The following is a 288358-nucleotide window of genomic DNA, read 5'->3' as shown; positions in this document are numbered from 1 at the left end:
TTTGGTGAAATCAAATCCAAGAAAAACAACAGTAGCACTCAGGGCTATGTTTAATAATGAAAGTAAGAGCATTTCCACATGCACAATGCGAAGGGAACTCAAGGGATTGGGACTGAACACCTGTGTAGCCTTAAGAAAACCACTAATCAGTGAGGCTAACCAGAAAAAAAAAGGCTCCAATTTGCTAGGAAGCATAAAGATTGGACTCTGGAGCAATGGAAGAAGGTCATGTGGTCTGATGAGTCCATTTACCCTGTTCCAGAGTGATGGGTGCATCAGGGTGAGAAGAGAGGCAGTGAAGTGATGCACCCATCATGCCTAGTGCCTACTGTACAAGCCTGTGGGGGCAGTGCTATGATCTGGGGTTGCTGCAGTTAGTCAGATCTAGGTTCAGCAACATTATGTGCTTAAAGAATGAGGTCAGCTGACTGCCTGAATATACTGAATGACCAGGTTATTCCATCAGTGGATTTTTTTCTTCCCTGATGGCATGGGCATATTCCAAGATGACAATGCCAGGATTCATCAGGCTCGAATTGTGAAAAAGTGGTTCTGGGAGCACGAGACATCATTTTCACACATGGATTGGCCACTGCGGAGTCCAGACCTCAACCCCACTGAGAATCTTTGGGATGTGTTGGAGAAGGCTTTGCGCAGTGGTCAGAATCTGCCAACATCACTACAAGATGACTGTTAGATGACACCCATGACTGCAGTCCGGCCCACAATAACAACCTCATCGTCAAATTTGCTGACGACACCACAGTGGTCGGACTCATCTCGAAGGGAGATGAGGCAGCTTACAGAGAGGAGGTCTTGAAGTTGACAGCCTGGTGTTCAGAGAACAACCTGGTACTGAACACCATGAAAACCAAAGAGATCATCATCGACTTCAGGAAGCACAGGACTGACCCAGCTCCCCTCTACATCAACGGCGAGCATGTGGAGAGGGTCCACACCTTCAGGTTTCTTGGTGTCCTCATCTCTGCTGATCTTTCTTGGTCAGATAACATCACAGCTGTTATCAAGAAGGCTCAGCAGTGACTTCACTTCCTGAGGGTCCTCAGGAAGAACAACTTGGACTCAAACCTGCTGCTGACCTTCTACCGCTCATCCATTGAGAGCCTGCTGACGTACTGTATCACAGTATGGTACGGCAGCTGCACTGAGGCAGACAGGGTCAGGCTTCAGAGAGTAGTCAAGACAGCACAAAGAATCGTTGGCTGCCCTCTCCCCTCCCTGATGGACATCTACACCTCCCGCTGCATCAGCAGAGCCAGGAACATCATCAAGGACAGCTCACACCCTGGCTTTGACCTGTTTGACCTGCTGCCCTCTGGCAGGCACTACAGGTGCATCAAAGCCAGAACAAACAGACTCAAGAACAGTTTCTTCGCCAGAGCAATCACCACCCTGAACTCACACACTCACCCGCTGTAACTGTGCAATATTATATTATTCATACTGAACAATATCTGACATTCCTATATTGTGTAATATCCAGTATTCATTCACTAGTGCAATATTCATTCACCAAGTGCAATATTCATCATCTTCATTATTATATGTATACACATATTTACTTTTCTTACAATGTACAGATGCACCAATGTATGTATATATTTTTATACATTCTATTTTTTGTATATTTTACACATTGTTTATTTCTGTATATCTCTTGATTATATTGATCATACTAGATTATAATATTTTTATAATATTTTTATTTTAGAGAGTTTGATTTTCTGTACATGGCACTGAACAGGAGTGGCCCTCCAATCTCATTGTACATCCTGTATAATGACAATAAAGGCATTCTATTCTATTCTATTCTATTCTAAGATCTTGGTGAAAAATTAATGCAACACTGGATGGAAATAAACCTTGTGACATTGCAGAAGCTTATTGAAACAATGCAACAGCAAATGCACGTAATCAAAGCTAAAGGCGGTCCAACAAAATATTAGTGTCTGACCTTTTTTTTTGGTGATGGCTTTTTTTTTGGCCAGGCAGTGTATATTACCTAAGAGAAGTATGTATAATGTAAAACTACAGGTCCCACCACAGCACCCAGAGGAACACCATGACTAGTCATGAAGACTCCTCATTTACATCAATTTGAATTATTAGGTAGAAATGAGTGGGTTTCCTCCGGGTACTCCGGTTTCCTACCACATTCCAAAGACAGGCACTTACTGGGGTTAGGTTAATTGGCTACTCTAAATTGCCCATAGGTGTGAATGAGAGCATGAATGTGAGTGTGAAAGGTTTTTTTGTCTCTCTGTGTTGGCCCTGCAACAGGCTGGCAACCTGTTCAGGTTCTACCCTGCCTCTCGCCCTATGACAGCTGGGATAGGCTCCAGCCCCCCCGCGACCCTGAACAGGATGAGCGGAAGCGAATGGATGGATGGATGGATGGATGGATGGATGGAGGTAGAAATCATGCAAACCAGCACAGCACATTTCCTTTAATACCAATGGTGTATTTTAGTCTCTGTAGTAAAATGTTGTGATCAGCAGTATTGAACACTGCACTGAGGTCTAGCAGGATAAACTTCACTAGTGTGGTTTCTGTGCAATGATGAGCTCTAAATCTTGACTAAAACTCTTCAAACCGTTCTCTGAAAATGATGGCGTAGCTTACAACAATCCTTTTGAGATTTTTTTCAAATGAACAGAAGGCTGGAAATAGAGTAACAAGAACATGTTTTCAAATGTCACGAACTGATAATTGGCTAGGAACCCTTGTTGTCACGTGTAACACACATCCATTTAATGTAATTTTCAGTGTACAGTATAATCCAAAAGATTTCATTAGAATCCCTTCAGTGCCTGAAATAGATGATCAAATGTTCTCTGTTGGTATTATCAATATCATGGGACACATCACACTGCTAACAAACATACTGGAGTAGCTTGTTATGGATGGGAAAAGTTTACGTTCTAATATGTCATTAAGGCTGTGAAAGAATGTGGTTTAGCTCTAATGATCTTTTTCCTAAACATAATCAAGTAGTTTGGTCAAAAAAGTCAAAAAGAAGTGGCCTTACATAGATGAGATGAGAATCCTTGTCTCCTAGGTAAAATTTGTGTGATATATGCCACCACCACTCCTCCAGCCTTCTTTTGTGGACTTTATATATCCACAGGCAAGATGCTATTCATGAGCACTAACTTGCATGTTGAAAGGGATATGCACTGTTTTGAAATATGACAAAAGGACATCAGCATGAGCTGGCAATGAGGATGTGTTACAATACCATACCTTATATGCTAATCACCATCACAATCCTAACAAGTTTGCTGTGCCGTGCTATACATAATGTGTCATTATTTTTGCCTTTGCTGCCAAGAGACAGTGATCACAATTCCTGTGGCTACAAGAGGTCCATGTCACGTAAACCTAAATAAAGCAGCCATCAGGTCTGAAAGCAGGGCCACGTATCTAATTAACTTTTAATACTAATTTTCTGAATTGCTCCCTTCTCGTTCCCTTTACCTTGTCAATTTATCATTTTACCTATTCCCTCCCTCTTTTCATCAGCATTTTCATCTTTTACCCCCTCAACCTCCCTTTCAGCCCTTTCTCCTTCTCCAAGTATACTGTTTAGGGTTCATAACTGCTTCATTACACCCATCCTGAACAAGCCTAAACCAGTAATATTCCTACTCTACTAGTATTTTCATTCCTATTTTCAAATATTCTTCCAGCCATCCAGATTCAACAATTCCAATACCTTATACGTACTGTTTTGTGGTCAGAGGAACAAACTGTTGCTGTGCTTTTTGTGTGTGTGTGTGTGTGTGTGTAAAGTCTAGCGTTTTCCAATTACAGTATTTTTTTTGAACACATTTGTTTTTCACAATCTATATCCCAGTCTTCTGTGCAATCATTTTTCTAGTTGTTCCAGCAACCCTGTTTTACTGAGGATCATTAAAATTTCCATCTGATGTATTTGAACCTGAACTAAGAAGGAATAGGTTTGACTTGAGGATTTATTGAATGGCATTTTAAATGTCATCTCACGGCACTAGAAAGGCTCTTCAGCTATAGTAATTAGATGAATATTTAACAAGCACATTATCTGTTCCTGACAGCCAAAAACATTCGAAAAAGATGGGCTCATTGTGCTTATTATGGACACAATGAGCCATTGCAGGTATTGTTTCTTGCTCACTCTAAAGGTGACACTTCCTCTTAGTCACTACTGATGTAACAATGCCATGCTTTCCATGGTAATGGGATACAAATAACAACAACTATACATTTTTAAATGCCATCTCCCTCTCTGATGCTGTCTTTCTCAACTACTCCATGTGTCTTTATTTCTCTGTCATACATGAATATAATGATTCTCCCTTCATAACTCATAGCCTCCTAGAGGTATTTTCTTTGAGTCACTGTTAAGATGGAAGAATAAGTTTAAGCTCTTATGATCTTATGGTGTCTTCTATTTCCATTTCATCTTTCTTTTTTGTCCTTTTGTTAAAATGTTTCCTGTTTTCAGTTACTATATGGTAATGCAGATGGTTTAATCATGTCTGTGTATAAGAAAAAGATATGTGCATTCCATAAATTGCACACAGGCTGGCCGGATTGTTGTTGTAGTTCTATAGTTTTTAATATATAAGTTTTTATAGTTTTTTAAATAAATCTGACGAGCATAAAACTGACCATAAAACCTGTTAATGAGTGTTGGAAGCTGTAGCTGTTTCAGAACAAGTGTGCTACAGTGATGCATGTGATATCTGATCAAACCTCATTTTTTAATTAGTGTATTTATATTAGTGTTTTTTCTGATTACACTTTGAATAAACATGTACCAGAGCTTGTCGTGAAGTGTGCAAATGAAAAAACAGTATTGCTCATAATTCACAGGTATAAACCCAACAAATTTAAAATAAACAAATAAAGATTTCTAAACACGTAAAAGCATATACTATGCAAATATAGCACTTCTTAGCAAACCCTGCAGTGTAAACACAAATAATGTCCTTACCTAATTGAAATTACCACCTTTAACTTATTTTGAGTTATCTATAATGTTGCCCGCATGTTGAGTATAGTTGTGCATACTTGCTTTAATTCATTACTTTTATTTGTTTTTACAGAATACTTCTGCATGGAGACCCGTGGGACTGTTCATATTTACCTTAATCTTTAATTTATTAGTGTTGTGATCATTATTTCAGTGAATGCACATTGTTATTTCCAGTATTGTGTGGCCAAGAACAGTGTAATGGTTTAGCTAGGAACAGGCTACCATGACAGAGGCTATTGTAGCAATCAGTGTAGTGTAGAAGTGTTCTGTAACTGTGCAGTGTCTGCGGCACAGACAAATTTGTTAGCTTTGTATCAAATTTGTCAGCTTTGCAACACTGTTAAGTTAATTTGACCTATACATCTTAAGTATTTACATTCAAAATAAAGTCTTATAGTAGTGTATGGTAGTGTAGAATAGTGTAAATCACCCTTCTTAAGTAGAGGCTACTTTGTTTAAGGCAAGAACATTAAGTTTTAGAGTGAACCACTAATTTTATTATGTAACCCTAACCCTACAAAACACAGAATGTCATAACAATGTGCATTAAATCAAGCAACATTTTCATGAGACTGTTTTCCATGTTAAAAAATTATTAATCAATTATTTTATTAATATATGAAATTAACAATGAGTTGCTAAAGAAAGGCATAAAGAAACAAAGACGAAAGGAAAAAAATTTACAGACATTTTTTTTACAGAGCTATTTTTTTTGCGTTCCCTTTTTGCATACTGAACAATTAAAGAATGGAATCAGTGAATAACTATACTCACCCCAGGGCAGCAGCTGCATGTGATGGCTATCGCTGCTGTATACATATGCAAAAACACAAACAGTCACCCACAGCAGGATTAGACAAAGGCATACGTGTATGTTTTGATCCTGCTTTGCTTATTCACCCATGTGCACATATGCAAACACGCGCACACAAACACATAGGTGCGCGTGCTCTCTTGCTCTCCCAGCAGGATCAGATCCAGGCATTAGTACTTTTGATCCTGACTACACTCATTTAAGTGCTGCTCCAGATTATGTTGCTCTAGTCACAAAGAGCTGTTTTAGTGATTTACAAAGGTAAATGACTTTTGCAGGATAATTAAAGAAACATGACAAGTGAAAGTGTATACATGTTGCATTTTTCATTGTGCCTCGTGGATTTTTCCAGTAGTTCATTCAGTCTGTTTATTAATTCATTCATTCTGTGTTCTGATGAGCTCCTCTCTTGTTTCATAAGGCTTGCCACTTCCATCTTACCTGCTTTCCCGACTGCTCCGTTGGACACCTTGGGAACAATCTAAACAATGGTGCTCATTTTGGTTTCTGGGTTCAATAGGCTCTGAGTTTGCATGCCTACCATGAGTGTATTAGAAATGTTAATCAGTCAGCAGCAATGTGCATATAAACCACAGACTCGGTATAAACGATGAATGAGTGTTTCCACTTTGAAGCCTCAACAATAGCATTTTGGCTGTTTCTTGGATGGTCTATATCACATAGCAAGCTATATTATTTGTCAGATAATTTCATTAAAAATGCTCAAGCCACAGCTGAGAGGCCCAGTTCAGTGACTTTAATAAGCAAAGGTTGGGCCAAGCAGATACTGGCTACAGCTCCCTGTATTTGCACACCTGTCAGAGTATTTATTCCCCTAACTTTAAGTCATCCAATTGGATGAGTTACAAAAAAAATTCACACACTCTAGAGTTATTATGAAAGGAGGCCAAAACAGTTTTTGTACCACTGCTTTTTGTAAACATGCTTTTTAATGCAGGTAATTTGGGCATTTTCACATGGGAGTCTAACTTGCTTTTAGAGCCAGCATCAAGTGGCCTCTCCAGGAACTCAAGTTTTTGACACTTGTGTTTTGGCATCTTTTTTTTTTAGCCCTGGAGTCCCTCAAGTCTTTTTCTTTTTTTTTCAGTAGTGCACAAAGTGGATCAGCTGTTGCAGCTGCAATGCTTTCGTAACACACTGAGGTTAATGTATTACCCTTTATATTTAAACAAACACTTTGCTACACTTTGTCTAGGACAACTTAGATCTCCCAAGCCCCTCTGCTCAACTGTTTCCACTCTTCTAATCAGTTACCCTAAGGATTTATACTTCCAGCTTGCTGCCTCTCTTTTTGCCAGTGTGGCAGTGTGCTTTGTGTTGTGGCTTTCCAGCAGTCTGTTCTGTTTTTTAGAATGCCTTGCTTTTTGAACCTTTGCTTGTGCTTTGAATTGTGCCTCAGCTTGTTCCCCCATGTTTTGTTTGCCTGTTGAACTCTACCTGTAATGAACAAAGCTTCTTTCTTTCTTTCTTTTTCTTTCTTTCTTTCTTTCTTTCTTTCTTTGTGCTTGTTTTGTTCTTTGTTTGTCTTTACAACCCACCTTTGTGCATTGCATTGTGGTCATCACTGCACTGAACTTTTGACATCATGAATATTTAAAGATTCATTTGCTTTCTAATTACTCACTTTACCTTCTGTTATGCCAATCTGATTAAATTAACCAATCCATATATGAACAGGATAAAAAGCAAAGTGTGTCGCACCAAATTCTGCTCCAGTTACTTTTATTCTGTTCAGGTTCATGTCTCCTTGCTCTGTTTTTTTTCTGTTTTACAGAACACCACCATGTGGCCTTGATCTCATGTAATATGGTTTATATTCCAAAGTCTTTAATATAGACAGTAGAAAAATAAAAGCCTCCTGTTGTTAATTTCTAAGTCTTCGCATAACCCAGTCCCTGCCTGAGTCCCAAACCCTTGCCCCTGGAATTGGCATTAATTGCTTGTGAGGAGAAAGTAATTATCTCAGGTAATTATTACTCTGGGTAGAGTGAGAAGCTAGACAACCCTTCTCTGCCAGATCCCTGTGGAGAGAAGTAAAAAGAATTCTACCTTTAACAAGCTTTAATTGGAGGGGCAGGGCCCTCAGAGCTATAAGCACTCATGGCTATAAGGTTTATAGGATACATATACTGGAAGACAAAAAAGAAGACAAACATCTATGAGCACAACTAGTAAGGCAGATACCTTTGTCTTGGCTTTTATGCAAATACATTTTACACTCGGGTTGCCCCTAGCAAAAAGTTCTACAATTGAAAGAAATGTTTGTAAGCATTTAAAATAGTCTGTCTTGCTGAAATAATGCAGGATTTCCTTCGCAATAGTTATTGTTTTCTCTGTATTAAAAAAGAAATCAGTCAATCTTCAGAAAATTACAAAAAAATTTGTCCCCAGGAGACAATGGGCCAAAGCACACAGGGGCACGGAATGACAGCAATGTGAAAGGATGTCTGATTCTGAAACATACTGTCTTCAACCGTCAAACAAGTAAAGCAACCAAAGGTAGCCAGTGAACTCAGTATAAAAGAAAGGTGGTGTAATGATCCCTCTGGAGACGTGCACACACCACCTGTTGCGCAGCAAACATGCCAGTCAAACACCAGGCGGTCAGTTGCCTGCTAAGCCTTCACATCTGTAAATATATACATGCGCACAGAGACACACTGAACACATTCATGACGCACCCATACATGTATAATTATCCAGATTTCTGTTTTGTGATTCAGGGTGAAGTACCAGAGGCTCCGAGGCCCGGGTTAGGGTTGGGATTTGATGGGTAACTAAAAACTGGGATTTAAGAGAAGGAGTCCTTTTGACTGGATGGAGAGCAACCAAAGATTCGAAGACTGTAAATGTTTCTCAGAACTTGGAGAAGACAGAACAATAGCCTGTTCTATGTTATCTCCTTTGTTCTGGAGTCCCACTGGTGAAGTCAGCACCCTGTAAGAGGAGGGAGAAGGCCAGAAGTTGCTTGCACCAGGAAATAAGAATGCTTTTAGACTTAAGTATAGAGAAAATTTGAGCTCTGCAGAGTTCTAAACTTGTCCTGCTTTTTCCTTCACACTCTGGACCTTCTCTACTGTGACCTGACTTGGCTGTTTCTGCTGCTAGTCACTATGCTGTAGCTTTTGTTCATTGCCTCATGAAGTGTTGCCTGCCTGTCCTTCTGTTCTCTTGTGCTCACCAGTTTGCTGCTGCCTGCTACCATTCTTGTCCCAGCTGTTATTCTTGGTTCCACTGTGCTACCCTCTCCTTCCAAAGTGGTAAAGATTTTCATTTTCAATTCTATATGTGTAGAGGTGTTAGTAGCGCCTCCCTCAGACAAGCTCCTTGCAGCCACCAGTTGTAATTGCTTTGTAAGGACGATTCCAACTGGCCTTAATATGAAGTCACACTTGTGGCTGCTGAAGGATTTCCTAATTGAGTGGTTGTCTTGTAATGGAAACAGGAACTTGTAATCAACATTTCTGGCAATTTATACCACTATCAGATGGGTGTTTAAGATCACTTACTGGAAAATGTGACAATTCAATTTCACTTTCATTCAAGCATTGTGAAGGTCTGAAATGCCTGCACGTATGTTGATTCTTTTCTTCTCTCTTCCTTTTTGGCATTAATTATTTATTATTATTACTGGCATTTACAACAACAGCAACAAAAAATACAAATCAATTATAGCTTTTTATTGTCAAAACACATACAAAAAAAATCATGAACAAACAAAATATCTGTGGGAGGATTTAATTTTATTACTGAAACGGACCTGAAATATCTGAAATCACACGGAACTCATTTTTGTAAATGTGTGAAGTTTACTCCATATCAAATACAAAACAGTTTTGGATGGCTACTTGATGTGGTACTTGTAGTAGATACTCCACGCTAATGTGCAAATTGAGTGAAAGTTGATAGGGAGAGGTTATAGGGACCAGATTAGAAAGGGGCCTAAGGGTGTACTCACACTAGGCATGGTTGCCTTGTGCCATGCCTGAGGACAATTGTCCCCGCTTCACACTCCCCCACTGACTTGCACTCACACCTCTCTTAATATCTGAGCCAGTGTTTCAAATCCTCTCTTTCTCTCTCTGTAGCTATAGGAAGCACTGGAGCTCTGTGCTGGGACATGATTAGCAATCACACTGCACGTATACCATGCCTGAGAGCAACTGAACCGCGCCCAGGCCCACCTCAAGCTTCACAGTACATTTAACCACACCCAGGCACAGCATGCCGTGATCACACCTGCCAAATGAACTGGAATTTGGGAGTCAAACATAGACGGTACAGATGGGCAGGCTTCAGATTGTGGCAAATGGTTTTACACAATTAGAGTTATGAACACCTGTAGAAAATGCAAGTTTTGATCATTTTGGTAATTTATCTAATGTTTCACCAGTACGGTATGTCCTAATTGTTATATTAGGTGATAATAATAATTAATATCTACAACACGGTCCTGGATTAAAAGTTATTAGGAAAGTACTTGTGGATAACATATGTTGAATGACCCTTGAAGTGTGGCTCACTTCATTTTTGCACACAGTTATCACAAAAATAATACAAGTAAGCCAGATACTCCTGGAAATAGCATTTGGTTCTGTATCAAATTACTGAGCTCCAAATTTGCAAACATTCATTATTCCCATTTCCTTTTTTTGGACACCCTAACATTTTAACTTAAGAGCTTACCACCAGGGAGTAGTTATCAAAAAAAGAGCGCAATATCATGGTTTCATTTTGATAGTGTGGTTCTTAAAACTGAATTACTGATGCTCTTCACCTTGGCATAAATATAGGCCTTAAAAAAATAATAAAAAAAAAGAATAAGTGAAGGACCAGAGCACAATGGAGAATTGCAGCTCAGCCACAAAGGATATTACATTCCTGCTGAAGAGCACAGGAGGTAAAGTTCTGACCAGATGGGAAAATGGAAGGGTTCATACAAAGGATGCATTGCTAAACCTCCAGGAGCTCCAGAACACAACGCAGAAAAAGAAAAATTGTGCTGGATCATATTCTCATGATTGGGGGGAAATTGCTACCTTTGTATGCCTTGGAAAGGACTCAGGAGCTGGCCTCTGATGTAAGGAAAAAATTAAAAAATACAACCTGTTTTCACTCTCAGGTTATTAAACGTTTGAATGTAAGTTATGAAACTGATGAGTGGCTGCAGGCTCATGTTTCTTTTCGCGAATCTTCGTGACTGTGCTTCAGGCACTTCAGCACCAGGTCAGTGTTAGAGGCACATTATTGCACATAACTACTGAACCCTATGTCTTGAACTTCAGAGATGGTACTTCTAAAATCTTTAGTTTTTCTCTGATTTAGAGTCTGTGGGACTATTAAAGCAGGACGAGCCACCTGAAAACCATTCGGTCAAATGTTAGTCGTGATAAAGAATAAGCAGCTCAGTGTTGATTTAATATCATACATTGTGACTGCCTATAAAGAGGGTCAAGGCTAAGGGTTAATGCAAATTATTCCAAGTTCACAGCATCACTGTACAGTCCATCATCAAGAAGTTCATGAGCACTCACTGTGAACAATTTGAAAGGTTGAGGCTAGAAGCCCAAACTGCCCCCAGCCTTGGTCCAGAATGTTGTGAAAGAGGTCAGCAGTGGCTGTGGATATGCCTGCACAGAGCCCACAGTAGTTTTGCCCACTTAGGCCCCAAAGAAGGGATTCTGTGGGTACACACCAGTGGGCTTACTCATAGAAAACCCATACAGGGATCCCAAAGGGCAAAACTGCTATTGCTATGTAGGTCTGTGTGGGATAAGTGTGGCTTTATATATATATATATATATATATATATATATATATATATATATATATATATATATATATATATATATATATATATATATACATTGGTCCACATTCCATAACAATTGGTGACAGTAATGTACCATGTGACCATGTGCTCTGTGCTGTGGGGCAGACCACTATGGATTATGAAACTATTTATTTATTTTGTTGTTTAAATGGGAAAAAGATATTGTCTCTGCATGACCTTGGTAACTTCTTGGCTTTTCAAAATGGCAGCCATAACATCAACCACATTTTATATATTCAATTTTTATATTTATAAATGTATGTATTAAAAAAGTTAAGGGATATTATGCTTTAATGATTTCTACATTTAGTTTTCAATGGACATCACATCAGACATTTGGACTTACTATTTTGCATTTTCACTTTTTTTTAGCAGACAGATCTATGATGGGGGCAGGTGGGACCATTACCAGAATCACTCACAGAAATTCTGGAAAATTAATCTGTGGATGAGCATTATCTCCAAGACTGCGACAGGTAAAGACTATGTCACATTAGAATCGCTCTTTACTGGCAAATGTTCTTTAATTTAAAAAGGAAATAAAATAAACCAAAGGTCTGGAGGCCTGGCATAAACAAAACAAAGGAGTTGAAGGAGTCTGTCTCCAGAACTTCCCTCCCTAAACTAATGAGGTAAAAAAAATAAATAAATAAATAAACAAAATAAATCTGAGAAAAGAAAAGAAAAGAAAAGAAAAGAAAAGAAAAGAAAAGAAAAGAAAAGAAAAGGAATAGAGCACCCCCAGGAGACAGTGATCTGAAGATGATGGAGAGCTGCTTGGTTTGGGGGGAGAGAGAGAGAGAGAGAGAGAAAGAGAGAGAGAGAGCCTTTTCTGAGCCTCCTTTAAGCAGGGGCAGGGCGATCATCAATTACTCAACCCAGTGCACCTGAGGAAGAAAGAGGAGATGAACAAGGGAGGAGAGAGTGGAGCAGAATAGAAGAAAGAAGCAGCAAACACAAGGGAGGGCACGGAGCACTTACATATGTTCCAGGAAATAGGTTCCAACATTTACTTTGGCATTTCATGAAACAATTAATGAGTAAAAAATGTTAGTACATTCATTAGGAGGATGGTGGTGTGAAGCCAAGCGTGAAAAGATTCTCAGGTGAGCTATCCTATTAACATTTTTTATAACTTTTTTTTTTTGCTAAATTATTGAGTGTGTTTTTTTCTTTTACCTGAAGTTCATGTCTATTTTAGAAGACTGCAGGATTATGCTGCAATAAATGTAAGAGGCTGCTTCATGGATGAAAATGTTTCCGGTGCCCACTTCATCAGTGTAGTCCTCAGAAAGCAAGCAGGATTGAAGGTATTCTGTCTTTCAACTCCGAGCTGTGTTAGACTTTGAGACCAAATAGCAACAGGTGCAAATGCAGTCCTCCAACTGAGTGCTCTGGTTTGCAGAGAACGACTGGTGTAGTTTTGCAGGTATTTTACCATCATTTCATTTCAGTTCAATTCACTTCACCCATCCATTTTTTTTAAATCTCCTATCCAGTTTGTCATTGTGAGAGGACTGGAGCCTATCCCAGCTGACTTTGGCTGAGAGGCAGGATACACCCTGAATAGGTCGACAGTCACTCACAAATTCAGTTCAATTAAATTCATTTCAGAGTAATTTTTAAAGTAATATTATAAAGAGAAACTAAATAATCTGGCGATCCCCTATAAGTAAGTCCTTGGCAGTGGTGCCAAGGAAGAGCTCCTTTTTAACAGGCAGAGACCGCTTCAGAAAGTGGCAGCCATCTGCCGTGACTGGTTGGGTTGAGGGCAAAGAGAAGCTATGAGAATCTTTTGGAAGCTATTCTAAAAAGAGGCATGCCTGCCACATGAACAACTCAAAAATGTCCCTACTGACAAGGTCCTGAGAAAATAAGGAAGATGTTCATCAGAAACCACTGAGTGGAAGTTTAATTTAAGTGTGTGGATGGACAACAAGTGTGCAGCTGACTGTCCGTTTGATTTAGCGTCAGGATATTTCTTTGAGAGTCCAGGAAAAACAAACAAATGAATAAACCAAACAAATACTAAGTGTCATAGCACCTGATTCTGCCTGGTTCCACCAAGAAGTGGACTGTTTGTACTGTGCTTCACTTATTTGGTCAACACCAATGTGCAGACTGAATATTAACAAGGCAGCTGGGTCTTGAACAACCTGCTGACAAACACTGGAGTATTTGGGGTTTCAACTCCCTTTGGCAGAGGAACTGATATCCATTAAAAAAAAAATCATGTTAATGAGATGATACTGATTCAGGTGACTGTGATGTTCTCCATGAATAAAGAAAATGAAGTCCCACCCTATTAATGCCACACATGCCTGTTGCAGAGTTGAATGGATTAAGTGCAAATTATTGTCTTCAAAAATACAGGATACATACCACAAAGTTTTACTTTATGTCTCACTGCATAATCTCAGAATGTTTTTTTTTTTTTTGCATTAACTCAATGTTTAAATGAAATGCTGCAGTTTGGGTTACACAACACAGCTGTCACAACTCTGTGCCAAAGGACATGCCCTCATGACATGGACCCGTTCTATATTTTTATCAATTGGTTTTCCTCAAAAATGTTTTTTTTTTTTTTTTTTTGCCCACCAACCCTCAGTTTTTGTTAAAAAATTTTTTTTCATCATTCCTGTTTGTTAAACACGTTGTTGTAAAGACACAAGAGAAGTTCAAAAGATTAGTTTTGCACAAGAAATAAAACTAGTAATCAAAGAAAGGGATTTGGGGGCAGCACGATGTGCTTGCTTATTCAGCCTCTTGAGATTTTAGCAGGTAATGATCTGCTTCTTCAAGGGGTTTGGAGTGGAAATGTATTCAGCTAGGGCTGGAGTGGATGCATCCATTTACATTTTTTTTTTCTCTTAAATTCATTAATTAGAGCATTGACTATAACCTACATTTTAAATAGGTCGATTCATCGCACCATTTACAGAAACAGAACCATTTGTCCAATTCATCCTGCAAATGACTGAGATAAAAATAAAGCAATCTATATTCTCGGCTGATTACCTATTTTAACTAGCCTACTTCATGCAGCCTATTACAAGAAAGTGTGATACAATTACAATATCAATGTGACAAAAGTACCTGGGCACTTACTATTGATCAATTTAAACCCACAAAACAACAAGGACTTTGAAATGCATGATATGCATGCAGCAAGCATCTTCCTATTGCTTCTCATGTTTCTTCTTTTTTTTTTTTTTCTCTTTGTTATATAGGCTTTGATCCTGCAGTATCTGCCAAATTACACAGTTTATTTTTTAGATGTACTGTCTACAGTATTTTTAGATTGCTCTTCATGGTGGAATTAAAGGCTATATTTTTTTTAATGCGCCCTTCTCACTGAATTCTCCATAACTCAACCTTTTTTGCTGTGCATCAAATTCTAATCAGGTAAGCATCTGCTTAGAATTCACTAAACAACCTTTCATATTTACGCGGGGAAAAAAAAAATTAAAGCTTTCTAGGATATTGCTCATTTTCTCCTTCTGCTGTTTGGGATAAGGGCTATGATTTATTCATTTCTAGCCATTTTGGGCTCTAGATGGTATTCACAGTCAGTTTTCCCTTTTAATCAATGTTGAGATAAGCAGAAGTTGCATTTTATAATTTACAGCATCATCCCTGCATAACTCTATCTAATGTTCCAAATTTGTAGGTTCCTGTGTGACTGCAAGTATAAGAATGTAAATGAGTACCTGCACGCATCTTTGTTATTGAGAGAGAGAGAAAAAAAAAAGACATGAATTATTGGTTTTACTTGGTTTTTTTTGTTTCTATCTTCCCTATTAATATTTTTATGTCTACTTGTTTACATGTAAATCAACATGCATGTCAGAGTGCTCACACTCATGCCCATTATTATGTATGTCAAAGTTGATGATATCAAATATTGGCTGAAGCACTGAAATTACATTATAGCCAGAAGAGTATGTAGATGAGACATTGTAATGCATGCCTAAGGTTGTGGAGTGCTGGATGATTAAACAGCTTTAAAAATAGCATACCACCCAAGAAGGGACCAACAGTCAAACACACACAAACAGATTAATGAGTAAAAATAAACCCAGACACGCTTTCAACTTGTTGTCATGATGGTACACGGCTGTATGAAATTTTCAGAGACTTAACGTGTTGCACAAGAAAGATGCATCTTTTTGCCTCAGCCTGTAGTTGTCTTTTGACGTGCCCATTAAATAAGTGCATGATGTGCTTTTACTCGGGCTCGTGGGTTGTGTGTTTGTATCAGGCTCTTTCTGACAGAGGCTCCTACTTGTCCCCGGGCCTGGCTCCACTTGGCTCTTCAATACATTATTACACTTGAGATAAAACTAATAAAGAGGAAGGATTTCTGTTTTATCTGAATTTATACTGACCTTTTCATTTATTTCTACATGCGTAACACGTGACTAGGCTTTAGATACAGATGTGGGCAAAATTGTTGGTACCCCTCCGTTAAAGAAAGAAAACCAGCAGGGGTCGCTGAAATAACTTGAAATATCAAATAATGAAAGTCAGACATTGCTTAAAAACAAACTAATGAAACTACCTGGACAAAAATTATGGTACATTTAATATTTTGTTGCACAACCTTTTGAGTCAATCACTGCAATCAGGTGATTTCTGCACCTCTCACTGAGGCTTCTGCACATGTCGACAGGTATTTTCGCCCATTCCTCGTGAGAAAAATGCTCCAGCTGTCTCAGGTTTGAAGGGTGCTGTCTTCAGACTGCATGTTTCTGCTCTTTCCACAGATGTTCAATAGGATTTCGATGACGGTTTGTAGAAACCCACTTCAGAGTAGTCCAGTGTTTTGCTCTTTCCTGAGTGTTTTTAGCTGTGTGTTTTCAGTCTTTATCCTATTTGAGGACCCATGACCTGCGACGGAGACAAAGCTTTCTGACACTGGGCAGCACTTGATAGTTTTGAGATTTCATTGTACCTGTACAGACTCAGGACACCCCGAACATAACCGAGCCCCTTTCATGTTTCACAGTAGGTACGGTGTTCTTTTCTTTGTATGCTTCACTCATTGCGTCTTTGAACATAGAGCTGATTTGCCAAAAAGCTCCAGTTCTGCAGACAAGCTTTGTGGCTTGTCTATATGCATTTTGGCAAATTCCAGGCTCCCTTTTTTATGATTTGCTTACAACAGTGGTGTCCTCCGTGTCCTCCTCGGTCATCTTCCATTAAGTCCACTTTGGCTCAAACAACAGTGGATGGTGCGATCTGACACTGATGTACCCTGACCTTGGAGTTCACCTCCGATTTCTTTGAAAGTTATTCTGGGCTCTTTGGTTACCATTCTTATTACTATTCGTATCCTTCTCGTCAATTTTCCTCTTGCAGCCACTACCAGGGAGGTTGGCTACAGTCCCGTGGACCATAAAGTTCTGAATAATATCTGCAACTGTAGGCACAGGAACATCAAGACACCTGTGATGGTAATTACAGGGCACACTTTAGTTTAACATGTCCCCATGGGCAACGTATTTTCAATCTTTTCTAGGAGTACCATAATTTTTGTCCAGACCAGTTTCATTAGTTTGTTTTTAAAAATAAATCTGTGGAACCACAATTCAAAAGGGATTTGTTCTGATTTTCATTAGTTAATTTTATGGGTTTTTCTTTCTTTAACAGAAAGGTCTCAACAATTTTGTCCATGTTTGTATACACTTTTTGAAGCAGACATTGGCCTCAGACTTTTCCAGTGATTATGAACAAAATGCAGCCTTTGTGTATATGACTGCAAAGAGCTAGAGGCTTGTCTGGAGTCAGATTAGTATCATTAACTGAGAATTTATTATTTCTTAAATCCCTATTAAAACATAACAAAACAAAAAAATCTTTGGAAAAGCAGAGGCATTGCTTCCTATTATGCTGCACTATGTGATATTATTCAGCCCTTTAATGCTTGCATATGTTCACTGCCCATGGGGAGTTCCTCGTTGAAGCCTCAGTTAATGCTAAAGGGAGCATATTGTTCTTCAAACCCTGCAAAGGAGGAATAATCCACAATACCCAAACTGTGTTGTACTCACCACAAAAAACAAAAAATAAAACGAGGTTTTTGTGTCTCCAGCTTCCACACGTTATTATTTGAACAGAAAGAAACAAAAAACCATGAATTTTACCATCATGGAGGATAATTAAACATACTCTTTAATTAAAAACCTGAAAATTGAGAAATTGAGAAGGCTTCAGAATATATAAAATCAAAGTTTGATAAGCCAAGTACAACATATTAATTTCATGTGACATTTTAGTAAACATTTTTTCTACACTTTGTCCTTCTTGATTTTCTCAACAGTTTAATATTTTGAACTTGATAATCTGGGGACTGGAATTTCTGATTTTATCAACAGCAGGCACAATAAACCCACATGGGTTTACTGTGCCTGCGGCAGATTTATTCAGGACTTTGTAGTGGCTAAGGATCTGTAATAGGGTAGGGACAATCCAGTCTGGCCTAAATTAAATTTGAACACAATGCCCTCTGGTTTGGCATAATTACAAGAGTTTCACACTAAATAATGAAGCAGACTGCAATGCTAATTCCATGCGAATGTCAGAGTAACAATACAAGCACAAAAAGAAAGTTCCCATATTCTTCAATTACAAGATAACAAGAGCTCTCAGGTATGATGAGGGGCTAAAAGGTCTTGAGTCTGAAAGATGACAACTGCCCTTTTCTGACTGTTTATCTGTGATTCCGATGCTTTTTACAAGTTAAACAGGACTAAGATTCTGTTTGAAAACTGAGTTTTGCTCATCTCCATGCACCACAAAGACCTTAAAATAACACCTTTAGAAAATTTGTTTATACTCAAAAAAATAAAAAAAATGGTTCAACATACTGTGCATTTGTTAAAAAGTAATTTAAATGAGCTTATTAATATGCAAAGGCCAGTTTAACTACATTTGTGCTACTCCCAAAGGGGAATGCTTTGATGATGGCCCAATGGTGCTTCTGGACAAGCCACAGGAAAAGGGAGCGTTTAAAATAACTTCTCTTATATATTATTGAGATCATAAAACTAAAGCAGTATTACAAAAGCAACCATAAGATCCATGTTAAAAGATCAACCTGCAGTATTTTCCCAGCGCTGATATAATAAATTTGCTGTTTGCAGTGTTGCATACAAAGTCCATCATTAGCCACAGAGAGGAGAGAGAGATAAACAAAAAAGAGGCTAAATTTTATTACTGCAAGAACACAAAATGTTTTTGCATTTGTATTAAATACAGTTTGTTTTGCATTTGTTTTGATTCATTTGGTTACATGCATTTAAATACAGTGAGTCAGGATTCAGCAATTAGGGAGGAGGGGGATGAACACACTCTGAGACAATATATTTTAAGATGGATAACAAAACTTACGTGGCCAACTTGTGGATGTTTTTCTATCACTGTCTGAGGTATTGAATGTCCCAAATTGAATTTATCGGTTCTGTTTTCCTCATCCCCAGTGTGCATGAATATAAGATCACCAACCACCTGTCAGAGGAGCCAGCTCTGCTTCCTGTGTGTCCATGCCATACCAGCTTTATTTGTAATGCACTTTTGTTTGTTAATTTTTCAAAGAAAATCTGTGAAATCAATGCATATATTGGCATATTTAATAGTTAATTCATATTTAAGGTAAACTGCTGTGTTTCTTTATGAGTGACTGGGTCTCAGTCTTTAATATTTAATGTGTCTAACTCAACACTGAGTGACACAAATTATACTGAGCTCATAGTAACTGCATTTATTTATTCATTTATTTATTTTTCATATTGCAGTCACATAACTTTTGGAAAGTTTTGAATTAAAGTAAGTTGAATTTATTTAATTTGGGCTGAGATTCCTTTATTTTGTGAACAATGTCCCAATAATTTGCTATGTTTTAATATCCCGAAGTGTGATGCTTTGACTATTGACAAAGTGCATTTGCAGGAGAGATGTGCAGCACTAGCACACTCTCTAATCATGATCCATTGATCATTTCAGGCACATTGAGTAAAAGAAATAAGAAAAAGTTACCCAAACTGTACCCAATCAACCACTTAACCCCTTAACATTAAAATATTTTGCATGTCAACAAGTATCCAGTGACATAAACAAAAAATGCAATTGTGAGAATGAATTTTCCAGTCAAGAAGAGACAGCATGGTAAAGACCTGAGAGACGATTAAAAAACCTCAAACTCTGAGCCAAATAGATTTGATATTTTGTGCTCAGGAGCACTGGGTTGTGTATTTACCAATCACTGTGCTGCTTGTTTAGTTGAATGTGCTGTCATGATCCACAAGCTACGACTGAGCAGAGCCTAATGATCTTCAGCAGTCCCAGTTCATTTTGGGTTGAAGTGATACATGAAAATTATTGCAGTGTTTACTTGTACAAATTTACTAAACCCCTCTTCCACACTCCTATCAATTTACACCAAGGCAGCTTAGCTCAGGCTACCTCAAGCATGGCTGGCAACGTACATCACAATGTAGTCAATCCTGCACAAAAAGGCAGCTGGGAACTGTTGACTGTTGCGCACACACAAACACAAAAACTCCACACAGCCTATATTATAAAGCTGGGCTTACACACCAGTAAAAATGGAGACATACATGCACACTATACCATATTTTTTAAATTTATCAAAGTATTATGTTGGCCAACAGTCAGTTAATTGACACATCAGTAATTATTGTGCTGTGAATATTAATCTCTACCTAGGCATTAATGTAAATCTGATTATAGTTCTTGCCATACGCATATGTTGAGTCACTTTTCTGGGTTCCCTGCTCCTTCTCATTTTACCAGTTAGATCCATTCACATAAGTAGACTATGCGCAAATAACATGTTGTTTTTATAAGTTGTGCAGCGGCTCGGGTTGCTCTAAAGTAACACTGAAGACACAATAAGGTCAAGTCATCCTAAATAATTGTGTGTCTCTGTTCATTTTGAATCAGTTAATCACAGGTTCCCATTGCTGACAGGGTTCAAACATGTGATGATTAAAGAAAAATAGCTGTGAGCATGGCAACAATAAGAGAGTTCTGCTCAGCTTCTGCCACAAGCTGTGCAACAGTGGGGTGGCGATCTATCTCAGCTAGAATCTCTAGAAAACTGTGCAGAAGTCACTGGGGGACTGATTGTGTTACCTTGCTGTGTGTTCCTAGTAATTTGATTGTGGTGGGTCTTTGGTAGCACCTCTAACAGGCTGGGATGGCAGCCAGGTGTGCGAAGTGATGAGCTGCCAGCCAGGACTCTGGTGAGTCCCTCCTTCCATTTCCACATGTTTGGATGCTGTGCTCAGAGATACATATTAGACTTGTTATTTGAGTATCCCAGTTTCTCCTCTCTTCTGACCTAGTAAACGTCATGCATGTTACTCTTGTTGGTACATGCAGGAAATACACAGAGAGCAAACATGACATCATTTGTACTGCCGGTGGCATCAGTTCTTTCCCCACATTATATGGAAAGCACTGCACATTGAACCATACACCCGGTGTCTCAGTGTTACAGGCTTTCATAGAGACTTTTTTTGTGGTTGGGTCACCATTTGTGGTCCAAAAGACTCCTTCATGGCATTAGGGTGCTCTGCTTAAAAAGAATCATCAGAACCTATTTTAACATTTAGACAACTTTCATACTCTGGTCTATATGTTGTGCAGTGGCATCTCAAAATGCCACTGCACATTCAGTTAAATCATGTCAGTTAAGTCATGAAAAAATAATGATGAATGATGGTCAGTTGCGGACTGATCTTTTCACATAAGACCATTCTGCTGTTGTGTATCATTCCACGACAGCAGGTGCCAAATGCAAACGCAAAAAACCTGCAATCATAACGTTTCTTCAGAGCTGCCTTGCACATCGGAGGATGCCAAAGATACCAGCCCCAGTGCATGACTGCAGTTCAACAAACTGAAATAGGTATTTGCAGATCTCTAACTTTTCTAGGGAGTTCTAATGTAGATGACAAGCATGCATTTGACAATGACACTAGACTGTTTCAAGTTTCAGCAAATTTTGTCCCACATGGGATCAAAAATAAATGATGGAAATGTTTTTATATGTACAGTACCAGTCAAAAGTTTAGACAAACTCTTGACTGGTACTTTATAGTATACCACATCATGCCTCTTAATAGTTCCTATTATTGTATGAGTTTATCTTTTGTTTGCTATTGGTATTTGTTGCAACTTTTGAAACAATTTTATCTTGTTCGGTATGTACATATCAGTGTGTTTCCAAACACAGCTGGGACACTGTGTAAAATCTGAATAAAAACTCAATGGAATAATTTACCATCATTCAAATTCTATATCTAATTAAATAAGGGCCAAGACAACGTGAATGATTAAACATGGGCAGTGTTCTTTAAAAAGAAAATCTGCTGTTCAATTCAACACCAGCAACATGATTCAAAAGAATTAAGTTTGGTAGCAACAAGAGATCTGAAAAGTTATGTAATTCGAATAAATAAATAAACAGAAAAAATACAACAAATTAGGTAATATAGCAGTGAGAATAAAAAAAAACATCTTTACCAAGGCTGTACTAAAAGAGTTAAGGTGCTAAACTGGTATGCCTGCAGTTCAGACCTGTCTCCTATTGGAACCTTTGTGCTTGGCACATTATAAAATGAAAAATACAACAAAAGAGGACCCAAACTGCTGAGCAGAGTTATGTCAAAAGGAGAAGTGATGCAATACAGTAGTAAACATGCCCTGTCTGCACTCTGAAATGTGTTCTGGGATAAATAACAAAATAAATAATACGATAAAAAGTCTCCAAACTTTTTTAAGTTACATTTTGCAGCGCAACCTGTTAAAATCTTTTGTGTTCTGCTTTGAGTGTTGTTGTAAAAGCACTGAAACACATAACTTTCTGTTTTCTTTGGAAAGTATAAAGATACCATTATTTTGTGCCATCATCCTTACGTTATAGTCATTGCCTACAATACAGTAGTATAGTGATAGATAAATCTATCACTAAATCTATCACTATACTACTGTACCTGCTCTAAAGCAGGTCACCTACTGATCGGAAGGTCAGTGGTTCGATTCCTGGCTACTCCAGGCTGCATGCCAATGTATCCTTCGGCAAGATACTTAACCCCAAGTTGCTCTCCAATGCAAACCTTGGACTGTGAATGTTAAATATTAAAAAAAGCACTTAGCTTAGATAATCATGGAAGTGCTTGTATGAATGGGTAAATGTAAACATGTTTTATAAGCACTTTGAGTGCTCAGACAGAGTAGAAAAGCACTTTATAAGAACTAGTCCATTTAGCATGTTAAAAACTGCCTTCACACACCTGCCTGTACAATTCCCACCTTAATTACTTCTGAGGTTTATGATGCAGTGTGTATAAGCATATCTGTGTGTTTGTGTGTGTGTGTGTGTGTGTGTGTGTGTGTGTGTGTGTGTGTGTGTGTGTGTGTGTGTGTGTGTGTGTGTGTGTGTGTGTGTGTGTGTGCGCGCACATGCATATATACAGTAGGTAGTCCTATGTATCTGTTTTGAATCATTCATCTGTTTCAGATGGCCACTAAAGCAGAAAGATTTATAACTAAAGTGTGGGCTTTTGGGAGTCTTGAGTCAGGCAGGAACATGAGACATCTCTTTATGTCTTTAATGCACATACTAATGGTTTGCTGGTGTTTTGTATGTGGTTTCATTTGTTCTGGCTTCTGACTCCATGAGCATGGCAGTGAATATTTGTACACATGTCCCAGCATCCCATTTTAGTCTGTGTAAATGTGTGTGTATTTCTAAATAGGAATTTCATCCTCTCGATCTTCCCTACCTTTAATGGAGTCTTGGCTGAGTCACAGCCTCCTTTCACTAGCCAGTGGCCGCAGCAACTACAGTGTTTTTCCGATCTGCTCAGCTCAACAAGGGGGCTTAGCAGCATAGTGGGGAATAGATGTGAAGCACAAAAAGAGGTGAAGATAAGAGAGGGATGGCTGAGCATGATTTAGGAGGGGTATGGACAGGCGATCTCTGAGAGCCAACAAGTGAAATGGGGCAAAGAGGGTAAGAATAGGTGAGGAAAGATAAATGGGTGTCGTGTGAGAGGAACTGGTCGATAGTAATAGACTGCATAAGACCAACATGTTCTGGTGAAGAAAATATGGCTAACAGCATGGACCAAAGACATGTGAGGAAACATGAAACCTTCATCTGAAAGGTGACACTGATATATGATTTAAACATTACATTGTTAGAACGGCTTCATTATTCTCCTCCATCTCTCTTTATTTTGTCTCAGTTGTCATGTTAAACTATTATCTGACATTCCTTTCGCTCTTTTCCTTTCTCTTGCTATGAGGCTGTTTCTATCACTAGCAGTATATTACAGTGCAGTGTATTATGTCGGCCATTATCTCTGTTACAGTAACTGCCTGTCTACTGATAACAGTAATCAATTGCATCTCTGTTCGCTGTGCCATTGCACACTTACTTCATATAACACTCTCCTCATCTCTGCACCTTTTTGGTCATTAGTTCAAACATTTCTCCTACCTCATTTTTGAATCTTATTTCATTTCTTTAATTCATCCAGAATATGATGATCTCATCTTTTTTTTTATCGATCCTGATCCATAAAGTTCAGCCATGTAATAAAATGCCTGCTGTATGAATTGTATCTCATGACTTTCTGCTGTTGACCCTGCCCTATTGTGTATGTACTCAAATTTGAATCATATTAAAATCTATCTTGTTAACTAGATAAACCCATCAGGTTTACATGGTCAAATAAATATAAATGTATTTTACACCAGTACTCTAAGTTCATCAAGAATTTTTCCCTCAGTCATATAATTATAATTTCTTTATATTATCAAAACAAACAGAAAATAAAACATCACTGTTGATAATGCTTTAACACTAACACCTGCATGGTATGGTCTGGATGAAGTAATGGTGGGGGACAAAAGAGAACAGGGTGGTTAGAGGGTGATCTCCTCGATCTTCTTTCTTTCTTTTTCATGCTAACCTGTTGCAATATTGGCCAAAAAAGACCAGCACCAGTCAGCAGTATTTCAGAAGTTGCCCTCTTTCAGATTAAATATTCTATTTCTTATGGATTTTAATGTCTTGAATCCAAATCTGACAAGTAAAACAGTTAATTAGCTACCATTTCCAGGATATTTTAAAAAAGGTCAAATAGAGATAATATCATTAGATTTGAAATTTGACAGTTGCATTTAACACTTGATACAATTCCAATTCATCAACTTCAGCAAAATTGGATGAAAAGTTTAGGCTGTCTCAAAATTAAAATTTCACAACAACCATGGCTAGGCATAATTGGCAGGGTGGAGAGTGAGACAGAGATCATTTTCTTGTTAAAATAATACAGTCAAACACTGATGTAAATCACTCTAAATTCTTTTTATAGCACACCCCCCCCAAAAAAACAAAACAAAACAAAACAAAAAAACAATGATATAATAGCATCCTTTTGAAGCAGCAGTCAGCATACATGTAATTGTACTATTTTGTATTGCTGGAAAAACCTTGGTCCCCAGAAAGTTGTTCTAACAGTGTTTGACTGCAGAGGTCACCACTTTCTCTCCTTCAGTGATATATTCTATGAAAGCCTAGCTGCATTTTACAGTCCTGGTATTATTGGTTATCTCACATTCTTGCGCCTATGAAGAGTTGATTTGACTGATTAGAAAAAAAAAAAAAAAATCCTGGATCAGCAGCAAATAGTAGTGCTAAGACTTGACTAGTAAGTCCAAAGAATCATCAGTAAATAGACGTGCAAATTCCATCACAGATAGACTGAGATTCACATGCTCAGCAGACGGTATCCATGCACTGAAATAGTATATTCAACACTGACTGAGTGCATATACATTTGCCTGTACCCTGAAATTCCACTCCAAATTTGCTATACAGCAATAGGACTCAAACAGAGGGAAAGCCCAGGCCACTACTGAGTGTCTGGAAATGTTCGGGACCAAGAGGGAGGCTTGGGCTGGTAGTAGCAGGGAAGATACGAAAACAACCTCAATCTCACTTCCAATCCAGATACCCTGATAATGGGGTTACATACAGGGGTTATAGTGGGATTTGTCAGGTGGGGGACCCTGAGATCAGCAGACCAGCATGGGGAACAGAAGTACTTAGAAGTAAATCACATAATAATTTCTTTTAGTAGATTTTTGTGTGTGTGCGTTTGATCAGGCTGTAATCAACTGACCTGTGCCGCTATTCTGATTATTCACTGCTCTTTGTAGATTTAGCCAACTGAATTCAGCAAGATGTAAACACTATATATATGGCTGATTTCCAACCCCTAAAAAAATAAAGTGAAAAATGTAGAAAATATTCACATAATCACAGTCATCATCTAAAATTTAATGTGATGTCTTCCACCCTTGATATAACCAGTCCAACATAGTGCATCACTGTAACCTTTATCATATTACTGGAAACTAACCAGTGTAGCATAGACTAAGATGCCAGATTGAAGTGTACCCATTTTGTGTTATTCAAAGTCCTTTGAATAACACAAAATGAATCTAGATATGTCTGCACTGAGATTGCCTCCAATGATGACAAACCTGACTGTCAGCATCTGGGGTCAAAACAAGAGTCAATAGCAGAACAAAGTGGCTGGTTTAGTGTACGGGAACGTATTTGCCGAGTATGGTCTGTAAGTCCCAAGGTCAAAATGAGATACACCCCCAGAGGTAGATGTGAATGATTAAGCTAAGATTCTGTGAGACCAGATACAGACAGATAAACTGGTGATGGCTAACCAACTGGACATGGTAGTGGTGGACAAGCAGATGTAGCAAATACCAAGTGATAGCAACATCATGAAGAATGGTCTCTGGAGCTTGAAAAAGGCGACTGGACTTCTTTTGTTTCTTGAAGACGTTTCACCTCTCATCCGAAAGGCTTCTTCAGTTCTCAACCAAATGGTGGAGAGACCCAGGTATTTAAACCCCTGTGGGCGTAGTCCCCTGGAGGTGGTTATGACCCTCTATTGATCATGTGCTTGAACACATGTGCCCAGGTGTGAAGGGGGCGTGGGTCATATTTAATCAGTGGTTTCAGTTGAAACCAATTTAGGACTCCGCTCCATTGTTTCCACCTCCTCTGTTCAGTGAGGAGGTGGATTACGTCACCAACTTTCCCCCGCTTACAGTGCTGTCCTGAGCTCCCTTCCCAGACGTCTCAACCCCCATTCACACCTTTGTTCCAGTGACCTCAATAGGCCACAGGAAACAATGGAGCGGAGTCCTAAGTTGGTTTCAACTGAAACCACTGATTAAATATGACCCACGCCCCCTTCACACCTGGGCACATGTGTTCAAGCACATGATCAATAGAGGGTCATAACCACCTCCAGGGGACTACGCCCACAGGGGTTTAAATACCTGGGTCTCTCCACCATTTGGTTGAGAACTGAAGAAGCCTTTCGGATGAGAGGTGAAACGTCTTCAAGAAACAAAAAGAAGTCCAGTCGCCTTTTTCAAGCTCCAGAGACTACTATGACCTGGATAACTGAGAATCTACACAGACATCATGAAGAATGAACATGAAAAGCTCAAGAAAAAACAAGGATTGAGAGAAGAGCTGTAAAGTGTAGAAGGTGAAGGCAACAGTGGTCCCAACGGTAATCAGAACACTCGGTGCAGTGATCCCCAAACTGGGAAAGTGGCTCCAGCAGATTCCAGGAACGACATCCAAGATCTCTGTCCAGAAGAGTGCAGTCCTGGGAATATCTAGGATACTGTGCAGGACCCTCAAGCTCCCAGACCTCTGGTGGAGGACCCAAGCTTGAAGGAGGAAGACCACCTGTAGGGTCTTTTTACACACACACACATAATGAAGAACTTTTGGCCTTTGAGCTGACACATATCACATATCATAAAAACTAGAGCCAACAAACAATTTTAAGCGTCATTTTCAGTTTCAGCACCCCAAAATTAGTAAGTCTGACTATATTTATTTTGGAAGCATCCAACTGGCGCTGGCATTAGCTCCAACTAAGGATGTCCTCCTGAACAATCACAACGTAGAAGTCATTCATTACTTCTGTTTTCTGCAAGCTAGATTACATCAACTCTTTTCTTTCTGATAAAAAGTCACTGTCCCACCTTCAACTAGGTTCAACATGCAGCCAATAGTGTTCTCACTGGTACTGTATTAGCGAATTACATCACATCACTTATATTCTGGATTCTCTGTACTCTTTACAATTGTTTTTGAGTTTTTAAGATCACTATTAAAGCATGTTGCACTCTGGCCTTGAGCTACATGGCAGAAATGTTGACTGGTGACTATCCTTTTGCCAGCAGGGTCCCTCCGTTTTGGAGCGGTCTGCCTGAGGAGATAAAGCTTGCAAAATCTGTGACTTCCTTCAAGTCACTTCTTAAATAAACTTGCTTTTATGTGATGTGTCTCTCGTCTCTCTCCCTCTCTCTTATTGTTCTTCGTATATCACTTTTTAAACTTTTGTGTGTATTTTTTTTCTGTTGTGATTGTTGACAGTTTGTGTTTTTTCTCTGTTTTAACCTTTCTTTCATTTCATTCTGTTTAATTTCTGGCCCCTTTGTCTGGCTTTCTGTTTGAATTCATTATTGTGCTTTGATTGTCTGTCAAACCACAATGTGAACTGTTTTTAAAAGATGCTGTATAACTAAAGTTACCAGTACAGTTATTGCAGTAATTTTGACATTGCATTGGTGCAATGATAATTTCCAATATGCATTAATGGATTGATAGATTTCCAGACCACTGAATCTGTCCACAGAGAAGGTACATTTGCTGGGCCAGAGAGCAGGGCAGGAGAACCTTTAGCTAATCAGCTATGTGCTAGAACAAGGATATTTTAAACAGTCTGTGCTTGATTGTTTTAGGCACCCCAATGCACGGCCATTGAATGACAAAAGGAGAAATATGCTGAATTTTTTTTCTTCTTCTTTGTCTTTGCAACAATCTGGGAACCCTGGTAAAAAGAAGGTATGGTTGATACATAGAATTAAAATGACTTTACATTCCAGCAACAAATTCTCTAGTGATTGCTTATGAAAAAAGAATTGTTAATAGGGAGCTAAAGTGAAAACACTTTCAGACTGATGCTGGAAACAGAGTGTAAGGAGTTTACAACTCTTTCTGATATCACACTAAGAAAAAGCAGCATTACCAACATATAAGATCAATCAGTAAATTATTTTCAGCAGATTTCAAATTGTGTCTCGGTAGGTTTGCATTTCTATTTTTAGGCAGCTACTCCGAGATTAAAAATATGATAAAATCATGAAGACCGTTCTCCTAATATATCATGACTACATTTCATATTAAGCTGCACACATACTGATTGCCACTGCTGCCTAATTTGTAGCATATACCAATAATCTTTGACTTGACTGTGAAGAAGATGAAGAAGACGAATAAGACATAAAATTCAAAAGGTTGTTACATTACTGTATTGTTCTTTTATTAAGACATACGCGAGGATTTTTAATTCATATACATTCCTGGCAGTTCCTGAGGTTTTATCTTAATTGCTTAATGCATTTTCATTAAGTATAGATTCATGATCATTTATTTACCCTTACCAATGTTTGTGTGTTTTTTTAATTGAAGCAACACTGCAAGCCACAATTGCTGCCCCTGTTGTTTTCACTCTTTGAATACATGAGGTCTTAGAAGACTGCTGCCTTCACCTTAGACCCATCTGTAGGCTGTGAGTCTAGTTTCACCTATACTGGAAGTGAGTATTGTCACTCTCCACTCCCTGCTGATTTGCACTTGAGTGGGGAGAGAGACAAGGTCAGAGGTAGTGGATATCAAACATTAATGCTGCACATATTCTACGTTTTACACACGGCAATAAAGTATTCCATGTGAAGTGTCTGCCTGGAGTATGATATTTGTAAAAACTTAACCATACTACAGTAGCTGTGCACAGACATTGTAGAAAATTGGCCCGTACCAATGTTCTGCTTTCTTCACACATGAAATATTTCACATCTGTTTCTTTCTTAATGATTCAAGTATCTGAAAATGTCTCAGCATGACCTCTTTATCCCGAAATTTGGGAATATTTATTATATATAATTGGGTAATAGCTGTAGTGGGTACGCAGTTAAAAGGCAGATTATTTCTTAATTTAATTATATTATCCTGAGTCACTGTTGACGTTCTGAAGCTCATTTTTATTCACGGATGATTTCAAATTGACGTTGGTGCACTTCTTCATTTACTGTAGGTAGGCTGCTGGATACTCATGTATACATATAAATATGCTAAATGGACTAGTTCTTATATAGTGCTTTTCTACTGTGGTTTGAGCACTCAAAGCACTCATATATTGGAAAGTTATTATATACCTCTTCTTCAGACTCTTGTATGTAGTCTCTAATCAGCAGAATAAAAAGCTCACCTGCCAAACAGTTGTTTAAACTCAACCAGTCATTGCAGTGGGAGATGCAGGTGAAATGACTGACGGGCTTAGCTGCCTGACAAAGAGTTTTGAGTGTTTGCAATTAAAAATGGTGGGATTAATAATCATAACAAATAAAAATGTTGTTGGTTTTCCTATCATCAGTTTAGAGGCATTGTGTTTGGTTTGTTGCCACATGCCCCAGAGCAAAATAATGTGCAGCCTCATTGCACCGCTGCTGCGGGGAAATGCCACATTTAACATGGGAACAAGCATCAACTGAATGCCTTATAATATACAGTAAGTATATTTTACTAGTTCCTGTCACAACATCTGATCAGAATGCCAGATGTGGGTGAGAAAAAGAATTTTCAAACAAAGGCCGTATATTTATATGCAGTTATTGTTAGGCAAATTGAGCATAACATGACATTTTTTTTTAATAATGTATGATGCCAGATTTAGACTCGAAGGCATTCAAGCTATGATACACTTTCATGAAGAGTTAAGGTACAGCAACCTCTAATTTCATGCTGATTTGTACTGACCCATGGCTTGATTTGCCTTTGCCTGCGAGGCCAAACATTGCAAACCTGACTAGCAATGAAACTCCAAAGGGATGCTAATGACTGTGCAATATAAACAAGGAAGTGGGGTTCAGTGTGAGCGCCTGTAACTTTTAGATCAGAAAATGTATAACTTTATCAACTCTTCACAGTTATATCCAGATAAGCTGTGCTCCCAAACATGATGGATATCAATAGATCTTAAAAAACTTTTTTTAATCCATCATAACCTCAAAAAAGAATCCTCTCATTTCTTTCCTTGAACTTCGTTTTTGTTCATTTACTCTGATTTGTATAACACAATTTGCCTCCTTGATTCTTTTGCAGCAGCTGGTCCTCACGGCATAAATTTTGCCATTCTTAAAATCTTCTTTATCCTGTGTGTGTGTGTGTGTGTGTGTGTGTGTGTGTGTGTGTGTGTGTGTGTGTGTGTGTGTGTGTGTGTGTGTGTGTGTGTGTGTGTGTGTGTGTGTGTGTGTGTGTGTGTGTGTGTGTGTGTTAATAGCACAGTGAGGGCCTATAAACTCTGTGAGCCTGATGGCCAGAAAGTTTGTCAGCACCCAGGAACCCTTTAAGCCCATGATCATCTGGACCTCTGTCATAAACCCAAGGTTTATAGCAAATTCGGGCCCAGACATGCTCACTGACACCTCAGTCTTAAAAAATAATAGAAGCAATTTGATGAAACAGTAAAGCTGAAGGATCCTGCAAGGAGATTTTCACTCCAAAGGCTTCCCCCTTAAAATGTGCAGTAGGTGTAGTAACATGTTGGAAAATTCCACCTTATGTGATTTCCAACGTTCATCATCATTGTGCAAGATCACAAAAGTTTGACAAAACTTTAGAGTACGCTGTGGTTTGAGAAACAGAAAACTATGTTTTGCACCAACAAACTCTTCCCTCAGCTTTCTAAAGTTGTCATTGTCCAGGGAAAACCACAAAATATCAAAAATATAAACTAAAGACTACATTTTTAATTTTTTTAATATTTCATTGATTTATTTTTTAGGGACAGCACAGTGGTTAACAGCAAGACAGTCATGAGCTCAAATCCACCATCTGATCGAGGCTTTTCTGTGTGGAGTTTCCATGTTCTCCCCGTGTCTGCGTGGGTTCTCTATTGGTGCTCTGGCTACAGAGTAGCAACTACCTACAGTTCAAAGACATGTAGGTGGTGGGGTTAGGTTAAATGGTGATTCTGAATTGCCCAGAGATGTGAGTGTGAATAGTTGGCTGGCTCTCTGTGTTAGCCCTGCGACAGGCGGGCGACCTGTGCAGAGTGAACCCCGCCTCTCGCCCTATGGCAGCCGTGACCCTGAACTGGATAAGTGGATGAAAATAGATGGATGAATGTTTTATTTTATTTTTAGATGGTGCGTCACTTTTTTTTTTCTTTTTTACTTGATCCACAAGCATTATTTTTCTAGTAAACCTGAAATGGGCTTTGCAGACATAAGAGTTCATTTTGAATGTATCACATTGCTAAAGCTCACAGTGAAGATCATGTTCAAAATCGAACAAAAATACAAGCTGCTGTGTGGCTGACAGTTGTCTCTGGTGTTATTTTGCAGTAAAATGTCACATTCACTCCATAACAAACTGTGAAACTGTGACAAATAATAAATAATAAATTCATTCTCCAAATACCAGGTCAAAAACCAAACTTCATAGTTTTTTTGTTGTTGTTTTGTTTTTTTTAATAGATTACACTAACTTCCATCCACTTACTCAATTCAGGGGCTGGAGCCAATCCCAGCTGTCATGGTGTGAATGTAGGATACACCTCTGACAGATAGGCCGTCTATTTCAGGACCAACACAGAGAGGCAGACAACCATTCACACCTACAGACAATTTAGAATCACAAGCTAACCTAACCCATGCATTTCTTTCGAATGTGGGAGGAAGCTTGAGAACCCAGAGGGAACATGTAACCTCCACTTAGAAAAGCCCCATCCAGTATGTGGATTTGAACCCAGGACCTTCTTGCTGTGTGGCAACAGTACTAGCCACTATATTTTTAAAATGTCCTTTAATTCTGGTGGAAATAAATATTCTGTTAACACAGTGAGGAAATGTTGCTAATGTATCTTGGAAGACAGCTTTCTTCTCAGCTGCTCCCCTGAGGATTCAACACATCAGACTCCATCTCGCTCAATCCCTAGTGTCCTCCTCTGTCACACTAGCTTTCTGTATGTCCTCCTTCACTGCATCCCTGAATGTTTTCTGTAGTCTTCCTCTTTTCCTCGTGCCTGACAGCTTCATCTTCAACACCCTTTGTCCAGTATATTCACCATCCTCCTCTGCACATCTCCAAACTGCTCAACCTGAGCTGTCCCTCTGATGCACCCATTTCTAATCCTGTCCATTCTGGTTACTCTCAACAAAAAAAATCTCAGCATCTTCAGCTCTGCCACCTCCACCTTGGCCCCCTGTTTTTTTGTTAGTGCCACAGTCTCCAAAGCAAACATCATAGCAGGTTTCACTACACTTGCTGCTGTCCTTCTGTTACAAATCATCCCTGACACTCGTCCCCACCTGCTCCACCCTGCCTGCACTCTCTTCTTCACCTGTCTTGTGCACTGTCCATTGCTTTGGATGGTTGACTTCAGGTATTTAAATCCATCTACTTTCACTACCTCTGCTCCTTTCATCTTCACCCTTACACCTGTCTCCCTCTCATTCACACATGTATTCTGTCTTGCTTCTACTGACTTTCCTTCCTCTTTGCTCTAGTGCGTACTTCCGTCTCTCTGGGCTTTCTTTTACCTTCTCCCTACTCTCACTACAGATCATAATCCATGGAGACTTCTTCCTGACCTAATCTGTTAACCTGTTCATCACCACTACAAACAAGAAAGGGCTCAAAGCTGATCCCTTATGTAATACCACCCATACTTTGAGGTAGGGGTGGTACCTCACCATTGTCTCGCTGTCCTGATACATGTCCTGCACCACCCACACATACTTCTTTGCCACTCTTGACTTTCTTATGCTTTCTCATATGCTTTCTCTAGACAGCATATGAGTAAAATATCTTGTAGTATAATATCCACATAAAGAACTAAAGAACAATAAAAACATACTAAAAAAGTAATAACTTCAACAGTGCCTAGATGTAACCACCAACAGCAGTGTAGCACTTCACACATCCATGCAAAAATGAGGCAGCTATTACACTTTTTCCCATGTGTAAATGTTGAAAATAAATAAATGTGATTTTTTTTTCAAACTAAAAGGTTAAATAAGGTTTTAGTTTCAAGATTCAAGGACCTGGCTCACTGTGCAAACATGTTAATTAAACAAGTCACCAAAAGCCTAACACAAAACGCGATACTTTGAAAGTGTCCTAAGCTACAGAAAAAAATAGGCAAAGGCTCACATTAAATACATAAAATCACCAGTGAGTTAAAGTCTCTGACAAAGACATTCATGCATATCATGGAGATATATCATAATAAAATTCATAAATTGCACAAGGGCAGCCACAAGCAATTGCTTGCCATATTTAAACATTGGCAAGAACTGTCATAACACCCTTACAGCATTCCCAGAAGTTCAAAGCTGTTGCCTCTTTACTTTGTCATAAATGCTGCTCGGGAATTTGTCTTCTTTGCACATAGTTCTTTTGTCTCTAGGCTCTTTAAAAAACAGTATTGCTGGGGGATTAAGTGTAGTAAGCCACAAATAATGACCTCAGACCCATCATTGTTATAGTGCGATGTGACACAGCTGAATAGATGCAGAGTCTGACCTGTGAAGGTTAATACCTACTGCTGACAGCAGATCAGTCCTGTAAGTTCATGGTGAGAAAGAAGGCAATGTTGACACTAATAAAGCACCATTCTTACTTAGTTGGGCTGCAGTCCCTTTAAATTTAAAATGTATCTAAAGAGGTGAGTTATGAAGGTAGGAATAGGAATAACAGAGAGCCAAAAAGTAGTCCAAAATCTGCACATAAAAACTCTGTATAGTGTTCATTGTATGAGATGTTTAAGCGCTGTTGAATGGAGGAAGATGGAATTTATGGCTAAAATCACCAAGAGTCAAAAAGAGGCCACAACTTTAATATGTGTTGCAGAATGATGTTGAATAAAGGAGTATAATTTAGCAAATAAACCATGTGTCATGTTTCCATCGTGGCCAATCAGAGGTGGAGCTAATAAAAACCTTTTGACTACTGCAGAGTTTGTCTCAAGAAGGAAGACCAATTAAACCCTTTCTCTGAAGAACCGCCAAAGATCAAAGGTGGTAGTGAGGTTTTTTATCCAGTGTGAAAAGGGCATTACAAATATATAAATAGTTCAACATCCTCTAACACAGCTGCTACTGATTAAAAAGAGGCTTTGTTATAAATGTGCCACCAGCGTGATCCATGGGTTTTGTTGCTTTTTGGAGTTTTCTGGTTGTTTTTTGGGGGACTGTCTCATTGTCATCTTAAAGCTTTAGTTTTGTCATTGTTGTTAAAGTTTCACTATTGTTGGTTTCTATGCTTATTTTTAGCACCACAGTTTCTATCAGAATTTTTATTCTGAGTTCATTCATGATAATTAATTATTTATTAGTTTAGCCTCCCTGGTGTCTCCTGTGTCTTATTGTTATGTACCCGTCTCTGTTCAGTGTCTCCCTGTTGAGTTACTTCCTGTTTCATTTTGTTAGTTTCCTGTCTCATGTGTTTTGCTGTTAGTTATACTTCTCCCTAGTCATTGTTTTAATTAGTTTCAGACATGTGTCATTACCCTCCTGTGTCCACTTCCTTGATGTGTGAGTATTAAAGCCCTCCCTTACACTTTCTCTGTGTTCCTGAAGACTTTGGTTTTGACTGGACTTCTGCCTACAACCTACAAAAGGTTTGTTTTTATTATGCCTGCCTGGTTAATATGATTATGACTGCAACATGTTGGTTTATAAATGTGCATGACTAAGACATGCAGCAGTTGGGTACATGCACTACATTGAAAATGCAGCCTTTCTGAACTCGTGAGGTATATTAGAAACACAGAAAAAGACTGCACATTGTTAAAGTAGACAAATGCATAACACCTTAGCACAGGAGGCTCAGTATGGCTTGGAGTTCATGAACGGGTGAATGATAAATGCATTTTAAAGTCACTCGCAATGCAAGGACACTTTTGTATGTGGAGTAGGCAGGGCGATTGAACCACTAACCTGACTAATGCCTTTTTGTCACAAGATGAGTTGTGTGTATCCATTGCCCAAATCCCGTCCTTTAGTGTTTGTTGAATGTAAATTTTTGCTTCGGCAGACACAAAGGGTGCTTAGCCTGAGCTTGGTCATTCCAAGAGTAGGTCAAGTGCCATCTAGTGCCCCCCCCCCCCCCCCCCCCCCCCCCTACTCACTGATTCTGATCACAGCACCTAAAAGCAAAATTGGTTTCTGACAAGGCCAGGCTTTTGGGGGATTTTTAGGGTCTATGAAATCTTCAGACATCCAAAAATCCTGGGTATCACTTTTATCAAGTATGATGAGCTGGCTGTCAGTTTTTCCCAAAGGAGCTAACGTTGAAACAATACCTGTCATTTAGGTTAGCCAACACTTTCTCTTGATTTCTTCTGAATAGTCTCTCTCTCTCTCTCTCTCTCCCTCCATTTCTCTCTGAGCTCTCTCACACACTCACACACAGACGCACACACACACACATACACACAGAGAGAAATGCGAGGGCTGTGGCCCATGGGGATATTTTTCTTTTGGCTGAGGGATCAGAAGGATGCGGAGCTGTGAATGCTTCACTCCCGCTCTCCTCTAGTGTGTGCACTCGCTCACACTGTGTTGGGAATTAATGACATCTCTGTGGCCCATCAACAGCCCAAAACTCATGGGGAGAAAACATAAGAGATGGAGTTTGGGGGGAGCAGCTACGGAAGAAGAAAATGGCAGATAAACCTGGCACTTTATGTTGAATTCTTTGACCAGTACAGCAGCAAAAAGAGGTGATAAAGTACTTGAGAGCAATAGGAATGATGAAAAAAAAAAAGGAACAATAAGTTAGTGCTGAGTCAGATTGGTGATATTGCAGGAAGAGGTAATTTCATTTTGGCTTTCCACCAGAGACTTGCAAGAAAAAAAGGGAAGGTTTAACACTTTATGCCCTTTCTTTTTACCTTCTTACATTCATGCTGTGGTAATACTATTATTGACTATTATCTCATTCTCAGGTACACACACTTTTGTGTGTGTACCTGAGACAACATATGTGCTGAAGAAAGAGAACACAGTAAATATAGATAAGAATAAAACAGCTATGAAAAAGTTAGAGGGATGGAGAGGGATTAAATAAATTTTGTAGTAGTAGTATTCCTTCAAAGGACTTTTAACCTTAGAATTTCTGTACTTCTATTGAGATGATCGAGATGGAGGGCATTAACTGTCCTGATTGTCTGTTGTCCTATATTAATGTTTTCTCTCTTTTCCCCATTTGTAGTGGCTCCAATTCCCAATTTAATATTGGAAAGCTGCTGGACACAGTAACTAAAAAAGCTGCTGACAGCATGTTCAGTCTCAGCAGACAAGATCAGGCAAGGTAGCTCCCCTGAGTTACCTCACCTAATACTTTTTTCCTGTATTTCTGCACTTGTGGACATTTACCTGTCCCTATACGTAACCAATTCTAACTGTCCTAAATTTTCTCTCCTTTTTACAGCATTCTTAAACCTCTGACATACTCAAGCTCCCTTTTCATTTTCTTTGGCTCAAGTATAACCAATTGGTGCTTTAGATGGCACTAAAAACATTTTAAATTCAATTTTTCATTTAAAGTTGCTCTTAGATCTACCTGTGCCATACCAGTGATGGAGGTTTTGGGGACACAGCAGGAAGCCTTGACTTTATGAAAAAGGTGCTTAGGTGCTTCTGGCATCTTCCAAACGTGGGCCCAGATGGTTGCAAATCCCTTCCATGATGCTCACCAGACCTTCTGGCACAGAACATCAGCCTTCTCATTCCCACCATCATGTTCCTCTCACTCCCTTGGATGTTTTAGAGACAGTAAGGTCATATTTTTTCTTCTTAGTAGCTCTTGACTATTCTGTGTGGATCACTCAGAGGCAGGCCAGCCCTGCCTGGTCCTGCCTGCTACTTGCTGATGTTGCCACGTGCTCATTGTTTTCTCAACCTCCTGCTCAGCCCTCCAGTTCCTTCCTGTTGCTACCTGTGCACTCATCATTATCATGGCTGCTGTGTTTTTACGTCTCATTTATTTATCTGCCCATAAAAAACACACTCTTCTTGCTAAGTAAATTATTAATTAAGGAATAATCAGATATGCTGTTTATGCATTCTAACTAGATCTGTGGTCCATAATTTGACATAAATACCTTTGTGAGGATTTTCTTTGGACCAAGTCATTTCAGGCCTGGCCCATACTGTGAATTTACAGAATATGAACAGTGATGGTTAAAGCTTGTACTTTCTCTGCTCAATAACAACTTACTTTAACTGAATTGCTCTGCATGTCAGTCTTGTTAATTTATTTACTGTCTGTGTATTACCTTGTAAATATCTCAGTGACTGTGTGGCAAACGACTTTTTTTTTTTTTTTAATAAAGCTCTAGGTCTTATTTTGTAGTTGCAGAATGAGGAAGCATGATAAAAATTCATCAGCATTGGACAGTCATTTCAAATGAAAGCTGCTAGCACATATTGCCACAGATATTGGCTTACAAACTTTTGGTCCACAATCAGCAAATGTAGGAAAAGGAGAAGCATTCCTACACTATTGAGAAGGCGTTGCCTCTGACATTATTTGTGTATTTACAATAAAACTGATGCATTTATGGCTCTACATTTCTGTGGACACTGAGAAAACAGGCACAATATCCCCTGACTTACTGCATGTGAACAAACATCTGACTATCTGACAAATATGTCTCTATCCATTCATTTCCTTATGCATGCAGTTTAGGGACATGGGAGGACTGGACACATCTTATCTAACACTTCAGATTAAAATACAGGCCTTTTTCAGACTCAGTGCTGATTGAACTAGCTCTGATTAGCTCACCTGGAAGCAAAGTCAAGGTTGGAAACTCAGAATTCAGGTGTAGGTTCAGGTGTTTATGTAGAACCACAACCTATCTGTCGTTTCCCAAAAACGAAATAACTCTGTTTTGAGCTATACCCTTTATAACAGGAGGCAAAATCAGTGGAGAAAAGTTCCTTTTCCCCTTTCTAGCAATGCCGTCTACAAAGACTTGAGATATTTGATGATGTAAGTAGGCCACAGATTAAGAATATTAAACCTTAACCTGACAAAGCAAACTTGACTTCATATAATCAGCAGAATAAATTGAGTTTAATGTGTGTCAAATTTAAGCTTAACTTAGTGATATTTTCTTTTCTTTCTTTCTTTTTTTTTTTTTTAACTAGACAGGCTTGCAGGCTGAGTTATGTCTAAGAACAAACTTAGGTTATTTGTTTCAACAAATGCCAATACTTACCTCCAGTACCCTCCCATGTGCCTCCATTACTGACTTAAACAAATCCTTGGCTTATCTGAGTGTGTTATACATGCTGAGTCAACGTTTTCTGTTCAGTTTCTCTAGGTCCACCATCTTGAGTAAGATTGATTACATAATTGACTTGTGGTCACCTTAAGTACTAGAATTACCCTCGACTGCTGACTTTAGCTTGCTCACCCCAGAATTTATGCCATCAACATTCACGGCCAACTTACTCAGCTTGGATAGCCTATAGCTTTCCATCAGTCCATTTCCACATTTACCTGCTCTGACATCTCTATAGTTTGAAGTGGTCGCATTTCTCTTAGTATGCCATCAACGTCAGAATAAATTTTCCTTAAAAGTAGAGCAGATAAATAAAGATGACTCTTTACTGATTCTTTGTCACTGTTTGTAGTAGAAATCCTAATAGACTGATACATTAACTCGCTTACATTAGACTTTAAAAATGAATAACTGTGAACAAAAGATGACCTGTGACAGCTATTTAAGAGATTAAAAAAAAATCATCTTAACCCTTGTGTTGTCTTGTGTGTCAAAAGTGACCCACTACTATGTTTAGCTGTAGAAAAAATACCTTTAACTATCTTTTTCCAACTTGAAATTTTATGACTTTTCCTAAAGGGACCCCATCATTAGAAAAAGTGATACTTTGTTTTTGTTCATGTTTCCATGTGGCTGTACACCACTAGGGTACAAAGGTTGTCTTATGGGTCATTTTTGACCCCTGAATTATAAAAGCATTTAAACACCAGAAAAAAAGTTCAAAGGCCACGCACAAACTCTCTCTAAAACACACACACACACACACACACACACACACACACACGCACACACACACACACGCGCGCACACACGCACACACACCAAAGAAACTGGAACTTGCATTTGACCTGCACCTGCAGTCTTGATCTGCAGCTAACCCCTCACATCACACAAGCTCCCAAACAAAATAAAAAACAATCTCAGACATTATAAAATCAAATTCAGTTTAGAGGATATGAAGGTACCCTGAATCAAAGTACCCCTATTTGGTTCCTTGCTGAAGCCATGAGTAAACTACCCAAAAGGTCCTGGATGAGATATTTTCAGGAGCTCAGGAGGAACAAGAGGATGAAGATGTATCTGAAGAGGAAGATGGGGAGGAATGCAACCCAGAGGATGATGCATCTTCATGAAGAAGAAAAGGAAATTCCTCAAGCTGACAGAGAGACATTTTTGTCAAAGAACGGCAAAATTGCATGGTCCTCGTCAAATTCAGACAACAACCAGGGAAGAACAGCAGCATCAAACATCATAAGGATGATTCCACAGCCAACAAGGTATTCGGCTGCCCATGTCCAGGACATTTCATCCACCTTTCTCCTGTTCATCACACCAGCCATCAAAAAGATCATCCTGGAGAATACAAATTTGGATGGTTTCCGGAAATATTGAGATAACTGGAAAAATATGGATAAGACTGACCTGCGTGGCTACATAGGGATTTTGATATTAGCAGGTATATGTAGGTCCCGTGGCGAGGCTACATATAGTCACTGGGATGCAAAAAGTGGAAGGGCAATTTTTCGTGCCACAATGCCGCTGAAAAGCTTTCACACTTTCTCAAGAATGCTGAGATTTGAAAGCCGTGAGTCAAGGCCAGCAAGGCGTGTGACGGACACACTGGCAGCCATCAGAGCCATCAATATAATTAATTCCAAAGTAATTACTTCACATTTATATAATAGCAATAATAAACCTTTACTGTGCAAAAGAAAACTGTTATGACAGTTGGTTTGTGGTAAAAAAGAAAAAAGTGTAGTACTGTTCACTGGTGATTGTGTTTTTGTATTGTGTAACAAAAAATACATGGTAATGTATTGAATTGAATTGAGTTGAATTGATAAATTACAGGTTGTTTCATCATGCAAAATAGATTTTGGATTTAAAATCCAATTAGGCTGCTTTATTTTGGGGCTTTGGTGGGGCGGGTCATTTTTGACCCGTAGGACAAGGGGAGTAAACAGAACGTTAAGGTCGTACAAGGGTTAAAGATCAACCTGACAAAATTCTGACAAAGGCATTGTAAGTAAACAGGATTATGTAATAAATGTGATTAATCCAACAATTAACTGTACTGCACATGCATCATTACATTTTACAATAGAAGCAATGATGGGAATAATGGGAATTTTTGCTCACTAAACAAGCAGTGATGAAATATTTAACATGTTATTAAATCAAAACTCCACTGGTAATAATAAGATATGCAAATGTTGCCTTGTTGGAAAGTAATATTTCATATCAAAGTGCTGAAAGGCTGAATTTTACCAAGCACTTCAGTGTTCAATCACTTCACTGTTATCAAACAGTGTTATTAATGCAGTTTTTGTTGAGAAAGATGAGTTCTGGAGCACAGCAGGGCAGAGATCAGCAGTGTATTTGCACTAATGGGGTGATAACACCCACACAGGAAAGCACTGGCATCTTTAAGTGACAGCTCCTGCTGTCTGTTTTAGTGCTTACTGGTCTGAAGAGGTCACTGAATCTGTTTTGGATAGATCTGGCTTTCTCAGCAGTCCATGTAGGCAGCTAGTTTGGTGCGGACCAGCTGGCTGTAGTTCAACAAGATAAACAGAGAATGGTTCAGTACAATACTAATCAATAGCTACAGAGCTGCTTTAATGAATTAGCGAGCAGAAGGAAGTATGAATTAAAACAGCAAATGGCAAAACAAGATTTGTTGGCATTCACAGATGTACTGGTTGGAAGAAAAACACAAAGCAAGGGTAGGTGTGTTGCAACAAAAAAGAATCTTGCAGCCTTTAGAAATTTCAGCTTTGATTATTGGAAAAATGAAAGCATTACGACACTGCTGCAAGAAATGATCCCTTTTTAATTTGTGACAGCACATTTCTTGAGACAAAACTAAAATAAGATTAAATGACAGTTTTCACAGCCCCATGAGCATATATTTTTTGGGCAGTCAGATACACCAGATGATAAGGTTTTGCTGTTTGACTGTAGTTTTTGGTGACCTGAAATGCAGCTTCCATCTCCAAGCTTTTGCTGTAGCTCCGCCACATCCGTTTTCTTATGATGCATGAACATCAAAGCAAAGCAATCGATCTGCATTTACTCAACAAAACATGACTGAATGCTTTTAATCAAAGACATCTAGATTATCCTGAAACATAAACAAGTTCTTCTCTTTTTTAAACCTGTTTTTTTCATTTTAATTGTTTTGCAGAGAAAATCAAATCTACAAGAAGTCGTCATAGAGTCTGTAGAGACTCATTATCAGTTGGTTAATATGTGATGACTTGATGTTTCTATTGCCCTGTTCTTCACTGACACTAAAACACATTTCTGCTGACTGATGAATAACAGTTGTATCCAATTATATTTGAAATTAAAACAGTAGTCAGCTCTTCAGTGAGTGTTTATGCTAGTGCTGAATCACAGAGCTTTCTTCTGTAACAGAGGATTTGACTGAATCAGCTGCCAACCATAGCTAATTATTATTCAGCTGCCACTTACAGATGTGTGCAAAGGTTTCTGCACCCTCTGGGCAAATTACATGTAGTATCATCATTTATTTGCAAGCTGAAATGCATCGCTCACAGCCTTTACCACTGACTAATGATAATTAACTCAGCTTAAGCGAAGGTATCAGAAAGTACCCTTCTTAAAATGCTAAGAGCAGTACCTTAAATAAGCTCAAGCTGTTGTAATAAAAAAAAAGAAAACCCTAACTTATTGTGGTCACAAGGCTAATACAGAGAAAAGTACATTTTCAAGTTCATTCATATACTGTGAATCTGGACATGTCTACATTTTTATAGGTTCTAAGGCTGCACAAGCAATTGGTAAGAGCTAGCACAGTCAGTCTGCCAACAGGAGAATAATTAGGAGAGATGACATTTAAATTAGGCAAAATGATGCTTTGATTCTTCTCTTTTTCAGCCATTCAGTTGTAGTTTTGCTGCTGTGCTTCAAATCATTGTCCTGTTGCATGACCAAATTTCTGCCAAGCTTCGGCTGACAGACAGATGGCCTCACATTTGACTTCAGAATACTTTGGTACACAGAGGAGTTTGTGACTGCGAGATGCCCAGGTCATGTGGCTGTAAAGCAAGCCCACATCATCATCCCTCCACCACCACCGTGCTTGTCAGTTGGTATGAAGTGTTTGTACTGATATGCTGTGTTTGGTTTTCACCAGTGTGATGCTGTGCATTATGGGAAAACATCTACATGCTGGTCTCATCTGTCCAAAGGACAGATCTCTTACCCGGAAGCCTTGTGGTTAGATTTAACTTTGCAAACCTAAGCTATCAGCTGCCATCTTCCTTTTACAGGGATGATGTTTTCTCCTGGCAATACTTGCAAACAAGACATAGTTGTTCAGTCTTTTTCTAATTGGACTGTCATGAACTTTAACATTTAACATGCTAACTGAGACCTGTAGAGTCTGAAATGTAGGTTTTTGAGTTTTTTCAGTTTCTCAGAGTATTACACAGTCTGATCCTGGAGGAATCTGTTCATACGACCACGCCTTGGAAGGTTATGGTCTCTCCTTAGCACAGTGAATGCTCCAGACCTGCAAAGTGCCAAAACATCTGCTTTTATAAAGATGCTCACACTTGTTGATGATCAGTTAATCAAGAACATTTGATTAGCAGCACATGGCTGCTACTTTACCCTCTTAATTCCTATGAAAGCAGTAAGGGTGTATTAAGTTTTTCACAGGATTGTCCCGTGAGAACGTTCTTATTTACATGTCTCTAGGTAATAATGCCAGACATGGGAGATATAAACTGCAGGCATTTCAACAGAGCAAAAACAAACAAACAAACAAAAAAACACCAAACATAACCTTGTTCAAATGAGTCATCAGTGAAATAGTAGTGTACAAATACTGCTGTCCTGACAATGAAATGCTGATCTGTGAAGCAAGTAAGATGATCAGGATTTCCAGAATATTAAAAAATGTTGATAGATTTCCCAAATCTGGGATTTATAAACTCTTTTTTTTTTTTAATCTGGTCTTGTCTTGATAGCTTGTTTTCTGCTGCACAATTGCAAAGACTGGATACTCTCTAAGTGGGTGCAGCTAAGTAGGGAAGCAAAACATCTGGATCAGTAGTACCCAGGTTTTCTTAAATCCTCTAGCAATAATTAAAAAACACACACAGAGACACACACATCTGTGCATCTGTATAAGCTACAAATTGAATTGCTCTCCATGTGGAACTTCCTTTTGGCAAAATGTATGAAGGTGACATTCAGGAGTGAAGGTAATTTAAACAAGATAGCACATTTAGCCAAGAATTTAGCAGATTGTACACACAGCTTCAACCCTGCAAGCAAAAAAATCAAACTGCCTGTAATTTTTTGTCCTTTATTATGAGATGAAGTGGAAATAGATGAGTTGCCAAATTACCCATTCTCTTACATTTACCTCTGTAGCTGTAGATCCAAATGGATTAAAACACGGAAAGTGCTGAGAGTGAAGTTTGGAAAATGGTATCTGCTAATTAGTCACATACACCCCTGGGCTCTGATAATGTGTGAACATTTGTATGCAAGTGTGCAACCATGTGGCCATAGTTGGGTTCCAGGTTCCACAGTTTTAGACTAAAGGCACAGCTTACAGTCACTGTTTACAATGTTTACAACCACTGCTCACCTTTACCATTATTTAAAGGGATGCGTTGAAACTTTTTTTAAGCTCAATTTTATTATGATAAAAATGTTGATCAGGTGAACATTTTAAATAAATGTAACCATGTACATTTTAATGTATGTTTTAATGTACAGCACTTTGTGTCAGCTGTGTATGTTTTAAAGTGCTTTTATAAATAAAGATGGTATGGTATGGTATGGTATGGTATGGTAATTAATTTTCTTTAAGAATAAAGATCTCTTTTATTTTATTTTCCTCCACATTACAGCTTCTTTTATGTGAGAAGCTGATAAATTCTCACTTTCAGTCTTTTATTTTCACATACCTCCTTTCTAAATGTCAGTGCCGCCAGATCACTGTGCTGTCGTTCCACCTCTGAACACCCAAACGGAATTGAGGGGAGCCAAGAGGAACCGGAACAATTTGGCTTGATAGCACACCCTCTGCTCAACATTGCTAAGCGACCACCGTGAACTCAATTTCGTGAGCCTTCCCTTACCTAGAGGCTAGAGCAAGTGAGGGAGTGTGATTGTGTATGTTTTTATATGTGTGTATAAGTGTGTGTGTACTGAAGACCTACCTCTGAAGTGAATCATCCCAAAATCTGTGCAAGTTCTGGTCTGTTGGGTTTTGGTCTACGCTTGGTCAGGGTATGGTCGTGTGTATAATACTTGTGCGCATGTTTGCGTGCACGTGGCATTTGTGTGGTTCTACATGAGTGAGAGGTCTCTGGCCCAAGTAGATACCTCAGCTGTGGACAGTCACACTCATATTACAAATAAATGGCAAATGATGGAGCATATTACTGTGTGTGTGTGTGTGTGTGTGTGTGTGTGTGTGTGTGTGTGTGTGTGTGTGTGTGTGTGTGTGTGTGTGTGTGTGTGTGTGTGTGTGTGTGTGTGTGTGTACTGAAGACACACCTCTCAAGTGAATAGTCCAAAAACCTGTTTAAGTTCTGAGAGAGACTGTTTACTATGTGAATGTGTATATTTTATATCTCCATATAGCATAATGCACCAAGTGGTTATTTCTGTTCATGTAAATGCTATAATTTTTCATGGTATTAAATTCAGAATTTTCCTCTTTAGCTGCCTTAATCATCTTTTTCTGCCACCATCACGGAGTATGGTTGGAAAATTGAAGCACTAGGAGCCTCTTTCTAGCACTTGATCTTAGTTTTACTCCCACTGATTTGGCATCACGGGCACTGCTTAGCAGAATATGGCAATCAAACACGGAAATGTAACTTAAATGGACTGGCTAATAATTTATCACTGACTGCCAGGAAACAGTTGGTGTATTCAGCTCTGGCTACCTCACTCTGGACCAGTGCTGTGTCTGACTGAATCAGATGATGTATTGTGCACAAGTGCTCAGACAGACGCACAGGCAGGGAGAAAAATAAGACAGAGGAAGACAGACAGAGGCTTAAACAAAAATAGGAATATTGAAGAAGACTTCAGCGTTGGCTTTTGTTTAGACTTTACCCTTTAATGCTCATTCAGTGTAAATGAATAAAACTCGTCCTTGCTTTTCTTTTGCTCACAGATGTGTTATGAATGGTCTCACCGGTTTCACAAGATAACAATAAGATGGAAGAGTGCTGCAAAGCTCTCTATACGCTCGCTATAACTGAAAACAGCTTAAAATATAATACAATGTTGTATTTAAATTTTGCATCACTTGCAACATGTTGGCCAACACATTTCAAACTGCTTTTCTTACAGCTCTCCCTGCAATCATATTTGAATATTATAAAAAAAAATGGTGGTGAGGGTGGTGTTGGGGGGGGGCTACTGCTAAAGTTGTTGTCTCTGAAATAACTGTGTAATGCTGAACTACCAGCACATAATGTGACATTTCACAGGCAACAAAACATGCAGGAAAAGTATTCTGACCTTTAGAAGTTTGAATGTATGAGTCAAATTGATACATGCACACAAACACACACACGAGGCCTTTCTGCTTTCTGTCTGTCACACAGGTTACACTTCAGCATGATATTCAACTTTATAGTAGAAACATCATTTTGCTCCTGCAATAAAAAAGATTATCATTATATTTAAATAATTGAATGATAAATGATATTGTAAGTAAAACATATTCCTGTGCTGTGTGTTTTATGTCCATGGAGCCAGACTTTCATTTTCAAGAGGTCTTATGCAACAGCTCTGCAGACTCTGAAAGTCTTTCAAAGTTTGTCTTTGGACATTTGCTGCCTTTTTACTCATTTTCAGTCCAGTCCTTGTACATAACCATTTTCAGAGGAAGATTTTATTTATTTATTTATTTTTGGTAAGCCACTTAACACTCACCAATGAATCATTCAAGCATAAAAAAGCTGCCTGACTCAAGGGATGAACTAATGCTGGGCCTATAAATAACAGACAGCTCAGCAAATTTTATCTTCAGTCACTGCAGCAGATGAACCGTCTCTTAAAGGCATGTACTTAAGAAAGACATGACACAGGACCTGAGAGATGCATATGGCCCTTCAATTTATCCAGCTTTGCCAAAGCCTCAACAAAAATTGTCTCAGTGGAAGGGTAACTGTTTGATGGGTCTGATGGAATGATGAATCCATTTTTGGTTCAACTTGTCGTCAATATGTATGGGGGAGGTCAGGAGAGAGGTACATCAGTGAGTGTCTGCAGCCATCTGTAAAACATGGTGGAGGCTCTGTCATGGTTTGGGCTGCATTTCAGCAAGTGGTGTTGAGGATCTTGTCAAAACTGATGGAATTATGAACACAGAAAGATTTCAGATTTTGATTCACCATGAAACACCATCAGGCAACAGGTTCATTTTTTAGTATTCAATGATCTCATTGCCAGTGCAGTAAAAGCATACCTGGACAGAAAACACAAAAAAGGAAGTCATGGACTGGCCTCCCCAGAGCCCAGACATCAACATTATTGAAGCAGTGTGGGATCATCTTGACAGAGAACAGAACAAAAGGCAGCTAACATCCAAAGAAGAGCTTTGAATGTCCTTCAAGAAGCCTGGAGAACTATTCCTGAAGACTACTTAAAGAAAACACAACATTTATGGATATTGTGTAAAAAAAATCTGTCTGTATGTGTGTCTGTGTGTTGAGCGCATGTATGTGTGGTTAGTTACATAGCTACATACTGATCATTAGGTTTGCCTGTCATTCAAACATTCTCTTTCTTTTATGTTTCCTTATCCAAAGTGTCATGGCTGCTAGGTATACAATTGAAATGGTACAGATGCAGGATGAAGAGGCAGTTCAGGGGTTGGACTCAGAATTTGAACTATACAATCCAAATAAATTCAGTTCAAAGAAACAATGCATCATGGGAAACCATCAGCAGCCTAGGCCTATTGCAGTGTAAATAAGGGAGGTTCCAGTACCTGATTCAACCCTAACTATAAGCTTGATTAAAAAGGAAAGTTTTAAGCTTAATCCTAAAAGTAAAGTGTGTCTCTATCTCCTGAATCCAAACTGGGAGCTTCAGGCTCTGCCTCCCAGTCTACTTTTAAATACCCAAGGAACCACCACTAAGCCAGCAGTTTGAGAGTGAAGTGCTCTTTTGGGGTGATGTGGTGCGATGAGGTCTTTGAGATAAGGTGGGGTCTGATTATTCAAGACCTTGTATGTAAGAAGAAGGATTTTAAATTCAATTCTGGATTTAACAGGGAGCCAATGAAGAGAAACCAATATGGGAGAAATATGCTCTCTCTTTCTAGTCCCTGTCAGTACTCTAGCTGCAGCATTTTGTATCAGCTGAAGGCTTTTCAAGGAGCTTTTAGGACAATGTGATAATAAAGAAATACAATACTCCACCCTAGAAGTAATAAATATATGAAGTACATTTTCAAGATTCCTCTCAGTGTTACTGGAATTCAAGGTAATGCCATCCAGTCAACATCCATTTCATGCACACAGACACACAAAATGAATGTTGATATTGTTCTGTTGCTGTTCTGTAATTTATTTCTTTTCAAAAATGTTCCAAAAATGTTAAAATGACAGAAAAAAAATCATTTCAAAGATCAAATTATTCTTGTGTGGACCAAATGATTATTCTTCACCACAATGCCAAAAATGGCATAAAAACACATTGATTCTAAGATGGGTCATTTTTTGACCCACTTATGGAAGAGTGTAGGGTCCAGTCACTCATGCATTTAAGGGTTAAATACTTTATTTCCATTTATGTTTGTGCGTTTCAATGAATTACAGCACCTATTTTCCATTTTCTAAGCAAAATATAAAGAAAGTACTGTAATACATGTGAGAGAAGACAAGTTTCTGAAAAAAATTATAGCATAAAAACTGGAGGCTGTTTCATACATCAGGAAGCAGTTGAAATTCTGAGCTCCTGAGTGGCTAAGTTCCTTGCAAATAGTAAAAGAGATATACTATTGATACTTGGTAGTTTAACATATAAGATATAATATAATCTAATAAATATAATAATAACAATGTAGAATAGTAATAAAGAATATTATAGTTATGGTTTTTGGTACAGGATTGTAAGTGGGACAATATAGTGGTACTGTATGCTTCATTTTGATGCTCTGTGTGTGTGTATGTGTGTGTGTGTGTGTGTGTGTGTGTGTGTGTGTGTGTGTGTGTGTGTGTGTGTGTGTGTGTGTGTGTGTGCATGCGTGCGCATGCACGTGCACTGGAGGTAAATAACACATAGCCTCAGAGCCCCAAAGAGTCAATGTTCTGTTCGTGAATATACCCAGATATGAACATAACCATAGCAGCTAAAAACCATTTTATTTCCCGTCTCAGTGCCTGATATATACTATAGACAACAGTAAAACACAGAGAACTACTGTATCAACTACACGTAAATACACATGCATACAGTAAATTCTTTGAAGACTCGAACTGTGAGAATGAATATTATGCAGGCGGAGCATCTATCCGGCTGTTTATACCTTTGAATGGATGTGGAATGCCGCCATTCTCATTAACAAGAGGGCAGTCCCCACCGTCTTTGTATGCAGAGTTTGGTCTAGGAACACTTTCCGAGTGAGTGGTACTGAAACAATTGGTGTGCCACTCTAATCTCAACACTGCTGCTGAGCTTTGGATCTGGTTGTATTTGGCAGACAGTCTCCCCTTGTGGTGTGGCAGCCTGCAATAGCTCTGCTCTTTGTGGCACTTCACGGTTGCCAAAATCGGAAGAAAAGGTCATTTATACTGCCTACACAGTGGGAGAAAAACACTCAGGTGTCTGCAAGAGAAGCCGGCTCCATGCTGAAGCTACACATCCATTCTGCAAAGTAGCAACTGTGCTGTAAAGTCTTTGCAGTTACTGCAGCACTCTGCATCTACATATAATTTTCCTTCCTCTCAGTTTCCTGTCTGTGCAGCAGTAGAACTTTTCTGTGTACTTTCTCCTTCTCTGCTCCTACTCTGCCTGATGGATCTCACTTCCTAGTTTTGACATGTATAGCAAGTATACAGTATTTGTGCAGGCAGGCATTCGGTGTAAAACTGCATATATAACCAGCTTAACACAATATTAACACAGATAATATGATGTGTTCCTGCAGTACTTAAATAGCTGTGATTTAGAATCAATTAGTGATTTCATGCTACAGGGTATTCCAGATTACTGGAGTATCAGGCCATACTTTTTTGCTCAAATTAGACAGTGAAAAGCAAGCAGACGGAAAAATGAAAAATGGATTGCAAGGGAGTACTGCAGAAAAGAGAGTGCTCCAAGCCCCTTAAGTCCTGGCAATGACATCAGCACAGCTCCAGATGTCACATCATGAGTCCAGAAAGTATCAAGAAAACATAACGTGTAATTTTCAGAACTTAGCACGAGTAGCTGCATATTGTATTGTCTTTAATGCAGTGGCTAATTGAATTTTGTGACTAAAATGAAAAACTGCCTTCATGATTAGTGAGTAGATTTGCATATATTTACATTTTGTTTACATTTATGGTAAATTTCTGGTTTTCTGTTGAAAATATGAAAAGGTTTTAAAAATACATTCTTCATTAGGCCTTTATTTTTTTCATTTTATTTATTTATTTCAGTTTTGTTTTTGTGAGTGGCTTCGACAAAGTAGGTCATTCATTTGAATACGCAGGCACGCGGACACATGGGTGAAAGAAAATTTCAATATAAAAGGTGAGGTGATTTATGTGGCGCCCCGCCCTGTTCCATCCAAGCCAAAGTGCTGGGCCCTCAGCTAGCTTGGCAACATGTGTCAGCCTACATTAGGTGGACCAGTGAACAATAGTCTCAGCCAGGAGCAGGTGGTTGTGACTTGAAACTCTGAGAGGAGGGTGTGCATTAATGGCGATATGTGTGTGTACGTGTGTGTGACAGAGAGAGAGAGAGAGAGAGAGAGAGAGAGGAAGGAAGAAAAGAGACTGGTCTATCTGCCATCTGGAGCACTGAGACAATCCCAGGTGAGGCAGAAACTTGAATGAGCTCTTTCTATCAGTTCACTGACTGGCCACTCTCCTGGATCCAAACGCTTTTTAGAGAAGACCCCTCTGGTTCCTTGCTATGCCTTTAGTGATGACACACACCAATTTTGAGAGTGTGAAATGAGCCATTACAAGGTGTGCAGGAGCTCCTCTTAAAGCGGACTGACCCAAAAGAAGATCAGTAGGCCAAGTCAAGTCCAATTTACTCACAGAACATCTTTCACAAGCAGATTGAAATATTTTACAGTAAATAAGGAAAAACCATACTGTGTCTGTGTGTTTATATTTGTGTATGCGTGTGTGTGTGTGTGTGTGTTTATGTTTGTGTGTGCGCGCGTGTGTGTGTATAAGAAAGAAAGAGAGAAAGAAAAGTATTTATGATAACTTTTAGCTGTCTCAACTGTGATTATGAGTAAAGCTTAATAAAATGAATGAGGTTGGAATCAAATAGTTTATGGAATTTTCAAATTACTACAAATTTGTTGCACCCTTAAAAAAAGGGGAAAAAACGCATTGATGGAGATGATATGACATATAATACTTGGGGTATGTTTACTTTGCATCTGTTGGTGGATAGCAGTTCCTGCTATGCAGCTTTAGATGTGTGATTGAAATTATGCTGAGTTGTTATTAGTATGAAAAGGCAACTTTGAATAAGCAAAGCTAATTTTATAAATAATGCATAGGGCACATTCATAATCAAGCTAAAGATGCACTCTAAGGGAGAAGCCCAGTGCCTTTACCTCAGAACTGTGTCATGAAAAATTAGACATACTGTGATACAGTATGTGATTGACAAATTACTACATAAAACATTTGTTCCATAACTAATTTTGTTTTGCAATCACACCATATGCACTATCCAAGTGTTTTACAAACAGCAGCTCCCTAACAGCTACTGCATAAAATCTTTGATTGCAGAGCTTCTGTTTCCTATTCTATGATTAGTTTTATGATACTTGAAACTGATTTGTGTGCAGAGTTCAGTGTTGTTTTATGCACTTTATCCATTAGAGTCTTTTGATAGTTTTACAGTGGCCATGTAGCCAAGTGCTAATATGCTCAAAGTGTTTCATCTTGCCGTGTCATTTTAAAAGGGAAGACTTGCTTGTTTTAATGTTCTTCGTACCTTTGTGTGCTATAACAAAGCAGTCTGCATCCCCTTCTCACAATGAGAACTCCTCGAGTTACTCAACAGGTTCAGTTAATTTCCATATGCAGTCCAGCAGTTCAACTCTGTCAGTATGAAATAAGGGATTCCAAATTAAGTTAACAAGATTCAGCTTGTATCAATATAGAAAGAACTATGAGACACAGTGTTTGCCATTTGTCTTTAAAACTAATCAGCTAGCTACACATAAACTCAAACAAAATCCCCATAGCATTTTGCAGACAACCACAGTGACTGCTTCTGATTTATTAATGCCACACTTTGGTTAGTTTTCGCCTTGCAGTCTTCTGCTCAGCTCGTCTTTGTAAGTCTTCCAGGTCACACCTTATAGATTTTTGATAAGCACCTAATTTTCAACCTGTTAGTTTTGATCAAACAGCTACGCTACCTCTGATATCTCTCATTTAGTTTTATTTTCTTTTTTGCTTTTTCTTGTCATTAATATATTTGCTTGTATTTTTACTTGTTACTAGCAAACAGCTCCAGCTCAGTCTAAATGGCCACTGAACTCCCAATCAAGCATAGGCAACAGCTGCCAAAGAAATCGTCACTATAATGTGTTGAGTTAGTTTTTAATACATGCAATTTGCTCACAGTGTTTTTTTTTTTAAAAAGCTATCTTATCGTTGTTTAAATCTAACATCGCCCACTCTTTCGATGTCCTAAACTCCAGAAAAGTTAAGACCATTCAGACTTCACATCCCTCAGTCATCAGTACAGTCCTTAGTCCCCACGTGGCTGTCTCGCAAGCCCCTTATACTGTGGGACCTGCTCTTTCTTTCTTTCTTTCAGTCTTAACTGCTTTTTTGAAAAAGGCTATGGACTGCCCTCACCTCCTATCTGTGTCCCCTATACCTATATGCTGTCTTGCCCCATCACATCCCACTTCACCTCACCATCCCTCTGATTGTCCCCTGCAAGACGATCTTCAAAGCTCGGGTGTTTGTCAACCTTAATACTTCACAGTTCTCTAACTTTGATCATCACTATCAGCAGAGCGGTGAGAGATGAAACATGTACGTGAGTTACCCAATTCATGCAGGCGGGCAGCTCAGGCTCAGGAGCGCGTCTACATGCGCCTTCTCTGTTTTGAATTCTGATCTCATTCTACCAGCACACTGTAAAAAATGATCAGCCCGTCTCGACGAGGCTGCACCTCGTAGCAGCATCCCGGAAACAACGCGTTTCACACTACAATTCACAGGCTGAAATCACAGATCCCACTCAGACACCTGAACCATTGTGGCTGGTTCAGATTGTTTACAGGGGAATTCAAATAATCAGCCGCGAGTTTCCGACGTGTTTCCGCACCTCGCGCTGCCATAATTCCAGCTTTAACATTCAAACACTTTCTGTCATCATTAACGAAATCTATTTATTTATTTTACTTCTAAGAGGCACATTTCAAGATTTGCACAGTTTTAAAATGTATGTGTATTTAATGGACAGCGTATTTGCATTTGGTCACATTAGTTTATTTTCATTGTTCATACGAATAAAACACAAAATAAATAAAACGGGTTTAAAAGCTTTCCAGTTCACCGTGACAAAGTTGCCTTCAAACATTTGCAGACATTGCTATCACTGACCGGACAAGCTTAGTCCACTTTACTGTAAAGGGGGAATTAGCTCATCGCACTGACCTTCCTTCTGCTGAGACTCTAAATCGTATTTTAACACTGTCTTTAAAACCTTGTTGAAAGTGATATTTTTTGCAGTATGCCTCGCGCACGCGCGCGGCACACACGAATGCACACACAAACGCAGACACTCTCCCCTCCAGCCTCCCTCCCCCGCGGGTCGTTCTGATTGGTTCACCTTTCATGTCCGTCAGAACCGTGTGGGCGGGACTCAAACAATCCACTCGTGTTCCCTTTGCTGTGGACTGTACGCCACAGCAGACCAAGAGCGGGGCAGACAGTAGTAAGGCAACGGCTGCATTTATCCTGTTACCGGAGGACAACAGTTCTTGGTTCCTGAGGTTTTCGGTTTCTGTTCAGAGAACCGGAAACTAAGTCTATACCTTACAGGCGGTGCATTCCTGAAAAAACATTCAAAATATTGTTTTTGATGACCGAGAGTTTTTACGTATTCAAAAGCAAGACAGTCTGCGGGTCGGGAAGTCGGTTGCGTTAACCCCGTTCCCGGTTTTCCAGAGACGCACAAAAGGCACACTCCCAAGTCTACCTGGATAAGCCGTCCGGTCCGGTTAGAGGTCCAGAGTCGGAGAGGAGAAATAAGCGCGGAAGACAGGAGCAAGAAAAGGGGAAGACAGGATGAAACTCAAGAGTCATTTGATTTTCACCCTCTACACTATTTATGGGATTCTTCTTAAAGGTGAGCCTGGGACGGGGGGTGCGTACGTGCGCGAGTTGTGTATGTGTGTGATGTGTATACGCGCATGTTCCAGGCCAGCAGCAGGGCAGGATAAACCCTCTCCGTTACACACACACACACGCACACATACACAGAGCTTCTCATTCACATGCACTATACGTGTGTCTGTGCGTATAGTGCATACGTGTGTTGAATGGATGCGCGTTTGTCTGAAAACGTGAGTGGTGTGAGGCAGCTAGAGGAGAAAGCTTGTCCTGAAACATTCGGGGTCTGCTGTCTGTTAATGTTCAGGAATGAGGATATCCTATTTTCATAATTGTACAGGTACGGGGCACAGGACCTCAACCCAACCGTGAAGCCCTAAAGACGCAGTCGCATCTGTGTCTTTATGATGTTGCGTTGTGTTCTGTGCGTGATTGGTTGTCAAAAAAAGACACACCTCAGAGTGATAACAATTACCATCCCCGCTGTTGTTTTTGACTTGCAGCACTTAAATTGGTGCCCGAAACATTGGCAGTGTTTTACGCACCAAACTGTTTGGCGCTGCTGATTACGGCAGCTTTAGAAGCTCATCGACATGCAGAGCTTTTCGGTTGCAGAATTAATTTTTTCTATTTCAATGTTCTGATTGAGACTCCCCTTTACTCCGTTGCACTGTTGGGATATCTGCGTTTTTTGCGCACAGTCAGTTCAAGCGGATTTTGCATCGGTAATGATTTCAAGAAGGCTCGAACGAGGATCGCACGTACAGGGGTGACACGATTGATGGGGTTCTGTTGAAATTCTCAAAAGTTTTCATTCCGGTCCAATAGCTCATAATGTTTATGTCCCTCATAGCCTCACACAGCCGAGATCTTAAAAGACGCTGTACCGCTGATTTCTGTTTTCTTTAGAGTTTAAAAAAAAATAAAGCCTGATTTCAAAATATTGTGTTCTTTTAATCTTTTTGATAACTGCACTGCAGACAATTTGCAGCTGTGTTTAGGCAACAGTTAATCCATCTGTAAACTGTGACATTGGGGGTCAAGGTCAACTGGTTTTTATAGGCAAACAACATTGGCAAGGACTAGAATGCACAAATAAAAGTAAAGTAACTTTAAAGAAGAAGTTTAGGGATCAGTGGCTCTATGAGATTTCTTTTAGCAGTAGCCTCCATCTGACATATCTTAAATCGAGACACATGTAAATGCCCTAATAGTAGATGATAAATGCCAAATGTGATGTTTTGATCAATAAATTTCTCTGATTTTTATTGCTCCTTGGGTTGGACTTTGAAAATCATTTAAAAACGTGGTGTTTTGGTATATTAGTGTCTGATTCTGAGAATGCACATCTGTAGAAGCTACTGAAAATCTTATGCAAATTACATTGTACGGCATCATTTTTACACAAATCCTCCATAACCTCTATGTGAACTGCTGGATGGCAGTCAAGCCTTTAGTCATCCAAATAAATATTATAGTATTCCCACTTATGTAGAAAGTTAAAGAGGGGATACAGGTTCTCGAGATCCCGGAGTGGCACATTATATGCTGTGTAGAAGATTGGCAGGTGGGTGACAAATTTACTCTGAAACAACTGTTAGTCTAACAGCAGGACCGTGTTTGCCACACAAATCTTTAGTCCACTTTACCCCCCCCCCCCCCCCCCCCCCTCAAATCACATCATGATGTATTTAAGGAATTGCATAGCAAATGTATCAACATGAAAGACAAAATTAGCAACATCTTGACTTGAGGAAAAAGAGAAATCTCAAATAAGAGAGCATTTGTGCTTGATTCCCTTGATCATTTGTTGTTGTTTCTTTGAAGTGTATGTGTGTGTGTGCAGAAGAGTGAATGAGAGCGAGCAATCCTTTCTTAATAACCACATGATTAGAGCAATTCTTGACTTAATGAATTGGTGTGTAATGAGGTATCTTAAGGTATATCTGACAGCTTTCATTGCAGCATTTACTGGCATTCCCGAGCCTTTCTTTTCCTCCGTATTCTCTCAAGGATGGCATGTCAAATGAGAATGTATGCATTTGATTACAGGTATGTGTGTTTGCATATATTCCTGAAAATGTATGCCCTATGTTTATGGCTTAAGATTGAAGAGGCCTAAGGAAAGCCATAAGCATTCCGCCAACAGCAGAGCTCATTGCATGTGTGGCTCCCCACCACACACACTCACATGAGACTCTTTCCCTCTCGTCCTAACCCTGAAGAGGATAATGCTAGGCTGCTTGATTTGAACAGTCATCTCTTGGTGCAAGGCCTATTATTGCATAGGTTTCACACAGCAGGCAGTTCAGCCTCCACCTGAATGAAGTCTATCAAGCCGAAGACATATCCGTGCGCTCTGTAAATGACAGCTGTTTCAGCCCCTCTGGCCTCGAGCCAGCTGGCATCAAGAGATCCAGAGACTCTAAATTTCTGTCACCGGTGAGACCTGCGCCACATATAGTGTGAACGTGAAGTGTTGTGATGGAGGTCGTTGTTTACCAACAGCCCGAGTTGTTAGCATATTATTCTGTGTTTTATGTGCCCGTGTCGTAGCCAGAGAAAACAGCCTGTTATGCAAATGGGTCTCTTACGTAAGAGCTCAGGGCTGAGCAGCAGGCGAGGGGAGATAGAGGCAGAGAGTGACAGAGAAACAGGGAGATGTTCTAGAATAGAGGAGTTGATGTAAGAGTAATGTGGGAGCAGAGGTGTGGAGGAGGAATGTGCAATCTCCTCAACCAAAGTATGTGATATGTGCATTGGTTGCTGTTTGCTGTTTGGATGCTTGTTTATCTCTGCTGCTCTGTCTGTTTCCTGTCGCTTTGCCTGCCCGGCAGTCTGTCTGTTTTGAACTCTGATCTTGCTAGCCTAAATACAAACCCCCACTGAGGGATGTGTTTATCCCTGCAGTGAGTCTAAGCTGCTGAAGACTGACCCTCCATCCCTCTGTACTTCCGTCCATCCCTCCCTCTCTTCATCCTCCCATCCTGGTGTGGAGCTTTGTACCACAGCAGCGTGGGAAAGCTTCTGATAACAAGCAGCCTTGTGTGTGTGTGTGTGTTTGCAGAGCCACTGATTACACAGGAGAAACAAGATGTTCTGTCTTTCTTGCTCACTTGCACTTTCCCTCCCACTTCTGTGTGTGTGTTTTCATGGTCCTGCTTTGACGCAAACCACATGTGGTGTACTCTGTACCTTTTACCCGTGCTATGAAGCTTTGGTACTGAGAATACTCGGTAGAGCAACACTTGCACTATGTGCATCACGTAGTGCGCACACACAGTTGGAGCGCCACTGTGGATTCATTGCTGCTCTGCCAAGGGATTTCCCATGATCAAAGCCAGTCTTTTGTTAGTCCAGGTGTTAAAAAAGTTAAAACAGAAAGGAGGGAGGAGGCTGGAGGGGAACATAGTAAGATTCAGAGCTTACACGCTCTTCATGGCAAAGCAGAGATGTGCCTCTCCAGAACTGCTCCAGAAAAAAATAAAAAATTCTGATCCTGCCACCTGTTCCAATTGTTTCCATATCACTAAACTAGTACATGTGGACAGGTTTTACTTGGGAATACAAAGCTATGATAAGTTAAATACAGAGAATCTTATGGCGTATTTAAACACAGGGATAAAATGAGGCAAGAAGAGGCAGGAGGCCAAGCATTGTTAAGCTTAATACACGTGTTGCCACAGATGGCAGAGATTCAGAGGTGGCAAAAACACATGTAGTAAGACACCATGGGCGAAATAAAATGTTTTCATGCAAATGTCCTCCAGTGTGTAGAGTGCAAGCCAGTAGCTCAGTTACTAAACCAGCCTGTGGAAATCTCCTAGGCATTTATATGAGCCTGCAAAATGGGATGCGCCCACATCAAGTGATGCAGCAGAGACTACAATGCCAGGCACACTGAATGTCATTGTTTAACCACACAACTTCAGCAGTGTTTGTTATAGATAGGTGAAGATTTTATCAAACCGAAATTCCATTCAAAATCATTAACCCCCCCCCCCCCCCCCCCCCAAAAAAAATTGTCAAATATCAATAAAAATAATTAAAATATATGTTTTAAGGTTATTTCTGTTATAAGGACAACTGTAGAAAACATCTGCCAAATGAGTATGTACCCACTGCTAAGGATCTCCAGATTGGAAGTGAAAGGCATGACTCATCGTGCTTGTAGGATGGGCTGGCTGTGGTTCCAGAGGTAGAGCAGAATGTCTGTGGTTTAAAGTGTCCTTGGGCAAGATACCGAACCTCGAACCTTAGTGAGTTTGTGTGTGTCTGTGTGTGATCAAGAAAGCGCTGTATGTATAAAAAAAAAAAAGTGCTGCATGAATGCAAATGGGTAAATGTGGCTTGTGGTGTGAAGTGCTTTTATGCAGAAAGGAAAGCGCTATATAAATGCCATTTACCATTCACTGTATGTCTAAACACAATGACACATATTCCGACTGCTGATGCTTTTCATGTAAGTTCAGTGCGTCCAGCACGACCTATTTCACAGGGAAACACACAAATCAAATAGCTTTAAAGCAGCCATGCAGTTTGCTGAATTCTGTAATACAAGTTTTTACTGATCTTGGTATCACCTGAAATATAGAAATGCTCTTGAATAATTTTCCGTGTGATACTGTGGTGGTTTTAATCATTGCACATTTCAAGTGTAAATGTTTAAAAAAAAAAAAAAAACATTGCAATTATGCTGCCAGGCAGAAGTTCAAGAACATGTTATATTTATAAGTAGTGTAAGTGGAATTTAAATTTTAATAAATAGTGTATTAGTTTAACCCAGTTGATAAGTGTTATCTGTGCTCATGATGCTGTTAGGTAACTGCTTCCTACTAGTGGCAAATATTGAAAATGTCAACCAAAATGTTTGCCATAAATAAACATCCTTGTAGAGAACCCATGTAGAATAAATGTAGATTTGTATTTTGGCGTCAGGGCTGTGTTTCATATCTCTTAAGCAAAGTGAAATGTAAAGGCAGCCCACAGCCTGAGAAGGGAAAGATCAAATGCAGCCTTCCATGGAGAATGGTGAAAATACAAGCCCACAGGTGGATTTAGCTGCAACAGCGGCATCAGCAGACAGCAAGTTTGCACCCTAAATAGACCTCCCAGTAGGAGAAATAAGTGTGCGAGCTCAGCTAACATATCAGCTGATGGGGCTTTTCTTCAAAGTTAAGATGTTGCTTTTTATGTATACAAGTAAGAATATGAACTAAAGTGCTTGTGTCAATGCAAGATGTTCATCAGTCTGCTCTGACCGTAGCACTGATTCAAAATGATGCGCCATCGTCCATAAAGGTACTTAAGCATTACCGTTTTTGGCTATTTTATCTGGTACATCATGAAGCAAACCACTGTGTTTAGCTGCTTTTGTTTGAGTCTGACTGCAGAGAGCAGATATCATCTAACCCTGAAAATTAATCACAAGCACACACATTGGGAAGGAGATAGACAGCATTATTGGGTGTTAGGGTGTCTGTGTGTACGCATGCTTGCATATGTGATGTCTGTATTAGCACTGAATTCCAAAGGATTAGCGAGTAGCTAATCTGAAGCTCCAGTCTTTGACAAACCATGTGTCACTAATCTCAAACACTATGGAATAAAGAGACACAAACACAATCACCTTTTGGATTAAAAAGTCTCCCCCGTGTTGTAGGGCGAATGTCTTTCACTTTTGCTCTAAACAGTGAAGGAACACTCAAACTGGAAAAAAAAATACAAGAGAAATGAAAGAGAACTCGAGATAATGGCATTGTTTTCTGCCTCTATATTTCTTTCTCTGTCTCTCTTTCAACGACTCCCTCTCACACATACAAAGACCTTATAAAACAGAATGGGTTGATTTGATGTGCTTTCAGTTTAACCTACGGTGCTCTACAGGTTATCATATGGTCTACACTCTTAACAACTCTGAGCTTTGATAAGTTCTTTTTTTTTTTTTTTTTTAAACTCCATGTGCTTTTTCTTCTGCCAGCTTCATTCCCTGCAATTCACAGAGGGCCAGAATCTGGAGACCTGGTAGTGCATGTAACAGTGATCATTTCCTTCTTGCCCCAACGCTGGTATTGTTTGGAGGCTCTTTTCCTAACAGACAGAATCATTTGGCCAGCAAAGTTAGCCCATATTATGTACAGAAAGATACTCGCAGAGCCATGTTTTCTGTATACAGTAAATACACATGCACAAATGTGAAAACAAAAGCCCAGCAGTGTAAAGACAGAGTGGTGAGGAAAAAAAAAAAAAACCCTGACAAATATCTTGTTTTCACGGTCTGCATTTGCTCTGATAATATTGACCCAACGTGGGATGATGCTTCAAAATCTTGGCTTTCTTTTTTTTTTTTTTTTACTTTATTGTTGCTCTTTTGGTGGCAAAGATTCATCTTTCCCTGTCCACATATGCACACATTTGTTTTTGCCAAATCTGAGCTGTCATGAGGAGATTGCAGGTGAAAAGGTGAAAATTTTTTGGAGGTAGACCAAAACAGAATAGGAAGAGAAAGATACAACTTCAGGCCTTAAGATTTGAGGCCGTTTTTCTAAACTGTTTTTTTTTCTTTTTCTTTTTGTCTAGTCAAAACAGGAAATGAATCCATATCCACAGAAAACCCCACAGGTGCTCTCGCAATCCCTGTTTATAATTTCAGCATCACTGCTGCTGCTTCATAAAGTAACCCCTCGAATGACATGAATTTCATCCTAATGATCATTACACATTTTTAATGGATGGTAGCACTTTATCATTTCTCATTGCTATAATTTAGCATCAAAATGCAGCTGCGTCAGTAGCAGCTGCATAAAACTTTCCATGTGTATGCTTTAATAGTAATGGTTCTTTTATATTCTCCAAAACACCGATTCAGTGCTTAATTGCTTAACTTGTGCATATACATTAACAATATGGAGGTATTGCATGATACTAATTGAAAAGCAGGATTTACGACATCCACAAACGCACAACTGTGCGCTTGTTTTACCATTATGGTCTCAAAGGAAAGCTAAAGCTAATTGAAATATAATTCCCCAAAGACGCATGTTCATGTTAATTGACACTGTGTGTGCCTGTATTTGTGTGTGTGTGTGCACTTGAGTGTGTATGTTTTTGTAGTCATTTTATTGCCAGAAGTCACTTTTTAGTCCCTTGTCTAATCATCAGCTGGAGGGTCTCCTCACGTCTTAATTTAGTCTTTGGAAGCTATTAAGCACTCTTTTGCATGATCACCATTCATAAACACGTCTAATGTAGCAAAGTACGTTCCGTTAGAATCTACCGATGTTGTCTCAGACTCAAATTGAACTGGTATTCTCTCCATAAATCACCGTAAGGCAGTTTTTACCGTTTTGTTACTTCAGATTTGCGAACATGTAGAGAGGACTGTGCAGTTGCTTTGCAGGTCTGTGCGTAATTGTGCGCATGGGTTTTTCTGTGTGTGAGAAACTGGAGATTATATTTAAAGGCTGTAATTCAGTGATTACTTTTGAGAGCTACAAGTGTGAAATTTCATCCAGTTAAAAAGATTTTACACCATAAGCCCATACACCTGTTAACAGACACACAATTACACAAAACACGCCTACACACACCATCAACAGTGAATTGTAAAAGGAAGCAAAGTGGGCATTAGGAAGAAGGCTTTTTTTTTTTTCATTCGATAGTCTTCTTTCTTGATGTGCGTAAATGTTAGCGTTCAAATAGCCTTAATTTATATATTCATATGTCTCAGTTCCTCTCTGTGCAGCTCAGCCCATCCTGTATGACATCTTGAGATCAGTTGGGGTCTGTGCCATATACGTTTTTATAGCAGTATGGATCCTGCGTGTAAGTGTTTCAAAATCTTATATGGCTTCTAAGTTTAGAGTCTGGCCGCTCTCTGTGTGGAGACTGCTCCAGGCCTGTTGTACAGGGGAGGGAAGATGGAGTCAAGTGAGACAATTTATAACAGTTAAAAACCAAATGAACTGAGACCCTTGGCTTGGGTGAGCGAGCGGCAGCATACATAATGTGCCTTAGGGATTTCTTCTCTGCACACATTGTGCTATGCAGTGCTGTGTGTGTGTGTGTGTGTGTGTGTGTGTGTGTGTGTGTGTGTGTCCAAGCTAGCAAAAGACATAGCACACAGAAACACACACCCCTCTCTGCCATCTGTCTCTGTTTGCCACAATGCAAATCCATTATATGCTACCCAACATTATTCCCCCCCATCCTAAGTGGCACACACCCCTAAGCTTACTTCCACTATCCTACTCAGTGGAACGGTGACAATTTGCTACCACATACACATCTTTGTTAAAGATGCTGTGGCATGTTTCCAGCTGGATTTGAACACACATTTTCATGCTCCATTTGAATTTTTTTTGTAAGTTGGTGTTTAGCATTGAGGCTCTAAGATTTTACAAGCCTGTTTGTCTGTTCTTGTTGCCTCATGTGGAAATTAGTGTGATGATTTTTTTTTTTTTTTCCCCCAATTGGTCCCTTTCGAACTGTCGCTGGACTCTAATAATCCTGCATCATCCAGTTATTAATTTTTGCATTTTTGGCAGACAGCTTGAACTCAAGCACATGCACAGGCATACACACTCTCACACACACAAACACACACACCACATGAATCTGGGTAAGGCTTGGCTCAGTAGTTTTATAGCTAACTCATCTCCAGTTCTAATCAAAAAGCTTCCCCAGCCCTGAACCTCCTGCTGAGGAAACAAAGAAGTTATTATGTTTTTAAATGGTCTCCAATTACGGGTAATTTCACCGCCTATCTTAAAGCTATTTGCTTTTCTCTCACTTTGCTCCGGTTGGGTAGAGCAAGCATTGTGCTTTGCAGAAACAACGAGCAGACAAGTTAGACATACAGCAGATGCATTCTTTTGGAAAGCATAATGGTCTCCCTTTTTTGCAACCCCTTCCTGGCTCTGCTTAACTCTTATCATGAGAAATGGCAAACATAGTCAACTCAATTCCTTCTTTATCTTCCTCATTATTGTTCGGCTCACAGAGCTCTCAATTACCCCGTCCATCTCTTGTACAGTCAAAAGCTTCCACTGGCTCAAGCTGGTAAATATTCTCATGTAGTCAGAATCTAGTGAGTCTCATTTGCGAGTGATGTTAATATACATATAAACATGTATGCATGCTGCGCTTGAAACACTTTCCAAACAGTCTAATCTAATCAGTTAGCAGCCCGGTGCTGCATTTTTATGTTTGAATAATTTTATGTTGCTAGTCAGAGCCGTGCTGATAATTTTAAATGCTAAACTGTGCCCCACCTGGGAAGTGGATTTGGTTTTGATGGACTTGGGTTTCATTTATGGGCTGGGTTTTTGGCATTTATTTGTCATTTATTTTTAGTTTTTATGACATTTTAGTGATAGTAGTATTCTTCAGTAAAGAATTTGTCAACACAAGTGTTTTAGTAATTTGTGATACTTTGTGGTGGCATCCTTCTAAAAGCTGGCATCATCTGACCATTTCACATCCAAATAAATTCAATCTTTGCAGATACTGAACTGCACAGAATGCACAGGCCAAACAATTAAAACTACGAACCACAGGTAACCAACACGTTCTGAAGCAAACTCTCAGCTCTGTTATTAAATCCATTTATTCACTTTTTTTGTTGTATGAGACAATGAAGATGTTTAGCACTATTATTTTTTTTTTTTAAACTATATTTTCTTTTTGTTTTTTAATAGCTTCTTTAGCACCCTCTCTAAATTCATACTGTGGCTACAATCCCAGACTGGTTTTCCCACATGCAAACACTGCTGTATGTGTATCCAGTTCAAATGGACCAGCTAATGCTAATCTCTGCTAATCCTCTGAGAAGCACCCTCAGAACAACATTATCATGCTACTCTGTAGCTGAGATGGATAGTGTGGGAGAGGGGACAAAAATGGTGAATGGAGACATAAGCATGGCAAATATTAAATAGATGACACACACAAACTCCTCACACCAGTGGTCACCTTACAGTGTCCACTTACACACACACACACACAGACACAGAGAGAGAGAGAGAGAGAGACACACACACACACAGAGAGAGGGGAAAATCTCTAGGCGCAGTAGTATTAATGAGACGATGTTAACCACGGTTGTACTGAGGAAGTAAATGGTAGCCTACTGTCCAGGACTAAGTGGTGATCCTAAGCCTTTGCCTTAATGCACTGGCTATTCTAATCCTGACCGCATTAAAAAAAAATGAGCCTATAGGAGTTCCTCGACACAGGTGATCATAGTTTAGCTTGCTTGGGAGGAAATAATCTTCACAGTCTTTAAGCCAAGAGCCACCTTTTAACCTCATAGGCATTATGATCGCAGAACTGAAGTCCTTTCAGAGTTGCATTTGAATATGATAGCAACATAATTATATACAAAATAGTGTATGAACAGCACATAATCCAGAAATTGCAAGATTTTTATATTGGATGTGTTTTTGTTCAGATTTACATGCTCGTGCCCACATGGGATGGCATTATTTTCGAGTCTTTAATCAAAAGCTGCAGTTTTGATGTATTTTCCTGACATCAGCGCCTGTGCTTTCTTTGATGCAATCTTATGTCCCACATATTGTAGCTCTGCTCGTAAGTAAAAATGAAATTGATAAGTGAAAGATAATCATGAAATTGATTAATTGCAGTCTTGCGCTCGTAATCCTCTCATGCTGCTGATTCGCACACTTCTCGCACATTTGGGCTCATAATGTTTATGAAGAGACATTGCGGCATGCATAGGCATGTCCCTCCCACAGATGGCAAACGTGACATTTAAAATCAATGCCACTTTTCCAGTTTAAATTAAGTGAAATGCTGAAATCACTGACATTATGGCACGTTATTTCTATGCATAGTGATGCACAGCAAGGCGCTGTTTGAAACAGAAATATTCTCCAAAAAACAAAAAAAAATTAAGCAAGACATATCAGAGACTTGAGCTGAATTAACTCGACATTTACTTGTTAATTTGTATTAAATTAGGCCTTTTAAAGTATGACACTACACCAAACAGAATGATTGCTTGGACTGCTTGCGTTGCTTTCATCACTTTCCAGCTTGATTCTCAAAATTAGCAGCATAACTCCTGAAGTAGCAGCTCTCCTGATATCCAGTGGGTACTTATCATTCAAAGGAAGCCACCTCGATAAAAGAGATAACAAGAAAGCAGAACCGAGGAGGAAGGCACAAGCAAAGACAGCAGAAAATTCACCAGGGAAAGGTGATGGGCTGTTCTGAGATGCTATGCAAGTATTTGTTGTGCCTGTGGCTTGGCTGGTGTTCTGTATGACATGCTATTGGCCACTGCTGTGTCAATGCTGACTTTAGGTCTCACTATGATAAGATGACATGAGACAGGGATGGGGGTTACAGCAAAACACTGTGACTGCTTACAACATAAAATGGGTGGAGGGTGAGGGAATGAGAGAATTCGGAGGATGTGGGGTAACAGGATAGATGAGGGAGAATAGAGGAATTCCCCAGTGCAGTGGGGGAAAAAAAAAAAATAAGAGCGCCAAAAAAAGAACAGCAGCCATGCATGAAATATTCAGGAAATGAGACTTGACACATCTTCAGACTTGTCCTCAAACACCTAAACTCAGGCACAACATCTCACAAATGCAAGTGGTATACACAAGGAGTTTGACACATTTATTATATATCACAATGAAGAGATGCGGTGCCTCACAGGGTCTGTATCAGTTTTGCCTTGTGAAATGCATCTTGAATGCACAAAAAGGTTGAATTTTCTATTTAATGGGGGAAAAAAAAGCATACATATACCCTATAGGTTTTGATGCCAGTTGTTCTTATATTTTCATGAAACTTTCTGACACTCAAACGTGAAAGCGATTGGGCTGGCCTCCAGTTAGTAATGCAAATGTGTTTCAGTCTAGAAAAAAAGTTGTCACATGTTTTCACTGCACTGCCGTCTCTCTCTTTTTGTCTCTCCTTCCATGCTGCTGTCTCTCTCGCTCTCTCTCTGTCTCTCTCTCTCCTATCTGGATGTTTCATTTCTCTCTCAGCCCCCCCCCCCCCCACCGACACCACTCTCTCCAGTGTCACCCTTGGCTTTCATCTTGCCAGGGCGCTTCCTTTATAAGAATACTCCAATTGGCTGACAAGCGCCCTTGTCAGACACCATTCATTGCACTTGCGTAGATATGAAAAGTGTTTTAACAAGCACCGCTGAGTTTTGCAGTGTAGTGGAAACTGCATACCAATGGCAATGCAGATCCTGTGACCAAATTAAAGAAGCTGTGAAGTTCGGAGACATTTATGTTGATGTCCTTGTCAGACATTAAAGTTTTACTTCAGCAAGGTGATGAGTATTTTGTTTTGCTGTTATCCGTAGAGAATTTGGACTTAGAAATGCAGCAATTAACTGGATACTGAAGCATATTTTCTGAATTTGATTTTCATGCATTAACAAAGAGAGAGAACGAGGTGGCAATTAAATTTGATAAAAAACATACACTCAATCATGGCTGTCACAGCAGTGACTTCCATGCAGTATTTAGATACTAAGGCACACAGTGTGTAATTAGGTATATTAATAGTTAATAATTATTAATAGTTATTTTCTGAGGTTATTTCTCCTTTATAATCTTCACAGATTGCTTTCTGAAAACAGGTTGAAAAAAGCAAGAGAGCAAGGTGCAGCAGCCATTTATTCAGCAAATGACATCTGGACAGTTGAGTAAGAGACATACCCATCAAATTAGTGATTCCACTTTAATTGGGCTTTTTTTGATAGATTCACAGCTAATAAAAGCCAGTGCTGAAAGCACTTCACCTGAGAGAAAAAAAAAGCAAGAAAAAGTACCAGAAAGATGTTCTAAACAAACAGATTTGAAGCTCTTAGATATATTTGTAGTATCTTGATGTTGCATTTTGTAGATAGTCCCTGTGCACTTTCTCAGGATGTGCAGGCCAGGGTTTTTGAGTTTAGTTTACTGGGTAGGGATTTATTATGTTTCTTAGAACTAGCGTATGCCAATGTTATTGTATTGTTTGGTCTGCGATTTTAGTCTGTGGTTAGATGGTTGCTAGGCAACACAATGAAGTGTCATGTTTACTTAAAGTTTTATGGATATAAATTTTACTGTCGAGAAATGACGTAGTGTTTTTTGAAGGTGCATAATGCTACAAATGGGTCATTTTAGCTCTGGTAGGCGATTGCTAGGCAACATGATGGCATAATATCTGATTTAGATAAGAACCTTCAGGGGCCTCAGATGTGCTTGTGTCTCAAATTATGTATACCTGTATAAGTGTAGCAGCCCAGTCAAATTCTGGGCAGCTGTTTGAAATGACAATACAGATACCAGTGTTTTGGTACCAGTCTTTTGCTAATAGAATAGGTGCATCTTCACTGAAAATTCATTAGCATTTTAATAATGTTATTTGTCTGTGAAGTTTGAATCTGTGAATATCTTTCCAACTTAGTAGCAGGTGTAGTTACACTTCATCGTTCCGAGAGGAGGGCAAGTTTGTTGTGCTAAACTGAAATATGTGCACAGATTACTCACAACTTGTACGTAGACGAATCCAAATGTGGTAGCGTGATAATCAATCCCTCTGTTGATGCTGACTGGTTTTGTAGATCAGAGAAAAAGAGGTCTGACTCAGTAATGCCCATTTTCTTGTATATGAATATTTTGTTATGGTACCAAATGGAAAGTGTAAAATATTAGATGTAACACACGTTTTGTTGTTAGCAGACTTGGGGGTGATGTTGGTGGTGAACGTTTCCTCACTTATTGTCCTGTCAAATTGATTACCTCTATTTCCTGGTTTTGTCTGAACCCCATTTTATCCTAGTTTGATTCTGATCCTAAAAACCAATATTTAAATATACATTACACAGGTCACACCTACACACACGTTTTTACTTTGAATATTTTCTGCATTGTATTGAAGTACTAAAGGCATATTAAATAATATTTATTGAATTATACAGTAAACAGAGCAAAGTATTCATATTTTAGATTCATCAGAGTAGCCAGTGATTCCCTTGAACAGTGTTTTCCAGATTATTGGCAATATCTTAAACAGCTGCAGGAGGTCTCTAACATAAATTGATTGAGTAACTAAGCCTTTTTACTTCCTGCACAAGTTCACAGCAAGTCTTCAAAAATCAGATAAGCATTAGTGGGACAAAATGGTACTCGACAGCTGCAAAGTTCTGCCATGTCGTTATTCTACTTCTGTTCTATTTTGGTTCTCTGTCCTGGTCAAAATATGTGAGAGGAATTTGGGAAACTCTATCTTTAAGGATCTTTTGCAGCCAGCAGTCAGCTACAGCACAGAAACTAAAAACTTGCCGAAAAGGAGGTGATGTCATCATGAGTGTTCTACATCGAGCACATAATGATTTAAGCCACAAGGATACTGTCTCTGAAAATATATGGAGGGCTTTCTTTATAGACCATGACATATAATTTTCTTTGTTCAGAGGTATACATACAGTGCTCTGTTTCTGTCAGAATGCACGCAGGCTGTGCTGATGTAACTGTTACACTACAAAGCTATGTTCTCCAGGTTTCATTTTGCGTCCTTTACACTTTCTTTTTTCTATCTGACTGTCCCTGGATAAAGCAAGACTTTAGCTTTACATCAGTGCAAGGCCAGTTCAGCCGCTTAAAGGATATGTGCATCAAAATCATTTCATAAGGCTTAGATCATTTCCAACTAAACATTTCTACGTCTTGTGCTGCGTAATATGCATATAGCCTAAAAAGACACCAATTGTTTTGAAAGCTATGTAAACTTGGATTCAGCCTCTACATGGAGATAAAAATATATCTGTGGCATGAATGGATTTGACTTGAAATATGATAAGATGATTGGTTAAAGGGCAGGTGTGGAGAAATCTAATTAGTTAAAAATGTATAGTGGCAGCACCAAAAGGCACCCAACAGTGTGAAAAATCCATGAATGGATTTCAGATTATCGTCTACCAAATTAAAAAGAAATGACACATTCATCTTAAAGACAGAAAGCTGTTTATCCAGTCAATAAAATGATGCAACTCGGGCACGTCATTGCTTGTTTTGACATGGTTGTGGTTTGATTTGAATGCTGCTAAATGTAGAGGAACAAAATAACATTAAACATGGCTACAGGAGGCTGAGTATTGAATTTGAGTAACTACAGACTCAGCTGTGTCTCTACCTTCTAGTAACAAAAATAGCATTGCATGTTTAGTTAGATTTTTTCTGAGCATATATTTTCTTAATTACACCACATATATTTCTTTATTTTAAATTAGAGATGCACAAATCAACTGGCCAGGGACCGGAATTGGCCAATTTTCATCATTCTCAGCCCAGACGGGTGACTGGCAGGTCAGCCTCTCGTATGTGCAAATCCAAGCTGGTCCAGTTATCTATGCCTAATACGAGCACAGTGGTGCAGGCAAATAGTCACATGCACACTAACAGCCACATGCTAACGTCATCAACACTGAAGCTTGCCAAAGTAAACCGTGGGGGGCTTACCACAAAAACATTCATAATAACAAACCTAATCAGACATTGAAATCACATTCACCCAGCTGAACATGGACATTTTAAAAAGCTAACAAAGGAAAAGTGGCTAAAGGCAAAGCTAGCCAGAGTTCAGAGCTAGCCACAGGCCAGCAGCCTCGGTATGAGCAATGCATCAAAGCAGAGTTAGGAGGCAAATTTTGGAGACCAGTGAAAAAGAGAAAAGGGTAAATATCTATCTGAATTTATAAAAATGTTGCTATATAAATCTATTCTACCTGCTTTTGTTTGGTAAGGTAAAATATGTCAGGTAAAGGCAGGTGCATAGCAACTCATTTTCAGTTAATCATTTTTATCTCAGTTGCTGAACACTTTATTTTCAGTTGTTTCAGTGAGAGATCTTAACTGCAGTTTGGGAAAAATTGTAAAATTTACAACTTTTATAATGAAAATAGTTGATTTTTTTTTTTTTTTTTTGTATATAGTTTTTAGAAAGAAACTCACACTTGGCAAAAATCCGTATTCCCAGGTCACTCAGAAAAAACATCGGGAATGGTCGGGAAACGGGAAAATTGCACTTGGTTTAATTCTGTTTTAAATAGCTAAAGTTCTTGATCAGATTATTTTGATTTTTAATGTACTTCATTACCTAGCCCCTCATTAAACTGTAATGGCCACTTATTGGAAAAAAATCACTTTGTATAGGAAAGGATACTCGACACAAAGTGAACCAATAGCCATGTTAATCTGAAGTTTAACAACTCTTTGCCATATGGGATTCTGTGAAAGCAACATAACGCGTGGTTATTGTTGTGCACCACTGGAGAATACCAAGTGAAAGTTGCATTTAACGTGGTGATGCTGCATCAGATTTTTAAAACATACACTGATGTACTTACAGCTATTGAAAAACTATAAGGAATTCTTCATCCTTCTAACTTAACCCCTCTCTCGCTCTGTCTGTCTCACTGTGTACGTCTACTTCCTTTTGCTGTGTCTACACATGACTTGTTTACAGTCTCTGTAGCAACAACTAAATGAAATCACATTTCCCATCAGTCAGTGGGCTAATTGAGGCTAGCTCTTCCATTAGTTGTCTGCTCACATCTGCTTTGTAGGGAGACAGACCGATCAATGCTCAACCAGAGCTGGATACTTGGTACACACACACACACACACACACACACACACACACACACACACACACACACACACACACACACACGTATTTGTACATAGCTCAAAGTATATGACTTGCAGGTGCAATCATTTTGCATCATTTTCTGTTTTCAATACACACTCCCGTGTTTTACTTGTGTAATTTCCTTTTAACCAACCTTTTTATGTGCAAATGTTTTGCATGCAATCCAAGCGGAAAAGTACTTTCACTGCTACATCAGGCTCAGGAAAAGAGGGTGATACAATCAAGAATAATACTTTCACTGCTCTGAAAGTTTGTATCAGGGAATGGGAGTATTGAGTAGCTCGTCCTCCGTCTTTTGTGGTATAAGAAGGAGTCTGGCTGTTCCCACAGTCTTGGCAAATTCAGCCTTCCCAAATCCTTTTTCTCAGTAATTCTGTTGTCCTGCCAACGGTGAGTGAAAGCGCAGAAGTGCATTATGGACTGGTCATGCATGAGTAACGAGGGGCCCCTCTGTGTGTGTGTGTGTGTGTGTGTGTGTGTGGGGGGGGGGGGGGGTCATCTACTTTCAGCTCCACATAAACCTAGCTATTATAGAGTGGCCCTAAGTGGTCCTTTGCTCCTACAGTACACAGCTTACTAGAACCCCCCCCCCAAACCCTGCAAGGAAAAATGGACAATAACATACATGCTGCATTGATTAGAAACTTGCTTCTACAGTTCACACCCACACCATCCTTTAGCCCCTTGCTCCTCATCCAACCACCCGCTTCCACCCACCACCACATTGCTATGCATCATACATTTGTAGCAGGTTGCCTTGAGCTTCTTTCACAATTGACAAATCAATCCAAGGCAAACGTGACTGTGTTAGTACAAATTAAACTGTGACAATTTTTTAACATACCAGCGAGAGATGATTTTGCCCAGTTCAAATTCAGTGTTGTGAAGATTATGGGGATACAGCAGTCCAATCTGTGTTGATCAGATTGTCATTTAGACTGATTTTGTTGTTGTGTATGTGTTTTTAAATCACATCTGCTTTAGTCTAGTGTGCCTTGGCGAAAGCTCTTGAAAGCTGTACAGTGTTTGGTTTTTAATAGATTACTCCTGCCAGTGCAGAGAACAGTCATCAGTAGAGGCATGTGCTGCCAACATCTGATTCAGCCATAAGCATATATTTTATAACTCTGAATTAATCTGTACCCTTATATTTAATGGCATATTCAAATGCATTGTGCATATGCTATAAATAGCCTTCCTTTTTTTGCATCTCATTAATCCACATACTTGCCAAACATATTCAAGCAACATAAAGTTTTTGCTCTCAGCTGCTGGTGTCTTTCCCATCTCAGCCCATGTCAGTGTCTCAGTCACATGCAGGTCAGACGGAATCAGTGTGGATCTCACATGCTCACAGGTGCATACCTTTGACCAAGGTTACCTGTAACATGTTTGGCATGCTGGGGTGTATTTGCTGATGTTGCATCGCACTCTTTTTGCCACCTTCTCTTTGTTCTCACAGATTAAACAAACACGTACCTGTGTGCGTGTGTGTGTGTGTGCGTGTGTGTGTGTGCGCAAGTGCTCAGCCATGTCATTCTCCCTTGCTATGGGCACAGTTGTGGTTTGGAGGCTGATATTGTTTGGCTTTCTTTTAGTCACATTCTATTTTTGTTGTGCCTCAAATGCAGCATGACTTCTAGCCTACGGCACAGTATAGTGCAAAGTAACTGAATGCCAGCTCACAGGATTTGTGTTATGTCTTTGTTTATGTTTGTTTATGTGTCTATATCACCAATCAGTGAAAGCACACTGTCACACAAGATGTATAAATAAATGATACCAGCAAATATTTAATGAATGTGAAAGGATCTTTTCTCTTCTTTGTGACTGCCTCTTGCGTGAGGGTGTGCATAAGTGCTTCCTTATGTGAAATTTACTGGTGAATGGTTAGATATTAACCAGCAGTGACAGAGACAGAACCCTCTTTGAGGCTCTGGATTTGTTGTTTTTCTTAGCCTCTCAGCGTGCTGTTAGCCAGAGCCAAAATGGTTCTGCAGGGTCAGCTTTGGACCTCTGACAGGCGGATGAAGGGAGTGTCGTCTACAAGGGCCCATGCCTATTAAATGATGAGAGACTACCTTCCCCAGACCCAGCTCTGGCTGTAAAGCCTCAACTCACCCTGAGGTGCGTGTTTGTCTGCATACATCCATAAAAAATGTACAGTATGTTTGAGCTTTTTTTCTTGCTGTTCCTTTGTGAAGTGCTTGTATAGCTGTGTATTCTAATGCAGTGAATTAAGTGATACAAGGCAGAATCGTTCATGCATACTCACTTGCGTGTATTAGAGAGACATGGTAAAGGAGACATATTACTGTGTGTGTGTGTGTGGGGTGGGGGGTGCTTTGCCCATAGGGTGTTGTCCCGTATCTAGTGCAGTAGCCCAGGGGCTAGATTTATACAGAGCCATTTTCAGCAGGTATAGCTCTGCAGAATTGTTTCAGTGTTGGAGGCCTGGTAGAAACCCTAAATTCCTCTTATCCATCACTGCTGGTCATTATTTGATTATTTGCCAGCTGCATCCTATTTGCACCAATGAACGGTCACAGACACACATGCATAGGTTGCTGCTACTGGATAAGCCTTTTGGTAGCAAACAGCACGGTCTGTTACATGTAGCTTTAAATTATCATTTTTTAAAAGCACGTTTCACAAACTTTTTTCTCTTCTTTTTTCTTAAACAATAGGTACAGACAGTAACATACAGTAAAATGCACTAAATGTGGGGATGAGCTGAGAAGTGAACCGGAGACCAGTGTATGTGGCCTTAACCTTGTTAACAAGACAATTTTTTTTTTCTTCAGTATAACTTTTAAATATATTCTGAACAAATATAGTGGATTATTCAACACCTGGAGAAGGACAGCATGAGGAAAACAATCCCTGCTGCTAAAGTTCATGTTTTTAAAGTGTTTTCATGAGTTACAGCATGACTTTAAATGAAGTTCTTCCACAGTAGCACCTGCTTGGAGTGCAGAAGAGACACTACATCTGATGTCCAGGAAACTTGAGATGTAACTGTGCAGAATGTCTTTATTATGGTCTTTGGATTCTTCACCGCGCCTATTTATCACCGTTTTAAAGCTAAAGTAAGGCTTTGAACAGGCTCCTCTGTTTGTGAACTTTTTAACCAATGTTTAAAATGGAAGTTTGATAAATAGACATTACTTGCTTGTTTTTTTCCTTGTCTTTTATTCCCCATGTTGTGCCAGGGAAACAAAGAAATCACAAATCTTTGATTGAGCAGAAATTCAATTATACAACATTTTTACACTGAATCCCAAATATAAATATATGCCACGAGACTGTTGGGACATAATAGACTGGTGACTGCTGTCTTAATTCCAAATATGGCAAATATTGCCTCATACTGTTGTCCGATTATCTGCTCATCGCTAGTTTTGAAAGCCAAAAGATGCCAGAAATCAATCATTTTAATTTTTTTTAATAATCAAAGCCCCTCCTAACTACTTATTCTCTATTTCCTTTCTGTCTTTGTTTTGATTTGGTTACGCCCACTCTCTGTCTTTGTGGCTGGACACCGTGGATTGCATAGACATTGCACAGACAGCTCCACATTTCATTAGAGAAGCATCCACAGCAGCATGTTATAATGACATCTCCGGGACCATTGTGCTGTTTTCTTTCCTGTGTGTGTGTTTGTGCACAATTTGGCACACTAATACTGCCTGATGAATGAGTATTTTAACATAACATTTACATTACAATTTAAAAACTCGACTCTACTATTTACATGTGCGGCTGAAATATAATCACCTAAACGTTAATGTCAAATAAACTGTATTTTTAATCCTAATTATCTGGCACATTACAAATATCTCTCGGAGTATTTCTGAATTTAAATCTCAGTCAGTTCATTAATTTAACAAAGAAGCTGCACCAGGAGCTCTGCGTTTACAGAAAGATCAGAATGCAGCTCATCTGACCAGGCCACACTGGACACATTTAGATAAAATCATTATTTTAACAGTAGCCTGCTGTCCCTGTTTGCTCCGTGACCATGAAGAAAAACACTGAACCAAAAGCAGAATCCATCCATCCACTGTGCTCTCGTGCCCGTACTTTTCAGAACTACACAAATGACCAAGCAATTTTCTTTTCTTTCTTTTCTTTTATTTATATATATTATTTTTTTTTTTTTGTACGTGCACTTTCAGTAACAAAACAGTAAAAAAACATGGTCAGAGATATAATTTTTTTACACACTTTTACCAAAAACTCAAATAGAAATTTCATACTATTTTAGAGCAAAAACATCTGTCATGCATATTTACAGCTGTATAAACACTATCCGATGCAACAACGTCAGTCACAAATTATGGATGGATACTCATTCTACTTAAGTTGTCTCCTTTGTAGTTTATTTATGTCTTGTTTTTGTCTTATTTGTCTTGATTTTTCCTTCTGTTTCTCATGTTTTCTGTCTCTCTGGGTTTAATGAGTTGCAGAACAGTAATCTTCTGCAATCCACTGTTAACTGAGACAGGCTGTTTATTTTCCTGTATAAGAGTAAAATGAAATGACAATGACTTTCAAATGTGCTTACTTACTTGCTAAAGTAAGCATAGGATTTTAATAATATTCAGAAGTCTCACACATTAGGGAAGGTTTGTCCATTAATCACATAGTTGTTGGTTTTATCCCTGGCTCCTCCTGCCCACATATCAACGTGTCCTTAGGCAAGATACTGAAACCCAAATTGCATGGTTAGCCAAGTGCCATTCATGCTAGTTTACTGACATCAGTGAGAGTGTGTGGGAATAAAAAAGCAAGATGAAAAGCGCTTTGCCTAAAAGGGACACGTTTTATAAATGCAATCTAAAGTGAAAAATGAAACATAAGCATCAAACATGAAAAATTTTAAATGGAAAAAAAAGTTTCTTTGAAAAGATCAAATCTGTGTGTGTGTGCGTGTGTGTGTGTGTGTGTGTGTGTGTGTGTGTGTGTGTGTGTGTGTGTGTGTTTACATTATTGTGCGTGCTCATGCTTTGGAGTGTCATTAATCAAATGGAGTATTATTGTTTTCAGCATCTCGCCCAAGTCTACACATTACCATTTTAATGACATTACTCTCCTATTAATCTGCTTACCACACAGCCAGTGGTACAACTTATAAAACTATCAAAGAAGTACTTTGATAAAAAACAGAAGAAAAAAACAAGGCCATAAAGAGAGGGGGAACAGTAATTAAAAAGGCACTCTAATGAAAGAAACCTCATAAACAAGAAATAGGAGGAAAAGAATGGGGAAAAGTGCATATTCTGCAGTCTTAAATTAGATATGCGACAAATAAATGGAAGGACTTTACAGCAGAGAAACACTTGGGTGTGTGGCAACACAAAGTCATACCGAGTGCCTCTAGCCATACCCACTGCAATTTCAACTTATTAGAGCATTCCCCAGAGCCTAATCAGATAACTAAATTAAAGCTCCCATCAACATCTTGCAGTCTGGATTCAGGGGCCTTTAAAAGTGTTTCCAAATGTTTTTAATGTCTGAAATCAAAATGTGCTACTTTTCTGCTTTCTCAAGCATCCAAGTGTGAAGTGAAGATGAGTCCCATCGCTAGAATATAGGAAGATTTTTTTTCTTTTCCGAATGATGAGATGATTAACATTGTTCACCAGTTCTAATGAATCTGTGAAATTCATTTGCATGGGGTGACTTACAGAGGACTCACAAGCCTCTACAGCAACGAAATACAAGGAAGGCCCACTTGGCCATTGCACCTCTTAAATCACATGCTAAATTTTCGTCACTTATTAGCTTATAGAATATTAAATATGAATGAAAAAGTTCCATTGGTGCATAATTGTAAACATTGCACGGAAAATAAAATAAAATATAAATGCAGGGCTTCAGTCCAGCCAACCCAAAATGATGTGAACAGATGTTACGAGAGAGGACTGTAAAAAGGTTGGATAGCAGTAAACACAAGTCACCTACTCTTAAACAAAAGGTGCATGTGCAAGGAATATAAATACAGCTGGCTGAGTATTTCCCTGTTTGTGACACAGAGCTAAAAGGAGACAAAGCTTTGTTGTTCCACAACAGCAAACAGGATTTGGGATTTGGAAAAAGCTAAGGAATACACTTCCCTTAACCTTTCACAGTTTGGCTAAAATGATTAGTAAGAGATCAAAGATACTAAATATCATAATAGTAGCTCACAATGTGGTTGATGCAGTACTGTGCAAAAGTCTTGAGCCACCTCTCATCATTCCTTTATATTTTGCCTCCAAGGAGTCAGGCTTTCTTGTCATTTTTAAAGTGGTCTTGAGCAGTAGTTCTCAAGGCTTTCTGAAGGGCTTTCAAAGTTGTTTTTTTTTTTTTTGTACACTGGCTGCTTTTTTTGCTCAGTTTCACTCCAGTTTTTACCTACCTGTACCTGACCATTTTCAGAGGAATGTATTTTTATTTGTTAAGCCACTTATGACCTACAAATCATTTAAGTGTTAAAAAATGCACCTAAGTCAAAGGATGAACCAGGCTGATGGTTACAGAGAGGCTGAAAAATATAGAAAAATTGGCTCTTTTCTAAGATACTTTTAGTGGAAAATGTGAAAAATGTCACCAGTTCTGAAGGCATAAAATAGTCATTTTGAAACTTTGGAATAACTTTCTGTAACTTTGAAATTTTTGATTCAAATCATCGTCAAGAAATGCAGAGGAGATACAGGGGAACAACAGTGAATGTCAACAGCCATCTGGTGGAGGGTGTGTCATGGGGTGGGGCTGCATGTCAGGCAGTGGAATCTTGTCAAAATTGAAGGAATTATGAATGCAGAAAAGTACCATCAGATTTTGATCCACCATGCAATACCATCTGGAAAGTGTCTGATTGGCAACAGCTTCATTTTTCAGCATGACAATGATCCCAAACACACTGCCAGTGCAGTAAAAACACACAGTGGAACAATTAAACTGCAAGAAAGCTTGCCAGGCAAAATACAAAGAACTGAGGGGTGGCTCAAGACTTTTGCACAGCACTGTATAAACACGTGCAACAGGAATGTTGTGTTGCTCTTAGGTAGCCGACATCTCTCAGTATACAACAAAAGCAGACATGACTGTTACATCCAATATTTTTCACTGAATTGTTTTCCACTCCAACATTTAACATTGCGCACCACAGCTCTATCAAACCTTTGCCTCCTTTGAGTGCTTACAGGTTGAGTACTCACCCAGAGAGACTACAACAGTATTACACTGTTCCATAAACAGGAAGAAAAATCTGCTAATTTGATTGTGATGTTTCACTTTTTTGTGTGTGTTGTACATGAAAATGTGTTGGGTTGTGCTTCATTTTCCCTTCTATCTTTGTAATTAGTTCTCTCTTTGTGGCACTTTCATCATCAGTTCTCTCACAGGAATGTTGTGTCATTATGTCGCTTGTTCTTTTATTACATGTTGGTGATGCTGGAATTAAAGCTCATCTGCTGTTTGGATGTTCTGATCAGACTTTTAATCGCTGATGTTTATCGCCCTAAGAATTGATCAGTCCAGTGACAACCCTGGACTTGGAGGATGTTTAACTTATTCTCTAAAACCTCAAGCCACAGTGGCTGGCTGTGATCAGAATCAGTCAGTGTAACCATCTTCTAAATCCCAGTAGTCAGATATTTTAATTTAAAGAATTATATGCCAAAATATCATCAATTACACTATAGAATTTTTGTTTTTAATTAAAAGCTGATATTAAAAAAATATCCATAAGTCTAATTTGATCTGTTTCGATATTAGGAAGGTCTGCTTGTGTGAACTCTGGTTAAAATTGGTGTAGACATCATTATCAAGTGGAAGTTTTGCTAATCTAAAAATGAGGGAGAAAGAAATTTTTGCCAGGGAGGGGAAGTGAAATCAAGAGGATGACGTGAGAGCCCAGATATAAAAAGCGATTGCACGAATGGCTGACATGGGTTCAGATAATGTAGGGGAGAACACACATAATGTATGGAGGTGTCAGGCTGTAATGAAAAGTGCCTCATTTTCCCTTGTGCTGGCCTATATGACGAGATAAACAGAAGTGGTAATAACAGCAGTAGTGGCTACTGAATATCAGCAGTTAGACATGTGCAGCCAGCCCGACCGTAACACACATATAGCCGTTTGACTCCTCTCATCCTCTCTCTCACTTGATTTCCTCACTTTCATTTAGTCTCACCACATCTTTACTCTGCATCTTTTATTTTCACAGCAAATATGCGCGAGCCTCAGCTTTGGTAGATGCATAGATGGTGTGACTGAAAGAGGATTCCTAAAAGTCGCATCCCAGCAGTCCAAATATGCTGTCCAAGAAAAGGTCTTATTGGCTTATCTTGTGCTGAGAAGACCCATTCACATAATCCTTAAGCAGCTAGAATCCAGAACATCCATCCTTGTCAGCCATTGTTCTGTTCAAGAGAAAACTGTGTGTGTGTGTATGTGTCTGTGTGCGCGTGCTCGCGTGTGTGTAGACATGTGCGTGTGTGTCTGTTTCCCTGAAAGAGTGGCACATAATATGTATAAGTGGTGATGCCCTCATGTATCATTGTTTGTTGCACACAGACAATGCTGCATGTAGTTTCTTGTGTGTGTCTTTGTTTCACTTTGTGCAAAAAAAACTAGTATTTTAAACAGGGAAATGTGTAAAGAGAAGAAGCAGGAAGAGAGGGTTAATGCAATTTTTCATTGTTCATTGTAAAATTACCAAAAGAAGCCTGAGCCTATTGTTGTAAGTAATCTAACTATTTTCATATCAAAGCGCGGTGACTGGGTTGGTGACAGAATAGCACATTACCACTGTAATTTTGTGCCTGTTGGATCACAGGACCATGTTTGCCGTGGGATGTGCCTGCAGTCAAGGGTCAGACTTCACATGGTACACTAGATAAAGTTGTGAACCCTTAATTGGGAATTAGTGCAGCACATCAGAACTGACCAGTGTTGTTGTTGTCAGGGTAAAGCTTGATTTTTTATTTTTTTTTTCTTTGTGTTTGAGTGGAAGGGGAAGTGGGAGGGGGGTAGTTCCCTTAGCAACCTGACCAGGGTCAGAATGTCATGCTGTTTCACCAGCTGAGTGTGCTGCCATATGCAAATAAGGCCTGTGCCAGCCTTCAAACATTAGCATTAGTGGGCATTTACATAATATCAACTTTTGCCGGTGGGAAAGTAGGGCATAAGAGAGAGAGAGAGAGAGAGAGAGAGAGAGCAGGCAGAAAGAAAGAATTTGGAAATGAAAAGAGAGAGTGGAAATCTTTAACAAAACATAGAGGCTGTATGAGCTGGCCTTGTCCTGCAAACATACCAGCCATTCTGAATAAATGTGCCTCTATCAGCTCTGAGAGTGCTGTCTGTGTTAATGAGGTTATGTTTGACATAATGTGCAAAAACAGGTGCAAAATCTTATGTTTTCACTGTAAAACACATGATTTTTAAAAGGGAAATGAAACAATACAGTAAGTGCTTCACTTGTGTTGGTTTTGTTTTTCTGTGTGTGTGTGTGTGTGTGTGTGTGTGTAGGTGTGTGTGCACACCTGTGTGTTGTTTATAACATGGATTTGTCTTCAATCAGCTTCCACCAAACAAAGCCATTCTCCAGAGATCAAAGAGCCTCCCTCTAACTAGCTTACTTGTGGATCAAGTGTTGAGATTCCAGCGTGCGCCGTGGATTGCATTCCCTCTGTCTCTGCTGCTCTGTCAGTTTCCAGTTTCTGTCTGTGTTGCACCATTGCACCCTACAGTCTCTAGTAGTGATGTTGGCAGAAAAGGCCAGCCTGCTGAAAGCAACGAATAGACACTTAAAAATCTGCATAATTTGATGCTTTTTTTTAATAACTATGCGCACATTTATTACTACAGTAACAGTAATAGAAAAATAAATGCTTAGGTTAAAAATGAGCTTATATATAAGCTATAAGCTTATAATTCTCAAGTATATATATATAGAAGATTATATTTAGTACAAATTGCACGCTTTGCAGCATAGTATTAGGGATCAAGTATTTTAAAGGGCCATATACTGGATATTGTACTACACAAACCATCAACTATTTTTAAAATCTACCTCTCAGCTCTCAGTTTCTTGACAACAAACACTGTACATATTACCTTGCTTACTTGTGGATATGATGATGTGTGTTTGTGTGTGTGTCCCAGCCAACTCTGAGGATACTTATTAGGCACAGATAAATGTCTGATGCTCCCTCGGGCTCGCTTTTAGTTCGCAGAGCATAGTTTTTCACAGTGATTGGATATCGACAGAGGCATCATGCTCTATAAGTAGACCATATACACTTTCGCTGTGACAAATAATTCACCTATATAAACACATGGCATAGTATAATGTATGGATGTCAGACTATTTAAAGGTTTTAATTCATATATACAAAGCTGCACATGTCATAAGAGATGAGGTTAGACCTGGCTGTATAAATTTTGCAGATGCGTTCATCCTGGGAAAAATTAGGTTATAATCATCATGTAATCATCCTTCACTCCTCTCCTTTCTCATTTCTCATCCTATTCCTTGCTGCCGCTTTCCTCACTCATTCATCACTTCAGCAGAGGAAGTGATTTTTCCATATGCAACAGATTTTATTTTAAAGATGAATCTTGCTGCTTTAATACCGTATGTTCCCCTGCAGGTGCTGGGGAGGGGAGTGCAACCAACAGCTTTTCCTGACGCTCACCCACTCCTCCAGCCCCTTTCATTGTTTCCTGCTTCTTATCAGCTGTGCCCTCCTCTCTTTTTTTTTTTTTTTTGTTCTCGTACCCATATTTTATGTTCACGTCCAGAAACTGCCTGCTGTGAAAGCTTATACAAAATCTCCTAATACACACACGCATACAGTGCACTCTGTAGGAACTGACTAACAAAAAAGGGTGTGCACAGACAAGAAGTAGAAGAAGGGATTAGAGCTTATTTCTTTTCCTCTTCCAGGCCGAATTTTGTTTTAAACCTATGGCATAGCAACATAACAAACTTTTCTGAACAATTGTTGTCTGTGATCGAACATTTACACGATATATTTCTTACAGCTCTGGCCTAACTTTACAGCAGGTCACACATACAGTATGAGGAAGAAGGAAGTAGATTATTGTGTTCTTAGCTTTAAACAATTTCACCTACAAGTAAGAAACTCTGTGTGTCTGTTTCCTTTTAATAGAAATGCTCAAACAATTACAGCTGAAAAATGTGAATTTAAGTATGAAGGGGTCTCTGCCATTTAAATCGGCAAGGCCATTTAAGGAAACAAAATGTGATGCTGCAGGAGTTGGAAAAAAGGCGGCTCTTTACTAATGGTTTGGTAGCTGCTACTGTTTCCATCTAGGCTAAGTCCATTATAAATGAACCCTTTTAACAATCACAGATCCATTATACAGTAGTGACATGTTTTCCTCCACCAAGCCAAGGAGTGAGGCGGCTGTGTTTGTCTAGTGCTCTTTGTGTTTCTCTGAGATTAAGCAGCGTCTCTACTAAACATCTGGGACGGGTTTGAATCTCGGTGACCTCAGAGGTCAAGTTTTCTGAAAATCTTGTGAAAGTGATATCTTAATAACGATGTCACCTAGGATTTTGAAGTTGATAGGTGCATCTACTAAATCTACTGTACATCTACTGTTGATTTAGTTCTTACTATAATAAAGCCAATCACAGAGAGTGACAGTAATTTCAGTGGCTTATATTTGTCATAATTTTAGCTTCTCTTATTTCTGGTTCAAGTGAGAAGCCATTTACTTTTGAGCTGATATGGTGAATAAAGTCACTGAGGCTCATGTGCACCCCATTAAGATCTACTGAGACCCGGTAATTATGTGTTCTAGAACTTGTGCTTCCAGGGGATTTGTGCCACCTAAAGACAGTCAGGAGGCTGAGGGGGAGCACTGACAGCTGACAGTGCTTTTTTTTTTTTTTTTTAAACTGCATTGTGTCTTATATTTCCTCTTTTTCCTCTCTGATTGTGCCTTTCCAGATGTGCAGATGTGCCAGTTCCATAGGCACTGATGCACCCCTATACCATCAGAGATGCAGGCTTTTGAAATGAGTCCTCTTTAGTCCAGAGGACATGACGTGCTTTTCCAAACCGAATTTCAAATTTCAATTTGTCTGACAACAGAACAGTTTTTCCACTTTCCCTCAGTCCATTTTGGCCCAGAAGAAAACAGCAGCGTTTCTGGATCGTGTTCATAAATGGCTTCTTCTTTGCATGATAGAGCTATAACCTGTGGATGGCACAGAAATCACTGTGTTCACACATAGTGATTTCTGAACCCATGAAGTGATAGACTCATGCCCATTTTTATTTCAGTTCTACCAAAGATCAGGCCCATCCGATACTGATTTTCAGCCTTGTCCCTTGCACAGAGATTAACCAATTAACACAGAGACTGCCAATTAACCTAATGAGTTGCAACATATTTTTCCAGCTGTTTTTCATTTTAGTGCCACTTACTTTTCCAGCCTTTTGTTGCCCCATCCCAACTTTCTTGAGATTTGTTGCTGCCACCAAATCCAACATGACAGAATCGTGCCTGGTTTTAATGCAGAGCCGCATGTGCACCGAAAGATGACGGGCACCTAATATTGATTTTCAGTCCTGTTGCTTCTACACGATTTCTCCTGATTCTGGGAATCTTATGATGACATTTTGCACTGTAGATGATGAGATTTTCAAAGTCTATTTTACGTTGAAGAACATTATTCTGAAATTGTTCCACAAGTTGTAGACAGTTTTTTTTTTTTGCAGATTGGTGAACCTCTGCCCATCTTTACTTCAGAGAAGCTCTGCCTCGCTAAGATGCTCTTTTTACTTGTTGTCAGTTTTAGTAATTAACCTAATTACTACCACTTACTTTTCCAGCCTTTTGGTGCTCTGGTCCAAACTTTTTTTGAGACATGTTCCTGCCAAATTCAAATTCGACATAAGCTCATATTTTTGATGAAAATATGAGCTTACCAGCCAAATCAGTAAAGACGCTGTCATTTGTGATCCTTCTGCTTCTGTGCTCGACTCTCTCTGCAGCTTTCATTCTGACCATTGCCATCAGCATGCCTCTCTAACTCTTTCTGTGCTGTCTGCATTGTGACCAGATGACATTATTTTACCAGGAAAAAATTTCTGGCCTTTATCACCAATTTAAAATCTTGCTAAATTGTTTATTTTCTTCAGTGTCACCATGCAGTTTTCTAATTATACAGGAAGTATTTAAAAAAACACTGTACAGTGCACCTGACTTTTAATGATGAAAAAGTATTCCTAAAGCTCTGATGGATCACATGATCTGACCTGATGTAACCACCTGTACAGCTTTGTTGGTTTGGTTTAAATGTAAAACTATGTGTGACATATCACTTGTTGGAAACGTGCAGATTGTGATTCGCCCTTAACTCGTGGCCAGTCCTCTCAGCTGTAATAGTGATGACCATTCAGTGCAAAAAACATTCCAAGATGCTTCTGCGTGAAGCTGCAGCTATTTAAAATCCTCAAACAGAAAGCTGCTATAAGCTGTAACAAAGAAGCACCACTTCAATCATTATTGGTGAACTTCATTAATAGTTTACAGTTTCTGTGAATTTTATGACCCAATGTTGGGGCTAAAATGTGGAAATAAAAATCTGTCATTTGTGTAGATTTTTTTTGTCTTCTCTTTTCTGTCTTCTCCCTTCTTTGACAGCTTGTTTGGCATAAATTAAGCTTTCATTTTCAAATATAAATATAAATGATATAGGACATCGCAAGATAGGTCCACTGACAGGGTACATAAAAGATGAAAATATTTTCCTCTTTTACAGATTTGCAAATTTACGTATTTTCTACTGTTTTAAAGCCCTTTTAATTGCATGCAGCAGTAATGCATTATTCACTTCTTGGTTTCTTAGTAATGCGCAGTTTTTGCCAATGCAGTTCATTTCAGATGAGCTTCATGGCTGGGGTTGACCTTTAAGAACATGCAAAGTATTGGATAGCACAAAAATAACTGTCATGATCCCGAGGCTGAGGAATTCTTGCAAATGCACTGCTGTCTCTGTGTGTGTGTGTGTGTGCGTGTGTGTGTGTGTGTGTGTGTGTGTGTGTGTGTGTGTGTGTGTGTGTGTGTGTGTGTGTGTGTGTGTTGTACTGTACTGCACTACACATGGGTGTATGTGTTACAGAGAATCATTTAATCCCATATAGCACGCCACATATTTTGACAGGGGCTGTCCCCGCCCACAGCTTTGATTTTGTGCGAGAAAAGATAATTATTTCACCTTTCACTTGAAATTCATTATCAGAGAGAGAGGGAGAGACAGGTAAATGACAGGTAATTGCTTTTCAGAGTCAACACCATTCTTCCTCCAATATACCAGAGCAAGCGAGGAGATGTGAGGAATTGAAAAAGACCAGGTGAGAGAAGCGAGACAGAGACAGAGTGGGAGGAATGAGAAGGAAGGGCTAATTTCCATAATGAAAAGGTAATAATTTGTGGTGTTAGTGTTAGTTTCAGTCTAGTGTCTATGGCATGTCAGCTCCTTGCTCGAGGTCATTGTGCGGTACCGCTCATGCATACAAAACCCACATGGCCCGTCCCTTCTCAAGAATGTCAGTTTCACCTTCCCTCTTTCCTCTCATCTTTCCGAAACCATCAGCCCCCACTTTTCTTTTCCCACATTTCCTTGTTTTTCATGCTCCATGCTAGGAACCAATATAGCAAAAAAAAAGCAAACAAACAAAAAAACCAAAAAAAACCAAATGAGTTCTATCCACTCGCAAATCTTACAAAGGATATGGAACGTTATTTCATCCAGTGCTTCCTGTCACTTGTTCTTATATCATTTTGAGACATCAATATGTGTCTCATTTCTCTTCTTACTCACACATAAACACAAAAAAAACACAATCCCCTCAACCCAGCTACATGAATGATTTAGGAGCATGCACACTGACTATCTGCCACCTGCCTTGGGCTCTGCTCAGGCCCACCTAGCGGCTGCTGGCCCTGCATGTTAATGCCCAGTGGATAGGGACTTGCATGTTAACATGAAGCAGGACTCTAAGCTAGTTGACAGATTGACAAGGAGCAGACACTGTACACCTTTGCTACTGGTTAAAAGGCTAAGTTAGGATATCAAGAAAGCTCTGCCTTGAAGTTGTTTTCACCTGTGGCCGCTCACACATTCAGCAGAACTTACTGATGTAATGATTGAGCTTTTGGACACATGTTGCATTGGTACAGGATTCCGCTGAATCCCTGAGGCCTTTAGACACGATCTCTTGCAAAGTGGTATTGGAAATGTCAAGTTATAGAGCAATGCATAGCAAGTATTCTCATCATCGGCAGAGAGGTTTTGTTCTATTTTCACCAAAGTGGTCCTTTTTTTAACAAATGCTTTAGGGAAGAACTGGTGATGATAGCTACTGTTGCTATGTGACTAATGGAAACATATTTGAAGTGTGCTTTCCTTTTACTAGATGAGACTTTGCTTGTTTTTACTCCTAGCACTGTAAACCATCTAATCACATGCTAAGCTGTCAGCAGTGCGATGAATAAATAGGTTACAGTTTCTGCTGTAAACAAAAAGGAGAAGTTCTTTGTGTCGGGTCACACGTAGCATCAGTGAATCACAGATGAAGTCTAGAGACCATATTGCAACGGCCTTTGTGGTGGTTCTCACTACAGTAAGTGTCTCCAGAAGCACATTTTGCCACGATAACACGCAATCACACACACAGAGCTGGCTACCAGCTATGCTATTGCAGCCGGTAAATATAAACTTATAAATCAGACAGAGAGTTTTGCATATGCCTTTAAAATCCTGAAGAAAGAATTAAGAGGATTGTGGAATAGGGCAAATGGTGGCACATTTTTGTGGCTGTTAAAAAGAAAATGACATTTATATAGGTCAAAGTCTGTGACTGCTGTGCATGTCACACTGTAAAGGAAGTAGAAGCAATCAAGTATTTTACAGTACTGATGTTGAATAACGTGATGGCCTTCGTGATTAAAAGTAAGCGGTCCGTTGGGTCACAAGAAATGAAAGTTTTAGAAAACCTACTCACTGTGCAAACGCTGCACGTACCCCTTTCAGTAGAATAAATAAAGAGTTATGTAAGCTACTTTAAATCAGCTTACAATGCTTCTTATTGCACATAATTGTGTATTGGGAATTAATTATCTAATTTGGGAGTCTGAGTGGATAATCAGCTTTTCAGTCTCAAGTCATCTTCTACCAGATTCTTACTAGCATATAGTTTTAACTTTTTATGTATATCATTTTGCAGCAGAATTGTTCTTTGTCTCCATTTCCATACCCAGTCAGTGTCTGTGGAGTGGAGTGTCTCAGCTTAGGCAGCAAAGCAAGGTAATTGAAATTCATTATATGTGTATGGTCACTTTCTCCCCATTAATTTTTGTTTCCAACTCACTTGCTTTTCTAAATAGACTCCATTCTTTCTCAGTATAAAAAACATGTGCTCGAAGAATTTTAATGTCTAACTTGCAGCCAATTTTAAGAGGTTGAATACATCGCAGGTTTAGAGAAGACTGTTCCTGAATTTTAATTGGCATTTTTATTAATCAAGCTGACATAATTCTAAAGGGTTTGTTGAATTTGCATCAGAATCAGTCATTCTCTGTGATAAATCTGTGTTTAGTTATGCAGGCTCAAGCACAATATGATCTGTTTATATTTTAGTTATAACTGTTATACAAGGGGGGACAAAAATCTGTCTAAAACGAACTGCTGAACCAGTTCTAGTTTTAAGACATAGAATACCTAAATGCAGTTTGGAAACATGGAAACCTGCCCCACTATTTAAGGTGTTGCTATTTGATTTATGCATTTATGTGTTCTCTAGGTGAGATTTTGGTCTCTGCATAACTGTGTAACAGGATTAACCCAGCTGAGTTGCATATCTCTTTCCACTATCTCCCACTGGCAATGCAGAGTGCATCAAGCTGAGGAGGCTGTCAGTGGGTGGGCGACATATTCTCCACAACTAGAGGGGGATTTTATAGAGTTTGGCAACCGGCACAATAGGATACAGGGAGGCAGCTCCCCTTCTATCCACCTCCCTTCACCGTCTGGGCTTGTCACTACTAAAAGGGGAACAAAGGCGAGAACAGCTAAGGGATTTGATTGTTCTTGTTTGGAGGAGAAATGTGTTGTATGCATGTTGGTAGCATTTTTTCAGCAGGTTGTTCTGCAACATCCTAAACATGGGTTTATGCTAAAGGTGTGCAGGGAGTTGGATGGCTCATCTTCCACATAATCAGTTCCTAGATATTCTCAGTGGTGAATGTGGGTGAGAAATATGTTGTCTCGCTGTATCTTAAAGCAGAGAGGCATTGCATGACTGCTTATTCAGACAGAGGTTTAACCCACTGTGTCTCAAATGAACACATAACACTTTGTAACAGACTATTCTACAAATCATATATGCAAGCAGTCTGTAAATAGGAAATGACTACTGTCAACATCCCCGCCGTCCGACTTCCCCGCCAGTTCTGGCGATACCCACTGAATAATTTTGAAAAATCAAGGGGTTAATGGGGGAGAGGAACTGTGGTGTAAATAATTAGGCAAGAGGAAAAACTGAGACACGCAGAATCTTAAAGCACCTACACCACATTACAGCTCTGTTGAGGTGGAGGACTTTTCCCAGAATCCCGTTAAGTGGACATTAGTGTGGTGGAGGACCATCGTGGTCACAAGCCATTTGAGTTTGAGCTGTTGATTCCAGCCCTAGTCATGCCCAAAGCCGGAGCAATCTGAGCCGGGGCTATTGCAAGCGCTGCCATCTGCAACCATCACTAAGCCACATTTGGATCTGAAAATAAAGAATGCACTCCAACTATCAGAATCAGTCTGAACCATAGCGCCAAAATGGAAAAGTAGAGTGCTGTTAAAAAGACAACAAAAAAAAAAAGTGCAAACTTGTGTGAATTATAAAGCTCAGTATAGTAAAAGTAAATAAGTTCAATAAAACAGTTCAATATATATTAGCATTTGTCTGCAATGTTCCATATACATTTTCAACCGATAAAACACAGAGTTTGAAAAACTTTGAAATAAATATCGATATTGTCAGCATTACAGCATTAGTTCACAATTCCATCATTATTCATTTTCATCCCAAAAAAACACGTTCAGGGCAGCACGGTGGTGCAGTGGTTAGCACTGTTGTCTCTCAGCAAGAAGGCCTGGATTCAGATCCACCTTGACTGGGGCCTTTCTGTGTGGAGTTTGCATGTTCTCCCTGTGTCCGCATGAGTTTTGTCTCAGTACTCCTGTTTCCTCCCACAGTCTAAAGACATGCAGCTGGTGGGGTTAGGTTAATTGGTGACTCTAAATTGCCCATAGGTGTGAATGTGAGTGTGAATGGTGGTCTGTCTCTCTGTGTTGGCCCTGCGACAGGCTGGCAACCTGTACAGGGTGTACCCTGCCTCTCGCCCTATGACAGCTGGGATAGGCTCCAGCTCCCCCCGTGACCCTGAAAAGGATAAGCGGAAGAGAATGAATGGATGAATGGAAAAAAACACATACAGTAATTCTTTAAAAGGATGTCTTTGTGTTTTTTTTTTTTTTTTTTACTCTTTAGTTGAACTAAACATTACTTTCAATTCACTCCTGAGAATATAGAAACAGAATTAGTAATAGTAAAAATGGTGTATTAGTTGTAGCCCTACACGACATGCATGACAATATATGAGGCCATTGCCTGGGAAGATGGGAGACCGTAAACTTCACCCCTTAAGCCGAACATGTGAAATGGTGTGACATCTAGGGACATAATATTTAGCCTTATTTGACAGCCACTTTTTCTTTACATAACTTGGTTGCAAGCATGCACACATCAGACTGAGTGAGAAAGAGGGAGAAAAAAATACTTCCAGTGTTTTCCTGTTGCCAACTGAGGCATGTATAAATATTCTACTTGTAACAATAAGTGAAAGAGACAGAGCTCCTCTCCTCTCCTCTCCTCTCCTCTCCTCTCCTCTCCTCTCCTCTCCTCTCCTCTCCTCTCCTCTCCTCTCCTCTCCTCTCCTCTCCCCTCCCCTCCCCTCTCCTCTCCTCTCCTCTCTCCTCTCCTCTCCTCTCCTCTCCTCTCCTCTCCTCTCCTCTCCTCTCCTCTCCTCTCCTCTCCTCTCCTCTCCTCTTTGAACAAGTGATGTTTGAATATTGCAGGTGTATAATTCCCTATATTTTTATTTTCTGAACATTCAGCACAGGTGGACCTTTAATGTTCATATACGAACCCATTAATCCCTTGCTCCCCTTGAACACTGTAGAATATTCAGTCACACTAAGGGCTGCTCTACATCAGCTCCATCAAGTCAGTAAAGTGTTGTTGACAGTTTGGTTGCTGATTTCATCGTGGCTCAATAGTGTCGGACATTGACGGTTCCTTTGAGCATTTAAAGGCCAGTACATATGGCCGTGCTGAAGTCATTCCAGTGTGTTGGGCCATAGCTACAAATTAATGGCTGTGAGTGGCGTTAAAGCAGGCTGAGTGACTCTTGTTGGACATGGGGATTTGAAAGCCAGCATGTTGTCTCCAGTGGTGGATGTGTTCAAAGCTCACTAGCTGCAGGCTTTACCTCTCCACAGGGAACTTTATGGAGAAAAACACACAGACATACACCACTGAATACCTTAAGAAGAACATTTTGCACCTTATAATACACACAATCCATTCTGCTATGCTAAATTAGAACATTTATATGATTGCATGTTTGGGGTAACATCTTGAACATGCTGTACTAGTCAAAGAATTTTTCCTTTTGCATATATACCACATCACAATTTCTGTACATATATATATACATAGTTTAGTTGTAATTAACAACACTGGCCCAGTATAAAACTGAAAGGAAATGTGCTTTAATGTTAGAGGCAATCTTACGTGCGTGTGTGTGTATCCAGCATTGTGCTGGGAGTTGGGTAATCACGCTGCCAGTTGGTGGACAGACAGAGTGGCTTGCAGGGCACTCAGGGGACACCAGACACTTTGCCTCCCCTGTGTCAGTGATGAGGGACAGAGAACACCACAGGAGGCCAGCTGACACATGGGTCACGCCGAGAGTCTGAACCTCATCTGGACTCTTTGTTTCACTTTCCAGTTCTTAATGCTCCCCCTGGACATGTTGTGAATGCCATTTCTATGATGTGCTGTGTTGCAGTAAGCCAAGCTTTCATTCTAAAACTTGACACACATTAATGTTGACAGCTCGAGCAATACTTGGCCACATTGTCTATACAGTATGATAGGCGAGTCTACTTTATAGGGTCCCTTATATTGTGGTTGATGACTAAAGGCTTTTGTTTGTGTTGACGCTATCTCTGATTGCCGTGTAGAACTGTATATCCTGGGATAACTGGCCCTGAATCGTCTGTAACTATGCATATATTTCATTTGATGAAATAGGCCTTGAGTAAAAGACAGCCTGTAATAATCGCATCCTTGGGAGGTTTGGACCTGTGAGTTGTTGATGGCACATCATCACTAGCAACAGCTCTCTTTATTTCACATGCGGTTCCAAACATTTGCCGCCCCAAACCTGTGTTATTGTGTTCATTATGTATGAAGCAGCGATGCTAAAAAGAGGTGCAGCCTTGATTGGAGCAGATGTGACATGTTTGTCAAATGACCTACTTCTGTCCCTATTATGAATTAAAATTGTATGATGGCGACTGGAGCGACTAATGAATGTTACATGTGGGGGTGGGGCCAAGTGTGAGTGGAGAGGGAAAACAAAGGTTACATGGGAGGAAATGTGCATTTAGTTTTTATGTACATGCAATGCCTATGTGGATAAATGTGTAAATAATACATTTAAGTTCATGTACCATGCAGAGATTGCATTAATGTTGAGAATCAGCACAAATACAAACAGGCATACTGACCCACACACCACCCCCAGAGCCTGAGTGTTAATGGATCTTTAATTGGTTGAGTGTTTGCAGGGAGGTAGCTGTAGACAGATGTTATCTGGCCCTTGTCTCTGTAGGAGGTGAGAGTGGGGCTCTAATGGTCTGCGCATATGGAACCAATACTTGGACCTAGGGTGGAGACACAGCCTGCTGATCTGGCCCTTTAGCTACTTAGCTTCTGAATTAGGGAGTGTGGGAAGAAAGTTGACTGAAGGAAGATTAATTTCCGCATTTTGCACCAGGCCCTGTTGTGCCAACATCAGCAACTGCATGTCCACTGCTTGTAGTAACAGTACTTTTGCCCTTATGGACAAACACAGGCTTTCAGTGGGATATGTTTTTTTTGATAAATGGACACTGGCTTCACTCAGGAAAAGTTGTTTGTCTGTCTTGGCCCCCACTCTTGTTTCTCTTTCTTAGTGAATCCTTTTGTTTCCCCCATCTTTCCCTTCTTTGTCTCCTTCCTTTCTCTCCGTCTTGTTTGCTCCTCTGGCTCAGTGAGGCACAACTCTGTGTCGTGAAAGATCATATCCTCTTGACCTTGCTCCAGAACTTCTGATATATTTCATCTTTTCATCGATTTTTCTACCCTCCTCCATTTTTTTTTATCGCCCACCCCCCTCCCTTGCATTGCCATTTTTCTTCCTCTCCACAAAATCATTTTCATCTCTCATCCCATACAAACATACTAACAGAATTTCTATTAGTCAGAGAAAAAGAATGGAAAAAGCAAGAGAGTAAGGGGATGGTACAAGATTGCATTTTCCATCAGAGTGAACTTTGCGAAAATGTCCACAAACAAATAGAAAAATACAGGTATGCTAGAGAAGTAAAGATGAGAAAAGAGGTGGAAAGGAAAATCAATATACTCATGTGCATGCATGTGTGCGCACCCCCTCACACTCACACACACCCACATACACAATAAGGTGTGTTTTTAAAGTTAGCCTTTACTTACAAAACAGCCATTTACCGCCATACAATAACAGCAACACTTGACTTGAAGGTTTCTCTAACCATTTAGGTGTCACTCCCTGTGAGATAAAAAAAAAGACACAAAGTGAGTTCTTTTACCAAGCGACTTTTTTGACCTTGCTAATGTGTTCTGACTAACACAGTGTGTCCCATTAGCATCCATGCTGTTGGGGGGCCACAAGATCAGCCACCGTATGGTGTAATGGTCAGGGTTCTGGGTTATTTTTATGCAGGCAGCACAGCCATTGTGTTTACTGTTGATGGAGATGACTTGGTTCACAACCTGCTGCCCTGTTGCATGTGGGTCCTCCCAGTGAAATGGCTCTGTGTCGTTTTGAGCATCCATCCTGAGCTGTCATTCAAATCCTTTCATCAGCTCTTATTGCTGTGCTTCATGTCTTATTTGGGATGAGTAGTCAGGAATGAAAAATAGGATGAAAGATGGCGAAGCAAGACACGTCTCACAGAGAAATGTAATGTCCAGGCTATTTCCTGTCAAATCACTTCATCCTTGTCCTTCAGTGCTTAATTGATAAACGGAAATGCGCATCCCTGCAGTGAACAGCTCCCAGAGTGCAGTACCTTGAATGAGTCAACTTTTCTGGGGAGGAAAGTACAGACTAGCAACAGCAAGAACAGACTCCCAATTGATTTGTCAGCTCAGTTCAAAACAGGGTTATGTAATATCTTCCTCCATCTTTTTTCACTGTTATAACCGTTCTCTCAATTTAGCCATCAACAAAATTTGGTTTGTGTGTTTGCACATGCAGATGCTTATGTAATCAGATGAACTCATGCACTGCCAGATATGCTTATTATTAATGAGACAGAGATTTGGACTGTTATCTATATTAATAATGTTTCCATTAAGTTAAAATTAAAACATCTCGCTTATATAATTCGCTGTCATTATTTTCAAACAAAAATGTTTTCATTGTGTTCTCTCACCCCCCCCCCCTTTTTTTTTGTTGGCTGGTTGTGGTTTTTTTGTGACAGTGGGGTCAGCTCAGTGTCAGTCTATCATTAATTTTACATATTCCCCATTTTAGTATACGTCCAACATTAGCAGCCAGGTTGATTTCTTGTCCTTTTTTTGTTCTTTTTTACTCATCTGTCTATCAGTCTGTCACATTCACAGCCTTGACTTTGTGTCCTGCAGAATGTTTAGCATGCTTTCCAGTCTTTTGTTCTGACTGTTCAGTACACAGCAGATTATCTTATCGAGTCCCCTAATGGTCAGTGCAGGTATTTGGCAAATCCTCTGAAAATGCTGCTATTAAAAAAAAAAAAAATTAAATAAATGAAACAGAATTGTGCCGTTTTCTTTTTATGCCTCATATACTCCTTTAATGATCTTGTTATAATGTAATTCAGATTCGTTTTAATCTGTTTCGTGTGAAAGACGGTATGAAGCACATTAACTTAAATTCTGACCCAGACTGAAACCAGTTTTTTTTTTTGTTATCTTCTGTTTAGTCAGAGCCATATCAGGAAGTTGTGAACCCACTGTTTAAATAGGAAGAGACAACAGAGGAGAGAGTAGAGGTTTTCCTTTTCTGTTAAGATAAGGCAGAGGAAATGTTTTGACTGCATGCTATATCCCAGTGGCACCGAAAATAGCTTATATACAGCGTATCGGAAAAAAAATCTCACAGTATCAGAATACTTTTGATGCAAAATTTGATTATCAATATTTGTGCATTTTATCTTCGACTCTTGTACAGGTATCACAGCTAGAGTTCAACAGATTTCAGTTGATGTCTACATCAATTTTGCAGTTGCTGATGACAAAATTAATACACTGTCTTTTCAGCCAGCCAGCGTTATGTGTTTATTAGACCAGTTAAAACAAAAAGGAGGTCCACAGATATATTGAATAAATCACACTGAAAATTTCAGCTGTCAACTTGGCCTCGCAAATGTAATTTTGTTCCTTCATAATGAAACAAGCTGTTCCGCTACACGTGTTTGCAGTTGGTTATATTTGCTTGAATTTAATACAACTATTCTTGTTACAACTAATAAAAAAAAAAAGCAGCTGTACCTGGATCTCAGAAGTAATAGTTTTCATAATATTTTAGCATTTGTTATGCCTACCTTTTCCAATCAAGGTTTGTACAAAACCTGAAAATCCATGTTTATCCAGCATGATCTGATGATGTTCCAAAGATATCAGAAATGCTTGGCTTTCTCAGTTTTCACCCACTCCAGAGCCGGACTCATATGGTAACATTATAACATTAATAATGTCCAGTCAGTTGCACCTTAATTTGTACCATATAGTTTTCACTATATGGTACAAAGAGTGAAAGTGTGATTTACTTTGGTTTTGTTTTTCAAACTCAGTTGTAAGGTTTTCTTCCAGAATACATTGATCCTGCACTGCAGATGCTTCCTTATCAAGGGGTATGGAAAGTTGCGCTTACTAAAACTGTGTGTTCTGTTCTCCTAATTATTTTTTAATATGAGCTTCACACAGTTGCAAAAAGCTGGAAATCCTAATATAATTGGTAGTTTTTATATGTTGTTTTAGTTTTCTTTTGAGTAATGGTCTACAGTGAGCAATGGGGTACACTCCTGACTTGGACTTAAAGTAAAATAACGCCAGCCATATTCTGCAGATATTAGGATAATGCATGGCCCAAAGTGTAGATCGGATTGAAATGCAGCATGGAAATTTGCTTGTGTTTATTTCTATCGTACCGTACTGTTCCTCACTTTGAATCTCTAAACATTTGCACCGTTTTGTACTTTTTTATGGAAATTTCTTCTCATGCATCACTTTCTCTGTATCAGCTCTATGGCCTTACCTAACCCTGTCTATCTCATCAGAGAGAGTAGGGGAAGCGTGACCTCTGTGTATTTTCATGGATGACTGGAAAAAACCTGAGTCTACCAGTCCCAGTGGAGAAGGAGAGGATTGTAGAGTGCAGGCTATGACATTCTTTTCCCTGTGTGCTCATGGTTGGCCTCTTGTGGACAATCAGTTCCAAAGTTGACATTTACGCACAACTTACTCTGCGCACAGAGAGAGAAAAAACTGAAGTGAGTGTGTGTGTGTGTGTGTGTGGCGAAAGAAAACTGACTTGCATTAAGTTACATCTTAAGTTTAAGAAAAGATCAAAAAAGTCTTTTGCTGAGTAATGGCGCACACAAGGTTTTTCTACCAGAAAATCTACATCTGTGTATGTACAGCTGTTGTTACATGGGATACTATAGACAATATTACTTGAGGGTAATATTGCTTTACTACTCTCCAGCTCTTAAAACAGTTAAGAGTTTTTCATTTAGATTGTATCAATGTTTTAACTCGCTTAATTTAGCGAAGACTGAAGTGTTTATGTATACTTCTCCTCAATTTTACTGTCTAAAATTCCAGTATGTCACCACAAGAATAGACGTGTGATTGTGGAAAGTGAGGATATATAGGATAGGGAATGCATTTGGTTAATGATTCTTCTCACAATGATTTAAGTACAAATGTGTTTATGTTTACAGGCGGTGTTAAAATGCAGTGTCTTCACAGGAAACAGTGCTGCGTTTAGGCTTTTCACACTGTTAACTGCTTAGAGTCCTTAACTGCCTTTTACACACTTTATTGTGTCTTTGGCTCTGATCCCCTTTCTCGCTCCTTGTCGTTTTCTTTTTTTAGGTGAGTACCAGGAACCCGTATACATGTGTTACAGCCATGAGGAGGACTGGTTTGCTCGTCACAGTATGCAGTCTTTTTATATTAAGCTCTGCGTGCTCCTTAAATCCGCTCTGTAAATTTACTCTGATTCTTGATGGCATCTACACTTCCTTGAGAAATGGCTGATTATAGTTGCCAGCACTACAATAGATAATCATTAGCCATATGCACTGTGCACTGGCATCGTTTAAGATTTAGAGTGCTGTCCATGGTGCTGAAAACAAATCTATTGCTGCCAATACATTTGCGCTGAGTTGTGTAATAGGTCTATTGTGTGTGCAAGAATCTGTGGGAGCATGTGGCAGTGTGTACCCGTCCATCTTTACAGCATGTGTGTGTGTATGTATCGGTATGTGTGCGTGGCTCCATTATCTTTGCGTCTGAACAGTTTTCCCGTCCCATGCATCATCCACCCCCGTCTGTCTCCATGTCAGCCCTGATAACAGCTCCTATTGCCCACAGAGATGACTAATCAATAACACACAACCATGGGAACAACAGCTTGCTCTCCACACAGACATGCAAGCACACACACACAAAGCGGAAGTATTGGCTCACTGTCCACAAACATTGCATTGACTGCTGTAAGCTGACAAAGAATCTGTTGTTTTCTGATTTTCGGGATATCTGGAATGCTCACGCTTCCACAACACCACCCACTACTACCAACGCTGCTCCCGCAGCTAAACCGCACCTTCACATGAAAAAAAATAAGAAATGCAGAAAGTGTGTGTTCACACACCCACAGACACGCGCACACACGCACACACAGTTTGTCAAAACCCCAGAGTCAGTGATGCTTTATCGGCCTATCGCTGTGTGGTTGAGGATGTTTCTTCTTACAACGAATCTTCAGTTTCCTTCTCCTTGCATCACTATTGGTTCTCTTCCCTTCTTATCTATTCATGTTCCCCACTTTAATGCTCTTCCAGTACAAGGCCTGTCAACTTCCATGGAAGTGAAATCAGTGTCTCAGCTGAGTGAAACTGCTTACTGATTTTACTTGATTCAGTGCCCCTCACCTTCAATGAGTATCTCAGTCAGCCTCAGAGGAATAACATAGGACAGATGACAGCAAATGCATAAAAGCCTTGAAATGTACAGACAAAGCACTTTATGTCCTTCCCCTTTCTTTTTTATTCTGTTTTCTTCCAACTTTCAGATTGTTGTAATTCCCATAGACAGACTAGGCTGTATAAAACGTTAACTGCTGTCCTGTCCCCCCACCCCGAGGTGCCATTCTGACCCAATAACTCCTTCATTCCTCTCTCATGCTTCATTCACTCCTCTTGCTGCCCCCACCTCCACCCCACTCTTCCCTTTCCACCCCACCCTCTCATGCTCTCTCTGTTGCTTACTCTCTCTCCCTCCGGTGGCCAGAATGCTGTAATTGAGTTTTTTATTCAAGTCAATTAAAAGTGCAGGCCCAGTCAGAGACAAAACAAGTCTGCACAGTTGCTTTTTTCCTCAGGCTGCCTCATTTTTTATTCAGTCCACTCTTTATATCACTCAGTAGCTAAGAAAGCACTGGGTGTGTACTTTCATTTCATATGTGTCATTAAACTGTTTTGACATTGTTTACAATGTAATTTATCTTTCTGTATGACGCCTCCCCTTCTCCCAAAAGAAATCCTATTTAAATGGTAATTCAAACTTCCATTAAGTTGGAGCCTTTGTGAATGCCATACAGAACTTGCTCTATTCCTCCCTTCTGCCTCAGCAGCCATCTGAGGCATGATTGTTTACTCCCAAAAAGCCAAATATTCATCAAACTGAAACACCAGCAATGTTGTCTTCAGTTGATAATGCTTTCCTGTTCTCATTTAGCATCATATTTTCTTTAGCCACTGAAGTGATGAATGATGGTGCCAAGTTCACAGGGATCATCTGAGATGATAGAGCATCATAACTATGTGTCATCTGCCGAGGCATAATAACTTTGTAATCAGAGGGAAGGTTCACCAAGGTTTGAATGAGCTGGTCCACTTCAGACTCTGAGTTGAGTATTGGGTGCAAATTGATATGCAGATGTTGACACAAACTGCACTGCATATCGCAACTTAAATAATTTCTCTCCCTCGTTTACTGAATTGTAATTGTGCAACGCAGAGATAGTGAAAGTGAAGGTAATGCTTTTCATATGCAAATGAGGAGTGAAATGAGAGATTTGCAGCATTCATTAAAGAAAAGCAAGGAGCTTTATGGTGACTGTGCGGCTAATTTTCTTTAAATGCTTTAATCAGCGAACCGTTTGGAGGGCACAGCTCTGAAATGGAACTTGTCCTCTTCATAACCACATGCATGCATGCTTACATACCACGCTTGCGGTATAGTCTTGCTGTAGTGACATAGTTCTAGGGTCAAAGTAGAAGGCTGTTAACATTTTAAAATAATTATTATTAATAAAATGGTAAATTAATAGGTAATTAAGCTGTATTTAATAGCTTTTTACTGTTAACAAGCAATTAAATTATAATTGTTAAGGATTACTAAGTGGTTAATAATTAGTTTGTAAAGCATTGGTTATTTTAAAGACTTTTTAAAATTTGGTCTAAACCGATGTTTATACAACATTGTAAACGGGTAACGAACACAGTGAAGCACTTCGACCAGCATTCATGTTTTCTTCAAAATAAGAGGCCGTGCGATGGCATAAATTATGACTATGAAACCTGGAGACCACAGCTCGTGCTTGGTTTTTATATCCTTGTTCTCTTTAGCTTCACTTGCTGGCTGGTGTGTTTTAGGCACCAACACTATTTACCGAAACTTAGGTTTAGACTTAAATTTTAATGTGGTTAGGATTAACATGCAATGTGTGGTGACACACATCATGGGATCAACTCGAAAAAACACCTTGTGAATGTCTCTGAGACAACCGCAGTCTTGATAAACTGGAAGTATTTGAGGCCCTGGGATTGTTTTTGTAGTCATTTATTTAAAAAATGATCAAGTATATATAAGATATATGTGGCAGATGTTATCAGAATGTAACTGCTACCATCCCTTAACAGCAGTGAAATGGTAAAACACATTTATAATTATAAGTGTTATCAGAAAGCTGATATATTCATACCTAGTTTCCAGCCCAACTGTCCATCAGCTGATTTTAAAGCATTTCAGTCAGAAATCTTACATTTTAAATGATTTATGCAGAATTTAGTTGGTCTGGTATCCATGGTATGACCCTATCATTCCCTCCAAATATCCTACATATAGAAATCAGTAAGTGATGAGTCAGTATCTCCCCAGAGGCTACAGGTGGATGGCAGAGTAATGGAAGGGTTGAAACAGCAGGCAGCAATGCAGGGCAGCACGACACCGATGTGTCAGAATGAGAGATGGGAAATTTTGAAGCTTAAATAGACCACAGAATTGGGAGGCCGTGTTTGGTGTATGACGTGAACAGAGTACGGCATGCTGCCCATGCATGATGCAGTTTAGCTTAAGTTTGAGAGCCTCAAAGAGCTCACATGCCTCGCTCCATTTTTGTGCTACATTTCATTAAGAAATCAAATTGAATATATTCTCTCTTTTTTGCTTTTTTTTTTTTTTTTTTTTTTTAAAGCCATTTTAGTTGGAGAATATTTATTAGGTTGTTATATCATATATGATTTTGAATAGAGACATGTTCTAATAAAGTTAAAGTCATGCTATTTTTTTCACCTTAATTGACAGGATGCACAATCTAAGGTTGTTTTTCAGCCATGAGAGACATTGCTGATATTCAAGACCTCATATTATGATCCCCAAACCTGTGACTCCCTTCTCTAACATTCTTTGACCTCCAGAAATCCTGGTGGGTCAGAATCCCATCAGCCAAAGGATCACTATTGAAGCTATTATATTCATATTAGAGAAAAGTAACATGACATGATGGATATGAGATTGCTGTTCTTGCAGTGTGCTCTGTAAATGAACAATTTTTTAAACACTTTTTTGGCAGTTTCACAAGCACCTGATAATTATTGTAATGTACTCTCAGCTGTCTTATTGTTATGCAATGTAAATTCGTCACTTAACTTTAAGGCTGTGTGGGAACGCGAACAATTTGACTGTTTCACTTAGTAGAAGATTTGCAGAGGCAAGCCCAGCTTACCTTGATGTGTGAACATTTACAGCTATGGTTTATGTGCTCTGCGTTAGCTGCCCCACAGCTAACACAGCTGTTGGCCTTTTCACAGCTGTTGGCCTTTTCATTATTTACAGTACTTTTGCAAGGAAGTAGTGTAAATACCATGAAAAACTGAGGTACGATAATTGACATTGTACACTGCAGAGGAGATTGTGTCTATTCAATCAATACCTGTATGAATACTCACTTAAATGATTCAGCTGTAAGAAATGGGGTTAATAGCATGTGGTGCAGCCTTAACTAGAGCTGGCTGAGATCATTTTGAGCTAACAAAATGTATTTCCAGAGCACAAATCAACCAGTGTTGCTTCCTTCTTTTTTTTTTTCCTCAGTAAAATTCATAACCTTTCGTCTACACTTACTAGATGAGTTGAAATGTTTGCTTGCAAACCACCGCGTTAGATCAACACAGAAATGTTGATTTTAGATGATAGGGCAGCCGGTCAGTTTGAAATTATTTTCTCTATTTGGAAGATTAGAGAGAAGGTCTTCTTGATTAAAATGCTAAATCTTTTTTCCTGTCTTGTCACGCACACATACACATTGGCAATACCGCGTTTAATTCGGGTAGCTGGTTTTTGATGTACCTGATGATGTGGAGCTTCTGGTTCTCAGGGTAATCATTCGTAAGATGGTACATTCAAATTAGGTTTTGATTGCAAGCCAAAAATATGTTCCAGCACAAAAGGTTTCTACATTACATCCTGTTTAATGCTAAATACCCTTGCACTCATTTTAATTACTCTGGATGAGAACATCAGCGAAATAATAATAATGTTTATGGGCTTATTTCTTCCCAACAAAAACAGTATTTATGAGGGAAGTTGCATGCTGGAGTGATTTCACATTATTGGAATCATAACATTCCAGACCCAGGATGCAAAAAATACAAATAGGAAGAAAAAAGGCACGCTCCAGACAGTTTTCAATAAGACTAAAAGCACAAACTGTTATTTTAAACTTTTCTGTTTATCTGCGCTGGACTTGCACAGAAGTGAAGCACTGTTGAAAGTTTAGAGGTCCTAATGTATATCATCCTTTAACTGCCCAAAACCTTCACTCATGATATTTCCTCAGTGAAGACTTCCATGTGATTTGAGGATGTTACTATTGTTACATATAGCATACTGTGTGGCTTTTTGTAGATTAATTAATTCTGTATCCAGTCATCTGAACTGTATGAGAGTTAAGTCTTCCTATTTCCGCCACTTTTTTCTTTCTAATCTCTCTGTTTCCATGGTTACTGAGGACTGTAAAAGGCAGGTAGACGATGGATCTACACTTTCAGTCTCTCTACTGTTTGGACTCACTACTTACAAGTGCCATGCTTAAAATTATCTATCTGAATTGTCAACCATTTAAATGATTTCGAGATGAGGTTGTATGTGAGGTATGGTTTCTAAGTCACGTCTCGTTTTTGGCCTTGGCCTGTTTTTGTTCAGTCTATTTTCTAATGTGTGTCAAGATTTTAAAAAAGGTCATCGCACAAGCTCTGCGGCAATACATCAGATTGGTCGGGCCAATTTGTATTTATAGGGCATTCACAAGCTGTCAGTGTGCCAACTACTGTAAACAACAGATATGCATGAATGTGCAGCCTGGTTTCACAGCTAGATAAAAAGGTGAAGAGTGTGAGCTTTGTTAATTCAAGGTATTCTGCTGAACTGGTGGGATCAGAAACCTAATTTTAAATCGGCGGATAAGAATGAATAAACAAGATTGTCAGATGAATGCACACATTGACACACACACACACACACATAAAACACACTAGAAACCATACCTCACATACATCCTCATCTTGAGATCATTTTAAATGGTTAACAATTCTGATAGGGCAGGTTAAGCAGTAGAGAGACAGAAAGTGTAGACCCATCATCTACCTGCCTTTTACACACACACATACTATGTGTGTGTGTGTGTTCTTGTTTCCATAATAACAGTAAATAATAACAGTAACAAAACTATATTAACTGAGTTCTTCAGTGGCCTTACATTCAGTCATTTCCTTCACCATTTTTTTACTGAACCAGGAAATTGTGTGTGAATATTTTGGTTCTAGTCCTAGAGTCGAGATTTCACTTTAAAATTTCTTATTTCCAAAAATCTGATTGTTGTCCTATTAGAAATTTTACCTGTTCAGAACAAATTTACAGCTTTTACATTTTCCAAAATAATCTACATTTATAAATATTTTAGTGCACCAGCTTCATGTTCACTCTCTATAAGAGAGTTTCATTTTGCACGTTTGTGCATTATTTTTTCTTTTGTGGAACTTTAAACAGATATTGAGGAACATCTGTGCTCTCAGGTGGGTCCAAACTTTTGACTCAGTACTATGTGGTTTGCAGTGACTTTTTACAGGTTGTCAACTTTGCCTTTTTAGTGTTGACCAGATATTGTTTTGTGATGGCAGTGTTAAGAGCATAAAATTATAACAGCTAATAAAAAGGTTGCATAAAAAATCGAAATGTCTTTTAATAATAGTAATAGTGATAGTGAAGAATCATCAGTTTTTTAGTTTAATACTTTTAGTAGAATACTGTAAGTCTCAGCATATCACATGAAATTTTGCTTTATTGTAGTCACAGATAACAGTGTTTTTTTTTTTAAATACAGTGAGAGTTGGTGTGTGTTTCACACACACCAACTCTCACTGCCTCCAAACATGTCTTTTTTGGAGGCTTTCACACAGTTTGTAGCAGTTGTTCTTTGTCTGTCTTGAATTCAAGGTGACGTTAAGAATTTTAATGATGGATGGAGGGAACATTTTTTAATGCCCTTATGTTCAAGCGTGGTGTCTGCTTTAAATCGATACCACACGTCTCTTTTTGTCTCTTTTTATGATGAAGAATGGTAGTCTTCAAGTTCATACTCAGGTTACACAAAGAAATCATCTCAATCATCTCGTTTTTTTTTTTTTTTTCATATAGAACATTTTAAATCAACAAATGGGCTGGAAGAGGAAACCCATTTCAAAATGAATAATGCACTATATTTCTATCCTTGTAAAACCTTGCGTGCCCTTCCCAAACACATATTCTTCTTTCTCAGATCCATGCATACTGTGCTGGCACAGTGCAAGGTAGTGCGAATACAGATCAGATACCTTTGTCAACTCACCTCAGCAGGATGTAATGATATTGATGTCAGGAAGTCATCATGGAGGACATGTATCACAGCAGGAAATGTCTTAGGTGAAACATGTCCTCTCTGTACTCATCAATTCTTTAGCAACCTGCTGTCACCTCACTCTTCTGGATACAGCAACACATCGCCACCCTTTTTTTTTTTTTTTTATATATATTTTGGCATTTGTCCACTCTCACACTCACACTCACACACAAATACTGATTTGTCCACATAGGGTGAGTTAGTAGGGTGAGTTCTAAACAGCAAAAACATGTGTTTTATTCACACCTGTGATTTTACCAGATTTTCAATGGGGATTTTCAGGCCATAAGAAGCCTAAAGTAAAATAACACTGTAACATAATAAGGACAAGAATGAGAACAAAATAAGAAAATAATGGCTGGGTCAGTTCAGCAGGCTAAAGTAGATGGTTAATTTCTATTAATATGATCTGTTTTTGGAAAAATGGACATTAGTGGTAGGTCAACTATATGCCCCCAACATAATGCGGATATCATCTTTCCTAGCCAGAGTGATGATGCTGGTGCAATTGCAATCGTAACTTTGTTGTCTCATCATTATTACCATTAGAACGCATATTATTACTGTTTCTACACAGCTTTACTTAAGAAGAACCAGTGACCTACTGGTGATCCCTTTTCCCCTTTCTTTCATAGTGAACAGGTCCCCGCACAGCCGTAAAGGTCAGAAACACTAAGGAGGTCCAAGAAACAGCTGACTAAAACTTAAATACTGCACGGGAAGAATCTGCACCTGCCATCTTTTATTGACTGTGCTTCCTCCCTGCCTGCTCCACTGCTTTACATAGTTCTCATAAAAAAATGACATTATATCATAAAACAGATGCTTATAAAAGTCCGGTGTAAATGCAAAGGATGTGATGGATTTTTTTATTATTATTATGTGGGTAGACTTTCTACTCTGATAATATTTTAATATGAGATGGCACATGACTCAGATGTTTCAGCTCTTTGTTCTTTAACTTTTGCTGTAGTCTCTGAGAGTGCTTCCTGCTTTTGCTGACATTTAGGCATGTTACTGTGTTGCCATGTTGTTGTTGAATAAGCAGGCTTTGTTCGCGTTCTGTAGTCAGATAATGCTGATCATGCTGGTAAAATACATCTTAGTAGTACAAACACTTTTTTTGGGGGGGGGGGATTGGCCTGATTTTTGTTTTATTACATCTATTACTATCTGACAGGTAAAAAAAAAAAAAAAAAAATCCATAAATTTTCTGTCTCCCTCTGTTTCTCAGTGTGTGTCCACATCCCCTGCTGAGCTGAAGAGAGTCGAGCTGTTCAGCTGAATCTACCAGTGAATTAACAGTTCTATAGCCTGGCAGGTGCCTCATTAGAAATATTTTAGAGCTGTTATCAGTAACCCAACGCTCCCCGTTTAAAGACCTACAGCCTTGTGTGGCTGTTTTTTTTTTTTTTTATGTGTGTGAGAAAAAGAGAAGAAAGGGAAGGAGTGTGTTTGTGTATGTGTGATACCGGTTTAATTGGAGCTGCGCTAAAGCAGCGCAGTCGCGATTTAGCACAGAAGCTGGATGTGTTCGTTTTCAGGCTTCGGCTTTATTTTTGGTGAGAAGTGCTTCTCGAGCAGCTGCACGAATGTGAGGCGAGTCTCCTGAAACTTTCCTCAATCAGCCAGTGACACGCCGTTCGTGTTAATTAGAAAAATAATTTAAGGTTTTGGACAGCGACAAGGTGTGAACGCATATATCAACTTCAGGGCAAAATTATATTGGCTTAATTTTTAAGCCGCTTTAGTGATGAATTAAATGATGCAAGTACAGTTTAATTCCCTGTTAATTTCACATTTTGACAGTCTCCTTCAGTTTTTATACACTGGGACTGTTTGTGTACTTATAAATACAAAAAACAACACACAAGGCCTTAGACTAGGATCCTTCAGTTTGAAAGTCAGAGTCCTAATGATTATGCAGAACGGCTTCAGTGCTTATTCTCTGATTTGTTTTAGCCAAACTTTAAGTCATCCGTGAGACGTTTTGGTTTGCTGAGGATGAAATGCCATGATTTATCTGCGTGTGATTTCCCATTTTTTCTCTGCACAGCACACAGAGATAATAATGAGAAACATTTTCCCAGAGGCTATGGCAATGCTATTTAAAACCTATACCATCATCATAACATAAAGCAGTAAATACATTTTTGCCCGCATCAGGAAAGGAAATATGTTGCACTGGTAATATGTTTGCAATTGTTATTTTGTCCCTTTTACCAAATGTTTCATATCCTCTCTAGTCTGATATAATGAGCCAACTTTCAGAGTCACAAAAAAAAAAAACAAAAAAAAAAAAAAATTAAAATAAAGTTAAAGGTTTTCCGGCTGCTGTATTTTTCTATAGTTTAATGCGATGCATTTGAGTTTGTGAAATTTACACATGCTTTAGGTCGAAAGCCGCCGTTTTGTCTTGGCCCTAATTAACAGAACATTTTATGAGAAACGTGGAGTGTAAAACATTTGCTTTGCTGTCCCATTTTTCTCTTGACTTCAAACAACTTTTTATTTTTATTTATTTATTCTGGGTTTTTTTAGTGTTTTGTGTGTCGGGGCAAAAGGAATGAAGCTTTTGTGGTAAGAAGCAGAGGAACACTCAGTGAACTACAAAGTGTGGAAATTGACAGAGTTTAGTCTTTGGCTGCTGACAGTGTTGACTGGAGTAGAGCCGAGATTTTCAGGCTGCTTCCAAAGACAGTAAGACTAAATTAACCAAGATTTTCCGAGTGCAACATATTGCCAGGCACTTTATTGAGTGTACTGTACATTCATATGGGTAAACATAGAGTTTGAGGATCTGTGCATTTATGGAATCACACATTTGGAGGGGTGCAAATCTAAATATTTGCCAATTAAAATAATGGTTTCACAAAACATAATGTAAATTGAACAATGGCATTTAGGCTCAAGATGTACTGAGATGTGACAAGGAAAAAAAAAAAAACGCTTATACAGTGTTTATGAGAGGGAAGGTAATAATTTCTAATTATTTTCAGTAGTACAAAGGCACAGCCTTTTGACACTGAATGTTAATTGTTCAACTGGGTACACAACCACTTCATCATTTTGCTCACAAACAAGGGAATATGAGCAATGAGACAATGTGACATTTACCATAATAGGATGCCGGGTGTCTCCGGAGGTAACAGGAGTCTCGATTATGAGATTAGAAATGTATGAAATATACCATATACTGACATTTTCTGTGTGTACAGTACTGTGCAAAACTCTGGAGCCACCACTTGTTTCTTCACATTTTGCTTCCAGTGAGCCACACTTTCTTGTAAATGTTTAAAGTTCTCTTGAGCAGTTGTTCTCTGGGCTTTCTGAAGGTCTTTCAAGGTTTTTCTTTGGGCATTGGCTGATTTTTTCACTCATTTCCAGTCCAGTTCTTGTAGCCGATCGTTTTCAGAGGAATATTTTTTGTTTGTTAAGCCACTTAACTCTGACCTATAAGCATAAAAAAAGGCATCTAACTCGAGGGATGAACCAGTGTTGTGTCTAGGCATAACACACAACAATCAGTCTATCTAAAAGACGCATTAATAGAGTAAGAAAGCAACAAATGTGAAAAAAGTTAAAATCCTTTGAATAACATTGTCTCCAGTTTCCACTTTTAAAAAAAACTGTCTTTGCCAGTGTGTTATAATTTATATTGTGATATTTTTAAAAAATGGGTGTTGAAATTGGTAAACCTTTGATCTTTGGGATTGGAAAGAATGTTTTTAATTCAATAAATATGGATGGGTTCATGCTGAAGCAAATTTGGCTTTCATTTTGCTCTCACTTTCACAAAGAGAAAAGCAGTCCAAGTCAACAAAGTCTATTTTCACTTAGTCTGGAAAATATCCACAGAGAATCAGTTGAGCCTGGAAGAAGGAATGCTTTTGGCATGATACTCCATTTCTCAAAAGTCTCTCAAAACCTTGTGAATAGGCATCCAGGCTCATCCATTTCGCAGCCCACTTTACATGGCACCAGAACCAAGAAAATACTTATTGAGCGGTGCCAGACCACAATACACAAAGTACAGTTTTCTCTCAGTTTTTGGAGTTTTGAGACAGCTGTTGATAGTTTAACAGTGAGTCTAAAATGTGGTAGAGTCTCTCAAGAGACTGGATAATGAGAGACTCGTGTAATTACACTAAATTATTAAAGAATAGTGAATGCTGAAAAACATGCTTTTGCTGACCTTCAGTGGTGATTTGAGGTGCAAAAGACCACATCCCAGAGCCCCCAGCATTGTTAAGAGGTGCGCTTAGAAGTAAAACTATCTTTTAACCAGAGATAATGCTCTTTAAATAATTAAATTATTGCTTCTTTTCTAAATTAAAAGTGTGGTTATTATCTAATATTCTTTCTCTAATAAGCTCTAGTATGTTATGTATTACAGGTCATATAAATACATACTACACAAATGGAAAATACTTTAAAAGGGCTTCACCTCAAATAATCTTGCACAGTCTACTGAACCTATGGCATCGAGTGCATCATCTCAGACCAGTGGTCCTCAAACAGGAGAATTTCACTGTTAAGCTGTGATGCACTGTTTTGTCCTCTTTGTTGTGCTTTTGCTTCTGCTTCCAACAGCTTTTGCACATGTGGGAAGGAGGGGGCAAGAAAAACTAAACTACCCAACTAACCAATTATTCCACTGTTTCATTGTCATGTGGTAAGATGAATTTCATGTAAAGGTATAGTGTATAATAGAAGACTGATGGTCCCTTACCTCACTCAGTCATTTGTCAGTTGTGGGGTTTGAGGCTAATATGAGCTGGACCCCAGACCATGCCTACACTGTATATTATATCTGACTGTAATTCACAGTCTAATACTTGTTCTTAGATCAGTGCTAGATTTTTAAAGGCAAACATTAGCCTTCTGAAAGAAATATAAATAAGGGAACAGATGCACACTTCTGACAGCGAGTAGTCCTGGTCATAATTCATGATCTCTTATAATAACAATGAAAAAAAAAAAGAACTTGATGGTATTTTTTCCTCCTCTTCTCATTTATCACATACACAGATGTTTTTTTTTTCTCCCTGCCTGTATGCTTGACACCCTAATTATCTTGGGGATTTACAAGCAGTCACTAGGCTGCTCTGAGGTAAACAAAAACACTTAAAATATTTTGGTCTTTATTGAGTGGATGAGGCTTTGAATTTGTTTGACAACAATATTGTCTCAGTAGTACCTTGTCTGGACACTCATCAGATTTTCATGAAAAAACATAACTAGTGGAAGGGCAGCACATTAGTACAGTGGGTAGCACTGCTGTTTCACAGGCAGTAGGTTCTGAGTTTGAACCTGCCTGGATCCTGTGCAAGTGTTTTTCTCCGGGTGATCCTGCTTTCTTTCAGAGTTTGAAGATATGCATTTTAGGTTAATTGGTGATTCTAAGTTGACTGTAGATGTGAATGTGAGTCACTGTTTGCCCCATGTCAGCTGGATCTGGCTCCAGCCTCCACACCTTTAAACCCTTGCCCACTAGATCCCTCCCTCTGACCCGTGTTAGATAAGTTAATATCCTAGTATATATGAAATATCAGTTGAAAACAAAGGCCAACCTTTGAGGTTATGTAATGAATGACAATATTAGCCTTATTGTGCATAAGTAAACATAGCCAGTAATGAAGTAAGGCAAATATGGATAAGGATTGAGTGTTGTTTTGTGTGTCCACACACTGTGTCTCATTTTTAGCTTGAAAAAAAATATGAGAACCATAAATTCTACAGGGCAGCAATCTTACTTTCAATATTTAATTATGGATCCTTTAGCTTATCTGCCTGTAGAAAGGACAGCATCATCTCCCATTTCATGCTACTCCACAAGCGGAGATTCTTCCTCCGTGGCAGCTCTGCTTCCACTACAGCATCACATAGAGCACCGGCACACTTGAACCCACACATCCACTCCCACATGCACAGACACACACTCGCTTTCACCTTGTCAGCACTTGCTCCAGATGCATCTTGATGGATAAAGCTTCCATTAACACATTAGACTGTCTATATCCATGTCAGTGCAGCTGCGCACCTCACGGATGTGCTCCTCTGTACACACTGCTCATCTTTCCCCTGCAGGTGGAGCTGAGCTTGTTGCACAGCAGCAACACCAGCAGGGTGAGCTGTGATTAGGCATTTGCTCATGATGATTTAAAGTCAATTCAGGGAGGCATTAATGTGTTTACTGAAGAAAAGTCACCTTTTTCCACATCCTAAAGATCACTTTGTTCAGTGAAGTGAGCTGAGTTGTCTAATGTTAGTTCTTAAGGTTTCTTCTTCATGCCCCATTAGCATTTCTATTGTCTGATTGGAGGAGATGAGCTTTTACTCTGCTTTTGACTTCAATCCAGGGCTCATTGCTCCTGCACTCTCACTCTCTGTCCATTGACTTTATTTTCTCATAGATGTGCAGTGTCCGGTAGAGTATTTGACAAATTTAAGAAGTTACAAACAAGTAGCTATCCCTTCACAATGTAGGTATTTTAAATACAGTGATTTTCTAATTTATTTAGATAACTTCATATATTTTAGGTAACTATTTACTCAGAAGCACTGCAGACATGCAATTTAGATAGCAAGTGGAATCAAGCATTTAATAAATTTCATTAACAGATTTATTGGACTTGTCATTTTCCCATCACACAATCTGTCATCAATAGATGCAAATACAGTCAAACACAATAGAATTTTTAAAAGGCAGAAAACAAAGCGCCTTTCATAATTTGGAACTGCCAACGATGGCTGACACTGAACCACATCGCTCATCATTTCACAAGATGCCAGGATCTCATCCGCCCACTTGCACACATCCTTAGAAACACATATACACAATTACACAGACATGCATCTTTTTCTTCAAATAAACACACTCTCCACCCCCTCTATAATCTCCATCCGTCACTCAGTGGGAAAAGCCATCCTGATCCTCCTTCAGTGCTCACTCTTCATTAAACAAGTTGCAAGAAGTGTATATTGTTTCTAAAATAATTTGGTAATTCCCAAATTTAAGTGCTCTGTACAAAAGGAGCTGCAAGTTTATGAAAATGTAAATATTTGTTATTTTTCCAGTTTTTGCTTTCTCTGCATTTATATTTTCTCTCTCTGTGTCTCTTTAGGTGAGTCACTTATGTGTGGTGAAACCTTCCACTCTGAAGCGCTGGATTTGTAAGTGATGGGAACACATTCACAGTATTTATTTTTAGTAATGACAGGTTCGTATTGAACTTATTTTGGAAACTTTCTGAGTGTGCCATCAAATCTCAACTTTTGAGTGCCTTAAATTAATTCACAATTCAAGTCAAAAAATGTAAAGCCAAGTTCATCTCGCTTTCAGATTAGATACACAAACCTGGTCTGCCCAACCACTGCCAGGAAGATTTTATAAGGTCTAGTAGTTCTTGTAGAGACAGGAGCCTTCACTACTACATGTTTTTTAGAAATGTTCAGTTTATTTCTTTCAACATGGGTTAACCAGGGAAGATCACCAAGCAATATCATGGAGCACACAGTTTGACACTTCAGCAGCAAGTAAACTTTTATAAATCCTAGGAGACCCTGCTTTTCTCTTACTGCCAATGTGATATGCCCAAAAGCAAGGAATAAGCAGTGCACATTTCCTTTCCTTTTCCCTATTTCCAGTTCTATTTCCATTCAGCTGCCCTGCAGCTAAACTACTGTATAAGCTTTTGATATGGCTGGTATCATGTATGCTATATTGCCAAAAATATTTACTCATCAGCCTTCACACGCATATGAACTTGAGTGACATCCCATTCTTAATCCATAGAGTTTAATATGATGCCAACCCTTTTTAACTATAACAGCTTCAACTCTTCTGGGAAGGCTTTCCACAAGGTTTAGGTGTGTCTACGGGAATTTTTGACAATTTTTCCAGAAGTGCATTTGTGAGGTCAGACAATGATGTTGGATGAGAAGACCTGGCTCACAGTCTCCGCTCTAATTCATCCCAAAGGTGTTCTGTCAGTTTGAGGTCAGGACTTTGTGCAGGCCAGTCAAGTTCTTCCACACCAAACTCACTCATCCATGTCTTTATGGACCTTGCTTTCTGCACTGGTCCACAGTCATGTTGGAACAGGAACGGGCCATCCCCAAACTGTTCCCACAAAGTTGGGAGCATGAAATTGTCCAAAATGTCTTGGTATGCTGAAGCATTAAGAGTTCCTTTCACTGGAACTAAGGGGCTGAGCCCAACTCCTGAAAAACAACCTCACACCATAATCCCCCCTCCACCAAACTTTACACTTGGCACAATGTAGTCAGACAGGTACCGTTCTCCTGGCAACCACCACAACCAGGCTCGTCCATCAGATTGTCAGACGGAGAAGTGTGATTCATCACTTCAGAGACCACCACTTTACACCACTGCCTCTGATGCCTTACATTGTGATGTAAGGCTTGGATGCAGATGCTCAGCCAAGGAAACCCATTCCATGAAGCTAACCCTAACCCTAACCCTATGCACTATCTCTAGCTAATCTGAAGGCTACATGAAGATTGGTGGTCTGTAGCAATGTGACTTCAGCTGAACCCGCTCTGTGATTTTACCTGGCCTACAGTACCACTTCGTGGTTAAGTTGCTGCCATTTGTAGTCACTTCCACTTTGTTATAATACCACTAACTGTTGACTGTGGGATATTTAGTAGCGAGGAAATTTTGCAGACCCAGGACATGCTGGAGAGGTTATATATCTCTCAGCTGGCCTGGGAACACCTTGGGATTCTTCCAGATGAGCTGGTGGAGGTGGCTGAAGAGAGGGAGGTCTGGGTTTCTCTGCTTAGGCTACTGCCTCCGCGACCCAGCCCCGAATAAGCGAAAGAAAATAGATGGATGGAAATTTCGTGCCTGGACTTGTTTCACAGATGGCATCCTATCACGGTACCACACTAGAATTCACTGAGCTCCTGAGAGCGACCCATTCTTTCACAAATGTTTGTAGAAGCAGTCTGCATGCCTAGGTGCTTGGTTTATACACCTGTGGCAGTGGAAGTGAATGGAAGTGATTGGATCATCTGAATTTAATGGGTGAGTGAATACTTTGGCAATATGGTATAAATAAAATAATTTAGTTCAAGATGAACATGTGGTAGTGTGCACAGAGTTTAGGTTCAAGATTCCTTGATTTGTCATTGTACAATATAAAACAAAATTTCTTTGCATCACTGTTTAAATTTTTTTTTTCCAACCTGAACCTGTTTTAATTTTGGTATGCTGGTAGGCTGCATAGCTTCAGGATAACAGTTATTTGAAATAGTGTTGCACGCCAGGTGGTAGCTACTGTTTGAGCTCCTAGTGCTAGTTTTTCCAGTTCAGACATGGCACCCTAATCAGCTCTTGGAACAAACAAAAATAGTTATAATTTCTGCCAAAATACATTTGTTAACACTTTGCTTCAAAAGATTTCACATTGTGAGTTTTATCAGTGAAGAATGTTGTGTACAGGCTGTGACATTTACTTTCCTGTTCTCATGGGGTTTGTTGGTGCAAACAAGAAGTGGACTGATATCAGCTTAAAAGCCTCATGCAATCACTTGCTGCTGTTTGTACATGAAAACTGCACATGAATCACAAGGTTGCTTTCAGGCTATTTATATCTTTATTACATGCTATACTCCATTACTCCATTACAACTCTCATGTCTATTTTATGTTACTTGTGCTTCCTTTCAGTCATATATATATATATATATATATATATATATATATATATATTTTTTTTTTTTTTTTTTTTTTTTTTTTTTTTTTTTTTTGAATTTTATTACCTTTTATTGCAGACTGGAAATATGGAAAAAAGAGAAAGGGAGTGACACTAAAATTTAAGCTCACGGGGAAGACGGGACTCACTGCTGATGGCATTTGCACCCATGTGTTATTATGCCTTAACACAGTGGCTATTGGGTCACTCAGCTTGTCCCCTTTTTAGCCGCCATTTCAGAACAACTCGTTTTTCTTTTAGCTAAATAGTCATGCAGTACCTCATTAAATTTTCAGGAAAATTACATAATCGGAGACACAAGCGAATGGCAGCACTAGATTTATAAAGAATGCCTTCTGTTAACCTGACCACACAGGGGACACCTTTTAGTATGTTCTATTGCAATAATTATTGATCGATTGAATGGCAATTTATTAGGTACAGTACTGTGCAAAATCTTGAGTAATTATTTATTTTTTGATAGGGAAATGGGAACTAGATTCAGCACTTTGACAAATGCAAAAATAATAAATAAATGGAAATGCAGTATATAAAAAAAGAGTTTGCACAATTCTAAAGTCAATATTTAGTATGACTACCTTTATTCTTCAACACAGCTTGAACTCTCTTAGGCAGCTTTCTTAGTCTTCAGGAATAGTTCTCCAGGCTTCTTGAAGGACACTAAAAAGCTCCTCTTTGTTGAATGTTGGCTGCTTTCTGTTTTGCTCTCCATAAAGGTGATCCCGCACTTCAATAATGTTGAGGTCCGGGCTCAGGGGAGGCCCATCCATGACTGATTAGTATTCCATTATGTGTTTTTCTGTCTAGGTATGCTTTTACTTCATTGGCAGTGTGTTTGGGATCATTGTCATGCTGAAAATCTGATGTTTTCCAGATGGTATTGCATGGTGAATTAAAATTAGATATACTTTTCTGTGTTCATAATTCTATCAGTTTTGACAAGATCCCCAACACTACTGCCTGAAATGCAGCCCAAAACCATTACAGAGCCTGTATCATGTTTTACAGATGGCAATAGACACTCACTGTTGTACTTCTCTCCTGACCCCCTCTGTACCTATTGGCAACTGGTGGGCACAGTCGGAAGAGGAGACATGGGCCTGCCCTGCATCATAGGGGTCGGGTGCAATGTGTTGGTCAGCAGCCAATGGCGGCGGCCCTGGCAGACCAATCACTGGCTATCGAGACTGGCCATTTGGACATGTAACATCACCTCTGTGGTGGGGAAGGACCCTAAGCTTGTGTATGAGATTGAGCGATACTGACTAAATATAGTCAGGCTCACCTTAACACACTGCCTGGCTCTGGAACCAGTCTCCTGATGAGGGGCTGGACTCTGTTGCCCTGTATCCTTGTATCCCCTCTGCTTGCTGCCTGTATGTTGGAGTTTTCACCGGTGGACAAGAGGGTCGCTTCCCTGCACCTTCAGGTCGGGGAATGGGCCCTTACTTTTGTTTGAGCTTATGCGCCAAATGACACTTCAGAGTACCCAGCCTGGCGATGGGCGATGACAGTGATGGAGAGCTGTGATTGGGAGGAACGGCCTGCCTGATCTGAACCCAAGTGATATTCTGTTATTGGAATTCTGTGCAAACCACAGTTTGTCCATAACAAACAACATGTTGAACACAGGATATCCATAAATACACATGGCACCAGGACACCCTAGGCTGCAGATTGATGATCAATTTTGTAACCATATCATCAGATCTGCGGCTGTACGTTCTGGACACTTGGTTGAAGAGAGGAGCTAAGCTGTCGACTAATCACCACCTGGTGGTGAGTTTGATCAGGTGGTGGGGGAGGATGCTGGACAGACCTGGCACACCAAAACATATTGGGAATGCCTGGCAGAGGCCCCTCCTCTGACAGAACTTCAACAAAATTCTGAGGGAGGCTGACAACATTGAGTCTGAATGGACCATATTCTGCATCTCCATTGCTGAGGCTGCAAGCTGCAAGGAGGTCGGTGTATGTCGTGGTGGTAATCCCCAGATCAGATGGTGGACACTGGAGGTGAAGGGAGACATCAAGCTGAAGGAGTCCTATTGGTGCTCCAGCTATTGGAGGATCACACCCCTCAGCCTGCCCGCGAAGATCTATGCCAGGGTTCTGGAAAGGAGAGGTTGTCCATTAGTCAAACCTTGGATTCAAGAGGAACAATGCGGTTTTTGTTCTGGTTATGGAATGCTGGACCAGGTCTTTATCCTCTCAAGGATATTCTGCCTTGGTGGCCTCAGAGTCTCATATCTGCTTTTGGTGGATGATGTGGTCCTGTTGGCTTCATCAGGTGGTGGCCTCCAGCTCACACTGGAGTGGTTCACAGCCAAGTATGAAGTGGCAGGTACGAGAATTAGCACCTCTAAATCTGAGGCCATGAGCTGAGCATAAAAGTGAAGCTGTTGATTTACCAGTTGATCTACCACCCTGATCATGAGATCTGGGTAGTGAGTGAAAGAATAAGATCTTAGATACAAGCAGCAGAAATGAGTTGGTCTCTCTCTTAGAGATCTGGTGAGGTGTGCAGCCATCGGGAAGATCTCAGAGTAGAGCCACTACTCCTCCCCATCAAAAGGACCCAGTTAAGGTGGTTTGCGCTTCTGACTAGGATGCCTTCTGGGTGAGGTGGGTCAGCATGTCGTACGGGGAGGAGGCTCTGGGGCTGACCCAGGACATGCTGGAGAGATTATATCTTGGCTGGCCTGGGAGTTCTTTGGTGTTCCCCGGATATGCTGGAGGAGGTGGTGCTTAAAGACACATTTAAAATTGGTTCTTTGCTAATTTGTCTGTTATAAGTAGAGACAAATTTTCCCTTGAGTTTGGTGATTTTTTTTTTTTTAATGCTTGAATGATTCACAGGTTCGCGTTAAGTGGCATGAAAAAATTAAAAAACATTCTCTGAAAAAGATCAGCTACAAGGACTGGACTGAAATGAGTGAAAAGGAAGCTAATGTCAAAAAACAAACAAACCACAAGACCACTTTAAAAAATTACAAAAAGCCTGGCTGCTTGGAAATAAAATACAAAGAAATGACTGGTGGCTCAAAAATTTTACACAGGACTGTATTCACTCCATAGAGTTTAGTAATAACCAGTAGACAGCAGACAAAAAGACAAATAAAAGTGGTGATGTCAGTTTAAATAACAAGAACTTTGACCATAATTGTTCAGCACTGTAGCCCAGGCCCTAAAGGCTTAGTCTTCTCCACCTCCTTTGGGAGTATGTAAAGAACCAGATGACCCCATGGGCAAAGCTGTTTCTTTGCCACCACAGAGTTATGTGATCACAGCCCGTTATTTAACATGCCACACTTAGCTAGTATGCTGTGCAGGGGGCATTGTACATGAGAAACAGCAGTTTGTAAGGGGCCATCTCTGCAACTGATACCAGCTCACTCTCAAGCTCATTGCTACCTACTGAGCCTAATCTCCTAAGCATGGTATTTACTAATAGTAGGGAACATAAATAAAAAACTTAAAAAAAATCACAACAGACATATTGGTTAATTTCTAAGCCATATTTTATATTTATTTTGATAAAGTGTGTTCATGATCAACTGATCCCTTGTGGTCTTTGGTGGATTTTTAAATGGTGACTAATAGTCAATCCTCTCCCTGCTTTTGCTTGTGGATTTGTGACTGTTGACAGCTGGGCCATAGGTATATAATTGTCTTGATATCCATAATTGTAGTTACTGTAGCTTTTTCTTTTAGACAGTAATTAATCCATACCTCTCTCAGGAAAAACGCCACATCTCCTAACTCCAGAAATGTTTCAACTCTGCTCTGTCCCTGGCATTTACCAGATACAGCTCATGCATCAATATTTAACAAATCCTTTTTATTTTCCTTGAGGTTTTCCTTTCTTATATGCAAATGATATTATACTTTAAGCCCTTGTTGTATTCTACCTCCAGTCTACTTCTTCTAAAATACAGGGCAAAAGCCCTCTTCATTGTCTCTGGTGATAGTAGTATTAACTTAGTTTGTATTCCCAAAGTTGCCACTTGCCTTTCTGCATTACTAGATGAAATTGGGAATTATGCTGTTTGTAGAATGTGGCCAATATTGATCTTTCTATCGATGGGTTTTTCTTGTATGTCAAACACACGCATATCCACAGGGACTCTAAAAACTACAAGTAAAAAAAAAAAAAAAAAAAAAAAAAAAAAGCTGCTTTTGGCTGCTCCCTTTTTCACAACGGGTTTGCCACAGCGGGTAGCGCCGCATGTTTGATTTGGCAGAATTTTTTACACCGGATGCCCTTCCTGACGCAACCCCAGAGGGATTTGTGTCTCCTCCCTAAATTAAATCAAGGGATCTTTTGCTTGTTAGGCTGCATAGTATAATGTAAACCACTGCACTATGGAGTACACTATACTGTATATCTGGCAAATAAAATGGAGAATAGTGCTTCTCAGTGGACTTTAAACATCATTGGCATCAAACTCTTTCAAAGTTGCAACAGAGAGCAGAGACAAAATAAAGTAGCATGGACCCCCCCCCCTCAGAAAAAAAAAAAGGAAGCAGGTTCCCCACTGTGATCTCCACAGGTTTATGTCTCCACAACACGAGTAATAAATGACAGATTCATAGAAAAACACAGACGTGTGTAAAGTTTAGTCAGTCCTTGTCTTTCTCTCTTTTAATCTTTTCTTTGTATCTGCCTTTCTTTTCATCATCATTCCTTCTCTTCACTGAGCCTAGTTTAATGATACTGCAGGACTGAACCCAACCCTCCATAACCACATTCTGGCCCCCCTCCCAATGCCCTCTGTCTTCTCTTCATACACTTCTCTTCATCAGACACGAAGGCACACAAGCACTTTCATAAATAGACAAAATTTCCCTTACACAATGACACACACACACACACACCAGTTGGGCAGACATACACAGACACCTTCCAGCCCTGTCTCTAGTAAACATTAAGCACCCAGACTTTTGATCATGCAGAGTAAGCCTGACTACTGAAATAGTAACGAATGAACCCTCAGCAAAAGTGAAACCCTATGTCCCATATCAATGTGCTGTGATTGGATCACATAGCAGGCAAATCCACCATCTATAAAAAGGCTGCCGTGGAGTGAACCCCAGATGTAGCAAAACACATGCATCTGGTTTGCATTAGCACGGCATTACTCATCTGGGATACATGTCTGCCCTTGCAATAGAGACCACCCTTCTGCTTTCTGTTTTTTAAGTGGTTACTGGAGTCATTAACTACTGGTTTGGCTCATCATAAAATAAAAGGGAAAAAAAAAAAAAAAGAATGACAGTCAGTTTAAATTAGACTCATTGGAAAGAGCTCGGAAGAGGGGGGGTTATGGGATCCAGAAACTGGCTCATAGACTATTTATGATGCGTGTCTTGTAACCTAGTGTTCTTGCTTTATTAAAGATATGTAACAATAATGTGCACATGTGCCATCCTTCAGGCTGTAGGGTTTCCTACCCCCCCCCCCCCCCCAACTACTTTCTGACCAAAAGCAGAAAAACCAACATCTGTTTTGGAGCTGACTTTTGCATTGATAGAATGCCCTGATTTGCACAGGCCAGTGAACAAATACTGTGCTCAAAAGTCAGTGAAAGGCTTGAGCATAGAGTTGTGCATTTCTTTGTTTTTTTATGAACACAAGATATAATCACAGAAACAAAGAACAGACTTTGAAAGCTGTCAGATCTCATCGCCCTCTCTGCCAGTTCCCCTTCCTCCCTCCCTTTCTTGTGTGATGTGTCACATTCTGGGGTGTAAACAAACCTCTACACTGGCTCAGGACTAGCATAGCCTCCCTTTGCAAGAGCTGTCACATCATTTTAGATGGCACATTAGATTGTGAGCACAAGTGCACACACAGAGCAAACCCACACAACCCTCAGTTTATTGGAAAGACCTAACCCTATATAGCAGTTGGCTTGTCTAGACTCTATTAAAGCACCAAAAAACCGCATCAAACAGACTCAAATCCAAGCAAACATCAAGGTATGAGTTGCACTAGAAAAACAGTTTAAGCACCCCTCATAATTTGCCTTTACTGTCTCAGAATTTTGGTCTCAGAAAGGAAAAAAGAAGAACAACTGTAAATTTGACTCGCATGTAGTTCAAATCAGAAGTGACTAATGTACTCAAATTTACTCAATTTTAATGAAATGGAATTATACTTAATACTTGAGTAAGCTCATATGTCAGTGTGCAAATTGAAATCAGCTCATTAAGTGTAGTGGGCCACTCTTAAATCAGTATGTAAATCAAGAAGCTTCGTGATGGTTCCACATGCACTTTATGAACACGCATTCACATTCTTCATTTCACATCGATTATGTACACCCTTTGACTGGGGGTATAGGTATGTGGCTGAAATTAGACGGACTAGGTGCATAGTACAAAGTGTTGGTAAAAAGTTTCTGTTCTGCAAGAAGTTAACTGAGACAACGGCTTAAGAGAAGCGAGAATGAAAGGCGCACAGAGCGAGAAGGGAACTGTGTCAGCGTGTGTGAACACAGCCGTGTTTCTGTGATTGTGTCTCAGAGGTTTACCTCAAGCTGCAAGAAGGCGCCAGCAATAACAGAGCTCAGAAACCCACAGTACAGCGTCTGCTGCTCAAGCCAACAAATAACTGGGCAATATTGTTTTGTGGGTGCACGTTTGAGTCATGACACGTAGCGAGATCGTGAAGCAGTCAGAGCGACTGTCCTGTTTATGAAAGGTCACCGATTTGAACCCTGCAATAGTTGGCTACACACACACACACACCTACACACACACACACACACACACACCATGCCATTCCCCTGCCTACTCACCAAACCCGTGCATGCACCAGATTTTTTTTGTTTCTTTGTTTTTCAGTTTTATTCACTTCACATGAACATTACTGTAAATGCTGACAAAGAGGAACAGCAAAATCTAACCCGTGTACACTGACATACACATGAACACACGTCAGTTTTTATCAGGTTTTATTTTATAATTATGTTCTTTTCATCTTAAACTATTTTTTGGTAGATTATATGAACCCATTTACTCCAAGAAATGTTCAAGCTATTTTATCTATTTTACATTTAATCTATCATAAGTTATGGTATATAAATGATATAAAACGTTTTTTGTCAATAAACGCTGATTCAAACACAAGCTCTATAAACAAAGCTGGTCAGATTTTCTCTGATTCCATTTTGCTGTAATGAACTTGGATATATCTCATATTGAAGCAGAGACCAACGTGCTTTAAGGTGGTATAGTTTTTTATTTTTGTCTGTTGGTTGTTATGGAAAAAACTTGGCTGCTTCCCTTCGGATATACAATTGTTATTTTATATCTTTGGATATAAAATTATACTCTACAAGAGCCACACGGGGGGGGGGGGGGGGGGGGGTTGGTACAGCCCATTTTTTGGCTCGTTATTTTCCAGAATGGTTCCCCATATGTTTCCCCGCATGATTGCCTCAAGATAAAAGTGGAGCCTTTTGGTGGATGTAAAAAGAAGTTCGATTGAGTGGGTGGAAACTGTGGTCTGGACTCTTGGCTTTGTTGCTGTTAAATATGGGTTTGAGAAACACCACAAATTGAGAGTCCAGCGTTTATATTAGATCATTCTTGGGCTAACTGGCACAAAAGCATAGTAATGAGAAGCACACAGTTCTATTCCACACACACAAATATTGCAGTTGTTTTGCTCTGTCTCCTTTCAAAAACAATTCTACGTTGAGCAGATGCTTCAGAGTTCTTCTATCACACCTGACAAGAGCCTGACTGAGCTCAGCTGTTTTGTGGGAGCGGATGTATTATTTGGCTTCACATGTGCTTTTCCTTTCACAGAATATTTTTCATGTGACATGTTATTAATCTGTTTATTCGTGAACCCATGCATTAAACGGCCTCTAAACCTATCAAGATTTGCTCTTAATTACCTTGTATGCAACAAATTTAGAGCCTAGCCTCCTGCACATGAAGTGTAGTGATGTCAACAGCATGCTGTGTTGGTTTTCCAATTTCACTGGGACAGAACTAAGATCAACAGGCCACTGATAGGAATTTGACCTGAGGGAGCAGGACTCTCTAGGGAGCATTTACTGTGGATCAACTCAGAGCCAATAAACACTCTATTCAAACAGGCCGATGACACAGAACAGACATTTGTGTATGTTCTCGCATGTGTGTGCAAGTGTGCCATGCGTGTGCTCCTTCTCACTGGCTCCACAAGTGTTCTGTGACACTTTAAGATCAAAGAACAGAGAAATTGGCACTTGTGAGCAAGCATTTACTAGACTTGATGTTAAAAAAAAAAAAAAAGGCTAACAATCTGATGGGGTTAGAGATAGGTTGAGGAGAAAGCATTAGCGTTTGAGGTTAAGGAAGTGTTAAGGGTGGAAAAATGAACTAAAGTCAAGTAATTGTCCTTAAGAGAAAGAGGTGCATGGGCTCATACATGGTTTTTCTATTGATTTTTTTTTATCTTTGTGCAACTGTCCTCATGAATTGTTATGGGGGGGTGTTACTGTCCCTCTGCCCCATCAGGCCCCACACTGCCCTGCATGGAGAATAGGGTTTGGGATTGAGGCTAAAAGGTTGATTGCCATTAGTGACTTCTATCAGGATTCATTTGAAGACTGGTTTAGAAACAAAGTGATGGTTTTTGAACTTTGAGGGTGACCTTAACATTGGGGTGTCCACGCAATCTTATCCACTGGGATGTGTGTGTGTGTGTGTGTGTGTGTGTGTTATCCACAGAAGATTTCCAAGTGCATATATCAGGCAGAGTAAAGCTTTTTCTGTGTTTCTTTGTGTCTCTCACTGATTGCAAATTAATTAATCGATTATGTGCAAAAGCAAGTTCAAATAGTGCAAGACATTGTTTAAGATAATAATCTGGCAAACAGATGATAAAAAAATATGCAAACTGAGGAGAAGCAGATGAGAGTGGAGGTTTAAGGACACACAAGAAGGAGAACCCAAATCAAGAAGAAGGATAGGGTTCAAGAAGGTATTTACTCATGCATGCAATGATAAAGAATGCGACACACATACAAGTGCACAAAGGTGTACCGCGGCACACATGGTCTGTGCTCACTGTGAAGGAGAGCATATGCGGAAGCCTATGAGGTACATAACCACAGGAGTAGAAGTGAAAAGACGTGGAAATGGGGAAAAAAGATGAGGGAAAAATTAAACGCTATAAGTTCTCTGTATTAACAGCTGTCATAAAAAGGCACTAAATTAAAGGACAGCAAAGTGGAAGCAATGTGAGGAAGCTCTGTTCCTTTGTTTCATGGTTGTTATAATGTCATTATATATTAGAAACTGCCCTGAATTTGTTTTCATACTGTTACAGAAAGACAAATATATGAAGTTCTCCATGTTTGAAAATCAAGACATAATTCCTTCATATAACTTCGTGTTGTAAAAGGTCCAAAGGAAGCTGCATTGTTTCAGTTTCAGGTGTTAAAATTAGCCACATTTTCCATGCATTTTCCACAGAATTCCTCTTTGTTAACCTCAGTTATAAGTATTATGTAAAGGAGAGGAGAAACAAGAGAGGAAAGCTCGCGTAGGGAATAGTGTCCCACATTGAAATATGCACTAAAATGCATTTCAGACTGCATCCATCGCAGCTTGTTATATCAATGCTTGCCTGGATGCGATAGGAAGCTGCACTAGATTGCAACCTTCAGGTTTGTCCTTCACAAACAGTAGTTCTAATATCTGGCTTTCCACCTTAGGTCAGCAGTAACAAACTCACTCTGTCACGTGCACGCTTGCTCAAGTTTGTGCAAACATGCAAAGACATTTCCCTGAGACCACAGATCAAAGCAAACTGCCGTCAGAGCAGAAGCCGCAAACATCAAATCGCAGTTTAGTCATTGCAGTTTAGATACATTGTTCTCGCCTTTATTCTTTTCTTCATCCCCCTTATTCCTCTCATCTCCTCCTGCTGCTGTCTTTATTTCTGTGTATGTGTGTGTGATGGATGGGCTTCTCTATCATATGAATAATACTAATGTAGGCATGTCTGCATGTACTGGTTCTAGTGAACGTGTCAGTGTCTCCTTTTTTCTGTCTGTGCATTTTTTAATTCACTCTCTCACTTTTTTCACCGTGTGTGTCTATGGGTTAGATTTTTACACCCTCACCCCACCCCACCTCTGTTCCCTTGTAGAAACATGCAGGTTTGCGTATCGACCTTTTAAACCAGTCATTCTGTATTCAAATAACCTTGTTTCGGTATAAATCATGTCAGGTTTTTGGAGTGAAACAAATAATAATCCATCTGTATGTGCCCCCTTTGTTTTTGTATTCAGTCTTTATTTTTACTTTTTCAATTCCCGGCACTTGTTCTTTTATTTTTCTAATTCTTAACCCCCTTCTATTTTTTCATGATATCCACTTCCAAAATCGTCTGTTCAGAACACTCACCCTACCAAGTAGCTATTTCAAAAATAGGCCCTTATTCTTTGTCCCTGATCCCTCCCTGACTATGTCAGTGTGTGACTCCAATACTAAATGAGCCGCTGTCATGCTAGGAGATAAAAGATGGACAGGGACAAGTCGTACCCTGCTTTCTTACTCCCTCCTCCTTATCTCGTCTCTCTTTCTGTTCTCCCCTTCTCCACTCTCGTCTCTCTCTCCTGCTGTCCTCCCCACTGAGCAGTAATCTGACTGATGTTGAGTACACAAATTTGTTAATTTTGACTGCGTTTCTTCTCATTTGTGTGAGCACACATGCACAGGAATAGGGTGCACTCACAGATGCATGCTTTGGCCAGGATGTGATCACGCATACACCTGGTGCATTTACACGTTGTTTGTCTCTGTCAGCCATCCGTATGCTGCTAAAGGTGAAAGCTGTGTGTCATGAACCTTCCATTGCTGGCCAGCTGAATGTTGCCCATCTGCATTTTTGGAAAGTAGCACATTAACACTCGGGGAAACAACACAGGCCCCCAAGAGCCCCTCTCTCCTGCCTGCTATTAAAGGAGGAGTGAAGCTGAACATATTTTTATCCAACCTGTAAAAAAGCTCCATTTTTACAGCCTTTGGATCTTTTTATGGGTCATTTGCACACACTGTGGGTGTCTTGTTTCTTGGTATCTACAGTATCTCTTTATCACCTTCCCTCAATCACTCTGTCTTTTTCTATTTGTCTTTGCTACACCAATTACTTCACCTCTCAGATCTCTTTTGCCAGTCTTTCCCTCTCTTCCCTCTGTCTATTCTCCTCCTTAACATTCACTTCAGTCCCATCAACACATTCTTTCCAGCCGTTCCTTCCGTCCGGTGTGTTTTCTCACCTATTCTTCACAACACCACCTTTCAGTTTTCTTTTCTCTCGTCACTCATCTCTCTTTCTGCCATGGTACAACTGTCCCTTTGGTCTTTTTGAGCCTATCATTAGGGTCCATTAAGGTTTCGGCTGGTTCACAGAGAATCATGGAAACATTCTGACACCTTCAGTGGAGAAATTGGGTGGAAGATATTAGAGGAGGAGAAAATATGAGATGAAAATAAGGAGAGCAATTGAATTAAATTCTGAAAAAGAAATGATCAAACTGCCTCTGTTATGAACATTGTGAAGACTTAACTAGAAAGATTTCTTGTGAACTGAGTGATTAAGAAAAAGACTGGACAGGATGATGATGTTAAACTGGTAACATAATGGTGAGGTACACATATCATCTGGTAAGCATGATATTTTGGTGTTGGTGTCACTAAGTTGATTATTCAACTTGGTGATTGTAACACATAATTCATGGATTTCAAACACTTGACTGCTTAACCATTTCCTTTGTTTCCAGCAGTGCTGAGTTTATGCACAAACAATGCTGCTGAGCTGCACTTGAGTTACAAGCGCATAATAAATAAATAAATTACATTTTTGCAATGTACTATATCTGTCCTGTATGTCAGGTTACATGAATCAGTATGTGTGTACAACAGAGAGAGGGAGAGAGGGAGAAGAGATCTATCAAAATGACACTTAAAAGCTTGTAGATCCGTGAACTGCTCAGCCAAAGTGGAGCAGAAGTCCCTCAGCTCATGCCTGGCACTCACACATCTATTTTAATTTCGCTGCTCACTGTCAGTCGTGCCTGACTAACATGTGATCAATATAGGCAGACACCCCATGTAATTATGATAGATTGGATTTCTCTGAGCATGAAACTTGTGACGTGGGCAGGGGGATTGTGACATGTATACTGTGATGGTAGGTCTGTTCTCATTAGACAGCACATTCTAGTTTCCAGAATGTCCGCAGTTCAGCACGCGCTCCTCCTCTGAAGTTCAGATCAGTCACACGAGTCCAACCGGATAGTCTCTGGTTCAATTACAAAATAAGTGCCAAAAGAATGGGTGCTCTCAGGGAAAGACTGAAATGTTACTGTTCAGTTGCACATCATTCCTTCATTTTCATGTGCGGTAAATGAGGGTAGCAACTTGTGACTTATTGAGCCTCCAGAAAGAAACATTTTCTTTTCTTTTCTTTTCTTTTCTTTCTTTTCTTTTCTTTTCTTGTAACTTGAACAACAAAGCAGAAAGATGAGACAACGAGATGCAGGTACACTACAGTGTCCACAAGATCTCAGATTAACAACCACATCATTAAGTATTAACTTAATGATTTATCACCTAATGTGAGGTCAGGTGTCGTAGATCTTGGATGAGAGTGTGAGTAATAAGGCTTTCAGACACAACATAACATGTGCTACACTCCATTCAGGGGACAACAGTAAATTCACATCTTTTCTGTTTCATTACCCAAAGTAAGATGCTTTAATAGAGTTGTAGAGCTGTTGGGGAGGAACACATAACAAATAGCTTTGTTTACACATATCACCTACCTACGACAAACTAGCTGCCTGTTAAAACACATCTGCCATGCCTACATGGTCCTATGCGTATCCCTCATCGCATGCAGCAATCAAGATTCATTAATTTGAATTACTTCAACTGCTGCACAAGCTTGCTCAGCAGCAGCGTCGCTGTGACATTATAGCTGAAAGCCTCTTAAGTTGTGAAGCCAACAAAAAGTTATAAAGGCAAAACTTCCATTTGTGGTTTTATAACAAAGAAATCCCTAGGAAGCACCCCTGATATTTAGAGGCAGGTTGTTCCATGGTCTACGCCCAACCTGCAAATGTGTGATTCCCCTCGTGTATAAGTCTAGACACAAAACAGCAAACAGTTTTAGGCCAGATGACCCAATCGATACACAGGCGACTAGAGGGTTTTTAAAACGGCAGAGATGCTTTGACAGAGCTGTATCTTTAAGTGCCATACAAAGAAACAGCAAGATGTTAAAATCAATTATTTTTTCAAACTAGAATATAGTGAGGCAGTTTCAGACTGACTTGAGACTGACTTATAAGTGATCTTCTCCCTAGTGTCGGTGAGAGGGGACGTTTTACTTAATAACTTTCTCCAAATCATGAGCAAATAATGAATACCATGGAAAATTAGTCCTCGGCTGAGTATCGCCAGATTTAAAGCTTTAACATGTTGACGACATAGACTTGGCCTTATATCGAATTCATAGTTTCATGCGAGTGTGATTATGAAAAAAAAAAAAAAGCAGCTTGAGCTCTGGGGAATTTGACATTTTCTGTAGCAGTCCACCTCCACAAAGGCAGAATGTTTTTTGTTGTGTAGAGTTTGATAATACAACAAAAAATGCAACATTTCCTATGCTGACAAGCAAACATCACTGAATAATTCAAGCAAAGCATTTGCCAATCAACACACAGTAGTGCCAGTAAAAACATGCAGATTATTTCCTCTGTTTGAGTGGACTCCAGCAGGCACTTTTGATTGCTGGGTTGGCACTGAGTGCATTTATCAGTGAATAACAAGCAAGTCACACTTGTTTAGTTTACAAGAAGTGCAAATCAAATTTCATATGTCAGTCACAAGCGCCCAGTTTAAACAATGTTCAGTGCTCAAATAAAATTTCAAACTATGTTAATTTGCACTGCACGGTTAGTCACTGGTGGCCCAAATCAAGTGAGAACTTCAGACAATTAATTTGGCCTGGCCCTTGTAGGAAGTTACAGATTTTTGTAATTATAGTAATTATAATATTGTTAGAATTTTGCATTTACCAAAATGATTATAACTGGACCTAAAAATCTGGTTTGTCTGATGAAATACAGATTAACATTTTGTTAGTTTTAATAACACAACAGTGCAGAGGCACAAATATAATTGTTAGCTAAAGACTAAAATTACTTCCTTGCTAATATTCACCCAGCTGTCATGTCTCCTATTCTGTCTATTCAGACTCATATGATTTATGTAGTGATGCCACTGATGTTAAAAAAAATGTTCCCTTCTTTTCCCGAGTTATGGGTTCAAAACTGTGGGATGTGAAAAGTATTTTTTCAGAGCATTATACTGTGACATACAGTCCTGTATGCAAAATCACCCCAAGGTCAGTGCAATGCAATTCTCAGAGTAACTGCACAAGCTACATGTCAGACTCTGCAGGTCTCCACATGTTAAATGTTAAAATTGAAAAACTGTAACAAGTAGGGCTTGTTTAGAAGTGCTGCCAGGAGAAAGCCTCTTCCCCCTAAAGAGAACGTGGCACAGCTTAGATTTGCAAAGTTGCATCTGAACAAACCACAAGACTTTCTGGAACAAAGTCCTTTGAGACCAAAGTGGAGATGGTTGGCATGTTGCACAACACCACATTCAAACACAACTTATCAGGGCAGACACCTCACACCAACTGTTAAACATGGTGGTTGGCGGGTGATGCAGCCGCAGGACCTGGGCACCTCACAGTCACTGAGTTGACCTTGAACTTCTCTGTATAGCAAAGTATTATAGAGTCAAATGTGAGACCATCTGTCTGACAGCTAAAGCTTGGCAAGAGGAAAATGACCCCAAGCTCACCAACAGATTTACAGCTGAATGGCTGAAAAGAAAGGATCAAGGTGTTGCCATGGTCCAGCCAAAGTTCAGACTACAGCTTGACTGTAGCGCGACCTTCAGAGAGCTGTGCGTAAACGAATGCCTGAAAACTTCAATGAACTGAATGATGTTGAAAAGAAGAGTGGGTCAGAATTCCTCCACAATGATGTGAGAGACTGATAAAGTCATACTGAAGATTATTACTTCAAGTTATTGCTACTAAATTTGGTTCTACAAGCTACTGAATTGGGCATGCACTGAGATTTTCACAAGACTGCATAGACTCCCATGAAAACTTTTTTTTATATGTCTGTATAGGTTGATCTCATACCTTTTGGTTATAAAATTTCATCACTTCATTCCATGACCCTAGAAACAGTTTTGTTACTTAGGGACTGGACTCCAAGGCCTCTCACAATGATACACATTCCACATTGGACTAGATGTCTGTCCTGTGGAAACGTGGGCTGGGCTTAGTGTGAATAAGCCAAATAAGATCCAGCCAGTAGACGTGTGCCAGCAAGCTCCTCCCTCATGCCTGACTCCAGGGTGGGTTTATCTTGGACACACAAGCCTCTCTACCATGACAAGTTGGTGAAACATGGAGGAGGGAGTGTGGGATAGTGACAGACAGATTGGCGTAGCATCTGCAGAAAAGTGAATGTCATACCAATCTGTTTGGGTGAAAAAAGCCATAAGCATGAAGGCAAAGCTTCTTATTTACTGGGCAGTTTATATTTCAGCCCTCACTTGTGGCCATAAGTCTGTGTAATGACCAAAAGAATACAATGTCAGATACGAGCTCTAAAGGGTGTCCAGCATCTACTTTAGATGGGATTTATGCTTCAGCATAAAATCTTATGTGATGACTGCAAACCCTTCTGAAATCATGCACTTTAACATACACATAACCTGACATGCACCTCGCTTGAAATGTAACTAGAGGTCATGTTGACACAGCCTGCAGCAACTGTGATTGGCCTGTTCAGTCATGTTCAGTCTCCCCTGGCTATCTCTTCTTTTTCTTCTTTTTCAAGTCGACATTGCAGAAGTTTTAGGTGTATCCATTAATTGACTTATCAATTTAAAAAAATACTGCTGTAGATTGTTTATTATATCCTTGTCTTTGAAAACTTGATATTGTCAATACATTCATGACATATTTAGCAAATGACATCTCACCTTTTAATTTCAGTTCGCCCATTACTGGGGGTGAGGTCACTGAGTTAAACAACTCCTTGGTGGCAGGGCCCCTGAGGTGGATGAGATTCGCTCTGTGATCCTGAGGCTCTGTAGGGCTGTCTTGGTTGACACACCTCTGCAACATCCCATGAAGATCTGAGGCGCTGCATTTGGATTGACAGACTGGGGTGGCAGTCCCTATCCTTAAGAAAGGGGACTGGAGGGTGTGGTCCAACTATTGGAGGATCGCACTCCTCAGCCTCCCCAGGAAGGTCTATTCCAGGGTGCTGAAAAGGAGAGTTTGCAGTTTTCATCCTAGTCATGGAATGCTGGACCAGCTCTTTATCCTCTCAAAGAAATTCAAGTGTGCGTGGGAATTTGCCCATCTGGTCTACATGTGCTTTGTGGACCTGGAGAAGGCATTCGATTGCATCCTGTGGGGGGTGCTGTTGGAGTATTATGTGTCTAGCCCATTGTTGCAGGCCATTCAGTCCCTGTATAACCACAGTGAGAGCTTGTCCAAGAAAGGTCATCAGCCAGGGAAAGGGTAGAATACTCACTCCAGGTCAGATAAGAGTTGCTGCCCCAAGTAGTGGAGTTTAAGTATCTAGGGTTCTTGTGACTGTTTTGAATTGTTCTGGGTCTGCCCCAGGGCCTCCTCCCAGTAGGACATGCCCGAACACCTGGGCCCAGGAGGCATCCCAGGAGCCAGTTGAAGCACCTCGCCTTGGTGTTGACTGTTTGAAAACTGAATTGAATTGTTCACAAGTGATGGGAGAAGGGAGCAGGAGACTGTCAGATGGATTGGGGTTGCAGCTGCAGTGATGCAGATGCTGGACTGGTCCATTTTGGTAAAAAGAGAGCTGAGCATAAAGGTGAAGCTGTTAATTTACCAGTTGATCTACCACTCTCACCTATGGTCACGAGAGCTGGGGTAGTGAGGGAAAGAATGAGATCCTCCGATACAAGCAGGAGAAATGAGCTTCCTTCAGATGGGGGCTGGCCTCTATCTTAGAGGGGCTCAGAATCGAGCCACTACTCTTCCACGTCGAAAGGAGACTGTTGAGGTGCTTCAGCTGGCTCCTGGGATGCCTCCTGGGCCCAGGTGTTCTGGCATGTCCTACTGGGAGGAGGCCCTGGGGCAGACCCAGGAAATGCTGGAGAGATTATATCGCTCAGCTAGCCTGGGAACGCCTTGGTGTTCCCCTGGATGAGCTGGAGGTGGCTGGGGAGAGGGAGGTGTGGGTTTCTCTGTTAGGCTTGCTGCCACCGCAACCTGATCTTACATATTTCATATGTCTTGGGAGCTTGATCTTTTGCATTTAAAGTTCACAAAACAGACTGATATAAAAAAAAAATCTATTTGTAAAATCGGTGTAGGGCCCCTACTGACAATCTTCTGTAGAACTGGCTAGTGTCTGAGTCTGTATGAGAGCAAAAAAATTTTTTGAAGAAGCTTGTGAATCAAATGCCGGCTGCCTATGTAATATTCATCTTTGAGTAGGCAAATGTATTCTAGTTAGTTTTAGTTTGAAAAGACTATGAAAAGCATGACACTATGTAATCTTTTTCTACACAATTTTGTTTTCTGTCATGGACATGCAGTGGGAGATAATTCTTATATTCATGACGGGAGAAAGTAGAAGTTACAGTAAGGATAATTCCACAGTGTCAATTTTTTTCAGCCAATTTGTTCTTGTTCAAGCTGAGATAAGACTCTTAAGATTTTTCCCACTTTACACAGTCCAGTTATTGAGAAGTATACTACTGTTTTCAGGCATTAAAAGTAAAGTGAGGATGTACTCAACAAAACAAGGTCACAGACCACTATTTTAATTTATCAGTTATTTATCAGTTAACCTATTAAATGTGTAAGACTTTTGCATAACACTGCATATTATGTTTCAAGCTTTTTTTTTCAGTTTTCCTGTAGTGGACTACTTCCAAAAAAAACCAAACTAAACTATATATATCCACACTGCTTCAGGGGATTTCTATCGAAGAACATATATCTTTATTACATTATCCTTCAAATGTCACTCATTATTCCATTGTTTCTGTGTGCTACATAGCATAACCATACATTTGTTGGTATATGTGCATATTTAAAGCTTTTCTTTGTCCTTATTAAGCAGTTGTTGTTTTAGAAGAACTGCAAAGTTCACAAAGAGTGGATAAGGCATGTTATGGAGAAGGATGAAAAAGCGATTCAAATACTCATCATGAGTACAGGAGGGCGAGGAGAGCAGAGGCTGAGGTGATGCGTCAGCTATGCTGCCAGACATTGAAGGTTCACCTCAGCACCCCACTAAGAGGGTGTTGGGCACGGGTAGAGAAGCTTGCTGTTCCCCTGTCTGACTCTGTCACAGCCTCCCTATGGGAGTCTGCCATGTGTCAGCAACCTTAATTACTACACCTCATCTCCTCAAAGATTAATGATGCCCTCTGTTCTCCCAATATTTATCATCTCATCCACTCATTTACATTCTACTGTGCATATACTGTATGTGTGTGTGCCAATAGTGAGAATGTGTAAAACTGTGCACAACAGTGATATGCTTTGTACTTGATTTTTCTTTTTACCATTTAGTGTAGTTGGCATTGTCTTTTAAGATTATTTGTGTATATACTCGGGAAAATTAAGTGAAATGTCTTGAAGATGGAACATGCTGTTAAAACTCATTTGTTTTCTTAATTACCTGCTGCTTCAATGCTGAGGCCCTGCTGGTGAGGCTTTGTTTTGGCTTTTGTTAGTATTATTATTAGTATTTCTCTTTCATGCAGCTTGTCATTTGTGTTTGAGTTTCAAATCCATCTCTCAAACGCTATTAGTTGCCCATTGTGTGCCAACATGTACACGTGTAAAGACCCTGTTTTGTTGGGCCATAGTTGGTGTGTGTGTGTGTGTGTGTGTGTGTGTGGGGGGGGGGGGGGGGGGGGGGGGTAAATCATAGGTCAGCTACAAATAATGCATCATGTTAACTTCTTCTAGACATCCCCAGTGCCTCAGCTCAAACTGGAGCAGGTTTTCACACCATTTTTAGAAAGCGAGTTGAGCAAAAAGAACAAGACATAATGTCTGAAAGGTCATAGGGCTCTCTATGTCTGTGTCCTTGCTTTATGTAATATTTATGTTGTCGCTTCCCTAGCCTCACCCTGTCCAATCCGCATACCATGACCCACCAGCCAGATCACCCATGAGGTTCAAATGCCAGTAAACTACAGCCAAGTGTAAGGACACTGCCCTATTATGTAATTGTTCATTTTAAAGGGGATCAAAAATTGGCTTTTCTTGGTTGGCTACCTTTATACCTATTTCTGAATTTGTAAGATGTCAGTCAATCCCCCTGGCGGTACATATTCATTTAAATAATTGTTCAGATGTCAATTGCTGTGAAAATTAGCTGTGATTATCACGCATAACTGCAGTTTTATCCTTGAATTCCCCTTTCTCTTCAAGTCAGCAAGTGTTCTTTTTTTTTTTCTGAATGATGTCACAAATATAAACAAAATGTGAAAATAGCTGGGCAAGATGCTGCCAGCCAAATCACAGTTATTAATATCAATTTATTCCAAACCTCTCGTCTTTCCTACAGTTTCTGCATAATCAAGCTGTCATCAGGCAGAAATATTGAGATGGGGAGGAAGGGGGTGGAGGGTATAAAGGGAACGGGAAAAATAGAGATAAATATAGTTGAAACCTCGGGGAAAATGTATTTCTCTTTAAATTGCTCTGCAAAGTAACTGAGTGCAGCGCTGTATGGAGTCTGTCAGGAGTTTGGGAAGAATTTGTGCTGAGTTGGTGTATGTGAGGGAAGCACTCATGACAAGTTAACAATAATTTAAAAGTATGTGTACACATAATGATAACAGACATATAGCTGGACTGATAGATTAAGGAGGTCGGTATATTTAATGATATTGAGAAAAGCTTAAAATGTGGCTAGGGCAGAAAATGCTAATGTCCCTGCTGTCAAGCACGACAGTTGTGTATTGTGCCTTTCAATAATTCTTATCTCTGATTATCTAAAGCACTAACTGAGAAGGATCAGTGTGTTAATTGATTGAAGAGTCGCTAATTTACATGATAATGTGGCGGAAAAAAATACAACCCCATGTGACAGATGACGGATGATGATAGGCAACTTAATTGCTGGATAATTAAAGGAAGCAGCAACATTTTGGGTGACGCTGTGTAGTTGGATTCGTATCTCTTTTCCATGATTAAGCCCCAGATTGTGTATCTGGATGGTCATTTGTGTATCATTGTGATTTTTAAGCATTTTTCCCAGCTCTTTGGAGGTCTCACTGTGAGGGTGGTGGCATCTGTGTTAGTAGAGCACGGGACACAATGATCTTATTTTGTACTTACAATCACAAAGCTTACAGAATCTGAGTGCTCGATGCTCAAGATGTACAAAGGCGAACAAAGTTCAAGATGTCTGAAAATCGTTATTGTAGTGTCAGAATTTTAGTGTGATTTGTTTTGGAATTTACATTTAGAAGTACTTTTTGAAGATTATTCATACACACATTTACAGCAACACCTTTTCTTTGACTGAGGTACAGATACCAGATGTACATAAAATGCCGGACTGGGGGACCTGGATAGCCTGTTTAAAAATGGCACTCGTAAATCACAGAGTTACTATAGGTGCATAAGAAAAAGATTTAGGTGCCTTATTTTTTGGCTCCTGTGATATTTGCTTTACAGTCTTACAGCACAGGTATGCATAAGTACACGGCTAAAAAAAAACTTTCATCTATTACTAGCTCAACTCAAGGACACAAAGGTGGCATTTATGCTTTATTCGAAGTATCTTTAAAGAATATGCTACTAAATCTTTGCAACCTAATGCAGAATGTTTTACAGCGTCCAACAGGAACAGGCTTACTGGCTTTAATTTGCCTGTGATTTTTCTAGACGAATATTGTGTTCAGTGGGAACGAGCCGTAATAGTGTGCTTTCTAACGATGCTGGTGATGCCCTTATGTTGAAACTAAACATGTTATCACTTACTATACTGTACAACATAGTTATGATAGAAACTATTATCTGTCATCAAAATGTGATGGTACACCTGACACATTATCGTTTTTGTATAATATTTCTGCTTAATTGTTTTTTGTGTTTTTTTGCCACCACTTGGGGAGTTAGAAGTGTTACCTTTATAGCAATTAATTTTGAAGTGTTTCTGCATGAAACAGCAAAACAAGTGAAACAGGAACAAAACACAGTTGTGGATTACGGCCATTGTAGTCTTAATTGCAGCAATTTAAAAATCATAATAATGTGGTTTATTTAGCCTAGAAATTATTACAGATAATGTGCAATAATATTTGTTTAGCTATTGGAAGTCTTGCGTCGAGATATTTTTTTGTCAGTTTTTTCTTCAAATTGACTGCGGTCATATATCATTGCAAGACACTTTAAATCAAGTGCACAGGTACTTAAAAATACAATCTTGGGCTCATGGTTTTTTTTTAGTATGGTGCAGTGGTATATTATGGTTCCAATATTCTTATGAAACACTTAGCCATTTCCAACTAACCTTGGGCGGAGAAGGGGCTGAGGAGGGACAGGCAGTAGCAAATAGGAGTATTAATCACAAGACAACCCCCCCCCCCCCTACACACACACAACCTAACAGGAGGCAGGAGCCACATACATGGAACACCCATCCAGAGAGAACCAATCATTCTCTGAAAGGCAATGAGATCCCTGATGAGCAGCATCAATAGTAATCATAGAATTTGACATGATGGTGATGGATTTTTATGCCTTTTTGCCCTCATTACTGGCCCGTCTGATAGCTTAGCTAAGCTCATATTAACTTAGCTAAACTCAAAAATAGTAACAACAGTAACCTACAGTATTTTTAAAAGTCTCTCTCTTTTTGGTAAGAGAAAGAGTTTATTATAAAGTAAGAATTTTCAAAACTTGAAAAATTATAATTATTATTGTTATTATTATTTATTCGGTGTTATTTACTGTAACGAATTGTTTTACTTGTTTACTCTGATTGTGAATGGCTACAAAGTACAAAACTTGGCTTCGTGCCTGCAGTTTTGAATGCATTGCACTTTACACCTTTCAAACTTGGTAATTTCCCCTTAGCTACAAACATAAAGTTGATTTAATTTGAACTGAGTGGGCTGTTTCACTGTCAACAAGCAACCTTTCTTCAGTCCAAATCTGCTCTGAAGCCACATTGACAAGAAATGTCTAACTTCAGCTCTCTTGTGAAGTTAATGTTGGACTCAAATTACAGTGCAGTAGCAGCTTGCCTGAAGGGAAAACTTAAAGCAGTTTAATTTTCCATTTATACTGTACAGGGTACACTAAGAGAAGAAACCCAGCATGAAAAATGCTGAGGAGTTCTCACCTGCCATTTAAGTGAATAGTGGAATATCTGAACCTTTGAAATACAGGCCAGTTGCTGGTTTAATTTCTAATTGACAAAGTAAAATTAGATTTTTCCAGCTTGATTACGTGCCAGTAAATGATTCAACCCTGCCTGTTAAGAAGGAAGAAAAATGGGGGTGGGGGGGTGCTTTTCTTTTTCTTTTGAAGCATATCTGTCTCTATAGTTCTTGGAAGAAAAAAGCTACCAATTTAATTTTTAATTACATTACATGTTACATAGAATAATCAGCTAATGAAAGTACTACAATTTTTAGGAAAGCCTCAACTTTTATAAATGCATTACCCAGCAAAAGAATGGACCAATAAACCCAATGAGATACTTGGTAACGTATCTCTCTTTATCTATCTTCAATTAATTGGTTCCTTATTACAGGCATTAGTTGGTGAGGGGATGCAAGAATGATGGAAAAGAGAAGCAGCAGTGCAAGAAGACCTTCAGCAGGTCACAGAAGACTGGAAAAGGGTATTTGAAGGTTAAGCTGAACTGTTAGGTAAACAAACAGAACCCTGCAGTGCAGGCGACTCTGCATCAGTGTTGTTATGTACACAGACTCAAGTAGCTATTACTTTATTATTTCCATAAACATAAGAACATTTGGTCATTTGGTTGCCTTTTTTGCCACATTATGTGTACAGATTAAATTTTACATGCTGAATGTGAAGCACCTGAGACCGTGCTTGGCTTTTCCCCTGCTGAGTCTGTGTGCCTACAAATATGGAGCTTATGGGCTATTTTCTAAACAAGCGTATGGTTTTAACATCTTAGTCGCATAGTTGTGTTTGGGCTTTGTGTAGTGGTTTTCAGTCTGACTCTCTTATTCACTTCACAGTTGTTTATGTCAGTCTTAATGCAGAGGTCATGGGTACATATGTACACTACCGCAATCTGTCATGCATAGCACACAAGAGCCCTTTGTACTCGCTGCACATCGCTACTACTGGGGCTCAGGAGGTAGAGCGGGTCGTCTACCGATCGGAAGGTCGGTGGATTGATTCCCCAGCTACTCCAGTCTGCATGTCAAAGTATCCTTGGGCAAGATACTGAAACCCAAGTTGCCCTCAATGGATCTGTGAAAGTGTGTACACAAATGTTAGACAAGGCACTTAGGACGATAGTACTTGTATAAATGTGTGCGTGTGTGATTGGGTACATGAGGCTTGTTGTAAAAAGCATTTTGAGTTCTCAGAGTAGAAAAGCGCTAAATAAGTACCAGTCCATTTACCATTTACACACATACATAAGTGGAGTGATTAGTTGTAAACTGAGGTAATCATTAGTAGACATATTTTTAGACTCTTAAATACTGTGCGTGTTGAAAGAGCACAGCACGTTGCACTTGATGAGTGAGGGCCATGATAGTTATGCCTTTCTATTTGTACATACTTATTCTTAATTTTTTTCATACTTTTTTTTTTGTTCTTCTTTAAATAAGATGTAATGTACATATGCTGCCAATACAAAACTGCTGTCTTGCTCAGCTTTGGTTGGCATGAAAATTTCAAAAGCGAAATTCCACTGGGAATCAATCATGGTAAAGTTGCCTTTTTCATCACTGCATATTTAGAAGCAAAACGATGAAGAAATAACAGTACAAGTAAATGATCAAACAGCCACTAATAAGAAATTAATAGAGAAAATCTTTAAAGATTTGGATTTAGAGCCAATGATAGCAAGAGAAAGAGTTTATTAGGCTGGTTGTTATAGACTCTCTTGCTGTTGTTTCCAAGGGAACAGCTATGCTGTGTGTGGAGGTTGCTGTAACCTCTGAATTCTCAAACATTACTTTCGGCTATGGGCTGAAATTGGCTGGGATATAACAGGATAACATCTAATCTCTTCAATTAGATCCACCAGGAGGCTTCCCACTGTGTGTCTGTGTATTACCTTGCATGCTTTTGTGTGTGTGTGTGTGTGTGTGTGTGTGTGTGTGTGTCTGTGTGTGTGTGCGTGTGTGTGTCTGTGTGTGTGTGTCCGTATGTGCAAACACATACAGTATGTGTGAATATGTATAACAATCTGCTCTCACACAATGGGCCAAAAAAAAAAAAAATTGTCATACACATTGTTTGTCCATCATAGCCATATGTATCATCACTAATTGCAATGCATCACAGAACACAATACCAGCAAAAAAAAAAATTCTATGGTGTGGTGGGAAAAGGAGTCTTTACATGAATGGTTCTCTTTCTGTCCAATATGTAAGCTTTTAATGTCCTTCTCTCACACTCCTCAATAGCCATCTAAGTACATACTTAATACTTTCCTTTAGCATATATAATATATAATTATCTATGCTCAGCACTCCTCAAAGAGCTGCACTTCAACCAATATTCAGTTATATTCTCCTCTATCCTCTTTCCCATCTGTGCTCGGGGCAGAAAATGTGTTCCTCTCATCTCTCGTAAGGCATAATTTTCTCTTTCTCACTTACTTTCTTTCTATGTCCCATTCTCTCTGCCCCCCCTGCACCCTTTTCTTGCAATACCAGGTACTTTTTTTTTTTTTTTTTGCATTAAGTAACTGCATCTTGACCACTGTAAAACCATTACAGGATAAGAACTGAAATATGGAACACAGAACTGTATGAGCCTGCAATGCAACTGAAAATGATATATAATTTATTTTTAAGTTTGTGTATCTACTGTTGTATCTTACTGTTAATTACATCACGATTCTAATCTTCCTGCACACTGGAGTAAATTTCATAAGGCGTAGGCTAATTATTAACTGGTTTAAGGGCAAAGATGTGAATGCAACCTACTGAGTAATAATTATAATGGTAGGATACTGAAAGCACTAACAATCTTTTAATAGTAAGGATGGGACAAGAATGGGGCAACACTTTTATAACAGCCAAAGGTCATTTCCCCACCCTTTATCACCAGCAGTGGCAAAAGTATGATGTAGCACATTATCAAGTAAATAAGGAAAGTAAGAGAAGAAACAATTACGCAGGAGATTAACTTCAAACTGTGTCACTGTCGTAATAACTCATCTGGTTCACAATCTAACAGAATTTACAGGTTTTTGCCTATAAAACAACAAATGTAACCTTGACCTTGACCACAATTTGGGTGAAGACCCATTAGATGTGTATAAGTTTGATTAAATTTTGTCTTGTGCTCTAGGGATGACAGGGATTCTTGAAATTTGTTGAGGGACAGACTGATAACAGCCCTCTCGCCATGGCATAAGCTCATCGATCATTTGGCCAGATAAGCTAAAATGTATAAATACAAACTGTAGAGGGTGGTAGACGAGCAGGTAACAAGAAGTAAAGTGAGAATTTGTTAATTTCTTCACCCTCTGCAGGCATACCCATTCAGAGTGGATCTATAAATGTCCGTTGGTATTAAAATTGCATTTGTTTGCCAACCCACCGTTCCCTTTCTTAGATGTGCACAATAACTAAGAGTTTAGCTGTGTTTTGGAGTTCACAAGTTCAGACTGGGTGAGCTCCAGATTTTGCCTTTATCACATACATATCTTTACTTTTTGTTTGCTTTTCTAACTATTTTTTCCCATGTCTGTAGTGAGTCTTGGCACTGCAGAGCTGTAGGAGAACTTGTTCTCTGTTCCCACCTTTTTGGGCAGAATGTGAGTTTTATAGGAAAAGTGAAACTTTTTTTTACAAGTGCAAGAAAAATTAAATGCACAATGTAATCGGTGATAAAAAATTTATACAAGAGGCCCCGCCCTAAGGAGGTCAGGCTCCTGTTGTCCTCCTTTCTCCCTCATGCTTACAGATTGGTTTAATTTTTTGACCTGCTTATTGTTTGGAAGAACACCTTCCTTCCTCACCCCACCATGTCTTCCAGAAGCCACTTAATATTAGAAAATAACTGCAAACGGTGTACTTAGGAAGACTTAGGATCTTCAGCTGTGCCTTCCTCCTGTGTCTTTCCTCAATGCTAAAATTCAAAGAACAGCTCAGTCTTAGATTTAAATTTCCCAAGAATGAGCTAAAGAAGAGGTGGATTAATTCTGGGAAGAGCCACATTATTGGAGAGCTTAGACTCACCACAAGCTGTGACTATTTTACTGCTGGAAGCTTGGAGAAAGCTTGTGAACAATTCACGTATTTATGTCTTCCTGCTGAGATCTTTTTTTTATTAATTTATTATTTCATCCTCTAATAATTTGTCAGATATCATTAATGTAAGAGTTTAAAACAAACACTTCAGTGGCAGCGGCAGGTAATTTTTAAATATGGAGCTAAACTTAATAAATGTATTCCAGAATGACAACAGCAAAGTGAGAAAAACTATTCCATATCTACAGTACACATTATGACTCCCCCTCCATCCCTGGTCCATTTGTCTGCTCAGGAAGTCCACTTGACTTGTTTTGATGGCTGTAAATCAGCACCTTCATGCCCCCAGTATTTTACCACATTTCTGAAACCTCGTTATGTAAAACTTGCTGACTTATTTGTTTATTTCAAGGATTAAAACAGAGTTTTGTTTTGCATTTTTTTTTCTGTGCTGTGATAAACTCTGAACACATATTTGCTGCTGTTTTCTATAGAATTTATTGGTTTTCTCCACATAGATGGATCTGGATTATGACAAATTCCAACAATCATATCACAGGTAGTGAGTCCAACATACCTACACAAATACAACACAAACATATTATACTATTGAACAACACAGATGACATTAGCAGTTGATGCTAAAATTCCTAGCAAAGGACACAGATCCATGGAAACAATTGTTCTGATTGATATGGATCATCGGTTACAATGTTCAGAGATTATGCCTCTTCATGGAGTATGTCACACTGTCAGCTATGTGTATGTTATCAGCTCTAAAACACTCATCAATAGCTGTATTTGTAATAGTCTTTAGTTATTAGATGTCATTTTTCTCTCTGATACTGTTAAAGTGATTATTTTTTAACCAATCAAAGCCCATAAAAAAGAAAATGAAATAATTCACAGATTTTATATTCTGTTGTGGTTCAAAATCATTAACTATTGGCTTTTTTTTTTTTTTAGAAAATATACAGTTTGTGGGGTTTTTGGGTTTATTTATTTTTTTTTTTTTTGATCACATCAATCTCACATTTATCCAGAATACTCCACAAAAAGGGAGCAGCTTCACAAAATTTACAAGTGATCGTGTTGCAGTGTTACACTTACCCACAGGGAGCCGAGTGATTTCAAAATGCTGCAATTTGAGTAGAAGCTAAAACAGTCTTTCAGCAAGTAAAGGGCACTGGTAACACACTTTCTCTTTAAAAAGATTAATTAATTAATTAATTTAAAAAAAAAGTTTCCAATAACCATGGGGTTTTTTTTTTAATCATTCAATTTTATTTACAATAGAATAGGGTTTAATCCCGGGATCCGGGATTCCCGGGAAATGCGATCAGAACCATTTCCCGTTTCCCGGGAAACGTTAGACGGGAAACCGGGAAAAAAGTCGCGCACGTCGATTTGACTTTCAGAAAGAAAAGAAAGCTTCAGAAAGTTAAATTTAAGGAAATATTGAGAGAGGGGTTCGTTTAATGCGAAAAGCATTACTCTTCATTTCAGGCACGTTCAGCCTCCGTTTAAGGCTTCAGCCTTCATCTCAAGCGTTTTAATAGAGGTATTACACAGTTGTACTTTTTTCCTCTTTAATTTGTAGGCAATGTGTTTACCCTAAGGTATTTTGTATTATATAATTTAATATAATTATTATATATTGTTATATTGCATTATATAGCCTATAAAATATGCCTGTCCTGAACAATAAAGAAATATCTGTTTAACTTCGAGTGTTTCTTTTCCTCGTTTGCAGCCGCTTACTAACAATCATGAATTAGGATGCGGGCCTAATGTGTGAAGAAAGTATCATGAAATAGATACTTTAACATATTTCGCTTTTAAAATGGAGTTGAGTAAAATGTATATTTTTTAGGCTATAAGGATTGGCCAGTTTTTCAATAGACGATTCACAGCGAACCTACTTTAACCCTCAGACACGGTCAGACCCGTCGCTATGGGCGGGCCCTAGGGGGCCGTGCCCGCCCATTGATACGCATGGGCCCGCCCTGGCCCGCCCACCCAAGCCATATCACTAATCAAGCTAATAATAGTGGTGCCCCCCCGCTGGATTTCATAAGCCCCCCCTTAAGACTGAGATCTGGCGACAGGACTGGACACGGTGTTATAAATTTGCTGTTGCCAGAATGGCAATGACCAAGTCGTAGTGCATTACTCAAGGCCCTGTGTTATGCCATATTATAGTGTAGTACGGTAGTTAACTTTTCAATGACTATTACAGCGTTCCACTGGTGGAGATATAGCGCAACAGATGTCGCCACGACAGCGTGGCTGAGCCTTTATCAATGCTGTGGAGATGAACCGTATTGTTTTGCACCAGCAGTTGTAAAATATCTTGGTATAATTCCATGTACAATGGAGGAATATTCGAATTATATTTGTTAAGGGAGCGTTGAGGAACGATACAACACCGCATAGCTCGAGCACTCGAATGTCGAGATGTAGGTTTTATTGCGTTAATCAAGCCGACGTTGCCCCCTACTGGGCATAACAGGACATAGCTGGAAAGCTACCTCTACAATATCACAATAGGTTAAGGCCGACACAGGCTACAGAAGGCCTAATTAAAATAAAAAAATAAATAAACTTTTTCCCGGGATTCCCGGGAAATGGCTCGTCATTTCCCGGGATTTGATTCATGTCATTTTCGGGAAAAATATTAAACCCTACAATAGAATGTCTCAAAAAGGCAGGAATGGAATAAATACTAAAATCACTGCATGTGCTCGGGAACACTTCCAGAAACCACTGTCTGTGAACACAGCTCACTGTGCCATCCACGAATGCAGGTTAAAGCTCTATCATGCAAAGAAGAAATGCCACCGTCTTCTCTGGGCCAAAGCCTGATTTGATATGAACTGAGGCAAAGTGGAAAACTGTTGTGGTCAAATTAATTAAAATTTGAAACTTTTTTTGGGAAAAGATGGATTCTGTGTCCACTGGACTAAAGAGTAGAGGGACCCATCCGGCTTGTTATTAGTGCTCGGTTCAAAAGCCTGCACCTCTGATGGTATGGGGGTGCATTAGGGCCTATAGAATTGGCAGCTTGTACATCTAGTAAAGCATCATCGGTGCTGAAAGGTATTTACAGTTTTAGAGCAGGATATGCTCCGTCCAGCTTACATCTTTTTTAGGAAAGGCCTTGCATATTTCAGCAAGGCCAGTGGGCTTTAAAACAGTGTTACACTTGATTAATGTAGCACTAACTACTGAATAATTAGTTTGTGGCACTAACAGAATAAGTGCTTTAGTGTAGGTAGGTGCTCCACTTCTGTGTAAATACAGTTGGTGGCAGAGAGAGAGACTGGGGAATTGTTAAATATCATTAACTTGCTAGACATCTCTCCCATGACCTATAGTCACTGACAAAATAAATAAATAAATAATTGCTCAGAGAGCAGCGGCTCTACCGTAGAATTTCTTTGCAATTTCTCAGACAAAGCCTGTTTTTTCACACTTATTTGAGGCACAAAAAAAATGGCGCTGACACAGTATCCTCAAGTGAAACAATAGGTCTATCACACGCATTTGCGTGACATTACTAAGAATATGTCATGTTACACTGTGGGATAATATCACACCTTTGCGTGGCAGAAACCTCATTACCAATTACTTTAGTCCAAACAATAAATTCCTGCTTATTCTGTAGACAGACATTTGCAGCCATCGCCTACAACTGAATATATCTGCCTAGTAGAATATAATATGCAACAGCATTAAAATATAACTTATTGCATATATATATATAGGGCAATAAGTTATATTTTAATGCTGATGCATGATTGCTGAAGGGGATTGCTGGAAGGGGTAGCTACCAGCCACTTCAAAAAGATACAATAAGACAACTTAGACAACCAAGAGATGTATAACCTGAATAAGGAAGGCATATTTATACTAATTATAAAACAAAAAGTATTAAAGACATTATTGTCTAAATGACCCAAGTTTAAGGTTTTAAAGTTTGTTGTGTACAATTTCTTTTGAAAATCTACCTTCATGTATCAGAATAAGATTCCATTGTTGCGTATATAAATCATTGTGTTGACTGGAAAATAAATAAGATCTCAAACTGGAATGATGGCAGAAAAAAAAAAATATATATATATATATATATATATAAATGCAATTTGAACAGGCAGGCAAGTGAAGGAAAAAAAATGACAGCAGTTGTCAGGGATGGTTACGGATGTGGTTTGAAAAAAAAAACAACACATGGAGGAAAATCCTAGATAATTAGCAAACTGAAATCCCTTGCTGGAGAGATTTTTTTTTTTTTTTAAAGAAATAAATGACCAGCATTACAAAATGACAGACTAAGCTGTCCGTATTAAAAACTGAGGCAGCCTGTCTGGCGGAGCAGTCATTAGCTGTTTGAGCAAGACAGATCTTCTATCCACGCAAAGGAAAAGTCAATCTGGCAATGTTCTGTATTCTGTGAGTGAAATGAATTTATGTGTGGATACTTCTTTGCAATCGCAAAATTGTAAAATCTGATTAAAGATGTACACAAGAGGCATAACTGCCCCACTATCTAATTGAAGAATATGGTGAGAACAGGGAAGAAGAAAAATGAGAGTTGTCACTCACCTCACAGCTCAGCTAGCATGACATTAGTCTCTTTCTGACTCTCATGTCTTGACAGATAAGCCTCACTGGTCTTACATTTAGAATATTTAATGTGTTTGGAAATATCTTCATAGTTTTTGTAATGCTACTTTTAATGAGAGAAAAACATTATTAATTATTTTTCACACATCTGGTTATTATTCCCTCTAAGGAATTGTCCACCATTCCTGTAAAGCCATGTGACCTTTAACTGTAGGCTAATCTCAGTTTGCCCGTCAGGGCGCTGGGCTTTAATCCACTGACTCTCTTTATTCTTTATTCAATCTCTTTATTCAACACTTAGCATTCCACACTAATCTTTATCCAGCAAATGTTACATGCCAATGCTCACTCTCTTATTCTTCCTCACTTTCTCTCTCAAGTCTCAGCAGTAAACCAAGTATATCATACAGCAACGGCAGAAGATCAAGATTGTATCTAGAGGCTTTTTCCAAAATTGATTTAGGACTAATGGTACAGCTGCGTGGGAGCCCAGGATCACTAAATGAGTAATCCTCGCAATACATATATATGTCATTTTTAAAGACATTTGCGATGCTACAAAAAAATTGAAAAAAAATACACAGTGAGATAATATGCTGGGAGCAGTAAGCAGGAGGGCTTTGGGATCAACATGCTACAGCATGTAGATGCTCACACACTGGGAGAGCTACGGTGAGGTCAGGAGAGCTGTTCATGTAGCAGGTCTGTTGCATTAGGAAAAATAGCTGTACTGTGCCAGTGTGCATGTTTGTCTGTGTGTCTGAGTGTGTCAGGAGATCAGGTGCGTGAGCAGAGTCTTGCGTGAGAGTCGGACTGTAAAACAGCTGTCTGAGACAGTGACTCTGACAAAGATGGATGAGATGGCTACACATGGAGCTGTCCACCAGCCAGGGTACACATTGCCCTTAAGGAAGAAAATACCAAACACGTACACATATACACTTATTATGTCTCTTTTTTTTTTTCTGTCTTACACATACACCAAAATGCTGTGTGTCTAAAAAAGCTGTGAAATGCCACTATATTTCTATATTGCTGAACTGGCAACTAGAAAGAATGGCTGCTCTGAAATCAGATAAATCTGAAAAATACTAATGTCATGCTTGTCCATGCCAGCTGACACAGGACCAGACTCTCACTGACATAAATATTGTGTGTGTATACACACACACACAAACACACACACACACACACACACACACACACACACACACACACACACACACACACACACACACACACACACACACAGTGAGAGAGCTAGACTTACGTCCTCTATTTCCTGACAGATAACATATTCATTGGGTTTTTCTTCTTTTCCATCATCAACATGGTGTCACTCAGCAGTCATCACTTGGTAGAAGTTTTACACACACACACAAAGATTTATGAATGGCATACTAATTAACGAGCCAATATATCTGTCTCTAAATTTCTATTTATTTTTTTTGCACAGGTGTGAAGAGTGAAAGAATTAAGACTAGCGGTCTTCATAGACCAGCTTTGGTATTTTTTCTTTTAGTTTTGGATGGTGAGATGTTGGAGTGTTAGTAGACAGTTATATGGATAAAAGGAGTCAGAAACAGAGACAGAGCGCAAAAGTAAGAATAAGGCCAAGAGTACACTCACACAGTCTTCTTCAACAAAGTCGCACCTTTACAAGCACATACAAACACAAAGAAAGAAAGAGGAGCTGTCTCTTGTCAATGCCAGTCACTTAGTCACAGTGCCATGGACAGCCACCTTGTTCAGAGTACGTTTTTTACACAGAGAGAAGAAAAGTACCAAGAAGCAGCTAAAGGCCAAAAAGGGATATAGAGAGACAGGGGATTGGAGCGCAAAACACAGAAGCAATGAAAAAGAAGAAAAAAATGAAATAAAAAATCAAAATGTTTATCTGATCTTGGATGAAAGGTGAAATAAAGGATTTGAGAGCTTGAACGTGTCCAGCTGTGTTTACATGAGCATTTTCTCACAGTCTTTTTATCTATTCATTTTTTCTTTGTTACCTACTGTATGACATTGTTGAGCTGTGGAAATGCATCTCAAGGGAACCAGTGTTCATAAAAATCTCTGTGATGTAATCTTCAGTTATTGGAAACATTCTAGGAAGATTTGCACTGATTAACACCTATTCTGTGCAACTTCTGTGGGATGTGTTACTTTTCAGCAGTGGCCATGGATTTGCACATTTAATCCCATTAACTGCAAATTGTGTAGATATTTAATTTCTACCAGCTATTTCCCAAAGCATACCTACACCTGAGGCAGCCTTGTATTTCGATTCATTCCACTGGAGTTTGAAAATCAGCACAGAGTAACTTAAAATGCTAAATGACACTGACTGGTTTTGATTTTGTGCCAGGCTCAAAGCTGTTATCATTCTCTAGCTGCTAGCCTTCATCGTGAACAGATGAACAGAATAATAGTTTGGGATCAGTGTATCCACTTAATTCCTATTTGGAAGTTTGTGCTGACATTTTGGGACCCACCTGCAGGTTTTTTAAGCAGTCAGCAAAAACAAATAAATAAATAAAAACTGATGTTATTTGCATTTTCTTATTTCCCCTTTAAACTAAAGCATTTTAACATTATTGCAAGATACTTAAATGAAAGCAATGTGATGCTGCACGTTACAAATTGAAAAACAGATCTATTTTTTCCTCCTCTTCATCTCTCTGCCCTTTGAGGTAAGATTATTTTGTTTGTGTACACTAAAGTACAGTTGTGTTGCATCGCAGTGAGCAAACACAAACCAAAGTGGTGACGCGCTCAGGGCTGTGCCATCATCTGCAATAACACTGGTATAAATTTTAACATAATATAAAATGTCATATTGCCGTAACACTGCTCTAGCAGCACCATGCATGCATTTACATTCCCTATTGAGCACAACAACAAGACAAGCCAAGGCATATTTGAGAGCAAGACCCATGTATCAGCCTCCGATAACAATTTAGTACCTAAAAAGGAATCTACTTCAACATACTCCAACAAAGCACGGTACTTTGCAATATATGCAAGCAAATTGTTCCCGCTGAAGGTGGAAACAACACGCTTGTTTACCACTTGAGGCAAAAACAGACCATCAAGTATCACCAGGCTATGAAGGAGGTGATACTAGCAGCTGTTAATGTGCAACCTAAATTCAATTTAATTCAATTTTATTTATATAACGCCAAATCACAACACACAGTCGCCTCAAGGTGCTTTATATTGTAAGTTAAACACCCTAGAATGATCACAGAGAAAACCCAGCAGTCAAAATGACCCCCTATAAGCAAGCACTTGGCGACAGTGGGAAGAAAAAACCTCTGCCAGAAAACAGGCTCAGGGAGGGGCAGTCATATGCCGTGACCGGTTGGGGCTGAGGGGAGAGAAACAGGACAAAAGACATGCTGTGGACGAGAGCCAGAGATTTATAATGAATAATCATTAAATGCAGACTGGGGTATAAACAGAGTAAAAAGAGGTGAATAAAAAGAAATACTCAGTACCTAACCCCCCCCAACCCCAACCCCAACCCTGGGGTCTCCTCCCAGTAGGACATACCCAGAACACCTCACCCAAGAGGTGCCCAGGATGATGAGATTGGATGTTTCTAATTTTAGAAATATTGCACAAATGGAAGAAAGCAGTCCCACATATTTGTTTAATGTGCATTGAAGGACATATCTTGGTCAAAACTGACTCCAAGATTACTCACAGTGTTACTGGAGGCCAAAGTAATGCAAGTAAGTAAGGGAAGCATGTATAATGTAAATAAAATTGGTCCTAGCACAGAACCCTGTGGAACTCCATAATTAACCTTAGTGTCTGAAGAAGACTCCCCATTTACATGAACAAATTGGAGTCTATTAGATAAATATGATTTAAACCAAAGCAGAGCAGTACCTTTAATACCTATGGCATGCGCTCATCTCTGTAATAAAATGTTATGGTCAACACTATCAAAAACTCCACTGAGGTCCAACAGGACAAGTACAGAGATGAGTCCACTGTCAGAGGCTGTAAGAAGATCATTTGTAACCTTCATTAATGCTGTTTCTGTACTGTGATGAATTCTGAAACCTGACTGAAACTCTTCAAATAAACCGTTCCTCTGCAGATGATCAGTTAGCTGTTTTACAACTACTCTTTCAAGAATCTTTGAGAGAAAAGGAAGGTTGGAGATTGGCCTGTAATTAGCTAAGACAGCTGGGTCGAGTGATGACCTTTTAAGTAATGGTTTAATTACTGCCACCTTAAAAGCCTGTGGTATATAGCCAACTAATAAAGACAGATTGATCATATTTAAGATTGAAGCATCAATTAATGGAAGGACTTCTTTGAACAGTCTAGTAGGAATGGGATATAAAAAACACATTGATGGTTTGGAGGAAGTAACTATTGAAATTAACTCCGAAAGATCAACTGGAGAGAAAGAGTCTAAACAAATACCAGCAGTGCTGAAAGCAGCCGAACATGAAGATAAGTCTTTGAGATGGTTTTGAAGATTTTTTTCTCTAATGGTTAAAATTTTATTTGTGAAGAAATCCATGAAGTCACTACTAGTTAAAGTGAAAGGAATACTCGCCCCAACAGAGCTCTGACTCTTTGTCAGCCAGTGCTGAAAAGAAACCTGGGGTTGTTCTTATTTTCTTCAATTAGTGATGAATAGTAAGATATCCCAGCTTTACAGAGGGCTTTTTCATAGAGCAACAAACTCTTTTTCCAGGATAAACGAAGAAGATATTTTAAATTAGTGAGACACCATTTCCTCTCCAGCTTACGGGTTATCTGCTTTAAGCTGCGCATTTGTGAGTTATACCAGGGAGTCAGGCACTTCTGAATTGAGGTTTTCCTTTTCAGAGGAGCCATAGTATCCAGAATTGTACACAGTGATGATATAAAACTATTGATGAGATAATCTACCTCACTGGGAACAAAGTTTCAGTGGCTGCTCTGGACTGTGTTGGCACATGGCATTGAAGAGCATAATGATTGAGGAATTATATCCTTAAACTTAGTTACAGCACTTTCAGAAATACTTCTACTGTAATGTAAGCAAATGACTCAAACAAGTATGGCTGGACTACTCGGTATCTGCGCTCCATATGACAGGAAGAGCAAACGCTGTTGCTGATTACACGGTGTAAAATCAGCTGGTAAAAACGCTCGACCCAAGATTCGATATCCAAGATAGAAGATATTTCTCAATTTTAATATGTGACAACATTGTGCAGCTCCTGAAGAGTTACAAAGCTAAGTTACTTTACTGTTAAACCTACATTTGACTTATGCTGTGTCACTGTATATAATGCTGTCACTACTGTTGCACTATAATGCTGCTGTTGCTGCTGGCACCTTGTTTCAATAGATTCACACTTCAAATTAGAAAGTGTGTCATCAGTGACAGCAGCTCATTGGTAAGAAGGATGGAGAATGCCCTTCATTTACTTACACTTATAAATATTGCTGCCTGCCAGCTGCAAGCATCAGTAAAATGTTCAGTTTTTTTTTTCTTTTATCATCAGAAGTATCATTATCGCAAATTTTCTTGAAATGTTGTGATATATTTTTGAAGCTATATCAACCGCCCCTAGATGCCTATGAGGAAGCAGCTGTTCCAACTGCAAATAGTCCTCCCATCCTTCCAAGTTTGAAATTGAACTTGCCAATTTGAGAAAGTCTTCTTTTTACACGGCAACGGGGCTGCAGTGCCTCTGAGTCACTGAGGGAAGATTGTTTTGTTTTCCATTATATGCATCCAACCTAGCTTTGGTCATCTATTCAGCTCTCACGGTCATTATCGTAGAAAATATCAATGCTTGTCACGACATTTTATATATTTAGTTCAGTTGGTCTTTTATGGTTGAACCGTAATAGCCATTGGAAATGATCATTCTTGAACTCTGGTCTTTATTTAAGATGAAATATTCCTTTACCATTAGTGCACCTGTTTTATGTGGTAGTGCCAGCAAATCCAAAGCATTGGTACCATTGTGAGAATCACTTTGAACTAGCCTGTTTCCCCCCCCCCCCCCCCCCAGTTTTTTCAAGTTTTGTAAAAAAGAAACAAAAAAATCATAATGTTACAATGAAAATAAGAGTCTTTGTATAAGAGTCTTTGTAGTGCTGGTGAATACACCCCAGTGACAAATTAAATATGCTACTGTCAAATGAAACCAGATATGAGAGACTACTTAAAAACAGATATTCCCTTGTTAATATATACGCATATCCCTGCTGTACATGTGCTTTTTAAAGGTCTTGCATGACCCTTTATGTGTTTGTGCTGCTTTAGTCATAACAAAATATCTTGTGTTTTTATCCTTTGTGCTGCCATATTGTTTGCTGTTGTCAAGTCTCAACTGCCTCTGAACCTGTTAGATCCCTTGTATTGTTGCCATCCTCCTCACTTACATTCACCAGCTGATGTGAGGCAAGGCCGCCTTGTAGTGCCTGCTGTCTATTTACTCCCATTCAGGGGATTCACTTGAGAGGCCACAGCTCAAATAAATTCACTCAACAGCCACTGCTCAGTAGGGACCTCTTTCTCCCTTCCCCACTTGCTTGCTCATTCTCTCCATGCCTCTCCCTCCACCTCCTCTGTTCTTTCTCTGCATCTTTCCCTGTCTTTGTTCATTTCTGTTTCTTTCCCTGTCTTTCTGCCTCCCTGGCCTCATGTCGATTTGTCCATTTCTCCACGGCCTTTCTGTTTTTCTCCTTCAAACTGATGAGGAACACTGGTTTAACACTACAGCAATCACCCAGCACCATGGGAAAGCATGCATGGTGCTGTAAGATGTAAAACTGGGCATGCTGAGTTGCTTTAAACAAGTAATGCAATTTGATGACTTGCTATATGAAAATGCTTGCGTGGCAGGGTTGTATATGTAGGTTGTTGGCTGCTGATTGGTTAGCGAAAGGTAAACCTTTCCCTGAATCCATGTTTTTTTGTTTTGTTTTTTTCCCTTCAGAGCTTTTGACCATTGATTATTCAGTAAATTTTCAAAAGCTGGATGTTCTCCTGTGGTGATGCACACAATTTTTTTTTTCCCTCAAAAAAAAGCTCGTGAGGATGAACACACACAAACTCTATGTGTACATAAGCTCAGGAATATACACACATGTGCACACACAGACACCTAATCTTGTGTTTCTCCTTTCCAGAAGGAGCATGAATAAAACACGAGTGCAGAGACTCAGTGAGAAGCAGTGAGAGACGAGGGGTGTGCTGGCAGATCTCTCTGCAGCAGTGGCAGTGTATTCGTGCCACAATCTCCGTGTCTGGACTTACAGGATTAGCTCACTCTTGGACGCTGTCTGCTCTGAGAATGCGCACTCCTTTGCTAACCTTTCTGTACAAACATGCTCACACACACATTTAGACACCAATGTGCACACACAGCTCCTGTACACTGTCCTTGCAATGCAATACACTTCCAAACTGTAACCAAACGCAAAGTAAAACACCTCATATACTGTGCAGTACTTACTGGAATGGGCACTACCTTCTCTCCTTTTTTTTTTTTTTTTTTTTTTTGTTTTCCTTTTCCTACTTCACATTTCTCAGTATTCTTCTTTGTCAGTCTCCCTTATGTTTATATGTGTGCATTCTCTCTACTTTGGGTACTTTCAGTTTTAGTCTGGTTTATGACTTACCTTGTGTGCCTGTGCTGATTTCACTTCCTGGCTTTCAGTTTTTCCCTCTTTCTTTTTTCAGTGTGTGCTCTGACAAAAAATTATTTATCTGACTAAACATACACAAAGCTACTTAATTATACAGCGCCATATCTTAACATGGATCTGTCTTGGTGAAACTACAATATTCCAAAAATGGCCCACAACAAGGGCATCTTAGATTTAGACTTTGCTGGTCCTTTCATAAAGGAGCTCCCAGTGTTATCCTCTGCCAAAGCATGTAAGAAGGAAAAAAACTGAGCAGTTAGCTCAATCAGTTCCTGTGATAGGTCCCACTTAGTCTTTTCATTCAGTTAGAAACCTTCTGAAACAAAAAGGTGATTTGGTCACAGCTATAGTCTTTTCGCTCAGTTTTTCTCTCGCCTGTTTAACAAACACATTTATCCTCTGCATTCATTCCTGTGTCTCCACATAGGCTTTGCTCTTGTTTTAATTTGCCATTTATATTATTTGCTTTTCTTTCTTTTTCTTGGACTTGCTTTTGTTAGTTTTTTCCTGTCTTTTGCTGGATTCCTCCTCTGTTTTTTTTTTCTTTTTGTTATTCTATTATCCTTTGTTCTTATGTAGGTTTTATTCACTTTTATTTGTTTGAGCACCGTGCTATCTTTTACCTGTAATCACGTGATTTTTTTTTTTTTAAAAAGAAAAAAAAAAAGAATGCAGGACTTGGTAATTTTATTTATTTCAACTGAAATTCATTTTTATGCTATTTGTACTTGATACTCAGTGGTGCTGCTCTATGTATTTTTTGCAGTTTGGGGAATTAAAACTTGTTTTACCATTAGAATATATGGAGCTGAACTATTTAATGTGATTTTCATGATAAAGTAGTTGCAACCAAATGAATTCAAATTAGTAAGTTTATTATATATAATGAATAAGACATCCTCTTTTTCTAGTGTCTAGCATCTAGTCAGTAACAGATTCTGTTGGATATTCTGGCTATATCAGAAATCCAATTCTGTGCCATTCCTCCTTAAAAATATTGATATCAGTAGTAGACTGAAATCTTGTGCACACGTGTGTGTGTGTGTGTCTGTCTATCTCCTTGCTCTCTTAGCTGGTCTCCAAATCAATACTTCAAAATCTCCAGGGTTTCTTTGCCCTGCTAGTGAAGCAGTTATGAATTCTGAAGACTCAGCTGACTGAACCTCTGACCCTGAAAAACGCCCACTGAAAAGAAATGAATGCTGCCACTATGTTATTTCAGTCGCTGTAAACAAATGGAATGTGGAATGTGGAAAAAAAAAAATGCCTCTCAGTGCTTTTAATATTTGATTCTCTTGAACGACCTCAATTCTCAGAAGGTCTGAAAGAAGAGCCTTATTCCAAAATGAGGTATCCACTATTTGGAAAGAATAGTGACACCTAAGCTGAAAGCATGACTGATGGTGAAAGGTAAAAAAATAAATAAATAATAAACTGTCAGACTTTTTAATGGATAGTTGGTTAAAGTCCTTGGCTGAATGGAAGTTTTGCAGACTGGTTTTTGAAGTTGCCAAGCTAAATTCTAGAAATTTCCCGTGGTCACAAAAACACATTACTAAGTGATTTGTAATAACAAAAAAAAAAAAAAAAAAAATCAATATGTAAAACAACAAATTTTAAGCTTGGTAAGTTTGAACCGTAAATCAACATTAAGAGTCAAGCCTCCCACTTAATTTAATGCATCAGGCTATCCTGTAACTATTCTGACAGGTTAAACTTTGAAGAGTGTGTATATGTTTCATTTGCACACACTGACGTTAGGCCGCATTTACTCGAACCCTAATTCTCACTAGTTAATGGTACTGTTTACTTGCACTATAATAAATAAATAAATAACAAGAAAATATTCTTGTTTGTCTTGTGTGTGTGTGTGTGTGTGTGTGTGTGTGTGTGTGTGTGTGTGTGTGTGTGTGTGTGTGTGTGTGTGTGTGTGTGTGTGTTTATGCGTGAGACTTTCCTCTGGGTGTGCGTGCAGCTTGGCTCACTAGTTTTTCAGATAAGAGGAGCAGTGGGAATCCTATGAAAGCTTAATGCGCAGCTTCATATTTAAAAGGAAGTGCATTAGGGGTTTTGTGCCCCCATCAACCCTCTCACAGCAGACCTCTCCCGCCTGCAGCCCTGCAGAAACTCCTCTCAAAGCCAGCGACCCCGGATCACTCCACCTCTGTTACAGCAGTGGAATTTAGTCCTAAATAAACAAGTCTGCATTTAGTTGCTGTCTTTTTCTTGATAATGTGGTTCAAATTAGTGCAGCACAAGTGTTACTGGAAGCGAGCATAGTTACAAAAATGGATATAGAGTAGTTCACTTTAAGGTCAAACAGAAGTTTTCAGCTGGATTGAATTTTTGACCCTGATTCTTCTTGTTTCTGTTTCACTGCCCTCACTGTAAACATGCTTGGTTTACATAGATTTTTGTCTCATTTTCATTTATCTAAAATTATTTTGCCTTCAAATTTTACCCCATTTTGTTGCCTTTTGTATAGATGTTTACAACATCAATAAAAATGACATTTTGTTTGCTAGAGAGAACAAATCTCCAGTAGAAGATGGTTGTATTACTTCCACCAAGGAGGTTATGTTTTTGGTAGTGTTTGCATGCGTGTATGTCAGTCAGTCTGTAAACACGATAGCTTGAAAAGTTTCAAATGAATTCCGATAAAAACTTCATCAGGGTTCAGAGCGGGGTCATGTTAACAAGACATTAAAATTTGCTTTACATCCACCGAGGTCTTCAAGGTCAACTTAATGATGTAATGGTCGGAAACTGACATAAAGCCTTATAATTTCAAACCTATGATTCTTACAAGTGTGATGTGTATTGTCAACACATAGAAAGTATCGTATATAGATTCAAAATATGTCACATTTGACCTCTGACCTCTCCTTCAAGGTGAGATCTGCTCCAGTGTCCAGTTCCAATGTCCTTCAAGATTGATCTGAAGGTCAAAGTGATAATAATGCTGTATAGAACTCTGGTTCTTACTGCATTTGTTTGTATTGATAACATATAGGCATATAGGGAATGATATATGGGATTCTAAATATTACATTGCACATCTGCCTTTCTTTCAAGTTGACTCCAAAATGTGTTCTGTCTTTAAAGACCGTGTTGTCAGGAGAAAGATAATGAGCTATAAATCAATACCTACTCCTACATAACATTTGTGTCATCAAAATAAACATCTGTCATGCTGCCCTTATCTGATTTTTACTGCATTACAAACTTCTTAAAGTACATTTAACACTATTCCCTTAAAAGAAAGTACTGCCTTGGTGACTGTTTGCACTCTTAGAGTGCTTCTTGTTTTGGAGATATTTCCCTGTCTGTTACCTTTGCAGCACAATTATCCCTTTATACACGCTGAATCAGAACAAAGTGGCACATTATTTCAAGTAATGTCATTGGTTCCAAGCACATTACTCTTTGATGTGTTGAGTTAAAATTTTTATGAATATGTTGTATTCAGGAGACGCACTTATGTTTGGGTCTCTTCTCTTTCTTTACTAAAAGCTCTTTGAGTTTATGTCAGGATTTGAGACTTTTAAAACCAGCTATATATAGCGCCTGATGTGAAATACTGCAGAAAGTGGTGCACTTTTGTTTATTTATTTATTTCTTACAGTGCTGTATCATGGATGGAAATAGTCTAATGTTTCTTACTGGCTATACAGGATGACAAAATAGTCCTGTTTCATGTTGTGATCCATTTTCCAGTCGGTCTGCTGTTCGTTTGGGTGTTGTTGTTCTCCAGACAATGCAGTCAGGGTAGCAGCAGGATCTGAAAGCTTGTTTGAGGTGACTGTGTTCCCTGTCATTAAACCCTTTTTGTTGTTGTCCACCTGGTGGTGTAAGGTCCACATGCTCCAAGTTTTTCTTCCGATGGATGGTGCAAACAGGTTCTGCTAGTTTGTACTTACAGGTTTTCACGTTTGTTAGTCTAGGGTGAATGCAGTTATTTCACATCTCTCTTGTTCAAGTGATACAAAAGCATGTCTATCTGGTTATTGTTTCAGACCTCAGATATTATTTTACAGAAACAGAACTGGCTTTTGCATGACAAAGAGCAAACCTTGAGGTAGACTACCTCAAGCTTTGTTCTTTGTTTCCCGATGTGTTGATTGCAGTAGGAATACAACAGAGTGGAGGAGAAAAAGTGAGAGGAAGCAACAAAAGAGAACAATGAAGAATAAAGATGATGTTTGAATTTGTGGTACATCATGCACTGACAAGTGTAAGTTTTGAAGACTGCATTTTCTCTACATTTCTTTCTTTTGCATTTTACATTTACAGTATAAGTTCTATTATAATAACTGTAGGTAGAAAATCACATTCTGTTGCACTCTTTCTTGTATAATCTTTGAATTTACATTGGCTCTTATCCATGTTTAATAATTACATATTTCCCCACACTTCCATCTGTCCATTTCCTTCAATTACTGCTTGTTAATGTGCTGGAAGAACCATTAGCATTTCTCATATGTGAGTAACACAGTATCATTCTTTTTTTTTACCATACACTTTTACTTTTTTTTTTTCACCGTCCAACTTTTAATTATTTATTTTTTCGATGGTGATTTAGACCGAGGATGTGAATTCGTTCTGTGTCTCTGTCTCAGACGCACAGTATTAGCCTCACACTCATCACTTCCCTCGTCCTGCATCATAGTCTCCCAATTACTCAGAGTCAGCGTGGTTCAGCGCAGAACAAAGGCTAATTTGAGGCATGTCACTAGCTAATTTGTGACATGTGGCTAGCTCTTTGAAATGATATCACACATAGACTGTTGAAACAGCTCTCCATTTTGATCTCATTAGCAGCCTAGTTGCACATTGGAGCTGGACTCACTGTTTATCAGTTCCATAAAAGAAGTCGTTTGTGAGGAAAGAATATTTAACAACTGATCGTGCTGTAATTTGTATATAATAATTACCTTAATTCCCACACGTGATCATGACCAGTATTTATCTACAAATAAGGAACAAAGGAGGCCTTTAACTGAAAGCTACTACAGGGGACATTTGTGTTTTTCTAGTTGTCCCTATTTTCTAATGTCTTTACCATAATATGACTTAAGAAAAAAAAAAAAGGTGACTTTTTTAAGTTTCTTGAAGATGGTTTACGCCTTGGGGTCCCTCCGGATGAGCTGGAGGAGGTGGCTGGGGAGAGGGAAGCCTGGGCTTCTCTGCTTAGGCTTCTGCCCCCGCGACCCGGCCCCGGATAAGCGGAAGAAAATGGAATGGATGGATGGATGGTTTACCTCTTCATCCAAGAGGCTTCTTCAGTTCTAAAACCAAAAGGTGGAGAGTCCCAGGTGTTAAACCCTAGTGGGGGTTGTCCCCTTTGGAGGCTTTTCTTGTGGCTGATAGCTGCTAGCCAAATCCAGTGCAGTCCTGAGATCCCTTCCCAGGCACCTCAACCCCCACTCACACCTTTGAGGTCACATGATAGGGTGGAGCAAGGTCTCACAGTAGTTTCACCCAAAACCCCTGGTGGTAACGACCCACGCCTTTTTCCACACCGTGGCTCATGTGATGATGCACATGATTAATAGCGGGTCAACGGCCACCTCCAAAGGGGACAACCTCCACTAGGGGTTTCACTACAGTATGTTTACCATAATCAGTCCAGCAAGAAGTACTGTAGCAAACTTAATTATTTAACGCAGTACAATGTCAGTGTATGAGTTGAATATTGTTGTGACAAAACACCACCTCTACATGTTCATTCGGTTTATACCCTGCCTTCGCTGAACTTCAAGATCATAACAAAGTGCAAACATAATTCATTAAACTACCAAGAGTTTATTTCTTGATTAATAGATCGCTTACTGACACTCAAGCAAATGCAGGAAACTTCTTGGGTTCCTCTGAAGTGCTTTCATACTTTGCAAACTTTTCTAATCAGCACTGATCTGAACAGCTAACCTTGCTGTGTGATTCCAGCCCACATATTATCATTGGTGTTTTGAGCGTTGGTGGCTTATAAATGTATTTTTCCAGACGAGACAGGTTTTGTTCTTCCCTCTCGTTTAGCTCAATAGGCTCTGTAATTAGCTGGCGGAGTGTGTCTGGGAAGAGGAAGAGCACAGAGGCCTTGATACCCAGACGTGACCATGAAAAGTACTTTCTTGTTAGGTTTTAAAGACTAAATGATTGATGTCTTTCCCCCCACGTGGGCCTGGCAACCTACCATGCCCTGATCTGAGGGGCCTTGCCCTGATTGACTCCTGATGAAGTTTTGATTTTCAATAATTTCCCAATGCACCTCATAGTTGAAGGAGAGGTAAGAGGGTTTTGTGAACAGGTATGAAAATATTATTTTAGGCACAAATATACTGTACTGGTAGTGTTTATGCATTTGTGATTGTAAACTGGTTTTCACTGATTTTTGCAGTGTAGCTGTAGCGATCCTGCATGCAATATTTGCTTCTGCAACATAAAACTATTTATTCATACCATGGTTTGGTATCTAACCATAATTTTACACATGCACATGATATATTTTTGTTATATTAATACCCTCTATACAAGTTTTTTTTTCAACATTTCATTGCAAGGACATATATCTAGTTGTTTCCTGCAACAACAACATGAACTTTGCCTAGATCCTGTTTTTTCTTTCATTCTGTTTTTCTTTGAATTACAAATGAAACTGATTTCAGGTTTTGAGTTATTAGTTAAGGCGAAATGAACTTCCACAGTACGCCTTTGTAGCCCATATAAATTAAAAACCTTGGGCTTTTCTTTGTGTGACACATCCAGTGTTTGTTTGTCTCCGTGTGTTAGTACTGATGGTAAAACCTTCATTATATTTGAAACGTTATCAAAACTTTTACTATTACAGGACAGGAAAACCATGTGTGTGTGTGTGTGTGTGTGTGTGTGTGTGTGTGTGTGTGTGTGTGTGTGTGTGTGTGTGTGTGTGTGTGTTAGTCCTATTAGGAAGAACCCATCAGTAAGTCTGAGTGAAAGGATTTAGACATTTGGATTACAGACACTTAACTTGGGGATTTAACACTCACACAGTCTGAAAGCAGCAAAATCATTATTAGCTGTCTGAATGAAAGGTCACTTATATAGAAGATAATAAAAGTGGATTCTCTATCTCTTCTGCTGAGTTCTTTGCCGTACCTGCTTTCTTTACCTTTTTAAAATAAGTTGGCTGCAAAAGGTTTACACCCTGTAGTGTCTGCAGCCCTCCATAGTAACTAATACAGGGAATTCATGCAATAAACTTATGTTATTCTCCTGTCAAAAAGCTGTTCTTTCACTCTTAGTGCGGCCATAATCTGAGATATCTGCATGTGTCTAACCTGTGGTGCTGCAGTGCTGATGGGAATTACATGTGGTTAATATGTAATTCCCAGCAGCACTGCAGCACCACATTTGTGCTCCACACACCACACCTACTTCACCACTATGTTCTCTTGTCTATAATCTATATTATTAGAAGCTTCTGATTGTGGATATTTCTATGGTTGTGGTTCTAAGGTTGCACACTCCTCCATTATCTGCCATGTGCTATGTTTCCATGTGAACACTTGCTCCTGTTGAACTAATTAGGATGTTGTTTTGCTCTGACCTCTGTTTGACTACTGTGACACACACGCTCTGCACGCAGTGTTCCTGACATCATGAAATGGGTGTCTTTTCTTACTTTAGATATTCCAGCTGTAACTCTTTGACCTCCACTCTCTAGCTAGTGTATTGTGCAGTGCGTCACTGTTGTGAAGGAGTCACTGCAGGTTTTCCCGTCACAGTAAATAAAACATCCTCCCCATAGTGGTGAAATATTGAACAGAAGAGGCACTGAGATGCTTGTCTTGTCTGAGGTAGAGGGGATAGAGGGCCAGAGGGGTTGTGGATGCAGAAAATGGAGACAAAAAAGCACCATGGCTGGGGTGAAACAGTGAAGATATGGGTGAAAGCACATCACCACAGAGAATTCAGTTGGAAGAAATGGTTCTGAAAGACAAAAATGATGGGAAGGCAGTAGAAGCTGATAATGGACTGCAGGCAGGGTTGCTTCCTGTTACTTGTGGTTGCTCAAACTCAAGAATCCGCGATCCACAAATGCACAAAGCAAAGGTGAATGCTGGTCATGGTGACTTTTTTTTTTTAAATGAATTAATTTAGTTTTTGCCTTACATAAATATTGGTCTCCTCTTTGTTCTTTCGTTAAGCTCCGGGTCAGCTCCTGGTCAGTCACCCTCCATAAGCTGCACACAGCCTCACACTGTCTATCACACTACACGATCTCTTTTGTCACATTACCACTAACACATGCCTGCAAGGCTGCAGTCACAGGAGAGGATAACATAACTCTCCGTTTTGTGACTCTTTGCACACATGTGAAAGGCAGAGGCACTATTCAGGATGCAGGATGCCAGTTGTTTGTTTGTGTATTTTTGCATTTTTGGGTTCATAAAATATGTTTGCTGATGTTGGATGCAAGAGTATTTAGTTTTTAATGAGACAACAACTCTTTTTCTTACAATTCTTACACTAATTCATTGTATACTATGGTATTATATTATTTCTGCACAAGTGGGTCTTTATATAACTTTACGATAGCTCAGTATATAGAATATAAGACATTTTTAATATAAACATTAAAAAAAATTAGATAAAAAAATACAACCAACCAAAACAATAAATAATCTCCTTTAACTAAATAATCTAGCTTTGTTAACAGAAATTAAGTATTTGCCACAGGAAGTCATTATCAGGCTGCCTGTTATGCGTTTCCGTTAGGTGTAATGCCACTTTTTGTTGCTAGTGTTCTGTCATCAGGAAAAGCACCTATTAGGGTTCACTAACACCTTACGTGCCTCACGTGGTTCCCTGTCTCTGTCTCTGTCTCTGTGTCTGCATCTGAGCTGTCTGAGCCCTGTCCACAGTAAAAGTTTGGCATGGAAGCAAAATATAAATCTATTTTCTAAACACCACACAGCTTCATACTGTAACTCTTCTCTTGGCCACGTTATTGTTGTGCATCTCTGGCCTCTTTTTCTCTACCATTCATTTGTCTTTACTTTTCTTAAATGTAATATTGGAACCCCTCCCAGCTGTTAATGGACTCTTGTGCTATTTAGAATTACCCACAATGCCATTTGGCTGTAAATGTGCAGTTGTTACTCTTACAAATTGTCTTGGTTTCACAAATTAATGTGTACTATGAGATTCACCCTGATGAAGACAGTTAGTTGGGGATCTTTAATTGTCTTATATTAGGTTTTGCATTTTATGATTAGAACCATGAGTTAAAAAGGGTGTGCAGTTAATACAGGTCCCCTCTCAATACTTTTCATAAAGCTCTTGGTAGCCAATAATATAACACATTTAAGCACCCCCAAAGAGCCAAGGTGAGCATGTTGTCTGTTCACTGGTATAGCAATATGGGAAAAATTCCTGTCATGCATGAAATTACAACCAGCCAGTACAACCGATATATTGCCCTACCCTTGGCTCTGTATGATGTATTGAGAAGGGATCCTCCTAACATGGGCGTCTTCTGTCCAAAACATTCTGTATGTGGGGGCAGCTAATCAGAAGTGGAGGGGCGACTTATTAAGAGAGCGGATGAACTGTGGAGCTGCACCAAGGCAAATGATTCCCAAGGTATGCTTCAGTGTGTGTGACCTCGTGCTGTGGCGTTTTACTCTTATTACTTTTCAAAACCAGTAGAACTTCTAAAACATTACACCAGTTGTATACCAGAACTCTACAGAGTTCTGGTATACAACTGCAAGTCTGAATAAAAGGAAAAAAAATTAACTTAAAGAAAATGGGCAAAAAGTAAGATGTTGGGGTTCCCTGCTGTGTCTAAATATGCAATTTTGTCAACCCCTTTCTGTGTACCGTGACAGCACCGCAGACACTAATTACTACTTTTCAGCTTGAAATCACAAAGGAAACTACCACCTATAACAAACCTTAAATCAAATGCCTCAATTATTTCGATTGGCATTTTGTATGGTGCAAATTGGTATGGCAAAAAAGTCGCTTCACTCTGTGTTTTAGATATTTTTAAGTTGTCAGACAGAACTCTGTACAGACACAATAGATGTAAGAAAAAAGCATGAATAGAAGTGTGTGTGTGTGTGTGTGTGTGTGTGTGTGTGTGTGTGTGTGTGTGTGTGTGTGTGTGTGTGTGTGTGTGTGTGTGTGTGTGTGTGTGTGTGTGTGCGTGCGTGCATGCATATTTGTTCACTTCTGTCTACAGAGAGACGTGTACCATAAAACGATGTGCATGCTAGGATAGATGGATACATAGATATTTGTGTGGTTGGCGGTTAAAGTTGAAGGACACTCTGACCTGTGGCCATGACAAAAGAATCCATATGATAATTATTACAACATTCCACACAAATTGGATAAAAATTATAGTTTTTATAGCCAAAGTAAAAAGGTGAAATTTTGACAGAAACTGAAATGGAAACTGCAATTGACGTTTTGGCAGAGGCACACAACTGCAAAGCAGTAATATTAGACATTCAACATTAAAACAAAATCTAACAATTCAGTAACAAGCAGACTAAAACAACTTTGTTCAACAAAGATAAAGTGAGCAATATGTCACGTTTAGTAGGCAATACAGCCCTTACATGGTTAAATTATCTGTTTATTCATTTTCAGTATTTCTCAGAAATATTATTAACTTGTAACAGGTCCAAGTTCAGGTACTCCCACCTCTCTTGCCAACTGTCGCATATTGCCTACTGACTGCCAGAGTAGAAGCTGTATTTCATGACAGGGTTTTGGTGTCCAAAATGGGCAATGTGCACACAGTAGCATGGACAGCATGTGCAGAACTTGATATCACAAAATGGAAGATAAAAAGTCCTGTAATATATTTGGTAAACTTTCAACACTGAATTGAATTATATATAAATTAATATAAAACCCTTTCAGGACTGGCTGCTAAAGTCATCACTGGCTCTAATAAAGAATAAATATGTTACAAAACTAAGATTACACAGTCAAAGCTGCAGGAACACAAAAGGAAAGTCAAAGTTTAATCAAACTTTGTCATCTTTAAGCACTTAAAATTGCAACATTCAAAATTTGACTGGAGCACAACTGATATTCCAGAGAGGATTCTTTTGGAGAAAACTGGAATATATAACACTCCATTTGACTGATAACCTTCTTAATGTAGAACAACAAATCCTCAATTGAAATGATTCTCTTTAGTTCAGCTTAGATGTTGGCAGATTCCTCGCCTGAAAGCCGCTGCAAGTATGAATTTAAAATCCTAACAGAGACCATCTGTACACCACACTCAAGTCCAGCAATGAGAAAGTGCTCAAGAAATCTTTGTTGATGCGCTTTTGTCTGCTGATACAGCACGTTTAGATCAATTACAATGATGCCACCTTTAAAGCTGCTATTAGTGGAGATAATTAACGTGATAATAAAAGTGTATTGGTAAAAGTGTTTTTTTTTTTTTTCTGAAATGTATAAGTAACCTTTTTTTAATAATATATATAATAATATATAAATTAGTCTGTACAATTTTATGATGACATTTAACCTGTTAGTGGCAACTTAACTTTTTTTTTTCTTTCTGTTTTTATTGTGTTTTTTAACACATGCTCACTAATAAATGTGTGTATTATGTGAGGAATGGTTGCCTGAATTTTGATCTGCATATGAGCTGTTCATGCTGCTGTGTGTATATTTGTGAGCACCTGTGTGAGTTTTTTATGCAGCTTTTTGGAGCCTAGGTCACAAAATAAATGAACAATCTGTTTATATATTTATAATGCTAATTCCAAAAAAGTTAGTATGCTGTGTAAAATATAAATAACAACAGAATGCAATGAAATTTAAATTACACAAACCAATATTTTGTTCACAACAGAATATCGAAAACATATCAAATGTTTAAACTGAGAAAACATATCATTTTTAAGAAAAAAATACTGGCTAATTTTGAATTTGATGGCAGTAATATATCTCAAAGAGTTGGGATGGCCATGTTTACCAATGTAGCATCCCCTCTTCTTTTAACAACAGTCCGTAAATGTCTGGGAACTGAGGAGCGCAGTTGCTGGATTTTTTTTTTAACAGCAGGCATGTTAGTTCAGCATCCGGACTCTTCTACTAAAGAAGATGGGGATGTATGTTGCTCTAAAGCCCGTATATACCTTTCATTAATGACGGTGCCTTTCCAGATGTGCATGCTGCCAGTTTCATACCATCAGAGATGCAGGCTTTTTGAATGAGCGCTGATAACAAGCCTCTCCTCTTTAGTCTGGAGGATGCAGCGTTGATGTCTTCCAGAAAGGATTTCAAATTTCACTCATTCTGACCAGAAAACAGTTTTTCACTTTGCCTCAGTGCATTTTAAACGAGCTTTGGCCCAGAGAAAATGGCAGCATTTCTGGATCATGTTCACATATGGTTTCTTCTTTGCGTGATAGAGCTTTGACCTGCATGTGTGGATGGCACGGTGAACTGTGTTCACAGACGGTGATTTCTGGAAGTGTTCCTGAGCCTCTGCGGTGATTTCCCTGACAGAATCGTGCCTGTTTTTGATGCGGTGCCACCTGAGGGGCATGAAGATCACGGGCATTGGATACTAATTTTCAGCCTTGACCCTTCCACACAGAGATTTCTCCAGATTCTCTGAAACATTTGATCAATTTATGTACTGAAGATGACGAGATATTTAAAGTCTTCATGGTTTTACATTCAGTAACATTATTCTGAAATTGTTCCATTTCTAGACAGTTATTTTATTTTTTTTTTAGATTGAACCTCTGCCCATCTTTACTTCTGAGAAATGCTGCCTCTCTAAGATGTTACTGACCTCTTGCTAATTAACCTAATTAGTTACAAAATGTTCCTCCAGCTGTTTATTTTAGTACCACTTTTTTGAGACATGTTCCTACCATCAGATTCAAAATGAGCTAATATTGTTTTTAATGTGGTACATTTTCTAAGTTTAAACATTTGATGTGTTTTCGATGTTCTATTGTGATTAGAATACAGGTTTATGATATTTGTAAGGGATTACTTTCTGTTTTTATTTACATTTCACATGGCTTCCCAACACTTTCAGAATTGGAGTTATATTTTTTTTTTAAATTGATACAGGGTGCAGGTGTGTGGGGGTTTTCCCAGGCTGTATTTTGTGGACTTGGAGAAGACATTCCACCGTGTTCCTGAGGGCATCCTGTTGGGGTGGTGCTTCACGAGTATGGGGTCCCTGTCCTGTTGTTATGGGCCATTCAGCCCCTGTAGAACCATAATGAGAGCGCGTCTGCTGGCAGTAAGTCAGACCTATTCCCAGCGGGAGTTGGACTCCGCCACGGCTTTTCTAACCGTAGTTACAATCAGTGCAAGTAAACAGATAAACAGCTTGCTAGCAAGTTCAAGCAATTTTATTTTCTCTCTCGCTAAATAGTAAAACTTCAAAAACAGTGTTGCCTCTAGAATGTGCAGCTTGTTTATGACAGCTGATAAGAAGTTTTACCTCTAGCTCAGACATTTGCAAAATTACTTGTGGAAATGCAAAACAACACAGCAAACAAAACAGAAAAATTGCATTGTCTAGAGTGTTCACGCAGATGATCACACAAACACACACACTAAAGCATCTGGTGGTTGTATTGTATTTCGCTTTTAAGTGACTAACAGCTGTCCCCTGGTTGATTTCTAATTAGAAAGCTATTGATTACACTCAATACCAAACTTCCACTAGGCCTGATGAGCAAACACAACAGATGTTTCAAAACATCAATATGGGAATCATTATTTAATGAATGCCATATTTTCACTTAGTTTTAGTATCCCATTTCAAAACTTAAGTACCAACACATTCCTAAATTAATGAGCTGCAGGCGGCACCGCAATTTGAGACCAATATAGCAGTTTTAACTTTTCTCAGGCAACTGCACAGAAAAAAAAAAATGTAGACAAGTGGTCACCTGTTTTTAATTGTCAAATCTGCTATATGGAGCTTTTGTGTTCCATCTTTCAGCACCATAATTATGCCACGAAAAGTGGATCTGTACAGTATTTTAACAAATATCTTACCTGTATTATCATTTATTATGTTACCATTTTCTACCCCAGTCTGGCAAACATCGACCTGTATTTAGCAGCACTAATTAGATCAGTTCTCCAGCACAGTTGGAGACAAGTTGGATGTCTCTGGTGGTTATATTTGTGCTTGCTGCTTAGAATTGGGTATTTCTGTTTCTAATGTGTCTATAAGAATCTTATCACAATGGAAGGGCTGAATTTGGCCATTCAAAACAAAATGCTGGCCAAAAGTCTGAGTGGAGACTTTTCTTGACATGGGCTTACTGTAAAATAATTATTCCAAATGATATTGTCAATTATATTGATAGTAATATGAAAAGCTTTTATATTTAGTTATTCATTATGAGTCGTCAGAGAACACAAAAGAAGGTTTGCCAATAAGTATGTGTGTGTGTGTGTGTGTGTGTGTGTGTGTGTGTGTGTGTGTGTGTGTGTGTGTGTGTGTGTGTGTGTGTGTGTGTGTGTGTGTGTGTGTGCGCGCGCGCGCACGCACGCGCGTCCACCTTAAGTTTGCAACAAAAAGGTAAAGAATTCAAATGTTATTTTTGTTTTGTTTCTACCACACGACTGCAGTCTGGGGGTCAAGAAACACATGGTGCAAGAAACTGCTTTTGATGTTGAGTGCTGATTTACAAGTTTTGACAGCATTTGACATTAAACATGCCTCAGGTTCAAAGTCATGCTTCAGCAGAGTGCTTTAGTCACGTCTCTGCCCCTGCGGTTCACCCTGAAGAGGGTCCCCAGTGTCAGTTCTTCTTCCCAACTGAGGAAAAGACAAAGGGAGGCATATGGCAGTAGAGGCACTGTTAGGAAAGTTTCCACTCAAAATCTCTGCACCCAGCGGTCTTGCTAACTTTTGATGTCTTAGAAGTACTGTTCAGCTCCATTTCATTAGTTCAGGCTTGGAGATAGATACCTGGTCCACTCTCCTGTTATGACAACTGTTATATTAACCGACAGAACCTGCCAGCTGCATACGCTGCACTCAAAACACACAAGCAATACCTCCTGACCGTACTTGCTCTGGATAATGCTGGCTCAAAAGCCACACAATGCGATCTTGCTGTAATGAGGAACATTGCGATCCAATCACAAAACCGGTTGCGACTGCAGCTTTTCAATAGTCCTGCATGACACAAGGAAATGACATTATCTGTTAAATGGAACTATTTCTCTCCAGAGGAAATGGAGTTGAGGTGCGCTGCCAAGACTGTTTTTAATGGCAGTCCTAGATAATCAGCACGATTTATAGAGAATCATTTTGTTGTTGCAGGTTTTAGGATGTGTAAACATAAAGATTTGTTTGTTAATTGACTTCACCTGTAGAGAAACTGCCTACAGAACCAGTTTTCCATAAACATTATTTGTTTCATTTACTCTTTAATTATACTATTTATAACCATTCTTTCTCCTCAGTGAATGTGCATACGTGTGTGCGTTCACGCGTGCACTGTGCCCGTGCGTGCGTATATGACATCACACTCAGTAACCCTCAATAAACCCTCTTATCCTTCCTCCGGGGGCACAGCTTAGTGTAAACAAAGGGAGAGAGTGCAAAGAAAGGGGGAGGCGGAGTGGATTATCATCCCTCTCTTCTTGAATCCGGGGGAGATCAGCGAGTCATTTACACAACATAATTCATTTAAGATGTATTATTCCCCAAAAACTAATGGACTTAAACACAACAGCTGTTGCCAGCATATGACACACTCCAGTCGGTTAAAGCAACCAATCAAGGCTGGGTGTCACTGCAGTTTGTTTTTTTTTTTTTCTCAGCGTTTAAGCTTCCCCCCTTGATGCTTTGGGAATTGCGATGTGTGACTCTTTCTTCCGCCTCCAGCCTTGAACTTCACTTAATGAGAGACAGGATTTCTATACAGTATATACTTATTTTATATAGGCTCTTATGCACATACACACCATTGCCTCTTTAAAGCCAGCTCCCTAACAGAGTGCAGGCATATATATCAATTATCTTTGTTAAAATTTTTTGCAGAGCCAGACATCATATAGACACACACAAATGCACATGTTTTTTTTTTTTGTTTGAATTTGTTTTTAACTCAGCATTGCAAAGTAGCAGCAGAAAATTGTGTTGCCCACTTCAAGAATAGCACTAGCGGAAATAAATGACTTATTGGATGCATTATTTTCTTGTTGCAATGGTTGTTTAGTTTTGCAAAGCACAGAATTTTGTTGTGCTCGACATTTTTAGGAACCAATCGTCCATACTCAACTTTTCTTTTTTTTCTCATTTTGTCTTTCATTTCCTCCTCCCACTGGCCTGACTGCTAACTGACCGATGTTGTTTCATCACCAGGTAAGCGAAAAATTTCCTCTACTCTGACACAAGTCTGTTGTGTGACTTTGTTTCACATCCCCTTGTATCCGCTGTCCCCTACTTGTTCAAAACATTTTTGCTTGACAGTTTTCTAGTGATACTGTTTATTGTATATTCAGTCCTCAGGAGTAAAACGGAGGCCCAAGATTACATTTTCTTGCTGAATGTAATATAAAGCAATTGGATTTGTGATAGAGAAGTTCTGATCCTCTTTAAATCCAAACCTATTGGTAACCATAGGGGCATTTATATGTAATACCAGCTCCATCACCCTCTCTATTCAAATTTAATATGTCATTTCTTATAAGAATTGTATTGTGATTATATAAGATATTAGGGTCAATCATTCAGAATTTTAACCACTGCCAGTATATAAACAGCATCAAATACTCTGCTGGCACTTCTACAATTTCCCTCTCAAAGCTGCATAGCTTTTGTCATTAATCCCTCTTTTCCCCTCCACTGGAGTCCTGAGATCATGTAAATATTTTCTAAAGGCTGAACATTTTTTTTACTGAAAGTTGCAATATTGACATTCAGCATATAAAAAAAAAACCTCATTTAAGCAACCGAATACTATGCTATCATTGTTGACCCTGTCGTGGACAAAATCTTGGGTGGATCAAGTTACGCAATATAGCAGGATTTACTTTATTTTACTTTACCGCTGTTTATGATGAGAATTTTAGCAGGCGAGTTACTCTTTCGTGACCTCTTTCCAGAGTCTCTTTGAACCCTTCTTCTATAGTACTTTAAATGTAGTGTGGCTTATAAAGTTCCTAAGACAAACTCAGGAAGTGTAAACTTAGTAGACATGAAGTTCAGTGATGTCAGTGCACATGATGTAATTCAAGAATCCCCTGAACTACACAATGTTTTCATTTAAAACATGTCTGACTGTCCATTCTATTAAGCCCAGTAGTTAGAATATAAATAAACAATGTGTTTGCTCATTATTTCTTGTCTACTCAAGGTAATTATGGTGTGTTTAAGTGCCAATAGGTTGTGCCTACAGGCATAAAAATGATTAAGGAATGAAATCACTGTTGAATGTTTCTGAAAGCGCTGAAAGCTAATCCTATGAGTGTGCACGGTGTGCCAGGTTCAAGCGATAATAGCTACAGATCTTCAAGCAGAAACTGCCATTCATTTCAATCTTGTACATCTCAAGAAAAAAGCAGGACAGCAGGCATCTCTTTAACAATGGTATCTTTAAAAAGAGGCACTCCGTGGAGTCAGAGTTAGGAGTTAGAGGTTACTGGAAAGCTTCCAAGGGTCAAGCCACTGATGGTGGCTGTAGTAAATATCTGTAATGGCCAATAATAAACAGAGAACATATAAGGTCCCTGCTATTGTCAGCAGAAAGCTTGGTACTATACATCATTCTAATGGCATCCCAAATGGACAATGTCTGCCATTGTCTCCAAGCGCCAAAGGCAAGAGCAGCCACCACCTCTTTATCTCTTTAACTACCCAAGGTGTGGAAAAATACACCTTGTGTTACCTCATGAGATCTAACCATCCACCACTGTAAAATCCTGTCCAATGAAAAGATCTAATATTAGTCCTGTGCTGCCAGTTTAACTAGCTTGCTTTAGTGTTTGATGGACCAGTGTGTGAAAAGCTAAGCATTAAATCTTCCTTCTGTTCTGGAGCTGTTACCCACCTGCATGTGTCCCGCCAATGAAGGTATGGCTTTAAATCCTGATGTCTACAAAGGGTTATAGTTCATTTAGCATGTCGGATAGCAGTATTACATTGCATAATGCGACATAATACTGCAGTGAATGGTATTGCATTTGGCTGCAATTTATACACGGACAATTAATCTGACACACACAATTGTACTGCCAGCCAACAATTTTAATGTCCAGATTCTTATGTATCGTGTACTGCACTCATTGAGTCCACCACACATATACTGGTTAGAGACTACAATTGTGTTGTACAGCTTGCCAAATGTTAATGTTTTTTTGTACTTGACAATTCTGTGTTCTGTGGAGGATACTGAATGTTTAACTGTGGTAGTGAGCTAAAAGAGAAGCTTCCACACCCCAGAGAGATGTTTAAGCTTAAAAGTCTTTGTGTAGGGCTTTTCTGCTAACCCTGCAAAAACCTGTCCTATCAGTGAAAGTGAACTGTGCATCTAAAAATGTGTTAGAAATAAAAAAGAAACTAGAAAGAAAGACACGCACGATCTGGGAAAATGAAAATGAAAACAACCATAGAAAAACTAAAGTAGTGTCTGCACACCAGAAATGGCTCCTGAACAACTTTAATGTAGATCACCACACATGTGACATTTTGGGCACAACTGCCCTTCTTCAGACCGTTGTGCAGCTGTTGGAAAGTCACATGTGTGGTGTTGTTCAGGAGCCATTTCTGGTGTGCGGACTCTACTCCAGTTTTTATAAAAGAAAGAAACCAGTGATTTATTGTTGTGTACTTTTGATACTCAGTGAGCTACTGATGGTCACTTGAATTGACAGTAGTCACAGAATACAAAAGTATGAGTCTGAGGTACAACCTGACAGCGTCAGAAGGACATAAACATGTCCCAGAGGTGTTCTATTGGACTTTGGTCAGGCGAGTGTGGGGGGGCCAGTCAATGGTATCAATTCCTCATACTCTCTCCACATGAGGCCGAGGATTGTCGTGCACCAGGAGGAATCCATGACCAACTGCACCAGTGTAGGATCTGATAATGGGTCCAAGGATTTCATCCCAATACCTAATGGCAGTCAGGGTGCCGTTGCCTAGCCTGTAAAGGTATATGCATCTCTCCACGGATATGCAACTGACTTGTTGCTATGCTCCAATTAAAAAATGTTCCTTTCTTTTTTTTATGCAATTTTGATTGTTATAAGCACAGCAAATTATTGACAAAACCAAATTCTTTTGGTGTTGTCATATTGATACCAACTGTTGACATGACAATTGGTACATTGTTATAGGTGGTAAATAATTGTCAGAAAACTTAAAAAGCTAGATCAAGAAACAGATGGTGAGTTTGGAGAGTTGTCGGATTTGTCATAATGAGACATTGTATGCTTGTGTTTACGTGAAACATAATGAAGAGAGTGCTGCATTCAGAAGCACAGTTGACATAGTCAGTATTTCACACCAAACACTGACAAAGATTTCATAGACTTCAGAAGATGTTAAGTTGTGAACTGGAACACTTGGAAAAGCAAACTGATGTGGAAAAACAGTAATCAGTTACTTTTGCTTCAAGTGTAATTTGCATCATCCTAGATACAGCCGTGCCACAGCTGTTAGCTTTCTAAGTCATTTCTGGATGAAACGATTGGTATAACCCTTGCAGAACATCCTGTAGCAAACACTATAAAACACTTCTGTTTGAATAGGAAGCTTCTGATTAACCATTTATATAAACTAACAATGTGACAAGTGACGTATGAAGTTTATTTCATGTTTCAGGTTTCACTGTGTTGACATTGTCACAGTGTGAATAGCATATTGAATATACATAGCACACAGTAGATGCTGTTTAATTCAGCATCTAACCATCGGCTGCCAGCGCCTGGTCCCTCATTACCCATCAGCCCATTTGCCAGCTGCCTCATCATTACCCATCTCCCCTGGCGGCCCCTGTCACTCAAAAAGCTTGGGAAAAAGCTGGAAAGTCGATTAATGTGTGTTGTATGCAAGCATAACTGTGTGCCTGTCTGCTCGTCTGCATGTGCGTGTCGGTGAGAGAGAGAGAAATGCAGCAAGAAGGTGGTTATGTGTGGAGTTAATTGTGCCTGGGTGAACAGTGTGCAGTCAGTACTGAAGGTGAATGATTCATGTCCTTTGAGCCATATTTTTTGAAAAATGTGACCAATAATTTAGACCCATTTAAAATGCTGGGTAATGTGCAGAGAGAGAGAACAACATATGCTTGATATTATTTTTTATTTTACATGTGCTTTGCACTTTGCTTTGGATTATTCTTTTTGGACTTTGTTTGCTCTACATGTATCTGTGTTTGCTGTTTTTCCTGTTTCTTTGTTACCTTCTCTTTTGTTCTTCCTACCTGCCCATGTGACCTATGAATCAAGCTTAGAAGTGTAGCAGTATGTAGCTGTTATGCTTTCAAACAATCATATTACTTGTCCATATTTCTCAAAGGTAATTCCCCTGTATGAATATGGACACATTTGCTGGAACCCTAAATTTGAAAAGAGAAGACTGATTGCACGCCAAGTTTTTGCATTTATTTGGCTGTAGTGTTTATGCAAGATTTCAACAAATGTACTGTAATCCCGTTGCATCTGCATCCACAGTGATGCTTTGCTGCATGTGAGCCAGCCTTCAGTTGGCTGTAGGTTTCAGTGTTCTGAAAGGGAAAAGCCTTCATACTCCTGATAAGCAGTTTTTTTTTTTGGTTTAGCAGTGAATAATAATAGTGAGAACAATCCTTTAATCCTAAGAATGAAAATTGGATTTTTATGTTAATCTGAATATTTCTTCTCATGTATAATTAAATCATTCCTTTGCATTAGCATCAGCGTTAATCTGTAGTATCTAGACATTCCTGCATTTGCTTTCGGACCTTCTATAACCATAGCAGAGGTAATTGAGTGAGTAGTGTACGTGTGCCTCATCAGAGGAAGCTTTTGCATAGTTTTGTTTTTGTGTGACTGCAAAAGGTTGCCTGCAAAAGGGCTGTGCAGTAGTTCTTTTTTTTTTTCCTGAATTTTATCTGAAATATTCTCTGCGGAGGGACAAAAAGCAAAAATTCTAAGGACAACAACAGTACAGTACATTCAAGTCACAGATATTTTGTAACCAGATGTTTTTGCCAATTGGCTCCATTTATGAGTAGCTGGTGTACCCATTTCAAATTCAGTGGGAGGTGTAGCTTGAATTTCTCAGGTCTAATGTGTTGGGCTAGGATGAAGTGCGTGTGGGCAGTTGAGTGTTTACATCATCCGAAAATGTCAAAATGGATGATACTGAAGTAGAAGCAAATGAACAGATGATAAGAAATGTAGGGGTGAGAAAGGAAGGAGGGAAGAGAAAAAGAGAAAGTTTTTTTTCAATGCCAGATGGAAGAGCAGTTGGCACCTCTCTCATTACTGTAGGGATAGATTTTCCTCTATCACACCAACACACATACAATCACACAAACAAACACATGCACACACATGCAGAGCTACCTCCTGTCACTCGATACCACCTGCCCAGCACCTGGTCATCAAAGCAAGACCAAGGAGGGCTCTTATCTTTAGTTGAGGGAGAAAGAATTAGACCAATGGAGAAGGAGTGGAAGGGCACTAATGCCATATGCTTTCACTTTTGGTTTTTGCAGTTCTATATTAATGCCTAATTCGTCTGTGTCTACTTCATCAATTTACCTGAATCAGCTTTCTGTCATCTTGTGCCATATTATATCTGCTTCTTTCTCTCTGCCGTGTCTATGGGCAGACATGTGGATCTGTGTCACGCCCTCACAATCAAGGCAAGCAAGGCCTGTCGTGCCTGTGATAAATTAAATGTGACACAGATGGGTGGAGTAGCTTCCCCCTTTGATCCAAGCAGTGCAACAGAAGGACAGACCCTGACCAACACATGTCAGACAAAACTGTTGGGCACCACCAAAGATAGCTTTATGGTCCCATTGGATCTGAGCCAGGGGTTGAAACCACAGAGAGAGTTGGCCAGACACATGCAGAATGGCACAACGGACAGAAACACAGCTGCAATTATTGAATTTGAAGAGTCACAAACTCTGTGGTTTATGATAAAAATGTGTGAGAGTGATACAGTGCATCATTGTGTTGAAAGATATGCACTGAGTTTTGAATGGATAATATCTGCAAGTGTGAACTTCTGTGTCTTAGCCTGTCAAGCTGGATCTCCTCACAAGTTATTTGCAAGGTAACGGTTTGAGTCAGAGCTGAAGAATGTGCAATCAAAATGCACTCAGCCTCATTTTCTGGGAGATATGTCACTCAAAAAAAAAAAAGAGTAGGCAGGTGCATTAACTTGCTTTGGAATGAGAATTATTTGATGTCGAGCAACAAAGTGAATGTGTTTATTGGTGTTTGAGCTCACATTCATAGACTCCAACAACTATGCCTGAGCGCTATTGGGTCTTTGGTTGGACTTTGGTCGGAATGTGTTACATTAACTCTATTGTTCGCTTTCACTATTCGTTAGTCTACACATCTGTCTGCTGCCTAACTTGATTCAAAATCCTGACATCAGTGAGAAGTCACACCAGATATGGCAGTGACGTCCAGTACAAACCACAATGAATACCATACAGTACACTGATAAGGACAGTGACGTTCCACCACAGGTATTCATAATTCTGTGTCCAGTTTCCATCTGCAGCAGGCAGTGTGCGGTTCTAAGAGAAAAAAACTTCAGGAAAAGGTGTTTTGGCACTTTACATTGATGTATCGCCTCACCTCACGTGATGCATCAATGTAAAGGAGCCCTTTAGGCCAGATGGCCCCAGTGTGCCACACCTGCGGTTATGTTAATGCTAGGAATGCATTGTCATTTAAACTCACAGTTATAATTGCTCCCATGTAGTGAATTAATTCACACCTGAATTTATTAACACTGTGATATTATGCAAACATGATTCCCAGACAGTCAGGAGAAAGTTCATCAATGAACTTGGCTAAAATATTCTATTGCTATCACAGTGGCTGTTTGATTCTAATGTATTATATTAATCTAAAAATCCACATGGCCTAATGGCATACTCGGAGCTATTTTTAACTCCATAGACTTGAAATATAATAGTTAATATGAGAAGGACCTCTTCCAGATTGTGTGGAGGGTGAAGAAAATCATTTTGCTCCTGCCCCTATGTGTCTGCATATAATAGCCTATTAGAGTCCTGCTTTTAAGCATGGGTACTGCAGTACTTACGCCATACTGTCTCCAGTAGGCCTAGGTCATTCAGCCTTGCAAATCTAATGAGAACAATGACCTTGTTTTCCATTTGTATGGGTGGTAAGTCAGTCTATCTCTCTTCCCCACCACCACCACCACAACCACCCCTCCCCTCTATGGACATCCATCTTTAAGAATCTCCCCTTTCTCCATTCTTCTTCTTCCTTTTATTTCCCTGGCCATGTTTAGGCCTTCTTTTGACTCTGCTTCTATCTCTTTTTGTCTCTCTCGCTCTCCTCGATGTGTACTCCACTGGGCTCTGCACTGGCATCCTAAATACAATTACAGTCTACAGCTGAATGGAGAGGAAGGGTCCTCAGGGACCTCTAGAAACAGGAAATGGTCAGGAGGGTTGGACTGAGGAGGGAACGGCAAATCCCTAATTCAATTGGCTGAACCTTGGCAACAAGCCCCTGGCGACTCTTACTGTGGAATCAGTGGAATCAAACAATGCAGCTCAAACCACAAGGGAGATTTTCTCTCTCACACACACACACACACACAAGGCACAAATGCATCTCATTTCCTTGTTTCATAGCACTAAGTTTTGTCTTTTTCTTTGTATACGCTTATAAATCTTCATTTATACATGTACTATATCAACAAAAATATTAGACTATACCTCTGAGTCCCATTCAAACACCTAGCCATGCAGTCTGCCTTTACAAACATTTGTGAAAAAATGGGTTATTCTAAAGAGCGCAATGAATTTGAGCGTGATACTGTAATAGGATGCCACTATTGCAACACGTCAGTTAATGACATTTCTTTCTTCCTAGATGTTCCACAATCATCTATAAGTGGTATTACTGCAAAGTGGAAGCATTTAGGAGCCTCAGCCATGAAGTGGCAGAACACATAACGTTACAGAGCGGGATCGCTGAGTGCTGAGGCGCATAGTGTGTAAAAGTCGCCAACGCTCTGCTGACTCAATGACTGCAGAGTTCCAAACCTCCTATACTGCAAAAACTGCATCAGGAGCTCCATGGCAGGTTTCCACGGCAGAGTAGCTCCTGTAAGTCCTGTAAGGATAGCGCAATGCTTAATTTTTAATCACCAATTGATAGCCTACCTTAAAGGTTACATTTTTGATTCTTTAAGTTTTGGTGGTCCTGAATCTTGTTATGAACTCCATTGTTGCCCAGTTATCATAACTGAGAAAGTGATCAATAACTACTCTATATGTCAGTGCTGTTGACCCAGAGATTATGAGTAATTCATGACCGCTGATTGCTGCACACTCAACATATGTCCGATACACTCACAAATATAGGGGAGCAGTACTAATCCACACTGCAGATGGCCATCAGCAACCGGGAGAGAAGACCAGTGACCAAGGCACATGCATATAAGCATGAATAACTAATATCTCATGAGAAAAATGTGGGTGATTTTTATGGAAATCACAATTTTGAGACAAAATTCAGGCTTGCTGACTGTGCTGAAGAATACTTTGAGCTCTGTAACCTCAAAACAAAGCATTTTGAAATGAGAACTTTTACTGTCTCCGTCTCTCATGCGTACTGAAAAAGTCCCTAATGCAGTCATAACTGCAACCCTTTGTTAATGTCATAGTGTGTGGCTGTAGCTGATGCTCTGTAGAGAATAAGCTGAAGTCATCAGTAAGCTCTTAAAAACATTTGCAAATGACTGAAAGCATAGCTAGTTTTTCTTCTGTGTAACAAAAGATTTATTCACTTATTTTATTTATTTATGTTTTCAAATTTTACACAGTGGGAGACAGAAGTGTGTATTAGAAATGTATATTGCTCAATTGAATAACTCACCATCGGATGAGAACATATCATTCTTTTGTACAGTATAGAAGCTGCCTAAGGAGTCCTCTTCTAACCATGAAAAAAATGTGCACAGAAATAACCTGAAATATATATTTATTTATTACATCATGCTTTCTCCCTCAGCTTTGCATCTTCTTCTTCTTCCTCCTCTCTACCTCCTACTCCCTAAAACCTCCATTCTCTGATGTGGTTGCCTGTGTTGCTGTAATGCTTGTGTTGCTCTAACCTTACTGATAATTGGAACAAAGTGGGGGATCAATGCAGAGGGCACACACATATACAACAATATAAACAATCACATCTCCACACAAACACAAGCTTCTGCTTTCGCATACACACAGTGGACTGGAGCCCTGGAATCAATACAACTCAAAGGCAGGATTTTCTTCAGCATTTACAATGCAAGCTCAAGACAAGCTACCACTGAAGATTTTGTGCAACAGATACAACAACACTGTGTTGTTGTTGTTATTATTATTATTCTATGTGTTTTGGGGTTGCCTACAGTACTTTGCACTACAAGTTATGTAATCAGAAAACAGGAATTAAATGCTGAAAGCTGTTTGCAGGGCTCAGATGCCTTGAACAGTTTGCATGATTTTGCAGAATCATCTGATGACAGTATTTATGTGTGTGATTGTGACAAAATGTGGCCTTTCAGCAAATCCTAACTGTGAAACAGTCTTGTGCTTCTCTGCTATTATAACTTATATCCTCAAACTATATGCGTATGCTATTTTCCACAACATAGCATAAACATATAGTTTGACATTATTTGAAATTTGTCTTTACAAACCAAACCAGAAGGGCACTCAGTAGAGCGCTGTGATAGATACCACCCAATGTGGTCATACTCCACCAGAAACTGCTAGATCACAAAGACTAGAAATGTATTTTATTGGCTTTTAAAACCTGTTAAAAGCCAATATTTTATATTTAAAAAAAAAATAAATTCCACATGAGCATACATAGTCTGGATATATTTTATTCAGTTTATGTACCCTAATTGCGTCCTCTAAAAAAAAAAGAAATGAAAAAAAGAAAAACAAACATTTGCCAAGATGTGTGTGCACGTGATTTATGTGTAGTGTTTGTAGTTCACTTTGCATTATTGTGTTTTAATTTAAAATAGGAAAAAGACAATGAATTATCAAAGTGCCAAATTTCATCACAATAGATGAAACGTTCATTGAGATATGAATTTTAAAGCTTTGCAAATGATGAGTTAGGGATTTTTTTAAATTGTTGAAATTGTTTGGTGACCTTGACCTTTTGACCTTGAAAATGAAATCATATGTTCTTGGGCCCCTAAGGAATATTTCCATGAAGTTTAATCAGTTTTGGTTCAAAACCTTTTAAAATGACCTTGCCCTTTGACCGGATCACCACCAAAATGTAATCAATTGTTCCTTGTACCACCTTCAACAACTCCAGAAATTTTCATTGAAATACATCCATAATTTTCTGTCATCCTGCTAATGGACAGACAGGCTGGTGGGCAGACAGACAGACAGACCTCTGCACCTATCGGTGGGTGAGGTAACAGCCAGTTTTGAATGACGCTGCTCTTGCTAAGACAGAAATGAATTCAAAAATCTCTATTTCTCTGTGGCGGAATGTCTGTCTTCATTTGCACACATGTGTGTGTGGGTCTCTGTGTTTATGTGTGTGCATTTGGCATGCATGGATGCACATGCATGTGTGTATTCCCCTAAATAAATGTCTTGTGTTTTATGGAGTTTTTTCCTAGGGGAGGAAGGAGCAGCCAACTGAGACTAACAGGCAGGTCTAAGTGGAAGTGTGCTGATGGGTCTAAGTGGAAGCATGCTGATGTAGGAGGTTACTACATCCATTAAAACAGGAAAGATAGTTAATCGTGGTCTTCAGTTGTCCTTCTTTGAGGGCAACGGTGCCATAAATGTCCAAGTAGACAGTCAGTTTTTTCCACAGGTCACTTGTGGCTTGTTCAGTAGTAAAAGTAGCAGAGATGTTTAAGATATTAAATTGTTTTAATTCAGTTTTAGTTCATTTGAGTTAAAATGTTTTTGCTGTATTCTAATCTAAGGCTTATTAAGTTGTTTTGTTTTACCATTTTATATCTTGAACAACTAGCACCACATGCCTTATACATCCTTTTCTCTGCACATTTAAAAAAAAAAAAAAGAAATGACTACAGTTTACTAAAGCTTACTCTTTACTGATTTTTTTTTTTTTTTTTTTTTACTGATTTTTACAGCTGGGTTAAGGAATAACTCAGTGCATGGGTCAAGTCAAGGTCAAGTTTATTTATATGGCACATTTAAACATACAAAGTTGACCAAAATGCTGCACATTAAAGTATATAGCCCCAAGAACTAACAAAATTAAGAGATAATAAATAAGTAATGCACTTTTCTATTTTTTTTCTGTTCTCTACCTCTATAAATCAACCTTTTCCCCATGGTGTAAGCTAAGGGGCAGGAGACTGACTAGGTAAAGAAAACCAAAGAAGTAGTCACTATGTGTAACAGACTTTTCTGAAGTTGGCTTTTTTAAGCCAATAGCAGTTAAATTTGATTTCAACCCTGACACAAAGTACCTGAATTCAACAGATTGTTTACTGCATTGAGATACTTCTTACTGTACAGTACATTGCTTTATACTTTATGTAATTTATGCTTTCATTTATTTGCAAGTAAAGTCAGACCAGAGCCAAGTGAGAATTGGAGATTTTACGTAACTCATCAGTGGTCTTAATTTTACAGTTTCACTGCTGGAAACAAATATTGAATATCTAAGATATATCCCTCTGACTAATCTGAATGCTGTTTTGACCTCCAGTTTTAAAATTACTGTCACACTAAAATATGCGACTCTGTCTTTTTCCATTTCCATTCCAGCCGTCAGTTCGAGGAATTAAATTTTGAAGGTGTTTATCCTATTCCTACACTGAAAAAAAGAAACACACACACAGAACCAATATCTTCAAGCTCAATTGAAATTTGCAGCTGCCCAAGTCTCTTCCTGTTTTGCACAATGGGAAAAATAACTATCATGAACTTTTTCATGTTTCTATCTCACAGCTTATATAATCAGAGATTACCCACACATGCGTGTTGCTCTGCCCTTTGTTTCCTTGGTATTTTTAAGTAATTTGACTATTTACAAGACATTTTAGAGAAGTGCAGGAAAATGCCAACAAAAATCAGACATTTAACCATATTAAATACATGATTTCCTGTCTATTTTCCTCTATTCTGACTTCATATCATTAGATTAGGTTCACATGGGTTCACCTTTCTCAGTTCATACAGCGCACCTGAGTTCAGCTGCAGCAGACAGCAATAAACATGGCAGATATTAAAGGACCTTTAAAAAAAAGGATTTATTTAACTGCTACTTGACTCCTATTTAAAGCTGGAAGTTGTGCTTGAGAGATTTACAGCAGTTTTGTTCTTCCATATGTGAGTTAGAAACCAAGGACAAAATAATGTCACTTTACTTGTTAACAGTATTTATTTCTTTATGTTACATTTGCACATTCATTTTTGTCATTGCTGCGTCACTGATAACTGAAATAGGCTTCCATAATAATCTATACATGTAGGGCACTCCGTCTCTGTTTTGCACAATTACCCTTCATATTATATGATGATCATAAGGTGTCAGATCAATTCTGTAAAATGCATATATCGATGTAAGTTGTTCCACACGGCACCAGTTTCTGTACTTAAAGATTCATGAGGCTATCAAATACAAGCTTATCTTCACTCAAAATGTTGGGTTTGTCTTGAATGATTAGATTTTGGAAAACAGTTAAAGACATATTAACAAATACTTATGCAGATGTTGAATTGTCCCTCCTTGATCCAGTAGAATTTTGCATGGTTTTAAGTTAACAAAACTAGAAAGAAGAAGATGTGCTATGCCTTCACCACCACACTGTAAACCCGGATAAGTTGAATCTACTTAAAAAAAACAAGGTAATTCGTTGCCTTAAATTTTTTAAGTAATGAAACAGTTTATTTAACTCAGCCTGTTAAGTAAGCACTACTCCATTTCCAACTGAACTAAATTGCATGTTCTAATTGACCAAACTTATCTTTTATAGTTCGTGAAAATATAAAATGACTTTTGATCAATCAATTCCCCCTATCCTTTTCATGGTATCCTAGCTGACAAGGCAGTAAGATGCAGGGTACACCCCGTACAGGTCACCGGTCTGTTGCAGGGCTGACACAGACAACCATTCACACCTGTGGGCAATTTAGAGAGACCAATTAACCTAACCCCAGTAACCGGATGTCTTCAGATTGTGGGAGGAAACCCATACAGACACAGGGAGAACATACAAACTCCCGGGCTAAGGTGGAATTGAACCCATACTATCAGATAGCTATTCCAGCTGTGAGGCAGCAGTGCTAACCACCATGCCACCATGCTGCTCAGTAACACAAATATTTTTTACAGTGTTGAACTGTGCCTGTTTAAAATTTGGTAAATAAACATGATAAAACTCAGCCCTGCTGAATGCTGGTACATTAACATTTACAAATAACATTTGTCCATGGAACAATAAAAAACTATACAAGAGAGCGTTGTGAACAAAAACCAAAAAAAACACCAAATGTTTACTATTCCAAACAGCGAGAGGCCTGGGCCAAGCCAGAATTGAACCCAAACCTTCTAGATGGCATTCTACCTGTGAGGTAGCACTGCTAACCATCATGCCACCATGCAGCTGCGTGTTAAGCCAGCCTGTTAAAACTGGTATAAACTAGATTTTTAGCAGGTGCAAAACTTGATGATATTAAGTTGTTTGAACTCAAACACATGATTACAATAAGATAGACCATCAAAAAGTACAGTCTACTCAGCATTAACAAGTAATGTTCACATTCTAGGCAATTTTAAGTAATATGAACTCAATATTTTTAAGTGGAATCAAAATCTGGGTTTACAGTGCATATACAGCTGAGAAAGGAGTTATCATTGTTATTGGCCTAAAATGATGGGAACTAAAAAATAGTGATAAAGAAAGAACAAAGTAGAAGGAAAATGAAAAATTGGAATGAGGCTGTAATAGGTACTTGGGCAGTAAAAATGGTAAAATCCCAAAATTTTGAGACAATGATACCAATAAATGAATTCTATGACAGTGTTATTCTTAACATTGTCTAAGGTTATGGATATCAACCTTTCAAATCATGTCAGTATGTATCATCACTACATAAATCATCACTTTTGTAAAAATTTGTTGCCAGTTTCTGAGCTGTAGTTCGGTAGAGTCAAACTAAAATTATGCCAAAATTATAAACCTGAAGAAAAAAAAAACACCAAAATTTGATGACAAAAAAATTCACAAAGCACACTGAAAAAACAAATAGTAATAACAATGTAATAACAATAACTACTTTTAACAATGTTTATTGTTTATAAACACATTTTGTATAAAATAACAATAATAATGTCAGTAACAGAGCCAAGTTTAGTTTATGCTCTAAGTACTGCAGCTTAGTACAAAGTCAAAGTACTGCAAGCAATACAGTGTTGAATATTCAGCTTTTGCATACTGTAAAAAAAAAACAACCATAAGTTCAAAAGAAAAAGGCATAGCTGCAGGTTATGACAGCAGCTTGCATGAGCTTTGGTTTATTTTCCAAAAGAGGACAGTCTCAAGTCTCTGTATCAAAACGCCATGCAGCCTGTGAACTGTGAGCTGCCATATAGTGTAAGGGTTATATAACACCATTAGAAACAAGTGTGAATAATTCTACTCATCAGGTTTATCTATAAACCATATTTCCTCAGCTGAATTTTTTTTTTTTTTTTTTGAGAGTATACCACCAGGAAAAAAAATTTTTTTTACAGACAATTTTAATCTGAAACACTGAACCTCCTCCATAGCAAATATAGCAGCAGCTGGTTAAAAACTTTACAAAATAAACAAATCATCATCAGCAGTGCAGAAATAACTGAGCTCAAGGACAGTGAAAACAAGCTGTTTCTTTATAAGAACAAAAGGAACCGGCTCAGCTTTTTTAAACACTGCTTCCTAAATTTATCCCGTCAGGAAAAATCTTTAACATGTTTTTATTTAGATTTTCATCAGATAAAGAGCTGTGCAAAGAGCTACTGTATGTGTTTTTGTAGAGAAGTGACTTTCTCAGGTCATCTTGTCTGTGGTCTGTTGTGTCCTTGCCTGCTTGGCCAAACCATCACAGTTTATTTGTCTTTAGGTAATTGAAAGATTACAGAGATTATTCCACAAACCAAACTCCTGCTTTTGGAAAATTCATTCTTTTCCCCTCTCTCTATCCCTCTCTTTCTCTCCCTCTATCTCTAATTGATCGATCACCAATAGACTGTGTTAATAGTTAAAAAAGCATTTGTCAAGAGAAGACATTATTTACTACAGTGCATTTTAACATCACCACGGCTGTGCACGTGAACTAGAAGTGTGCATCAAACCCTGGCTGCACCACAAGTCAGCACAAGTTTGCACTTTGCTCCATTTTATCCACTTAAACCACTTAAAAGAAATACAATAGAATAAATGTAGAATTTAGATGAGTCCTTGATGCATATAGTGGAATAGATAGATACAGTTCTTTTTTTTTCTGATATGGTAAGAGATTTAGTGGGTGTAGTGTGAAATTTTGCACATAAGGTGTGAAACTTTGTAATTCAGTTCTCGAAACAATAAACTGAAGTATAACTTTTATTAGATACTGAAAACAGTGGTGAAGTTTGACAAACTCACACCTAACAATCCAAAAGCGACTCCATTGTGCTTTAGCAATAACCTTGTCATTTTCATGAGGGCTGATTTGCTACAGTTGACAGGTGGGATTGTACCAACTGAGTGCTTGCCTCAGAGGATGGAAACATATTCATTGACTAAACCTCTGTGGATTTATTTTAGATTTTATATATGCAGTGGCCTTTTTCTAGTGTTACCAACTGACAATCACGGGTTGCCACCCATCTATGAGAGCATGGCTATGTGTCAGGTAACTGACATTTGAATGGTCTACTCACTCACTGTGTGGTGTTGAGGTGTCAACACCTTTGTCTGGACTTGACAGAAAGTCAGCTCTGATGGATATGACATTGCAGCTCCTTGACATTATTGCTCCCATTGAGAGGTCTGTAGGAGGCCACACCTACAGGATACAGAATTCTTCTCTCTTCCTCAGTTTCACATACACACTCTCAGACACATATGCGCGTGCATTCACATGCACACTTGCATGATGTGACCATACAGCACAGGCTCAAAGCCAAATCACATAATCCTTCAATGATCCATCAAGTGTTTGAGCAGCCATTGTGTCCTGACCATTAACTGGGCAAGGAGAGCATCTTTGAGATGGTAATGTTGCCGCTGTCATTTAGCACATGGCCAAGACAAAATGCCAACTGCTAATCAGCCATGTGTGTTAGAGGAAGAGAGAGCAAAAGCGAGAGAGGACCATTAAGGCTTTTCATAAATTCACATAGGCATTCTGCCTCATTATTTGCGTGGAAAACCTATCACAATCCAGCCCCGGCCAATAATTGGGTTTTTGTTGGGAATCTTGTGGAATTCAGTGAATGCTCAGTATTTATATAAACTTTCCATCGTGCATGAACAATGCCGGCCATTTGGCAAGAAGTGGAACACAATTAGTGGGTGACTCCTGACAAAAGTTCCAGCCAAAGGTACAGCTACAAAGGCAGCTTGTTTGTATCAACATTTTTGACCATAGTTTAAACTCTAATCATATTATCTTAACTCGTTTTGTTGGTGGGAAGTAAGTAAGCTTGTACTATCCGGCATAAAAGTGGGGTCTGAGGAAATGAAATGTTTATTTAACAGTTAAACATACACAGATTGTTTATTTATTTATTTATTGTAATGTAGCTTTGTAATAGAAGGCATGCAGCATATGAGATATGGTAACAACCTTTTTTCTTTGAGAGGTTTTAAAATTTTGGACAATAAAATAATTTCCTGTTGTTGTTCCAATACTTGCTACTAAAAATCATAGCCAGAAAACATTATTTGTGAAACAATATGCAGTAGCTACACCCACTTTACTTAGAGCAACACGTGCATGCCCACACAAATGTGCAGCATGGTGCACTGGGATGTTTGGGTGCATTGTGTGGTACACTGTGATGTTGGGGGCGGACATTTAACAGATGGTGCCAGCTACCTCCCAGGATAGTAATGTTCAATTGTCTGTGTCCAATTTACACCTTTGAAATGGGTGAGAAAGACAGAAAGAGAGGACAGTGAGAGAAATGGTACAAATGAAAGAGGGTTAGAGAGGAAACATGGTGTACTCTGTTATTTTTATTATTTTTAACTTTTTAAATTATCAGTTGGATTATGTTCCCTCGTCTCCAGAGCCAAATACACTTTAGCGTGGCTGTGCCCACATTCGTCTTCTCCCACTGCCCCCCCTAGTTACACAGCTCCTGTGGGCTCGTGCCTGTGGAGCGTTATAATAAGAGCATGTTGAGGTCAACTTTAATTTGATAGGGAAAAAAGCAAACAAGTCACCATTTTATTTATTTATTTAGTTCAATTGCCGCATTCGGAAGGAATTAGTTCCAGTTCAATTTGTTCAAAATGACCCAGATGAGTTCAAATTTGTCCTTGGTAATTGAACACAGTTTTTCTTTTGTTCTTCTGTAAATATAAGCTGAGCCATGAAATGGAATTATTCATAGCTCCCAGCTTTGGTTGGAAGGTAATGGGTGAAGCAAGGTGTGTCAGTACCTGGATTTTTTTTTTCTTATTAAGGTTGGGACTTTTAATCATCTATTTTTTTTTTTTTACCCATACAGCGTCTAACAAATGAATAAAAAGTAATGTATCTAATGCCTGACTGAGTCAGAGAATATTAGAGAGAGAGAGTAAAATGCCATTTCCCAAATACATTTAAAACAGGTTTAAAATTATAAATTTAAATATCTGTGACATGTTGGCTGGTTAACAGATATGTGGAACTGGTAAAAGCAAGAGAATTGGCAAAAAGTAGACGCTTTAGTCACGACTTTAATCACGTCAGAGAAGCAGCTTCCACAATCATACTGTGTTCATATGGAAATTTGTGCAGTTTTGCATCCTGAAAATATATCTATTCTGAAGATAAGCTCATTGTAGAAATAAAGTTTTTCAGGTGTCATGTAGATTGCCCTGCTTGGGGTTTAACTCCTCTGAGGATCCTGTGTCGCAGCGCTGCTCCGTTTACTACAGTAGCTTCATTAAAAAACTCTACTGCATTTCTCTGTCTCTCTCTTATGTGTGCTGATACATCTCATGTGTGCTTGCTCTGTCTTTGATTAATGTGAATCCACATCACCCACACTCACTCACTTGAGTTTTTCTTTAGAAACACTGGATGGATAATGGAAGCCATTGAAGTGTAATAAAAGCTGTGTACAATACACACACAGTCAAGGTTAGCCATTTTTACCTTTGTTTCCCTTCCACTGTCCTTTCCTGTTCCACTCTACTCCTTGAGCTCCTTTTTTCCAGTGACCTGCCCACAAATAGAAGATACATGGTGTATTTTTTACTATTTTTAGAGGGGGAAAAGACACTTAAAACCATTAAGGTCTAGACCTCTGGATGTAGAAATAAAAAAGAGGCAACTGGAATACAAAAGCAAGAAAGCTGAAGTCACAGGCTTGAAATATATCTTAGAGTGTCTTTTTTTCCTTCCTTTCTTTTATCCTGTCTTTAGTCTCCAGTAGGCTTTTTCCCACTGATTATTGCCGTCATTAGAACAGACTATTTGCACTGCTGCACTGCACCAGTACGCACACACTGACATCCGCTTTTGAACATGCAATGGTGTGCAAAGCATTTGGTTTGAACTCACAAAATATTAACAGTCGCACACGTGTGCACACACAGACTTTACATGCAACATTCATTAGGTGTGCATAGCCCTGCAGGACCAAAGCTTTCAGTCTCTCTTGTTAAGAATCTATTCTCTTCTCAACCTGCTGGAAAGCAACTGTAACACAATGCCCTAAATGGAATGGGATATAAAGGTGATGGTTTGAAAATATGAGGTAACAGCCTGGGTATGACTGAAGCATTAACAATCACAGGGAGCTTGTGCTGTTTGATGCCAAATGGTCCCTTGAGGGTGAGGCTCACAGGTCAGCTCCCTACAGAGACGCAGTGAGCACTTTGCCAATTTACCATCATTCTACCCTTTGTAAGGCAACACAGCACAAACATGCCTTTGTTCACTGACCTTTGAATAATTCAGCTTGAGCAAAATGCTATGACACATTTTTGATCAAAGTCTCTATCAAGGGGAGGAGGCATTTTCCAGACGCTATGTGTTCCTCTCCACTGAGGATAAAAGCTTCACTCCACAACACAATCACTAACAGTAAGGATAAAACGACAAAATAGAAGATCCCTCAGAAATGTGGGACAGTCCATTTGTTTAAAATAATGAGAGCACCTGATGTTGTATAAAGCATTATTCCCACCTAACTCCTTATCCTCTAGGGATTTCACCTCTGCAGGAGGTAAAAAATTGAAGCTTGAATTATCTGGAAGTTTTCCATGGAAATTTCCTGTCCCCTCAACCTCTGATAAATGGCTGCAGATTACAGGTTGGTGACCAGGCATACAAATCCAGCACAAAGCTTTGTCTGGAGGAAGTCATTCGTTACCCCGAAGGCATCGATCACAATATAACCTCAACTTCTAAACAATTCATTTGAAGAAGCAGAGGAAACAGAAAGCACCTCCTGAGTTATAGGCTATACCTGGACTCTCCATCATCTAATGACAATACCTGTTTGACAGACTGTGTTTTTCTATGTATGCAAACACATGTATGCATTTAGGTGTGTCCATCATCCTGTACCAATATGTGTTTGACTTTTCTTGTTCCTGAGATTCATGATTTTGGTACCCCGTCGGCATTTTGTGGAAACTGAAATGTGCTTCTTGAGTCCAGGGAGAATTTCTTTAAGGCTTTAAATGGCAAAACTAATGGGCTGTCTGTGGGAGTGGGTGGTGGTGGGGTGTTTGCAAACACGTTGCGATATTTGTTTTTGTTTTTTTGGGTTTTTTTTTTTTGGGGGGGGGGGGGGGGGGTTGTATTCAAAACTGGTCCTGGTCAAATCTTTTTTACACCATCTGCTGTTGGGATTGTCTGTATAGCATTAGACAAACTCCTGTGTTACCCAAGAAAAATGACTGCTACTGCATTTATACTGTACCAGCTGGTTATGTTCAAAATGACGGATCAACATGTATAAATCACACAATAGTCCTGCCATTCTTAGACGTTCCCACGGAGCACCGTACATGGATAGTGAGAGTTACAGTTTTTAGAGATCGTCTGAACCCTTTGGCTTTTCCCTGACGAGCATTAACAAAACATGTAGATTCTCGGTAGAGTTAACTTCACTCATCCCATCTTTTTTTCTTACTGGCAACGCATTCATTTATTGGAATATGCAGTTGTAATTACAGTCAGATCTATCCGGGCCTTAATGGTGAGGCAATGATTGCTAGCTGCTGGCTGTTAATTGCAGTTACAGTGTAAGTCTAAAGTGAGGTAGGCAGATGTCCTTTGTTACAGTATACAGTATGTTGCACTCTGTGCACTTGCATCTCATAAAAGACTCTTTAACATCACAGAGACAGATACTGTCAGTTATGTATATGATTTTTTTTTTTTTTTTTGCCTCAGAGGCATGTGTTTGTTTCCACATTATTATTCTCAGTTTCTGCCTTGTTGTTACCCAGTTACATAAATTTCAATGTAATATCATTCATCTATAACCACTGTTGATTAAAGGTAATTACTTTGGTATTGTTTTGGTAATTGACTGGTAACAATTTGCTATCTCTATATTATTGACTTGTTGTTTCCACCTTATTATGCTAGTATTACTAATATTACTGAGCTGTAATAGAACATGCTACCAGTTTGTCTTTTTGGGAGATGGGAAAACAAAAAGAAAATCACTGAGCCTTTGTTAAATATGTGTCCAAGTCCCAGATTATTTAGTGATGAGTGGCATCAAAAGTATAATTGACGCTGTGCACAATGTATAGTGTTTGTTTTTAGCCATGCTTCAATGATATATCAAACTACCCCAACCAGGGGTAGTAGAGGTTTCTGTACAATATAAAATGCTTGATGTTTCTGAGTCGTTCTGGAGGCAGAGCATTATATTTATGTAGTGAGTATGCATCATCAGAATAAAACCTTTTGACATATGCAGCGTGTTTTCTAGAATCACATGTATTCTATGTGTGCTGTGTGCATGTGAAGGCCCAAGAATGCATGCAGTTGTAGTGAGCAGTGAATATGCATTGTTTTTGTGTTCCTGTGCATACTGTGACCTTTCCTATAGAACAGCTGTGAAGTCAAGTGACAACGGAGCCGCAAACCAAAATGTCCTGACATTAAAAGCACGATGCCATTGCCACTGAATCCTCTTCCACAGTGCATGCATTTTTTTTAAAAACAACTAAAGTTCTGTACTGCTTTTTTTGGTCTCACCTTCAGCGCGACATTCGAGACTGAAAAAAGGTGAACACAGATTACGTCTCTCAATGTGTTGAATTTCTCCGATAAAACTTGATCTAAATTAATATTTGTTCAGTGATGAATCAGAATATCTGTCAGCCAAATGTGTGGCAGATGCATACAAAATCTTTTTAACAAAAAATCAGTTTTAACATAGTTGTTGTGAACAAATGGCTTGCCGCCACCATAAAGATCAATGCTCTTAACTCTGTATGTGGAAATTTGCAGTTGAATAAGCTTATTAATGATCTATTGGAAGTGTGTGTGTGTGTGTGTGTGTGTGTGTGTGTGTGTGTGTGTGTGTGTGTGTGTGTGTGTGTGTGTGTGTGTGTGTGTGTGTGTGTGTGTGTGTGTGTGTAATGCCTTTTCTTTTTTTCATGTACAATGCCTGTATATGCCCCATTGCTTCTACTTCAGAGAGTATCAGTATCATAAAATCATTACTGCTTTCTGTGTCAGTGATGCATGTACTTAAATAAGAAACATCAGGTTGATTCCTGTTTTAAAACTGATTTAACAATGATCTGAAAGGCACAAATTAAACAGTGTAAATAAAAGTAGCTTGACTATAGACATTGAAATCAGTGTGTGAATCAATCATGTATGTGTACCTGTGCCATGCCTTGCAACCCTTCTTCTGAGTAACATAGCATATGGTGTTGCACTTGGCAGATTAAAAAAGAAATGTAATTATCTGACTTCAAGCACCTTCTGCCCATTTATCTTACTGTTGCATCTTTTTTTAAACTATTTGGGTGGTTATTTGCCCATGTATTAGTGTAAATTAGCTAACTAAAGCCAGTCACATCACTAAAACTAACAGGTGGTGTGATTAGGCGAAATCATAAATTTAATAGGGGAGACAAACATTGTGCTGCTTCACTCAACTTGTTGTCTCACTGCTCTCAAAAACCAGCATCAAATCCCTACTATATACAGCACTATGCAAGGATCTTGAGCCATGCTTCATTTCTTTATACACTATATTGCCAAAAGTATTTGCTTGTCTGCCTTCACATCCATATGAACTTGAGTGACATCGCATTCTTAATTCATAGGGTTTAATATGATGTCAGCCCACCCTTTGCAGCTATGACATCTTCAACTCTTCTGGAAAGGCTTTCCACAAGGTTTAGGAGTGTTTATGGGAATTTTTGACCATTCTTCAAAAATGCACAAGTGCACTTGTGAGGTCAGACACTGATGTTGGATGAGAAGGCCTGGCTTGCAGGCTACACTCTAATTTATCCCAAAGCTGTTGAGGTTGAGGTTAGCACTCTGTGCAAGCCAGTCAAGTTCTTCCACACCAAACAAGCTCATCCATGTATTTATGGTCCTTGATTTGTTCACTGGTGTGCAGTCATGTTGGAACAGGAACAGGCCGTCCCCAAACTATTGGGAGCATGCAGTTGTCCAAAATGTCTTGGTATGCTGAAGCATTAAGAGTTAATTTCACTGGAACTAAGGGGCCAAGCCCCAATCCACCCCACCCACCCCCACCACCAAACTTTAAACTTGGCACAATGCAGTCAGGCAGGTACCGTTCTCCTGGGAACCACCAAACCCAGACTCATCCATCAGATTGCCACACAGAGAAGTGAGATTCATCACTCCAGAGAACACGTCTCCACTGCTCTAGAGTCCAGTGACAGTGTGCTTTACACCACTGCATCTGAAGCTTTGCATTGAGTTTGGTGATGTAAGACTTGGATGCAGCTGCTCAGCCATGGAAATCCATTCCATGAAGCTCTCTGTGCACTGCTCTAGAGCTAATCTGAAGGCCACATGAAGTTTGGAGGTCTATGATTGACTCTGCAGAAAGTTGGTGACCTCTGTGCACTATGCACCTCAGCATCTGCTGACCCCACTATGTGATTTTAAGTGGCCTACCACTTCGTGTCTGAGTTGCTGTCATTCCCAATCGCTTTGTTATAATATGACTAAATGTTGACTGTGAAATATTTAGTATCGAGGAAATTTCATGACTCGACTTGTTGCACAGGTGGCCTCCTATCACGGTGCCACACTGGAATTCACTCAGCTCCTGAGAGCGACCCATTCTTTCACAAATCTTTGTGAACACCTGAATTTAATAATTTGGATGGGTGAGTGAATACTTTTGGCAATATAGTGTATTTGACTTTTAAGTAGCCAGACTTTCTTGTAATTTTTAAAAAGTGGTTTTACGCATTACTTCTCCAGGCTTTGTGATGCTCTTTCAAAGTTTTTCTTTGGACATTGTCTGCCTTTTCTCTCATTTTCAGTCCAGTGCTTGTGCCTGACCATTTTGTTACATAGTAACACTGACCTGTGACTCATTCAAGGATAAAAAAGCACTTAACTTGAGCAATGAACCAGTGTTGTATCTACATATAACAGACAACTTAGCAAAGAAACAGTTTTTAAATTATATTTTTAGGCACTTTGTTACTAGCAGCCTGAAAATCGTCAAAGACAACAGAGTCTGACTGGCATAAAATTGTATTTTTGCAACAATTAGGTTGCAAAACTTGACATATTTCAGCATGCTGTGCAGTGTGTCCTTAAAAAATCTGAGGAAACTGGACAAGTTAAGAACAAAAAAAAAAAAAGAAATATGTGGCATGCCTAAAAAACTATCTACAACAGATGAACAGTATCTGAAAGTCATGTCCTTAAGACAGGAAATAATCCAGCAAAGCCCTGACACAGGACTTGAGAAAATTATTTCAAAATATATTTTGAAATAACTATAAGCTATACTGTGCATACAAGAGTTGGTTACAGTACTGTGCTGCCAAACAGAATGTACGCTACTAAACAGAAGCTCTTGGGGCCAGATTGCCTGGTGTCATTCACACATGGTCTGGTGATGGTGATTCATAAGATTTTGTTGCCATTTCAGAAAAAAAAAAATCTGGAAGGTATTCACTCTGAGACCATAAAAACACAGCTATAGACCATCATCTAAACATGGAACAAGTATTATGAAGAGCATGTACGTGTCATCAACACGTGTACCTCATGTGGCCGTCTTCGTGTGTGTTTTATGAGCAGATGATTCAACCGCAGACAGGGTATGTATTTGTAATTGTGTTAAGGAGTGGAAATCAAATATGCTAGATTAAATGACAAAACAAACAGATGTGTGTCTCTCTGTAATGGGAGAAAACATGGGTGTGGTAGACAGATCTAATAAAGCAGGCAGTATGGTGGCAATAAGCTGAGTTAAGCAACCTTGATTCCATCTATTAACACTGTTTACCATATCCTTTATTACAAAGAGATGAATTGCAGCCCTTAGCTAAAGCAGTGCTAAATCAAATAGGATTTAAATACATTTGCTGCTAACTCAAATTAAATTCAAATACATTCAGTTGATCTCTATCTTGAAGCTGATTATTTGCTTTAAATAAAAAAAACAGTCATAAATGTGTGTGTGTAGGCCAATTTATGAATATGTCACATTGTACATGTTTTTTATGCTCTCGTGAGTATGTGACGATTGATAGTTCTATGTACTGTACAGCCAAGTCATAAGGTGACAAAGAGTGTGTTAAGGTTTTACAGCAATCTGCTCACCGGTGGAATATTGGTTGGATTCCAGAGGGCCGGGAGTACATCAGACATATGGCAAAACAGCTGCTGCTGTACGAAAGATAAGCTAAACTCTCCATCATGCCATGTGACACCTCAGAGAGCCTCACTGCACACATCGATCTCCATAGGCTTTTTACTGCTTGTCAAACTCTGAATATATCTGCCACTGTGAGAAAGGTAGCCTGAGGGGGTAGGAAATGTAGAAAGGCAGAGTAAGATGCAGGCATGGAAAGGGTTAATCAGGAGGCTGAATGATTTGAAAAGAGAGGCGATACAAACTCCTGAATGTGCACAAGTTAAAGAAAGATGAATGTAGATGGAAAAGAGGGGGGAAAACAGGAAAGATGTTGCAATAAAAAACACGTCAATCCCAGGAGACTTATACCCTGAGGGAATACTGTGATCACATGCGCATGTACATGTCTGCATGTGTGTCACGGTAGGTGGTTTCACTATGAACTATCACACAGTTTATTCATGACAGCTCCCTGCTGATGGGTGCAGAGACACCGAACAACATGCTTGCAACTCAGTGCTTTTCTGTGTCACCAACATGCAGTCGCTCATTTTTCATTTTCTTAGATGAAATGTGATTATTTGCACGTTACTTAGATCAAAAGCTACATGCCCGCATTAGAAAACAGTTGGAACGAACGACTGCATGCATGTGCATCTTTTTCTTCATATTACAGTTATATCTAGTATTTAAAAAAAAAAAAAAAAAACAACCAAATGTCTTAAAAGATGAAATGTATTATTAACTTTTCTGATGTTATATAACGTGTATCCAAGAGGCATGAAGTTTATTTAATGTAGATTACTTTCACCCAGCAGGACAAGTCCCGTTTTTGCTAGACACTATTATTTGTGCACGCAAGATGCCATGAAATGAAGTTAAAGCTGAAGTGACATGGGTGGCAGACAAGTTCCAAATTAAAGCAGTTGAGACTCAATACAGACAGTGTTATTATCTTATGGCTATCACGCCTAGTTACACAGACAGGCAGAGACACAGAAGCATTCTAGGGTTCTAACAAGTCTGTAACTGAAACCAAACACTAATTCAGACAAACTGGGAGGATTACGTGATAGAAACACATCAGAAGGATAATGTGACAAAATAAGGGAAGCGTTGTTTAATTGCTGCAGCTAACTGCTTGGATACCACTGCTATGTTAGCTGAGCTTTGTGGTGAGAAATACTTTTAACGAGTGTCTGTTTAAGGATTTTTTTTATTAAGAGCTTGTTTTGTGTTGGGGTAAACAGCATGTGTGTATACATAAGTAATAGCAGCTGCATTATTTAATGGTTTTCTAATTAGATCATGTTCATTATGTTAGTACCCATGTAGATCCCTGGTGTGGCTAGAGCATGCTAATCTGGTGAAATCTGTATTTTTGTTTTAATGTTAGACATAAGGTGATCTTAAATACTTGATAATAAGGCAGTTTATTTTTCAAGCGCAGTCTAACCATCATTGGGTGATCATTAACACACACCCCCATCCCAAAAAGAAAGGATTTGTAGAATTATAGATATCCAAAAGATCTGAACTACTTGTGATATGTACAGTAAATATCCATACACATCCATAAAAGGGACTTAAGTTAAGATAAGATAAAACTTTAATGATCCCACAACGGGCATTACAGCAGCTCAATACAGAGAAAAATGAAAAGGATGAGTAAAAACAAATGAACTAAAATAGAATAGAATAGAAAAATTATACACATATACATAAGCACTATATACATCAAATATATATCAATGTCAATACACACATGTACACACACTACAAAACACTATATACAGATATCAAAACATTATATACATTTGTAGCCGGTAAGGCACACAGCATACACGGTATGCATTATATGGGTGAGTGTAATAAATAAAATGTTTATGGACTGTAAGGATAAAGTGATGGCAGAGGAGGTAAAGTGTCCAAGGGACTCAAGACATTATGATGCGTTATTCAGTCTAACTGCTGTTGGGATGAATGACCTGCAACATAATACCTTGTACCTATCACCTTGTAGCTAATACCTTCCTGATTTGTAAGATTATTGTTTTTTCCATTTCTTATATGTCAGCAAACACAATGCTTTACTGTCATTTATAGTTGCTTCAGTCTCTTGCTTCAAAGTTGATGTTAATTTAACTTGTAACCTCCCCATTTCTCACCACTAACAATTGTTTTGACTGTCACCAAATTTTATTGACAATCCATTAACTCTGGTTGCTACATCACTGATTATGCCCTTTTTAAGTCTAATATCAAGTGTTGCTGTAGCCTTGGTTTGGCCCACCAACTAAAGTTGTTGGTATAGAAATACATAGAGTGGTGTGTTGATGTGCTGAAGTGAAATCTCTCCTGAACATGAGACAATGGAAAAAGAAGAGCTTTTGTTTGTACATTATACACAAACAACCTAACTTAATCCAGTTCAGGTGTTATTTCGTTATATCTCTCCAGTGAATTCTCTCCAATCAGTATGAAGTATTGTGTGCATGTAATAGGTGGCCATTGTGTAATCATCTGGGGATACTATGCTCACTACATGGTAAAATGGGGGAATGAGAGAACGGGATGAAAAGTGTTTTATGCAATTTCAGTTTGACTTACAGAACTGTTGTGTTGGTTGCCTGGTAACTGTAAAACTGAGACGCGAGTGCAGAGTTTCTAGTGAACAAGTATCCCTCCATTTCTTAGTGGCTCGTCTTCCATGTCTCCCTATCAGCTGTATACACTTTATATTCTGCCTTTGTTATGAGTGAAAGGTTGTAAAAACCCGCATTTTCTTTTTTTCACCTTTTGTCTGCTTTTTTTTTTCACAGATTTTGACTTAGAAAGATCACAGACACAGAGTTGTGACAGGGAACTCATACTTTGGCAGTAGGGATGAAAGGCAGGGATAGAGCGGGGTCAGACACGGCTAAGGGAATATTTCACAAACCCATCAGTCTTATGTAGAAAGCAGTGCTGTTAGACATGTGACATCCACTGCCCATTTGTCTGTTGGGTCCTCTCCCTCTTGACCAGTGACACAACAACAAGGTGTGAAAATTTCAAGTGTCTGTGTGTGTGTGTGTGTGTGTGTGTGTGTGCATGTGTGCATGTGTAAAAAAGGAACATGCCACGTGGTCACAAATCTCTTGCCCAATGAAAATGTTATGTACTATATGCTATAGTTGAGCTTTTTGTTACATTCGCTTTTATATTCTCACTTCCACATGCTATCTTGCATCTTAGCAAGTTGTGAAGTAGTACTAACAAAGCATAATCATCTCTGTCAGACACTGAAAATTGGCTATCAGGATTTAATGGCCCTCAAATATAAACAAAACAAAATCTATGTGACAGTCAAGAGAGTGTACGGACTGTTTAGCAGCTGGTTTGTATCTCCAGGCCTGCATTCAAGGATTACTTTTTGCTCCCTTTCTGACAGTGAATTTAAAATTCTGTATTAAATTTCCATATTTGTCGTTGACAGAGAGAGCGGTTTATTAATCTCTAATCGAAAAGAAACCACAATAATTTTCATAACCTGCAGACTCGGCACCTGCAGTGAGATTCTCTTTGTTCTCCCTCTCCCTCATTCTTTTTCAGGCCCTGTCTCTTAGAGCTGTACACGTTTTCAGGCTCACTGGAGGCATTCCAATAGATCCATCAATTTGGCAAAGCAGTGTGTGTGAAGCATAAGAGTCATTCCCTCAGGATACACACGCAAATACACAGACACACACACACACACACACACTAATAGACAATCTATGTTGTTTATTTGCCTCTCCTCTGTGTTTTTAACCGCAGGATGTCTCAGAGGTGATGCTCATGTGCTGGTTAGGTCCTTTATGTTGTGGTTCCATTTGTTTTTATACATGGGTATGCTGGCCTGTACTGAATATGCTGCTAAATGAATACTCCCATATCATGCCATACTCGCTTCTAGACACCATCCCTGTATGTCCTTCTCTTCACTGATTACAGTGCTGTCAGTCACAGGATAATATGATGGTGCACCAGCGTCAGAATGCGTCGCTGTATTCTCACACAAACACACAAATCTTTGCTTTCTATATGTCGTTCGTTAGAAAGGGGTCACGCAGGCGTCAAACTGAAACAAAATCTTTATTTTCAACATGAAGTCAAATGAAGCACCACAACACAAATCAACAACATGATATCTACAGTATGCCCAAACCCATATAGATCTTGCAAGCTCATTAAAAAACAACAAGCACTCTTGCGTGATCCAGATGATGTGACTTGGCTAATTAAAAGGTGTCACACTCTAAGGTCTCAATTTGCTGATGAGCTAAATCAGGACGTTCTCTTTCAGGGTTGAATGATCTGTGCGGGTGCAGGTTCAGCACTTGTGATTGACGTTCAAGATAAAGACATTGTTGTTTCTGCACATATGCGACAGATGCAGACACGCTGTTCTTCCTACAGTTATCTAATCAGTTGTTCTGTCTTCTTTCTTTCTTCTTTTTTCCTCTGTATTCTGACAACTGCCTCTCTTGCTGTCCGTCCAACCCCACTTGTCTACTTGGGGACTTCAGTGATGGCTTCAAAAGGCAAAGTTCGAGGTGAGTGGTGGCTGCTGCTGCTGCTTTTCCTGCTGTGCCTCAAACTCAACCTGACAAACCAATATCAGAAGAGAGACTTAACTTTAAAAAAAAAAAGACTGATATTTTAGTTTTTTAGTTGTATAATTTTTTTTTGTGTAGTTGTTCTCTGACTTTTTTGAGAATAGTCATTTGTGTAAAGGGCAGATTTCAGATTTCTAATACACTATTTTGGCATAGTGGGATTTATTGTGACCCAAACAATAAAAAATAGTGTGGGAAAAATGATTTACTTGAGAATAAGATTAGACTCTTTCAATCTATATTTTTAAATTTGTAAATTAAAACTAGTAAATCATTTAGGTATGTAAACACTGAAAAGGACAGCCCAAGGTCATACAATTATTAATCAGGTATTTATTTGAGTGATAATGTCCTTTGCCATTGCTTTATTGGAAAGGTAGCAGTAAATTAAAGAGATCAAAATCTTCTCCATCATCTTCTCTGTCTGCAGTATGGCAGTGAGAACGGATTATAGATCAAAAAGTGACTCAGGGAGGAGAAGCAATGTGTTTATTTGAGAGCAGATAACCTGATTTCATTCTGTGTGCCTCAGCAGATATGTTTCTCAAACACTGAGAATTTATTCAACCGTGATTATAATCCCTTTCTGTTTAGTTACCATCTTTGGCTAATGATTACAGACGCACAAAAACAGTCACTTTCTGAGCAGAGATGTGATCATAAGTCAGATGAGATGATGGGTGTCAGCTAAGGTTGGCATACCTAATAAAAATATTCAAACTGTATCAAAGCATATTTGGCAAAAATGCAGCCTTTTCTTTCTTTTTTTTATTTTGTAGATTTGATGCAGTGCTATAAATATGTTTCTTCAGCAATCACAATCTGAGGCTAATTTTGAAATTAAAGTGACAGAACTTTAAAGTATATCTGACTGTGCAACGCTTTTATATAACTCAGGTGATTATGATGAGATCACAGTGGAGCTCAGTCCCAAATTCATCCTGCAGCATGAAGGGACAATAATATGGCAGTCAGAAATAGAAAGAACAATCTTCAGCAACAAGAAGAACATGGCTCCTGCAGCAGATGGCATAGCCCCCACAGAGCCCTGATCACAACTTTATGGAGTCAGCATGGAATTAAATGAATAAACAGAAGCAATTGAGACAGAAGAGCTGTGGCAAGTGGCTCCTTATTGGTAAATAAAATAGTAAATCAGCTCATGTAAACAGCCTTTATCTTAATCAAGAAGCCTCCTGTAGAAAAACCCTAAAAAGGAAAGTGGATGGATGGATTGTTAATGCTCTTTCCAATTAATTTCTGTGAATATATGTACTCCATCTTTGAAGATACACCAACTTTAATATCCATCCATCCATTCACTTCCGCTTATCCTGCTCAGGGTCGCAGGGGGGCTGGAGCCTGTCCCAGCTGACATAGGGCGAGAGGCAGGGTACACCCTGTACAGGTCGCCAGCCTGTTGCAGAGACAGACAACACCCACACTCACATTCACGCTCTCAGTCACACCTATGGGCAATTTAGTGTAACCCACACAAACACGGGGAGAACATGCAAACTTCACACAGACAGAGGGAGAGACCTGGGACAAGGTGGAATCGAACCCAGGCCTTCCAGATGGTATTCTAACTGTGAAGCAGTATAGAATACCATCTGGGCTAACCAACCACGCGCCATCGTGGTTGGTTAGCCCACCAACTTTAATATGATGTTAAAAAACCATATATTATTTAGTCATAAATTACTATTTACAAAAAAAGAAAAGTAACCCAGTCTTATTACAATTTCAAGTGCAAGAAGTGGCATTTGTTGTTTTTAAAGTTTGCCCATTGTGGAACGGTAGATTTGGTGTAATCCTCGTGTTAAAGCCCTGTCATCTCCTTACCTCCTCCTTCTCCGCCATCCTCAGCTGTAGTGGCAGTAGTCATAGGATCAACATCACATTCCCCCTCAGCACTTCACTACAGTCTTTTCTCATTTTCCTGCTGTGTCTGAATGCATAATGAATTTAGACCACCTCTTTCCTGATCAGCATCCAGCTGCATGTGTTTAACTGTATCATCTCTGTCTCACTCACTGTTGATTCCCGCCTCTCTTTAAAGGCTACCTTAACCTGACTATCATCCTTTTCTATCTTACTGCAACAGTATAGGAAATCCATTGCACTCTTAATAGGGGGAACAGAAGATGTGTAGATCAGAGTCGAGCACATGTCTCCGGCCTGCCTCTCCTACCCTTATAATGAGGCTACTGGTAGGAAAACATAACAAGCCAGATAAGATTCATGCTGATCAGTGGGTGGATAAAGGCTTAGCTCACCTCAAAGCATCGGTTCATCAGTATGTGTGCGACTGAAGGACTGAGTGGATGGTTAAGGGTGCCTTTATTCTTTTGTAAATGTATATATAGTATAGCCAATTACTGCATGCAGCATGAAAGATTAATTCAAAGATGAATTTTTTTTTCCTGTTCCTCTACTTTTTTTCTTTTTTGTATCTTGTGGAAGTTTAAATCACGGTTATATTTCACTGTCAGCAATGCAAATGAGCACGAAAAGGGAAAAAAAAAAAAAAAACACCACAAAAAAAGAACTATATGGCACTTGTATGTGCACAAATGACACAGTTTCTAACTAAATTTAATTGGTGTCTTACAAACTTTGCTGAATTATTTAGAGTGAGTGTTGTATATGCATCACTTACAATGTTACCACACACAGCACCACATATACACTGACTGCCCAAAGAATTGAAGAACAGTGCCCAGTCACTGATAAAGTAATTAATGTTGGTTATTTCAGAAAGGCAATCTAGTTTTGACTGGTGCTGTAGATACTGAGGATGGCAACCGAGACTCCGTTCCCTCTCACAGTAACGCTGCAGTGGATGTTATTTCTATGGAATTACATTTGAGAAAACACTTTCACGAGCACCTGAATTATATTTTGTAGGGAAATAATAATTTCATTTTGAGCAAAGGAACATCTATTTGGTGCTCAAATTTTACAACTATTAGCTGCATACTGTAAGTACACAATCATAACATCTTTTAATAAGTTTCACTCAGTTTTCCTAATTTTCCCTCCCAGCCTCCCAGAGCAGCAATTTTAGCATAGTGGCCAGACTGCATTACTACAACATCTGTATTCATCCAGTGATGCACACTGGCCCAACAGCATTCGTTCAATCAATGGAAAAGGAGCCACTTCGAAACTGAGTGTTAGAAACTCTGCAAAATGCCTCTTCTCGTTATAAGAATGTCTCAATAGGACACAGAAGATGTGCTGTTAGCATCTGTTACTAGATAGCAGGGTCTTGCTTAGTGTGTTGGAGCTGTTTTTGATGGCGCACAGTTTTGTCTTATAACTGCAGTGTAGCTGTAGTCTATATAACACAAAATGCTAATATCAGTCAGTTTCTTTCAATTTTTTGTCTTATATATATTCAAAAGATAATCTTGGTCCAAGCTTTTAGAACCAGAAAACTGTGAAGTTTAGTGATTTTTGTTCCAGGCAACAAGTTGAGGCCTATTTTCACTCTGCTTTTCTTAACATTTGGTAAACTGATACAACCCAAAGTCAGAGGTAGTTCGTGTTTGCAACCTACTCATGATGTACAGTTACTTGTTGACTTTGACAATGAAGAAAAAATTGAACTCTGAAAACTTCAGGCAAGTTTTTATAAGGATTATTGTAAGGGTATTTGTAATGATTTGTTTATGCATACATACTGTAGGTGAAATACTGCCGGGGGACTGGATCCGGCCTGCAGACCATCTCAATCCAGCCCTTGAAATCCTAAAAGGAAAACCAATAAAAGCTGTAACTTCAACAGTGTGCGTGTGCATGCCACTGAAGGTGCACCCACATTTTCTCAAATACATGAATAGATCATACCAAATACACTTTGACAATAAATTGTAAATATTAGCTGTCTCTGCACTGAGTTTCTCATCATCTCAACTCCACCACCTTGTTGTTTGTGATGGCACTCTTCATTCTGTTCCCCAGCCTCAGTGAGCAACCAGAATAGCAGCACATGAACCAGTTCTCAACCAGCTGCAGGTTATGGCTAGAGTGCTTCAGCTCACAGAGGGTCTTCAGTGTAGATTAAGGGGTACCATCACCAGCTACAGTCCAAGATGGTGAAATTGGAGTCTGTCAAACTACGGGATTAGTGTCACACATAGACGGAAAAAAGATGGACATAGATGCCATGACGTCACCCTAAAGTCCAGTTTTGAAGCCTCAAGAGAAGCATTTGATCCGTCATCTTGGTTGAACACACCCCACCCCCAAAAAAGGGTTTTAAATCAGAAGGATCTGTCTGTGAAACTATACACTCATTGGCTAATGAACTGTGATGGACAATGAGTTACTCACTGAGCATGCAGTCTTGTATCACAGATGACTGGAAGTCTTTTTGCAACCACAGCTATCACCATCTGATGTCCTTCAGAAGGAATGAAGGTTGTTAGGCACTTTTGCATTGGCTTTGTTTTTCCCAACCTGGGAGCGACGTCCATGTCTATACTGTGTATGGTCTCACAACAGTGACCTGATGAGACTGCAAAAGCAGGAGACAGAAAGGGCTGGTGCTAAGTGGTTAGCAGTGACTGAACTTTCAAAATAATAGTGCTGGGCTTGCCTGCTTTTAAAATGATTGCATCATCTCACATGAATGAAAATGTCAAATAAATTACAAAATACTTGGTCACAGCTAATATACCTGGGATAGCCTGTTGATATAAAATTATTTAATTAATTTTACATTTATTGTGTATGTTCATAATTTGTAGCTGTGAATGTTTGTATTTATCATGCCTACTCAAATTTATGGATTTCAACATCTTTCATCTCTTTATGGGTCATGCTTCTATTTTGTTGTTTATTGTGTGGCCCTTCGCTTACAGTATCACAGTCAGTCTGGCACTCTGAGGATGAATGTTGCCCACCCCTCCTATAAAATCAAATCAAATTGTTATCAGCAAACTCCACCACATTCTTGGTTTCTTGGTCAACATGGTACAAGTAAAGAATCAAAGAGATTCACAGAGAAAGAAAACAGGAACAAAACATTTAATGAAGTCGCTAAAATATTCAAACAGACATAGAAATGAATAAGCAAACAAATACATTTAAAAAATGCCAAACGTATATAACATAAAGCCCTTAAAAACAGACAGAGAAAATCTGAATCTGCTCTGTAGCAAGATTAATAAGGAGCAAGTACACTTGATAAATTGTGTCTTTATTGGTTTTTGAAAGTATCAATCTAGTTTGCTTTCCTAATCTTTTGAGACAGACGGCTTCAAAGTTTAGGGGCATTAACGACAAAAAAACTGCATCCCCAGTTGAAAAATATTGGATGTCTCTGAAAAATATTGGATGTCTTCCAGTTTGGCAGAAGAGGATCTAAGAGTCCAAGGGCTAGATTTACTAACAGTCTGCACCAGCGCAAAACCCTCTTTTGGCATTAAAAAGCTACTGTTGGGATTTACCAAAGAGGCACAGTGTCAGTTTTGCAACTGAAAGGTGTGGATCAAGGATTTTTTGCAGCTGGCTTTATTGCATTTTTTTTTTTGGAAGTTTCCTTCTCAGTGCTTTAAACACACTATAGAGTAGTGTGTATGTGTATTATGCGTGGAACTGCAGTAATGAGTAATATGCTGTCTGATGAGCTTGCCAAGTGGTAGCATGTATAATGAGCAGAGTAATGGACCAAGGCACCTGCCCTGTGCAACACCACAGGAAATGAGAGCAGTCTCTGTGGTATTTATGTGCTCTACTAAATGAAGATGGGATAGTGGTCTGTCACTACTCTAATGTCTGAGTTTGACTTCTTCAAAAGAGGTTTTACTACAGATGAATGCAGATGGAAAGACTCATTGATTGTCAAGACAGTTAATGAATTTCACAAAAAGAAATGGTAATTGCATTAAATTGTGACATTTAAGGTTTTCACCACATCACAGCGCTGAAGATTTCTGAGACAGACACAGGAGAACATTTGCTTATATTTGGAGGTTTTATGCAAGGTAATTATCATTTCCATAAACCAATCAAGTACATTGCATGGGGATGCACTCTTCTCTACCTGCCAAAAATGTTAACTTATCCTCTCAGGAAAGTTTGTTTCACAAGAATTACAGAAACACCATAATGGTAACTTCCATCTGTAGAGAGCCGATCTAACACATGCCAAAGAAAAACAAGGCACCTACTGAGGTAGATGGATACATAACACATTCATCATTTCACATATGTCACACTGTTTCAGAAAAATGAAAGATCACAAATACATATGTAGTGTACAGTACTGTGAAAAATTAATTTGCCACCCCTCATTCTTTTTTCTTTCTTTTCTTTTTTTTTTTTTTGAGCAATAGTTTTCCAGGCTTTCAGTAGATCTTTCAAAGGGTTTTTTTGGACATTGGTTGCTTTTTCACTCATTTCCAGGCCAGTCCTTGTACCTGACCATTTTCAGAGGAATGTTTCTTTGTTAAGCCACTTACACAGTAACACTGTGAATCACTGAAGCATAAAAATGGCATCTAACTCAAATGATGAACCAGTGTTGTGTCTACACAGACAACATACATGTAACAAAGATCCAGTTTTAAGTGGTATCATTAAGCACTACTAGCCTGTCATAAAAACACAGAATTTGGTTCCATTTCTTTTGTGAAATCCATGAAAAATGTCCAAGATAACCCAGTTTGACACTCATGAAATAGTATTTTTGCAAAAACAAGATGATTCCCAAAGAAAAAAAAAAATCTAAGGAAACTGGACAAGTGGAGAACAAAAGAAGTGTGAGACCTAAAAAAAAAAAAAAAAAGGAAAAGGAAAAGAAACTATCTAGGTCAGATGAACAGTATCTCAAACTCATGTCCTTAAAAAAAAGCCAGACCAAGACCTGACACAGGACCTGAGCGATTCAGTTGCAGTTGTCCATGTACTGCATCTCTGCCAAAGCCTCAACAGGAAGGGTGGCTGGGAGGATTCTTAAGGAACTGGTGTTCCAGATCTTGTTAAAACACACAAAAAAAGTACAGTCAGATCTTGATCCTCCATGTAATACCATCTTTAAAATGTTTGATTGGCAACAGCTTAATTTTTCAGCCTGACAATGACAATGAAAGCATACCCGGACAGAAAAACACAAAGTGGAACACTATCAGTCATGAACTGGCCTCTGCAGAGCCTGGACCTCAACATTATTGAAGCAGTGTGGGATCATCTTTACAAAGAACAAAACAAAAAGCAGCCAACATCCAAAGAAGAGGAAGCCTGGAGAACTATTCCTGAAGACTGCTTAAAGAAATTACAAGAAAGCTGCCTCAGAGAGTTCAGGCTGTGTTGAAGAATAAAGGAGGTCACACCAAATATTGACTTTCAAACTTGTTAGAAATGTACAAACTCAGTTTTTTAAGTACTGTATTTACATGCAGCATGGTGGTGTGGTGGTTAGCACTGCTGCCACACAGTAAGAAGGTCCTGGGTTTGAATCCACCATATGGCAGTTTGCATGTTCTCCATGTGGGTTCTCACCAGTTACTCTGGCTTCCTTCCATAGTCCAGAGACATGCAGTCAGAGGGGTTAGTTTAATTGGTGATTCTAAATTGTGTGAATGTTAGCCCTGTAACAGACTGGCAACCTGTACCCTGTAGGCAGGCCTGTGCCCTGCCTCTTGTCCTATGTCAGCAGGGATAGGCTCCAGCCCCCCTGCGATCTTGTATTGGATAAGTGGAAGAAAATCGATGGATGGATGTATTTCCATGTGTGTATGTAAATATTTCATTAAGTCAGTGCACCTATTTTCCTAGCAAAATGCAAAGAAACGGTGTCATGTCACAAGGTGGGTTTACCCTGTAGCAGTTTGGGTTAGGTTAAAGCTTTTGTATGGAACTGTGAAGTTCACTTGTTGAGGCCACAAGCCTGCAGTTTGAAATCCATCAGTATATACAAATGCCAGACTCAAATTAAAATGATTTCCCATCTAAAAATCAATCTATCCATTTTCTGCCTCTTATCTGGTCCAGGTTGCAGGGACACCAATCAAAGCAGAGCTGCCCAGACCTTCCTCTCCCCATCCACTATGACATAATCTGAACTGTTGATTCGTAATCATCAATTGGAGTGATTTCAATCAAAATGAAAAATGTGCGACTATAACTGCAGCTAGTATCAACCCTGTCATTGTGAGTGACTAATAGCTGTGGCAAAAGTGCTTTGTGGCAAAGTAAGTCTGACACCAGCCAAATGATGAGAGCTGTTTTTTTTTTCTTTTTTTTTTTAAATTAGTTCTTTCTGCCCACTGAATCTTGCAGGTCCCCCTGGGGTGACAAGCATTTCCCCAGATCCTTCTTAAATGAACAGAATCTGTCAACACATCACTACACATTAGAAAATCACACTGTGTCATGTTGATTTGGGGAATTTGGGAATTTTTGGTGGCAGCAGTGATTAGGTTGATTTCCCTCATGAATGCCACCCTAGCCTGCGATTATCCTGCTCTCACCCTGTATGAAAGCATAAGAGATGAATTCCTTCCTGTGATAAAAAAGATGAAGTCAAGTACCCTCTCCCTCCACATCATTTTGCAACACACACAGACACACAGACACACACACAATCGATTTAAATTGCTTGCCTTTATACTTTTATGACATTTAATTTGAAACACCTACTAAGCCAATAAATGTGCAGATGCCTGCTAATATTGCTTGGCCTTATATTCAGAAAGAAATGTAGCCTAAATTTTGCCTTTTATATCCTAGCAAAGTGAAAACATCTACAGGTGAAGCTGTGATCTTACTATTTTGAAAAAGACTAGAATGATAACTTTTAGTGGATATTACATTGTGCGTTCTCAGCCATTATTTATTACATACAAAACACACAGCAGTATGCACAGTACAAAGGATACGCAGAGAGATGTATTTAACAGTACCTGCTTATCAGGACTGCATCATTTTTTAATGTTTTCAAAGTGTCTGCTCGACATTTAGTTATGAAAAGATGGATTTTTGATGGCTAGTAGGAAACATTTAAGATGTTGTTCTTTGTTTCTCCTCTTGACTCAGTTGTTTTCTTCATTCTCACTTTTCTTGCTTTCTCTTATCTGTCAAAATATGTGCTTATATTATTTCCTAATTTGCTTTTGCTCTCAGATTCTTCTTCTTCTTCTTCTTCTTCTTGCTTGTTTGCTTTTGCTAGCTGGAAGAAAGCATTGTATGAAGTATTTATGAAGGCCTGGTTTACCTCTGTCATAAAACTGTGAGATGTCTGACCTTGGCTCAGAAAGGATAGTGAGATCCCTGGCCATTCTGGACTGAGCAAGCTTAAACTCAGGCAGCTTACATGCAGAGAATGGGCAGAGGTTTATATCTCTGCCCTTTAAATTGATGTGGCTAAATCAAGGGCAGAAATGCTGGGCAAATGATAGAAGTGTCTGGAAGCATGTCTGGTCACCAATTTGAATTTGGGTTGTGGGTTTTTATAAATACTGATGTACAGGTTTGGCTCCTGAAAAACAGCAGTGCACAAAAGTGCAGCTGTGGCAGGTCTTCATCACCAAAAAAAGAGGAAATACTATGTTCGCTAGCGTGTTTATTTCTTGTAGAGCTTTATAATCCAAGAAGCACTACTGCAGGAGAAAGTCTTTTTCGATGACAAAAAAACTGCACTCTCTCTGTCACACCACTCTTAAACAACACCTATGGACCCCATGGAGCAGTAGGTGATATTTTGTTGATCTGACTCCAAGGGCCGAGTTGGATGTCAAGTTTGCAACGGTGGCACCAACAGCTGCCCAGTCTAATTACTGTATGTAAATGACAACAGCACTGCCATAGCCAGCCTCTCTGGTGCCGAATAATTAATTTCATATCTCCAGATCAAAAATGACTGTCCTGAGGTGATTGTTTGCCCATGTTGAATACAAAGGTAGCACTCTCTGCTGGGGTTGCATTCAATTTGCTCACAGCAAGAAACTTATCACTGTCAAAAGAGCAAGTTCAGATTAGAAATACTCACACGCGGGCATGCTCACTTGCAAGCAGAATTTACAAACACTTCACTAGCCAAGAGAAAAGGAACAAAGCTGAAAAGTGAATGTTTATTCAATTATAAGAATGAAAACAGAGAGAACCACTATAACCTGATTTATGTCCATTTGCATAACAATATGGTAATTTACATATACACAGACAGGTGACAAATTAAAGTAAACACCTGAACTGTCGACCCCTGTAGAGAGGGGATCTGGTGGCTCTGTTATGCTGTGAGGGGCATTTTGACGGCATTATGTGGGGCCACTTGCCCTCTTAGTTCACTGCATCTCAGTGCAAAGTGATTCTGAGTGATCGCCCTCGCCCTGTAGTGAAGCCTTTCTATCCTGATGGGAGTGATCTCTTCCAGGATGACAATTATGCTTTCTATAGGTCACAAGGGGCCACCTATGGGAAATGTTAGACTGAGATGTCTGATAGCACTCTCTACTACCATGATCAGAACACCAAATAGAGGGGCATCCACACAGGAAACACCTAGCAGTAGTGACCAGGAGCCATAAAAAGTCAGTGACATTCAGTGCGTTCAAGTGATGACGGGTGAAGTAATTGCTGGTAGCACAAAGTGGGCAGGGCCCAAGGCAAACTTTTCTCAACCAGCGATTGAAGCCACTTTCGATGAGAATGAAAGACACCACTGATTAATATTTGAGAGCGTGGTAACTACGTTAGAGGGTTACCCAGGTAACCAGACCCCGGAATATCTGCTAGCAACGGACCATCAGCTCACAAAGTGATGGGCGATGAGTGTAGGTGCTCCTTAAGGGAATATCTTCATTAGAGTTCCCACGACTTGGAGAATCCGTGCCAAGGTGCACAGAAGCTGTTCTTGCAAGACATGATGAAGCAACACTTTACTAAGTATATGTTGTATCTTGTTACCTTTAATTTGTTGTCCATTTATGCTTCCAACTAAGATGTTTCAATGTTTCAAACTAATATTAATAAAGATTGCTAAACTTAAAAAATGCATCACATTGTTTCCAGTTCTGTCTGCATGCTGTCTTTAAACAGAATGGAATACGTAATATGTCGCATGTATAACTGTTAGGATTGTTTGGTATTATTTAGTTGTGGTTTTGACTTTACATTATAAAAAAAATGTTAAACCAAAACACTGAAAATAACTGACAGAGGTGTAAAACTGTTTGGTAACAATTAGAAGTCTTTAATGTCTTCACAGAGCATATGAGGTTTTAATGGGTAAATGCATATATGCAGAAAAATGCAAGGCACGTTTAAAATATTTTCACTTATGAGCATTTTGGCAGCAGGGAACGTGCTTTAAATACAACTGTAACCGCATTTCAAGCAAAACCAGTCTAAATGCAGTTAATTGTGTTTTTATTGCTTGAGATTTCACTTTGCCTTCTTTTTTCAAGATATTCAAAAGATAAATTGCATATGGTGCTGTAGACTCCACTCATACGCTTGTTCTTAAAAGCTGCTGTATAGTTTTGTCACAGTGGTAATTACCCCTTTTTTCTTTCTATAGGAAAATGCAATTTAAGTTCATAGTGAATGCTAAAGGCTTTCTTTCTCTGCGAGGTGTAATGGTGTTATGAAATGTTGATAAATCACATTAGAGATGCAACATTGATTTAGGATGGGTGTTGATAGAAGGCATGAAAAAGGTCACAGTAAAAGAGAAAAGAGACAACGTCGTGTATGCAACATGTTCTTGAGAAAAAGGAAGGAGACGGTGTGAAAATTGTCACAGTTGGAGGGAGAGTCCCAGAGTGAGGGCAGTGAGTGATGATGCTCTTCTCTGATATGTTAACTTCTGTTCCGGGAAGTTACTAACAACATTTTGCATTTTATACAATCAGCCCAAGCCTTTCTTTTCTGGAAATGACAACATATTCCTTTTTCTGTTTCTTTTTTTGTATTTCCAGTTCCATTTTCTGCATTTTTTTTTTCGTTGAAGCGTTTTTATTCTCAAGGACACTGTGACAGGATACACACCTGGTTGATGAATTCACACCAGTTCTTGAGATGATAAAACTGTTGACCTTGTACCATCTCTCCAATCACTAGGCCACCCTGCTGCTTGACACTCTGAGAATCACTCTGAAAACCTTGTGTACCCAGCTGTGTAGCCACCTGTGTAACCTTATAGACACTAACTGGTCATGGCAAAGCTGTCATGTCCTATGTAATCTTTTGCCTCTCATTCATTATCTGCTTAGTGGGATACCTTTTTTAACAGTGAGCCATTTAAAGGCCATGCTTTATGGTGTCGGAGTACCTGAGAATGTGCCCTGCGTGGTGGCTTAACCTTTGATGTGGTTTCAAAAGCACACACAATTATTGGAAAAACATCAGCAAGTGCTGAAAATACATTTATTCTTGCATTTTAATGTATAGTAATAAGGTAATGTTCTCCTCTCAGGCGGTGCAGCTCTTGTTCAGGTTTAAATGATTCATTACACTGAGCTTAACCATTTAAACTCAGTGTGTTACAAGGTGGGTTTTATTTCTGTACTTTGACTATTGTTCTTACTACCAATAATAATATTGCGCCTGCTAATTCCAAGGCAGTCCCACAAGAGCTCCCACTCAGTGTTAGAACTTCTATTTTCTTCCTGCTGGAATGCCTCAAAGGAAAACAAAATAAAAGAAGTTTTAATCAAACCCAGGAAACAACCAGACTTCTGTGGACAAGGAAACAAAGGCAAGCAGAAAAATTACAAATATATAAAAATAAATCACAAACTTTCTACTACTTAGATTATTTAACTGGTTATTTAATCAAGCTGGACTTCACAAGCTGTCTTACTGTTTAAATACACTTTTTTTTTCATTTGTCTTTTTTTTGTATGGTCATCTTGTTGCCAGTTCTCACATCTCATTTTTCATACCCCATGCAAATTATTGGTATTCTCTACTAACGTGGTCCTTTAAATTTAAGTGTGATCCCAAGTCTGCAATTATCAGTTGTGCTTGACTGGCTTAAAAGGTGACTCGGCTAATCAAAACTGTAGACTGCCTCTTTCCATTCTGTAATCCTGTATTCTCAGCCATACATCACAGCTCTACGGCTCAGTTGAGCTCCAGTCCTGGTATAAAGGTCAGTAGCTCCGGGCTGTCCATCTGTCTGCTGCATCTCTCTCTTTTTCTCTGCTTCTTGAATGCCTAAATAAGAAAGGTTAGTAGACTCGGCTGCTCTTGCTTGAAAGGTCATGTGGGGGAGCAGACAGGAAGCACCCAGGATACTCTTATATTCTTATCAGTGTTATTTGTCCAGTTGTTTGCTTGGGCAAGAGGCAGCTGAATTGGCCCTTGAATTTTTCTATAATGCCTTTCATGTTGAGGTACTAAAAGGAAAGCGAGAGTTGCGTGTGGGGGGCCATAGCATTAGTTTCTCCTGTCGCTGAAGTTAGTTATGTGCATTCAGGATTATTTTGAAGCTCCAGAATGAATTAGGAGCCAATCAGACCCCACCTTTAGGGTAATTTGTGATGGATAAGAATCTAAGTGCCTGGAACTTTTGTGCAGTATTGTAAATTATCTAATTTGAGCTAAATAAAGCAAAGCTAATTTCATCATGTCATTACTTTATAATGTCATGTAGATGAGAGGATTGTTGACCTGGCTTAGCTTTAGCATGTCAGTCAAGGTGGAGGGCAATTAAAATGACCCCATTCTCCGTGACAGATAGAGCACAATTGAGCAACAGAAAAGAGGTAGGATCAAGATAAACTTTAAAGACTAGGGAGCAGCAGGAGACAGAGAGAATATGAAAATGAGAGACAAAGCAAGTGGAAATGCCACCCTTCAGGGATCAACTAGAGGAGAAAACGTGACAGAGAGGGTGGAGGGAATTGAGTGGAATGGATGTGAACTGGAAAAGACAGAGCAAGAAACTGAAAGTAGGAGAAAGAGTGGAGTTGAAGTGAGGAAAGGACCTAAATTTAGACATGGAAATCAGGAGAGAACAGCTGCCTTCTTCCCTCAGGAGATACATTTAAATCAGGTTTGGTTGGCCAGAGGGGAGAATGGAAGAACCTACTCCACTGGCCAATTAGGCGCAAAGAACACTACGCTGTTCTAATATAACCATCATTGTGGCCCCTTTGGCCCTTTCAGTCCCAATGGAAGTGTAGCACCAGACACTGACGCAAGGCATACACAGAGGGATCCCCGGACTATTGTAGATTTGAGGAGAGGAGAGGAGAGGAGAGGAGAGACACAAACATTTTAGTTTGTCTATCCGAATACACTATATTGCCAAAAGTATTTGCTCATCTGTCTTCACATGCATATGAACTTAAGTGAAATTCTTAATCCATAGGGTTTAATATGATGTCAGCCCACCCTTTGCAGCTATAACAGCTTCAATTCTCCTGGGAAGGCTTTCCACAAGGTTTAGGAATGTTTATGGGAATTTTTGACCATTCTTCCAAAAGCGCATTTGTGAGGTCAGACACTGATGTAGGACATGAAGGCCTGGCTGACAGTCTCTGCTCTAATTCATCCCAAAGGTGTTCTCTTGGGTTGAGGTCAGGACACTGTGCAGGGCGGTCAGATTCTTCCACACCAAACTCCCTCATCCATGTCTTTATGGTCCTTGCTTTGTGCCCTGGTGTGCAGTCATGTTGGAACAAGAAGGGACCATCCCCAAACTGTTCCCACAATGTTAGGAGCATGAAATTGTTCAAAATTTCTTGGTATGCTGAAGCATTAAGAGTTCCTTTCAGCTGCTCAGCCATGAAGCTCTCAGCGCACTGTTCTTGAGCTAATCTGAAGGCCACATGAAGATTGGAGTTCTGTACCGATTGACTCTGCAGACAGTTGGTGACCTCTGCACAGTATGTGACTTAGTATCTGTTGACCTCACTGTTTCTGTCATTCCCAGTCGCTTCCACTTTGTTATAATACCACTAAGAGTTGACTGTGAAATATTTAGTAGCCAAGACAGTTCATGATTGGACTTGTTGCACAGGTGGCATCCTTTGTATGCCTAGGTGCCTGGTTTTATACACCTGTGGCCATCGAAGTGAGTGAAACACCTGAATTTGATGATTTGGATGGGTGAGTGAATACTTTTAGTAAATTTATGGAACAAATGGAAGTGAGAATATCGTTACGCTGGCTTTGTAGGTTTTCTTTTCTGCAATACTATAAAATAATACAATAAAAAAAATTATCAAAAGTAGAGATACAGTGACTGACTGGTGGCTATAATCTGTCATTTTTCACTGACTGGCCAAGGCCAGCCACTGACCAGTTATCTTCAGATATACCTGGTTCTGGACAGTCACTGCAAACTAACTTGTACTATATGCTGTGGTGTGTGGCACTGTACATGTCATGTACTTGCTCTTATAAACAAAAAAATTCCACTACACTTTACAGCAGTGAAGAAAACAATAAACCACTCAAATAATATAAACTGCATACTGATTTGCATAAAGATTTTCGTTTGTGAAACTAAATAAAATGAGCCGTATCATATATCGCTGTAACATAATGCTAATACAATAGCCAGTAATTAGCCAGGGTAACCATCTGTTTCCTTGTTTTCATATCTTTGCCAGTCAGTTTCGAAGTCTTCTCTCTTCTAAGCAGAAATCTCAGTTAATGCAACTGTTGTTAAAAAAAAAATTGTTTTATCGAGCTCCAACAGGATCAGCTCACTCTGCATTGTTTGAAGTACAAGACAAAGCTGCATGAAGCGAGACCACTGCAAGCATTTTAAAGGTGTGTTTAAAAAGCGATGCAGATATAAAAGTATGTATTTATGTTGATCGGAATTCGCAGGTAAGACTTAAAAATTTGGAGCCCAAAATCAGTTAAGAAAATTGCATTAGTCAAAACGTATTAGCATTATGGCACAGTGACTATATATCATTTTACATATATACTTGATCACTTTCTGAGTTCTAATGCTGTGACACTTTTATATATGCCTATTTCATCGTCTTTAGTGAAAATCTGAATAAGTGAGCCATATTTTGGAAACACTCATTTTCCCTCAAGACATGCGTGGCATTTTGCCATACTCATTAAATCACTCAATTCTTCCTTGTTTGTCATAAGCAGATAATTTGGAAAACAAACTAGTCTATTATATTTTAAGATATACTGTAAGTGAAGAGTTGGCAACACAACAAGCAAGCGGCTCCCCAGACACATCTGCTGCGGTAATGAACTAAAATTATATTGTGCAAAATCTCACTCACAAAACATCATTGCTACCACTGGGTATGGCGGTTAACCATTAACTTCTCTTTGTGACCAGCACAAAAGAAACAAAATGTATCACACTGGGCTGCTTGTCGCTCCACTGCGTGAGTGAGAAAAATGAGAAAAAGTAAGTGATTTAAAGAGAAGGAGTAATAAAGAGAGTGAGGGCAGGCGCAGCAGAACGGTAAATCGCTGGCAGATCATGCCTCATGCAAAACTTTCATGAATAAAACATATTCCTAGCCTCCCATAGCTCACATCCATTTTTCCTTCGTTTCCCTCCTCTTCCCGCTCTATCTCTCACACGCATGATTAACCTCGGGAGGCCTTAATCAACACTGGAAATGACCCGTGCTCCATGACTTACCTCTCTTTTCCTCTCTTTCTCTCCTTCACCTCACCTTCTCCTGTCTCGACACATCCTTCAGCATGGGTTTCCCTGCCTCATCTGCTAGCTCAGAAGGCAAACACTATCTGCAGGTTTGTTTACACTACCTGTGCTATAATTAACTTCAGTAAGAAAAATCCATTACCAGTGTTTAGTGGCAATTTTAAAATCTTTCAAAATCTCACAAATTTGAAATATTTTTCCCCCTTATATATGTTTTTCTTTTCTTCAGTGTTTCCTAATCCTCGCCTGGAGGGGTGGTGGTTTAAGACGTGAGAGTTAGCTTGGGATGAATAATCTTTCTTACCTAAGCCTTCATTCACACAGTCTTTAAAATCTGTCCTCTGGGGATGGGGACAGGGATAGATTTATGGTTATTATTATTTACTTGCTTACTTGCTCCCTCAGCCTTCTTAATAAAGCACACACAAACACACATACACTCACACAAACAACAGTGTGAGCTGTCCAGAGTTCTGAAAACTGGCAAGCAGCTATAAACTGGCTCCAGAAACGACCTGTCCATGGTACTGAAAACTCCCTCTATTCACCTTAGAGGTCACACAAAATTATATCACTCTGTTGAGCTCTGCAATTCTCTCTTTGGATGCAGGCTTAACACAAATTTACAACCATGCATGCACACAAGTCCACAGAGAACAGTTTTTAATTGGTCTTCCCTGTGTAGCTAAGGTTTCAGGGTTGGTACCGTGGGCTAAATGCCTCCTGTGTGTTCAGTGTTAGGGTCCAATTTAGCACACAGTGGTGAGTGGCCAGTCTGCCTGAACATTTGCTTTGTAATTAGGCTGTTAAGCTTCTTTTTTTTTCCAAACACACAAAATATTTTTCTTTCTCTTTTCTTCCCTTGTGAGGAGCTGATTTACTCATCCAGTGACATGAAAGTATTTTATTTGTAAGTATCCTTATCAACCAGCTGGATAAAAAACAAATCCTTTAATTTACCTGCAAAGCTTTTATCTTATATTATCACCCTTGTGCTGAACTGGAATTCATCAAGTGAATTTAATTACCAAAGCACCCTTACAAGTTAAGCAATCACAAACGTACCATCTGTCTCTGTCTGTCCTTGCATCTTTCTGTCCCCCACCTGATGCATCCACATCTCCTCTTAAACATTTCCATTTTGTGTCATTTTGCAGGGATAAGTGGTCAGTATCCTCTGGTTCAGAATGTGACTGTGACAGAGGGTGGGACCGCAAACCTGACCTGCCGTGTGGAGTATAATGACAACACCTCCCTCCAGTGGTCAAACCCAGCACAGCAGACCCTCTTTTTTGGGGACAAGAAGGGTGAGTTGGAGATGGACAGACACCACATGACAGATGCAGCCTTTAAAAGTATTCCCTATGTTAGGTTTGTAGAGGAATAGGATTGAATCCTTTTTTTTTATTATTTGATGGAAAGCAACCAAGAAAAAAAAAAACAACTCCCTATTTCTGCATGTTTGTCACTCGAAGTGGACGTCTCTGTTGTGTCGCAGCAACCGTCCAACATTTCTCGAGTTTGCTTTCCTGTCTGCACAGCAAATTCTTTCACAGTAAGGAGAAACAGATACACTCATGTCCAAGATGCTTTTTATGATGTTTTTCAAAGCTTTCCTCTGAACATGGTTACTACGTGGCTGTTATTATTTTTTTACTTTATCTTTCAACCTTACACACATAGCCACACACCCGTCTCTACTAAGAAACAGTTGGTGGTGAGAGTAGATGTGGCCAGCTGTGTTTTGGACTTCTTTTGCTAGAATAGGATAACCAGAGCTGAGCATTACCTGCCATTAACAATTTCAGGGCTTGAGTTTCTCTGTTTGTGCACAGTTTGTTTTACTTTACTGTAATAATTATCTGTGATGGATATTTGGATTGTTGGAAAGAAAAATTGGATAAGATCAGTGGGGGTATAAGGACAGGCTGGTACATCTATCATCCAACTCATTTGGCATTTCAAGTACAAGCAAACCTTGCATCAGATTAACTACAGCCAATAAAAAGAAAGCGGTGGATCAAATCCATTTTTATTTTAAATAACCTCTCAATCTAAATTTAAAACCATGCTTAAAAGTTTTCATTTGTTGTTCTGGTTAAGTTAGAACATCAGATCATCCCACACATTGTTAGTAGTCAGGCCATACAGCCATCCGCATATATAGCACAGTATATTAGGAATGGTGCAGTATTGTTGCCTTGTGTATAACTGAGAGCAATAAAGTTGGTGCTGATATTCAAAGACTCATCTTCACATTTTGTGATATAGCCTTTGTCAGTGGAGCATACCTTGCTGGAGCATCAAGTTAGCTATTTAGTGGTGCATTTTCCCAAGGTATTACAATGGGCTCTCAGACTCAAATGAATATCATATGCACAGAAACATTTTAGTTCTACAGTGAAATTTCATAGCACGAAAAACACCAGCAATGAAGGCCACTTCTTTATCAGAACTGCCTAAAGAGTGACAAGCAAAAAAAATACAGACTTCACTTAAAGTGGGAGGAGGGATTTTTTCAGTTTAATAATGTAAAAATGCTGAATAGGAAATATTTCCCTCGTTTTTTTAGTGAAGGTGTTAAAATCCATTTACTCAAACTCATAGTTTAAATTTATGGATTTGTAAACACTTTGCAACTGTGAGGTTACATTGTAGTGTATAAACAGAAGAAATAATGTTTTGTAATATGGGACTTTAACAATCTCATCAACACATCCCACATTCAGGAAGAAAACAGCCTGAGAATAATGTCATCTGCAGAGAAGACTCCAACCTCTGTATAAATAACAGTTTATATGCTGGAGATCTGCATATTCCCACACAGAAATTTCTCCATTAAACAATGCAAGCCCTTGTTATCTTTCACAGAGATGCATGCAAACACAGTAACGCACATGCATGCACAAGTTATAGGTGTGGCAGGAAACTACCATTGTTTTAATGGCTAATAAGTACAAAGGGTTTATTCCTGACCTTTTACACCATCTTCACTAGTGTCCCCATAAAGAGGATTCATGGGCCTTATTTAGTTGGTTCATGCCTGCTGGAGTGATTGTGCCCTACGCGTCTCTCAGCTGTATTATTTGAGTGTAATAGAGTATGAATCACACTCTCTTGTAAGTGTCTGGATTAAGCACATATGGGATTTACACAGTCTTTTTCCATTATCCCGCTGCCCACTGGGCTTCCTTGTCCATTTGGGTGTTCACTGTACGTGTGTGTGTGTGTTTGTGTCTGTTTGTGTTTGTATGTATTTTTGCATAAAATAAGTGAATGCATGCAAGGGCAAAGCATTTCAATTTTCAGCCATTTCAGCCATTCACGTTTTCACTTACCTGCCTTTTTTCAGAAAGAGCTGCAGTAAAAAGCTACATTGAACATCAAATTCAACAGTTGATGTTCTCTGCAGGTTATTCCATATCACACCAGGGGTCGGGCTTGGGGGTCTATTTCATGGCATTTCCAGTGCAAGGCTCCGAGATTGGAAATGAAAAACCAGCCAAGGACTCTCTTATTATCAGAAAAGCAGGGGATACTCCTAAGGCTCCAAAACTGTGTTGCTGTTTTGGTTTGGGTCTGTATTTGTGTGTGTGTGTGTGTGTGTGTGTGTGTGTGTGTGTGTGTGTGTGTGTGTGTGTGTGTGTGTGTGTGTGTGTGTGTGTGTCTCTGCATGCGCGCGCTTTGGGAGTTGTCTTGCTGAACGTGGCAAATTCAGATGCACATGCTGATGGGAGCACAGAGATGGTGAGTGTTTCCAAAGTGCCACTGGCAGTGTGTGAAAGGAAAGATGTCTCAGCTGCAAACGCCTTTGAGCACAGTAGGTTTCAGATTAATTTTCCTTGCTGCCTGTTGGGAAGAAGAAGATGGGGATTAGGGCAAGCACACAGTTGCTCAAAAATACAACCCCAACTCTGCAACTTTTTGCATACTTTCCTGTGTCACAGTGGTTGAAAAAACTTTTTTTTTTCTGTCTCTTAATGTACAAGAGACTTTTTATGCACTTTAGCATCTATCTTGTTTGAGGTTACAGGTTTGCTCCATCTAAGCGCCATTCTTATCAAAATGTTAAATTTCCAAGTTTAAGCTCCATTTCAAAGTCAACTTCTGTAAATATTATTGCGTGGAATAGTGTGTTTGCACTGTAATTTCGACAAGATGGATTATGCCAGATTATATTTATGTGCATCTATTCAACAGGTTGTTGACTTTACGCGGCACCTGCATGCGCACGTGTCATATCACAAAAGAACGTCACTTGCATCCTCTGTTTAATTCAGTCAAAGCGCATTAGCATAAACATATTGCTTTTGGAAAAACAAATGCAGCAACTGACTCCATCGCAGTCTTTTGAGTGGTGCTGGTTTCTCAGCTGCTGTTTAATGTCAGCACTGAGGCTCACCTCTAAGACATTTAGTCAGATGAAAGAGACTCCTCTTGTCTCCCATCCTCTCAAAGGTGCTGGCTGCGAAGAGTTGTTTGAATTTCAAATAAGTCATTGTCCCGAATGTAGCCAATTTTGTCCTTTCCATCACTTACCACTAAGGGACTTAAGCTGTGCTTTGACAGTGAGAGAGATGAGCACTGGGCAAGAGGGATTCTCTCTTTTATAAGATTCAAAAGAGGCTAATATCTCCTTACAAATTGCTCTTTTGGTTGACTTGATAATAGCTTTATTTCCTGGATGGAGAAATTCTGCAATGACCCATAATTACAAAATATTCGTTATTCCCATACTAGAAAGAGCCTATGTATAATTACTTTCCAGGCTAAATTTGCAAGCCTATTTAGTAGACTCATCATGTGTGAGCACTGGCTATGGTATGACATTTAAATCACCTACTCAACATGGTTGCTGTAATGCTCTAACCCCTTTTCATACCATTTCTTTCTTTTTTTAAAAAAAGAAAAAAAACACCCACATATGGGTTTTCATTTTCAACCTACAGCACTTCTTTGAATCCCTTCTCTCTAATTATCTGTCCACCCATACCTTACAGACTATGGCAGGATCATGGTTTACCTGTCTTTACATGCATCATAAAGCATTTGCCAGCAGCACACATTTGGCAGAGCTGAATACATTATAGTTCTGTTCAAAATTATACTAAAGCAGCAGGTCTTTGTGCTGGGAGCTGTATGGTAACAAAAGATGCTGCACATATTTCTCCAGTAATGTAATTAGCGGTGTGAAATCTGGGTTTAGGTCATCTTGTCTTTAGAGAATCTGCAGGATAAAACAGTGACATGCCTTTCTGCATGGTGGTGTACTATTTCTTCAGGGTCAAAAATAGTACACTTTATTCTGGAACTGATATCATTTTTATTTGCCCCTTTACTTCCTGAAATAGTTTCTCAACTAGACAAGCATGCTCATATACAGTTAAGCCATCATTTTACACTATGTAAAGATTTTTATTTAAATTTTTTTGGCATTTTCACCTTTACTGAGTAGATTCAGCAGAGGTGAGAAATGCAGGGAATGAGAGCAGACTGACATGCAGTAAAGGTCTGAGTTCAATGTGATTTAAACCAAGGACTCTTAAAGATCCTTGAAGATATATGTACCCATGTAGTATTAAACACTCAGCTACTGAGTTGGCCTGTTTACAAAAGTAAAAGGTAAAGATGAATTTGGACTAACGGTTACAAGAAAAGATCATTTTTCTGACTGTGCCAACCATGATGAAGTGATGAATTCTTTTACATAAAAAATTTGAATAACATTCTTTTCATATAACTACCAAAGATTTGGAAAATTTGCATTGCTGTTATTCTGTGTATGAATTTGTGCTCCTGAGTATTTGTTATGGTTATAAAATTAGTTTGACATCTTTCCTGCTAAATGCTTTATTAATACTTTGATTTTGAGAGATTAAATTTTAAAGCAATTTCATGCTCTTGAGTTGCTCTGCTCTTGCCTCATGCTGTTGAAAAGGCAAACTGACCATTAAAAGGTCACGCTGTCTTTGTAACTTTTAACTCAGTGTGAGCTACCTGAGCCCCACGCATATGCACCAGCATATTAGTAAAATAGTTACTTAATAGTTAATAGTTATATCAAATTAAAAGCTGCATTCTAAAACTTGAATAATTTTTCATATCACTTTGCTGCAGAGTTATTTTTTTTTTATATATATATATTTCTTTCACTTTAACGTGAACAAAATGTAATTTGTAACATTTTCTGCAGCCTTTTGATGTACATATGAGCAATGGTATGTTAATGCTTTTTGAAAAAATTGCTAAACTGCTGAGTGCACCTGTGGTGGACAAGTGTGTCTATGCTGAGCCATTTACAGATTGATTGAATCTGTTTAAACATTAAGATTAGTGTTATGGGTGAACAGCTAAGGGCCAACTGCTCATTTTTAGGCCCCCAAACTGCTGAATATGAAACCATTCAGGTCCTCAGATATCAAATATTCAGCTGTCTGAATCAATTTGCTGGGTGTTTGTGGTTGTGTGAGCGTGTGTATCTGTACTTGTAAGCGCATATATACATGTGTGCATGTGGAATGTCAAGCATTCCACCTCCCCAGTATGCAACCATGAAAGCTTTGATGCATTCAGAGTATCTGTGCCTGAGCAATTTAGGGGCATAGGCTTTTAAAAGTTTTCCAAAGTAAATAACAAAATAAGAAATGCCTGACAGACTTTTTATTAAACAGATAGCAGAACTTTCTCTCAAAACTTAATCTTAGCTAGAAAGTTAAACTTTTGAGACAGCTGTCTTTTTTCCCCCTGGTAGAGTACCTCTATGAAACATCCTTTCATATCGGGCTGAAGATTGGTACGGTGTTCTCTCTGATAGAAAAAAAAAAAAAAACTTGACTGTAAATCTCCAAAGATCCCTAACAAGTCCCCTCTCTCCAAGACAAGGACCATAAAACATGAGAGGAAGAAAAGAAGAAAAAGGAGATGGAATGTAGGCCTTGGTGGGATAAAGGAGAGGAATTAAGGAGGCATTTTATGAGAGCTTTCAGATGCAGTTATCACCTGTGAAAGAAACAGCCAAACTTTTCCTCTGACCTTGAGCATTCTGCGTCTTCTCTCTTTGTCGCCTCTCTTTGCACATGTCTGTATTTAAATATAAAACATTCAGCTTTTGATTTAGAAAGGAAAAAAAAAACCACTTGTACTACTTTTGTTTGCAGTAAACTTAGATGTGCATGCAGCTATTGCAATTAAAAGCAGACTTCTGAATAGTTGTCATTGTGGATCCCAGAAACTGGTGTCAGACAAATGTCAACTCTGTTCGTTCTGATGTAAAACAGGCTAGGGTGAGAAAGACAGTACACTGTCAAATGAGGCAACAGATCCAGTTATTACTGTGTTTATTAGTAGAGCCACTTATCATTCACAGGGTGTAGGGAAGAATACCGGAGGCAAATGGGAATAATTAGCTCACACTTATAGTGTCAGGCTTATTTTTTTCTGTCTTTAAGGAGAAAGTTCTGGAGTGCAGAGTTGGGAATGAGAAATACATGGTTATAATACAACCTAAAATTAAGAATTGTGTGGTGGGAACTTTCAACACTATAAAAACAAGGATGTGACATTCCGGACGTTTTTTACTTTGTTTTAAAAGCTTTACAAAGTCATTTTGAAGGATAGCTGTAGCGGATACCCCAGTAAAAATATGTAGCACCTTATAGACACCTTGCTCTCGAGCGGCTGAGGAAAATGTATTCCTCTGCAAAATACAGTAGAGCTTATGGGCAAGAGCTGTCTCCTCACTGACCCGCTTCTCACAAGGACTTAATGAAGTAGGGCTGGCGAAGGTGTCCCACTGAACTCGACATGGCAGGTAGAGACTGATGAAAGAAAATCATTTCTGTCACAGGAAAAATCTCCACAAGCCAATTACTCTATAGAGTATGGCACATTTTACATTTTAAAAAGCCAGTTTTCCTCAGAAAGCCATAACAGGTAATGGAGGCTGAGGAATGCCTGAGATAGAGAATATACATTAAGCAATTCAATAGGCATTGCATTCTGTTTGCTTTTCCCTATCAGTCTCTCACACACACATTCGCACAGACAAATTCAAGTCCCCAGATGGGTTGTTGACAAGGAAAAGAGAACAGTCACATCCAGCTGAATGTATATTCTGAAATTTGCACTTTTCTCATTATAAAACTGTGTCACTTGAATGAACAAACACCTGCCAAGGTTCCATACTAATACATACTGTCCCTGGATAGATGAAGGGACAGGGAGGTAGACGTAAGGGGTGGGGGTGGGGGGTCCAGTCGAAAGAGGGAAAGGAAAGTGCATGAGAGAGAAGAAGAAGAAAATATGGATGGATAAGGATGAAGTAAAATGTGCAGACATGACAGGTTAAAAAGGGAGTAGTTTCAAAGTTCTGACTGCTAGTATTGTACAGACTCTGTATGTTCATACAATAAACACATTTGTAATGTAAAAAAAAAAAAGAAAAAAATGTAATCAGCGTCCATTCACATACACATGAACTTGTCCACACATGCCATGTTTCCTTACCTACTGCTTTTAATGATGGCAGAGAGTAACCAAGGAAAACTATTATGTATGCAGCCAAATTAGATACATGCTGGATTCCTGTTGCACACACACACACACACACACACACACACACACACACACTATGTATGGCATCTTATATATAAACAAAGAGTGTTTTGCTGGTGTGCTGTAGCCATCTGCTGTGATGTTTTGCAATTTTAGCGAGGCCCAGCTAACTAATGTAGCACCTTATACATGCTGTCTCTTGATAGATGAAGGGACAGGGGAGTGTGTGTGTGTGTGTGTGTGTGTGTGGAGGGGGGGGGGGGGGGGCATCTTTGACCTCTCTGTGCAGCTTTGCATTGTCTTAGATCTTCTTTTCAAAGACGTGCATTTGTTCTCAGTCTTTACTGTTATCTGACGTCATGGCTGCTTTCGTGGGAACCTCAACGCCGATGTTGTTCTCAGCCTACGGTCATCAGCGCTTGTAATTGGATGAAGAGAGAATCACAAACTTGAGCTCAGTGAGCAAAAAAAAAAAAAAAAACGGTGGTTGTGTTCCGTCAGTATTTATTGTGGAATACAAATCCAACACCCTTTGATGTTGACAACAGCACCATCCTCCATGAACGCATTCAGGGCTGTCGGCACTAATGGTCTATAATGGATGGCATGCAGCTGCAGCACCTTCATGGACAAATAGCAAAGGATGCATTCCTCCTCTCTACCGTCTCTGTCGATATACAGGCTTTCATGTGAAAGACCAGTGGTCGATTGTAGTTTGTTTTACATGCTATGAAAAAAAATGTGAGTCCTTTAAATCAGCTGCCTGTTCTACATCATATAGTTAGCTCTTGTGTCTGAAATAAATCATATATAATTAATCCAGTTTATAAATTGTGTAACCTAAATAATATAAAACTAATAAAATATATATATTTATTGGGTGTTTTATCCCTTAATTGTAACCCTCACCATTTGGCCAGCTAGAAGCTGATGTTACAATGATTTGGGCGCATGAGCTTCTGGCCTCCAGCTCACCCTAGCCCAGTCAACCCTCTTCTCCCAGCTCTCCCCTTGCTCTCTTGAGAATGATGCTCATAGTCTTTCTAGAGCTAAGTAGTTTCTCCCCTGCCCTGATCAACTGGATGGATGGTGCTGGTGTCCCAGTGGGTTTGCAGCTTCATACACAGCTCCTGCTCAGAGATATTTGCTAGATCCATGAGCACGGTCTCTCTTGGGTGAATGACATATTGCAGCCTGACAAAGGTGCGGGCCAAGATGCCATTCTTTCCACAGAGTATGCTTCGATTCCCAACTGTCCAGGTTAGCTGAAGGGAAGGGTGCCTCAAACTGTGCTGATAAAACCAGAAAAAAGATAATCAAAAAGAATCCACATTTCCACAAGTGAACTCAAAAGACTTGGTGTCCATGTTTCCAGGGAAGTCTGTTCCACTGCCTTTGTCCTTTTTGTGACTATCTTTTGCCTTCTCCAGACATTGAACCTCCAAATGGACTATATCTCTAAACTTACACACACACACACACACACACACACACACACACACACACACACACACACACACACACACACACATACCGTAAAAGCATAATTTATGGTATGCTTTGGTCCCGTTACGTAGTTAGGTAAGTAAGTGGACAATGGCACAACCTTTCAGACTTAATTCTGGAGGCTAACAAAAGTATTGTATTAACTGTTACAGTCACTTTTACACATAGTCCACCATTTTCAAGTGCGCAAATGTAATTGGAAAAACTAACATAATTATAAATATAAGGATTATTTTTAATACTAGCATTAAAATTCTTTGCAGTCAATGACTGCCTGAAGTCTAAAACCCATGGACATTACTAAGTATTGTGTTTCCTGTCTTGAAATGCTCTGTCTGGCCTTGACTACAGTCGCTTCCAGTTACTGCTTGTTTGTGGGTCTCATTGACCTCAGTTTTGTCTTCAGTAACTGAAAAGCTGTTGGGTTGAGATCAGGTGACTTGGCCATTGCAGAATATCCCACTTCTTTGCTTTGAGAAACTCTTGAGTTGCTTTTACAGTATGCTTTGGTTCATTATCCATTTGCACTGTGCCACACAATCAGTTTTCCAGCATTTGGCTGAATCTGAGGAGAGAGTATAGCCCTGTACACTTCAGAATTCATCCTGCTACTTCTGTCAGCAGTCATGCCATGCATGTCCATACCATAATATTACCTCCACCATGTTTGACAGATGACATGGTATGCTTGTGATCATAGGCCTTTCCTTCTCCATACTTTTCCCTTCCTGTTGTTCTGGCACAAGTTAATCTTGGTTTCGTTTGTCCAAACAATTGTTTTCAGAACTCTTTCTGCCTGTCCTTTTCTTGAGTGTAACCAACAGTTTGCATCATGTTGTAAATTTTCTGTTTATGTTAATGAAGTTTCTAGATTGTAGACCTTGTCGTTGTTTGTCAATGTCAATCTCCTACCTTCTTGAGAGTGTTCTTGACTTGGCTAGATGTTATGAATGGGTTGTTCTTAACCAAAGAAGGAATTCTCTGACACTTCACTTTAGTTGTCTTCTGGTATCTTTCAGGCCATGTTAGTGGTGCTGTGCTGGCCAGTACATTCTGTTTTGCTTTTTAAAGAACCAAATTTTGTCTCTGGATTTTCAGGCTATTGACGGCCTCCCTCACTTACATGTCTTTGGACCTCATATCGAGAGTTCCAATGAAATGACACCAAATGTTAATTGTAATCAACTCCAGACCTTCTAACAGCTTAATTTGTCATAATTTGTCTGGCAGTGAAACTGCTTGTCAGTCAATTGTCCAGTTAATTTTGAGCCACTGAAAATGGGGGGCTGAGGATAAAAATGGTTCTAATCTAAGCAGTTAATTTAGTTTTGTTAAACGCCTTAATGGGTTTAATACATTTTTTTCACATTTTGTTAAATCCCTTGAATTAAATATGAAAGTCTGCATGTCACATCGCATGTCAATGATTTTATTTAAAATCCAGTCTGGTGGTGTACAGAGGCAAAATTACCAAAAATTGTGTCATTTTCCAAAAACATATGGACCTAACTGTATTTCCACATTTCTAGATAAGAAAGACAAAACCCCCTTGTCAATTGGATTATTGTAACTTGCTGACCAACTGGTGTGGTTATGAAAGTGGGACTAAAATGTAAGGGTATTTTCACTGTTGCCAATATCAGCTATGTTATGATTTCATGGATATATATAACACCTTTCATGTGTCTAAACCCAGCCTGAATCCCCTCCTTCCAGGGGGATCAGGATGATCCTGCTTTTTGGCATCAAATTTATCCTGATCTTTGCCTGTAACTACTGAAAAAAAAAATGCAAAAACACATGACTGGATTACGAAATCAAGATTATGTATTGAATAATAAGAATCATCAAATTTAGTATTCGAGGAGGATTTAATCGTTTTTCTCCATTTCTTTATCAAGTGATGATTGACAGGATTTTCCCACTTATTCAATCAGGTTTGTTACAACTGAGTCACTTTACAATTAATCCCATTTATAATAAATGTAATGTCATCACAGCAAGTTAAATCACTGACTTCATGTTCTAATTTCTTTGCTAAAGTAAACCAATAAATCAGACAAGTCTATATGCCTTTCAATGATCTAACTCCCCATGTCCCTCATTCTCTCTCAAACAACTTCTAAGAATGGGATGTTGGATTAAGGCAGAGACAGCTAGTGAGCCAGCAACCATAAATGTATTTTCTGACATTTACTTGCTCCTACTTCCTTGCCCAAAACAAATAAGACAACAGTTGAACTGAAGCATTGTTTAACTTCTGTACATTTACAGGTTAGTGGAGCTGCCTGAGTAGACAGAATGAGGTCTTAGGGTGGGTGGAATGAGAAAAACTAAAACTGACAGAAAGAAAGATAGAAAAACAGAGACAAAAAGCAGTCTTTGTGTGTATTAAATTTAGATAATCCATGTTTGCCTTATTTTATTCATTAGGATAAAGTCTGTGCATTTGTTTGTGTAGTTCAATGGCATGTGACATGAATCCTAACTATCTGTTCAGGAAAGGTTTAACCATCAGCTGAACTGGCAGTGTGTTAGACTGAAACTAATTCTCCCGTCTTGCATTAATGGGCATGTGTACTCATACGCACACTCACAGAAACAGCAGTCTACTGTCACTAGTGTGGAGCCTACAGATATGTCATGTGCTTGGTATCAACTTGTCACGTCTGCTCAGGCTCAGCACACAACATGTAGCGATAACCGGTGTTGTGAAGAACGGGAAGGGACAGAACAAATGCAGTGATAAATGAGACAGAACAGCTGTCGTTTAGCTGAACCGATTACAACACTTTTGCCATCTACTGTAGATGTTTAGCCTGGAACACACAAAGCAAAGCTTTCATTTCTTGGCAGACCAAGTGACACAGCATAGCTCACTGACATTTCTCTATGTTTGCCAGTTCTGTGATCACAGCATACACATAGAAGCTGCAAAAATAATGCACCTAGAAGGGCTAGAAATGTACCAGTTTCCACTATTTACAAAAGTGCCGTATGTATAGATTATAACCTGCATGATATTAAATACTTTCTGCATCATCCAGCTTTCATGGGACCAGAGGACAAACGTGTCTTTCACTAGTACTGTAACTGGAAAAAATGTATGGAGATTGGAAATTATGTAAATCCTCAATATTATTATGGTGGAAGGTAAAAAAAAAAATGTTGTGCAACGTATGTATGATTTCCATTAGACTTTCCAAAGTTAAGAGCAATTATCTGGCCCAGTTGCTCTGTCCCTTGTTACACCTATTCTAAAAATTCCCAGAAGAATTGTTTGGGCCAAGTTCATTTTGGTTCTACATGAAATCTTTTCAATTCAGATTTATGATATCCCCAGTACTGTTGTCTGCTGGGCCAGTAGTTTGAAGCAGTACAATTATTTCTTACATCTTACGGTTTCATGCTTGGATGCCTATCAGCAAAAAGAGTAACATATTGATGAACTGTAGCTTTGCAATAAGACACTGGCAGGATAAGTTAAATACAAAGTGAGCAGCAGCCTTTTTCAAAGAATTTGAAATGAGGCCTGATCTATATCTTAGCCTTATTAAGGTGCCTATTAAAATATCTAATTATGTATTACACCATTAATAAATTCCACTGACTAGGAAATTACATTAATCCATTTTCTTAACCATCTAGCCATTTCAGGGTTGCAGGGAGGCTTGGAGCCTATCCCAGCTGTCACAGGTCACCAGTCTATCACAGGGATATTGCATCCATTAATAATAAAATTAGATCTGATACTCTAGCTGCAGAGATATAACAAAACACAATGAATACATTATATAATTTTGTCATAGATTTTAAGGATCTTTCACCCAGTATCGTGTCATATATAAAAATTAATTTAGGTTTGAGTTGTAGTTTTTAAAAAAAAGCTTAAAGTTTTACGATGTTGTAATTGATGTAGTAGATACCTTGGGTATCGTTTCTCATAATTCAACCAGCCAGTCTTTAAAGTACTCTACAAACAGACTGTGTTATAGCTTTTACTTTTGAACCCCGCCTGGAGAGGCAACAAAAACCAGAGTGTTTTTTTTTTTCTTTTTACTATCATAAGACACAAATAGTCTTTCAAAAGCTCAAATGAAAGAAAATGTAAACACCTGCACAGAAATAGTCATGCTAAGTACAGAAATAGTCACACACACACACACACACACACTTGAACAAGGAGAGTCCTGAGTCACTTTCATGGAGATTAAAAGCAAAGTAGCCTTGGCTGCTCATATTAAATAAGGTTTGTAGAAAGGCATTATACTAGCAAAAGGAAGGCTTGACTAAATCTTCCCGACAGCCAAGGCCATAGAAACAGCAGGAAAGAAATTTAATAGTTCACATGGTCTTTTTTTTTTAATTGCAAATTAGTGTTCAGTTTTTTGACTGCCATTTTCAAGGTGCCATGGATTTTTTTTTTTTTTTTTAGTGCATGCTTTCAACATATCATAGATATGAAGTCTAGCTTGAAGGACTGTCTTGTATCGTTTAACCGGCTATTCAGTCTCAGCAAATCTATTTCAAGTCTCACATCTTGCCAAATTCTCATTAAGCCGCACTCTCTGCCTTTTATTGCAGTATTGATTTCCACTGCATTCCGTTATGTCTTTTGGAAGATTATATTTTCATATAAGTAAATGTCTGCAGTGGTTTATAGCAAGGAAAGCTATGTTGTGTAGTTTAATGTGCAGGTTAGCTGATGCATTCATTTTTAAATTAATGGATGAAAGTGCATTTCATTGATACTGATTGATGATTTTATAGATAAGTTAATTTAGGATATGCATTAAATAATGCCAAGAGCACAGGCCCTAATTTTAGGGTCTCTGTTATTGTTTTTTTCATGGGAATGCAAACTGTGTAACAGTGAGATAGCAAAATATTAGTAACACAGATGTCTCCTTTTTTTTTTTAGTTTTTTCCAGCTGAGGTGGTTGTGAATTGGTTCATTTCTCTCTCTGTGCCTTTTACATTCGCTTCGTCTCAATCTGTGCATGAGCACATATGTGCGCAGTTTATTCCCTATACACTTAAACTACTTTTAAACCACTTTTACCAAATGAAAAATAATGAAAGAGAAAAAAATGTTTTAAATATTACACTTGCATTTAAGTCCTGTCACCACACTCTAGACGCTGACATGTTTCTCCCACAGCTGCAAGCTCAGTGTTACTGAAGCAGTTTTCTAACGATCTGCATCTGTTTGCTTCTGTTTCCAGCTCTAAGGGACAACAGAATTGAGCTTGTGCGCGCGACGTCATCAGAGTTGACCATCAGCATCAGTGATGTCATGCTGTCTGATGAAGGCATGTACACCTGTTCTCTCTTCACCATGCCTGTCAGAACGGCCAAAGCTTACCTGACTGTTCTCGGTGAGTACAAGATCCAAACAAAAATTCTGTTCTACCTCAATAACTGGATATAATGTTACAGCATCTCTAATGTGTATAAAATCTTTAAAAAAGTGAGCTAGGTATACATGTCTTTTTTTTTAACCATTCACTATAAGTTTACTTTCTCCTCAAGCAAAAGTAATTGATTTGTAAGAAAATGAAGAAAGAAAGCCAAAAACAAAAAAATGCACACTGCTCATTCAGATGTCTCTCGTACCTACAAAACTTTGCAGCCTACACAAGGTACCATTTGCGGTTGAAAAGTAACTATATATTAATTTCTTCCTGTGAGGTTGTTGAGGATACAGAATGCTACAAATAGACTTTCTTTTTCACTGAATCTCGAATCAATTTAGTCTGGAAGCTTTACCGAAACTGTTTTTATCAGGCAAAGAATCATATTTGTAACTTCAATGGACATCTGAAAGGATTTTCTTATATTTTTTTTATATGCACTTTTTGGAAAAGACCATATGTAGTAGCTTCACTGACATTGGCATAAAAATTTTAAAAATTGAAAAGAAAAAAGTCAAAAGGAAAAAGAAATGTTAACAATGTTAAAAAGCCGGTTGCTTATGCCTGCAAATGCAGATAAAAAAAATAGTGTACACTGTTAGTACCTACCTCCGTTTAGCAGTGTTTGTGTTGTGATCATGGCCTCACACAAACATTGTCTCATTTCCTGCCACTGGGCTTATTATCTTGCCAATTAGTTTTTGCTAATGTTAATAGATGTGCTTGTGCACTCCAGGATCATTAGCTGGCTCTCTGTGTTAACAAGCATTCTGAGAATTAGACATTAAAGGCTACTGCTCAATAAGGATATGGAGAAAATTATTTTGCAATATTGAACAATAGTTAATGGTGCAAGCTAGGAAACAGAGAGGGTGATTTTATAAACATACCAAATAGTCAGGGGATGGCCTGGGTTTTTGGGACCTTAAGTGCTGGGAATGAACAGAAAAAAAAAAAAAAACACTAAATGCTTTGGGGGGGGGGGGGGGTTCAGATTCAAAAGATTTGGGGCATGAATACAGATACCTGCTCATATGTTGCCATAAGGAAACAATAATTTGTAAAGCTGATGGGAATGACATCAAAGTAAGTATTATACAACTTTTTACCTGATGGCGTTCTTGATGTTACAGATACTTTTGAGTTAGAGTTCACCCTACAGGTAAAATGAATGTCAGTAATAAATTTCACAGCAATCCATCCTGTAGTAGTTGAGACATTCCCCAAAAAATATAAATGTTAAACTCCTGCAGGTAGAAGAAAAGTAATAGCTCACCAAAGTCAAGAATTCATCCACCAAAGGCCATCAATACCTGCACAAAATGTATGTTAATCTTTCTTGAGTCTGCACCAAAGTAGCTAGTTTACCAACAGACTGCCATTTCTGGAGCTTAAATCAATAACCATGTCATGCGTTATTAGCTGCTAGCATGGCCACTAGTGTGGCTAATAATGCATGACATGGTAGGATTAGTATTTGATCAATAAATGAAAAAGTATACAAATATTAAAAGTGAAGGACATTAATTTTAGCTCTAAATACCTTGTGATGGACCTTTATGCTCAAAAGCTTTAAGAAAACGCATACATTTATGCATAGATTGCCAGAAATCAGTGTGATCACTTACTACAACAGAAATTTGTAGAAACAGTGAAAAATCTCATTTCCTTTTTTTTTCCCCATCTATCAGAAATTGAGCTCCTTTTCCTGTGTTGAAAAACTGTTTTATAGAGAGAAGGTTTAAAGCTGTACAGCCTATAGCCACCCAAGGGGAACGTGACTATGCAAGATGAACAATGCACTTGATCTGCTTTTATTCAGTCTGGAAGAAAATCCATCAAATACTTTTCAAGTCAGCCCACACGTACTTATTCGCACACCACAGTTCCTCGATGTTATGGCTCTTTTACTTTACATACTTCAAAACTAAGCAATTTGCATAGAAAAACCAGGCACATTAAAAATCACATGTATAATATTTAGTTAGATGAGGTGTGAAATCTCACTAAATTATGCTTCTGCCAAGCGGCAGCTGTTGCTGGGATTACGTATGCAGTTTGTGCCTTCACGCAAATGGGAAACATAAAACAGGAGGACCTTTAACTCTGGCAGTAAACCTTACAGGAGGTGGTGAGACAGACAAGGCAAGAGTCAGTCAATGGCATTGACTGACAGAACTTTCAGTCACTCAGCCGGAGGCAGACTTATTGCTCATTGACGTTAGAAGGGCAGGCACTGCATACTTAAAACACTCATTATGGGAAAGGCCAGTAATTAACATTTTCTGTACATAGTCATGGCCTTGTCTACAGTCACAGCCCTGTCTCACACCGGCATACCAAGCATACTATTTATCAGCTTAGAGTTTTTCCTTTGATTGACATCATGATATATATATATATATATATATATATATATATATATATATATATATATATATATATAGACACACACACACACACACAGCAAGGGCAGTTTTTACTAACTACTGGAATCCCTTGCCCCCCCCCCCCCCCCCCCCCCCCTTCCCCCCAAAAAGATTTTTTTTTTTTTTTTGGGGGGGGGGGGGGGGGGGGGGGTCACGGGGATTGCATTAGTTAGTAATTATTCTTTGAGGACACATTGATGTTTTTTTAATGTATATTCTGATTCTGTGAAAACAAAACTCCTTTGAGCCTCATTGTATTTCTATTACAGTACAGACAGCATCTTTATAAGCTGGGAAATACAAAAAACTAGGTTAACAATGAAAAAAAATATGTCTCTTGTAATTTGGGTTGACCCAGCCATAAAGCTGGGAATGACCCAGTGGTTAGAAAAAAAACCACCCACCCATGTGCCAGAAAGAATCTTCTCTGATGTGCTCTGAAGCAGGACACTGCTCGGTGAAACTCAGTAGTCTGCTCTCTAATCTCCCTGCAGGTGGGAAAGCTGGGGGGGGTTGGGGGTTCCAATAAGGCATACTAATATTATTGTTGCATAATGACACCCTGCTGTGTGCGAATTAGTTCATCACTGTGATCTCTGTTCCAACTTTCAGGTGTGCCAGAGAAGCCAGAGATTGATGGCCTGACGAAGCCCGCCATGGAGGGAGACCACATCACTCTGACCTGCATCACTCAGGGCAGCAAGCCTGCCGCTGACCTGCGCTGGTTCAGGAATGAAAAGGAGGTCAAAGGTATGTAACATTATACCTGCATTTACATCTGTATCACATCTACTTTGGCTGTAAAACATACAGTCATGCTAGCAATGTGTCCCAGTTTCAGAATCAGGGTTGGTGAATGGAAGACAAAATTGTAAGGGAAATTATGACAAGCAAATGTACAGAACTATAACCATGAAAATGTTTGCTTTTGTATTCACTGAAGACAGGCTGATGATTCATTTGCTCTTACTTTGGTCAAAGATTCAGCATTCTGTTATTTTAAAACATGATTGAGTTATTTTATAGAATCAGATATTTAGACTGTTCCCTCTTCGGCCTGGGGAACAAGTCATGACTGCTGTTTTCACTTACACACCCAATGACAGTTCAGAGTACCCAGCCTTCTGGGAGTCGCTGGGTGAAGTGCTCAAAGGTGTTCCATCCGGAGACTGTTGTCCTATTGGAAGACATGGGCAACAACAGTGAGACCTGGAGGGGTGTGATTGGGAGGAACGGCCTGCCTGATCTGAACCAGAACACCCTAGGTCGCAAGTCGATGATCAATTTTGTAATTGTATGATCAGATGCTGAAGTGTCCAGTAATTGTGTGTTCTGGACACTTGAAGAGAAGAGTGGTGGTGGTGGGGAGGATGCTAGATGGACCTGGCACACCTAAACATATAGTGAGAGTACACTGGGAATGCCTGGCGGAGGTCCCAATCCATGAGATCTTCAACTCCCACCTCTAGTAGAACTTTGACAGTATTTAAAGGGAGGCTGAGAACATTGAGTCCAAATGGCCCATGTGCTACGTCACCATTGCTGAGGCAGGGAGCTGCAGCTCCATGGTGGTTGGTGCCTGTCATGGTAGTAATCCCCAAACCAGATGGTGGATGCCAGAGATGAAGGGAGCCATCAAGCTGAAGGAGGAGTCCTATTAGACTTGGTTAAGCAGTGGGACTTCGGAGGCAGCTGATGGGTACTGGCAGGCCAAGCGGAGTGCAGCTTGTGCAGTGGCCAAAGCAAAAACTTGGAGGAGTTTGGTGAGGCCATGGAAAAATACTTTCGGACCACCTCAAAGCAATTCTGGCAAACTCTCAGGTGACTCAGGAGAGGAAAGATGTGCTCTGCTCACACAAATGTATAGGGCGTGTGAAGCGCTGCTGACTTCAAGGATATAGTCAGGTGGTGGAAGTAATACTTCGGGGACCTCCTCAATCCCACTGACAAATCTTCTGTAAAGGAAGTCTGGGGACGAGGTGGATGACTTGCCCGTCACTGGGGGGGTGAGGTCACTGAGGCAGTTAAACAACTCTTTGGTGGCAGGACCCTGAGGTGGATGAGATTCGCCCTGAGTTCCTGAAGGCTCTAGATGTTGTAGGGCTGTATTGGTTGACACAGCTCTGCAACAACGCGTGGAGATCTGGGGCAGTGCCTCTGGATTAGCAGACTGTGGTGGTGGTTCCCATCTTCAGCAAGTTATCAGGGGATCACACTCCTCAGACTCCCTGGGTAGTTAGCCCATCCAGACTGCATGTGTTTTTTGGATTTGGAGCAGCCGAATGTGAAGCGAGAGGTATTAGAATTAGTGCCTCAGCTGGAGGAGGTGGCTGGGGAGAGGGAAGTCTGGGTTTCTTTGCTTAGGCTGTCCCAGATAAGCAGAGGATGGATGGATGGATGGACTGATGGATGGATGGATGGATGGATGGATGGATGGATGGATGGATGGATGGAAGGAAAAATTTAGGCAGTTCATTCAGTAATTATTTGTTATGGTTTTCTTAATGAAACCATTTTGTTACCTTTTAGGATTCTATAGCATTAGCTGTTCGCTAATAGTATCGGTTTCTCTAATAAGTATCTGCTATTTACTGATACTTTAATAATTGGCTGTAGTTTTTCTTTAGAACAAACTCCTCAGTTAGCCCCACAGTGTTATCCTTGGAAAATCATCTCTGTAGTCAGATACAAAAAATATTGGCATTTCACAATGGCTCATGTTTGGGCTTTGTGATAAACAAACAGAGCAGAAGTGTGGCAAAAAGTACTCATTTGTATTTCAAAATTGATTTAAAACGGGTATTTTTTTTTCATAAAACTATTGCCATAAAACTGCTGCATTGGATGTCTCAACAGTGTATTCTTGTTCCGAACAAGTTGTTTCTAATAGAGCAGATTCAGCATGTGTCCTCTGGCCTGAGACCGATACATTAACCTCCCTTGTTATTAGAGGGCTGTTCTAAATCTCACTGACTGGACTACATACCTCATTTCCACCCTGCTCCCGCTCTGTTCTACTTGATGAACCATCCGCTTTGTAATTGAACAAGACAGCGGAAGGGAGAGAAAGAGAGAGACAGAGAGAAGAAGAAGAGGCAAGAGAAAACTGATAAAAGAGATTTGGACATGAAATGATGAAATAAAGTTTTTCAGAGAGAGCTGGAACAGATGCAGTTGTGTATCAAATAAAATATATAACCCAGTGGGACAGACTGTCACAGATCATCACGGCTGAAGAACTCTTACAAAGGTTTCTCTGTTGATTCAGAAGGCAGATTAAAGTCAGATATCAAAATGCAAATTGCCCTTTTTCTGATTTAAATGACTGCTGAATTGGATTGAAAATCGCACATTGACTTTTTTAACTGCAAGTAAACAATGCAAATTTTTGGAAAGGCACTGTCAAAATCTTTGTATAACCCAACAGATCACTGAAACCTAATAGGAATAACAAGCAGCCAGGTGTAACACGTTCTGAATACCCAATTAAATGTAGCAGAATATGCTTTATGAGAAGGATTTGGGATGCGCAACACAGAAACTTCACAACATTAATTTCCCTCCTAATACAAAGGATTAATAAACCACATAAATGTTTTTGCCATTGCAGAGATAATTTTTTTTTGTCTTATTAACTTGGCATATTAATACTTTTCTTTCTCCTGTCACAGACTAAATTAACTATGCCTGTCATGTCTCTGGCACACATTTATTCTTGTTTTAAATTTTAAATTACTTTATCAATAGATGTTTCTGCTTCTGCTGACACACCTTATCAATCACCTGGTAAGGTATTGTTTCCAAAACAGCATGCTAACTGTCAAGTCTTCCTGCTTTTATTGCTTAATTTTAAGGAAATATACAGTAAAAATAAATGTTCAAAGCAAAATCATATTCTTTCAATTAATGCTGCAACCAAAAGTAGATCCCCATGTTGCATCTTGTTGTTTTTTACGCTTTTGTAATTTTACCCACTACACTTTGTATTTCTTTTGTTCCCCTTCTAAGGAACAAGCATATAACAGATTATAAACTAATTAGCAGACTGAGTATTTTTTCCTTGCAGGCTTATTGTGTCTCTACGGGTGATTATTGCTACTCCCAGTGGCCAGCTACTGAGAGAAGAGCTCCCTGTAAGGCACCGCTAGCCAAGACATAATGTTCTTTTAATTTACCACAGAAACAGGTAGTCAGTGATATCCTTTGTGGCTCGAAGTAGAGAAAATCTCAAGAGGATATTCCTCTCTTATTAAGGTCAGATGCTATAATTTGCTGCTGAACATGGGAAACAACTGTCTTTATTTTACGCCTTTCAAAATTTTATAACATTATGTTACTGATTGTAGTCATTTCTAAAATGTGCCTTAGAGCAGTTTATATATCAGAACCTTGAGACATAATATAAATGTCAGATTAGAAAATTGTTGTCAGACCCGCAATTGGAATTTTGATCACAAGTATATGTTTGGCCCACACTGAATTTACTGGAAAGCACTCTGAGCTTCTGTCATTACACCCTTTTCACCCATGTTTAAGTCCAGACAGCTCAGACTTGTATCTGGCTTTAGGATTTTCCATGGTCCAGACAAGTTCTCAGATAAGGCCAAATCAATGCTGGTTTTCGTCACAGTTTTTAGCAGATATCATGTTTATCTTTCATTTTAATTAGTTTGCTGATGAGATTGAATCTATGTCATCACTTTTGTTCCAAAATGCTCAGAACAAGCTCTGTGCTAAAATAAGCTTTGTTAATCTCACACACTGGATCTGAGCAGAGTGATTTACCAACCCGAGAAAAAGTCACCTCTAACCAACCAAATTCATGAATAGTAAATAGAAAGCTTAGAAGAGTACTGGTCTCAAAGGTGAAACAAACACTGATCCCTTATAATAATCTGTCTTCCTTGACAAGTACATGTCTGTCCTTCTAGTCCTGCTTCATAAAAAGTTGACATTGGAGACATTGTGTAAAATGTCAGTGAAAACAGACTTCAGTGTTTGGAGGATGATTTAAACTCTGTATTTAATTTCCAATTTTAAAAGATAATGTTTGTTTGTTACTTTTTTAAATTAGATACCTGCAGTGTAGTTGCTCAATGCGATTCATTTATCAGACATATTCAGGACATGTTTAGTTGAGGGAAAAGCCTGTTCTCAACAGTATGATTGACACAGGCACATTTACATATTTAGTTCTGCTTTGTCAATCACTAAAGCATGTCTGCCACTAACTGGTCCATTTCTTGTAGAAATAAAAAGGTGTGAATGGACCCAGTCAGTCTAACTTGTTATATATGACACTGAAAGAGCGTTTGTTCTTGTTTAATTAAAGGTGCTAGTGTGTTGCATTTAACTAGTTCAAATGAAACCAGCCCAGTAGCATGCCACTCTCTGGTGGTCTGAATGTCTGGACTCTATTGCAAAATAACCAAAAAGGAAGCATAAAAACAAGCGAATACAAAGCAGCATGTGTTAATACACAGTGTATCTATGCACGTGTAGGTGGATTTGAGTGCACTTCAAGTGTTCATCATCCTGACAGGATCAGGGTGTGTTCAATGTGAAAAGCCATCTGATTGTGAGCGACCATGCTGGGAATAAATGACAATTGTGACATATTGGTGTGGGATCTGGGGGAATAGAGAAGATTATATTACTGGCAGAGCCACTGGAGCAGTCCATCACCCATTCGCATGCAGTTAACAGACACCCTATGCTAAACGTGGGTGTGTATATCTTTGTATATGTGTGTGTCCGCTTGAGCAAAACAGACAGATGGAGCAGACAGCGTGCATGTAAGGACATAAGCTTGTGTGTGTGGAACGGAATCCAATATTCTTATTTCTCAGTCTCTTTGTCCCTCAGATCCCCTCAGTCCCCACCCAGTAATGATATATTTCTATCTCAGTTACACACCATAACCCAAGGAGACCTCTTCCAATATCACCACATGTAGAAGTTGTTTACACACCACTGAACCAGGGGGAGCTGTGTGGAGACCAAGCAAGACAGAGATGAAATGAATATTTATTTCAAATAAGGGTGGGGATGTTCTCTATCAGACTAGCATTATCATACTCTCTGACCTAAACTGTAGAGGTTATTGCTCCATCATGTAACACAATAGCTCTATTCCAAGGGGGCTTAGGGGGGAAAAAACACAGAGATTTGATTCAAATTTGTTTGCAGTCGCATCCCTTTTCGGTTGTCAAACTTGTTATTCAAGGACAAGGTATAAACCGACCTTGCACTATTCAGGTCATATTGACCTGACTTTTTAGTACACTATCACTCAGATGGTGCTATCTCTTCATCTATGGGTAACTGTCCAGAATTTGGTGCTACTCGCTATTCAAACGTGAATTGGTGAACGTGAAGAGGAAAAAAATGGGGGGGCGCTGATGAGACTGCTGGTGACACTGTGAACACTGCACTATGAATCAAGTTCAAGAATTTAAAGAAGTTTTGCAGTTAAAAGGAAAATACATTTTCAGCTACTTTAGCAGTGTTAGACAGCCTTGCACAATACATAAAAAGTCTGTGTTGGGACTACATTTATACTGTCCACATCCCTTGGGTGCAGCGGATCAATGACCATTAAAGATGTAATTTCAAGATGGCTCCTGCAAGTCACGGTGGCATGAATAAAAGATGGGTTAGATGCACACACAAAAACATCTATTCACCTCCTCTATCCTCTTACATGTGCGCCACAAACACAAAAGTATATGATCTGTGGAAATGTGTTAGGTTTGTGTGTATATTAATTAAACTACAGAGATCAAATGGGAAAAGGTTCCTCTTGTTTTATTTTATTTTTCATTTAATATGAGGGTTTTTTTTTCACACCCTCAGGCCACAACAACGTAAGAACGAAGAACATCAGAAGTATCGTATATTTCATGCATCCTTTCTCCTTCTTTTGTTAAAGGTAGATCTGACTCATCCTGTGAATTTGAGGTTAACAGACTTAGACTTGAGCACAGAAGAAGAGATCATATTGGTACACCCACTGTCTGTGCCTATTAAGAGCAACATCCTAGAGGTGGAGCACCTGTCCGTTTTTTAAATGTCAAGGCACTGAAACTGACCAGACCTCTCCTTTCAGAGTGGGAAACAGTCTTCATGAATCCACAGTAGACACCTCTTAGCTGTGAATGCTCAGGGAGTTTCATGTCAGAAAGGACATTATGATACTGGTCTGCCAGGCGCTGATAGAAAGTCTCCTAACATTTAACAGTGCTCCCTGGTTGTAGTCACACGTCAGTTAAGCACAGAGCCTAGCTGGTAAGGCAGATCAGTCAAGGGAAGATGCTTACAGGCAGCCAACAGGCAGGCTCCCCGAACACTGCACAGTAGCAGGAATAAGCGAAAAGGTGGTGGACAGCACAATATATCATCTCCACACCTCACTGGAGCGGGAGCTTGCCGCGTATTTTTGCTCTTGTTTTAAAGTTTACGCATCCTTATTGTTATGCAGCTCATCTGGCAGGCAAAGGAAACTGCATACATACTAATCTGCCAATATTTTCTGGTAATATTATGTATTTCAGCATATTTAAATTCAAAATAGTGTTTAGTCTCGCATATATTTTGATTATTCTCACTCTCACCCATGGAAGATTTCACATTGTTCTTGCTTGAGCAAGTTGTTTTAATTCTCAGATGGGATGCAGCCCAGGGTGTGTTGAGTCAGCCTTCGGACCCCTGCCGCCAGGATTAGTCAGGTCTGGCACTGTTGTTCATGATTCCTCCACAACCCCAGCAGACCTCCTCAGTCTCTCTTGTTGGTCCCTCTATGTTCTCTTCTTCGGCTTCAACTCTCTCCTGTGAAATTGCATAAAAGGGTCAGATTCTCACATTGTGCGCCTGTCATTTCCATTACTAATCCTCCAAGGCTCTGTCTTGGCTCACATCACTGATGCAGAGCTGTGAGCACCCACCCACAGAACAACGTGCCGCAGTCATAGCCAAATACTATCCGGCTGTTTGTGGAAAAGAGGTGCCACAGGTGAATATGGGAGGATTGTGACCATTTTATTGTCCTTATTTGATTTTATTGGTTCTACAAAGTCTTTGTATATAAAACGAAGAAATAAAAATGAATATGAATTTTAAAAAATGCAACAGTTTTCAACAATATATTTTTTTTCAAACTGTCACATTATTTCCATTCATCCATCCTTCCATTTTCGACCACTTATCCGGGTCCCGGTCATGGTGGCAGCAATCTAAGCAGAGGTGCCGAAGTTACCTTCTCCCCAGCCACCGCCTCCAGCTCTTCTGAGGGGACACCGAGGCATTCCCATGCCAGGCAAGAGACATAATCTCACTGGGTCGGGTCCCCAGGGTCTCTTTCTGACATGCCCAAACCACCTCAACTGGCTCATTTTAATGCTGAGGAGCAGCAGCTCTACTCTAAGCCCCTTCTGAATGACTGAGATCCTCACCGTATATCTAAGGCTGAGCCCAGACACTTTTCAAAAGAAGCTCATTTCTGCTTCTTATATCCGAGATGTTATTCTTTCAGCCACTACCTGCAGTTCATAGCAATAGGTGAGGTTAGGAACATTTAACAGTAAAGCTTTACCTTCACCTTCAGGCAGGTATAGCATCCACATCACTGTTGAATGTGGAATGATTGATACACACATGCTGTAGCATTGTAATGTTGAGTGAATGACAAAATGTGTTCACTGCTAGTGCTTTATGGAAATGTTTCCTGAGCCTCTGCAGTGCTTTTCCCTACAGAATTGATTCTGCTTATAATATTTGCCACCTGAGGGCCCAAAGAGCATGGCCACTGCTGGGTTTTTTTTTTTCTGTCTTGTTGCTTGTGCAGTGTTTTCTCTATATTCTTTGAATCTTTTAATGATTTTGTGCTAAGTGAATAATTATATTTTTTTTCAGATGAGAAACATTTTTCTAAAATTTTTGCAATTTATGACTTTGACACAATCTCTAAGATGATATTTATATCCCATTATTCCTCGGTTTCAGCACCGAATATGCTGATTTTGTCAGTTAAAAAATATGCTTTCTGATCATTTCCATTTTACAACTGCATATTCATATTCAATTTTAAAATGTTCATCATAAAAAAAACTAAAAAATTGGCTGAATCTTCTGCAACTTTGCTTACTCAAGCCAATGACTATAATATGTCTGATATGTAACAGAGTTTTTCTTTTTGGATTGGCAAGCCTGAGCTTTAATGGCACCTCAATGGCAGCTGCTCTTTTCAGCTGTGTTAAAAATGTGATAAGATACTGTATTTATGGACTAATTACACCAACTCTCACCCAGACACTTTCACACACACTTTTGTGCAAACACAGAGTGCAGGCTGATTGCTGCTCTTTATCGATGAAGTCTTACTTGCTGTTGGACAACTGTGATTATGTTCTCAAAGTGGATCTCAGAAGACTTGGGAATTATAATGTTAATGAAATTAAACTTTGAGCAAGCATGTCGGTTTCTGTGCTCTTATCCTGAATCACACACAAGCAATCAGAGACCATTTAAAATTCCATGACAAAAAAAGCTAAAGGAATCCGCGCTCTTAAATCAACCAGCCAAATTATATACTATAGAAAGTCACTTTCAGCCTTTCCAGCAGTTTTGTTTCAATGCAAGTGTATTTACAATCAAAGGACTTCAAAGATAGAATTACAATCAAAAACCTTAGATATAGTGATATTATACACTGAAAAAATAACTTAAAAAATGTTTTCTTTTTCCTGAAAGTCTACAGTGAAAAATAGTCAGAACATTAGGTTAGTTGCAACAGGGGCATCGCTAAGTGCGTATTACAATGATTGAAGTACTTAACTTCTGGTTTTGATCAGCATAACTGTGTGCATAATCAGACTGCACAATTCAGGATGATGCATTCAATTTATTCAGTCATTACAATGTTTTGATTTACATAAAGTAATTTTTTTTTAAAAAATGAAACACTAACTTCTAATCCTCTTTGGAAATTTGGAAAAAAATACATCTCTTGATGCACCTGAACACATCATCAGTGACGTATCCTGGGGTCATCGGGTGTTTCGGGTCTTCAAACATCATACACCCTCTCCCAGGCGACCCGACCACGGTTGATCAGACCACGGCCTGTGTTCAGGTAGCAACTGCTTGTCCCCATGGACCATCTCTTTGTATCCAGAGCCAACTCAAAGCTTTCTCAGCTGCTTTGGTGATGTCCTTGATGGCTCTGTTCATCGCTCCTCCTGTAATGCCCAGTGTGCTGAGCACTCTGTGCAGTGAGTGCCCCACAAAACCTCTGCAGCCTACTTCATTGGGCATATTTGGCCCTCTTACATTCATGTGCCTCTCCCAGGCGATCCTCCCATGGTACTCTCAGTTCCATGATGATGATGATGTTCTTGGTGGACTCTGAAACCAGAAGAATATCTGGCCTCAGGGTGGTGCTGATGATATGCTGCAGCTGTTTCTCCAGGTCCACTGAGAGCTTCCAGTCCCTAGCCATTGACAGGATTTGATTTGCCACCTCCTTGCGCACATCTCTGGATTGCGCTCTTGCCTTGACAAAGCCCATTGACCTGGTGGTGTTGTGCACTCAGCTGCAGCTGTTGATCCCCTTGCTGATGGCTTCTGCAACTGATTTCAGCACCTGGTTATAGCGTCAGGTGTAACAGCCAAGTGCTGTTGGACAGGAGCTCAAGATGTGCGCTAATGATCTTCTTGCTGGGCACAGTGGACAATTTGGGGTCTTCACCTTTCCCAGGTGAAGAGGTTAGCTGGGCTGGGCAAGACGTCATGCACTGCCCACACCAGGAAGGTGATGCATTGATGCTCAGCATGCCAGGGGTCCATCCAAGTGACTTTCCGATCGATGTCTTGCTCCCACCTTGTTCAAACCCCCTGTTGTCTCAAACCGGCTGCTCTGTTTGATCTTTCCTAACTCTCCACCACTGCCCTCACCTCCTCCTGGATCTGTCTTTGCCTCTCCTTCCACCCTGCTCCCCTTGTGTCGGGGTGTCTGGGAAAGGCCCAACCGTGTTCTTCCCTGAGCCACCACACCCACCAGATCTTTGTGGTGCAGTCACAATACAGCGTCCAGCACCGCAGCCTGGGCACTCCACTTCCTTCCTGTCCTCATCACTACTCCTGCTTGGGCCACCTTTGGATGTCTAGAGTCCCTGTACGTCAGCACGTTACTTGTCCGTGTGACCTTGAACTCTTCTTCCAAAAACTTCAGGGTCCTGCTGATGGGTTAAGGACCTTCTACACCCTTGGCCAGCTCTCCTAGAGTAATTGCCTGTCTCCTGGAATCTCTTCCATGCTCCTGAGACTGTTGGGAGACACAGCAATCCTTCTGGCAATGACACATATTGATGTGCCATCCTGGAGGAGTTGGACTACCTGTGCAACCTCTGTAGCATCCAGGTATCACTTCACGCTACCAGTAGTGACACTGACCCTAGCCAAATGCAAAAGTAGTGAAAGAAAGAAAGAAAGAAAAGAAAAGATGAGGAGAAAAAAATGTCAGTGGCCTCCTCCTCCAGTCATTTCTGTTTGGGGGGGTTGTCTCATTGTTGCCCCTCTAGTGCACCTGTTGTTAATTTCATTAACACCAAAGCAGCTGAAACTGATTAACAACCCCCTCTGCTACTTAACTGACCAGATCGATATCCCAGAAGTTTAATTGATTAATGCAATACTCTGATTAAAATTGGTTGGTGTATTTTACATTTTTGAAATAAAATATGCAATTGAGTATTTTCTTGAAAGCTAGTAACATTTAGCTAGTTGACTCGCTGAAACAGTAATGTATTAATGTACATTGTAACTACTCGTTACATTACTTTTGCATTACCCTGTACTCTCACATAATTACCAGTTAATAATATAGACCTTAGACTACAATCCAAAATACTGACACAAATTCCTATCCTAATGAGGATACACACAAGATTTTTCTTTTAGTGTTTAAATATGAACACAAAAACCAGCCAAAGAGACTTCAAAGTGATCTCCACTGCAATTCAGCTGTAGAAACATGCACAGGTAGAAATGGAGGCTACAATGTTGCAAGCCTGACTGTTCATCAGTGCTTTTGTTACCTGTTGAAGATCAGGCTCTGGCTGCTGTCCTGGGGTCAACATAAACTCAGCTTTAACATCACTCTGGGTTCTTGGCTGACTTCATGTTAGCATGGTATCTACATGGATGCTTGCAAAGAGCCGATTTTGTGTTAGCAGTATAATGCTATTATTTCTGTCCTGGACAGAACTTTGCACTTTACCATCACACTCTTGTCCTTTCGTGCAATAAAAATAATTTTAGTCCATTTTTTTTCTATCCACCCATCTTGCAGATATCTAAATAACCTTTGTAAAGCAATAACATAATTGTAACTGTAATGTAATTACTGAATTTAGTACAGTAATGCACCTTACTGCGTTACTGAAAAGTGCAATGCTCAAAATTGCGGACAGAAGTAGAAAGACAAGTTGGACTGATGTATTGACAAAGAGGCAGGGAGCAGCAGTTTATAAGGTAATTAATAATTAATTAATAATTAATAGAAATGGAAAAGAAATGTTTGCAATCTGATAGCAAACCATTGATTATCACAAGTTAGTTGTAATTTCTTTTAGCCCTCCTCTGTTTTTTCACTCTCTGTCATCTCCTGTATCTTCTTTGTGAAATGCAGCCATTTTCCCTCTCCCCTGTTGTTTGCATGGATGTTGCTAACACTGCAGACCTGTCAGTCATTCATCTCTAGGGGAGGCGGGCTCATTGCCTCAGTCGGGGGAAGTGGCTGAGCAGAATAGTTGATTGGCAGAATTGAGAGAGAGAGGAGACAGTAGGGTGGTGTGCTTAGAAAGTGGAGCAGATGAGCACAGAGGAGAGAAAGATGTGGAGCGTAAACAGTCTCTTTAGGAGGTACAAACAAAGGCGGTCAGCATGGGAGATGCAGTATATACAGTATGCTTATGATATATAAAACTAAGATGAAGAAAATGAAGGACATATTCTTGACAAAGCAGGGCAACATCTAAAGAGAGATAAGCCTGGACAGCTGAATACATTATAGAAGTGAATTCTTTTCTTGTTTGAAAAGAAACTGAGTAGGATGTAGCGACTTGATATGATTTTAAAACCTGGCCACTGGCATAATATAAGCAGACCAAACACCTTTTGTTGATGACTGGCTGAACAGATTTTACTGAGAGGAAGAATGGTTCAAAATAACTACTTGGAGGTGGATAGGTTTAAATAATTATCATCAAGTACGACAGCCAGTAAGTTTTAAAAAAAAAAATCTAGTGGTATTGAATTGTGCAAGACTGCTGACTTAGGTGTGAGATGTGTGGTCTGAAAGAGCATGCTAATTTGTACTGCATAATGCATCTATACAGCTACCAAGTTTTAAAGAACATGTATACCTTACTTTCAGGCTGCAGCACAAACATTTGGGGGGAGAAATTGTCTAATGTCATCATTAGACAATTTTTGACTTGAGGCAACTGTGTGTTGTGATTTGGCGCTATACAGTATAAATAAAATTTAACTGAACAGAATTGAATCCTCTAAACTCTAACTCTAGTTTTTCTAAAGCTGGCACATTTCCTGAAATAATGTATTTTCATATGAGATCCTTAACGAGGATGCTTAAGTTTCACTGCAATAGTAAGTTTCTTAAAGTTTCTTGAAAAGACAAAAAAAAAAAACACTACCAGGAACTTAAAGAAGAAGAATTTGTAACATTGGAAGTATTTCAGTCTAGTTCTGTGCTTTATTTCTGTATGGCAATGAAACTGCGGTCATCTGGATAGTGCACAGGGAACCCTGATCTACTAGGTCAGAAGTCTCCTTCTCCACTTTGAAGGCTTCCTCTACCATTGAGGTACTTTGCTTTTAGGGAGGAAGATTTATCACTAACTGATAGCATTCCAAGGACCCTGGTGTGACAGTCATAACCTTGAGGGAAGGTTATGACCTTTGAATCAAACACATTTGGTTTATCAAAAGTCTAGGAGTGTTAGGGGAGAAATGAAGGAAAGGGGAATGATATGATCAAGGAATATTCCAAATCTCAGTTGGCTGGAGGATTTTTCCTGTCTTTACAATGCCTGGGATGTTGATGGTCAGGGGGAGATGCATTAGCTGATTACTTAGAAGGCAGGTGTTGCTTGGATAGCTCTGAGAACAAATTGTGCAGATAAAGAGAACTGTGCATAATGACACTTTGCTAACAGGCTAATTTAATTACTGCCAGTTACTGTCAACAGTCTGATTTCCACTGGTAATGTTTTTTGAAGTAGCTATCAGGCAGAGGAATCAGACCAAGAGGTCTGAGAGATATGAAGTGCATGAAAGTGTTGGTGATTTATACAAGCTGAGTGGGAGCCTAGGGAAGTGCATGCAGAGATGACAGGTAAAGCCACAGGTAGTCAAAGAAGTTAACAGTGTAAACATACACATTACAACCAAAGAGTCCCAGCTTAGAGGTGAGGCAGCTGGGTTTTGTTTATGCACTGACTGAAGCAAAATCCAGGTTGAATTTGTACTGAGGTAGCCTAGATACCTAGGTAGCCTAGATAGTGAACTTCCAAAACAGTAATGGTGAAAGAGCTGAAGATAGCTCTGTCCAGCCTATTCTAATCTAATGTAGCATACATACAGTATCATAGATGCATCTGTTAAAAAAATTTTGGACAAGTTTGAATATCAGTGACCTTGACCTGAAGGTAAAGGTCGGAGGTCACGTTTTCTGAAAATCTTGTGAACATGATAATGATCTCACCTAAGATGTTCAAATTCACACCCTAGATGCATACTGTTCAAGTTGGACCATCAAACTTCACACACTTGTTCACTGACTTTACCATAACGGCACTTTTGCTGCATTTCCATTAGTATCTACTCAGCGCAGGTCAGCTCGACTCGCCACGATCTTGTTTTGTTTCCATTGCAACTGAGTACCACCTCAATGTGGGTGGAGTCAATATAGCAACGGGAGCAGTAGTCTCTTGACATAATTTGTCTCAAAACACAACAAAACAATAGATAAGATAGTGACAAGCTAACATAGCTAATGCTAGTTTAATATCATCATCATGCCTAAGTCCCCTGTATAATGTTTTAATTGATGAAGGTTATTGTTAAGTATTAACCCTATACCGCTGAACATGTGATCGAATCAGTGTACTTCAAAAGTGCCACCGATCACGTACTTCCTGCAACAATTACCGTAATAACCCTACATTAGTTATAAAGTGCAGTTTGTCAGCTTTCAGAAACCATTAGAATTTTTCCGATAGGACAAATGGTCGCGTAATTATGGTAATTCAAAGGTCCTTTGATCCGCCGCCTCAGTGCTCGATGTTAATTAGGCATTCAACCGGTGCTTTGTGTGCCTCCATTTTCTTGCTATCAGGTTTTAAAAATGGCACGGCTGATTCTGGTGTAGGAGTCGCTCTCATGACTCAACTAGTGACGACACTTCCTGGCCAGTCAGTGGCATGTTTTTCTTCCGGGTCATGTTGTCGGATCTCCTTGGATCGTTTGGAACCCCAGCTGAGTGGCTACTAACAAAGTACCTGGTACCAGGTACTAATGGCAATGCCTAAAAACCGTGCCGGGTCGAATATGCTGAGTCGGTACTAATGGAAATGTGGCATTTGACACCCTCCCCACCCCTCCCCTGTCACCCGGTTACAAATCCAAAACAACCAAGCATTGGCTTATTGGCTTGATTGATATTTTTGTTTCTTTTTTTAATTCATTTTGTTTTGCTTCATTGGGGGGGTGCGGGGGGGGGGGGGCATTTTTCAGCACATGATTCTTACCTACAGTATGCATAACTCCCCAAAGGGAATACAGAAGGCACTCATGTAAAGAATAATGTGGTGGTAGCTAAACAGGCACTATGTGTCATACGTGTATCGAAATTCTAATTCTTATAGGTAGTTCAGTAAGTGTATAAAATATTTTTAAGTATTATTATTATTAATGTATCATTCTTTTGATTCCTCAATGAAATTTGAACATTTTAGGCACTAATTGTTTTGCATGATAGGTCCATGTCTAGTAGCACAACGTCTTGTACAGTATATGAATAGAAGAGCATGTGAAATCTGGCTGTGGTTGTAACACATTGGTTTGTGGCTATCACACCTCACAAGATAAATGTGCTGCATCTGTGACAGAATGCAATTCTCTCCCAAGGTGCCAAAGAGGTGAATGCGAGTGGGAAGACATTTACAGTACGGAGCTCTCTACAGCTGCAAGTGGACAGAAATGATGATGGAGTGGCCTACACCTGCAGAGTAGACCATGTTGCACTCGCACAGGCACCACAGCAGGCCACTGAAGTACTGGAGGTCCACTGTGAGTGTACACATAAAGTATATGCAAGCACTCAAACACATATATGAATTGTACACATGAGCATAATGGATGAAAGAAAATTCAAACTGATAAAATGCAGTAACTACTCTAAATGGCCATGGTAATGGGTCCTTTTATGGCTGTTGAACCCAGTTAGAGAACATTCCAACTAATAAGACTGCATCATTGTACGTATGTAAATGCACTATTTCAGAGCTGATTCTCAGTGATCTCTCATTTATATTTTTACATTAGGCTAACTAGTATCTCATTCATTCAATATCCAGCTGTCTGGGTGAAAATTCACTATTTTATTGTCTATGAAAATTTCCATGTACTGTCTGAATCCAGACAAGCTCTTATAATGACATAATCTAAATCTACATATATATCTCATTACTATTTTACATTACATTTATTTCAAGAAAATACAAAAAATTCTGTTTTCTATTATCCTCCCTCAATTTGAACCCTCTCTCTCTATTTGCCCTAGATGCTCCTCGTGTGGAGATCATCCACTCTCTTGCAGTCCCTCAGGAGGGTCAGTACTTAAAGCTGGAGTGTGTGTCCAAAGGAAACCCTTCGTAAGTCTCTCAAAGTTTGCATGAGTTGATTGACATCATGCTTTTATATAGTGTTTTATACAGTATATCTACATGTAGCATGCTTTCTTTCTCTTACACCTTCTCTTACCTCCCAGGCCAGATCCTGTGATGTGGACAAAGGATGGAGGTGAACTTCCTGACCTGGACAGGGTGATTGTAGAAGGAAGAGAGCTTACCTTTACTTCTCTTAACAAGACAGATAATGGCACCTACCGCTGTGAAGCTAGTAACCACCTAGGGACCAGCAGTGCTGAATATGTACTCTACGTCTATGGTGAGTTCAGGGGAAAGACTGATATATGGATAATTGCATTTCATGTCATAGTATGGAAAAGTAAGTCAGTCATTTGCTAATATGACACCATTAAAAAAAAAAAAAAAAAGCTACAAGAGGAAAACTTGGTTTCCAACAAAGCTATGTAAAAATTGTGAAAAGTGTGAACCTCACAGGCATGAGTACAAAACTCCATTGAAAAAATACAGGATTATAATACCTCCTGATCTGCATACTGTATCAGTGCTAATAGTGATTAGTGGTAGCATCCGTCACAGGGAGAATAGGGGCCTCAGGTGACACAAATGCCACCAACGCCTTTCCTTAAATAAACCTGTGTCCCAGATATACACACACACACACACACACACACACACACACACACACACACACACACACACACACACACACACACACACACACATTTACAGTACACACACTCACTAGGAGGAAAATGTGTGAGGGAGGCAGAATTTAGTGCTGCGTTGTCAGGAATATCACCAGGAAGGATAAGTAATTCCTAGTAACGCCAGAGGAGGTGGAGGATAAAGGGACTCAGTGTCAGGGAAAACAGATAGTTCTTCCTCTCTTCCGCTTCTCCACTGCCATTTGTCTCTTGGCATTAAGTAATAATGCTTTAAAAAATAGCAAAGCAGTGAAACATCTCCTTTCACCGTGTTACAGAAACAGTGTGTGATCATTAAAAAACAGGTAGTTCTTGGCCTGAGAAGCCACACAACTGGAGATGAAAAAAACCTCTCCAAGTAGATCAGTAAAACATAACATTAATAATATTACATGGGTCCCTTTATTTAAAAGAAGAAAGTAATGAAAAATCTAATTAAAACTTCTGAGTATAAACCTGAGCTGCCCAGGTAACCCAGGTTACTATGAATGGGGTATAAAGGGCTGTGGAAACCTCTAGAATGAGAAACGATGGAATAAAATAAAATACTCTGCCATCCGATTTTACCATGCAATTAGATTTATTTGATGAGACTGCAATGAATATATAAGCCACTCACCTTTATGTAAGTGAATGCTGTAAATTTTTAAATATAGTGAATGTTATGATGATATAATCAGTATTCAGGGAAGTGGATACAAAGGCAATACAAAATGTGTACTTCATACAACATACTATTTGATTTGATAAATATAAATCAAATTTTTATATTTCATGAAATCAAGATATTAAGTACAACAACCATATATTTTTCTAATTACTCATATCACTGAAAATTTAATTTAATGCTCATACACAGTATCTACTGGGACTAGGTTATTATAAGGGTGCAGACGAGCTTCATTTTCTATATATTTTCTTTCTCTTTTTTTTTGCAGCTCATTACTGTTGCTTTTAAAATAACGTTGGCGTGTACGGTATATCGCTCAGGTATTTACTTAAAGCTTCCTTCTATGAGTTCAAAGCCACAAAATGGGATGAGCGAAGACTAATTATGTATACCATCTAAAATTTATGATACTTTTCAACTTCAAATTCAAACCCTGTCCAAAGGTTTCAATAAAGGAGGCGATTCTGAAATAGTGCTGTTAGAGACTTTTATAGCTTAAAAGTTTCATGGTATATTTCTCAGATTTCATTTTTTTTCATTCAGCCCTTCAAATATTTACCTTTTCTCCAGTGCAGAGTTTGAGGTTATGTTAATCTCTTTTTTTTAACTAATCAATTAATTGTTTGATCTGTTAAAAACATCTGAAAATGCCTTTCACTGTTTTCTAAAGCACATGGAGTTGTCTTCATATTCTTGTCCCCAAAAGTGCAAAATTCTTGAAAATTATATGATTAATTAAGCAATTAGTTGTGGCTTTTATTTAATTAGGGGATTGCTCACACTTGTCATGGCCTGTGTCCGCACCTAACAATTTCTTCTGAAGCTGTGGCAAGAATAACCAATGCACGTAATGACAGTGGCGTTATTAAACTGACAAATTCTCTGCCACAAAAAAAGACAATTGGGTGTGGGAGGGTCAAAAAGTCCTATTCAGATTCATTACTTGTTCTCTTGAAATGGCACCCAGTCTGTTCCTATCCTTCATTAGTGATTATCACACCTTTTAGCCTTTCACAATTGCCTCCATAATTCTTGGAAAATACCTTTTTAATGGTTCCCCTCGAACAAGGGGACATTTTCTCTCTTCCCTCTTTCCCGAAGACATGCAGTTAGCTGCTTAGTGAGTCACGCTAAGGCTGAAATGTCACCAAGACACAGAGGACAGTTGGCCCAGAGAAAGACTACCAGAGCCAATTAAAAGCTTCTGGATCACCATAAAATGCAGAGACATAAACATAAAAGCCAAGGTGGTAATGTAACCTCATTAACTTTGTCACCCAATGTTTCAGTCTCACTTTTTCTGTAGCTTTAACATGTGACAGTGAGAAGAACCTTGCACTGATCACTTTTACCATTATCCTGTAGTGAGAAGCCCAAATTAAACATAGAAATAATATCCTAACCACCCTTTTTTTTTTTTGAATTGCTTTGTCAAATTACATTTTCAAATCATCAGCAGTCTTCCCTCTCACGTGTTGAGAGGTTGCCAGCGCAGGATCTATCTCCAAAGACAGTCACCAGCATTAGGAGATTTAAGGTTAATTCTGTTCTTTTGCTACACAAATTGCCCTCACATTCAAAGACAGAACATTTGAAATCATAGATGACAGAGAAAATGTAGAAGATTGGGACTCTAACGTAACTGATCATTTCAGACTCGGTGAGAAAGCCTTACTGACCCACTAAAACAGGAGCGGTAATGCCCCGAACTCGTGTATGTTGTTAAGGACATTACATTTCATTATTTTAGAACAGGCATGCTTTCTTGTGCTGTGATCTTATGTTATACGCTTTAAATTGTGTCATAATTTTGCCCCTGTGTTTCCCATCACTGGATATTGTTTTTTTGTTTTCTTTTGTGTTCTTTTAACGTATCTAACTGCTCCCATGTGAATTCATTTTGCTGTTGTTGTTGTTGTATTGTTTTTGTGTATTTGTGTCTATCTGTCCCCTCCACCAGACGCCCCCACCACCCTGCCTCCATCCACCACTCCCCCCCTACATCCCATCCCTCCAGATCCTACCGCACTATTAGGCACCCACGCCTCAGACCCCACAGTCACTGGCAACAGAGGTACAGTACCACCCCACGCATCTCCACAGCCCTTTCAGCATGCTACAGCATACTCTAACTTCCCTCTTACTCTCATGTCTCCTCTGTTACTTCTTTCTCAGCTGTACTTCTGTACCTCGAGCATCCATATTCCTTTTTCTCGTGGACGCAAAATGGCACGGAGACACTGTGAGCTCACATAGCACAAAATCGTGCCTTTACATTTTTCTACTTAAACTTACTACATTAGGACAGACTTATCTGAGTCTCAGAGATACTCCAGGTGTTCAAATACTCTGTGTACTGTCCCCTTGGAATTACAAAGACTCCAGTACTTCTGTGCCCTGAAACCTCAAAGAAGCAAATGTCATGTCCAACTGAAAATGTCTGGCCACTGGAGATGTCTCATCATGACTTCTAATGCTGTGTTAACTCTTAGAGAATCCTAACTTGACATAGTCATCACACGTCTAAGCATTTTACTGCTAAGACTGCATATTCTGGTGTTTTTAAAGTGGTCTGTGCACAGAATTAAGGCTATTTATTTTTAATCTCACGCCCTTAAACCTAGATAAGACAATGCTAATTTCATCACATTTAAGCAGGCCAACTCCAGTAAGCACACAGCAAGCTTCATTAGAGTTTGTGCTTTCAATCATGCATGAACATAGGCGTACTTAATGCTACATTTGATGAAGAAGAATTTTCTGTTTCTGATGAAGACAAATGCAGATTTTGTGCTTAGTAATTCGGATAATGTTTCTGAACTCTGACTCTGCATTTTCCGTCAATCCCACTAATGGCAGCTTGCACATTAAACATACAATCTTTTCTATTCGTGCTCCAGTAAGACAGTGCTTTTTGCTTCTGTTTTAGCTTTTGTATTACTTTAGGATGAGTAAACTACACGGCATTAATGAGTGTTTCATTTTCTGTAGGGAAAAAATAAGCAAATCAAATGTGGGGGTGGCCATGGGTTTTTTTTTCCCACTGTGTGTACAAAATAGGCAGATGTTGAAAATATTTTTAAGGTCTGAATTCCCTCATACAATACAGATCAAATGCAGCATAGGACCGTCCTTCCCTTACCGCTGCATACTGTATAACAGGGCATAGCAGCATCCTGTTTCAGCTCTAATACGGCCGCCAGAGCCGATCACTCCCACTCAAGACAATGCTTGCGATTCCACCAGACGTGCTGCACCCCATTTCAGCAATGCCTCAGAAGCAGATTATAGCTACTGATGACACAAGGCCCTGCAGCAAAGGGCTGGCATAACAATCTCCTCCTGCTAGCTTTTGGCTGAGTTTCCCCACAGAAGTTTTCAGTTTGCTGTCTGCCTTTCAAAAGCAAGGACAGCAGCAACCAAATACTGAAAGGTTGCAAGCCACATGAATTATAATGCACTGAGTTGTGAGTCCCAGGTTCTATTCCAGCTGGACATTTGCTGCTTGTCACTCTCATGAGTAACACGATGTGATAATTAACTAAGTTAGTCCATTTTGACAGATTTAATTACCACTTGTGGTCTCATAGGCTGATGTTGCCACTGCTCAGTATAACTCTCGCTTCAAAAGAAGTCAGTCCCACTTGATGTCTTCTGGCATGTCCAGCTGAACTTCTTCAAAGAAGCCTTTTTCTTTTTATTTCTTGTTTAGCTGTTTGCTTGTTTTCTGACCAAGATCCCTACTGTATGATTTATATTTTCCCTTCTAGTTTAATAATAAAATCTATTTGCATTGGCTAATTACATTCTACATTTCCTTAGGCCATACAAATCTAAGCAATACAACAGAAAAATCCAAGAGAAAAGGAAAGAAAACCGAAAGATGAGGGAAAAACGATACTAAAACCAAGGATCTGTGTGTAGCAATGAATTGTAGTGTATCTTACACCACGAGTCTCCCTCTCGTACATGAAATCTAAATTGCTTAATAAACTCAGTCCAGACTTTCCAGCGATCATCAAGTATGTCCACCCTAAGTCTTAAATTAAATGTCAGTTTTTCCATTACAAAAATATCATGCATCACATTAAATCTGTCTTCTCTATTGAGGCGCTCTGCCCTATACAACTGGGAGGTGACCCTCAGGCGGACAGAGAAAATGCTGAAGGGGATCGCAAATCCCACCTGGCTAGGGAAAGCGTCAGGATCCTTCAGGAGGAGCTGGAGGACATGGCTGTGGAAAAGGAGGGTTCGGCACCACTGCGACACATAACTGGCAGTAAACAGATGCAGTAGATGAAAAGGACGTCACGAGCCTCTGGGAAGGTGTAGTTGCTTTAACCCATTTGCCGGGGCGCAGATGCTGACATGGCACCACGTCTGCTACAGTAGATTGATATGTCCACGTTTTTGAGTGACACGTCAATTTAAAGCTAATGTGCTGTGATGGCCTGTATGCAGAAGAACTTGCTCACTCATATATCATCTTCATCATGGTTTCTAAAGCTGTTATCAGTGTGTGACATGTTTTCCTAAAGTGATTGTGTAAACAATCCATCATAGTGTGATAACAGTAATAGCACATAAAATGATTTTTGTTAGCATATTTATAACACTGTATATTTTCTCACAAAGCAACATATTTAACACTGTATATTTTGTCACAAAACGTTGTGCAAAATATGACCATTCATTTCAGCTCCAAATAAATATCCATCCCTGGATCTATCCATTTTCTGAAACTTATCCAGGTCTGGGTCACTCGGGTAGCAGTTTAAGTCTCCCTCTCCCCAGACACCTCCTCCAGCTCTTCTGGTGGGACACTGAGGCGTTCCCAAGCCAGTCAAGAGAGATAATGATTCCAGGGTGTCTTGGGTCTACCCTGAGGTCTCCTCCCAATTGGAAATGCCCAAAACACCTCGCTTAGAAGGCATCCAGGAGGAATTTGAGTCAGACGACTGAACCACCTCAGCTGGCTCCTTTCGATGTGGAGGAGTAGCAGTTCTACTCTGAGCCCCTCCCAAATGACCAAACTCCTTAACCTATCTCTAAGGCTGAGCCCAGTCAACGCTGGGAGGAAGCTCAGTTCCACCGCTCGTATCCCACAGCTCGTGGCTATAGGTGAGGGTGGGAATGTAGGTTCAGCTCTCTCTTCACTGTGATGGACTAGTGTATCATCCACATCACTGCAGCCACTGCATTAATCCATCTGTCAATCTCCCTCACTCATGAACAAGACCCCAGGATAGTTGAGCAGCAACTCATTCCTAATCCGGACAAGAGTCTAAGACCACCAAACCCAGCACTCTCTGCTCCTCGGGTGTGCCTAAAAATTCTGTCCATAATTTCAAATAAAGACATTAAATGTAAATATGAGAGAAGCGAGGCGGTGATCTTTTACATCTAGTTCACCCAAACAGCTTTATTCATTTTCATTTATGCATCTTGTTTTTTCATCATATAGACGTAGGAGAGATATCATCTGTCTTGTCTGTACTCTTTTGCCCCCTCTCTTCATTCCTCTCACCATCATGGTCTACATCTCAAAATAATTTCCTCTCATCACTGCTGCTTTCTGTAAATTACCATCTTTAAAGTCCTTTGGGAGGCTTGACTCCCCTTCTACCTTTCCTCCGCTTTAGTCCGTCTCTAAGCTTTTGTTCAGTTATTCCTCTCCTTTCCGCTTCATCTCTTCTGCCCTCACATCTCTCTGAAGGCCGTGTTAGATAACAGTCTTCCACACATTGTTGGATGTTCTTCATCAGTGTGCCTCAGTTCTTCTCTGATGTCTGTTTGTGTAGTTCAGAGACACAAGAGGAGCTGAGTCTCTCAGTGTATCTACAGGGAATCTAAATATCAGACTCCTTCACTGCATCCCCAGTCACAGGATACTACACTATCTGTTTTCATGTGTCTACTTGATTTATTACCAGGTTTTTTTCACAGCCCTGGATGAAAGCAAACAACTGTGGAGCTTTACCAGCCCCGTGACGTTTTGTATTTTTGCATAATGAAGTTGTGCTCCTCTGCAGGCATACTGTAGGTTCAGCACTATAGCCTTTATGCTGCATCCGTATAAGCGCTCTCAGGTTTTCCTTTCTTTTCTGCTGTCATTCAAACTGATTTTGCATCTTTCTTTCTGCTCTTTTATAAGCATATGGGATTTTTTTTTAAAAGTGTATGACTATCCCAGCTAGGGATTAACCATCATCCAGTAAAAGCAGTCTGGGCAGAAAGGAGATCAGCAATTAAAAAAAAAAAAAAAAAAAAATAGTTAAAGGGATTTTTTTTAATCAAACATTATGTTATCACATTTTTTATTTTTTGCCCTTTTTTGAGCAGCCCAAAGATACCAGCTGTCCCTGACTCACTTCAAACCACTGAGAGAAGTATAGAGGAAACCTTAAAAAAGTAAAAGAAACTTAAACACATCATAAGTGTGCTTTGTGTATTCATTGCATTATAATTTTAACATAAATTGTTTTTTGCATGTTAGATTACACTCTCTCAGTGTTTCAGGTGAATTATTCTGGATACTGGAGTTAGGGCTGTGCTTTCTTTGGTTGACAGGTGTATCTAAAGAGGCAGGTGTAGTTGATTAGTCTATGCTAGGCACCAATCTGGATGCGTTTGTGCTGTCGGTGCCTTTTGGAGCATTTTCACGGATGTGGTTTTGCTGAAGACTGTGCTTCACTTTTGTAGATGGAAACGCTAGCACTTTATCTGCCTCTTAGTTTGCACTAATTTTTAGATACACCTGTTTGTGAATTGCACCTGAAGGCACCTTGTTAATCAAACGTTCTAGTGTTGACTTATATATTGGCAACTGTGGTAACCTGTAGTTCCAAATGCTGATACTAAAACCAATGGGTGAAGGCACAGTCCATCTTTTATACACGGTCAGTGGAAAATACTGTTTAACTCATGTTGCAGTATTTGCACAGCAGCTTTAAATTGGCTACAGGAATTACTGTATTCAGAAAAAAGTGTTTGTACAATGTGAAATGATAAGTTATTGTCTAGTAGGATTTCACAGTAATAGCTTTTTTATGTCCTATTTTGCTGACTTCTGCAGTTTTAGAGGCCAATATAATCATGTATGGAGACATTTATTTATCCTTGCAGAAATATGAGAGATTAAATATTTTATATCGTGCACTTACTGGAGCTAATAGGAAATTTAAATTTGACAAAACCCATACTTTTACTTGTCTTGTTGACCTTTGGAGTGCTGGTAGTCTACAGGAATCCAAGAGATTCCTCTGGTTTTCATTTGTATTGTATAATGCCAGGACTGATGCATTACTGCAGTCTCTAATTCCCTTTATTAATGATGTGCTGGCAGGTATGCCCAACACTCACACTGCTTCAGTAGCCCAGCCAGCCTTAATGGCTATAATAACTCTTTCAGTAAGTATCAGAGGTCTATGTAATGTCATCAGACCTTCACATTATGAACACGTACAAGCATGCAGGCACGCGCTCGCTCACACACACACCCACACACACCCACACCTACACATCCTTTCCCTTGAGTTCTCTAAAATATGCCAAATGGTTTTTGTGGCTTGCAAATTAGCACTGACCTTGTGAAGCTGAAAGGTGAATCGTGCACAAGGGTTTCTTTGGTGTTTAAAATATTTACTATTCACTTCTCATAATAAGCATTCGCGAGGCCAACCCCAGCCCCTGTAGCCTGGTACCGCAGTAGAAAAAAGGCCCCACTGCTGGGAAGACAGCAATTATTCATGCCTAGTGTCTTCTCCTGTGGAGAAGAGAGAAAAGCTAAAATACTCGTATACCTGATTGCAGTGTAAAGGTTCATATTTCTTAGGACCAATCATGTTGCCCAGGAGGACAAGAAGATAAAAATCAATCAAGGTGTAGTTGTCTTAATTGATAAAAGAAGGCTGGTTACTACCTGGCATTTTAATTGACAGTGGAGGTTACCATGATACACTGTATTTTTTTTTCCTTTTTTATTTGTTTGTTTTTATGTGTGTGTGTGTGGGGGGGGGGGGGTACTTCACAGCAAAAGACAATATTTCTTCTCCTCTTGAAGTTGATAGTAACTACAAACTTTAGAAGAGCAGCGACAGTAGCAAAAGGTCAAGGTTCAAAGATCAGGATTAGCCTCTAAGCTTCCTCACTTTTGAAGAGGGTACTGGCCAAAACGCTCCATAAGACAAGGGTGCTGGCAGTAGAACCAGCTTTACATGCAGATTGCAGAATTTCCAGTCTTAGCCAAAGAGTTGGGCATAGCAGACTCGTTGAAGTCAAAGTCTTCAAGGCAATTTTTCACCACTTTCTCTCTTTTACTGCCTCTCTGTTTTCAGGCATTCCTTTTTTCTGTCTGTGACTTTAACTTATCATCGCTTTAGAAAACATTATTATTGGGCACATTTTTTTCCTAAAAGAAATTAAAAAACATAAAATGCTTTTGATCAAATGTGGCTACAAGTGTTATGTTCTCAGACACCCCATAAGTCTATGTATCCCCAATTTCTCAGAGATGCCTGGAAATGATTTCTTCAAATTTGCAAAATATTTTGGTTGTCAAAAACCAGTGTTACTGCAACCTTTCAAAACTTTATGTCTATAAGTAGAAAATAATTTGCTAATTATTACAAAACTTCACACAAATGGCTAATAGGATAAACTGATGAAGTGATTAAATTGACTGGTTGGTAGAGGTGTAGAACCATGTTACTTTTATGGTCAGTCAGTCGGTCTGTACTACACTGTGCACTTTACAAGTTTGCCTAACAAGCAGAAGATCTCTGGCTCAATCTCAGGAGCAGCGACAAGTCCCTTGGGAGTTGTGTCAGGAAGGGCATCTGGTGTAAAAATCTGCCAAATCAAGTACTTGAAACTGCCTGCTGTGGTGACACCTTGTGACAAGGGAGCAGCTGAACGTAAATTTAATTAGGCACATTAAGCTATACACTCACTGGCCACATCCATAGGTAAACCTTTTCAACTGCTTGTTAACACAAATCAAATCAGCCAATCACAGCAACTCAGTGCTTTTAGGCATGTAGACATGATTAAGACAACTTACTGTAGTTTAAATGGAAAGGGGAATAATGGTGATTTAAGTGACTTTGAACATGGCCAGACGAGCTGGTCTGAGTATTTCAGAAACTGCTGGCCTGCTGGGATTTTACCACATAACCATCTCTGTTGTGTAGAGAAAAAAAAAGAGAAAACCAGCGAGCAGCAGTTTTCTGGGCAAAAATGCCTTGTTGATGTCAGACGAGAATGGCTAGACTGTTAGGTTATGTAGAGAAGCACCTCTGAATGTTGAACCTTGAAGCAGAGGGGCAACAACAGCAGCAGACCACACCGGGTGCCACTCCACTGTCACCTAAGAGCAGGAAATGAAGGCCGCAGTTTACACAGGCTCACCAGCATTGGATAATAGAAGTTTAGAAAAACGTTGCCTAGTCAGATGAGTCTCAATTTCTGCTGTGACATTCAGATGGAAGGGTCAGAATTTGGCAGAAACCACATAAAAACATCCATCCTGCCTTGTATCAACCGTTCAGGTTGCTGGTGGTGTAATGCTGTGGGGGATATTTTCTCGGCACACTATGGGCCACTTAAGACCAATTGAGCATCTGAGTATCTGAGTATTATTGCTGACCATGTCCATCCCTTTACGACCACTGTGTACCCATATTCTGATGGCTGCTTCAAGCACAAACTCATGTGCCATATCACAAAGCTCATATTGTTACAAACTGGTTTCTTGAGCATGACACTGAGTTCACTGCACTCAAATGACCTCCACAGTCACCAGATCTCAATACAATAGAGCACCTTTGGGATTTTGGTGGAACAGAAGACGTACAACCCACAAAGCAGCACCAACTGTGTGATGCTGTCATGTCAATATGGACCAAAATCTCTGAGGAATGCTTCCAGCACCTTGTTGAATCTGTGCCGTGAAGAATTCAGGCAGTTCTGAATAAAAAGGGGTCCAGCCTGCTACTATGGAAGGCTTGGGATATCACTTCACATGACTCTGAGACTCTGTACAGCAAGTTACACTAAATGTTAGGAACGTGCTGAAACACTATATGTAACCATAAAGTGAAACAGCATCCTGCTTTACCTCAGCTGTAATTGCTGTCATTGCAAATGTCTGTTTTTGCTTCCTGAGAAGGGGGAGATGGAGAGCCAGCTCTATCTGCTTCCCGCAGCTCAGAGTTTGATGGCAGCTTTAAAGCAATCATCATTTACCTGAAAAAAAAAAGTGCGCGCGCACACACACACACACACACACACACACACACACACACACACACACACACACAAGCCATTATCACACTACATATAAAGCATGTAAACTTGTTTATATTTACTGACAACCTGTCACCTGATTGCCTGTATTTTAGCGTTCCTTCTGTGCTGGGGCATTGCAGTCACTCCAGATTGTGATTACGTGCATAATTCAAAACTCATTCATATCAGCATGACCAATTTAGATGTCATAAATATAGGTTGAATTCAGCATCCCAAAATAGTCTATTAAACATCATTTATCCTATTTGTACATCCTCTTTGTGGCATCCTGTTCCTTCCTGTGATCTGTCCTGAGATTATTTTTTTATTAAAACAGAGATGACAAATAATAATATATGTAACATTCATTTTAACTGCCTTAGGTAAGTTGCTCTGCCTGAACTAAATCTAAATTATACATTATTCTGCATGCAACAGAAAATGCAGTAATTAATATAATAACAATAATCTCAAAAGTAATAAATAAATAATTAGACATTTTACTCAAGGTCCTTGATAATAATCTTTGTATATTTAGGGACATTGTTTAAATTTCAAATGATTTCTTTTCATTGCTGTTACAAAGTGCTTTGAATTCAAAAGAGCTGATTGTGCTCCGCAGGTGACGGTTTTCTGTCTGTAACCACACATTCACCTATTCAAGCTCATTCAGACTGAGGACAAACCTTTTGTGAAAACTCAATAAGGAAAAAAAATCCTTGGAGGGATTTGTAACTGTTTTATTCTATTGATATCGATCTTGCTTTTAAATGAAGGACACAGGTAAGCCAATGTGATGAACACAAAACGTAGTTTCTGGAGGGCAAGTAGCCAGGGCAGCTGTTTTAGCTGCTGTGTTTAAACCGGAAAGGTTCAGGCCGAGGCATCCCCGGGGTGAAATGGTTAACTACCGGACAGTGCTGACCACCTTCTCACCACTCTTTAGACCATAAAGCTTTGGAGCACTGGAGAAATTAAAACATAATGCAAAGGTCTTTCCACTTATTGCCAGGAAAGCTTATTGATGACCTGTCACATTAACTCGCTTTGGGGAAGAATTATAGCAACAATTTGGAATAAAGTGTAGAACAGAAAAAGAGAAATCATTAGATCCTGGGGCTACTGTTATGAATTACATGTAATAGCCCTTCTTTTCATTAAATCCCAATGGCAGAGGACACTTTCAGCAGTCTTGAAGAAACACACACACACACACACATACACACACACACATATAGAAGCAGTCCAATTTTTTTTTATTGACAGGAAGTGTTATATGGTCCTTTTATAAATCCCCACCACCACCTCAAGTTGGACTTGTGGTGGCAGCTTACTTTGTCCAAAATCACTCATTTCTTTAAGCTATTATTTGTGCTGTTCCTGTACTGTAGTTGGTGCCGTTCTGGAAAATATTTGAAAAGCAGCTGCAACACATTCACAATTTACCACAAGTGTAACACAGATTTTATCTTTCTGCTTCTTCCTTTGTTGGATTTTATTGCTGTTTTGAAGAGGTTATGGATTTTTGCAGAATGTAGAGCTGCTTTGATAGATGATTCTTGCATGAGACTTAATTAATTCTTATGATTAATTATCTTGCTTTGCTTATAACTCCATGCTGTTACCCTGCTGACCACAATTTCTTTTCATTCTGCGAATAAAAAAAAAAAAAGAGTGGGTTGAATATTCAAGATAGTGTCCACATGTGGGCTTTATTGAATGATTAGCTGAAGTAATTTGTTTTCAGAATCTAATTAATCCACATGACCCAGCAAGCAATAATGTGCAAAGACACACACAAACACACCAACACACACATCTTGGTAACATCTCCTCTTTTTTTTTAAATTCTCTCATGTGCTTGGGTGCATGCATTCAAAGGTGGACACACAAGTGTCTTTTGGTCCTCTGCTACAGCCTCCAGGGACTCTTTCATCTTGGCAGTAGAGCCAGCATTAGATGCAGATTGGTGAATTTCCAGTCTCAGCCAAAAAAGTTGGGCATAATTGACTCACTGAACAAGCAAAGTCTGCAGGCACTTTTCACCACTTTCTCCCCTTTACTTTCTGTCTGATTGCAGACACTCTTCCTTTTGTATCTGTGGCTTTAACTTTGTGTCACTGTAGAGGAATTAACACAAAGTAACAGGTGTTTCATTTATGGTTTAATATGAAGCGTTTTCAAATGCTGTTGTAGAAAAGGCTATGAATAGATACATTATTACCTATAACACACAGAAAGCTATGGAATTCTATAAGGGAAGTAGTCTGTTTAACTGTGTAAAGCTACATGTAATCTGAATGCCCTGGACAGACACTTGTCCATACATAGGTATGCAAGTCTATTCCATTCTTGTGACCAAGAGAATGTTCGCTTTGACTGAAGGAAGAGCTGATTATAGTTTGATGGTCAAAGGTGAAAATGATAAAAATACAACATTTTACATCTAATAGCTCAAGTTCGGATGGACATGGATGTAAACTACAGGTTGATTTGTTTGTGGCGGCACACACTACACATTTTGTTTTTATATTTAGATAAAAAGGGTTATGTTATGAAGCTGTATCTTAACTGCACAAAGGCTCAGTTGGCCATTCAATACCACTTTGTACAGAAGGCTGCAGAGTTTAAATATTCCACAAACAACCAAACAGAATTGCTGTCATTTTATATAGATAGATAGATGGATAGGTAAATAGATAGATATTCACTGGCCACTTCATTAGGTATAGCTTGCTAGTACTCGGTTGGATCCCCTTTTGGTGTCTTTGTGTTGTGGCACAGATTCAACAAGTTGCTGGAAACATCCCTCGGAGATTTTGGTCCACACTGGCATGATAACATCACACATATTGCTGCACATCCATGGTGCCAGTTTGTGATGATTTGAGCTTTGTGACATGGCACATGACATCCTGCTGGAACAGCCAAAAGATGCATACTCTGTGATCACAAAGGGACGGACATGGTGAGCAATAATATTCAGATGGGCTGTGGTATTTAAACGATGCCCATTTGGTACTAAGTGGCCCAAAGTGTGCCAAAAAAACCATTCCCCACACCATTACACACCACCAGAAGCCTGAACCGTTGACACAAGGCGGGATGAATCCACGCTTTCATGTTGCTTACCCCACATTCTGGCCCTACTATCTGAGCGTTGCAGCAGAAAATCATCAGACCAGTGCAAGATTTTTTTCAGTCTTCTATTGTCTACTTTTGGTCAACCTTTGTGAACTGTACCCTCAGTTTCCTGTTTTCAGCTGACAGGAGTTGCACCCAGTGTGGTCTTCTGTTGCTGTAGCCCATCTTTTCAAGGTTCAAACATTGTGCTTTCAGAGATGCTCTTCTGCATACCTCAGTTTTAACAAGTGGTTACTTGAGTTACTGCTGCCTGCTCAGCAGGTCCTCTTGATGTCTAAATGCATTGAGTTCCTGCCATGCGATTGGCTGATTGGATATTTGTGCTAACGAGCAGTTGAACAGGTGCATATAAAAAAAAAAGTGGCTGGTGAGTGTATAAACACACAGGGAAATGACATGCTGCTATAATTGCTGTCATTCCTAATGGCTGGGCTGCTACCTGTAGGTAGAAGAGTAGAGATGAAGACAGCTGTATCTGTTTCCTGCAGCTCAGAATTTGATGGTGGCTGTAAAGCAGTCAACATTTGCCAAAAAAAAAAAAAAAAAAGTAAAAACACAATTAATATATCCACACAAAAACTGAACTTTTTTATATTTCACTATAGCATGTTATGCTTTTTTTAACTGTATTTTAGTGTTCTATCTATACTCTGACACTGAGGTTGCTCTACAGTTTTATTAATACAGCAGTCAGTCAGAATCAGGATGGGTGATTCAGATGTCATAAATATAGGCTGAATTCAGCATCCTAAAACTCAGGGATACAGTATATTGAAATTATTTAGTCTGTTTGTGGATCCACTTCAATCTGAGCAATATTACTTCAATTTATTGAGTACTACAGCTTCTGTGTCTTCATACTGTGGGTATCTGGCCTTTTTCTGCATACTTGCGCTAATGGGCACTGACAGCTTTTCTATGAATTTCTTTGAAATTGCACAGAACCGCCATAAAAAGCAGTTTTGTTAACCGCCTCTGATGTAAAATTAAATTCCCCGATAAATTTCAAGTTGTTGTTTTGGAGCTTTTTTCCCCCATTTTATAACAAATGAAAGTAACGGTTTAAAGGTTCCAAACAGTGTGCATGCAAATATCAAAACACACTTTAATTACACTTAGTAAATGGGTAATAAGAGAGGAACAGCTGTGTGAGGGACACACTGTCACATTATAAGCACTGGTGTTTTTGCACAGACAGTTTAGTTTTATGATGCAGAGAAGAGGCAGAGGTGGGCTCATATTTTTTCCCGCAGCACCTCAAAGCAACAGGCATCATTAACCAAAAAGAGCAGTCCCCAAGCCAGGAAAATGTATAGGCTCCATACATGTGCTCATTTAAATTGACTGGTATCCCATTGCATAATCATTTCATTAATATGCAATAAGTTTTATATTACCTGGTGAAATTGTCAGAAGTCATACTCTAGTATCCAATATTTTTTTTTCTTCAGTGTTTCTCATGAATAGAAAAAAAATCTGAGTTTCTGTTGTTGCAAACTAATATTCTCTGTTCAAGCATAATGATGTGCTCTGGCACACTAAAAGATTCCCTGGCCCACCGCACACACACATACACACACAAGGACACTGCAGCTCTATAAGCAGCCCATGCTTAAGCTAGCTGCTGCTCTATTGATCTGAGCAGCCACTGCTTCACAGAGCTAAATCTAAAACTGAGAACAGAAAGAGCATAATACAAAAGAAGAAAAGGTGCCTGTAGGGGATGAATTTTAATATTCACAAAATTATGACCGAAAGGGAAAGAGAGGGAGAAGGATGCACATTATGTTAAAGCAGCAGAATGGAAAGGACATTTGAATAGCTTACGCTGTATGACGAATTAAAGCATTCTGTCAGTTCGGATGAAAGGCAGTGCAGTGGATGGTGTTCAGCTATAACAATAATTTACACATGGCAAACATTTGGCGTGATGTTCTTCAGACGCTGACAGTAAATAGTGTTTGAAAAATGAGATAAGGACATGCAGTTGACATGCACTGTGCTGCTTTAAGAAGCTTTCTTTGACACTTAAGCTGCACACATTTCTTTTGCTTATGTGCTGCCTGTTGATGTAGCAGCCCTGTTGAACCAAACTAGCTTAGGGTTAGATACATACATGCCAACTGTGCCAAAGGAGTCTTTGTGAGTCACAGTTGTAGATAAATTGTTTAATATCTGCTTAGGATTTACAGCACTTAGTCTATCACATTCCCGCTTAAGTATATCATTCTTTATATTTTTAATACACATACATTTTTATTTCCAGCCTTTACACAAGCTCTTAAAATGCACACAGTTTCTCTGTTGCATACGCTTCCACAGTAACCTCCATATGGAGCCCGGATCAATGGAAGAGATCAGATGAGGAGTTACACTTTTGGCTCTCTACGGCCATACAGTGGTTCACAGAAGACCTGAACTCTCTTTAATTTATTAAACAAGCCCAACTCGCAAGGCCAGGCGACAAGGAGGGTGTTATAAATATTAAAAGAAGAGTTTGCTCTGCTACGCTCTCATATTAAATCACACAGAGAAGAATGTATCTGCCCTTATTAAAAGATAATGTGTTCTGGAGCCATAAAAATGTATAACCCACAACTCTAGATCCCTCTCCTCATTCCCCTTCTTTCCTCTTTTGTCTTGGTCCAAGTGAAATTTCAGCCTTTTTGTGTCCATCAATCTCTCTTTTGTCCCTTTCTCTTTGCATCTTTTGTACAGTGTTGTTGTATTTTTTTCTCCATCCTTGAGTAACAGCTGACTAGAATAGAATACATAAGAACAGAAAAGATGAACCAATTTTTTATTTTTTTTTTTGGAAACCACTCACACATTGCAAGTTAACTGATTTTGTGTTGCAAGCTTTTGGCACTCCATGAATATCAAGTTCATGGAGTTCTCTGGAAATTTCATCTCTAATGCCACATACGCTTCCATTTAGCTTGAAAGGAGCTTTAAAGGGTTATGAAATTTTGAACATTAATGAAACAACAAACAGCTATGTAAAGATACAATAAATGCCACCCTTAAGCACAGAATGAAGTCATGCTACCTCTGTTTGCCATAACCTGGCCATGCCTGCATGTCAGCCCAACACACGCTCTGTACTTCTCTAATCATTATGTATTACATATCAGAACCTGATGTAAGAATTCTGAATCAGTTGGATCAGACATTAAATCATCTTCAGCCGCCCACCTCCCTGGTACAAAGTCTGTGAATGTCTGATTGAGCCCATGTAAGAAAAGAGCAGGTAATTATCTGGATAATTCAGAGCAAGTGAAAATTATGTGTCCTGCAGCCTGCACGCTCTACCCATCAAAATGAGTATTTCCTGCAGTGAGAACTTATCTTGTGTTGAGAAGCTCCTGTTGTATTCTACTTTTAAGGAAGGAACACTTCAGGCCTGGGCTTGGTTATCTTGACGCTGTATGGAATTCATGTGTAAAAAGAGAGCAACCACTAGCAGCACATTGTAAAATCTTTGAAAGATCCACTGTATGTGTGGTGCAGTGAAAAAGACTTACTTAGCAGGGTGGATGAGAGGCAATAGGAGAAGAAGATAATGGTGGTCAGAATGATCCAGTAAAAGCAGAACCTTCTTATCCTTGTCAAAACCCACTGCCTACATTACCCACAACATAACCAGCTACAGTTTGGTCAGAAATTCAGCTGTTTGTTTGGGGTTTTTTGTTTATAATGTCTAAGATCTGGCTAGTATGCTTCTTTCTAATGCAATATCAGCGGACACCCTGATTTTTATTTTTGAAACCTCTGTTTTTCAACTGCAACTAACAACAACTCAAGTAACATCACTTAAATTCACTCGTCAGACTTTGAGCAGCTCCGTCTGTAGCTAAAAAGGCTCCCCAAGCAATCACCAATAAATCAATAAATGTGTTACTCTTGTGAGAGTCTTTTAGCAATTGGGGGGCGGGGGGGGGGGGGTAGCACAAGGTGTAATTAGTGTTATAGAAATTTATTCATGTTTGAAATATATTGAGTATAGAGACCCAAAATAAGGACCAAATGGGTCATGCTTGTTTTTTTGAAACCGCTGCCCCCCCCCCCCCCCCCCCCCCCCCCCCCCCCCCCCCCCCCCCCCCATGTCCTTCTTGAAATGTAGATTGTAATCTATACAAAAATCAGACATCAAGTTGTTGATGTGTGCAGCATGGTCATGTCTTGTCAGTGGCTGACTTGGGCTGTAATAGCCAGACTGGAGTGGAGCAGTCAGACAGTGATAGTGGATGATGGTTTAAAAAAAAAAAACAACAACAACAACACTCACAGTCCTGACAGGTAGAGGTGAAGAGACACAACCATGTGTGTAACTTAATGCCCTAGTCCTCGCCCTGCTGGGTCCTGCCAGGGGAACATTCCTCTACTCTTTGCTCCACTGACCAAGCAGAACTGCGGCACAGTAAACCCACAAACGCCTGTCTGTGTGTGTGTGTGTGTGTGTGTGTGTGTGTGTGTGTGTGTGTGTGTGTGTGTGTGTGTGTGTGTGTGTGTGTGTGTGTGTGTGTGTGTGTCCACTGGGAGGCAGTGAAGTGTGACAGCCTGGTCACTCAGACCATGGAGACTTATGGAGCGAGAGCAAGCCAGCTGTTCAATTTGGCCACATGGGCAGACAGAGAAAGAAAAGGAGAATGCTGAAGAGAAACAGTGTCAATATACGACGTGTGTTGTATGTCTAAACCATCCTCCTATCACTGCATCCCCTGCTCTGACATTGCTGTATTTTAGCTATCACGAGCCCACACACTGCACACAGACAGGGGCAGGGGCAGGGTTGTATGTGGCATTCCTCAGAGAGGATAATGAGATAAGTGCTAATTTCTCAGGTGTCATAGACTGATATGAATAATACAGGCCATTCCCTTACCCATCTCCCCCACTGCTGTCACTGTCACCTTTTTTTTTTTTTTAGATCCGCCTACAGTGTGTCCGTATGCTGTCAGTGCATCAGTGTCTTGTCTTACCTTGGATAACCTGAAAACCAGACTTTGTGAAAAGAGAGAGTCAGTGCGAATAAAGGAAATAAGCTTTTGTTGGAAGAAAGGGAAGCCTTTGATGGATTTTTGCATGAGGTGTGGACAGGCAGATTCTTTTCTCTTTCATGACTATCATCTCTACTGCTTTTCCAACAGCTGGAGACCTGTACTGACTCCTAATTCATTTCCCTAACAACAATTTATCCTGGCTAAGAATCAGAAAGAGATTGATCTCCCCTTTTTATTTCCCAATTTTCTATGTGATGATTTATTTACTGTGTACTGCTCTTCCACTACTGCCCTGGTTTGCATGTTGGGGACTCCTATGGCACTGTGGGGGTGGTCCTGAATTATTCACTTCCTTTTTCCAAGTCCCTCTTTCATTCTCTTTTTCCCTCATTTTGCAGGGCGAATGTGTGTCTGCTTGTCTCTTTGTGTAAATCCGGTGTCCGTCTCTCCTCTCTTTTTATTTTATTATTCTCAGAGAGCTACGAAGCTCTGCTCTGACTGCATGATGTGAACGAAATGATAGCAGCTTAGAACAATGGTTAAAGCAGGAATGAGCTGGAAATAATCATCTCCTTCTTCTTTGCTCTGTTTTGTACTGACTGCCTTTTGCTCTTCTCTGCTCTTACTCTCTAACCTCACCGATTGGCACTTTCATCAGCTCTCTTTATTTTCCCGTCTCTGTCTTTCCTCAGATCCCAACGCTCTTGGGCAGCACGGCACTGACCATGCCTTGATCGGAGGAGTGGTGGCTGTAGTGGTCTTTGTCACCTTGTGTTTAATCATTGTTCTGGGAAGATACCTGGCCAGGCATAAAGGTAAAATCCACAGTGGACCAAACAGGGCTCATGGAGCCAGTGAAGCATGTCCTTCTTGTCCCATTAGAATGCAGGCCTTTCCAATTCCCGAGTTACCCCTTACGAGTGTAGAACAGAAGTGGGAGCATCCACACATCGGAAATGTCAATGAATATGTGCCTTTCATATGCAGCACAAAATAATAACACATGGTTATTATAATTCCAACATATCTATCTTCTTATCTATAATTTGAATGGATTTTTATTCCACGGAGGACCTCAATATTATTTTAATTTAGTTGTGATTTGCGGCTTTGACTTTGGCATCACAGAAAAAAAAAGCTTCCTATTCCCTAAATAGGCAAACAATGACAATGGGAGGGCAGAAATTCATTTACACATTTAATTGGGCTTTCTGTGTGTGTACTGTAAATGACATCAGTTCACACATAAAAACTGATTGACTCTCAAAGTAACTAGGTATAGCATAGCTCTCTAATACATGCAGAAAGTCTGCAGAAAAGAGAGTTCAAAGTTGCTGCTCAGTTTTCTTCACTAATGCTGCAATATTAACCTCTTGGTTTAAACTAAGAGCTGCATCACAAAATTTGGACTTGCAACTTTGAGTTTTGATGGCCACCGTGCACAGCGTAGGTGGTGTTGACGCTATTCGGCTGGATCGCTTCAGTGTTTCATAAATTCACTCTGCTGTATTTAAATACACCACTACAGTACCCGAGCGTCTCATTGTTTTAGATATGAATAATGTAACACTACTGATGTTGTCTTCAGACTGTGTTTTTCGCCTCAGGCAGCCAACGCCATGCAGGGCTGCTTAGTATTTGCTTTCCTTAATATAAGTTTGTTTTTTCTTTGCCACAGGAACATACTTGACAAACGAGGCCAAAGGAGCGGATGATGCCCCCGATGCCGACACAGCCATCATCAACGCCGAGGGCAACCATGCACACGCGGAAGAAAAGAAAGAATACTTCATTTAGACTGCAGGGGGAGCTGTGCAGCTCTCTCCTTCTCCTTTCCTTATTTTAATCTCTGTACTTCTTCTGTCTTTCTGTCTCCCACTTTTTTGTCCTCACCTCTGGCCGCTGCCCCCATCGTGTCAACAAGGAACCCACAGGCAGTCCACAAACAGAGAGGTTCCCAGTGTTTTCTGTCCTTTACATCTTGTCCTTTATTTTTTTTGTTTGTTTTGCTTTTGCTTTTTTGCCAGATGTTTTTCACAGGCAGCTTACTGTTGCTGCTGAAGTTGCCCCTTTATCACTCTCTTCCTCATTTTCAACATGAATACCTAGAAATCTGTAAATCTACCATGACTGCTCCTTAGCCCTGTGGTTCGTCTTTACTCCTCTTTCCCACCAAGTAGACACCCAAACACATATTACCGCTCACACATGCCCACAAACACATATCATATCTCACATCAACACGGTGCCTAAAAATACAGACGCCATTGAACTTCTGTCAATGCCTTCATGTATCGTCTGTCAGTAGCAATGTAAATGCTTTGTAGATGGTTCTCTGGACCATCATTTCATTGCTTAGCTCACAGCTTTTGATTATGCATTGCGTCTTTTTTCTCTCTTTTTTTTTTTATTATTTGAATGAAGATCTGTGCTATTTACGCCTTATACATGTCTGTCACACTGAATATGGTACTTTTAGGTGATCCACCTCTCCCTATTCCATCTCCCTCTAAATAGAGTTGTAATTAAACAGTTGACCCTTGTAAGATACGAAGAAGGATTTGTGTAACACTGTAGCAAGGTTTGTCAGATAAGTGTATAATATGATTTTCATTATTAGGGTAGGAGTAATAAAGGGTAGTGTGGTATTGTTCAGAGCAGAGAAAACACACCAAAAATATATGAAAGATGCTAGGTCAAGCATTCCTTTTCAACAAACATAATCAAGTATATAAAACCACTTGCTAAATCTGCTGCCCCTGTACTTTTACCTGTATAGTCCTGCACCGTCCAGGCAGCAGTTTAGCTAAACACCATCACCTTCAGTATCATCTGGACAGCTTACGATAGTTTGTGTTTTCCTTAAAGGGTTCAGGTGTGCAGAAAGAGTCACTCTCCTCTCTCTGTATAGGCTGTATAAATTGTATTCAAATAACTTTAGCTTTCACTTTGAATAATTTGCGTAATGTTTGTCACACTGAAATTATTTTAAGGCTTGAGGACCCCATGAAATGTAAGATCAACTATAAGGTGTTAAAACAAGACCAGTTAAACAGTAGGTAAATCATTACAGTTAAGCCAATAACATCTGTTTGACTACTATCTTTTATTTTATTCTGTTACCACTAAATTTTTATTTATTTTTTTAAGTAAGCTTAGCACAAAAAATAAGGATATTGTGTTTGGTTGATTATTTCTTTGTTGTGACAATGCTTCTTGGCAATCAATCTTACACCGTTTTAAAGCCAGTTTATTTCCCCTGAAATGGTGCCATATTTGCAAAGAAAATGCATTTGTGGGTTGAGCAGCAGACCTGAGTTTGTGGGTTGTGAAAAACTTGCCAAACCTTCTCTGCCAATGCCAAACAGCTTATTCTGCTATTGACTCCTGTTTTGAGCGTCTGGTACCCCAGGTGCTGACAATCAGGTGCTTTATTGGCACCTGATTAGCAGCGTCTGTGAGCATGGACCTTGCTACAGCAGTCATGGTGTCTGCTCCAAGCATGCCACATTTGATTCTTCAGGATAGGGCCTGTGCCATAGGGCAACTTCAAGCTGGTGTTCTTCAAAACCAAGTTGCAGCATTATTTGGAGTGAGCCCTCTCCAAATTGAAGGGGGATGTCAGAGACAGCCTGCAAAGTAGGCATCCCAAGAAGACAGGTTCCTCACCCTGTAGGCACTTAGGAACTGTAAGCAGTCTTCTACAGATTTGCAGTCAAGTTTTGCAAGAAGGTATGGCTGACTGCTCTCTACCCAGACAATCTAGAACAGACTGCCAGGAGGTCTGCCATGACTGCCCTTCACCGTCAAGCCCGTTTGCACTGGTGTTGGCAACATGTGCACTGGAACCTGAACATGTGGAGGAACGTTATGTTCAGCGATGAGTCCAGATTCTGTCTACAGCAGTTAGATCAGAGGGTCAAAGTATATAGAAGAAGTGGAGAACACTATTTAACAAATTGCCACAAAGACAAAGAGAACACTATGCTGATTGCTGCACCAAAAGGGTAACAGCTTTTGGTGGAGGCAGTGTGATAGTGAGGGGCGGCATCTTCCTCACTGGAAAAGCAAGGCTTGTCATCATTGGAAGGCAACCAGTGGCAATCCCATATCTCCACAGTCTGGGACCAAACTCTGTCCTCCAAGATGACAACGCTCGCCCCCACAGAGCAGGTTTATCAGAGACTACCTCCAGAATTTGGGAGTGGAGAGGATGGAGGGACCTGCCTACAGTTCTGACCTCAACCCCCACTGAACACTCGTAGGATCAGCTTGGTCGTGCTGTTTGTGTCAGAGTGACGAATGCTGATTGAAGAATGGGATGCCATCCCACAGCAGTGTGTGACCAAGCTGGTGACCAACATGAGGAAGAGGTTCCAGGCTGTGGTGGCTGTGTATGGTTCTTTCACATGCTACAGAGGCCCCTGTTTGTGAATAAATGGTTAAATTGCCAATATGTCTTATTTCTTTAGATTTCAATCATCCAATCCAATAAACAACACCAAACAAGAGTCAGTAGCAGAATAAGCTGTTTGGTATTGGCAGAGAAGATTTGGCAAGTGTTTCATGGGTGCAATTCACATACTAAACTCTGCTGATCAACCAACAAATGCATCTTCCTTAGAAATGCGGCCCCATTTAAGGGGATATAAACAGGCTTTCTTGCCAAGAAGCATTGTTAAAACAAAGAAATAATCAACCAAGCTGCCGTCATCAACTAATCACGCTTTTTATACCCATTTCGTCACTCTATCTTCATAAACTCAACTTTCATTTTCATTTCACGGGGTCTTCAAGAAAAAAGAGAAAAGAAAAAGAAATAAATGGAGTGCTGGGTCATGGATCTGCAGGAGCCTCTTTTCCAAAACTAAAAACTGAAAACAAATAGAAAAGCACAAAATTGTTTGAATGAGTTACTGTGTTCATTTGCCAACAACTAGATCGCCTTGTGAATGGTTCTTTCATTCAGATGGGTAATTGGCAAGGCTGTCTTTGATTCAGTTCTGAAGAAAAAAGAAAAAGTGCAGTGCATCTTTTTGAAAATATAAGCTAAATCATGTTTTTATATATATATAAAAAAAGTTTCTAATATTTTTGATTTTAATGGTTAAGCTCCCTGCTGTATATTGTGTCTGCTACAATGTGGTTGGTTGTGAAAATTGCTGTTAAATTCTGGATTCCTGTATTTGTTCAAATATGTATATTAGCCACATTATCTAATTCCTTTTTCTTTTTTTTTTTCTTTTCACTACATTATCCTTATTAGAAAAATTTTTAAACAAATATATTTTGTTTTGGCGCAAGGCATGTATATAATGTGTGAGAACTAAATTTTGGTAATACACATTAGCATGTTTTTGTTTGGTTCTTTTTCATGTTTAATTTATTTGGAATTTAAATTTATTTAAGAGAGAACCACAATGAAGGTTTATTTGTACCTTAATTTTGGAAAACAGTGGCTTTGTGTGTTTGCGGCATGACCTTAATTGCTACAAATCTGAAGGAGTTGATATGAACATATGACAAAACACACGTGTAAAACTCTGTAATGAGAAGAAAATCTGCATTTGACTTCAGCAAATTTGTAAAAAAAAAAAAAGAAAAAGAAAAAAAATACAATTTAGAACTGAAATCACTAGAAACATTATCTCCAGGCTGGTGGCAAGAAGGTTTCCACATATTGAGAGAGCCATGGCGTATCACAGTCAGCAACTTTTGCTTTCTTCTCTGCCTTTTGTCTTTCATCAGTTTGCAGGAGTTTGGCTGTGAAGGAACAATCCTAAAGACCTAAAGGCAAGGCACTATTCTACTACCAGGGAGCAAATTATTACCAAGGATAATAATATTTTGGGCCCAGGCTGTCTCCATTTTGGTGGTCAATTTACTGTACAACATTATGCAAATAGGGTTAGCAAGGATCTTTTGTCTGTATTTTGTAACTCGACCACGGTTCGAGTGAATCACAAGTTGGGAATAATTAGGTCAATCCGCTCACTTTTAGCCTCTCATCACCGATGTAGGACCACAGTTTCCATATTTCACACTTTTAGTGCACTTAATTCAGTATAGCACTATTTACAGATTCAACTACAGCATCACCACAAACCTTTTATACAACCAGACTGAAGCGTTCTAGACTGGCTCTGGTCTTAGCACACCTTGGCTTTTACGTGTGTAGATGCATTTCTCACAATAATTTAACGTCTTTCTCTCTCTCTGGTTTTTTTTTTCTTCACTTTTGTATCTCGTTCTGTTCATTGTGTCTTAAATCGCTGAAGGTGTCAATCACATTTCCTGTTGCTTTACACCTCCACCTTTGAAATAAGAAAGTGGTTGAATGAATTTGTTGATTCTGAAGTGAGAGAAACAAGTTTGGCTGTTTCTTATCAGACGCACTCAGAATCAACCAGGTCTGCAGTGATGAGTTGATGCTGGCATTAGTAATAAAACAGGTGCCATTTACTCAGTTATGCACTCTGACCGATGTGGATATTTCTTAGTAATTAGTAAAATGTGTATTTTGTTTTTGTTTTTGATTTGTTTTTTGTTTTTTTCTGAAACCCACATGTAAATATTTGTTTTGACATGATAGTAATGAGCTAATTTGTTGCAAATGGCTTTTTATAATCATTAGACCAAACCTGAATCTTGTTTAATTTGTTATTTTAACAACCTGGCACATACAATCATGCACTATGACAGGATCAACTGTAGCTCTGTTATATCTTGGCTATCTTTGTTGTATTTCTTTGTTGTTGGTGGTTTAAAATAAGCTTTAAACGTGTTGCCTCCTTGATTTTCAGCATTTATTGGTTGGGTTAATATTCACTAGATCACAAGCCTTTAATTTCATTCTGGCAGCAAGACAGTAATGGCACTAACATAGCTGCTGTGCCATTTTCATTGGGCACAAGTCTGTTTTGTGGGATTGTAAGTCTCTAATTTCCTGGCTCCAAACAAATCCACTTTCTTCAACTGAAGGTGCGAGTCGGGGAGCTGAGGTTGTGCATTTATGCAGATTTAACTGTGCAATACTGGCAGTAATCTCGCTATGAAATTGCACCCAGTTTTGTGAACAATTTTCAGGTTGGTGGAGGCACATACACACCTGTGCAAAATCACATAAATAAAAGTTTCATGTATAGGTTACTGTTTGCCTAAGTTTTAAAACCTGGAAAAATTTAACAGATTGAAGTGCACAAAACTCACCTTTTATGGGATGTATAGGCAGTTTCCAGTGGGTTACACTGGCAGATTATTTATAGTTGCACAGTTCCTTGTAGGTTTATGAGATCATTCGCTTTGAGTTGATTAAACCTTCAGCAGTAATCATGTTGTGCGTTCTGTTTTGAATGCAAAAGACAGTAACTGTGCAAACTCAAGTTACTCCTGACTATGTGGGCTGATACAGTGTATTGTTGCCTAACAAAAACAACAAAAAAAACAGATTTCAGCATATCTTGTAAATTCAAAGGCCATCAGAACACATATTTGGTTATCTGTATCTGTGCCTTGTGATTCTACGCCTCAAGTTTGCCACCGGACCACCCTCCTGCCTGTCGTTGTCATTTAAATGGGGATGAGATGAGTTGATTGTTAAAAAGCTTGTCCAGATTTGCTGCTACTGTGTTGCGCATTCATCTGACAGCAGCCGCTGTCCAGCAGCAATCATCACACTGCGCTGACCCCGGAGCAAATCGGGTCACAAAGCATCGCAGGCAGTGATGACACATTTTTGAGCATTTAACTTCCAGGAAATTAGAGGCCCACGTTAATATTCAAAATATCAAATTCTGCTTATAAACAGATCTGAGAGTAAAGGACACTTTGGGCTATAATCTGTCAAAATTCTCCTTTTTTTTAATCCAATGGTTTATATTTTTTTTAATGGTAAATGTGTTCTCTGCAGTAGTGCGTATAACATGACATGGCCTGTTCCTGTCCCATCTCTCCTTCAAATGTCTTTGCTGTACAGTATGGCTTCAGTGCACTTCTTTATTACTCTGCAATAGTGACACAAGAATCAATCAGCCCAATTTCTTTATTGTCACACTGATGACAACATGTGACACAATCGCATGTAGTGATGTGTTTCTTTTTTTTTTATTAAATCTGTTTCTTTTGTTTTGCATCTCAGGAATATATTTCATTTAGTTTTTTTTTTCTTTGTTTCCTGTCTTAAAATGGGGACTTGTGAGCACTTTTCACTGCTAGTCCCTGTGTGCTGACACCATGTACTTTTTTTTTTTTTTTTTGAGTTTAAGATTATCACAATGATAATAAAAATGATTCAGTGACTCTTCAATAATCCTGTCACCTTGCTGTCATTGGAATATTAGACTTAGGAAACTTTTTTTTTTTTTTATGACCACTGACTTGAAATACTGAGATTTAGAAATATGCTGCAAATAACTGAGTTTCAACAATGATAGAAGGTGTCGTTAACAGAATCTAATTTTAGCTTATGTTATGTAAGCAGTTCAGTGCTTTTTGTCCTTTATCATAATGTTTTCCTTGTAGCAACACACATCTTTATGTATATCAGTCTTTAGATGGCAGGTGTTTTAAGGCACGATCTCTCACTAAATACAAAATATCCACAGTGAGCTCAGTAAAGATCAGGATTAGAGCTAGACAAATGTTAGTTCAGCTTCTGATGTACCTTGGTGAAATAGGGGGTTTGATATCAAGCTGTACAGCGAAAGCTTGATTTGATATATAGCACCGTAACGAAGGTGTTTCTCTCCCATTGTCTGTGGGATTTATTATATTTAATTTAGAGGTTCGTATGTATGAAATGAAATTGTTGAATAAATAGTTGCGAAAACATCTGTATAAGCCTGATTCTATTTTTTCAGTCATCATTTTCCTCTTGAAAACCTCTTACTTCAGTATTTCTCAACTGAGCGCTAATGATACACAATAAATACGCTGGAACCATCTGAATTTGTCCTCATGTGGATAAACACAGCCACACAAACACTCACACATACTTGCAAAAACACAAGAAAGCTCATACATACACACGTGTTCATGAATTTTTATTAACAAGAATAATTCATGTTGTGCTTTTGTACCCTATGGTTGAGATGGTACTATGATGCCATTCACTTTATCATGCGGTGTCTTTTTAGCTGTCTCTCGTGGGTTTTTTTTCCCATATTAATACAAGCCCCAGTTCCAAAAAACATTGATACACTGTGTAAAATGTAAATAAATATAGAATGCAATGATTTGCAAAGCTCATAAATTTATTCACAATACAGCATAGAATACCAAAAATGTAAACAGATATTTTACTATTTCATGGAAAATATTAACACATTTTGAATATGATGGCAGCAGCTCATCTCAAAAAACTTGCAACAGGGGGAAAAAACGGTGGGAAAGTAAGGGGTACTAAAAGGAAACAGCTGGAAGAACATTTTGCAGATATTTAGGTTAACTGGCAACAGCTCAATAACATGTTTGTGTATAAAAAGTATAAAAAACAGTATCTTAGAGAGGATCTGGGACAGACATTGTGCAAAAATTTCAGAATAATTTTCTTGGTGTAAACTTGCAAAAACTTTGAATCATCTACAGAATGTAACTCAACAAAAGATTCAGAGAATCTGTACAAATCTCTGTGCACACTGAATAAGGGCAAAAATCAATATTAGATACCCATGATCGTCAGATCCTTAGGTCAGCATTAAAAACAGGCATGATTCTGTCATGGAAATCATTGCATGGGCTTAGAAACACTTCCAAAAATCACTGTTTGTGAACACAGTTCACCGCGCCATCCACAAATGCGGGTTAAAGCTCTATCATGCAAAGAAGATGTGAACATGATTCAGAAATGCCCCTGTCTTCTCGGGGAAAAAGCTCATTTAAAATGGACTGAGCCAAAATAGAAAACTGTTGTGTGGTCATACAAATCAAAATTTGAAATTCTTTTTGGAAAATATGGACACCGCATCCTCAGGACTAAAGAAGAGCAGCTTATCAGTGCTGAGTTCAAAATCTGCATCTCTGATGGGATGGGGTGCGTTAGTGGAGTTTGCACATCTGGAAATGCAGAGAGCTATAAACAGGTTTTAGAGCAACATGCTTCCATCCAGATGACGTGTTTTTCAGAGAAGCCCTTGCATGTCTTATCACAACAATGTAAAACTGCATGCTGCAGCTGGTACAACAGCATGGCTTTGTAGCAGAAGAGGTTGAATGTCGAACTGACCTGCCTGCAGTCCAGGCCTTGAAAACATTTGGTGCATCATAAAACCAAAAATAGTGCACAGAAGACTGAGGACTGTTGAGCAGCTAGAATCTGATAAGACAAAAATAGAACAACATTCCTTTCCCATAAGTCCAACAAGTGGTCTCCTCAGTTGTTAAAAGAAGAGAGGATAATGTTGACATGTTGCTGTCATGAAATTCAAAATGACCTTATTTCTTTATGAAATGGTCTGTTTTCTCAGTTTAAACATCCGATATGTTCTGTTGTGAATGAAATCTGGGTTTATGAGATTTGCAAGTCTTTGCGTTCAGTTTTTTGCTCATATTTTATAACTTTTTTTGGAATTGGGGTTGTATTTCCTTCAAAAATAGTTCTATCTGAGATATGCACGAGGAACTTTGAAATTAGTCTCAGTAAATCAGGAGAGAGGGGTTCATAGAAAAGTCATTGACAAGAATGAGGAAAACCTGGTGATTTATTTCAAGCCCATGTTGCTGGGGAGAAATCACTGTAGCTTGAAAGACACTGAGGGGGATAAAATGCAGAGGAGATCATTCTTAACGTTTCTAGCCATTATTAGCATCTTCAGCTCTGCCACCTCCGGCTTGGCCTCCCATCTTTTTGTTAGTGAGCTGCCTCTCATGGCATCCATCTATCTAGGCCAAACATTTTTGGTGCTCCTAGAGGCAAAATAGTAATATTGACAAAGTATGAAAAAATATAAGGCAAATACAGTCTCCTTCCCTCATTACAGCCTTGACTGAGGCATATGATTCATCTCTGCTTGTTTCTTAGTTACTTGTGTGAAACTTTTAGAAACAGTGTCCAAAAGAGTAAAAAAAATCTTATAGCATCTTCAACACTGCCATTCTTCCCATCCATTTTTCTTAATTGCTGATAAACTTAGGGGTCTGGAACCTGCCCCAGCTGTCATGGCAGAGTATGCCCTGATTTTGAGTCCACTGGGGCTCCTACTGTAAGAAACAGGTAAACATATGCTAGGACAAGTCCATCTGAAAGACTGAAGTGCTTTTGAAGCACTCAGCTCAGTGTATGTCACCCAAGGTAAAGCTGAGACAACCTCTTTACAAGCAAAACTGAGGCCAAACATTTGTGATGTTTCTAGAGGGAAAAAAATAATGACAAATTATGAAAAAAAAAAAAAGGAAAATACAGTCTCCTTGTATCATTACAGCCGTGACTGAGGCAGACAATTCATCTCTGCTTCTTTCTTAGTTATTTTTGTGAAACTTTTAGAAACAGTGCCCAAAAGAAAAAAAAAATAAACATTCAGAAATAACACAGTGCTTGAATAAGTAGGCTATAATTTTCTTCACATCCTTTGAATTCGTCAAACCCAAATCTAAACACTTGAGCAGGCAGAGTATTGTATTGTAGTAATAGGATTGGTGCACACATTATTCCCTTTCAATACTTATGATGAGATTAAGGTTGGCTCAGGCATTCTAACTGCATCAGGAGTGTGAGAAATGAGCATAAATGAAAGGAAAGATGGAGCACATAAAAAGGGATGTACGACTGTGAAAAGGGAAATACTGGGAGGAGGTGTGGATGCAATAGAGCCTGAAAGACAGGAGGGAGAGGTATCCACCCTTTTCAGTGAGTCATAAGATGATGACTGAGGGGCGAATTAAGTAATGGCAATAAGATGTCATGTTAGACTGAAGAAAGCAGATGCAATCAGCCCATCTGTCGGGAATAAATACAGCCTGGAGAGGGTTGCATTTGCGCAGCTGAGGTATGATTCTTCTCCTGATGAAAAGTGAGGGGTCAGTGAATCACTCAATTACTACTCAATCAGTCTGAGGAGTCTCGTGAACTGGCACAGGGAGATCAAGGAAGGCCAAAGAGGAGGAACAAAACTGCCTTTTCTTGCAAAATGTTACTTAGGGGAAATGTTTTTCATACTTTCTTATTGCCAAGGGCTTTGTATCCCGTGTGAGAAATATGTCGTCATCTTCGTTCTGTTGCTCCCTTTACGGGTCGGATCATCTGCCTCCATCTCACCTTACCTCTAGCATCCTACTCTGCCACACCAAACGTCTGTATGACCTCCTTCACTACATCTATGAATCTCCTCTGCGGCCTTCTCCACCTACTCCACCACCCCCAGCTTGGCCTCCTGTCTTTTTGTTAGGCCCACCATCTCCAAACCACAGATCATCGTAGGTCTCACTACCTTCTTGTACACTTTCCCTTTCACTCTTGCTACTTTCTCAAATTTTCTGAAAGCTTTAAAACTATAATATATAGTATTAGACAGGTGTGATGTGAAGAATTTCTGCACTGCCGTAGATAGGTGTGATCACAGGTAAACACTTATATGAAGCATATTAAACTGGACCTAGACATCCATTCATTTGTGTAGTTCACTTAAAAAGCCTTGATTTTAGCATCTTGGCTGTAGCCATTGTGGTTTTTTAAAGTCAGAAGTAGCAGTATTTTTAAGAAAGGGTGTAGTTTCAGCCCAAACAAGCCACACAGGTCTATCTTCTTGTGGGTTCACCACCCACATGAAGATTGTAGGGGGTTCAGGTTAGGTCTGACATAGTAACGAGAGTGTGCTGGTAACCTCTGACAGTGGCCCAAGTGTAAGACATCTTCAACTCTCACCTCTGGCAGAACTTTGACAGCAGTCAAAGGAAGGCTTGGGACACTCTACATTGTCTTTGTTGCTGTACAGATCTGTGGCCACGAGGTGGTTGGTGCCTGTTGTGGTACTGTAGTAACCCCACAACCAAATGGTGGACACCATGGGTAAAAGGGGCTGTCAAGGTGAAGAAGGAATCTTATCAAGATAGGTTGGCTTGTGGGACAGATACTGGCAGGCCAGGCAGAGTGCATTTCTGGTAGTGAAGCAGTGTGTGAGAGGTTTGCTGAGGACATGCAGCAAGGCTTTTGGTCAGCCTCATGGCAATTCTGGCAAACTGTCAGGCAATTGAGAAGGGGAAGCAGCTTCCTACACTACTGTATACAGTGGAGATGGAGTGATGCTGATCTCAAATGAGGACATAGTCTGGCAGTAGAAGGAATACTTCAAGAATCTCCTCAATCCCAATGGCACCTTCCGTAGAGCAGAATCTGGGGATGAGGTGGATGAATGGCTCTTCACTGTGGCTGGGGTAGCTGGGAAAAAAAAAAAAAAACCTAAATCCCTCTAAGAAATGTTCTTCTTGAGGCTTTACAGCAGGCCTTCTATAACCAATGATGGTACGATGATGACATTTTGTGTGAATATATATTTTCTTCAGAACAGAAATAATACTTCTTTAAACCTTAAGCCTTAACCTTAAACTTTAGAGCTAGATTTTGAATTTTCTCCAAATAGAAGATTTCCATTCTCAGTTATTTTACTGATGTGTCAATATTTTTCTCAGTGAAAAGTTCAGAAAGAGGCTTTATTGAATGTTTCTAAGCCATTGTTTGTTATTCTTTTAACAAAAGAAAAGTAGAGGGACTTTGGCTCAAATATTCCTTCAAACATGAGTAATAAATAATGAATAACCAACATTTTAAACCTACAAAATGATTTAATAATAAGTTAAAACACAATAAGACAGGTTACAGAAATGTTTTATTAAACTAAAGAAAGACTGCAATACCCGGTATACATTCCAATTGGTGCAGCCTACTTAAAATTACTGCTTTGTTGCCACCAGAGAAATGACAAGGGAATAAAGCAGGAAGGGAAATAGGGGTGTTATTGATTGATGCATTCATTTAGGTTTGTCAGTGCAAGACTGTTTCAGAATAAAGAATAGCCCACATACTGGCAAAGCAGCCAAAAGGCACGTTAAACATGTTCATGTAGGAAAATTTAATTCAATAATAAATAAAGTCCTAAAATCAGTTGTCAGAATAGACAAAAATTGTCAGGAATATAAATATAACACATGACTGTTCATTTTACTCATACAGCATTTTCCTGCCCCTTAGTTTAATGTTGGGAGACGTAGGAGAGAAAACTGTTTTTTTAAAAAAAAGGAGCAATTAGAAATATGAATGCAGATGGTTATGCTTGGGAAAAGAGTGATCTCATAGAGTTGATCTCTATTTTTGAAGGCTGCTGCACAAAAGGCTGTTTAAGATGAATGGTGCCCCGTGCACACACGCGGACACACAACTTTCGTTAAGTGTCACTTTCTGAATGTGCCACGGTGTCGAGCCTCACACCTGCCCAGCGCTGTCAGTCTGCCAGCTGCGAGAGCTGGAGCTATCTTGAAGGTATCAGCCGCTCCATATGCAAATACATTCCTCTTCTTTATGATGTGGATGCACTAGCCCGCATATCGCCTTCTTTGAGTCTTTTCAGGCGGAGTAACTTCGGTCTATCTTTCTATCAATGCTTATCTTTTTTTCAGCTGCTTTTCTCCATTATAGAACCTGCTTTCAACGTAGGACTCTTAATTCATTTTCATTTCCCATCGTCATCTTCTTTAAATCCCTTCTCTTCTGCAGCATCCTGTCCAGTAAGTTCTCCATTGACCTTGCAAGATCACAAGATGAGGAGGATGACAGAAGATGTGTTAGTAACCTTTGATGTTCAGTTATTGTGCTGACCATGTGAGGCCAAAGCTTCGCCAACATATTGCCTAGATGCATGCACACACACACACACACACACACACACACACACACACACGCACACACACACACACACACAAAATGTTTGCTGTGCTTCAAGATGCCATCAGAGAGAAAAATACTTTGATGTCTACAAGCTTTACTTTGAGGGAATTTTCCCCACATGAGCCACTGAGGTCCTCTTTGACTTTTGTGAAGTTCAGGCCAGTGACCAGAGGTGATCAGGTGGTGGACCGCCAGTCAACACCTTACACCAGGACAGCATGTCAGAGAGACACAGCGAGAACATATATTTATACATTGTAACAACAAAACAAATGGAGAAAAAAAAAGTCAGTAGACGTTTAGAGACTGAGTGTGTCATTTCTGCAAACAGATGCTGTTGCATCTTGAGGCTTGAGGAAAAATGCAAAATTGTGGGTGTGTATTTTACTCATCAGACCCTGAACACGATCACATTTGATGCCAGAGATGACAACACAAAAAGAATTAGCCCGAGTGTAACGAAAAGAAGTGCCAGATGTACATCATTAATTTAGCTAATGCATGTATGTTAAGAAAATAATACGATAACTAATTAATATTAAATCACAAAACCAAATATGCAGCAAGTTAATGATTAAAGTTTGATGCCATAACATCGGTGATGACTAATTCAATAATATAGAGCATGCATGGCTTCAGGTGTTTTTTTTAATTAAATCAGGAATACTATAAGATTCATGCCATGCACTGTACGTGAGCCCACTTTTGTAAATTGAAGGTTAAAGTGCAATTCTCCAACCATCAGAAAAAAAGCACTGCTATGAATTTGTGAGTTAAAGAGGGCTCTGCACTGGCTAAACAAATAATAACTGCGTAATTAATGGCAACTTGTTGAATGGATGTGTGCAATGTTGTCAGTGTAAACCAGGGTGTAACTGGAAAAGCCATTATATGTATGAAACTACAAGATTAGGTCATACTAAGATGGAGAACTGTGGATATAATTGATAGGTAAATTATTAATAGTTGTGTCTTTTTTATATATTTATAAATTTATATATTTTATATATTTATGAAAATAAAGAGTTCTGAGCCACAGGGTCCCTTGAATTTTAGCAGTTTACAAGCACTTTTACAAGCCGCTCCACCCAGCAACTGTAGTTGCACATATCCGTGTGTTTTTAATCTCTATATATATAGAGAGAGCTTCTACAGAGAGCTTCTGATCCTCATGCTTGTGTGTCTCTGTGCAATCTCACATTTATTATTTTATTTTTCATTCTATAGTCCCTGTGGAGGGGGGGAAAAAAAAAAGGTGCGTTCTAGTTTTTGCTTTCCATATTTTTTCTAAACAAATTGGCGCCCACTACACAGCTAAAAAGAGCCGAAAACTTTGTGATTTTTAACAAGTTAAGAAACAATAAATTTGTGGCACTGAAAAAACTACTTTGCAGGCCCTGGATAAAGTTGTCAAAACGTGGCAGAAGTTTTCCAACTGCTTATTTCATGTGAGAGAACATATCCATTAAAGCTGACAGCCTGGACATGAAACTAATAGCAGCTGTGCGGTTTCACATCAAAAGTAATAACAGCACAGAGCCAAACATCACTGTATGGCTGTCCAAAGAAGCTCATTTTATGTGAGACACCAGTGTAGTAGGAGTATATCATGGTGGAATGTGAGCTTTATGGTGGACTGAAAAGCATTAGTCCGCCTTTGGCTGGATGCTGCCATGGTTGCAGTGGTACCACTAATTTATATCTGCTGCACAGCTAATGGAGGATATAAAAGGCCTGGGGTCTGTCCATTCTAGACGTTTTGGGGCACAGCTCCAAATGATGAGAAAGCACAGTGGTTAGTGTGTGTGTGTGATTGGGTGCTGTGAATGGTGATGCCTCATTAAATTGCTGCAGAGTTATCATAGTTTATTAGAACAGATTACACTGTCTTTGCATTTTTGTCTGTATTTCATGCACAGACACTGCAGATAAATACACAAACGCACACACCACTTAGCAGCAGCTCTGAAAGCATGTGTTACGTAATTGCTGCAAGTACAAACTAAAAAGTATTGGTGATTTTTCTTTGGCAGGGGCAGCCATTCGCTTATGCTCTCTATCCTCTCTGTTTTTCTCTGTGTGATAGTGAGAACTTAAGACATCCGTGCTGAATTTTGTGCTTTGAAATTTATTATAATTTACTTTTTATTATTCATTCACATGCAGCACATTTATCCTTATTAACTTATAAATGTTAACTATGAAAATCTGGTAATTCAGCTGTTGTGCTGATTGTGCTTTTAATCAGTGATAATAATATAGCATGTTTGTGTGCCCATAGCAGCGTCAGCAAGCTACCTGTGTATTCCTAGCGTGTATTTCGTAGCTCTTCTGGCACTGAATGCTTATGTCTTCAGTTGAAATCTGTTTGTCTGCATTTATGTTATTAAAAATAATCCATCCATTAATTTTCTTCCGCTTATCCAATTCAGGGTTGCGGGAGGGCTGAAGCCCATCAAATGAGAACCTGAACAGTGAGAAAAACTAAGAAACACAACCCAAAGAATACAACAAAACAGAACTATACAAAAGGGAATTCAAAACACTGGGAAACCGGCCCAGGACCATGACAGCACGTTGGATGCCGTTTCTGGGTCTAAAAAAATCAAAACCAATCCCCAGTACTTTAAACATGATTATTTATTTTTTTTGTAATGGCCAGCGTGGGTTGACTCCTCAGGTTCTTTGACATTAATAAACACTTTGGGGTAAAAATGAATGCAACATGAATTTTATTTTGAAACTCATGTTTCCAGTTGTAATCAAATACAAGATAAAGCAGGCTGTCATTTAGGGTGGTCCTACATTGCGATTGACAAGTTGTTGCTGTATCAGCGCAGTTCATCAGTTTCTCAGTCAGTTCCAACAATCAGTCCTCATATCTGGGTTCAAAACATCAGGCCAAAATTTTCAGCCAAAGACTTCCAGAAAGCAGGAAAGTGGCTAAGACCATCTTTTAAATACAGTCTGTGGATGCCTTTCATGGGTTAGATGCATTTAGTTTAGATACCTCCCATGAATGGGTATATTGTTAGCATATTGCCACATATTGTCAGTATAGTCAGTATAATAGGTTGTGTTAGCGTTTTTTTTTTTTGCTCCTTACTAATACTTATTAAGCAGGGATCAATGATTCTATATTGAGGGATTAACTTTCGCAGCAAAATCCTTGTTCTAAGACATTAATAACTCCTTCGAACTGCCAAGTATTTTCAACAAATTATTACTGCATATCCATTTTCTATGAATAGTTATGTCTTAGACACGTCTCTGACTGAAATAAACAGTCACTATCAGTATATTCTTTGGAAGGCTAAGCCACGGCTTTATGACTTGATTTAAACCATGTTATTTATGTATAATC

General features: G+C 39.3%; 1 protein-coding gene across 2 annotated transcripts; it reads left to right on the top strand.

The window, feature by feature from the left end:
* Positions 1-54364: 54364 nt before the first annotated feature.
* On the top strand, positions 54365-278937 carry LOC115791776 (cell adhesion molecule 2-like). Of its 2 annotated transcripts, XM_030746014.1 has the most exons (9): positions 54365-54786; positions 216621-216770; positions 230748-230900; positions 233978-234115; positions 249572-249733; positions 250227-250317; positions 250434-250612; positions 270815-270937; positions 271801-278937. In XM_030746014.1, exons 1-9 carry the CDS (start codon positions 54726-54728, stop codon positions 271917-271919), a joined length of 1176 nt encoding a protein of 391 aa, XP_030601874.1. In that variant the 5' UTR covers positions 54365-54725; the 3' UTR covers positions 271920-278937. The 2 variants fall into 2 exon arrangements, with proteins under 2 accessions (XP_030601874.1, XP_030601875.1); XM_030746015.1 differs by lacking the exon at positions 270815-270937.
* The last annotated feature ends 9421 nt before the right edge of the window (positions 278938-288358 follow it).

The sequence above is a fragment of the Archocentrus centrarchus genome, chromosome 14, assembly GCF_007364275.1.
Source record: "Archocentrus centrarchus isolate MPI-CPG fArcCen1 chromosome 14, fArcCen1, whole genome shotgun sequence".
Lineage (NCBI taxonomy): Eukaryota > Metazoa > Chordata > Actinopteri > Cichliformes > Cichlidae > Archocentrus > Archocentrus centrarchus.
The sequence above is the reverse complement of the archived record's forward strand: the minus strand, read 5'-3'. Positions and strand labels throughout refer to the sequence as shown.

What these genes read in the sequence shown, in the direction of transcription:
- LOC115791776 (XM_030746014.1), top strand. Translation starts at nt 54,726, where the DNA reads ATGAAACTCAAGAGTCATTTGATTTTCACCCTCTACACTATTTATGGG. An exon ending in TTATGGGATTCTTCTTAAAG is followed by an intron (nt 54,787 to 216,620) that starts GTGAGCCTGGGA and finishes GTCATTTTGCAG; the next exon opens with GGATAAGTGGTCAGTATCCT. An exon ending in GAATGAAAAGGAGGTCAAAG is followed by an intron (nt 234,116 to 249,571) that starts GTATGTAACATT and finishes TTCTCTCCCAAG; the next exon opens with GTGCCAAAGAGGTGAATGCG.